The sequence below is a fragment of the Erinaceus europaeus genome, chromosome 2, assembly GCF_950295315.1.
Source record: "Erinaceus europaeus chromosome 2, mEriEur2.1, whole genome shotgun sequence".
NCBI classification, from domain to species: domain Eukaryota; kingdom Metazoa; phylum Chordata; class Mammalia; order Eulipotyphla; family Erinaceidae; genus Erinaceus; species Erinaceus europaeus.
In genome coordinates, this window is record NC_080163.1 from 56,751,762 (window position 1) to 56,991,902 (window position 240,141).

The 240,141-nt window shown below is 43.3% G+C and overlaps 3 protein-coding genes and 1 long non-coding RNA gene across 7 annotated transcripts; 2 read left to right on the forward strand and 2 right to left on the reverse strand.

Annotated features, from left to right (window-relative positions):
- Positions 1–25,518: 25,518 nt before the first annotated feature.
- SLC26A2 (solute carrier family 26 member 2) lies at positions 25,519–47,634 on the forward strand. The gene is made up of 3 exons (XM_007516398.3): positions 25,519–25,643; positions 36,922–37,651; positions 40,527–47,634. The coding sequence occupies exons 2-3, from the start codon at positions 36,947–36,949 to the stop codon at positions 42,039–42,041; spliced, it is 2,220 nt and encodes a 739-aa protein (XP_007516460.1). The 5' UTR covers positions 25,519–25,643; positions 36,922–36,946; the 3' UTR covers positions 42,042–47,634.
- A 14,398-nt stretch (positions 47,635–62,032) lies between these two features.
- Positions 62,033–79,152, reverse strand: LOC132535421 (uncharacterized). Its single transcript, XR_009547205.1, has 3 exons — positions 78,742–79,152; positions 65,213–65,453; positions 62,033–63,878 (listed from the first exon to the last, which is right to left on the reverse strand). It is a non-coding gene; the product is annotated as an uncharacterized LOC132535421 (long non-coding RNA).
- Positions 79,081–135,541, forward strand: HMGXB3 (HMG-box containing 3). 3 transcript variants are annotated; one of them, XM_016185295.2, is made up of 21 exons: positions 79,340–79,474; positions 83,771–83,909; positions 85,005–85,179; positions 90,630–91,127; positions 92,583–92,681; positions 99,890–100,021; positions 107,647–107,793; positions 107,890–108,065; positions 109,538–109,713; positions 109,841–109,938; positions 112,850–112,948; positions 115,257–115,406; positions 119,609–119,910; positions 120,707–120,834; positions 121,517–121,648; positions 122,763–122,947; positions 129,540–129,759; positions 130,957–131,090; positions 131,782–131,898; positions 133,155–133,364; positions 134,177–135,541. In XM_016185295.2, exons 2-21 carry the CDS (start codon positions 83,773–83,775, stop codon positions 134,642–134,644), a joined length of 3,783 nt encoding a protein of 1,260 aa, XP_016040781.1. In that variant the 5' UTR covers positions 79,340–79,474; positions 83,771–83,772; the 3' UTR covers positions 134,645–135,541. The 3 variants fall into 3 exon arrangements, with proteins under 3 accessions (XP_007516461.1, XP_016040781.1, XP_060036884.1); XM_007516399.3 differs by having other exon boundaries at positions 79,081–79,474; positions 107,647–108,065; XM_060180901.1 differs by having other exon boundaries at positions 90,630–90,983; positions 107,647–108,065.
- A 122-nt stretch (positions 135,542–135,663) lies between these two features.
- CSF1R (colony stimulating factor 1 receptor) lies at positions 135,664–191,359 on the reverse strand. 2 transcript variants are annotated; one of them, XM_007516400.3, is made up of 21 exons: positions 191,157–191,359; positions 183,349–183,606; positions 181,951–182,235; positions 179,518–179,654; positions 177,362–177,521; positions 166,773–166,962; positions 157,671–157,786; positions 157,399–157,519; positions 157,061–157,251; positions 154,862–154,977; positions 146,519–146,645; positions 146,290–146,394; positions 145,631–145,741; positions 143,606–143,771; positions 138,864–138,952; positions 138,612–138,709; positions 138,312–138,434; positions 138,127–138,238; positions 137,490–137,589; positions 136,639–136,747; positions 135,664–136,544 (listed from the first exon to the last, which is right to left on the reverse strand). In XM_007516400.3, exons 1-21 carry the CDS (start codon positions 191,203–191,205, stop codon positions 136,419–136,421), a joined length of 2,889 nt encoding a protein of 962 aa, XP_007516462.2. In that variant the 5' UTR covers positions 191,206–191,359; the 3' UTR covers positions 135,664–136,418. The 2 variants fall into 2 exon arrangements, with proteins under 2 accessions (XP_007516462.2, XP_060036936.1); XM_060180953.1 differs by lacking the exon at positions 191,157–191,359 and adding an exon at positions 189,864–189,881.
- Positions 191,360–240,141: the final 48,782 nt, after the last annotated feature.

Below are 240,141 nucleotides of genomic sequence, written 5' to 3' on the forward strand. Positions count from 1 at the left end.
GTTATTGATGTCGTTGTTAGGACAGAGAGAAATCAAGAGAGGAGGGGAAGACAGAGAGGGGGAGAGAAAGATAAACACCTATAGACCTGCTTCACTGCCTGTGAAGTGGCTCCCCTGCAGGTGGGGAGCCGGGGCTCCAAGCAGGATCCCTACACCAGTCCTTTCTGTTTTGTTTTTTATGTTGATGATGGAACATGAGGGAAGAAGGGGCCAAGACTGAGATTGAGAGTGTTTTTCGGACACCTACTGTGGGAGATAAGAAATTAAACTCCAGTGAGTCTGGCTGTAGCCCAGCGGGTTAAATGCACGTGGCGCAAAGCGCAAGACCAGCATAAGGATCCCGGTTCGAGCCCTGACTCCCCACCTACAGGGAAGTCGCTTCACAAATGGTGAAGCAGGTCTGCAGGTGTCTCTCTTTCTCTCCCTCCTCTGTCTTCCCCTCCTCTCTCCATTTCTCTCTGTCCTATCCAACAATGATGACAACAATAATAACTACAATAATAAAACAAGGGCAACAAAAGGGAATAAATAAATAAATAAAAATTATATCCATGTGCCAACAACTGTACTGTAAACCATTAACATCCAGTAAAAAAGTTAAATTTAATTTTTTATTTTAATTTCTTTATTGGGGAGTTAATGTTTCACATTCAACAGTAAATACAAAAATTTGTACATGCATACCATTTCTAGGTTTTCCATATAACAATGCAACCCCCAATAGAAATTTAATTTTAAGGTATTTTATTTATGTATTATAGCGTAGATACAAAGAAGAATCCAGAGAGAAGAGGGAAGGGGCTGGGTGGTTAAGCACATATAGAACTATGCTTAAGGACCCAGGTTCAAGCCCCTGTAGCAGGAACGCTTCACAGTTGCTGAAGCAGGTCTGCAGGTGCCTATCTCTCTCTCCCTCTTCCCTCTCGATTTCTCTCTGTCCTATCAAATAAAATGAAAAAAAAAAAAAAAAAAAAAGGCCACCAGGAATGGTGGATTCATACTGCCTGCACCAAGCCCCAGTGCTAACCTTGGAGGCAAAAAAAAAAAAAAAGTGGGGGAGGGAGAGCTAGAAAGGCACCCACGGCATTGCTTCACCACTTATGATTCCCCCTTAGTGGGAACCAGACAGGGGCTTGAACTCAGGTCCTTGAGCATGGTAATGTGTGTATTTTTCAGGGTGTGCCACCACCCACCCTCCCCCTCTGATGTTTCTCTTCACTATGTGACATAGAACCCTACATGTACTGTTCAAGAGCAATGTGTTTCACTTTTCTTGAAAAATCAGAAGATCTGACAGCTCTGGTCTACTTTCCTCCAGGAATTGTGGCAGTAAAAAGAGCAGGCTTGCCCCCACACCTATGCACATTTAATCTCTGACAAAGGGGCCCAGACTATTAAATGGGGAAAGCAGAGTCTCTTCAACAAATGGTGTTGGAAACAATGGGTTGAAACATGCAGAAGAATGAAACTGAACCACTGTATTTCACCAAATACAAAAGTAAATTCCAAGTGGATCAAGGACTTGAATGTTAGACCAAAAACTATCAGATATTTAGAGGAAAGTATTGGCAGAACTCTTTTCCGCATACATTTTAAAGACATCTTCAATGAAACGAATCCAATTACAAAGAAGACTAAGGCAAGTATAAACCTATGGGACTACATCAAATTAAAAAGCTTCTTCACAGCAAAAGAAACCACTAGCCAAACCAAGAGACCCCTCACAGAATGGGAGAAGATCTTTACATGCCATACATCAGACAAGAGTTTAATAACCAACATATATAAAGAGCTTCCCAGACTCAACAACAAGACAACAAATAACCCCATCCAAAAATGGGGGGAGGACATGGACAGAATATTCACCACTGAAGAGATCCAAAAGGGCAAGAAACACATGAAAAAATGCTCCAAGTCTCTGATTGTCAGAGAAATGCAAATCAAGACAACAATGAGATACTACTTCACTCCCGTGAGAATGTCATACATCAGAAAAAGTAACAGCAGCAAATGCTGGAGAGGGTGTGGGATCAAAGGAACCCTCCTACACTGCTGGTGGGAATGTCAATTGGTCCAACCTCTGTGGAGAACAGTCTGGAGAACTCTCAGAAGGCTAGAAATGGACCTACTCTATGATCCTGCAATTCCTCTCCTGGTGATATATCCTAAGGAACCCAACACATCCATCCAAAAAGATCTGTGTACACATATGTTCTTGGCAGCACAATTTGTAATAGCCAAAACCTGGAAGCAACCCAGGTGTTCAACAACAGATGAGTGGCTGAGCAAGTTGTGGTATATATACACAATGGAATACTACTCAGCTGTAAAAAAAAAAAAATGGTGACTTCACTGTTTTTAGCTGACCTTAGATGGACCTTGAAAAATTCATGTTAAGTGAAATAAGTCAGAAGCAGAAGGATGAATATGGGATGATCTCACTCTCAGGAGGAAGTTGAAAAACAAGATCAGAAAACACACACACACACACACACACACACACAAGTAGAACCTGAAATGGAATTGGCGTATGGCACCAAAGTAAAAGACTCTGGGGTGGGGGGGGGTGGGGGTGGAGAACACAGGTCCAAGAAGGATGACAGAGGACCTAGTGGAGGTTGTATTGTTATATGGGAAACTGGGGAATGTTATGCATGTACAAACTATTGTATTTACTGTTGAATGTAAAACATTAATTCCCCAATAAAGAAATAAAAAACAAACAAACAAACAAAAAAGAGCAGGCTTACTCCCTCTCTCCAACTCTTCCTGTTTTCATACCCCTTCTCCCAGATCCCCCACACTTGGCATGTTCACCACTGGGCCTACTTCCCTTTTGCACATTAGGAATGTGACAGTTGAAGGCTCCATTTTCACAGCCTCTGCACCAAAGATTTTCCCAGCTTTGGATTTCAATAATTCTCTAGTTACAAAAATTCAAAAGCTCTTGTGGGTGGGAGGGTGGAGGCACAGAACTTTGGTGGTGGGTGTGGTGTGTGTGGAACTATATAATCTTACAATCTCTAGTAGTCACACATTTTAAAATGGCTTGATAAAACAAAATTTTAAAGGACCATATAAAAGCAACACTTATCCTAGTTCTCCTCGTGTTGTAAAAGTAATGCCATTCCATGTGGCAAGCACACAAAGAAGACAGTTAAAGGCCACTCAGAATCCAGCTATGCAGTTAACAGGTTAGTCTCTGTCCTTTCCAGAGAGGCTTAACTTTGACCCTCCCCCCCACCACCCACACACATACACCCATGTTCATCCTCTAGACACTTTAATGTGCTTTTCCTGGCTACAGTCTGTACCTGTCCAGGTTGCCAATCAGAAGTGTACATAGTAATCTCGATGCTATCAGCTCCGGTGAATCTCAAAATACCAGAAGCCTCTTTGAACTGACCTTTTCAACCTAGCAGGGGAGGTGGAACAGAACGTTTTTTTTCCCCTCCGTGGATGAGATATCTTTTAGTTTTCAGAATCTGGCTACGAGAAGTCGGCACGGCATCTCTATCTTGTAAACACTGTGGAATGCAGGGAAACCACCTTTGCTGACACTTTGAACTTTGTAAATGAACTTTGCTGGAAAGGCTGTTACTTCCTTTATTGGAGGGTGGAATGAACTCTTGCTACTACTGCTCCCATGCAACACTGCATAAACTGGGGAGCCCCCTATCAGAAGGCCTTGGAGCAGCCCAACTTTTTCCAAATACCCCTGACTGCCATAACAGGAGCCCTGTCTGGAGAGTGCTTTCCCTCCCCCTCTCTGCTCTTGGACTCCTAACTTTTTTTTTTCACTTTTTTTTAAACATTGCTCAACACTTCTTTTTCTTTTTTTTAGAATTTATTTATTTATTCATGAGAAAGCTAGGAGAGAAAGAACCAGACATCATTCTGGTACATGTGCTGCCAGGGATTGAACTCAGGACCACTGCATCACCTCCTGGACCACTTTTTTACTTTTTTTTTTTTTTTAATCTTTGTTTATTGGATAGAGACAGCCAGAAATTGAGAGGAAAGGAGGTGATAGAGTGGGAGAGAGACAGAGACACCTTAAACCCTGCTTCACCACTGGTGAAGTTTTCTCCCTGAAGGCGGGGAACAGGGGCTTGAACCTGGGTCATTGGGCTTTCTAACATGAATGCTCAACCACATGTGCCACCACCTGGCACCCTTGGGCTCCTTCTCAACCTCCAAGTTCACTCTAATCATCACCAGGTGTCTTATCCCGGTGTCAGTCACCGTCTCCTCAGCTCCTGCCTGTCAGATCATCCTATGAATCCCATTTAGGACAATTAGAAATGCTCTCAGTAGCTTCCTTTGTCCTTATCTCTTGTCTATTTTTGCTTCTGCACTGGGAGCTCCAAGACAGGGTGGTGATTCCCTAGGCCATCTGATGCTGTTCTGCGATCTCTTGGGTGCTCAGTACACTTTTTAAAAATGATTTATCTCCAACAACAATGACAACAATAATAACTACAACAATAAAACAACAAGGGCAACAAAAGGGAATAAATAAATAAAATATTTTTTAAAAATAAATAAAATAAAAATGATTTATCTAAGGGGGCCAGGTGGTGGCACACTGGCTAAGCGCACATTATAGTGCACAACGACTCAGGTTCAAGCCTCTGGTTCCCACCAGCAGGGGGAAAGCTTCACAAGTGGTGAAGCAGGGCTGTAGGTGTCTCTCTGTCTCTCTCCCTATCTTCCCCTCCCTTCTTAATGTCTCTCTGTCTCTATCCAAAAATAAATAAATAAAAAAAATTTTTTTAATGATATACATTTACTTTTTGAGAAAGAAAGTTCTACTCTGGCTTTTTATGGTGCCAGGAATCAAACCCGGGGCCTCACAAATGAGGTCTTCCACTGCTGAGCCACCTCCCTAGTGATGGTATATCTTTTTTATTACGACTTTTTGATGGTTAGTTTTATGTGGCAACTTGCCTGAGATAAGAGATGCCTAACTAGGGGCTGAAAAATGGCTCACACCATAGAATACTATGCTACCATGGGCAAGGACCTGGGCTCAAGCCCCTGGCATCATATGGGGGGGGGGCTACAAAGTGGGAGCTTCATGAGCGTCCTCTATCTGGAAAAAAAAAAGAGAATGTTAAAGAAGCCATTGGGAACAGTGGAATTACGCAGACACAAGTCCTTGGTAGTCCTGGTGGAAGGGGAATAGTTTCTTAATTAGGGGTGTTCACAGTGACTCCTACCTCTTTGATAGATGATTCTAGCTGGAGTGTGCTAACTGCTACTTTTACACAGACCAGTACCCACTCCTCAAGACACCTGCATATATTTATGTATCACATGGCACAATTAACAGTGAAAGAGGAAGAGATATAGAGACAGAGAGAAGGAACGGCACCACAGCACTGCTCTGTCAGTAAAGAGGCTTCTCTGACATCATGCTTGACACACCTATGCACCTATGTGGTACTGGGATTCAAATCCAGGTCTTTGTTCATAACAGTGAGTCCTCTAATGGCTAAGCTGAGAGACTGTATATATGAAAGCATGAGCGTCCTCTATCTGGAAAAAAAAAAAAAAAAACATGGGGGTGGGGAAATGGGCAGTAGCACAGCAGGTTAAGCGCAAGTGGCGCAAAGCCCAAGGACCAGCGTAAAGATCCCGGTTTGAGCCCCGGCTCCCCACCTGCAGAGGAGTCACTTCACAAGTGGTGAAGCAGGTCTGCAGGTGTTTGTCTTTCTCTCCCTCTCCCCGTCTTCCCCTCCTCTCTCCATTTCTCTCTATCCTACCCAACAACGACATCAATAACCACTGTTAAACAACAAGGACAACAAAAGGGAAAATAAATAAATAATAATAACCATGGGGGCCAGATGGTGGAGCACCTGGGTGAGCAAACACATTACAGTGTGTAAGAACCCAGGTTCAAGCCCCAGTCCCCACCTACAGGCAAAAATCTTAAAAAAATAAAATAAAAAATAAAAGAAGAAAAAAGGAAAGGAAAGGAAAGGAAAGGAAAGGAAAGGAAAGGAAAGGAAAGGAAAGGAAAGGAAAGGAAAGGAAAGGAAAGGAAAGGAAAGGAAAGGAAAGGAAAGGAAAGGAAAGGAAAGGAGAGGAAAGGAAAGTTAAGGAAAGTTAAGGAAAGGAAAGGAAAGGAAAGGAAAGGAAAGGAAAGGAAAGGAAAGGAAAGGAAAGGAAAGGAAAGGAAAGGAAAGGAAAGGAAAGGAAAGGAAAGGAAAAGGAGTAGGCCTGGAACGGTGGAATTGCTCAGGCACAATCCCTGGTGCCAAAAAAATAAACAAACAGAAAAAGCTGCCTGCCAGCTGGTCAACATCATTCCTGGTGTGTCTGTAAGAAATTCTCAGGTGAATAGGTAGACCTAGTGGAAGAAGCTTCCCCTAGCCACCATAGTCAACAGCATCCACTGTGCTCAGAGGCTGACCAGGAGAGTAGTTGGTCCCCACTTGTAGAGGGAAAGCTTCACAAGTGGTGAAGCAGGGGTGCAGGTGTCTCTCTCCTTCTCTGTCACTCCCTTCCATCTCAATTTCTGGTTGACTCTGTCTATAAATAAATAAAGATAATTGAAGAAGAAGAAGAAGAGGAGGAGGAAGAGGAAGAGAAGGAGAAGAAGAAGAAAAAAAAAAAAAAACCTGGTCGTATTTTGTTGTGTCTTCAGGTGATTTTCATTGCTTTTCCTAGTTGACTGGGGAGAGCAAAAACAGAGTCTGTCCCTAAGCAATTATTTTTCTTTAATCCTCCCATAAATAATGTTTCAAAGTTTGGCTTCAGTACTCCTTTGTATTTTTCCCCCTACCCATACGCTCCGAGGGATTCTGTTGCTTTTCATTCTTTCTGGATGTTGTGCCTTTCTTTGTGATGTGCCCTCTGCCTGCCCCTTGTCACCTAGTCAAATGTACTCTTCCCACGGATTCTTTTGAGTTCTCGACTAGACTCTTTACCCACTTGGATTCTCCCCTAACCTACTGGTTTCCTTCCATTCCGATGGGAGCTTCTACATTCTAGGTTTCATTAATTCTGAACATTTCTAGTCCCATAAAATTCAAGTTCACTGAAGACAGGAGTACAATTTTACACTTTTAAAACCTCTAAGAGGTCCAGGTCCAGATCCTTGACCACTGAGTACCAGATCTAGTTCTAGTTGGAAATACAAGCCATTACTAGGCAGGAAATCTGTCTTTACCTCCTTTTTTTCCAATATACCACACAAAAGGTGAACCCATTGAGTACTTTAGTCCTCATTGCTGGTAATACATACTCTAGTCTTTTTTTTTTTTTTTTTTTTGCCTCCAGGATTATCGCTAGGACTTGGTACCAGCATTATGAGTCCACTGCTCCTGGCAGCCATTTTTTTCCTATTTTAAATTTTTTTTATTTATAAAATGGAAATATTTACAAGACTATAGGATAAGAGGGATACATTTCCACACAATTCCCACCACCAGAACTCTGTATCCAATCTCCTGCCCCCACCCTTGATAGTTTTCCTATTCTTTAACCCTCTGGATCCAGGATCATTGTGGGGTGCAGGAGGTGGAAGGTCTGGCTTCTGTAACTGCTTCCCTGCTGAACATGGGCATTGGCAGTCGATCCATACTCCCAGCCTGTCTCTTTGTTTCTCTAGTGGAGCAAGGATCTGGGGAAACAGGGTTCCAGGACACATTGGTGGGGTCGTCTGCCTGTGGAAGTCAGCTTGCTGTGGGGTTGGAGAGGGGCCCCGAATATTGAGAGCAGCTGTTGACCCGAAGCCATTTGTTCCTTGTTCCGTGTGGATATTTCCACCTGTGCCCACCCTGTGATCACTATAAAAAGGGGGGATGAGAAGTGATCGAGGTCGCAGACTCTCCCTTTGCTTGGAAGGGTGTCGGCAGCCTAAGCTTAAGCTTCCTAATAAAGGCTCTTGCTATTGCATGTGATTCTGGCCTCTTTGCGTGAGATGTGGACTCGAATCTGGACATAACAGTTGCCATCCAAATCTTCATCTGCAATATTTCTTGCCTTTAGGTTTATGATTAGTCAACAATTTATTCTGCTTTATATCTTAACTCTTTTTCAGCCACCAAGTTCCAGATGATACCTTTTTTTTTTTTCCATTTTATTGTATAGGACAGAGAGAAATTGAGAGGGGCGGGGGAGATAGAGAAGAAAACAAAGACAGACACTTGCAAGAATTGCTTCACCACTTGTTGTTGTATGCTTCACATTGGTTTTGGTCTCACCCCCCTCCGCCTCTGGGAGATTGTGGTATGGCCCCTGCTAGTTTCGGGGCCCTCTTCTCCCTGCCCCCGGAACCCCAACAGACTTCGAGAGTTCTGGCGGAACCGCTGGAGAAGGATGCAGGAGAGATCTGTGTGGTGATTAGTTTGGGTTAGTTTATAAATCGTTGTTCGTGAATCGTTGTACAGCTTCCCGGCCCAGCCGTGTGTCTTCGAGTCTCTGTTCATCACTGCGAAGCTAGCCCGGCCTGCTGGAGCCCCAAACTTTAACGACACTTGTAAAGCATCCCCCTGAAGGTGGGGATCTGGGGGTTTGAACCCAGATCCCTATGCAGCTCCTTGCACTACCATGTGTGCTTAACCAGGTGCTCCACCGCCTAACCTCTTATACTCTGGTCTTTGCACACTTGTAAGTGACCTGACTTCAGGCAGCAGTGGGAGGAAATCTAATGTTTCTTCCATCAGGACTTGAAGCTGCCAGCAAGATAAGGGAGGCATTTTGTTTTGGGTGATCCAGTCTAGAAAATAACATGATTGTGGGCTCAACAATGCCGTTGACTCAGTCTGTGACCTTGGAAATGTCCTGTCCTCTCTCAAAGCTTTGATTTCCCTCTAAATAAGACAAGAGAACAAGTGAGTCAGATAATCTATCTCTAACACTCCTGGGTCCATGACCCCGCAGGGCTCAGGATGAGGAAGGGCTGAGCAAGAAGAGAGTTTAACTTGTTAGAATTCAGAACATGCTGTAGGTTCAATCCCTGGCCACTACCTTATGCTAGAGTCCAGCAGTTCCTCTGGAGACTCTCTTTCTCCCCTTTTATTTTTTCTCATAATACACACACACACACACACACACACACACACACACACATTTTTTTTGCAGTCCAGGAGGTAGTACAGTAGCTAAAGTGTTAGAGTTAAAAATGTGAGGTCCTGTACTGTTCCAGCCTTTAGGTCCATGATTGGTCAACAATTTGTTTTGCTTTGTATGTTAGCTCTCTTGTCAACCACCAGGTTCCAGATACTAGCATGACAACCCCACCAATGTGTCTGGAGCTCTGCTTCCCCAGAGCCCTTCCCCACTAGGGAAAGAGACAGACAGGCTGGGAGTATGGATCGACCTGTCAACACCCATGTTCAGTGGGGAAGCAATTACAAAAGCCAGACCTGAGGGATAGAGAATGGGAAAGCTATCGGGGGAGGGGGTGGGATATGGAGATTGGGCGGTGGGAATTGTGTGGAGTTGTACACCTCCTACCCTATGGTTTTGTTAATTAATCCTTTCTTAAATAAATAAAAAAAAAAACCAACAACAACAAAAAAAATTTTTTAATTTATATAAAGGAAACATTGACAAAACCATAGGATAAGAGGGGTACAACTTAAATGGGAAACTGGGGAATGTTATGCATGTACAAACTATTGTATTTACAGTTGAATGTAAAACATTAATTCCCCAATAAAAAAAAAAAAAAAAAGCCAGACCTTCCACTTTTTGCATCCCACAATGACCTTGAGTCCATACTCCCAGAGGGTTAAAGAATAGGAAAGCAGGGCAACAAAGGGAATAAATAAATTAATTAATTTTAAAACAAAAAGAATAGGAAAGCTATCAGGGATGGGATACAGAATTCTGGTGGTGGGAATTATGTGAAGCTGTACCCCTCTTATCCTATGGTTTAGTCTATGTTTCTTTTATATAAATTTAAAAAATTTTAAATAAAGTAAAAGATTCAATATTTCAAAAAAAAAAAAAAGTGAGGCCCTGAGTTTGATGCCTGGTATTGCATGTGCCTGAGTGATGACCTGTTGGTTTCTCTTTTTTTTTCTCTCCCTCCTACCTCATTAGTAAATCAATATTTAAGATTGGAGATATAACATAATGTGATGCAAAAGACTTTCATGCCTGAGGCTCTAAGTTCCCGGGTTCAACCCCCAGCATCACCATAAACCAGAGCAGAACAGTACTCTAATTTCTCTTTGTATCTCTTTCATTAATAAATAGATATCGACTCCCATCCCCGACTTTTCTACTTTGGTACAATACTCCAAACTTAGTAAAATTCTGCTTCGCATTTCCCTTCCTGTTCTTCTTTCTTAACTTCTGTTTATGAATGGTAGATTTTCAGCTCCACTGTAAGGGGGTGGGGACGGGGACACAGACCTTGGATGGCGGTAATGGTGTTAATATATATCATCAATCAATCAATAAATAAATAAGGGGGCAGGCAGTGGTGCACCAGGTTAAGCACACATAGTGCAAAGTGCAGGGACCTGAGCAAGGATCCAGGTTCAAGCCCTTAGCTCCCCACCTTCAAGGGAATTGCTTCACAAGTGCTAAAGTAGTCTCCCAAGTCAACTAGAAATACCAAAGGAGACCACCTGGGACCACAACAAGGCAGGACTAGAACGATTTCAGGAACCCACCAAACCACCGATGAGTGCAAACACGTGTGGCTCATAGACAGGGAGGAGCCTAAGGAGAGATTGAGCAGCTGGTAACAGTCTGGTAGTTTACCAGTTGAAGCACCACATCTGGTCTGCTTTACCAACAAAAAGACTGCTGAAGGGAGGAAAGGACTAAGACTCACCAAATGTAACTGTGAGTCTCCATTGCTACTGCCCTTCAGAGGCTGGAGCAGCAGGGGGGAGGCCCGGTGCTGACATCTGGGAACAGAGAACTGACCAGGAAACTCAGAAGAAGAGCTACACCTCAGTGGCCTAGCAGTGGGGCTGTATAGTGGGAGCCTTTCCACATTGTTCTCCTGATGAGAACATGGTGAATAATTGCCTCAGAACCTACAGTCTGTAACTCACAGGGCCCAGCAGTGCTGGCCCAGCTTGGCAGAGAAGTTGAACTGAGCCTGGAGCTTCAGTGTGAGAGTCTCGTTGCATAACCACTGAGTTATCTCCCCCACCTGCTTTATCTCTTGGTCTGGAGTGGGTGATTAAGCTAAGAAGCCTACTTATAGTTTAAAAAACCCTCAGGCTTCCATAGCCTACAGGGAAGAAAAAGAACAAAAGAGGCTTTTTTTAAAAATATATTTTCGTATTTATTTATTTTCCCTTTTGTTGCCCTTGGTGCTTTTTATTGTTGTTGTAGTTGTTATTGATGTCATCATTGTTAGAGAGGACAGACAGAAATGGAGAGAGGAGAGGAAGACAGAGAGGGGAGAGAGAAAGATAGACACCTGCAGACCTGCTTCACTGCTTGCAGGTAGGGTGCTGGGATTCAAACCTGGACCATGTGATTTGAAAGCTATACACCCTACCTGGTGAAGTTTTGTTTTCTTTCTTCCTTCCTTCCTTCCTTCCTGTCCTTTCTTTCCTTTCTTTCTTTTACTTGCCATCAGAGTTGTAACTGGGGCCTGCACAATGAATTCACTGTTCCTGGCAATCATTTTTTTAATTTTTTCCTCTCTTTTATTTGGCAGGGCAGGGAGAAACTGAAAGGGGAGAGGGAGATAGAGAGGGGGAGAGAAAGATAAAATACTTGCAGGCCTGTTTTGCAGTTTTTGAAGCATCCCCCTGCAGATGGGGAGCCAGGAACTTGAACCCAGATCCTTGTGTGTGTGTGTGTGTGTGTGGGGTCCTTCCACTTAGTACTATGTACACTTAACAGAGTTCACACCACCTCTCCCCCCTCAATTTATTTTATTTATTTATTTATTTATTTGCCGCCAGGGTTATTGCTGGGGCTTGGTGCCTGCACTATGAATCCACTGCTCCTGGAGGCTATTTTTTCCCTTTTGTTGCCCTTGTTGTTGTTATTATTATTGTTATTGCTGTCATTGTTGTTGTATAGGACAGGCAGAAATTGAGAGAGGAGGGGAAGAGGAAGATAGAGAGGGTGAGGGGAATATAGAAACCTGTAGACCTGCTTCTCAACGGACTCACAAACCCCCTCCCCTCTCCCCCTCCTCTCCCCTCCCCCCTCCTTTCCCCTTTTATTCTACCCCTCCTACCCCCTCCCCTAGAAGTACCCCTCCCCCTCACACTTGATTCCCCCTTCTCTGAGTCTGCCTGTTCTGGATGCATAAGTGAAATTATGCAAGACCATTTATAATTATTCCCAAGCCTCATCTACTCCTCAGCATGTATTTGTACTTTACTTGCATTTATGACTGTATAATATTCTGTTGTCTATATCTAACTTTATAGACATAGTCATACGATGTTCTGTTTGTTCAGTATATTGATTTGTAAGCATTTGAGTTATTTTCACTTTAGGCCATTATAAACAGTCTTATGCAAGCCTTTGTGTGGATATGTGTTTTCAGATATCTCTCTCTGTCTCTCTCTGTCTCTGTCTCTCTCTGTGTGTCTGTTAATACTTATTTATCTATTTGAAAGAGAGAAGCAGATCATCACACTAGCACATGTGATGCAGGGATGAAACTTGGGATCCAGTTGTTTAACCTTCCATGCCGTGTTTTCAGGCCTTTTAGAGATATGCCCAGGAATGGCACTACTAGGTCTGCAAGTTATTTTAAGATTCTAAGTTTGGAGGTAAAGGTCTTGAGTGGGATAAGGAGCAGAAGTAGAATCGAGTAGGAACCCATGTAGTCATGGAGAGACATGTGGAAAAGAACTTTGTGAGGCACCGTCTGGGGAAGAATAGATGTCTGAAATTTAGGACCTGCATGTACAGAAATGTGCCCCAGTCTTTCACTTGCTGTTTGTATATTATTTAATTGTTGAAGAAATTAAATGAGATGATGTACTGTATAGTGCAAAGCTAAATGCCCCTTGTATGTTAACTTGAATGGTTATGAACAACATGAAATTACTCCCTGCTTACTTTTGTCCTATGCAAGTAGCAGTTTCATACTGTTGAATTTATTTATTTATCTTCACTGGAGCTTCACTGCTGAGAGCTGACCTTTTCAGAAAGAGAGAGAGAAAGCGATAAAAACAGAGAGACAGAGCAAAAGGAAAGACAAAAGACAAAAAGACCAAAACATCCCCCAGTGTGGTGGGGGCCTGGCTCCAAACTGGGTCACATGCATGACAAAGCAGGCCCCCTTCCAGGCGAGTTAGCTTGCTTGCCCTACACTGTCCCACTTAATACTAACTATCTGGTTGCTCTTAGTTATCAGAACTATCAAAGATTACTGGCCCCTTTGGAAAAATGTATAGAGAGTGTTTAAATAGATAAAAATGGAATTACCTTGTGATTCACCAATATCACTCTTAGGTATTTTTCCAAAGAAATCTCAAACACTAGTTCAAGAGACATATGCACTCTTATGTTCATAGCTGCACTATACAAAATAGCCAAAGACTTATAAGCAGCATGAATTCTCATCAGCAGATAACTGGCTAAAGAAGTTGTGGAATATATATTCCATGGTATACTGCTTTGCAATAAAAAAGGATAAAATTGTGTTCTTTTGGAGTAAATAAAAGATGAAAGACAACTACCAGATGGCCTCATTCGTATGTATAATTTAGAGATCAGATACACATGAACTTGGGTGAAAATAGAAGCAAGCAAACTTTCTAAGATTTGTGAGAACTATGGTGGTTATCATTGGGAGGTGGGAGAGGGGGAATACAGAACTTTGGTGTGTAACTACACACAATACAAGATCTACAATCTTGTAACCTACTATTAATCACAAATTTTTAAAAATAAAGTAGAAAAATAAAAGATTGTTACCTTAAAGATGGCGAGCTCCCTGTTTAGGGAGCTATGTAAACCAAGGGCATGGCAAAGGGGACCCAGACACAAGCACTTAAATAAGATGAGATCGGAGACTATTAAATCATGTAGAAGCTGTCACCGTGGACTAGGAGGAATGGAGTCTAGGATGGGGCTTGAGCAACTGAAATGAAGGGAATGGATGCAGGAGAAAGAAAGGGAGCGTGACACACATGTTGGCCGTCTGGGAGAGGAAATCATGAGAAACCGTATCGCAAAGCCGGGCAACATGTGCAGGCACAGACCCCCATAGAAAACTCGGAATGACCTCCCTGTAAGACACATCCTTGGCAGTAAATGTTGGTTTAGTCTCCACTTTATGATCAAAGGTTTTTCTCCTCCTAGTGAGCCAAACCCCACAGTCCTTTGTGTCTCCACAGAAGGGAAATCAGTTTCCCTGGCCCAATCTGCTAGCTCTTAGAAAGTGCTAGACTGGTAGGTTGGTCTCCACCCAATCTTATACTGATCTTGGCTCTCTCCCATATATCATTTACTTTTGCCCTTGATCTAGAATCATATCAGTTGCTAATTGTCTGGCCACCTGTGGCTTTAGTGACTATTCAGTTACTTGGGTTTCCTGTTGGGTCTGGCCTGGATCCTGGTTTAGTTAGTGAAAGTCCTCTTTGCTTTGTCTTGAAGGTCTTATCTTAGTGGATGTTGAATCAGGTAAATTTTGCTTTATGTGCATTTTTTTTTTTTTTTAGGACAGAAAGAAATGGAGAGGAGGGGAAGACAGAGAGGAGGAGAGAAAGATAGACACCTGCAGACCTGCTTCACCACCTATGAAGCGACTCCCCTGCAGGTGGGGAGCCGGGGTTCGAACCGGGATCCTTATGCCGGTCCTTGTGCTTTGCGCCACCTGCGCTTAACCCGCTGCACTACAGCCCGACTCCCTTTATGTGCATTTTCTAAGAGTTTGACTTTTGAAAGAAGTTAGGGACTTGGGTGAATTCTCAGTCGGGTAAAATTAGGTCTTAAATACATGTTTCATGATCATCATAGCAAAAAACAACAGGTAGAAGTTTTGGTAACATTGGACTTTGGAAGTATGATAAACTTGTTCTAACTCTTCTTTCTAGACCACCAAAATAGTTCACTTGGATAGTGCACTTGCTCTGTGATGCACACAAAACAGTCTAAAGCCTGGCCCCACAGTACAGAGGGAAGCTTCAGTGCTATGTTACTTTTCTCTCTGTCTATTTTTATCTGAAAAAATTGACTTGGAGCAGTAAAGCCCTAGTAATGGCCAAAATAAAGAAAGAAAGAAATTCTTCCTATAGTTCACAAACTTTGACACTAGTCTAATTAATCTCTAGCCTCAATTTTCTTACTTGAAAATTGTGGATAATAATGATACTGACTTTAATTTATTTGACAGAGACAGAGAAGTTGAAAGGGAAGGGTGGGAGTAGAGAGGGAGAAAGAAAAAGAGACACTCACAGCACTGCCTCACTGCTTGTGAAGCTTCCCCCCTGTAGGTGGGAACCAGGGGCTTGAGCCTAGGTCCTTGAGCTTTTTAATTTGTTATATATATATGTGTGTGTGTGTATATATATATATAGTGTTGTCATTATAATGCACCGTGATATATTACAGTGTCATCATAGTTGTCACTGATTGTAACTTTTTAAAAAAATTTTATTTATAAAAAGGAAACATTGACTAAACTATAGGACAAGAGGGGTACAACTCCACACAGTTCTCACCACCAGAACTCTGTATCCCATCCCCTCCCCTAATAGCTTTCTTATTCTTTAACTCTCTGGGAGTATGGACCCAAGGTCACTGTGGGATGCAGAAGGTTGAAGGTCTGGCTTCTGTAATAGCTTTCCCGCTGAACATGGGCATTGACAGGTCGATCCATACTCCCAGCCTGTCTCTCTCTTTCCCTAGTAGGGAAGGGTTCTGGGGAAGCAGAGACCAGGACACATTGGTGGGGCTGTCTGTCCAGGGAAGTCTGGACGGCATCATGCTAGCATCTGGAACCTGGTGGCTGACTACCCTGATTGTAACTTCACAATTGATAATAATCAATGGATGATGAATAAGGAGCAGTGATATTTGGTAGGAACATAAATACTCAAAAAAATTCTACTTTCTCTTTTTAAAATGTTTTATTAGCAATTAAATAATGATTAACAATAATGTAATATAACAGGGACATAATCTTACACAGTTCCCACCACCAGCGTTCTAAGTCCGATCCCCTCCATTGAAAATTTCCCTGTTCTCCTTCTCTCTCCCTCCCTCACTGTCTCTGTCTCCCTCCCTCCCTCATATTTTTTTTTTACTTTTGTCACCAGGGTTATCACTGAAGCTCCACACATGCATGATTCCTCCAATCTCATCATGCCTGTGCCTTCCTCTCAATCTAATCTCTCTCTCTCTCTTACATAGAGGATGAAAAACTGAGCAGGAGAAAGAGAGACAAAGAAAGGAGAGACATTGCTCATGAAGTTTCTCTGTGCAGGTGCCCCATGTAGTGGACAGGGGCTCCAACCCATGCCCTTGTGCATGGTAAAGTGCATGCTCTACTGGGTGAGCTATCGCTTGATCTCCAATTTATAAATTTAAAAAAAAAATTAACAGAGATATTATGTATTCCAACAATCCCACTTCTGGACATTGACCTAAAGAATATGAAATCGTGAACTGTTGAATTTACATGCACTCCAATGCTATTTCCACACTATTTGCAATAGCTAACATACAAGAAATAAGCTAAACGTCGATTGAGAGATGATCAGATAAAGATCACAGCTCTAAAGATGAGGAATTTTTATAATTTGTAGCAAAAAAAAAATGAAAGGAATTGTGCAAGCAAGAGAAGTCACAGGAGACAAACAAATACCGGATGATTTCTCCTATCTTTACAATGAATAATAATAATAATAAGGGGGGATACGGGTACTAAACCATCCAACACTGACAATGGAAATGAGATTCTGTTGGTTTAAGGTCTAAGGGTTGAGGTGGGGACTGTATGGAGACCATTTAGTGGACAGTGGTGAGTTTTTAAATTAAAAATAAATTATATAAAAACATCAGATCAACAATAAAAAATACAAAGGTAAATAACAACAATGTAAATAACACCTTGAGAAACATTTTGATAATATTGCTTTCTTTTCTAGTCACATGAATATTTTAAAAACCAAATTGGGCATTATGTATTTTCTGTTTAACAATATATATGACTGGGGCTGGGGAGATAACATAATGGTTATGCAAAGAGGCTCATGCCTGAGGCTCCAAGGTTCCAGGTTCAATCCCCAGCACTACCATAAGACAGAGCTGAGCATTGCTCTGGTTAAAAATGTGTGTGTGTCTGTCTGTCCTTTAATGTCACTAAATATTTTTAAAGATACGTTTGTTTGTTTGTTTGTTTGTATGAGAGAAAGAAAGAGAGAACCAGAGCTCTGGTTCATGTGATGCCAGGGACCAAATTCAGGGCCTCATATTTGTAAGTCCAGCACTCTAACCACCATGCCACCTCCTGGGTTGTACCACTCAATATTCTCTTACCATGATGATTTTAGTGACACTGGGTTTTTGTCAAATAATATACTTCACATATCTTCAATTGTTGGTTACTGAGGTTTTTTTTTTAATTCTTTTTTAATTCTTTTTTTAATATTTATTTATTTAGTCCCTTTTGTTGCCTTTGTTGTTTTATTGTTGTAGTTATTATTGATGTCATTGTTGTTGGATAGGACAGAGAGAAATGGAGAGAGGAAGGGAAGACAGAGAGGGGAAGAGAAAGATAGACACTTGCAGACCTACTTCACTGCTTGTGAACTGACTCCCCTGCAGGTGGGGAGCCAGGGGCTCAAACCGGGGTCCTTAAACTGGTCCTTGCTCTTTGGGTTACCTATTCTTAACCTACTGCACTACCGCTCAACACCTTTTTTTTATTATTATTTAAAAAAGGAGACATTAACAAAACCATAGGATAAGAAGGGTACAACTCCACACAATTCCCACCACCAGATCTCCATATCCCCTCCCCTCCCCTGATAGCTTTCCTATTCTTTATCCCTCTGGGAGTATGGACCCAAGGTCATTATGGGGTGCAGAAGGTGGAAGGTCTGCTTCTACAATTTCTTCCCTGAACATGGTCGTTGACTGGTCGATCCATTTTCCCAGCCTGTCTCTTTCTTTCCCTAGTAGGGTGGAGCTCTGGGGAAGCAGAGCTCCAAGACACATTGATGGGGTCGAGCTCAACAGACTTTTTTTTTTTAATTATTAATGAATATTAGTTTAGTTCAGTCTTTCCAAACATGCTTATTATTTTCTTTATTACAAACCTAACCAGAAAGACATAATAACTTCACCACGTATGCTTTAATATGTTGTTCTTATTGTCTTGATACACATTTAAGTAAGGAAATAATGGAAGGCAAGAGGAAACACAAAGTGAAACTCAGACTAGACATGGTATATTTCACCAAAGCAAAGCACTCTGGGAAAGGAGGGGGAAGGAAAGGAGTGCAGAGAGCATTGGGTACTGGCAGATAATGGTGGAAAAGGACCTAAGTTGGAGATGAAAGTATTTTGCAGACACCTATCATGGAGAAATGAGAAATTGTACCCTTTTGCCAACAACTGTACTGGAAACCATTAAGCCACCAATAAGATGATAAAGAATAAATAATTTGTTTAATGTAAAAAGAAAAAAGAACAAATTAATATGTTATTGCAAGGATCCTGTTCCATTTTGAAGGACTATTGCTTACATCACCTACCTAACTCATTATCCAAAAAGAACAAATCTGAAATCATGAGACTTGTAGTTTCTGTGAAACACCAGCTAAATGGATCACTTTCTCTTCATAAACATTTGAAGCCAGAAGGTCTTGTGTTTCTTCAGCCAGGTATAAGACTCACATTTCTTTTCTTTCTGCAAATCAAATTCTCTATGCTCCAGCACTGGCTAGATATTCACTCTAGATCATTATCACAACTGCCACCCCACCCCAGGGCCCACATGAAGTCCAGTTGGAGAAAAGCCCTCTGGTCTTTAGTGCACACTGCCACCATCAATGTGCTCTGTCCAAACTATAACAACCACTTGTTAAAGATAGCAGGTCTGCTTTCTGCTATGATTGCAACCTGAGAGTCAACTACAATAATCCATGTGGGAACCTTGCCCCTCACTCCTGAGATGGGAAAGGCGGGGGCAGCTCAGGTCCTTGATACCCGTAAGTCCTGCAAAGCTTAGGCTCGGACTCAATGCTGGGAAACCTTTCAAATGTCTCCTTTCCCCTTAGCTAAGAACCCTTCCATTCTATCCCTCTTTGGGACATTTTCCAGACTAATTTCCCTCTAAGAACAAAAGGAGGAGGGAGCCGCTTTTTGAGCCTGAGAATGGTGATTTTGCCCTGCTATACAGCACACTCTTGCCAAGAAAGGCAAATAGTCCAAGGCCAGAGAGACAATATATTGGTTATGTCAAAAAACAACTCTTAAGTCTGAGACTCTGAGGTCCCTGGTTCAGTCCTAGATACTACCACAAACCAGGCTTTTTGAGCCTGAGAATGGTGATTTTGCTGCTATACAGCACACTCTTGCCAAGGAAAGCAAATGATTCAAGGCCAGATAGACAATATATTGGTAATGTCAAATAACAACTCTTATGTCTGAGACTCTGAGGTCCCTGGTTCAATCCCAGATACTACCACAAAACCAGAGCTGAGCAGTGCTCTGGTTCCAAAATAAAAACTGAAAATCCAAGCTCCATCTGAGGAAAGATTTCTCCAAAGGAGATATGCAGATGAACACTCAGGCCAACAGGGCACAGGAAAAGATGTTGATTAGCCTCCCAGGAGAGAAATGCAAATCAAAGTGACAGGGAAGTAAAACCTCACACCTGTGAGCCAGGCTGTGTTCCAAAAGACAAGCAGCAAGTGCTAGGGAGGATGTTGAGGGAAAGGTACCTTTTTACACTTTTGGTGGGAATGCAAAGTCATGCAGCCATGATGAAAAGGCAGGACAGCAATTTCTAAAAAAAAAGAAAAGAAAAGAAAAATCCTTTAAAAATTACAAAGCACCAGAGCTATAGTTCAGTGGTGAAGCACATGCTTCACTTTTTTTTAAATATTTTATTTTATTTATTTATTCCCTTTTGTTGCCCTTGTTGTTTTATTATTGTAGTTATTATTGTTGTTGTCGTTGTTGGATAGGACAGAGAGAAATAGAGAGAGGGAGGGGAAGACAGAGAGGAGGAGAGAAAGATAGACACCTGCAGACCTGCTTCACCGCCTGTGAAGCGACTCCCCTGCAGGTGGGGAGCCGGGGTTCGAACCGGGATCCTTATGCCGGTTCTTGTGCTTTGCGCCACCTACGCTTAACCCACTGCGCTACAGCCCGACTCCCGCTTCACTTTTTTTTTTTAATTTCTTTATCGGGGATTAATTTTTTAAAAATATTTATTTATTTATTTATTTATTTATTCCCTTTTGTTGCCCTTGTTTTATTGTTGTAGTTATTATTGTTATTGACGTTGTCATTGTTGGATATGACAGAGAGAAATGGAGAGAGGAGGGGAAGGCAGAGAGGGGGAGAGAAAGACACCTGCAGACCTGCTTCAACACTTGTGAAGCGACTCCCCTGCAGGTGGAAAGCTGGGGTCTCGAACCGGGGTGCTTATGCTAGTTCTTGCACTTCATGCCACATGTGCTAAACCCACTGCACTACCACCCAGCTCCCGGGCGATTAATGTTTTACAGTCAACAGTAAATAAAATAGTTTGTACATCCATAATATCTCCCAGTTTTCCACATAACATGTTTCATGTTTATGACCACCAATTTGGCCCCTGGCACTAGAAAGAAAGAAAGGAAGGAAGGAAGGAAGGAAGGAAGGAAGGAAGGAAGAAAGAAAGAAAGAAAGAAAGAAAGAAAGAAAGAAAGAAAGAAAGAAAGATCCAATTATTTCACATCTGGATATTTATTGGAAAAATATAAAAGCACTCATTTGGAAGAGCTATGTACCCCCATGTTTATCACTGCATTGTTTATAATAACTAACAGTGGGAGACAACCAAAGCGCCTTTTAAAAAATCTTTTTTATTTGTTTATTATTGAATAGAGACTGAGAGAAATTGAAAGATAGAGAGGGAGACAGAGAGATACCTGCAGCCCTGCTTCACAACTTGTGAAGCTTTCCTTCTGCAGCTGGGGAAAACCTGGGTCCTTGTGCACTGTAATGTGTGTGCTTAACCAGTGTGCCATTGCCTGGCCCCCCCAAGTGCCTTTTGGCAGATAGTTGGATAGAGATTTGGTGTATATATGTAATGAAATACTACTTAACTATCAAGAAGATGAAATCCTATAATTTGCAGCACAGATGAACCTAGAGGGTATTATGCTTAGTAAAAATACATCAGACTGGAAAAATAAACAGTATGTCATTTCGCTTTACATGGCATATAGAAACATATATATATATATATATATATATATATATACTAAATAAAATAAGAATAAGCTTTGACAAATTTAAGACCAAATTAGTGGTGGCCAGCAAGGAAGGGGAAGGGGAGTTGAGGATAACTGATGGTGATACATATAATTTAAACTTTTGTGGTCACAGTATTTGCTATCCTACCTTGTTTCTTCATTTTTTTCAGTAATTTAATATTGGTTTACAAAATTACAAGATAGTCTGTTTCTGTAGTGTAGTGGTTATCACATTCGTCTCACAAAATTACAAGATAACGGGCACCATTCCCTACCACTCTTATCACCAGAGTTCTCTGTCCCCATTTACTCCATTGGAAACTGCAGTGGTTCTCCCAAGGTCATAGATATGGGTTGATTATTATTTCTGTATCTATTAATCTATCTAATCTATTGATCTATATTTTGCCCTTTTTTTTTAACCTATGGTCCATCCTTCTCTTCCTTTCTAAGTCACACCTACACTTATTACTACTTGCAAGTGTCCTTCCTTTTTTCCTCTTCTCTCTCTAGGTCCTGATGGAATTAGGTTTCAGAGCTCTCTAGTCATCTTCCCCTAACATTTCTCTCCCTCTGGGAGTATAGACCAAAATTCTTTTTGGGGTACGGAAAGGGGGAGCTCTGGATTCTGTAACTTTTTCTCCTCTGGACATGGGTGTTGGTAGGTCAATCTATACCCCCAGCCTGTTTCTATTTTTTCCTAATAGGGTCAGGATCTGAAGAGGTGAAGTTCCTGGACACATTCTATTTTATTTGATAGGACAGAGATAAATTGAGAGGGATGAGATAGAGAGGGAGAGAGACAGAGAGACACCTGCTGCCCTGCTTCACCAATTATGAAGCTGCCCCCACTGCAGATGGGAGTGGAGGTTTAAACCTGGGTCCTTATGCATGTGTGTGTGCTCAACTGGGTGCACCACTGCCCAGTCCCTTCCTAGCCTATTTGTCCTTCTTACAATATAACTTTGACACTTCCATGGAGACTTGGGAGTATCTTATTTCTAAAGTTAATTCCTAAGAAATTGTGCTGTGGTCTCCTTAGAAGCTAGGACTCTTTTAGTACCTGGAAGGACAGACTGCTGTGTAAGCACCATGGTGTCAAAGAAGCACTCACAGAGATACAAGGAATGAATTCCAAAAAGAAGGATCTAAATCAGTAATTTTAGCCCCTACATCTTGTCCCAAACTAGCTAAAGTCTTATTAAAAGACCCCAAGTTTGAAATATCCAATCAAACTGTGCCAGGCTAGCGTGAGGGTGTTTCTTCCCAGGCACATGCTCTCTGGGTTGGAGAGAACTCAACCGGAGCCAACGATGGAAGCAACGTGGGAAAGAGACCAGGAACTCATGGCAGAGCCGGAATGCAATGTGTCAGAGACAACGCTTTTATATATTTTATATATAAAATTTTTAAATATTTTTATATATAAAATTTTTATATATTTTTTAACCGGAAGTGGCAAGTCGGAAAAGGAAATGGCTAGGAAAGGGGGTGGAGAAAAGGAAAGAGCGGAAGGTAGAAAGCTTCCATAGCAACTGTTGTTGATTAATACCCTGCAGGCAGGGCAGGTCTGAGGCAAAACAATGATTATGTAAATAGACCATAGTAGCAGCAATGGAGGATGGAGCAGAGGGGGGTGGGTGGCTTAAGGCCTGACAAAACTGCTGCCAAAATCCTGATTTGCAGAAAGCACGTGGTCATTGTTTTAAACCACTAGGTTTAAGAGTGATTTGCCTCCCAGAGTTTTGAAGTGATTTGCTTCCCAGAGATAGCTGGAAATAAACTTTAAGAGAAAAGATTTGTTGTATTTATTAATGAGAGAGGGAGAGGGAAAGAGAGAGAGAGATGGAGAAAGAGGTGGAACACAAGAGGTTCAATTTAGCACATGCAATGCCAGGCTCACACTCAAGACCTCATACTTTTAAACCAAATGCCCTAGCCACTGTGCTACCTCCCAGACAGTAGAAATCAAAATTAAAAAAAAATTTTTTATTATCTTTATTAGATAGAGACAGCCAGAAATCGAGAGGGTAGGGGAGATAGAGAGGGAGAAAGAGAGACACCTGCATCCCTGCTTCACCACTTGCAAAGCTTTCCCTCTGCAGGTGGACACTGGGGACTCGAACCCGGTTCCTTGAGCATTGTAACATGTGCGCTCACTAGGTGCGCCACCACCCGGTCCCAGAAATCAAATCTTTATGCACTAATATGAAACAACTGTCAAAGTATAATATTAATCAAAGTACAGAATAGTATATATCATGCCCCTTTTATTGTTTTCACTTTAAAAAATATTTACTTATTCCCTTTTGTTGCCTTTGTTGTTTTATTGTTGTTGTTATTATTGTTGTTGTTATTGATGTCATTGTTGTTGGATAGGACAGAGAAATGGAGAGAGGAGGGGAAGACAGAGAGGGGAGAGAGAAAGATAGACACCTGCAGACCTGCTTCATTGCTTTTAAAGCGACTCCCCTGCAGGTGGGAAGCTGGGGGCCCAACTTAACCTGCTGCACTACTGCCCAACTCCTTATTCTTTTCATTTCTTAATTTGTGAATAATCAGTTACAAGATGGTAAGATTACAGCATATAGTTTCCTTTTGTTTTAAAACATAGTGCTGTGAGTTCAATCTCACCCCCCACCACCACCACCATCACCATACCATACATGCAAGGGTGGTGATGCTCTGGTTATTTCTCTTGTTAATAAAGAAGTAAACTTAAAAAAAAAAAAAAAGTATTGTATATGCACAGATTAGTGGTTTAACAGCCCAAGGTAGGCATGGGATTCTTCTAAAGGGCATTGAAAAAATGTCAGTGCCTGAGCCTAAGTGCCTGAGTCTTCACAAAGTCAGCCAAATACCTGAGGATGGGACCCAAACATAGCTCTCTTAAAAAAAAAAAAAAAAAAAATCCTCCGGGGCAGGGTAGATAGCATAATGGTTATGCAAAGAGACTCTCATGCCTGAGAATCCAAAGTCCTAGGTTCAATCCCCTGCACCACCATAAACCAGAGTTGAATAGTGCTCTGGCAAAAAAAAAAAAAAAAATCCTCCAAGACATTTGCTGTGCAGACAGCATTGAGAATTGCTGATATAGACTCTACCATTTCCAGAAAGAGAATGAACTCATTGGGCTAAGGAAGCCAGGATAGATGGAAAGCAGTAGAAGAGAAGGAGTTAAGAGTGAGGGCCCAGGGCATCCAGGGCCTCAAGGGCACAGACATGAATGTAATTTTATCAGAAATGTCAATAAAGGGGCCCAAAGGTAGTTTATCGACCCTGAAAGGGCATATGTCTTCCTAAGTGTCACCCAGGTCCCAGCCCTGGCTCCAAATTAATGCTCCAAGGTACTTCTTTCTTTTCTCTGAAAGTACAAAGAATGTGAGATGGGCTAGATAGCATAATTGTTATGCAAAAAGCCTTTCATGCCTGATGCAGCAAAGGTCCCAGATTCAGTCCCCTGCACCACACCATGAGTCAGAGCTGAGCAGTGCTCTGGTAATAAATAAATAAATAAATAAATGTCACTGAAGATATTAAATGGACATTGGAATTCTATTTCACATTCATTTTTTTTTTTTTTTACAATTTTACTTCCATCTTAAATAGAACCTCCTTATTTGTGGAGAATAAGTTACACTGGGGCAAGAAACAAACTTTCTTAGCTGACCTGTCCCTATTCAGAGTCACCACTTTCCCATTCATAAAGGGGTAGGGGTAGTGGAAGGGACGAGGTTCCAAGGAATCTACGAGAAAGACGCAGCCCATCCCTCGCAAAAGCTCTGGGTACTTGAAGTCCCTGCGATTGCTATTTTTTCTTACTCTTCACTCTCCCAGAGTTAGGGAAGAAACTCTAGACCTGCCCGCTTCTCTGATAATTGACAGCTACCGAGATCGGGGGCGGAGTCCCCCTAAGCTGCATGGTCTGGAGCTCGGCCAGCCAATCGCAAGAAGGAAACGCATAGGAAGGCGGTGCTCCGCCAGTTCTAGCTGAAGCATTGGTTGACGGTCATGTCACTCACCTGCGGCGCTCTTTGACTGCCACGTCGGGGGCCCTTGAGTTCGGCTTTGTCTTCCGCCCCGCTGGCCCCGCCCTAGACCCGCCTCCTCAGTGGGCGGGACTACGGGAGGAGCAGGGGATGCACTGCTTAAAGGGAGGCTGGCCCGTGGCGGGTCGGGGAAGCTTAATCTGTGTGCCCATCTGCCCCACTACGGTGGAGCTGGCGCCGCGGGACCTTGTCGAGCGGGGTGGCCCAGACCTGAGAGGTAAGGAGCGGGCCGGGGGTTGGCGAGGGGAAGGGAGAATCAGCGGGCCGCGCTGGGGGTCGCCCCAGCCTGTGTCCCGTGTCTGGGTGGAACCTACGTCGCCGCGTGCAGTGGTCGGGTCCGCGGGGAGGCCGTCGCCCTGCAAGACTTTCCCCCCCCTTATTTATTTATCTATTTATTTTATTGAGGAATTGATGGTTTACAGTCGACAGTAAAATACAGTAGTTGGTACATGTGTAATCTTTTTGTTTTCCATATAACACTCTAATAATCCCCACACCGCCACCCACCTGGATTCTTATCTACCATCATGTTCCAGGACCTGAACACTCCACACACACACAGCCACACACACCCCTCACACGCTCCAGAGTTCTTTACTTTGATGCAATACAACAAATCCAGATGAAGTTCTGTTTGGTTTTTCTTTGCCCTTGTTCTGTTTGTTCTGTTTTGTTTCAACTTCTGCCCATGAGTGAGATCATCTCGTATTCGTCTTTCTGTTTCTGACTTATCTCACTTAACATGATTTCTTCAAGCTCCATCCAAGGTGAGGTGAAGAAGGTGAAGTCACCATTTTTAATAGTTGAGTAGTATTCCACTGTGTATATATGCCACAACTTACTCAGCCACTCATCTGTTGTTGGACACCTGGGTTGTTTACAGGTTTTAGCTATGACAAATTGTGCTATTTTAACATAAATATATACAGATCTTTTTGGATGGGTGTGTTTGGTTCCTTAGGTTATATCGCCAGGAGAGGAATTCATCTCCAGACCACTTCAAGGCTTTTATCTCCTTGGGTGGGAGGGGGCGGGGACAGTGTGGGAGCTCCGCCCCCACCTGGTGATAAGGATCCTGTCTGTGCTGGATCAGGGCTGGCACTTCTTTGAGACCAAATTGGAAGTCTTTCATGGGCTAGATGGGGACAGTGTGAGGACCTGACTTGAAGTTTCACAGCGAGCTGGGGGGATAGCATGATGGTTATGCAAAAAGACTTTAGAGGTTGAGGTATAGAAGGTTCCAGTTTCAGTCCTCAGCATCACTATAAACCAGAAGCTGAGTAGTGATGTCGTTAAAAAAAAAAAAAATCAGTTACACAGCAAGTCATTTATGGAACTGGGATTTGCACCGAGATCTCCCACACTCAATATCCCCTCCTCTGTCTCCTAGACTGGGGGACATGTGACATAGAATGGATTAAAATTTATTGGCACTGATTTTTGTCCGTTTTTTTTTTTCTCTCTCACTCTTAAGGTTCTATGTGAAATTTGGGCCTAATATGCTCTCCAGTAGTGGGTCCAGCGGACAACAAAGCAAAACTTGTTGAAATTGAGCCATTGAAAAATGAAGAGGGGAGTCGGGCGGTAGCGCAGCAGGTTAAGCGCAAGTGGCTGACGCAGGGACCGGCGTCAGCATCCCGGTTCGAGCCCCCGGCTCCCCACCTGCAGGGGAGTCGCTTCACAGGCGGTGAAGCAGGTCTGTAGGTGTCTGTCTTTCTCTCCCCCTCTCTGTCTTCCCCTCCTCTCTCCATTTCTCTCTGTCGTATCTAACAAGGACAACAATAATAACTACAACAACAATTTTTTTAAAAAAGGGCAACAAAAGGGAAAATAAATAAAAATTTTTTTAAAAAATGGAGTCAGTTTTCCCCTTCAGGAGTCACGAGGGACAGAAAGAAGGAAACCAGTAGCTGTCGTCGAGCACTGTACTAGATACTAGTGTTAACTTTCCACAACCTACTAGCTCAGAATCACCCAACATGTGCACAGTGTTGGCACTCATCCCTGGGTTTACCCAAGATTCCTCATATTAACAGCTCTCTGTGGGACTTGACTGTTATTACACTATGATATGCTGCCTCCTAGGGTAGATGTAAGAGATGACATGTGCAGCGCATGAAGACATCTAGATTCCATTTATGTCAGGGTGGCTTGAGCACTGACCTCACTTTCAGAGTGAGCACAAACAAAGACAGATGTTTGCCACAATTTATTGTCTTGATACAAACTTGGGTAGGGTGTGTGGCAGCGGAGGAAAAGGGCAACTCTTTTTTTTTTTCTTCAAGATTTTATTCATTTATTCATGAGTTCAATAGGAGAGAGAAAAAGAACCAGATCATCACTCTGGTACATGCTCTGTCAGGGATTGAACTCTAACCCTCTAACAGTTTATCCACTGTACTACCTCCCGAATCACAGTAATTCTTCTTTATCACATAGTTGTTGAAGATCGTTCATTTGTTTCAATCCAATATTTGTCAGATATTTATTTCAGGGGCTACAGCTGGCAACAGAACACACATTGTTGCCCTCATGGGAAAGAACTTAATAAACAGAAAAGTAGATATATAATATGAGATGATGACAGGGTTCAAGCCCAGCCCCCACTACACTAAAAGAAGCTTTGATGCTGTGGTCACTTTCAATCTGTCTCTAACACTCACATTAAAAAAAAAAAAAAAGATTTAGAAACAAGTTGAGCACTTGCCCACAAAATATTTGTTTGAATGAGCCCCCAAGATCTCCTAGTAAAAAAAAAACAATGTTGTGGTCCGGGAGGTGGCGCAGTGGTTAAGGAACTAGACTCTCAAGCATGAGGTCCTGAGTTCAATCCCCGGCAACACATGTACCAGAGTGATGTTTGGCTCTTTCTCTCTCTCCTCCTATCTTTCTCATTAATAAAATAAATAAAATCTTTTAAAAAAACGAATGTATAAGCCACCTAGTGGTGCTTTTTGTTTATGTTATTTGCTCTGTCACCAGGACTTCACTGTTCCAAACCACCTAGTTAGAAAGAAATGGAGGGAGTCGGGCTGTAGTGCAGCGGGTTAAGCATAGGTGGCGCAAAGCACAAGGACTGGCATAAGGATCCCGGTGCGAACCCCGGCTCCCCACCTACAGGGGAGTCGCTTCACAGGCGGTGAAGCAGGTCTGCAGGTGTCTATCTTTCTCTCCTCCTCTCTGTCTTCCCCTCCTCTCTCTATTTCTCTCTGTCCTATCCAACAACAACAACAACAATAATAACTACAACAATAAAACACCAAGGGCAACAAAAGGGAATAAATAAATAAAATAAATATATATATTTAAAAAAAAAGCGAAATGGAGGGTGCCAGGCAGTAGTGCAGTGCGTTAAGCACACATGGCGCGAAGTTCAAGGACCGGTGGAAGGACCCTGGTTGGAGTCGCTGCCCGCCCCCCCCCCCCACCTACAGGGCGTCAGTTCATAAGCGGTGAAGCAGGTCTGCAGGTGTCTCTCTCTCCCCATCTCTGTCTTCCCCTCCTCTCTCCATTTCTCTGTCCTATCCAACAACAGCAATGACAACAATAACAATAAGGGCAACAGAGGCAACAAAAAAATGGGGAAAAAAATGGTCTCCAAGAGCAGGCACTGAGCCCCAGCAGAGAGAGAGAAACTCCACAGCACTTAAGTTATCCCCCATGTAGTAGTTGTCCCATGTAATCTGCTGGGGACAGGGAGGTTGCTTTTGGGCCACATACATGTCAAAGCAGGCATCTTCCCAACTGTCTTTTAGAAAGATAGCTAAGCTTGGAAACTGGAAGATGAATTTTAAGGATCTGCTTCTACCAGTTGAGCACCTGATTCAACTTGATTTTTCTGATGCAGGATAATGGGAATTTATACTCTGCTCTCAGAGCTACTGAGGAGGCAGGTAAAAATGTCTATGACGTGTATTTGTATATGTGGTATTTTTGAAGATGGTGAATAACTGTAAGAAGCTGCTTATTTATTTAGTTGCAGTCTTACATGGAGCTATTTTTCTCCTGGGTAGTTTATTACTTTGTTTTATATTGACCTTTAAACCAGAAACAATATTGTGGTGCTTATACTACTAATGTAAGCACTGTGATGATTCTTTTTCCTCTTTCTTTCTTCCTTTTTTAAATTTTTAAAAATATTTATTTTCCCTTTTGTTGCCCTTGTTGGTTTTTTTGTTTTTGTTTTTGTTGTTGTTAGATAGGACAGAGAGAAATGGAGAGAGGAGGGGAAGACAGAGAGGGGGAGAGAAAGACAGACACCGGCAGACCTGCTTCACCGCTTGTGAAGCGACTCCCCTGCCGGTGCGGGGCCGGAGGCTCAAACCGGAATCCTTGTGCCAGTCCTTGCGCTTTGCATCACTTGCGCTTAACTCACTGCGCTACCACCTGACTCCCTCTTTCTTACTTTCTTTCTCTCTTTCTGATAGAGACAGGAATAGAGAGGGAGAGAGAAGAGACACCTGTAACACTGCTTCATCTACGTAAAGCTTCCACCTTTTACAGGTGGGATAGGAGGTATGAACACGGATCCTCGTGTACGGTGATACATGCACTCTACCAGTTGTGCCACCACCTAGCTCCCTATGGTGGTTGTTTTTGTAACACAGATGAAACGAACATTGTCTGTCACTTGCACTAACTGTAAAACAAGAAATATTTTTGGTCTTCACGTGTACTTGAAACATGTTTCACTAACCATAGGCATGTAACCAAGTCTGAGGGGTTGTGATGAATTTCGGGTCATGTGGAAAAGTGGGTGACTTAGTGTCCGCCCTTGAATGTACACTCAAGTTTGAGAGACGCACAAACTTAAGTGCTAAGCTCTATATATGATATGCCAGGGAAACATGGCCTAAGAGGTTTTAGTCATATTATCCTACCACACTAGAAAAAAGACTAAGATAGAGATAAAAGTGAAAAAAGTCCCAGACTACAGGAACAACATAAAGGCTCAGAGTTCTTGTAGATGCTTAATACTTTTGTGGATTAGTGACAGGAACACTGTACAGGAAAAGAAGCAGGAGAAAAGCAGTTTCAGACACACACACACACACACACACACACACACACACACACACACACACACACGATAGTATTCAATAGGTAAGGAACCACTGTAGATTGCTAAGGAATATTTCCAAATGGTTTGATTTTTATGTTAATGAATGCTTCTTTTGAAAGAGTAGTCTAGTATAGTGGTTCAAAAGTATTGGTTCAATGAAATGTTTTAAGACAGTAGTATGGGGGGGGGCCAGGTGGTGACACCCCTAGTAGAGCACACATGTTGCCATGTACAGGGACCTGTGTTCAAGCCCCTGTCCCCACATGCGGGGTGAGGGGGGAGTTTCATGAATGGTGAGGCAATGCTGAAGGTTGTCTTTTTGCCTCTCTTTACCATATATATATATATATATATATATATATATATATATATATATGAAAAAATAAGCAGTAGTAAGCTCACTTGCATAGTATGCTGCTTTTGCCATGTGTACAACCCAGGTTTGAGCCTGGCCTGCACGACACTGAAGGAAGCTCTCTCTGTCTTGCTGTCTGTCTAAAAACAAAACAGAAGCAAACAGATAAAAGACAGTAGTGTATTTGCAACTTTTAAACTGTTGAGAAAAAGCAAATAACAACAAAAACCCCAAATAATAGAGAGACTGCATAGAGAATGTGTCTGATTTGAACCTATTCTCTTTGTTTAAAGACTGCTAATTTTGAAGCATTTGAAAGAATATTATACAGAATGACCAGTATATTTTAATTCACTTTAATAATTCACTAACTGTTAATACTTTGCTTTGTTTGAGTTTTTGCATTCAGGGGGGGTTCCTTTCACAGGCGGTGAAGCAGGTCTTCAGGGGTCTGTCTTTCTCTCCCATATCTGTCTTCCCCTCCTCTCTCCATTTCTCTCTGTCCTATCCAACAATGACGACATCAATAACAACAATAATAACTACAACAATAAAAAACAAGGGCAATAAAAGGGAATAAATAAATAAATATTTTTAAAAATAAGACAGGAATTGAGAGGGGAGAAGGAGACAGGAGAGAGAGAGAGAAATCTGCAGTACTGCTTCGCCCCTTGTGAAGATTCCCCCTACAGGTGGAAACCTGAGACTTGAACCCAGATGAAACTTTTGTCTTTCCACTTCCTCCTCTATATTTTCATGCACTACTCTTCTTGTGTGTTCCTCCTTAGAATTCTTTGTACATGGGAATCAGGCAATAGGGCAGCGGGGTTAAGTGTAGGTGGCGCAAAGCGCAAGCACCAACCTAAGGATCCCTGTTCCAGCCCCAAGCTCCCCACCTTCAGGGGAGTCGCTTCACAAGCGGTGAAGCAGGTCTGCAGGTGTCTGTCTTTCTCTCCCACTCTCTGTCTTCTCCTCTCTCCATTTCTCTGTGTCCTATACAACAACAACGACATTAATCATAACTACAACAATAAACAAGGGCAACAAAGGGAATAAATAATAAGTAAATATTTAAAAAAATTCTTTGTACATTTGCTTATATCCCTTAACTACCACTTTAGTCTCAGTCCTCCTTTATCCCTGCCCTGCCTTAGGCCTCATGCCTCTGTGTCTATATTTTATGGGCTTTTTGTAATTACAAAAGGAAGGACCTTATCTTTCTTAATTCCTGCAATTTGGCCTCAAGAACCTGGCACTATGTTGAAAATTTTCACCACCTCAATTTTTCTTTTTTTTTTTTGCTACCTGTTCATCTTCACCTGTTTGGAAGGAGGTACAGTGGATAAGCATTCGCATTGGACTCAAGCATGATGTCCTGATTTCAATCCCTGGCAGCACATGTACCATAGTAACGTCTGGTTCTTTCTCTTTCCTCCTCCTCTTTCTCATTAATAAATAAATAAATATATATATTTTTAAAAGAACATGTCAAAACTATTAACTTGCACTTAGATTTTTATTACTTGTCACCTATAACTGTCTCAATCCACTGATTGTGGGTAGAAATTGAGTTCCTTATTCATTTTAGCAAGAACTTACTGACCTACTATATGTTAATCATCACTCTTGGTAAATAAAGGTGATAAAAATACAAATAAAAAAGATAGAAATAGTAGTTTTTTTTTAAGTGTAAACAAATAATATAATTTCAAAAGTGCTATGAAGAAAAATAAGACAAGGTATGGATTTAGAGTAGAAAGGGGTAGCAGTATTATTTTGGGGGGTAGGTAGGTGATGAAGGAAGTTTCTCTAAAGAGGTAGTATATAAGCTATCTTTTTATCTTTTTCCCATCTCTATATATCTGAAGAAAGAATAGAGGTGGGGGGAATCGTCCCCAAAATAGTAGAATTATGCAAAATAATTCTGTGCCACAAAACAAAATGACACAAAAGCCTAAGAACATCAACTTGGCACGTTACAGAAACAAGACAATCAGTAGGATTTGTGGGTAGACAGGAAGACTGGGTTCAGATATTGTAAGCTATTGCAATAACCCAGGTGTGCTTTTATGGTAAAAGAAAGCTGTTGCAAAATGATTGGATTTCAGGTGCCTTGGGCAGTGGGAAAATGATGGATATGTTCAAGGTAGAGCAGACAGGACTTACCAATAGATTGTATGTGGGACTAGGAGGTGGGGGAAACAAGATTCACCCATATACTTAGAATCACAGTTGTAATATATTTGTCATCAACTGGGGGGCAATTTTAACCATAATTATAGCTTCAAATATTTCTCCTGCATTTTGAGAAGATCCTGATATATTATTTTGGGGGGTAGGTAGGTAGGTGATGAAGGTAGGTAGGTGGTAACTGTTATTAGACTGTCTCATATGTTTCATAGACATCTATTATTCTCATACATTTTTTTCCTGTTTTTATTCTACTTTATGATCCAGTTTAGGTGATTTACTGGCCTATCTTTATTTTTCTTTTTTTCATTTTTTATTTATGAAAAGGAAGCATTGACTAAACCATAGGATAAGAGGGGTACAACTCTTATTGTAGGGAAATTGTGAGGATGTGGTTGAGCTTGGCAGGGCTTGATCAGAGGGCCACGTCCATCCTGTCAGTGTCTCTCTCTCTACTGAGAGGTCAAGTGAGGAGGGACACAACTCCCCAAGATTTGCCTCATCTTATCAGAGACTCCCTGCCTCACAAAGCACCCTGCATTCCTAATACTATGGCCTGCTCCCTTATTATCTACATAATCATTGTTTTGCCTGAAAGATCCCCACCCATTCCATTCCTTTGATCTATTTTCTTTCTACCCTCAAGACCCTCCCTGCCTGCAGGGTATTATTAATCCGACCAGTTAAAACCCTCGCAACAGTTGCCAAGGAAGTTCCTACCTTTCCCAGCCCCTTTTGCCTTTCTCCACCCCTTTCCAAACCATGTCAAGCCATTTCCGTTTCTGACTTGCCACTTCCAGGTCCAACTCTTAAAAGCCTTGGTTTTCTGATAAATAAAGAATTGAATTGCCTCGCCACCACCAGCTCTGTTCCTGGGTCATCTCTCTCGAGTCACTGAGTAGCAGCCCAGGCTGTCTCCAGTCATGTTCTCTCCAACCCAGAAAGTATGCGCCCAAGAAGAGACACCCCCACGCTAGCCTGGCACAACTCCACACAATTCCCACCACCAGACCTCCATATCCTATCCCTTCCCCTGATAGCTTTCCTATTCTTTATCCCTCTGGGAGTAAGGAATCAAGGTCATTGTGAGGTGCAGAAGGTGGAAGGTCTGGCTTCTGTAATTGCTTCCTTGCATGTGCATTGACAGGTCGATCCATACTCCCAGCCTGTCTCTCTTTCCCTAGTGGGGAAGGGCCCTGGGGAAGCAGAGCTCCAGGACGAATTGGTGGAGTTGTCTATCCAGGGAAGTCTGGTTGGCATCATGCTAGCATCTGGAACCTTGTGGTTGAAAAGAGAGTTAACATACAAAGCCAAACAAATTGCTGACCAATCATGGACCTAAAGGCTGGAATAGTGCAGATGAAGATTTGGTGGGGGGGGGGGAGGGTCCTCCATTTTGTAGATAGCTAATGGGATAGATAGTTATATTCCAAAGAACCTGTGGCTATACTAGTTTTTGGTTTTTTTTTTTTTTTTTTTTTTTTTTTAACCCCTGAGCCTTAAATCTGAAATGCAGGTGGATCCAAGTTATTGTCTGTGGAGATGATATCATGGCTGGAAAAAGGACCAGAAAGCTGGATCAGGGAAGAGAGTAGCTCCCTAATATGGGAAAGGGGTATAAATATTGTTGACTGTAAACCGCATTGATTTGATGTGATCTGGGGCCCATATTTAGCTTAGGAGCCTATGTGACCTGCATCCCTCTAGATCTGAGCTCACAATCTGTGGTCATGAGTAAGAACATTTCAAGCTGCCCCAGTATCGACCCATCTTCCTCAGGTGTAACATAGAGTATGTCGTCCATCTTCCCTTCGGAGGATGGGACATTCTCTACCATTATTGATCCATGTTGAGGACAAGGTCCTAGGACAAGGTCCAAGGTCACAAAGGCTCACTTTGCTGATAGAAATGACTGGTAACAATAGAGAGAGGGATTTATTCAACATGTCTGTTTGGGAATCTTGGGACTACCCGATTAGGGCTTTTTTTTTTTTTTTTTTTTTTTTTTTTAACCAGAGTACTGCTCAGCTCTGGTTTATAGTGGTGCCAGGGATTGAACGTGGGACTTTGGAGCCTCAGGCATGATAGTCTCTTTCCATAACCATTATGCTATCTACCCCCACACCCTTGGCCTATCTTTAATTTCATGGATTCTTTCTTTAGTTCTATCAAGGCTACTGATGATCACATTAAAGGCATTCTTCATCTCTGCCTGATTATATTTTTACTTTTAATATTTCAATTCAGTTCTTTCACTGCTCTGTTGTACTTTCTACTATTAATTTGTATCTTTTTCTCTCCTTGATAGCAGCCATGTGTTGTTTTCTCCGGGCTATGTTGTTTTCACCGGGCTAGCTTCACGGGCGGGTAACAGACGACCAGGGACTCATGGTTGAGCTGTAGGCAGTATCTCTTTATTCATGCAGGACGCAGCACAATCTAAGACGAACTAAGTTAAACTCAAAGTACAGTACTGTAAAACTCACAATGCTGTCTTTATATATACTTGCCAAGTAAGGTGGAAACAGGATGTGACATAGAGAGGGTGGAGAGAAAAGTGACTGGTGAAAATCAGAGTGTGACAAAGAGGGGGCAGATTAGGCGAGAATCCTATCACTGAACCACAAATGCCCTGGAGGGAGGGTGGAACTTGTTAACAGTGGTTATGTAAATAGATTGAAGTGGTTATATAAATAGAATAGTGTTAAGCAGGGGGGATTTAAACCAAATGAAACAGAAGGGGTCTCATGCATACCAACAGCCATGTAGGGTGATGAAGTCTAGATCTTACTAACTTTTCTTATGCCTATTTTATGTATCTTAGGTTTGTGAAAGTCTTTGAACCCAGCAATTGCCAAGAGCAGTTCCAAAATAGAAGGACCTAAGCAATGCACTCACAATAACCTGGCCTAAAAGTAGGAAGTGAGAAGGGAGTGGGACGCTGGTTGCATTGAGGAATGGATAGCTGTACCCATCTGTCTGTCTGACTTGCTGAGGGTGAGTGGTCATCTGAACCTGTTGTTTTCTCCTTTACTAGGACCGTCAAAGTAATGTTTACTTTACTCTTGTGTAGTGGGGTAACTAGCAATTGCTCCTTTATCCTAAACAAAATGAATGTGGGTTAGTTTCACATATGTTATAGAATAGGTCATTGGTTGGGATATCTTGGTAATGTCAGGCTTATAAAAACCTCAGAAGAGTCTCTCTCTCTCTTAATTAATTAATTAATTAATTAATTTTCCCTTTTGTTGTCCTAGAAGAGTCTCTTTTTTATCTTTTCAAAGACAGGATGCTCAGGCCAGCAAAATAGCTCACTTGGATAGTGTGCTGCTTTGCCTTGTGCACCACCCAGGTTCGAGCCTGGCCCCCACTACATTGAAGGATGCTTTGACACTGTGGTCTCTCCCCTCACCTTTCTTTCTTTCTCTTCTTCCCTCCCTCCCTCCCTCTCCCCTTCTCTGCTTCTATCTGGAAAAAAAAAAAAGGGTGAAAGTATGAAACTAGGTCTATTTTTTTTCCCAGTATATCTGGGGATCAGAACCCTAAAAAGAAGACAGTTGGTAGTATGTAGAAAGAGACAGGTCTCCCTGAGACCTTTCTTAGAGAAAAAACTGTAGAGGGAGCCAGGAAGAAATGAAGAATCTTTGAAGGTTTAAACAGTGGGAACGTTGAGTACTCAATGAGTTGTTTGATTGGATTTCACTGTTTATGGCCTGGTTCTAACCAAGGCCAATGAGGGTGAAATAAAGGATAAGATAAAGAAGTAAAGTATAAGATACCTACTTCAACACTGAACTCTTTTTAATGATCACCAGTGATACGTAGGACTGTTAAAATGTGTGGGCCCTGAAAATTAACCATTTAATCTTGGTATTTTCTCTGTGGTAGAAAGCTGAAGCATCCATCTACAGAAATGTCTTTGGGAAGTAAGGAGCAAAATGACTGTCCACAAAAGGATTCAGCTGAAGAAAATGGACAATACAAATCTCTGTCTGGGATCCACCAGGAGGCTGAGAAGGAATCCAGGACTGACTTCAAGCATTCTGAAGTCAACAATCAGTGCAGACCTCATCTCAGAATTCATATGGAACCTCAAGAGAAATCAGATACAAACTTCAAGCAGTTTTTCATCCACAAATTACAAAAAAGTTGCCAGTGTAGCTCAACCAAAGTCAAAAATATGATTTTCGGTTTCCTTCCTGTTTTGCGGTGGCTCCCAAAATATGATCTGAAGAAGAACATTTTAGGAGATATGATGTCTGGCTTGATTGTGGGCATCTTATTGGTGCCCCAGTCCATTGCATATTCCCTCTTGGCTGGCCAGCAACCTATTTATGGTCTGTACACTTCCTTTTTTGCCAGCATCATTTATTTCCTGTTGGGGACCTCCCGCCACATCTCTGTGGGCATTTTTGGAGTGCTGTGCCTTATGATTGGTGAAGTCGTTGACCGAGAACTACATAAAGCTGGCTATGACACTGCCCATATTGCTCCTTCTTTAAGTGTATTTTCAAATGGGAGCGCATTATTAAACAAGACATCAGGCAGCATATGTGACAGAAGTTGCTATGCAATCAAAGTTGGCAGCACTGTCACCTTTATGGCTGGAGTTTATCAGGTAAGAAACAATGGGGCAAGTGGTTGCTTCTAGGAAAAAAAATAAATTTACATGAACTCTCAGATTGTTAAAGGATTTGATTAGGGATTTGAATACTCAAAATGATTATTTATTGAATGTTCAGGATATGTGAAGAGTAGAGCCAAAATTCCAACACATAGGCAAGATCATTTGACACCACACGCAAGATTATTCTGCTTCTCTTTTCACAGCTCTAAGGTGTCTTAACTAGTGAATTTCAGCCAGCCATGTCTTAATTAATTCATTGTAAAGAAATTTGGGCTACAAAGGGACTTCAGACCACCCAGTATAACTCCTTAGTTTCATATGCTGAGAAACACCACTAGCTTAAGTTTATACATGTTTGGTTACTGGCAATGTTGACATTAACAGTCAGGCAAGAGTATGCCAAAATGGGGGTGGGAGAGGAATGAAGCAGGAATTGTTCAAAGTAGAGATGTCCTCTTCCCTTTTGTTAGATTCCCTGTTCACTAGTGAATGACTCATGAAAGTTAGTAGTTCTCTTGAATGATGGGGAGGGATCACCACTATTTCATATTATCAGCCAGGAGTAAGGATTAGAAATGAAGTTCTTCTTGGGTCTCTCATAGACTCTACTGATCACCATTATCATCATGCCCCTGCCCTTTGGCCTCTAGCAATCAGGCCACCATTATACTTCTGTTCCCAGCATGTGGAATCCAGGAGGGCAGTTGGGGGGGGGGTTCACTTTACTTGAAGTTTGGATGAAAAGAGTGTACAGCAGAGTATGCCTCTCAGAGTCCATTTTTGTTATCGTTGTTGTTAGGATGCCTCTCCAAGAATGAGAGAACACAATAGAATTCTGGAGGAATTACTGGAAAAAGGGAAAATTAAAGAAATTTTTTAAAATTGTATCCTTGGGAGTCGGGTGGTAGCGCAGCAGGTTAAGTGCAGTTGGTGCAAAGCGCGAGGACCATTGTAAGGATCCTGATTCCAGCCCCTAGCTCCCCACCTGCAGGGGAGTTGCTTCATAGGCGGTGAAGCAGGTCTGCAGGTGTCTATCTTTCCCCCTCTCTGTCTTCCCCTCCTCTCTCCATTTCTCTGTCCTATCCAACAACAATGACAATAATAACTACAACAATAAAAAACAACAAGGGCAACAAAAGGGAATAAATTAAAAAAAAATTGTATCCTTGAGGATGCATAATTAATATGGAAGCCATATGACAGCACTCTACACACTGAGTAAGAATGTTTTCTCAAGTGAGATTAGGTTAGATTTCTTTTTTTTTTTTAATTGGGAGAGTAATGGTTTAGTCAATAAAATGCAGTAACAAAAAATAAAATACGTTAGTTTGTACATGTATAATATTTCTCAGTTTTCCACATAACAATTTAACACCCTTTAGGTCCTCTGATATACCTGAACCCTCCCCCCTACCCCACCTCAAAGTCCTTTACTTTGGTGCGATACACCAAATCCAGTCCAAGTTCTGCTTTGTGTTTCTTATTTTTCAACTTCTTATTTTTATTTATTATTGGTGACTTAATAATGATTGACAAGACTGTGGGATAAGAGGGGTACAATTCCCACCACCAGTGTGCCATATCCCATCCCCTCCATTGGAAGGTTCCCTTTTCTTTATCCCTCTGGTAGTATGGACCAAAGATCTCTAGGGCACAGAAGGTCAGAGGTCTGGCTTCTGTAATTGCTTCTCCACTAGACATGGGCATTAACAGCTTGATCCATATCCCCAGCCTGTCTAGATTAGATTTCTTTTTTTAAAAAGTTAGATTTCTATAATAATATTCAGAGTGATAATATTTTGATGTGAGGAGCTAGGGTACATGTGTCATTTCACCGCTCCTGGGCCAAATTTTTGCTTTTTATTTACTTATTTTTGAAGGTTGAAAGAGTTTTATTGTGAATAGGCCTATTTTTTTCAAAAGTATTTTATGAGGAAAGTATTAATTTGTAGGATAGTCTGTCACATGGATACAATTTCTTATCTCCCCATGATATACATCTGCACATCACTCCACTAACTGAAGTCCTTCTCCACCACTGTGCACCAGGACCCCCATGTCCTCTCAACCTCCTTCTACCTCCCCTAGGATGACATTTTTACTTAGAAAGGGAAACATCAAAGAATCAGAACTTTAACCAGTGAAATGACACTCCTATATGCCAAGACTTGAACTTGAGAGCCATGTATGTGGCAAGACGCATGGCCTAGTCAGTCCCATATTTTACAATATAAGGAAAATACCAAAGAAAGAAAAAAGAAAATACATAATTTTTTAATTAGAGATTTTTTTGAGTTTTTTATTCTTTCTTTTTCCTTTTATCAGAGCAACTGTTCAGCCCTGGTTTATCATGGTTCATGGGATTGAACCTGGGACTTTGGAGCCTCAGCCATGAGAGTCACTTTGCATAACCATTATGATGTCTATCCCTGTCCATTTTCTTTTTTTTTAATTTCTCATAGACCCTTGACCTCTGAACCCTGTTGAAATTTAAGGAACATAGTACAAGATGGTAGGATTCCTAAGTTCTCATCACATAGAATGAGTAAGAGTGGGTCAAGGAGTAAGAGTGTGAACTTGTGCTCAGTAATATGAAAGGATATGAAGTTTCTTGTTTTTTTTTTTTGTTTTTTTTTAAGATTTAGTTGTTTATTAGGGAGAGAGAGGGAGAGAGAACCAGAGCATCACTCTGGCACATACAGTGCTGGGGATCAAATTCAAGATCTCATGCTTGAAAGTATAATACACTATCTGCTGCAAGACCTTCTGGGCTGCTAGTATGTCTCCAGGCAAGGAAATGCTAGGGCAACACCAGATTTATGAGCTCTTCTAATTGATATTAATACTTGTATTTCCTTCCTTCCAGGTAGCCATGGGCTTCTTTCAAGTGGGATTTGTTTCTGTCTACCTCTCCGATGCCTTGCTGAGTGGATTTGTCACTGGTGCCTCCTTCACTATTCTTACATCTCAGGCCAAGTATCTCCTTGGGCTCAGTCTTCCTCGGAGTAATGGTGTGGGCTCACTCATCACTACATGGATACATATCTTCAGAAACATCCACAAGACTAACCTCTGTGATCTCATCACTAGCCTCTTGTGCCTTTTGGTTCTTTTGCCAACCAAAGAACTCAACGAACACTTTAAGTCAAAGCTTAAGGCCCCAATCCCTTCTGAACTCATTGTGGTTGTGGCAGCCACGTTAGCCTCTCATTTTGGAAGACTCAATGAGAAATACAATACCAGCATTGCTGGGCATATTCCCACTGGGTTTATGCCACCCCAAGCTCCAGACTTGAGCTTAATCCCGAATGTAGCTGTAGATGCAATCGCTATTTCTATTATTGGTTTTGCTATCACTGTGTCACTTTCTGAGATGTTTGCCAAGAAACATGGCTACACAGTCAAAGCGAATCAGGAAATGTATGCCATTGGCTTCTGCAATATCATCCCGTCCTTCTTCCACTGCTTCACTACTAGTGCTGCTCTAGCAAAGACCCTGGTTAAAGAATCAACAGGCTGCCAAACTCAACTTTCCAGTGTGGTCACAGCTCTGGTTCTTTTGTTGGTGCTCCTGGTAATAGCTCCTCTGTTTTATTCCCTTCAGAAAAGTGTCCTTGGTGTGATCACCATTGTCAATCTCCGGGGAGCCCTACGTAAGTTTAAGGATCTGCCCCAAATGTGGAGGGTTAGCAGGCTGGACACAGTTATCTGGTTTGTTACTATGCTGTCCTCAGCACTGATCAGTACTGAGCTAGGCTTGCTTATTGGAGTTTGTTTTTCTATGTTTTGTGTCATCCTCCGTACTCAGAAACCAAAGAGCCCCTTGCTTGGCTTGGTAGAAGGATCTGAAATCTTTGAATCCTTGTCTGCTTACAAGAATCTTCACACTAAGCCAGGCATCAAGATTTTCCGCTTTGTAGCCCCTCTCTACTATGTAAACAAAGAAGGTTTTAAATCAGCTTTATACCAAAAAACCCTCAACCCAGTCTTAGTGAAAGCAGCTCAAAGGAAAGCAGAAAAGAGAAAAATGAAAAGGGAAACAATAACTCTCACGGGAAAGCAAGACGAAGTCTCTGTGCAGCTTGCCCAGGAGCCCCTGGAGCTCCACACCGTAGTGATAGACTGCAGTGCAGTCCAGTTTTTAGACACAGCGGGAATCAGTACACTAAAAGAAGTCCGCAGAGATTATGAAGCCATTGGCATCCAGCTTCTGCTGGCTCAGTGCAACCCCTCTGTGAGGGATTCCCTGGTCCGTGGAGAATATTGCAAACCGGAAGATGAAAACCTTCTCTTTTACAGTGTATATGAAGCAATGACTTTTGCAGAAGACTCAAAGCCAGCAGGGAACATGCATTCCCAATGGCCAGAGTCTTTCCAGTGACTGACTGAGAATGGAGATTGTATGGATAATGTTTAACCGATAGGTTAAGATTTCGACTGTATGCAATACTTCCCACTGTGGAACTTGTACCTGCTGGGCAGGTGGCTTCTGAAGCACAAGGGAATATAACCAGACACATTTTTCCCCCTTGGTTTTTCATCTCTAACCCCAGTCTTTGCTTCATAGATGTCAGCAGAATTTCTGACTTTTAACATGAAATCATCACTCCCCTGCTTAAGGAAGGGAACCACAGACAGTCTTTGGGATGCTGATGGCTGCTTGGGTTGGTGAAATCTTACCAGCCAACCTCAATATATATATTCTTTGTTATACATTTGATAGCTACGCTTTCTGGTTTAGGGTAGGTAGGGAGGCAAAGAATACGTGGTGCATCTGGCTAAGCACACACATTACAGTGCACAAGGACCCAGGTTCAAGTCCCTGGTCCCCACCTGTAGAGGGAAAGCTTCTCAAATGGTAGAGCAGGGCTGCAGGTGTCTCTCTGTCTCTTTTTCTCCCTACCTCCCCTCCCTTCTCAGTTTCTATCTCTATCCAATAATAAGTAAATAAAAATATTTTTTTTAAAGAGAGCACTTTAAAATGAGCAAAATGAGAGGAATTTGGCCTGTTTATGCTACGATCTGTCTCTGTTGCTGAATCTTTCTATGCCGCTTGAAATTCCATGTTATGTTTTAGTCCTTGTGTGTGTATTCCATAGGATCTGGTTAAAGTACGATGTCTGATTCCAAGTGAGCAGAGTGCTGAGTCAACAATTTGAGACAGCCTTTTTTTTTTTTTCCCCCCTCCCCATGAACTAGAGGCAAACTATTAAGTATGGATTACAAAAAGGAATGCTTGATAGGTTCCTTCAAGAATTTGTTTACTTAGTGAATTTTTCCTATGCTATGACAAGTTAACAAGGGTAGGCTGAGGACTGACAGTTTTCTCAGTCAATGTATTTACTCCACAGGAAATGTCAGTTGTGACCAATAGGAAGACAAATAAAGCACTGAAGCAAGAGTGCTTCAAAAATTTGTATATGTTTTAGTGAAAAGAAAACTAATGCTTATTGCCATGGACTCCACTGATACACCATAAATATTGATACAGTGACAGTAGTTAACTCTTTGGACCACCAAAAACTACCATGCAAAGGGATTTAAAAGCATCACACTCATATAATTCAAGTTCTCTGGGTGCATTGTTTTTAAGTGGCCACAGGCTGTGGCCATGAGAATAGTTCCTTTACAGAAGCAAGAATCAGTTTAGCTTGGGAGGCAGCTCAGTAAATAAAATCCACTTTCAGGTATGAAGTACCAGGTGCCATCATCCCTGGCTTTACATGTACTAGTGTGATGCTTCTGGTTCTCTTCCCCACCCCAGTCTAATAAACAAGTCACTCTAGAAAGCGAGAGAGGCAAGAATTGTACTTGCTTCTGCAGTACATATACCTACATGAAAACTTACAGTTCTATGTGGACTTTGATAGGTTAACCAACCAAACAAACAAGCATATTGGTTTTCCAAAGATAGGACTAGGAGACTATGAAATTGAGGGCAGGGGTAGATAGCATAATGGTTATGCAAAGAGACTCTCATGCCTGAGGCTCTGAAGTCCCAGGCTCAATCCCCTGCACCACCAAAAGCCAGAGCTGTGCAGTGTTCTGGTATTTCTTTCTGTGTCTTTCTCTGCATCTCTCTCAAAGATAAAATAAAAAACAAACAAAATACTTAAAAAATAAATAAATAAGCCTTTAAAACAAAGAAATTGAAACATTTGTAGTCATACCACTTAAAGTAGTTGCAAAAGTACAAAAGCATTTTATAAAAGCAAACTATATCAGAACTCAGTTGATGTGAAACACTTTTAAGCCTACTTAGCTTTTTGTCTTGTACAAATGTTGCTTTTCTTTTGGTAGAGCTCTGACCATCTGTCTACATTAGAAAAAATAAAAATAAAAAAATAAAAGATCCATTATTAAAACAAAGCACTTCCTCAGTAGAAAAGCTGGATGTCTGTCTCCAAGGTCTTTGACATAAGTCACAATTAAATGTATTAATGTCTTAAATATTTTATGTCCTTATAGAATTTCAGAAACACTAGCTGTTTGAATTTGTGTTGTTGTTGTTGTTGTTTTGTCATAATTGCACTTTCTTCTTATCCTTAAGACTAATCACGATTAGTAAAATCACGGTATGCTTGTCAGTCATTTACTTCTAATCCCTTTTGTCCCTCCTCTAGGTCTGACTCGAGACCATTATAGATGTCTAATGCCATGTGACAGAGTAATGAATATGTGTTTATAATACTATAGAACTTAACAAACAGCACAGAAAAAAATTAAGTCCAAAGAAGAGAAAATCCCTTATGGGAAAAAAAAGAAAGAAAGAAAGAAAGAAAGAAAGAAAGAAAGAAAGAAAGAAAGAAAGAAAGAAAGAAAGAAAGAAAATCCCTTAGGATTTGGTCTTTATCTGACATTTCTGTCCCTGCATATAAGCAAGTCTAGAACTTTATGCATTCAACAAATTCTTGAACTGTGTTCTGGTTTGTACCTGTACCTCTCGCACCCATCCGAACAAGAGATTGTGGTTTGGGTAGCCATTTGCAAAAGCATTTTAAGATTTCACTACAGTTTTTATCTTATATTATGTATGATTGGGTAGAGGTTGGTCTTTATGTTTATTAAAAATGTTTGACTACTGATATTTTTTAAAAAAAAAATCAAACCTGGAACCACAGCCTGATTTCCTCACCAGAAAACTAGTGTCTTAATTTTCTTTCTCAAGAACCTGGACAGTCATATACTACATGGTATTTTGTATACTTTTTGATACAAAAATATTCTGGGTTTACTTTAAACATGGCCGTGTAGTGAAGCATTTTCTTGTTGCTTATTGGCACTCACACAATATTCTGAGTATCTTAAAATGGCCATTTGAGCCATAGTGTGTACATTCTTGATGATTAAAAAAAAAGTCACAACCAGAGGGGTGATGTGTGCCAGTACACAAAGAGACTTAAGAATTACTTTCTAGAGAGGAAAAGAAAGGACCATTGAAGATGCTATTTCTGACCAAACAAGGGAGAAAAGAGAGGACTCAAGTGAATATAGACTGTCTTTCATGAAGACTGAATGAATGACTTTAGAACTTATCCGTGCCTCTGATGGTGGTAAACTGACATGTTTAACTGGACATTATTTTTTTTAATTTTTTATCTTTATTTATTTATTGGGTAGAGAGAGCCAGATATCAAGAAGGAAGGGGGTGATCGAGAGGGAAAGAGACATCTGCAACACTCTTCACTTGTAAGGCTTTCCTCCTATGGGTGGGAACTGGGGGTACAAACCCAGGTTTTGCACATTGTAACATGTGCGCTCAACCAGGTGCACCACCACTTGGCCACATCATCATTATTTTTTCAAGTAGGGCCAAAGGAAAAATTAGATTTGTATAGTCTGCAGCCCTGGAGGTAACTTAGAGGATATAAAGTGTTGGACTCTCAAGCATGAGGTTCAGTTCCTCCCCCACCCCCAAACCCCCATAAAGCTTTTAAAGAAAGATGTATATAGTCTGATGTAGCTTTTAAGTAGCTGTAGACACTGAAGCTGAAATATGTTGGAAATGTTACAGTATGGTAGTTGGTGACGTGTAAAATGTACAGGGTATTCAATGAGTTCATTCGACTATTCTAGTGCTAATGACTACATTTTAGGAATAACAGTCATTTCTGCAGGAACATTTTCTTAGTAATTTTTCATTTAAAGGTGTTTTTTAAAATATAAAAGCAAGACCAGAGCTACAGTGGATTTTTTAGGAACTTGATTATGACAAAGGTGAGCTCTGTGATCCTTATGAACATTCTTAATTGCTAGCAATTAAGACTGCTAGCAATTTAACCTGGTGGAGATAATACCTCAAATACTTCCTGAGGACCTATGTAGGAGTCTGGGGCCCTGGGCCAGTTACTAGACAGTGTGGTCCTAACTCAGGTAGGTAGGCTAGATGGTAAGTCTCCTAGGTAACGTGACGGGGGAGGAGAGGTTGTTACTATAAGGAAAGACTGAGTCTAAACTGGGCTCTGAGCAGGGACAGGTTATTAAGACAAACAGGCAAAGATATTCCATGTTCTGTTTAGGAAAAGATCCCACAGTAACATGATTTTGGATGGTGTATTTGTCTATGCAAAAATGTGTCATGATAGATGTTGCTTACCTTTTTTCTTAATGTTTCTCTTTTTCCCCCTCTAATTTTTCTTTACCTGTTCTATCTTTTCTGAAAATTTGGTTTTAAAAACCAAAGATGGAGAAATTGGAAGCTTTTAGGCTCTGAACTAGTTTTTGTTTTTGGTATAAAGATTTAGATAATCATGAATGAAATCATTAACTTGAATGCTAATACAATGGATGAAAAATTTAATAGGAGAGACCAAAGTAATATACCACCTGGTCTGTTAGCATTATTAAAGTCAAATACTATTGAAATATTGTAACTTAAAGGTATATTCTAGATTTCTAAAGTATTTTTTAACTACTCTAGGGATAGAAAATTTAGGGAGTGGGTGAGATTTATTTTTATAAGGTGATTTTTATCCTGACAAGCATTATTTTTTTAAAAAATTTTCTGTAACTGAAATTTTAAAGTAGCCATGTTAAATTAAATACATTTAAGAAAGTTGAAAAGGTCATTAGACTAAAAAGTGAACTTTTGGTGTATATTTTAATTTTTATCTTGGCACTGTAAAATAGGGAAGAGATTACTAATTATGAAAACTAGAATAATAATAAAGGACACTAAGAGGATAATGTATTTGTAAGATTACACTGGAAACCTGTATAACCATTCTCAGACTTGAATTATGGCTCTGAAAAGATCAAACAATCATACTTCTAACAAAATACAAGTAATACATTTTGTAAAGGAAGGCTTCTTAGCTTAGCACATAGACAAGTAGCCTGCACCAGAAAAGCTTTTTAACTTCAGTTTTAATAGATGTATTTTAGGATGGTTCTCTTCCTTCACTGGCCCCCATCCCTATACTAGGTAAGATACCTGGAATCAAACTGTTGTTTTTTCATTTTAAATCATGGATAAATTAATTCCTGTTTGAGTTCAGCTGCTGCCTTAATTTTCCAGAAACTGTTGTTAACCAGTCTATATAATATGCTAAAATCCCCCCTTTTTTTTTGGTCTCTTTGTGATTTTATGTACAAATTAAGACTATATCAGGGTGGCAGGTGAGTGAACTTAATTTTCAATCTTTTTTTACACACACACAAACACGAGTCTTCCTCCAATCCTCAGTTATTTAAGGCTAGTGACTTTTAGGGATATGTTTTATATTAAATATAGCTTTGTGCATTAAAACAAGTGCCTTGATGCTATTCCATCTAAGTCATGCTTAACCCTCTACGAGGTGAGGGTGAGTTGCTGGTGGATCACAGCCTATTGCAGGGCAAGCAAGTTGGTTAGTAGCATGCTGGTCCTTTTTCAGCTGGAAAGATATATCCATGATGTTTATTATACCAAATGTGTTGTGATTTAGAAGTACTGCTTCATTAACCTGCTAATAAATCACTGTGCTGTAAAATTATTATTCTGTGTCTAAATCATTTAAATATGAGGTTCTAAGAAACATTTTTTTTGCATTTTTAAATCCTGTCTCCTTGAGGGCCAGGAAGTAGCTCACTTGATAGAGTGTACAAGGTGCCACACACAAGGAACCACAATTGAGTCCCTGACAACCACATGGGAGCTCCATGCAAAAGGAAAACTTCATGAACAATGAAGAAATGCTGTGGTGTCTCTCCTCTGTGTCTCACCTATCTGGGGGGAAGAAATAACCCACCAGAAGCAGTGGAATCACATAGATATGGAGCACCAGGGAGGTCCTAGGAACAAAAGTAAATGCCATCTCTTGATATTTGGAGATTCAGTCATTAATTTATCCTAACCACAACAACTATCTTGGGCTGGGAGGCAGCTTAACGGCTATGCAAAAGCCTTAGTTCCCAGGCTCCATCCCCAGTAACCAGAGCTGAGCCGTTCTCTGGTTAAAAAATATATAAGTAAACCAAGTGTCTTGTTCTTACAGAAATCATAAAACATATATTCCCTTACTATGTGTGGGACAGTGATAGTCATGCCTGACCTTTCTAGAACACTAACAGGTGTATCTATAAATCTCCAGAGCTGTGACTGTTGGACACTTCTGCCTGGATACTGAGGGCATCACACATACAACAAACACAAAACTAATCTCCTGTTAGACTATCTTGATCACTGTATGAGCTTGCTGCTCAAGTCAGAATTCTGGGAAATTCTAGAAACCTCCTCAACTCCCACACCCAATCCACCTACTTGGTAAGAGTCTCTCCAATCCAATCTAATCCAAACACCTCTTTAGTGTTTGCCAATTCCCTCCAGGACTATGTCATAGCCTAGCTAGTTTGTCTTTTCTACCACCTGTCCTCTACACTAAATACCAATTATTATTGAGAATTATTCTGAGCAGTGGAGCAGTAATGAATATCATGGGCTCACTCTCACTCCTTTTCTACCTCCCCCTTTCCTTTCAATTTCTGTCTCTATATAAAAAAAAAATAAAATAAGTAAAAATTTTTAAAAGAGCAAAAATGGCTGCTGGGAGCAGTGGGTTCGTGGTGCAGGGCCATATCCAGCAACAGGCTTTATAGTATAAAGCAGCTTTTCTGACCACTGTGAACATAGGCAAAACAGATGCTTGTCTTAACACTGGTTAATTTGCAGCACATTTGTCCAGGGTCAGCTACACCACGTGTAGGTTGGAAGTCTCTAGTGTGTGTAGCTGAACGAATCTGATTGCCAAAATACATTATTTTTTAAGTTAGTTGTTTGGACAAGCCTTACATCCTATGTTTCTGATCTTAAAAGATTTCTTCAGTTGGCTAAATGAGCACTTTTATGCAATCCAAATCTGTCCCCTGGTGGTCAAAAGATGCCACTTACGTTCCGTTTCAAAGATCTGAATTCAAGTAGTAACTTTCTTTACTAGGCTTGCAACACTGGAATTACACTGAATTTATTTTCCTTTTGTATTTTGAATTTCTGGAGAGTTTAAATGATAAGAAATTAAACCAAACTTTACAGGGAATAAACAATTCTTTGCTTCCCCCCTTTTTTTTAACAAAAGATTTCTTAGAAACAAGGCAAAGAAAACTTGAGTTATCATCTGTTGAGTAGGCTGGATATTTATGGAATGCTGAATACCAAGATACCTTGAGAGGGCTGGCAAGGGGCTAGTGAGATAGTCCACTTGGGAGAGGGCCTGCTTTGAACAAGGGAGTACTACAACACTGCAGAAAGCTTTGTTGCTATTCTCCCTTTTTCTCCCTCTTTCCCAACCCCTTTTTAATTTTTTATTAGTGACTTAATGATGACTTAAAAGACTGCAAGGGGAGTCGGGCGGTAATGGCAGCGGGTTAAGCGCACATGGCGGGAAGCACAAGGACCAGTGGAACCATACCGGTTCAGCCCCAGATCCCCACCTGCAGGGGAGTCGTTTCACAGGCGGTGAAGCAGGTCTGCAGGTGGCTGTCTTTCTCGCCCCCCTCTCTGACTTTCCCTCCTCTCTCCATTTCTCTCTGTCCTACCTAACAACGACATCAATAATAACTACAGCAACAATAAAAAAACAAGGGCAACAAAAGGGAAAATAAATATAAAAAACATCATTAAAAAAGATTGTAAGATAATAGGGGTATAATATAATACAGCTCCTACCACCAGAATTCTGTGTCCCACCCCCTCCATCAAATACTTCCCTATCCTTTATTCATATGGGAGTATGGACCAAAATTCTTTTAGGGGTGCAAAAGGTGGGAATTCTGACTTCTGTAATTGTTTTTCCACTAGACATAGGCATTGGCAGGTTGGTTCATACCCCCAACCTGTTTCTATCTTTTTCTAGTGGGTAGGGCTTTGGAGAGGTGAGACTTCAGGACATATTGGTGAGGTCATATACACAGATAAGTCAGTATGGAATCACAGTAGCATCTGCAACTTGGTGGCTGAAAGATGGTAAGATATAAAGCAGGACTAATTGGGGCTGGGTGGTGGTGCACCTGGTTGAGCATACATGCTACACTGCACAAGGACCCAGGTTCAATCCCCTGGATCCCACCTGAAGGGGGAAAGCTTTGCAAGTGGTAAAGCAGGGTTGCAGGTGTCTGTCTCTCTCCCTCCCTATCACCCCCTTCCCTCTTGATTTCTAACTGTCTCTATCCAATAAATAAACATTTAAAAAATTTAGGGAGTCGGGTGGTAGCGCAGCAGGTTAAGCACACTTGGCACCCTGGCTCCCCACCTGCAGGGTAGTCGCTTCATAAGCAGTGAAGCAGGTCTGCAGATGTCTATCTTTCTCTCCCCCTCTATGTCTTCCCCTCCTCTCTCCATTTCTCTCTGTCCTATCCAACAATGATGACATCAATTGCTACAACAATAAAACAACAAGGGCAACAAAAGGGAATAAATAAATATTTTTTAAAATTTTTAAAAAGCAGGACTAATTAATAAACAGGAACCAAAGGGTAAGAAAAGAGCAGGTGAAGTTAGGATCTTTGGGTCCCCACCCTTTTTCTCTCTCCCTCTTTTTGAAAAGTCCTCTTGATCTGGGAGGATAACATAGTGGCTATGCAAAAGACCTTCCTGACTGAAGCTCTTAAGGTCCCAGGTTCAATCTCCAGCAATACCATCAGCCAGAGTTGAGTAGTGCCCTGGCCTATCTTTATATGTCTTTCTCTCCATATCTCTCTCATTAAAATAAAATAAGTATATATTTTTTTTAGTTAACCAGAGCACTGCTAAACTCTGATTTATGGTGGTGCAGGGGATTGAACTGGGACTTCGGAGCCTCAGGCATGACAGTTTGTTTGCATAACCATTATGCTATCTACCCCAACCCTTAAAATAAATATTTTTTTAAATAAATATTTTTTAAGTCAGCCTGAAATGGTGTAGCCCCAGGAATGAAAAAAGAAAAGAAAGGCATATCCTGTTGAGGCATACTCTGGCATATACTGGCAAAGTTCTAAGCAGGAATAGATAATAATGATGACAGCATATGCAGAGAACACTTAAGTCAGTGCCAAGTGCACCTTCCCCTCCAGACAGAACAACTGAGGTGGGTGCCTAGTTTTTGTGTGCTGACTTTTGGTTTACAGAGTGATCTGGGGCAGAACTAAGTCCTTAGGTAGGATTGAAGGGAACAGAAAGACAGGGAGAAGCCACAGTGTGTCTGGGGGAAGACAGCAAACTAAGAAGGGATAGTGTCAACTTCTTTTAGTTATAAAATAAAAAGGAACAAACAACTCTATTGTTCAATAGACTCCAAAGATTAATCAGTAGAAATAAGACTGCAGAAACGCAATATTTTGTGTCATTTTAGAACGTTTTTTATCATATTTATTTATTTATTAGATAGAGACAACCAGAAATTGAGAACAAAAAGGATGATAGGGAGAGAGACAGAGAGATACCTGCAACATTGCTTCACCATTCGCAAAGCTTTCCCCCTGCAGGTGGGGACCGGGGGCTTGAACCTGGGTCCTTGTGCATTGTAGCATGTGTGCTCAACCAGGTGTGCCACCACTCACCCCCATTTTTTATGAAAGAGAAAGAGAGAAAGAAACAGAGAGAGAACCAGAGCATCATTCTGGCACATGTGATGCTGAGGATGGAACTTGGGACCTCATGCCTGACAGTCCAATGCTTTAACCACTGTGCCACCTTCCACACCAATGAATATGATGTTATTTTTTACCAGAGCACTGCTGGGTTCTGATTTATGGTGATGCAAGGGACAGTATTTGGGACCTTGGAGCCTCAGGCATGAGTCTTTTGCATAAACATTATGCTATCTCCCCAGCCCTGGATATGATTTCATTCTATCTTTTTTTTTTTTCTTTTTGCCTCTAGGGTTATTGCTGGGGCTTGGTGCCTGCACTACAAATCTACTGCTCCTGGAGGTTATTGTTTTTCCCCTTTGTTACCCTTGTTGTTTATCATTGTTGTTATTATTATTGGTGTTGGCTAGGACAAACAGAAATCGAGAGAGGAGGGAAAGACAGAGAAGGGGACAGAAAGACACCTGCAGACCTGCTTCGCCGCTCGTGAAGCAACCTCCCTGCAGGTAGGAAGCTGGGAACTCGAACTGGGATCCCTGTGTCAGTCCTAGTGCTTTGCATCATATGCGCTTGACCCACTGTGCTACCACCCGACTCCCCTGGATATGATTTCTATCTAGTCTATCTTTATGGACTCTAGTGCATAAACTGAATGAGTCAGGAACATCACATTTTTCTCAAAAGCAAGTTTAAGCTTATACTGACCAAATGCCTACAATGCAATGCATAAGGCACCGAGACAAAACCTTTCCTATGAAATTCTTGACTGTGTAAGTGAAGAATCCTACAATGACTTTTGGTGGAAGGAAACTGGTCACACTCTCCAAATTAGAATAATTCCTCATTATCAGAAAACATATATCTTAGATTGGAATAATATTGGAAGTAGCTCCCCCAACAGTTTTTGTAAATACAGCCTACCTTATTGCCAAATCATTTTGTCCAAATCTGTGTTGCTATATAACCTTAGAAACAAGATGACTTTGACACATTACCGTTTATCAATTTATACATGAGTATTTATTGAAGTGACAAAATGTCCCCCCTACACACACACACACACACACACACACACACACACACAGTGCTGGGCATTATTAAGATGTCAAAGACCAATTGTCTCCTGCTTTCATGGTGCTTTTAGTTTCATTAGAGTCACAGAAAACCATGAAAACATTTAAGTGTGTAACTGAGGGGTGGAGACAAGAACTGCAAAGTGTTTAGGGAAAGGAAGGTAGCTGAGGTGCTGAGTTTTCAAGAAAGATGGCCCCAGCAATTTCTTGAGAAGGTGTATGGTCTGATGGGCATCCAGGCAAGGCCCCTAGCAGACATGGGTGTGGAGGAGGGGAAAAGACCATGCCTTCAACACATAGAGTTGTTCTGAACAACCCAGCTGAGTTGTCTTTTTTTTTTTTTTTTTTTTTTAAGGCATTTGAGAGTAGAGAAACACACTTGGGCAGGGGAAATGATGTGAAGCTTAAGCTCCTGTGCAAAATGACCTTCAGGAAAGGAAAGAGATCAAAGATAATGTCAATGAGGTTGACACAAGACAATGAGCAGTGCTGATAGGGAGCTATAACCACAGCACTGATGATCAGAAGATAATGTCTGCCTAAGAGTTAAGGACCTTAAAGAGGTATTGAAACAACTACTTTTAATTTAAATTATCACATTAGCTGGCTAAAAGAGAAATACCCAAACTAAGCTTTAAAGATTCCTGCCTCACTAGGGAAAGAGAAAGACAGGCTGGGAGTATGGATTGACCTGCCTATGCCCGTGTTCAGTGGGGAAGCAATTACAGAAGCCAGACTTTCCACTTTCTGCACCCCACAATGACCCTGGGCCCATACTCCCAGAGGGATAAAGAATAGGGAAGCTATCAAGGGAGGGGATTGGATATGGAGCTCTGGAGGTGGGCACTGTATAGAAATGTACCCCTCTTATCCTATAGTCTTGTCAATATTTCCATTTTATAAATATTTTTTTTAAATCTACTTAAATGTGTTGTTTAGTGTGGAAATGGATTTTTCTTAGGCTAATCTGCTTTATACACCTGTTTCAACTAAGTGACTACATGAAGAAAAATAATTGAATTGCACTGCGTTTCTGAGCTAGCCACAGTAGTAACCCTGATGGAGAAAAACTCCTATTCTACAATAATAGGTATTGTGTAACATCTAAAATTGAAATAGATATTTTCTTCCTAGTTAGGAATATAGACGACAAGAATGCCTTCTGGCGCCAGGTGGTGACTCACCTATAGAGTGTGGCTTATCCATGTGTGAGGACCCAGGTTCAAACCCCCAGCCTCCACCTGCAGACAGATGCTTCACAAGCAGGGGAGCAGTGTCTGTGTCTCTTCTCTTTGATTCTCTGTCTCTATCAGAATAAAGGAAAGAAAAAGAAGCAAAATGGTCCCTGGGAGGAGATGAGTCATGGTGGCATGGTGGCAGCTGGTGGCAATAAGTAAATAAATATATAAATATAGAGTAAAATCATACCAAAAAAAAGACTTCTTTTCTATAGGAGACTTTTACTATCAATATTCTTATAAATTTATACTTTTAAACAATTTTTTTCTTTAGCATACTTCTCTGAAGACCAAACACAAGGAAATAAAAGTGGTTTCTGAAGTCATTTTAGTGAGTATATAATATAATGTATTATATATATTATAGTATAATATATATAAGTATAATATGTACTCACGTTTAATTACACAGTCCAGCCTGGATTATCCACAGGAGTGGGAAGAAACAGCTGCAATCACTCAGAAACTCTCAGACATGTTATCTTTCTCAGACTCATCTCTCACCTTTTCTGGAAATTGAGAGGCATACTGGGCTCTCACTTTCTCTCCCCATGATCCTGATTGATAGGATTCGGACATTAAGCCTGGCTCTTCACTCATGTTTCCTTTTGATTGCCTCTTATTTCCTGATGCCCCACTTCCCTAGTAAGTCTGAAGCACATATATTTTATTTTATTTTATTTTTAATTTATTTCTTTATTGGGGAATGAATGTTTTACATTCAACAGTAAATACAATAGTTTGTACTTGCATAACATTCTCCAGTTTCCCATTTAACAATACAACCCCCACTATATCATTTATTATCCTTCATGGACCTGTATTCTCCCCACCCACCCACCCCAGAGTCTTTTACTTTGGTGCAATATGCCAATTCCACTTCAGGTTCTACTTGTGTTTTCTTTTCTGTTCTTGTTTTTCAACTTCTGCCTGAGAGTGAGATCATCCCATATTCATCCTTCTGTTTCTGACTTATTTCACTCAACATGATTTTTTCAAGGTCCATCCAAGATCGGCTGAAAACGGTGAAGTCACCATTTTTTACAGCTGAGTATATATATATATCCATTGTGTATATATACCACAACTTGCTCAGCCACTCATCTGTTGTTGGACACCTGGGTTGCTTCCAGGTTTTGGCTATTACAAATTGTGCTGCCAAGAACATATGTGTACACAGATCTTTTTGGATGGATGTGTTGGGTTCCTTAGGATATATCCCCAGGAGGGGAATTGCAGGGTCATAGGGTAGGTCCATTTCTAGCCTTCTGAGAGTTCTCCAGACTGTTCTCCACAGAGGTTGGACCAATTGACATTCCCACCAGCAGTGCAGGAGGGTTCCTTTGACCCCACACCCTCTCCAGCATTTGCTGCTGTTACCTTTTCTGATGTATGGCATTCTCACAGGAGTGAAGTGATATCTCATTGTTGTCTTTATTTGCATTTCTCTGACAATCAGAGACTTGGAGCATTTTTTCATGTGTTTCTCAGCCTTTTGGATCTCTTCTGTGGTGAATATTCTGTCCAAGTCCTCCCCCCATTTTTGGATAGGGTTATTTGTTGTCTTGTTGTTGAGTCTGGCAAGCTCTTTATATATGTTGGTTATTAAACTCTTATCTGATGTATGGCATGTAAAGATCTTCTCCCATTCTGTGAGGGAGGGGTCTCTTGGTTTGGGTAGTGGTTTCTTTTGCTGTGAAGAAGCTTTTTAATTTGATGTAGTCCCATAGGTTTATACTTGCCTTAGTCTTCCTTGTAATTGGATTCGTTTCATTGAAAATGTCTTTAAAATTTATGTGGAAAAAAGTTCTGCCAATATTTTCCTCTAAGTATCTGATAGTTTCTGGTCTAACATCCAAGTCCTTGATCCACTTGGAATTTACTTTTGTATTTGGTGAAATACAGTGATTCAGTTTCATTCTTCTGCATGTTTCAACCCATTGTTTCCAACACCATTTGTTGAAGAGACTCTGCTTTCCCCATGTAATAGTCTGGGCCCCTTTGTCAAAGATTAGATGTCTAGACGTGTGGGGCCTCATTTCTGGGCTTTCAATTCTATTCCACTGGTCAGTGTGTCTGTTCATGTTCCAGTACCAAGCAGTTTTGATGACAATGGCTCTATAATACAGTTTGAGATCTGGGAGTGTGATGCCTCCGGTTCTGTTCTTTTTTCTCAAGATTGTTTTGGCAATTCTAGGTCTTTTCTGGTTCCAGATAAACATTTGTAGCATTTTTTTCTATTCTCCTAAAAAATGTGCTTAGGATCTTGATGGGGATAGCATTAAATTTGTAGATGGCTCTGGGTAATATATTCATTTTGATGATGTTAATTCTTCCAACCCATGAACATGGAATATCTTTCCACTTCTTTGTGTCTTTTTCAATTTCTTTGAGTAGTGACTCATAATTTTCAGTATACAAGTCTTTCACTTCTTTGGTTAGGTTTACTCCTAGATATTTTATTGTTTTTGTTGCTATAGAAAAAGGAACTGATTTCTGGATTTCAATTTCTTCTAACTTAGTGTTTGCATAGAGGAATGCCACTGACTTTTGAATGTTAATTTTATAGCCTGACACCTTACTGTATTGCCTGATGATTTCCAAAAGCTTCTTGCTGGATTCCTTAGGTTTTTCCATGTATACTATCATGTCATCTGCAAATAAGGAGAGTTTGACTTCTTCTCTTCCAATCTGTATGCCTTTAATTCCTTGCTCCTGCCTGATTGCTATGGCAAGAACTTCCAACACTATGTTGAATAGTAATGGTGATAGTGGGCAGCCCTGTCTAGAACCTGATCTGAGTGGAAATGCTTCCAGTTTTTCACCATTGAGTATGATGTTGGCTGTAGGTTTGCTATATATAGACTCCAATATCTTCAGGAATTTTCCATCTATTCCCATTTTTTGTAGTGTTTTGATCATAAAGGGATGTTGTATTTTGTCAAAGGCTTTCTCTGCATCTATTGATATGACCATGTGGTTTTTGGTCTTGCTTTTGTTGATGTGGTGGATCACATTGATTGATTTACGTATATTAAACCAACCTTGCATGCCTGGGATAAACCCCACTTGGTCATGATGGACAATCTTTTTGATATACTGCTGTATCCAGTTGGCTAGAATTTTGTTCAATATTTTCGCATCTATGTTCATCAGAGATATTGGTCTGTAGTTTTCTTTTTTGGTTGTGTCTCTGTCTGCTTTTGGTATCAGGGTGACGTTGGTTTCATAGAAGCTGGCAGGGAGTATTCCAGTGTCTTCAATCTTCTGGAAGACTTTTAAAAGTAGAGGTATTAGTTCTTCTTTGAAAGTTTCGTAGAATTCATTTGTAAAACAATCTGGTCCAGGACTTTTATTTTTGGGAAGATTTTTGATAACTGTTTCAATTTCATTAGCTGTGATGGGCCTGTTCATATTATCCACTTCCTCTTTACTTAGTTTTGGAAGTTGGTAGGTATCTAGGAAATCATTCATTTCTCCCAGGTTCTCTAGCTTGGTGGCATATAGTTGTTCATAGAAGCCTCGCATGATATGTTGAATTTCTGCAGTGTCTGTTGTGATTTCTCCTCTTTCATTTACTATCCGATTTATTTGGGTCTTCTCCCTTTTTTGTTTTGGAAGTCTGGCTAAAGGCTTGTCGATTTTGTTTACTCTTTCGAAGAACCAACATTTACTTTCATTGATCTTTTGTATGGTTTTCCTATTCTCAATGTTATTTATTTCTGCCCTAACTTTAGTGATTTCTGTCCTTCTGGTTGCTTTAGGATTCCTTTGCTGTTCTTCTTCTAGGTCTTTAAGATGTGCAATCAGGCTGTTTATTTGTGCCTTTTCTTGTTTCCTAATGTGTGCTTGTATAGCTATGAACTTCCCTCTTAGGACTGCTTTAGCTGTGTCCCAAATATTTTGATAGCTTGTGTCTTCATTTTCATTGAACTCTCAAAACATTTTGATTTCTTCCTTGATTTCCTCTTTGACCCAGAAGTTGTTAAGAAGTGTACTGTTGAGCTTCCACATTTTGGGACTGTTACTAATCTTTTGTTGATTGTTAAGTGTTAGTTTAATTCCACTGTGGTCTGAGAAGATGCTTGGGATGATTTCAGTGCTCTTGAATTGGCTGATGCTGTCTTTGTGGCCTAACATATGGTCTATCCTTGAGAATGATCCATGTGGATTTGAGTAAAATGTGTATTCCAGTTTCTTGGGATGAATGACTCTGAAAATGTCCAATAGTTCTAGTTTATCTATCTCTTCATTTAGCTCCCTTATGTCTTTACTGATTTTCTTCCTGGATGATCTGTCAAGTTGAGATAGTGGGGTGTTGAAGTCCCCTACTATGATTGTGTTACTGTTAATATATTGCTGTAGCTCTTTCAGTAGAAGTTTGATGTATTTAGATGGCTTCTCATTGGGTGCATAGATATTAATAATTGTTAAGTCCTCTTGATTGACTGATCCTCTGAGCATTAAGTAGTGTCCATTCCTATCTTTTTTAATCTTATCTATTTTAAAGTCTATCGTGTCAGATATGAGAATAGCTGTTCCTGCCCTTTTTTGTGGGCCATTGGCTTGTATGATAGTTTTCCATCCTTTCACTTTAAGTCTATGTTTGTCTTGTTGAGTTAGGTGAGTTTCCTGTAGACAACATATTGTTGGGTTGTGTTTTCTGATCCATCTTCCTACTCTGTGTCTTTTAATAGGTGAATTCAGGCCATTGACATTTATTGATATCAAAGATTGAAGATATTTTAACGCCATTCTTGAAGAGTCTTAGAGTGTTTTGATATATGTCCTATTTGTGGTGGTCTGGTTGTTTATAGGAGACCTTTCAGAACTTCTTTCAGGGCAGGCTTGGTGATGGTTGCTTCCTTCAACTGTTGCTTGTCTGAGAAGGTTTTGATGCTTCCATCTAGTCTGAATGACAATCTAGCAGGATATAGTATTCTTGGCTGAAAGCCTTTCTCATTGAGCACTCGATAAATATCTTGCCATTCTCTTCTGGCCTGTAGTGTTTGTATGGAGAAGTCTGCTGCTAATCTTATGGGTTTTCCTTTGTAGGTGACTCTTTGTTTTTCTCTTGCAGCCTTGAGGATCCTTTCTTTATCCTTATTCCTTTCCATTCTAAGTATGACATGTCTTGGTGTCTTTAGGTCTGGGTTAATTCTGTTTGGGACCCTCTGGGCTTCTTGAATCTTTATGTCTTTGGTGTTGTCTAGACTAGAGAAATTTTCAGCTATTATGGCCTGGAGAATGCTTTCTTCCTCTCCTTCTCTTTCTTCCTCTGGTAAGCCAATAATGTGTATATTGTTTCTTTTGAAGTCATCCCATAGGACTCTGTTGTTGTTTTCAGCATCTCAATCTCTTTTTGAGATCTCTTACTTCTTTTTTAGTTGTCTCTAATTCATCTTCAATCTTGCTAATTCTGTCTTCAGCCTCATAGATTCTATTCTCTCTGCCCTCTACTGCTTTCTGGAGTTCATCTATTTTGTTGCCCTGCTCTGATACTGTTTTAGCTTGTTCAGCTAGTTGCCTTCTTAGCTCAGAGATTTCAGCTTTCAGCTCTCTAATAACCATGAGATTATTAGAATTTTCTTCCACATTCTCATTTGTTGTTCCTGCATTTCTGATTACAATTTTTTCAAATTCGTTACTCACTCCTGTTATTATTTCCTTAGCTAATGTTTGGATGTTGAACTTGTTGTTTTGTGCTTCACCCTCTGGAGGACTTTTAGCTGGACTTTTGTCCTGGTTCGAGTCCCCAATATTTTTTCTTGTTGTTTTAACCATTTTATATATTATGTTATGAGTTCCCTTTATCAGTACTTTTCAAATTATTGATCACTATTGCCTGGATTGACTTGTGTCTAAGTAGTTTAATTAAAGGGTTTACCGTGGTGGAAGTTAACAGTTTTTTTTTCAATCCCTGAGTTGGAGCTCAGTGGTGTAAAAGCCTCTTTTTTTTTTTCTTCCCTGTAGGCTATGGGAGCCTGAGGGCTTTTAAACTATCAATAGGCTTCTTAGCTTAATCACTGACTCCTGACCAAGAGATAAAGCAGGGTGTGGCAGAGATAATCCAGTGGTTATGCAAAGAGACTTTCACAGCTCCTCAGCTATGCCACCGAGGTATAGGTCTTCTCCTGAGTTTCCCGGTTAGATCTCTGTCCCCTGGTATCCCTCCCTGTTGCTGCTCCAGATTCTGAGGGTAGTAGCAATGGAGACTCAGAGTTGCACTTAGTGAGTCTCTGGGGAGTCCTTTCCTCCCTTCAGCTGTCCCCTTGTTGGTGGAGCAGACTGGAGGTGGTGTTTCCACTGATAAACTGTTGAACTGTTAGCAATCACTTAATCTCTCCTTAGGCCCCTCTCTCCTCTCTGTCACCAGCCACGCGTGTTTGTACTCACGGTGATTTACCGGGTTCCTGTGGTCATTCTAGTCCTGTCTTGTTTCGGTCCGGGTGGTCTCCTTTGGTATTCCTAGTTGATCCAGGAGAGGAGAGGAGAGGAGAGGAGAGGAGAGGAGAGGAGAGGAGAGGAGAGGAGAGGAGAGAAAGCGATCTGCTGCTCGTAGCTCCGCCTCCGGAAGTCGAATCCCAGAATAGTGTTGGTTGAGGTGCAGGCAATACTGGATCTTAGTCTTCTCTGAATCCAGCAACATGCACATACTGCTATGCTTGTAAACAGTGAGTGATCCTTACGGAATGAGAATGAACGACAGGAGTATGCCATGGATTCTGTGTGCAGGTTTATAGCAGCAAGCCTGGTGGAAACTGTGGTTGTGCCCTATAAACTCCAGCACATATATTTTAATAGAATAAATGGTTCCTGTTCCTTCCAAGGGCACAGATGGATGTACTTCTACAGAATACTTGGCTAACTAGCCCAGCACTAAAAAATAAATAAATAAACAAAAAAATAACTAGGAAGTTTCTGCACTTACCCATTCAGAAGAATTAATTGCACTAGATTAAGAACAGCTAAAGCATTTAAAAATATTTACAGCTAATGAGGAGGGGTATATAGGTAATTAGCTAATGAAAAAAATGTTAGAATCCAGCTAGACCACTGATTTTCAAAGTATGGACCCTGAACCACATCAGCAGCACCTGGGAACTTATTAGCAATGCAACTTCCAGTGGCTATGGAGATAGAATAATGGTGATGCAAAAAGATTTTCCTGCCTGAGACTCTGAGCTCCCATATTCAATCCCGAGCATCACTATAAGCCAGAAATGAGAAGTGCTTTGGTAAAATTAATATTATAAATAAATAAAAAGCAAATTCCTTTGACCCACTTGAGACTCACTGAATCAGAAACTTTGAAGGTAGAGCCCAGCAATGTGCATTTTAGTAAGTCTTCCAGGTGACTGATTACATGTATCAGGGTTATTGCTGGGAATCAGTGCCTGTACAATGAATCCACCACTCCTGGCAGCCATTTACTTATTAAATATGGACAGGGATAAATTGAGAAGGAAAGGGAAACAGAAAGGTGAGAGACATCTGTAGCACTGTTCCACCACTTGTGAAGTTTGCCCACTGCAGGTGGGACCAGGGGTTTAAAATCCAGTCCTTGCACATGACAACATGTGCACTCTGCTGGTGTGCCACTGCCATTCACTCAAGTGATTCTGAAGGAAGCCAAATTTCACAAGTCACTGAGATAAACTTATTGGAAAGAAATTGGTTCTTGGGCCAGAGTGTGCTTGATTTTCTTGTGGTAAATCCAGTAGTCACCAAACTTTTTCTGTTTATTAATACCACCCAGAGGGGATTTAAAAGCTATCAATGACTGGGACCTGCTACCAGACATTGTGATTTGATTCAGGATAAGCCTGAATAAAAAAATCATAGAAAATTTTTATATATTATTATTGATGCTATTATTATTGTTGTTGTTGTTATTTGCTGGGCTAGCATGGGGGTGCCTCTTCCCTGGGCACGTGCTCTCTGGGTTGGAGAGAACTCAACTGGAGCCAGCCTGGGTCTGCTACTCACTCATTGACACAGGAGAGAGAGTCTTGAACTTGTGGCAGGGTGGTAATGCAATGTCTTTATTTGATCAGAGAGACAACTCTTTTATAGGATAGAGCTGGAAGTGGCAAGTAGGAAACGGAAATGGCTAGGAAGGGGGGTGGAGAAAGGCAAAAGTGGGCTGAGAAAGTATAAACTTCCCTAGCAACTGTTGCGATGGTTTTAACTGGTGGGATTAATGTTACCCTCAGGCAAGGCGGGTCTTGAAGAAGATAGATTAAAGGAATGGAATGGGTGGGGATCTTTCAGGAAAACAATGATTATGTAAATAGGCCATAGTAGCAGCAATGCAGGGTGGAGCAGGGGGAGCTGGCTTAATGCCTGACAATTATTATTGCCACCAAGGTTATCACTGGGACTCGGTGCCTACACAGCTTCACCACTTTTGGCAACCATTTTTTAGAGCCATTTTTTTAGATAGAGGGTGAGAGACAGAAATAGAGAGGGAGGGGGACCTGCAGCACTGCTCCACTCCTTGTGAAGTTTCCCCATTGCAGATGAGGACTAGGGCATTGAACCCAAGTCCTCATGCATGGTGATGTGTGTTCTCTAGCAGGTGAGTCACCAACCAGTCCCTGGAAGTAAAACTCAAGTGACCAGAAAGTGCAGGCAATTTTGGAAACCACCAAGCTAACCAAAAGAGGACTCACCAATTAGTCAGATTCCATTTAAGGAAATTTCCTGATTTTTCTTTCTTTCTTTCTCTCTTTCTTTATTTCTTTCTTCCTTTCTTCCTCTCTTTCTTTTTATTTTTTTTGCCTCCAGGGTTATTGCTGGGGCTCGGTGCCTGCACTACGAAGCCACTGCTCTTGTGGCCATTTTTCAATTTTTTTTTTTTTTGATGAAGCAGAGAGAAATTGAGAGAGGGGAAGATATTAGGAGAAACAGACAGATACCTGCAGACCTGCTTCACCACTTGTAAAGCAACCTACCCCCCTGCAGTTGGGGAGCCGGGGGCTTCAAACTGGGATCCTTGATCAGGTCCTTATACTTCATACTATGTGTGCTTAACCTGGTGCACCACCACCCGACCCCTAATTTCCTGATTTCTTTCCAGAGGACTAGAATCATAATATTACTTAAAGCTCATGTGCAATTTCCTATTTATGAAATTTGTATTCTTTTTTTTTTTCTTTGCCTCCAAGGTTATTGCTGGGGCTCAGTGCCTGCATTACAAATTCACTGCTCCTGGAGGCTATTTTTTCCCTTTTGTTGCCTTGTTGTTTATCATTGCTGTTATATTATTATTGTTGTCATTGCTGTCGTTGTTGGATAGGAAAAGAGAAATGGAGGAGGGGAAAACAGAGAGGGGAGAGAAAGACAGACACCTGCAGACCTGCTTCACTGCTTGTGAAGCAACTCCCCTACATGTGGGAAGCCAGGGGCTCGAACCGGGATCCTTATGCCAGTCCTTGCGCTTCGCACCATGTGTGCTTAACCCACTGTGCTACCGTCCAGACCCAAAATTTGTATTCTTTTTTTAATTATTGAAGAAAGGAGACATTAACACAACCATAAAATAAGAGGGGTACAGTTCTGCACAATTCCCATAACCCAATCTCCATATCCCATCCCCTCCCCTGATAGCCTTCCCATTCCCTATCTCTCTGGGAGTAAGGATCCAGGGTCGTTGTGGGTTGCAGAGGGTGGAAGGTCTGGCTTCTGTAATTGCTTCCCCGCTGAACATGGGCATTGACTGGTTGGTCCATACTCCCAGTCTGCCTCTCTCTTTCCTTAGTAGGGTGGGGCTCTGGGGAAGCGGAGCTCCAGTACACATAGATGGGGTCGTCTGTCCAGGGAAGTCTGGTCAGTATCTTGCTGGCATCTGGAACCTGATGGCTGAAAAGAGAGTTAACATACAAAGCCAAACAAATTGTTGAACAATCATGGACTTAAAGACTGGAACAGTGCAGATGAAGTGTTGGGGGTATTCCCTGCATGCTCTTGTGTACTTTTGCTTTCAGGTATCTATTTTCCCCTAGTTTATGGGCACGTGTGAACATATGCTCTATCTCAGGGGACCTGGACTATATCTAGGTTTGGGGACTTTATTGGGGAGTGGACCTGGAATGGAATTAGAGAATACTATGAAAGGAAAGGTCTCACCCGAGTAATGAAGCTGAAGGGTTGTCATTCCACACCTGAAGTCTCTGGACACAGTCTGAAGTGAAGCATGCCGGGGTGGCACTCATTGAGTTGATTAGGTTGCGATCCGCGGATACAATATTATTTGATTTGAATTGAGAGCACCATGCAGGAATGTGGGCCCCACCCTAAGGTTCCAGGACTGGGGGAAATATAGGCTCTATAGTAGAAATGTGAGGTTCCTGCTGTCTTAGGGTTCAAGAAGACAATGGGTGGTTATTGTTATCATCACATTACTTGGTAATTGGGTTAACTTTGGGAAGTCCCTTTGTTAGGGTTTGGGGTAGAATACCCAGCATCTTGTATATAGCTGTGCTACTGGTTGTTCCTGTTCTCCCTGGCAAAATTTGTATTCTTATAACTAAGTGTTTGATAGTAATTTTTTTTTCCTTTGGAAGAAACCTACAATTTTAGAATAAGAGTTAGTGTCACTCTTCTCATTAGACATTCACCTGTGCCATTTAGCTGTCCAGATGTGGCATCCAGAGCACCTGTGCAAGTGGAATGGAACTAGGTGTCTGCACACTTTACATAGTGCATGCCTTGGTGGTTTTGGCTGCTGTGGCAGCTGGCACCCCCTTATCTTCACACCCAGCCTCGTTAATATCTTCACCTGCCACAATGCCCTGTGTGATCTCTGCATCCACCAGCTCCTGAGCAGTGATGCACTGGAGTATCGTTTACAATGAAAAAATCTTGGAAACTTGCAGCATTTGGGACAGTGGTGGTAACAGCTACTGAGTGCCACAACTTTCTGATGGCAGGATCTGGTTCACTGCCTCTTCCTCTGTGTTGGAATCTGTCTGTTCCACAGGGGAGATGCTCATCCCTGCCAGCACCTCAACACAGGGGACTGACTGCTGGATTGCCCACCACACTGCAGCAATCAGCCCAGTGCCCACGTTTTCTTGATCCTCATTGGTGTTGAGCTGGAGGAGGATCTGTTTCAGACAGCGCTTTCCCGTGCGGATCAAGCTGAGATCCAAAGGCTGTGGGACCCCAGTACTGTTTAAGGGGAGATACCCCACCTGTACCCTTTCCAAAGCATGCTGTGAGCAGAGCAGCTGTCCATCAGCAGGAGGATCCAGCCTTCTGTCTGCTTCATGCTGGCATCCACTTGTATCCGCCACTCATTAAATAGATCGGGTTGTCATCCAGGCCTGCTGGTTGGCTAGGTAACCAGAAGGGAGGGAAGGGACGTTCCTGAGGCAGTGTGGGTTGGTTGACCTCCCGACAATCAAAGGCCTCATTTTTTCAGCTCCTGAAGCACTGCAACAAAAAGAGTGCTGTCAATCAGTGCTTTGCTGTCTTGCTCCTTCCACAATGGTCCCCTTTTAGCAGTGTGTTTTGGGGAAGCAACTGGGAAAACAAACTGGTCTCATCAGCATTAATTATACCATCTGTTTTAGTTTATAGCAATCAGTTTTTTTAAATATTTATTTTTCCCTTTTTGCTGCCCTTGTTTTTTTATTGTTGTTGATGTTGTCGTTGTTAGATAGGACAGAGAGAAATGGAGAAAGGAGGAGAAGACAGAGAGAGGGAGAGAAAGACACCTGAGACCTGCTTCACCGCCTGTGAAGCAACCCCTTTACAGGTGGGGAGCCAGGGGCTCGAAGCGGGATTCTTATACTGGTCCTTGCGCTTTGCGCCAAGCAATCAGTTTTATCATTTCCCTTGCATGCCACTCATTAACTTTACTTAGTCCTACATCCTCTATTCATCAGCCACGATCCTTTCAAGAAACTGCTTTCCCACCAATTCTGTGGAAGTCTGTTCACTTAGTCTACACTTGCTTGGACATTATCACAATCAAGCATGTTGGCCAAGTTTAGTGCTTCCTTATGAATGACAGAACCAGTCACAAGAATGCACGGACTTCTTGAAATGAAACAAAATCAGCCCTACCAATGTCATCATAGAGTGTTCCTCGTCATTTTTTGCTGAGCCTCCACTGATGCCTCCTATACTTTTTCTTCAAATTTGGCGCAGTCATTTAATAATGTAGACAAAGTAGAAGGAGTGATCCCATATATATATATATATATATATATATATATATATATATATATATATATATATATGTTTTTTTTTTTTTTTTTTTCCTCAAAGCACTGCTCATCTCTGGCTCATGGTGGTGTGGGGGATTGAATTTGGGACCTCAGAGCCTTAGGCATGAGTATCATTGTAAAGCCATCCTGTGGTTTCCCTTACCCCAAATTCTTTTGCATGAATCTATAGCTTCCACAACTTTCATGTTGTCCTCCAGTGAGAACCACTGGCATTTCCTGTTCCCCTTACTTGTCATATTTGCAGATTGAGGGCCTGGGCACAACTACATGCTGTGTCTGCTACTTCTTGAGGCTTGTTTTGTCCGAAGTGTGAACAGCTGAGAACACAAAGTGAGTTATCTGTCATGAGCCAAAGACAGTGCTCTCCCCAAAACATAGGTCCAGATTTTTTAAAACTCCTATTAGAAAGTGATTAGTACAAGGCCTAAGTCAAGACAGGATTCATGCAGAGATTACTAATATAGATTCTGAATGCTTGAATAGAAGAGATCTTAAAGATAAGTTGTCTTACCTCAACTTTCCAAGTATCTGTCAAAATAAATAGCAAGGCCCAGGAGATAGCATATTGATGATGCAAAAGACTTTGATACTCGAGGCTCTGAGTTTGCAGGTTTAACTCCTGGCACCACAATAAGCCAAAGCTAAGCAGTGCTCTGGTTAAAAAATAAATAACAATTCTGCTTTATACTATGAAAATAGATAGTTTGTAAAATAAGTAAGTTGTTTAAAAATTTTTATTTATTAATTCCCTTTTTGTTGCCCTTGTTTTATTGTTGTAGTTATTATTATTGTTGTTGATGATGCTGTTGTTGGATAGGACAGAGAGATGGAGAGAGGAGGGGAAGACAGAGAGGGGGAGAGAAAGATAGACACCTGCAGACCTACTTCACCACTTGTGAAGTGACTCCCCTGCAGGTGGGGAACCAGGGGCTCGAATTGGGATCCTTACACCAGTTCTTGCGCTTTGTGCCATGTGCACTTAACCTGCTGCACTACCAACCAACTCCCCCCCCCAAAAAAAAAAAAAGTTTTGCAGGGAGCTACGAGCAGCAGATCGCTTTCTCTCCTCTCCTCTTCTCTTCTCTCCTCTCCTCTCCTCTCCTCTCCTCTCCTCTCCTCTCCTCTCCTCTCCTCTCCTCTCCTGGATCAACTAGGAATACCAAAGGAGACCACCCGGACCGAAACAAGACAGGACTAGAATGACCACAGGAACCCAGTAAATCACCCGTGAGTACAAACACGCTTGGCTGGTGACAGAGAGGAGAGAGGGGCCTAAGGAGAGATTAAGTGACTGCTAACATTCAGCAGTTTATCAGTGGAGACACCACCTCCAGTCTGCTCCACAACAAGGGGACAGCTGAAGGGAGGAAAGGACTCCCCAGAGACTCACCAAGTGCAACTCTGAGTCTCCATTGCTACTACCCTCAGAATCTGGAGCAGCAACAGGGAGGGACACCAGGGTACAGAGATCTAACTGGGAAACTCAGGAGAAGACCTATACCTCGGTGGCATAGCTGAGGGGCTGTGAAAGTCTCTTTGCATAACCACTGGATTATCTCTGCCACACCCTGCTTTATCTCTTGGTCAGGAGTCAGTGATTAAGCTAAGAAGCCTATTGATAGTTTAAAAGCCCTCAGGCACCCATAGCCTACAGGGAAGAAAAAAAAAAGAGGCTTTTACACCACTGAGCTCCAACTCAGGGATTGAAAAAAAAACTGTTAACTTCCACCACGGTAAACCCTTTAATTAAACTACTTAGACACAAGTCAATCCAGGCAATAGTGATCAATAATTTGAAAAGTACTGATAAAGGGAACTCATAACATAATATATAAAATGGTTAAAACAACAAGAAAAAATATTGGGGACTCGAACCAGGACAAAAGTCCAGCTAAAAGTCCTCCAGAGGGTGAAGCACAAAACAACAAGTTCAACATCCAAACATTAGCTAAGGAAATAATAACAGGAGTGAGTAACGAATTTGAAAAAATTGTAATCAGAAATGCAGGAACAACAAATGAGAATGTGGAAGAAAATTCTAATAATCTCATGGTTATTAGAGAGCTGAAAGCTGAAATCTCTGAGCTAAGAAGGCAACTAGCTGAACAAGCTAAAACAGTATCAGAGCAGGGCAACAAAATAGATGAACTCCAGAAAGCAGTAGAGGGCAGAGAGAATAGAATCTATGAGGCTGAAGACAGAATTAGCAAGATTGAAGATGAATTAGAGACAACTAAAAAAGAAGTAAGAGATCTCAAAAAGAGATTGAGATGCTGAAAACAACAACAGAGTCCTATGGGATGACTTCAAAAGAAACAATATACACATTATTGGCTTACCAGAGGAAGAAAGAGAAGGAGAGGAAGAAAGCATTCTCCAGGCCATAATAGCTGAAAATTTCTCTAGTCTAGACAACACCAAAGACATAAAGATTCAAGAAGCCCAGAGGGTCCCAAACAGAATTAACCCAGACCTAAAGACACCAAGACATGTCATACTTAGAATGGAAAGGAATAAGGATAAAGAAAGGATCCTCAAGGCTGCAAGAGAAAAACAAAGAGTCACCTACAAAGGAAAACCCATAAGATTAGCAGCAGACTTCTCCATACAAACACTACAGGCCAGAAGAGAATGGCAAGATATTTATCGAGTGCTCAATGAGAAAGGCTTTCAGCCAAGAATACTATATCCTGCTAGATTGTCATTCAGACTAGATGGAAGCATCAAAACCTTCTCAGACAAGCAACAGTTGAAGGAAGCAACCATCACCAAGCCTGCCCTGAAAGAAGTTCTGAAAGGTCTCCTATAAACAACCAGACCACCACAAATAGGACATATATCAAAACACTCTAAGACTCTTCAAGAATGGCGTTAAAATATCTTCAATCTTTGATATCAATAAATGTCAATGGCCTGAATTCACCTATTAAAAGACACAGAGTAGGAAGATGGATCAGAAAACACAACCCAACAATATGTTGTCTACAGGAAACTCACCTAACTCAACAAGACAAACATAGACTTAAAGTGAAAGGATGGAAAACTATCATACAAGCCAATGGCCCACAAAAAAGGGCAGGAACAGCTATTCTCATATCTGACACGATAGACTTTAAAATAGATAAGATTAAAAAAGATAGGAATGGACACTACTTAATGCTCAGAGGATCAGTCAATCAAGAGGACTTAACAATTATTAATATCTATGCACCCAATGAGAAGCCATCTAAATACATCAAACTTCTACTGAAAGAGCTACAGCAATATATTAACAGTAACACAATCATAGTAGGGGACTTCAACACCCCACTATCTCAACTTGACAGATCATCCAGGAAGAAAATCAGTAAAGACATAAGGGAGCTAAATGAAGAGATAGATAAACTAGAACTATTGGACATTTTCAGAGTCATTCATCCCAAGAAACTGGAATACACATTTTACTCAAATCCACATGGATCATTCTCAAGGATAGACCATATGTTAGGCCACAAAGACAGCATCAGCCAATTCAAGAGCACTGAAATCATCCCAAGCATCTTCTCAGACCACAGTGGAATTAAACTAACACTTAACAATCAACAAAAGATTAGTAACAGTCCCAAAATGTGGAAGCTCAACAGTACACTTCTTAACAACTTCTGGGTCAAAGAGGAAATCAAGGAAGAAATCAAAATGTTTTGAGAGTTCAATGAAAATGAAGACACAAGCTATCAAAATATTTGGGACACAGCTAAAGCAGTCCTAAGAGGGAAGTTCATAGCTATACAAGCACACATTAGGAAACAAGAAAAGGCACAAATAAACAGCCTGATTGCACATCTCAAAGACCTAGAAGAAGAACAACAAAGGAATCCTAAAGCAACCAGAAGGACAGAAATTACTAAAGCTAGGGCAGAAATAAATAACATTGAGAATAGGAAAACCATACAAAAGATCAATGAAAGTAAATGTTGGTTCTTCGAAAGAGTAAACAAAATCGACAAACCTTTAGCCAGACTCACAAAACAAAAAAGGGAGAAGACCCAAATAAATCGGATAGTAAATGAAAGAGGAGAAATCACAACAGACACTGCAGAAATTCAACATATCATGCGAGGCTTCTATGAACAACTATATGCCACCAAGCTAGAGAACCTGGAAGAAATGAATGATTTCCTAGATACCTACCAACTTCCAAAACTAAGTAAAGAGGAAGTGGATAATATGAACAGGCCCATCACAGCTAATGAAATTGAAACAGTTATCAAAAATCTTCCCAAAAATAAAAGTCCTGGACCAGATGGTTTTACAAATGAATTCTACAAAACTTTCAAAGAAGAACTAATACCTCTACTTTTAAAAGTCTTCCAGAAGATTGAAGACACTGGAATACTCCCTGCCAGCTTCTATGAAGCCAACATCACCCTGATACCAAAAGCAGACAGGGACACAACCAAAAAAGAAAACTACAGACCAATATCTCTGATGAACATAGATGCGAAAATATTGAACAAAATTCTAGCCAACCGGATACAGCAGTATATCAAAAAAATTGTTCATCATGACCAAGTGGGGTTTATCCCAGGCATGCAAGGTTGGTTTAATATACGTAAATCAATCAATGTGATCCACCACATCAACAAAAGCAAGACCAAAAACCACATGGTCATATCAATAGATGCAGAGAAAGCCTTTGACAAAATACAACATCCCTTTATGATCAAAACACTACAAAAAATGGGAATAGATGGAAAATTCCTGAAGATAGTGGAGTCTATATATAGCATACCTACAGACAACATCATACTCAATGGTGAAAAACTGGAAGCATTTCCACTCAGATCAGGTACTAGACAGGGCTGCCCACTATCACCATTACTATTCAACATAGTGTTGGAAGTTCTTGCCATAGCAATCAGGCAGGAGCAAGGAATTAAAGGCATACAGATTGGAAGAGAAGAAGTCAAACTCTCCTTATTTGCAGATGACATGATAGTATACATGGAAAAACCTAAGGAATCCAGCAAGAAGCTTTTGGAAATCATCAGGCAATACAGTAAGGTGTCAGGCTATAAAATTAACATTCAAAAGTCAGTGGCATTCCTCTATGCAAACACTAAGTTAGAAGAAATTGAAATCCAGAAATCAGTTCCTTTTTCTATAGCAACAAAAACAATAAAATATCTAGGAGTAAACCTAACCAAAGAAGTGAAAGACTTGTATACTGAAAATTATGAGTCACTACTCAAAGAAATTGAAAAAGACACAAAGAAGTGGAAAGATATTCCATGTTCATGGGTTGGAAGAATTAACATCATCAAAATGAATATATTACCCAGAGCCATCTACAAATTTAATGCTATCCCCATCAAGATCCCAAGCACATTTTTTAGGAGAATAGAAAAAATGCTACAAATGTTTATCTGGAACCAGAAAAGACCTAGAATTGCCAAAACAATCTTGAGAAAAAAGAACAGAACCGGAGGCATCACACTCCCAGATCTCAAACTGTATTATAGAGCCATTGTCATCAAAACTGCTTGGTACTAGAACATGAACAGACACACTGACCAGTGGAATAGAATTGAAAGCCCAGAAATGAGGCCCCACACGTATGGACATCTAATCTTTGACAAAGGGGCCCAGACTATTACATGGGGGAAGCAGAGTCTCTTCAACAAATGGTGTTGGAAACAATGGGTTGAAACATGCAGAAGAATGAAACTGAATCACTGTATTTCACCAAATACAAAAGTAAATTCCAAGTGGATCAAGGACTTGGATGTTAGACCAGAAACTATCAGATACTTAGAGGAAAATATTGGCAGAACTTTTTTCCGCATAAATTTTAAAGACATTTTCAATGAAACAAATCCAATTACAAGGAAGACTAAGGCAAGTATAAACCTATGGGACTACATCAAATTAAAAAGCTTCTTTAAAGCAAAAGAAACCACTACCCAAACCAAGAGACCCTTCATAGAATGGGAGAAGATCTTTACATGCCATACATCAGATAAGAGTTTAATAACCAACATATATAAAGAGCTTGCCAGACTCAACAACAAGACAACAAATAACCCCATCCAAAAATGGGGGGGAGGACTTGGACAGAATATTCACCACAGAAGAGATCCAAAAGGCTGAGAAACACATGAAAAAATGCTCCAAGTCTCTAATTGTCAGAGAAATGCAAATCAAGACAACAATGAGATATCACTTCACTCCTGTGAGAATGTCACACATCAGTAAAGGTAACAGCAGCAAATGCTGGAGAGGGTGTGGGGTCAAAGGAACCCTCCTACACTGCTGGTGGGAATGTCAATTGATCCAACCTCTGTGGAGAACAGTCTGGAGAACTCTCAGAAGGCTAGAAATGGACCTACCCTATGACCCTGCAATTCCCCTCCTGGGGATATATCCTAAGGAACCCAACATATCCATCCAAAAAGATCTGTGTACACATATGTTCTTGGCAGCACAATTTGTAATAGCCAAAACCTGGAAGCAACCCAGGTGTCCAACAACAGATGAGTGGCTGAGCAAGTTGTGGTATATATACACAATGGAATACTACTCAGCTGTAAAAAATGGTGACTTCACCGTTTTTAGCCGATCTTGGATGGACCTTGAAAAAATCATGTTGAGTGAAATAAGTCAGAAACAGAAGGATGAATATGAGATGATCTCACTCTCAGGCCGAAGTTGAAAAACAAGATTAGAAAAGAAAACACAAGTTGAACCTGAAATGGAATTGGAGTATTACACCAAAGTAAAAGACTCGGGGGGTGGGTGGGTGGGTGGGGAGAATACAGGTCCATGAATAATGATGAATGAAATAGTGGGGGTTGTATTGTTAAATGGGAATCTGGGGAATGTTATGCATGTAAAAAAAAAAAAAAAGAAGAAGAAACGCAAAACAGAAATTGACTGAGTTTGGAGTATGGCACCAAAGTAAGAAAGCAGAAGTATACTAGAGTTTGCAGTGAGTACCTCCCTAATACTTCCTCTCCACTATTCCAAGCTTTGGTTCCATGATTGCTCAACAATTTGTTTGGCTTTGTATGTTAACTCTCTTTTCAGTCACCAGGTTCCAGATGCCATCAGGATGCTAGCCAGGCTTCCCTGGATTGAAGACCCCACCAATGTGTCCTGGAGCTCAGCTTCCTCAGAGACCCATCCTACTAGGGAAAGAGAGAGGCAGACTGGGAGTATGGACCGACCAGTCAATGCCCATGTTCAGCGGGGAAACAATTACAGAAGCCAGACCTTCTACCTTCTGCAACCCTCAATGACCCTGGGTCTATGCTCCCAGAGCGATAGAGAATGGGAAAGCTACTGGGGAGGGGGTGGGATATGGAGATTGGGCGGTGGGAATTGTGTGGAGTTGTACCCCTCCTACCCTATGGTTTTGTTAATTAATCCTTTCTTAAATAAAAAAATTAAAAAAAATAAATAAAACAGAAAAAAAACAGAGTGGTCTGGGAGGTGGCGCAGTGGCTAAGGCACTAGACTCTCAAGCATGAGGTCCTGAGTTCAATCCCTGGCAGCACATGTACCAGAGTGATGTCTGGTTCTTTCTCTCTCTCTTCTATCTTTCTCATTAATAAATAAAAAAATCTTTAAAAAAAAAAAACAGAAAAAAAAAGTTTTGCAGACAACAATGCACTGTAGAAATTCAAGGGACTTTTCTGGCATTTTATAGATACAGAAACTAAGCTATGGTGAGGGAGTGAAGTGACTTATCCTGGCTTATAGAGCTCAGAGCTGTTGACTGAAGGGCAGTGCTATTTCTGTCTCTCCACAGTCCTGCCTGAAATTCCACCAAAATGGGATCTTTAAAAATCTACTAGTCATTGGCTTAGGAATATTTTCACAGTTGGAAGATGTTTTCCACTGACATACATTTATTAATGATTAGTTACAGGTGCTAAGTGTTAAGATATAATGTTAAATAACAAAGGTCTACCTTTTGTAGAATATATAATATGGTAGGGAAAAATAAACAGTAAGTGGACAGATAATTGCAGGGTGTGATGTGCACAACAAAGGAGATAAACAAAGACTATGCTGGAGAAAAAAAAGAGGGATAATTATTTACAAAGAGTGATCAAGGCATTCCTAAGGCTTGACAATCCCAACATTACCATACTGGTATTCAGAATACAGTTGAAATCCACTGAAGGTGTTTAGACAACAGAGGATTATGATCTGGTTTTTATGATTATGATTTTGAAAGGATCATTTTCTTTGGTCTGGGAGGTGATGCAATGGGTAAAGAGTTGGTTCTGATTTTGATTCCCGGCATCACATTTGTAAGTTTTTAGGCAACAGAGGGTAATGATCCAGCTCTTATTTTAAAAAGATCACTTGCTTTGGCCTAGAGGTGATGCAATGGATAGAATCAATCCTAATTTTGATCTCCAGTATCACATGTGCTAGAGTGATGTTCTGGGTTCTCTTTCACGTTTCTCATCTCTAATAAATAAATAAATAAATTTAAAACAGGGTCATTCTGACTTTTTGGTAGAAAACAGATCAAAGAGGCAAAGAGATAGGATATTTTCATGTGAAACTATAACCCTGAAATATTGTTTGAAAATATAATTGCTTATTTTATTTATTAACTCCATACTTTATTTGGGTTTTGCTAGTTTTTTCTTCTTTTTTACTGTTATTTATTGATTTACTTCTAATTGCCACCAGAGTTATCATTATGGCTTGTATGATGAATCCACCACTCCCAGCAGCCTTTCTACCCACCCACCCACCCGCCATTTTTCTTTTTTGTTTTGTATTTGATTTTTGGTTCACTTTTCTTTTCTTTTCTTTCCTCTTCTTTTTTTTTTTCTTTAGATAGAGTGAAGTTGAGAGGGGATGAGGAAATAGAGAGGGGGAGAGAGAGATACATACAAAACTGCTTCCACTCTTGAAGCTTCTTCCCAGTAGATGGAGACCAGGGCTTGAACCTGAGCCCTAGCATAATTGCTTATTTATATATTTATGTATTTATTTATTTATTTGACAGAGAGTGAGAGCAAGAGCAAACTAGATCGCTCTGGCACACTCAATGCCAAGGATCGAACTCAGGATCTCTTATTTGAGAGTTCAGTGCCTTATCCACTGTGCCACTTCCAGAGGTGCAACCCTGAAATCTCACAATTGTGTGAACCCACGCTAAATCATTAACCAAGAAGTTTTTAAAAGGATATTATTAGGATGCTGCCCCTGATCATTCAAGTGAGAGATGATGGCAGGTGTGATGGGCAGTTTGTAACCCAGCTCCTATCGAGGATTATTTCCCCATTTTAAAATGAAGAGGATGGACTCAATCAGTAATGGCTTCTCAAAATCTGATGTGCAGGTATCACCAATGCTTACTGAATGAGAACCTCTATGAGGAAGTGTAGATATTCCTAGAGTAACTGTGATTCGGCCCATGGTGGCAAGTTACAGAATAAGATGATCCCCCAAAGTACTGGGCCCTAGATCAGTGCTCCAAATCCAAAAGCTTCGAAGAACCAGGAAGGTGGTATGAGTGAGTGAAATGGACATAAGGGATAGTAGAGAGTGTTGTACTCTGGGAGCATATTTAAGACGTATTCAGAGTTTAAAACAAACATACAGCACCCCAACACCCGCCCCCCCCCCGCCCCATGGAAGGCTAGCCAGATAAAACATGATCCAGTCAGTCATAGTAACTGTGCTGTTAATTGGTTATCTGTTTAGACCTTTTACCATGCTAATATAAGAGAAACTCATAGGAGTTGTGGCTGCTCCTATCACCTTATGCTATGAACACTACCTTCACATAGCTATCTACCAATTCATGGCATCCTCTATGCGACAAGCTGTTTGCTTTGTGCTGGCAACACAGAGATTAATATAGCCTAGCACCTGTCTCTCCTGAAAACCTTAACAGGAAAGCGGCAAAGACAAACGCTAACACATCTGGAATATGACTATAGAGGTCAGAACACAATGAAATAGTACATAGGAGTAGCAATAATTGTCAGCTCTTATATCCCTACTTTCTGCTCTGAAACTTTTAAATATACTTCCTCTCATTTTCAGTCACTTTTTTAAATTGAATTTAAAAAAATCCACCTTTATTTTTATACAGACAGTGAGAAACAGAGGGAGAAAACAGGAAAGAATGGGAGAGGAAGAACAACACCCGAAGCAATGCTCCACCACTTGTGAAGCTGCCCCCCACCCCTTGCAAGTGGAGACTAGGAACTTGAACCAGGGTCCTGGTAATGTGTGCTCTACGGGGTGTGCCCTATCACCACCTGGCCCTATCACTCTTTATTTTTTTAAGATGTATTTATTTTTAAATGTATATATTATATTTTTATAATCATTTATTTATTGGTTAGAGACAGCCAGAAACCAAGAGGAAGGGGGAGAGATATGGAGAAAGACAGAGAGACACCTGCAGCACTGCTTCACCACTCAGAAAGTTTTCCCCTTGGGGATCAGGGGGTTGAACACAGATCCTTGTACATTGTAACATGTGTACTCAACCAGGTGAACCACCACCTCGCACCTATCACTCTTTCTTAATGAAGTTTAAAATATAATGTCCCCTAAGAAATCTCTGCTGGCCTAGCAGACCACTTGTCTGTTTCTTGGTCTACCTTCATTTCCTTCTCAATAAACAGAAAACATTATTTTTTAATATGTATTTTCTATTTATCATCTATGAAGGACAACCTTTCACATCAGGCAGAGAAAGACAGTGAGTGGGTGAATGAAGAGAAAGAGGGAGAAGGCAGAGCACCACTCCAGTACATGTGATGCTGGGGATCAAACGGACAACCTCAGGCTTAAAAGTGGGATGCTCTGCCAGTTGAGCCATTTCCCCACCTACTGAGTGGGGATGGGATGATTAGCTGGCCTTGGGGTTAAGACATGGAAGAGCAATTCACTCTGAACAGGAAACAATATTGGTGTTGGGCCCTAAAGAATAAACAAATAGGGATTCACCAGATGAACGGTATTAAGATAATACCGTTGAGATGGTGTTGAGATAAAAGTGCCATATATATGTATGCTTAAGGGAAAATTAGGCTTTAGAGAAGAAAACATGGACTAAACCATAAAGCCTAGGTAGGATTCTAGCTTGATTCTGGGGCAATGAGCGATGGTCTTTTGAGCACCTAAAAAAAAAAAAAAAAATTGCATGACCAGATTTACACTTTGGAAAGAGTTCCTTGATTATCAGATGAAGAGTCTAATGTAAAGTAACATTCCTAAGAAAAGGTCCTAAAGCTGAAGGTAAAAAGGCAGTCTAGTCTCATAGGCCAAGTAGTTTGGTTATGTTAATTCAAACACGTTAGGAAGCTTCTGAAGAAAAAGGATTGCTGGGGGGGGGGGGGGGTCTGGCGTTAGCACAGAGGGTTAAGTGCACTGGCACGAATTGCAAGGACCCGATTGGAACCCCTGGCTCCTCACTTGCAGGGGAGTCGCTTCACAGGCAATGAAGCAGGTCTGCAGGTGTCTATCTTTCTCTCCCCCCCCCCCCGTCTTCCCCATCTCTTTTCCATTTCTCTCTGTCATATCCAACGACGACATCATCAACAAGAATAACTACAACAACAATAAAACCACAAGGGCAACAAAAGGGGGGAAGCAAAAAATAAAAGAAGGAAAAAGGACTGCTTTGTGAATAATAGAACTGAAGTGTGACAAGTGAAAATTTAGGAAACTAGGAGGCACTGTGGCTTGGATTGTAGTAATAGTGGAGAAGGTAAGAAGTAGTCTGCTTGCCGGGTGGAAGTGATGCTTTTGCAGATCTTGCTGACTGGATGTGAGGTCAGGACTTCTGGTTTTGAACACTGATCCATCCAGAGACAATAGTGACGTTTACTAACATCGTTGGAAACAATTACTGTACGTTTGACAGTTTACGTGCCGCAGTGCTGGCATTCGAACTCGGGACCAAGCACAAAATGCTGGGATTTATCTCTCCCTCCCCTTTCAGAAATTTCTGTCTATCCAATAATATGAAAAAAGAAAGAAAAGAAAACGCAAACCCTAACATGGCTGTTAATACAGGCAATAAATAGCTAGCTAAGGGGCGGTAGTGGGCACGGAAAGAAATTGTCAGTCCAGGCAGGAGAAGGTGCTCTGCAGGCGGACGACGGGGGGGGGGGGGGGGGGGGAGGAAAACGGGGGCAGGCTGGGCATTCCATTTGCAAAAGTGTGAGGAGCAAGCGAGGGCTTGAGCAAATGTGGGACGATCTGACACCTGGAAAGTACCTAAACCATCTGCTTTCACCTCCCTACATAGTCCTCCAGTTCTGGTGCATATGCCTGGGGCGCTCCAGGAATTGCCATTGAATGTGTCGGTAGGACTGCACAGCAAGGTTTGAAGCCTCGGGTCAGGTCGTGAACCCTTTGCAGAGAAGGTGGTGCTGGGGGTTTTCCAGGGCTCCACGTGGCTCTGAACTGAGAGGCGGAACCCCGCATCCTCACACTACGCACAGCCCCGCCCTAGTTACCTGAACACCACACTGCTCCACCCTAGTACTGCTCCCTACTGCGCGTACGATCCCCGGCAGCCAAAGTTGCTCCTCCTTCCGGGACCTCTCGCCGGAAGTAGTCCGTCCCCTCCACTTTCCCCCAACCCCCAGCTAAGGCGCGGTGCGGTTCTATAGGACCGCCTCTCGGCTGGGACAAGGCGGTTGCGCTTGCGCAAGAGGTCGGACGCGGTCACGCGCAGCCGGCCGCTTCCGGTGTGCCGCGAGGGCCGCCGGGACGGGTCTCCCTGGCGATCCGAGGTGCTTGAGTGTTACTCCCGCTGCCGCTGTCTGTGCCGCCGCCTTTGAGCCGGTGCCCCGGCGACACCCTTGTCTCTGCTGATTTCTCCGGGCTCCCTGGGGCCCTCGGCAGGCTTCACTGAAGAGCCTGCGGAGCCACCCCGGGTTCCCGCACCACCCTCCGCCCCGACTCCGTCCGTACCGCGACTCCCAGGCAAAGCGAGGAGGAGCGAGGAGGACTTGTCGCGACTCCGCGCCGTGTGTCGCCGGGCGGGGCCGCGGGGCCGGGGCTCCTCCAGCCCCCGGGATGCGCGCGCGAGCCCTCGCCTCCCCGTCCCGGCTGCCCCTGGAGCGATTGGAGCCGCGTGTCGCCGACTGCGGGGAGCGCGAGTGCGCCGCCGCTCCGCCCGCTCGTCCAGCCCCCGGGCCGGGCGCCGCCGGGAATGTGAGCCGCGCGGCTCGCACGCTGCTCGGGGTAAGTCCGTCGCTCGAGCCCGGCCCCTCTGACGAACACGCGTGGGACCGGGAGCCTTTTTTTTTCTTTCTCGTTTCTCGCTTTTCGATGTATCTGGGTCATCTGAGACACACAGACACCCCCACCCCCGAGGAAGAGCAGCCACCACGGAATCAAAAGCGTGGCCCGGGACTGAGCCAGCAGAGGCTGGTTGGCTTCTGTCTGTCTGTCTGTCTGTCTGTCTCTCTTTCTTTCTCTCTACCAGGAAGTTCCTTGGAAGATCCGGTGGGACAGTGGAAAGGTCTTGCTCAAGACTGCCTTTACCCCACCTTTTTTTTGAACTTAAAAAAATTATCTTTACCTACTTATTGGATAGAGATAGCCAGAAATTGAAAGGAGGAGTGGTAGAGGGAGGGAGAGACAGAGAGAGAAAGACCTGCAGCCTTGCTTCAGCACTAGTGAAGCTCCCCCCCCCCCCCCCGTGGGGACCGGGGGCTTGAACCGGGTCCTTGAGCACTGCAGTGCGAGCGCTTAACCAGGTGCACCACCTGCCCAAGCCCTCCACGGCCCCCTCCCTCTTTTTTTGTAGATGAGAAAACTCAATCCTTAAAGAGTAAGTATTGTTCAAGGTCACAGAGTTCTGTGCAGGCTCCAGGTGTGACTTAAAACTGGAAGCCTGTTCAATTTTTTTTTTAATATTTACTTATTTTCCCTTTTGTTGTCCTTGTTGTTTTTCACTGTTGTAGTTATTGTTATTGATGTTGTTAGATAGGACAAGAGAAATGGAGAGAGGAGAGGAAGAAGGAGAGAGAAAGATAGACACCTGCAGACCTGCTTCACCACCTGTGAAGCGACTCCCCTGCAGGTGGGGAGCCGGCGGCTCGAACCGGCATCTTCAGGCTGGTCCTTGTGCTTCGCGCCACGTGCGCTTAACCCCGTGCGCTACCGCCCGGCTCCCTCCTGATCAATTTTCCAGAGGCCTTGGACTTAACCTTTTTTAACATTTCTGCTATTTATTATTTGTTTGTTTATATACTGAATCTCTGAATCCTTGGAAGTGGGGGGGGTGGAGAAGAACTAGGGGATAACATAATTATGCGAAAGATCTTCATGCCTGAGGCCCCTAGCTCCTGCCTCCAAATCTTGGCAGCATCAAGCTAAGTCAGACAAACTGTGCTGGAGGTGGGGGGTGGGCAGAAGAAGAAAATATGCAGAGACTCAAGCTTAAAATGGGGTAGTGAAACAGATACAGCCCTAGGGTAGGCTCTTCTGTCCTTCATCTCAAGGTGGTTCTAATGACTGCTTCCTAACCTGCTTTGCTGTGGGTGCTGAACCTTGTATGTCATTCTTTGCAGATGCTCTCCGGCACTTACTGTATTTCTCTGCAGCGCTCTCCAGGACTCAGAAGTTGATTATTAATGGCAAAAAAGGGCACAGTCACCACATAGCCTTGATTTGAACTCAGGCTTCCATGACCTTTCACTAAGCTATTGCTTCTCCAGCCTTGTACTCCAGCAGAGGCAGGATGATGATGATCAGGATGACTGTTTTTGTTACTCTTTCTTTTTTAATAGGAAGAAAAATGGTTTAAAGATGCTACAGAACTAGAAACAACCTTAGGAATATGAGCTCTTAATCTGTAGTATATCTTTTAAAATCTTGGGCGACATTGTTTCACCTTTTCTAGCGGAAGATTTTTAGCTTTTGCATATTCTGTTTGCTTCTCTCTGTGTCTCTCACGCTTTGTCATCTCTGGAGCTTCACCACTCCAAGCTGCCTTTTTCAGATAGAGGTGGAAAGAAACTACAGCCCTTCCTTTAGTGTGTTGGGGGCTGGGCTCAAACCTTTGACTTGGCAAAGCAGCTCACTATCCAAGTGAGCTATTTTTTGCCTCCCCCAAAGTTAGGAGTCACTGAGTTTACTGGCCTCTTCACATGAGGAACAGTTCAAATTTAGTGCAAGAAATACACATTCCGAGATCACATGGGTAGAGTTTGGACTTGGAGCCCTGCCTGCCAATTCAGCTAAGTCCTTTTTTCCCCCTCATACTTCATTATCTTTACCATCTGTGTAGTGAACGCTCAGTGAATGGGTTTTGCAATAATATACCAGTGAAGTCTGTGTTTAACACCACAACTCCTTTCTTGCAGAATTTTAAGTTCTCTTCTCACAGACTGACAGTAGCAATTATATTTCTCTTCGTAAAGTTCAAGTGGTTTCTGGGAACTTTTCTCCCACCAAAGATTAAGTCTTGTGGGTGAAACTCCAACTCCAACAGAGCCACAGTAAAGTAACTCTTGTTGAACTAGGCATTCAGCTTTTTTTTTTTTTTAATGTCTGCCTTTTCTTATACTTTCTATTTCTTAGACTAGAGCCAGAAAGCTGATGTTGGTCTGACAGCTTACTGGTTCGACTAGAACCATAGCCACTTGCTAAAGGTGCCATTTAAATTAAAATTTAAGCAAAATTCTGTCCGTCTGTCAGTCATCCCCCAGTGCTTAATACCTACCCTGGCAGAGGTCACAGATGTTGAACATTTCCATCATCACAAGAAGTTTCTTAAATGGTGCTGGTTTAGAGGGTTGCCTGTGGACATGGGAGAGCAGCTGGTGTAGTAAAATGAAAGAAAGCTTGAGAGAGTTGAATTTTTGAATAAATTTCTGTCAACTCCCTGTTTGGATGTGGTAGTCCTGGACAAGTCATTAAGTATCTGATTCACAGATGATCATTTTTCATGATGACCCCTTTCTTTTGGGTAGCACTTCTCAAATAGGTTATGTCTGTGATGTCTCTTGAACTTTATTACTATAGGTCTGTGCCAAGGTGGGTGAGATGTTTTTTTACACACATGAGAGAACTGAGTGTAAATAACTAAAGGATGCCTACTGAAAAATCTCACAGGGCCCATGTGTCACCAACGATACTGTAAATCATGAGTCCTCCTACCCCCATAAAATGATGAAAAACTAAAAAGGGAAAATGGTACAGGATGCAGACTATAAGGATATCTCTCCCATTCTCACTGTATGTTTAGTGAATAACTGAATCAGTGAGACAGTTCACTTGAGGTATAAAACACAAGGTGGGGGGGTCGGGCAGTAGGTAGTGCAGCAGGTTAAGCACAAGGACTTTTATCAGGATCCCGGTTCGAGCCCCCAGCTCCCTACCTGCAGGAGAGTCGCTTCACAAGCGGTGAAGCAGGTCTGCAAGTGTCTGTCTTTCTTTGCCCTGTCTTCCCCTCCTCTTTTGATTTCTCTTTGTTCTATCCAACAACAATAACAGCAACAATAATAACCACAGTAAGGGCAACAAAACGGAAAAATAGCCTCCAGAAGCAGTGGGTTTGTAGTGCAGGCACCAAGCCCCAGCCATAACCCTAGAAGCAAAGAAAACAAACACACACACAAGACTTCTAATTCCTGGCCAGTTTTTCTCTACTACCATATGGTACTTGAAACATGGGGGTTAGGGGTGGGGGAATCTTTGAGTGGAAGGACTACTGTGACTATCCCATGAGAGAATCTGAACACACAGGCTGTTTAAACTACTAATCCCAGATTTATTTTGCCAAGGGAATCACCAGGGACACTTGTTAAGCATGCAGATCTCCATACTTACTAGAGATAACTGATCTGGAAGGGCTGAGGTAGAACCCTAGAATCCATGTGTGCTTAAGAACTACAGGGGCCAGGCGGTAGCGCAGCACGTTAAGGGCACATGGTTCAAAGTGCAAGGACCAGCATAAGGAACCTGGTTTGAGCTGCCAGCTTCTCACCTGCGGGGGGGGGGGGGGGGAGCCGCTTCACAAGCAGCTGTGAAGCTGGTCTGCAGGTGTCTCTTCCTCTCCCCCTCTGTCTTCCCCTTCTGTGTTTGATTTCTCTCTGTCCTATCCAACAAAAACAATAACATGGGCAACAAAAATGGGAAAAGGTGGCCTCCAGGAGCAGTGGATTTGTAGTGCAGGTACTGAGCCCAAGTGATAACCCTGGAGGCAAAAAAAAAAAAAAAAAAAAAAGACAGCTGCTCCTTAGGATCTGTTACATTTGGGGCATGATAGAGCTTTTTTTGATTGAGATCCTGGTGGAGGTTTTAGGGATCACTGTATCAGGAGACCGCTTCAGGGTAGATTTCTATTTGGGGAAGGCAACTGAGTGCGCAGCTTCAGGAGGGACGCACATGGAGCGGTGAGGGAGGAAGGGGACACCTGCCCAGCCAAATCAACCCTGGTGATCAATGGGGTAACAGATGTCGCAGCCAGATTGCCCTCACATCCTAGGGTAGATTTCTAAAATGTGTTTGTGTTTGCCGTTCCTTTAGCCATGGATGCATCATATGATGGTACTGAGGTAACTGTCGTGATGGAGGAAATTGAGGAAGCCTACTGTTATACCTCCCCTGGGCCACCCAAGAAGAAGAAAAAGTACAAAATCCACGGAGAAAAGGCCAAGAAACCCAGGTTAGCCAACATGTTTTGGGTCGCTGCTGGTCTTTGCCAACAGAAACTGCTTAGAGTGCAGTGTCAGGAAGGCTTACAGGCCGCACCTGGATTCATCAAGAGCACCTTGCCAGTTTTTGAAGTCTCCCCCTCTGCGCAGTGGGGCTGAGGTGGGGAGGGCAGTGGGAAGGTACCAGTGATAGCTGTAAAGGATATCCATGCTGTTCCTCTAACGTCTATCCTTTTAGCTCTGAACACTCTGAACTTCTTGTCTGAGCCTGCCAGCACTGAGTGGCTCACTTTTGGTACTTTGCTTACTTTCTTAGCTTTGGGGAAATGCTATTGACCAGTGAGGTGACCAGGGACTATGTAGTCAGCCCACCTCCCCACCCCCTAGCCTTTCTGCGGTAGGGTGGAGTGATAGAACTCCTGCGTCTTTCTTGCTCATCTCTTTATTTTGTATAGAGACAAAAATCAAAAGGGATGGGGGAATAGGGAGGCACGCGCGCACACATACACACACACACACACCTACCTACCTCTGAAGCACTGCTTCACTACTTATGAAGCTTCCCCCTGCAGGTGGGGGTTAAGGGCTTGAATCTGGGTCTTTGAGCACTGTAATATGTGCATTCAACCAGGTGTATCACTACTTGGATCCTATCATCTCTAGGAAATATGGTCCATGGAGAAGTAAACCAGACAAGAATAGCTTCGCTGAAGGAGGAGGAGACCTCCTATAAAACACCTCCCTGGTGGGTAGTGACACACCCACTTGCTTGCACAAGGACCCTGTTTTAAGTCCCTTGGTCCCCACCTGCAGCAGGGAAGCTTCACGAGCAGTGAAGTAGTGCTTCAGTTCAGGTGTCTCTCTTTCTCTGTCCTACTTTGTTCCCCCCTCCACTCTCAGTTTCTCTTTGTTCTATCAAGTAGAAAGAAAAAAATCTGCCTAGTGTTACTTAAAAATCTTCCTAGTGTTACTCTGCCTCAGTCTGTACATGTTCTGAAATAAGAAGCTGCATTTTCTACTTCTTTATTCTTTGTTACTCAGATACTAGTATTGTATGTTTACTGTTTGAGTAAAAGGAGACCTCAGGAAAATCTTTGCTTTCTCAGGTCAGCTTACCTTCTTTACTATTATGACATTTACCTGAAAGTACAGCAGGAGCTCCCTCACCTCCCTCAGTCTGAGATCAATAAGAAGATCAGTGAGAGCTGGCGACTTCTTAGCGTGGCTGAGAGGAGTTACTACTTGGAGAAAGCCAAGCTAGAAAAAGAAGGTTTGGATCCTGTAAGTAACCTTTTTTGTTGCTGTTCCAATCCAACTTCTGTGATTCAGTGTCACAGTTCCTGAGGGCCTTTGTTGTAACCTTTAACTTAAAAGGGGTCAGGGCTTCATGGTGCTTAGGGATTCACAGTGGGGAGCAGAGAACACGTTTAAACAGAAAGTTTAGTCCCATAAGGTAAACAGTTATCAGCTGAGTTAAAAGTTGCTAATAGTTGTAGAAGAGTCTAAAAGTTTACCAGCTAGCAGTCACACCGAGTTCAGTTCCTAGGAGAAGTGGTCATGGCGGATACCTGGAAAGCCTCCGCCAAGATGAAGCAGCAGCCAAAGAGAGCAACCTGCTCCAGGTCCCGTGCTTTATACATTCCCTTCTCTGTGTCCCGCCTCAGACTGACGTCATTCGTATGCTGATAGTCCCAAACTCCTGTTGGGGTCACAACTGGCCTCCTGTTACTCTTTCCTTTCTTCGGAAACACTTTTAGGTTGAATGATTTTTATCTTTCTTGAATCTGACATTGCCTATCTATTTCTAGTTGATGTTGTTCTTTGCACCGTTTTCCATGTGGGTTGCAGAAGTACACGGACAATTCATTTTCTAAGCTATCTGCAGCCCCAGGTGCCTTTTTCTGAATTTAGCAAAACTTGGAACCCCTTATATTCATGGATAGTTGATATCTCCCTTCAGTGTAGTAGTTTATATAGACATTTTTCCTACACTGTGAGTTTCCGTGTTGTAAATTGAATTTATGTGATTAACTTGTCTTGCTACTGATTGCTGTCAGTTAAAGGGTGGTTAGTGGCTACCTTGCATGTTTAAAGGTAGGTAGATACAGCTGCTTTGTGTAGTGTTTCAGTCATCTGCCATCAGTGATGGTGTAAACAGTGGTGCTTGAAGCAGAAATGCAAAGCTGAACATGGTGGAGGAGGCTGAGGCTTGGAGTGCTTGGATTAGAGGATAAGAAAGTGTAACTGGATTAGAGGATAAGAAAGTGTAACTGGGGAGGAGGCTCAGCAGGTCCAGTGTAGGACTTGCAACGTAAGGTCTTGAGTTTAACCCCAGCACCACATATGCTGGAGTGGTGTTCTGGTTCTCTCTGTTTCTGTCTTTCATGAAATATTTTTTTTACTGATTATTACTATTATTATTAGAGGGAGAAAGAACCAGAGCATCATTCTGGCATATGCAATGCCAAGAGTCACTGGACCTCATGCTTGGGCATCTGACACTTTACCCACTCCATTGCCTCCCAGGTCCCTAAATAGATCTTTTTTTTTTTCAATATGTATATATATATTTTAATTTTTTAAAATATTCCCTTTTTGTTGCCCTTGTATTGTAGTTGTTATTGATTTCATTGTTATTGGATAGGACAGAGAGAAATGGAGAGAGGAGAAGACAGGGGGAGAGAAAGACAGACACCTACAGATCTGCTTCACCGCTTGTGAAGTGTCTTCCCTGCAGGTGGGGAGCCGGGGGCTCACACTGGGTCCTTATGCTGGTCCTTGCGATTTGCATCACTTGCGCTTAACCCACTGCACTACCGCCTGACTGTCTAAATAAATCTTTAAAAAAATGATAAGTATGCATGCATTTAGACTCTTACAGCCATTTTTTTTCTACTTCCCAGTAACAAAACACTGAGTGCTATTAAAGCCACAAATTTGTTTTATAAACTTTAATTTCCACCTAAAAAAATAACATGGAGAGACCTGGGTGGTGGTGTTACAATGTTACAATGCTCAAGGACCCGGTTTCAAGCCTCAGTCCCCACCTGCAAGAGGAAAGCTTTGCAAGTGGTAAAGCAGTGCTACAGGTGTCTCTGTCTGTCACTCATCCCCCTTGATTTCTGACAGTCTATCCAATAAATAAATAAAGATTAAAAAAATAGCATAGCTACTGCAAGCTGAAATCTTTTACCATTACCTCCTTTCAATTGAAACTCCTGTCTCTGATTTCTCTTTTGCTGTTGTAGAGCAGACGGACCTCAGAAATACAACTGTGTACAGCTAAACAGGCTCTATTTTCCCTTTAGTGGAGCCCATCTCTGCTGCCAAACTTCAGATTATTTTATCCTAACCGGCATATTCTTCTAGAAGAGTTTTGCGCTAACTACAGTCTTGGAGATGGCGCTTCATGCTCCTTCCAGATGATTTGTTTATAAACTGAGTCTGGGCAGCAGTCTCAGTGTGTGGGCAGGGTAAATAGAATCACCTCCGGCTCTCTTATTTAAAAAAAAAAAATGTTTATTTTGTTGGATAGAGACAGAGAGAAATTGAGAGGGATGGGGGGGTGGGAGGACAAACTTGGAGCACTGCTTCACCTCTTGTGAAGCTTCTCCCTACAGGTGGGAGCTGGAGACTTGAACCCGGATTCTAGTGCACGGTAACATGCTGCTCTACCGAGTGTGCTGCCACCTGGCTTCCTCTATGTAAACATTTTAAATAGGAGCAGCGGAGGCAGCTTTCATGTAGATGCCTTGCACACATGCTTGAATCCCTGAGTTTGATCCTTGGCATCACATGGGCGCAACAAGGAGAACTTCATTGATAGCGAATGGTGTTTCATTCTCTCTCTGTTGCTCTAAAAGTAGAAGATTTGGCTTTGAAGATAGAAAAGCTGGGGTAGTGGTAAGGAACATCTGTGAGACCATATCTATTTGCAGATTGATATCTAACATTTCTTCGTCACCACCACTAAAATCCCGACTATAATAGCTCTCTGGAAGATACACACTTACACTTACTTGCAGTGTTGGGTTTCCTTGTTTATAAAATGGGGTTTTTGAAATCAGTGTGTGTGGCTGGGAGGTGGCTGGACAAACGGAGCACATGCTTTCCATTTGTAATACCCTAGTTCCACCCCCAGCACCACATAGGAGCTAGTGGTGCTCCATTGTGTCTTAGAAAATAAATCTTTCGAAAAAAAAAATTTCAAAATCATCTTTGTTTCTTGATGAGAGAGGAGAGAAAGAGAACCAGGACATCACTCTGGTACATGTGTTGTCAGGGACCAAATTCAGGATTTCATGCTTGAGAGTCCAGTGGTTTATCCTCTGCACCACCTCCCAGGCCAAGGAAATAAATCTTTCCAATGTAAAGTAAATGTAAACCTTGCCTGGGTTCTTGGCATACACCAACTAGGTCAAGGAATGTCTCTCTTGAGGAAAGGAGGAATGACATAGTGGTTGTGCAAAATGAAACATAACGCATATGGAAGGTTAAATTTCCGGTGGTCCTCTAAGAAGATGTGGTATTTATTGGGCATCTGAAACATGCCAAGGCTGGATGAGCCAGCTTGCCTGGGTGGAAGTTGAGACTTCCTGCCCTCATACTTCAGGAGCCTGTGGGAGCCCTTCTGACAGACTGTTTGCTCAGCAGCACTCTGGGTCTCCTGCCAAATGACTCCAGTGTTACTCCTTTCAGCCCAGGAAGAAAACCTAGCTTTTAGACTTCCTTGGTTGCTCTGCTTGCTTTTTTTTTTTTAAGTTTAAAAGATAGATTTTATTTATTTAAAATAAAATAGATACAGAGAAAAAGATACAGAGAACAAGACCAGAGCACAGCAGCACAGCTGTGGCTTATGGAAGTGCTGGGGATTGAACCTGAAGCCTCAGAAACTCAGGCATGAAGGCCTTTTTACATTATAATTAAGCTGTTTCCCCCAGCCCATTTTTTAGATTTTTTTAAAACTTTTTTTTTGTAAATAAAGATTCTACTTTTTTCTTTTTTTTAATTAATTTATTTTCCCTTTTGTTGCCCTTGTTGTTTATCGTTGTTGTTGTTATTGCTGTCATTGTTGTTGGATAGGACAGAGAGAAATGGAGAGAGGAGGGGAAGACAGAGAGGGGCAGAGAAAGACAGACACCTGCAGACCTGCTTCACCACCTGTGAAGTGACTCCCCTGCAGGTAGGGAGCCGGGAGCTTGAACCGGGATCCTTATGCCGATCTTTGTGCTTTGTGCCACCTGCGCTTAACCCACTGAGCTACGCCCGACTCCCTAAAACTTTTTTTTAAGCTACCCAGGAGATGGTGCAGTGGATAAAGCACTCGTCTCTCGGGATGAAGTCCTGGGTTTGATCACCAGCGTTGTATGTAGCAGATTGCTGAGATGGCTTACTCTCTCGTGAATAAGCATGTCTTTAAAGAAAAGCACATCAAGACTTTATCCCACTGTGCCACCTCCCAGGCCACTAGACTGTGCTATGTGTTTACCACCATTTTGTTTTGTTCTGACTTGTCTGCTTCAAATGCCAGTTTTCCATGGTCTCTCCAGTGAAGGCTTGTGAAAGATTCAGCTGTCTGCTTTCATGTTTTCATCTGAGTGCTTTCTTAAACTTGAGTCATGCAACACTTAGGAATAGAATCAAGAGCTTCAGCTTTGCTGAGAGCCTTGTCCTCTACCATCTACCATCCTGAGCTGTTTCCCCAGCCAATTTAAGATCCTTTTATAATTGACATAGGGCTGGGCTCCTAAAACTCACTGCATTTAATTTCAACTTTCAATTAACATTGAAAGTTAAATTTAAATAACTTTCCACTTTACTTATCAAATAATATTTAGTTTAGATTGAGAAAATAAAAGTACCTTTTTCTTGGTGCTAATTAACTGTGTGGACTTATACTTGTAGAACTTGATCTCTCTGGAGTACTTTACTCTGTACTAATTCTGGGTTTTGGGAAAGTTTACTTCCCTGAGCTTCAATTCCCCCGTTTGTCAAATGAAAATGATAATAATGTGTAACTTTAAATACTGTGTTTGTATATAGGAAAATATATTCTAAGCCGTAAGGTCCAAGGTCAGTGCTAATATATCCATATTATCCTGTGTGTGTGTTTGGGGGGGGTATATACCCCTATATTTTCAGACTTATAGGCTGTAGCCCTTTCTGGATGCCCGTTCTCTAAATGGAGACTTAGCTTTACAATCTAGTCATCCTATTTTCAGTATAGGAGAAAATGGTGATGTCAGAATATCTACTTGCTGCCTCGGGTTTCAACTCAGCCCGTTGACTCGTATTTCTCTCTTTTCCCAGTTTTATTGAATAGTTTATGTTCTGGTGTTTCAACCTGCTACTTTGGAAGATAAAAGTATCAGAGCTAGAAAGGAACTTATAAATAGCCTGATTCAACTCCCTCATTTTACAGAGGGGGCACCAAGATCTAAAAAAGGGGAAAGATTTGTTCAAGATTGCCAGACTCGAGTTATATACAGGATCAATGCATTTTTTTTGTAATTGAATTCACATTGTCTGTCTCCTATGTGTGTGAGTAAGCTACATTGGTTAAAGTGTAATCCAAACAGAGATGCTGTTGAGAGGGACTAACCCTACTGGTGTTACGAGTAAAGTCTTTCTGGCCCCTGTAGCAAAAACAAAAACAAAAGATCACATAAATGTGTATCTAAGTGATTTTACTGAGTTTATCTCTGATCATCTTCCATTCCTGGCTTCCTCAGAACTCTAAGCTCTCCACACTGACTGCTGTGGTTCCGGATATCCCAGGTTTCCGAAAGATCCTCCCCCGCTCAGATTACATCATCATTCCCAAGAGCAGCCTTCAGGAGGATCGGAGCTGTCCTCAGCTCGAACTGTGCGTGGCCCAGAACCAGATGTCCTCTAAAGGATCCTCTCTCGTGCCCAACACTGCCCTGGAGACAGTGTCCAGCCATGCAGGCATGGCAGAGCAGTGCCTGGCTGTGGAGGCCCTTGCCGAGGAGGTGGGCAGCCTTGCCCAGCCAGGTGCTGTGCAGGAGATTGCCACCTCAGAGATCCTCAGCCAGGATATGCTTCTGGAGGAGGCTTCCCTGGAGGTGAGGGAGAGCCACCAGGCTTACCAGACAAGCTTGGTAATCGAAGAAAGCTTGGTGAATGACTCGCCAGACCTCCCCACCGGAAGCCTGGCTGTGCCCCATGCCCAGGTGGGGGAGAGCATGTCAGTGGTAACCGTCATGAGGGTAAGTGGCTTTGGTACTGAAGTCCTCACAGTATCTGACTGGAAGGGTACTAGCACTGTCTGTGAAGGGGACTCCGAAATGGAAATGAACAGTGCTTGTATGGCTCTTTGAGGCATTTCTAATACTCTTGGGCCATTTTTGACCCCCTGGACTTGATAAGAAAGTTATCTTTGGTTTCTTAGACACTCCGGCCAACTTCTCTTGCCCAGTGAAAGCAGATTTTTCTTTGAGATAGTACACAAGGCACAAGTAATAGAACACAGCACACAGAAATAGTGTTTGGGCTTCCCTTGAGTCAAAACCAGGACTTTGTTTATTATTATTTGTTACTATTTATTTACTTTATTTGTTTTTATCATGAAGGAGAGAGAACATGTGAAAGAAACAGCATTGCTTAGCTCTGACATGTGGTTTTAGGGGCATCTCAGAGACCTCAGACATGTTAAGTCTGGTATTCTGGTACAGAGATAGCTCCCTGGCCCACATTCAGAATTTTATTGTGAATATTTCACCAAACACAAACCTTGAACTTTATAGGAGGATTTTCAGGTGGTTTTCCTAGGCACAGAAGTGAGTAGAAGAGAGCTTTGTTCAAGGTCAGATCAGTGAGAATAATGGGAATTCTCTCTCTAGTGTGTGTTTGTTGTCCCCAGTTGAGGCCACATAGCCTGCTCTCCCAGTAGGGAAGCTGCCATCATGCCTTCTAATACTCTGGGTAGGATGGCATCCCCTGAGCTTTATGAAGTCTGCTCCGTCTGAGAGAATCATCATGCCACAGCCCCCTAGGGCCTGGGCAGATGAACGTAGGTAGTCCTGCAAAGGACTCTGTCCCAGGCTTATCCCTTTGTTCTAATAATAAAGCACTGCCATGGACCTGGCTAAGGAAGGTTGATTAGGTGCTAACAATGGGGCAGACTCAGGACTTTTGCTAACTTCTTCATTTCTGGGTCTCTCACACAGCAGTTTTCCTCATCCGTTAAGCAGGAGTGGCACATTGTGGTAATGGTTTTCTCTATCTTAATTGGACTATTTTGCAGTAAGTGTAGCAGCTTCCTGTGCCATAGTAATTCCCATGTGTGTCGGCTCAAACCTGGGCTGTGCACATAGCATGACACATGCCCTATCTATACTTGCCCCTTTTCTAAGAACTTAAAATATTTAATGAACTTCTTCTTGATAAGACAGATTGAGAGGGAAGGAAGAGAGATAGGAAGAGAAAAAGAAAGATAGACGCAGCAATGTTTCACCACTCCCGAAGTGTCCCCCCTGCAGGTGGGGACCAGGGGTTTGAACACAGGTCCTCATGTATAGTAATGTGTGCTCTCAACCAGGTGCACCACTATCTGGTTTGCCCCCTCTTTTTTTTTAAAGTACTTAAGATAATAAGCACATTGTCATCTAGTGATGTGGCTGTTTCTTCTATTCCTCTTAAAACTGTTCTCCACCCGTTCACAGGATTCTACTGAGAGTAGCTCCTCAGCGCCAGCCACACAATTCATCATGCTGCCTCTTCCTGCCTACTCAGTAGTGGAGAACCCCACCTCCATCAAACTGGTCAGTGTATGGAAGGGGGGGCAGTTGATGGATATTAGGGCTCCAGAAGAACTGTCTTCCAGATAGTTTTCTAAAAGCCTCACTACCTCAGCTGAGGTTATCCGGTTCAGGTGTTCTTAACAGGATGAAGGTGGAGGGAGGTCTGTGGGTCGAGCTCCACCCAGTCCATAAACAGTTTATTTATTTTTTAAATATATATATATTTCCTTTTATTCTTGTTTTTTATTGTTGTAGTTATTATTATTGTTACTGATGTCATTGTTGTTGGATAGGACAGAGAGAAATGGAGAGAGGAGGGGAAGACAGAGACGGGGAGAGAAAGACAGACACCTGCAGACCTGCTTCACCGCTTGTGAAGCGACCCCCCTGCAGGGGGGGAGCTTGGGGCTCGAACCGGCATCCTTAATGCCGGTCCTTGCACTTTGCACCACGTGCGCTTAACCTGTGCGCTACCGCCTGACTCCCAGTCCATAAACACTTAATGTTACCTGCAAGCTTTCTTCTTTGAGAGTATTTTTCTATAAATAGGTCCCATGACTATTAACACATTTTCATAAGCACATCATTTAGGAAAAGAAGTCTCACTGAATTCTGCTATTGTACAGATGAGGGAAAGATCCTTAGATGAAAAAGAAGTTATACCCTGAGTGATTCAAGACCACTGGGATGCAAAATCCAGTAGAACCGGGGCCCTGGTTTTTGATTGTCAGTTAATGCTCTTTTTTTTTTTTCCCCATATACTTGCAGTGTCTGGACTGAGATTTATACCTAGACAGTTCATATTTCTTTGTTCCTTTTTTCCTCCCACCCCCTGCTTTTTTTTTTTTTTTTTTTTTTGTCACAAAGGTTATAGCTGGATCTTGGGCTGACAGTACAAATCCATTGCTTCCAGAGGCCACATTTTTTTTTTTATTCCTTTCCATTCTTTTTTCCTTTATATTTTTATTATTTGATAGGACAGAGAGAAATTGAGAGGGGAGGTGGAATAGGGAGAAAGATAGACAACTGCAGACCTGCTTCACTGCTCATGAAGCTTACCCCCTGTAGGTGGGGAGTGGGGAGCAGGGGCTCAAACCCTGGTCCTTATGCATGGTAATATGTGTGCTCAACTTGGTACGCTACTGCCCACCCCACTTTTTTTTTAAACCAATTGTTCACTGTTAGTATATATAGTAACAAATAATAATAGTTATTATTTGCACATTAAGCTTGTATCCTCCCACTTTGCTAAATCGTGTATTCTGGTAACTTTTTAGTAGATTCGATTGCAATTTATATGGGTAACTGAATAAAGTCGGCTTTTTTTTTTTCATCTAGACTCTTTTATTTTGTCTTACATTGTTACATTAATTTAACAGTGTTGAAATAGAGCAGATAATCTTGTTAGCTATTAACTTTATTTTATCTTGGTTATTTTAGTAGCTTACGTTTTGTTGCCACTAGGGTTATTGCCGGGACCACAGGTCTACTGATCCCAGTGATCTTCTTTCCTTTCCTTCCTATCCTACCTTTCCCTCCTTCCCTCTTTTCCTCCCAGATAGTGACAAAGAGAAATTGAGAGAGGAGGGAGAGCTGGGGTGGGGGGGTGGTTGTTGGGGACACCTGCAGCACTGCTTTTCTGCTCCTGAGGCTTTCCCCCTGTAGGTGGGGATGGAGCCTTGAATGCAGGTCCTTGGACATAACATAGGCACTGAACTGGGTCTGCCAACACCTTGCCCTAAACAATTTTTCTTATACTGATTCCTGGAGGAATTATTTCTCCTGAATCTCTGTTTTCCTTGAAATTTATATTTTTTATAATTTAGATCCTGAATAGTTGTCAGATAAACTCGTCTTGAAGATTATTTAAAAAAAATATTTATTCCTTTTTGTTGCCCCTGTTGTTTTATTGTTGTTACTGATGTCATTGGATAGGACAGAGAAATGGAGAGAGGAGGGGAAGACGGGGGAGAGAAAGATAGACACCTGCAGACCTGCTTCACTGCTTGTGAAGCGACTCCCTTGCAGGTGGGGAGCCGGGTGCTTGAACCAGGATCCTTACGCTGTTCCTTACGCTTTGTGCCACCTACTCTTTTTTTTTTTTTTTTTTTGCTTTGCGTTTCTACTTCTTTTTTTTTTTTTTTTTTTACATGCATAACATTCCCCAGATTCCCATTTAGCAATACAACCCCCACTATTTCATTCATCATTTTTCATGGACCTGTATTCTCCCCACCTACCCACTCACCCCAGAGTCTTTTACTTTGGTGTAATACTCCAATTCCATTTCAGGTTCGACTTGTGTTTTCTTTTCTAATCTTGTTTTTCAACTTCAGCCTGAGAGTGAGATCATCCCATATTCATCCTTCTGTTTCTGACTTATTTCACTCAACATGATTTTTTCAAGGTCCATCCAAGATCGGCTGAAAACGGTGAAGTCACCATTTTTTACAGCTGAGTAGTATTCCATTGTGTATATATACCACAACTTGCTCAGCCACTCATCTGTTGTTGGACACCTGGGTTGTTTCCAGGTTTTGGCTATTACAAATTGTGCTGCCAAGAACATATGTGTACACAGATCTTTTTGGATGGATGTGTTGGGTTCCTTAGGATATATCCCCAGGAGGGGAATTGCAGGGTCATAGGGTAGGTCCATTTCTAGCCTTCTGAGAGTTCTCCAGACTGTTCTCCACAGAGGTTGGACCAATTGACATTCCCACCAGCAGTGCAGGAGGGTTCCTTTGACCCCACACCCTCTCCAGCATTTGCTGCTGTTACCTTTTCTGATGCATAACATTCTCACAGGAGTGAAGTGATATCTCATTGTTGTCTTGATTTGCATTTCTCTGACAATCAGAGACTTGGAGCATTTTTTCATGTGTTTCTCGGCCTTTTGGATCTCTTCTGTGGTGAATATTCTGTCCAATTCCTCCCCCCACTTTTGGATGGGGTTATTTGTTGTCTTGTTGTTGAGTCTGGTAAGCTCTTTATATATGTTGGTTATTAAACTCTTATCTGATGTATGGCATGTAAAGATCTTCTCCCATTCTGTGAGGGGTCTCTTGATTTGGGTAGTGGTTTCTTTTGCTGTGAAGAAGCTTTTTAATTTGATGTAGTCCCATAGGTTTATACTTGCCTTAGTCTTCCTTGTAATTGGATTCGTTTCATTGAAAATGTCTTTAAAATTTATGCGGAAAAAAGTTCTTCCAATATTTTCCTCTAAGTATCTGATAGTTTCTGGTCTAACATCCAAGTCCTTGATCCACTTGGAATTTACTTTTGTATTTGGTGAAATACAGTGATTCAGCTTCATTCTTCTGCATGTTTCAACCCATTGTTTCCAACACCATTTGTTGAAGAGACTCTGCTTCCCCCATATAATAGTCTGGGCCCCTTTGTCAAAGATTAGATGCCCATAGGTGTGGGGCCTCATTTCTGGGCTCTCAATTCTATTCCACTGGTCAGTGTGTCTGTTCATGTTCCAGTACCAAGCAGTTTTGATGACAATGGCCCTATAATATAGTTTGAGATCTGGCAGTGTGATGCCTCCGGTTCTGTTCTTTTTTCTCAAGATTGTTTTGGCAATTCTAGGTCTTTTCTGGTTCCAGATAAACATTTGTAGCATTTTTTCTATTCTCCTAAAAAATGTGCTTGGGATCTTGATGGGGATAGCATTAAATTTGTAGATGGCTCTGGGTAATATATTCATTTTGATGATGTTAATTCTTCCAACCCATGAACATGGAATATCTTTCCACTTCTTTGTGTCTTTTTCAATTTCTTTGAGTAGTGACTCATAATTTTCAGTATACAAGTCTTTCACTTCTTTGGTTAGGTTTATTCCTAGATATTTTATTGTTTTTGTTGCTATAGAAAAAGGAACTGTTTTGATATATGTTCTATTTATGGTGGTCTGGTTGTTTATAGGAAACCTTTCAGAACTTCTTTCAAGGCAGGCTTGGTGATGGTTGCTTCCTTCAACTGTTGCTTGTCTGAGAAGGTTTTGATGCTTCCATCTAGTCTGAATGACAATCTAGCAGGATATAGTATTCTTGGCTGAAAGCCTTTCTCATTGAGCACTCGATAGATATCTTGCCATTCTCTTCTGGCCTGTAGTGTTTGTATGGAGAAGTCTGCTGCTAATCTTATGGGTTTTCCTTTGTAGGTGACTCTTTGTTTTTCTCTTGCAGCCTTGAGGATCCTTTCTTTATCCTTATTCCTTTCCAATCTAAGTATGACATGTCTTGGTGTCTTTAGGTCTGGGTTAATTCTGTTTGGGACCCTCTGGGCTTCTTGAATCTTTATGTCTTTGGTGTTGTCTAGACTAGAGAAATTTTCAGCTATTATGGCCTGGAGAATGCTTTCTTCCTCCCCTTCTCTTTCTTCCTCTGGTAAGCCAATAATGCGTATATTGTTTCTTTTGAAGTCATCCCATAGGACTCTGTTGTTGTTTTCAGCATCTCTTAATCTCTTTTTGAGATCTCTTACTTCTTTTTTAGTTGTCTCTAATTCATCCTCAATCTTGCTAATTCTGTCTTCAGCCTCATTGATTCTATTCTCTCTGCCCTCTACTGCTTTCTGGAGTTCATCTATTTTGTTGCCCTGCTCTGATACTGTTTTAGCTTGTTCAGCTAGTTGCCTTCTTAGCTCAGCAATTTCAGCTTTCAGCTCTCTAATAACCATGAGATAATTAGAATTTTCTTCCATATTCTCATTTGTTGTTCCTGCAGTTCTGATTACAATTTTTTCAAATTCTTTACTCACTCCTGTTATTATTTCCTTAGCTAATGTTTGGATGTTGAACTCGTTGTTTTGTGCTTCGCCTTCTGGAGGACTTTTAGCTGGACTCTTGTCCTGGTTCGAGTCTCCATTATTTTTTCTTGTTGTTTTAACCATTTTATATAAGTTAACAGTTTTTTCAATCCCTGAGTTGGAGTTCAGTGGTGTAAAAGCCTTTTTTTTTTTTCCCCTGTAGGCTATGGTAGCCTGAGGGCTTTTAAACTATCAATAGGCTTCTTGGCTTAATCACTGACTCCTGAGCAAGAGATAAAGCAGGGTGTGGCAGAGATAATCCAGTGGTTATGCAAAGAGACTTTCACAGCCCCTCAGCTATGCCACCGAGGTATAGGTCTTCTCCTGAGTTTCCCAGTTAGATCTCTGTACCCTGGTGTCCCTCCCTGTTGCTGCTCCAGATTCTGAGGGTAGTAGCAATGGAGACTCAGAGTTGCACTTGGTGAGTCTCTGGGGAGTCCTTTCCTCCCTTCAGCTGTCCCCTTGTTGGTGGAGCAGACTGGAGGTGGTGTCTCCACTGACAAACTGTCAAACTGTTAGCAGTCTCTTAATCTCTCCTTAGGCCCCTCTCTCCTCTCTGTCTCCAGCCACGCGTGTTTGTACTCACGGGTGATTTACTGGGTTTCTGTGGTCATTCTAGTCCTGTCTTGTTTCGGTCCGGGTGGTCTCCTTTGGTATTCCTAGTTGATCCAGGAGAGGAGAGGAGAGGAGAGAAAGCGATCTGCTGCTCGTAGCTCCGCCTCCGGAAGTCGAATCTGTGCCACCTACTCTTAACCCACTGTGCTACCGCCCGACTCCCTTGAAGAGAATTTTTATGACCACCATCTATGAATGAAACAGCAGCCTCGTGTCACTTACTTTTTTTTTTTTTTTCCTAAAATCAATTCTGCAAGCTTCTCTTTGGACTATTTCCAAGGTCATGATGATATCCTTACAGAGTTAACCTGTCTCAAAATTTCACTATTTGAGGACTTGTTCAAAATGAGTATTCTTCATGTGGCTACGATCTCAGTAATAGACTTAAGTGTCATTTTCTCATTCCTTACCTCATTCACTACTCAGAATCAGTCCGTTAAAATTAGTGTGCAAGCATATGGTTTTTGAATTAGTCTCTTAAAAAAAACTTTTTAAAATCTTTGATAGAACAGACAAATTTAGAGGGAGGGGGAGTTAGTGAGTGACAGAAACTTGTTGCACTGTTTTACCACTTGTGAAGATTTCTTCTGCAGGTGGGGACTGGGGTCTTGAACCTGGTTCCTTGTGCATGCTAATATGTGCACTTAGCTAAGTTCACCACCACCCGGCCTCCCTAGATAGATTAATTTATAGAGGAAGAAACCAGTACCCAGGAGATTGGATAACTTAATTCTAGTCTGTCACACTGGCAAAGTTGGAATCCCAAATCTGGTCTTTTGCCCTGGTGCCAGTCTGCTTCTCACTCACCTTTGACCTACCGCCACTGTTGTGACCACCTGCTCAGATTGCCTCGCATCATCTTGGTAATTTCCCTAAAGGAGATTTTGATTTTTGGTTGCCAAGACTAGGGAAACTAGGATTATTTGCTGACTAAACATGCAGAACTGACAACTGCTTTTAGAAGAAAATGCTTTCATTCCAGCATTAATCTATAGCAGAGCATGGCTAATTTCTGTTTGTAGCTGAAATGTTATGACTCATCATTTTACATTTTGTTGAAAGAAATCAGAGGTGATGAGAACCTGTGGCTCAATGTATTCACAAGCAGATTATTAAATTCTTTTACATTGTTAAAAGACTTTGTTTCTACTAAAATCCCCCCCCCCCTTTTTTTTTTTACTGTGATCTATTTTTTCATCTCTGAAGTCTGGCTATAGTTTCCCTTTTAGCTGAAACATTATTTGAAGTATTTGGAGCCACAGGGTACAACTGAATCCATGGAAGAAATCTTGGACCAAATATCAGCTATGTTCTACGCCAGACTCTGCCTTGGGCCACTGCACCCTTTAAGGCAAAGAAAGAATTCACCACTCTGAGCCTCAGTAGTAGTGCTACTTGCTCTCACCTTGTTGCTGAGCGCATTCAATAAGATACTAGTGGATTGTTGGGAAAGTCATGGTGCATTTTTACCTAGAAAAATATGTCATGACTTTCCCAATAATACAGTAGTAATCTTTAGCACTGCATGGCATCTCACTCAGTTACAGCAAGTTTTACCATCTTTATTCTGTTGATACCTGTGTGGCCTTGGACCCAACCTTAGCCTTTCCTCATTTGGACTCAGTTTCTCCAGTTTAACAAAAGCAGACTAGTGGTAGGTATTTTAACACCTTTTCAACTTCGATACTATGACTTAGCTATCTTTTACAAGCTGGTATCCTGCTAGTATTGCTGTGGTTAAAATGCTTATCAGGATCTGAGAGGTGGTGTTGATAACTGACCTGTTCTTTCCCTTGCAGACTACCACATATACCCGTCGGGGTCATGGAACATGCACCAGCCCAGGTTGCTCCTTTACATATGTCACCAGGCACAAACCACCTAAGTGCCCTACCTGTGGTAACTTCCTAGGAGGGAAGTGGATCCCAAAGGTATGCTCCATTGGCCAACTCTGCTTGGGAAGCCTCACAAATAGGTTTCCTGGTTCCCTTAAGAATAGATGAAAACAGTACTCACTTGTATTTTCTGACTGTACAAATTCATTTTACATTTTTACAAAGGAAGAATAAAATGTTATCTATGATCTTATGCCGTCCAAAGAAAAGCCATTATTCATTGCTGGCCCATGAGTCTTTTCATTTTTTACAAAGGCTGAAATTTAGATGCATAGCTGATAATCTTGCTCCTTAACTTAAACTCTTTTCAGTCTCAAATAGTGGAGGTCTTTAGCTTTCTGTTCAAGGTCTTCCATAGTCTAACTTCACAAATAAGAATCTCTTTATCTAAATGTTAATAAATTAATGAATTTCAGGGGGCTGAGGATATAGAATAATGATTATGCAAAGGACTTTCGTGCCTGAGGCCCTGAAATCCCAGGTTCAATCCTCTGTACCCCATAAGCCAGAGCTGAGCAGTGTTCTTGGGGAAAAGAAAGAAATAAATTGAATATCAGGGCTGTTGAAATAGCTCACTTGGATAGTGTGCTTTGTCATGTGTGTGGCCTGGTTTGAGCCCAGCCCCCACTGCATTGGAGGAAGCTTCAGTCCTATCATCTCTGTTTCAGTATTTATTTTGGGGAAAAAATGTGTGTGTGGGGGATTGATGAGAAATATCAGAAGCTATGCCTCTGAGGATTAGTCCTTCACAGCTTTTTTATTACTTGTTACAAGCTTAGCACCACTGTCTAAATTACACAAACTTGTCATGTTTTTTGTGTGAAACTGCAGCTAAAAGGACTAGAATAGTCAGGAATAGTTTATAGAAGAGATGCTCTTAAAGGATCAGTGGACTTTGGGTATTAGGAAAAGAAAGAGAAGATACTACTTCTTTGAAGATAGCTTAGGCTAAGATTGTGGTAGGGACATATCTTTGAATATAAAATAAAAGGATGGTGACTTTTGCCCTCAACTGAGATTCAAGGAAGCACCAATTCTGGGAAGATAACATCATTAAGAATGTAATTCGAGAATCAGATTCGTTAGTTCAAATCCCCACTCCCCTAGTCTTTAGCATGCAACTAGGCAAGTCATTTTTCTGTCTCCCTTGGTTTCGATGTCCTTTTTTTTTTTTTAATTTTTTATTTAAGAAAGGATTAATGAACAAAAACATATGGTAGGAGGGGTACAACTCCACACAATTCCCACCACCCAATCTCCATAACCCACCCCCTCCCATGATAGCTTTCCCATTCTCTAGCCCTCTGGGAGCATGGACCCAGGGTCATTGAGGGTTGCAGAAGGTAGAAGGTCTGGCTTCTGTAATTGCTTCCCCACTGAACATGGGCATTGACTGGTCGGTCCATACTCCCAGTCTGCCTCTCTCTTTCCCTAGTAAGGTGTGTCTATGGGGAAGCAGAGCTCCAGGACACATTGGTGGGGTCTTCAATCCAGGGAAGCCTGGCCAGTATTCTGGTGGCATCTCGAACCTGGTGACTGAAAAGAGAGTTAACATACGAAGCCAAACAATTTGTTGAGCAATCATGGATCCCAAGCTTGGAATAGTGGAGAGGAAGTGTTAGGGAGGTACTCACTGCAAACTCTAATGTACTTCTGCTTTCAGGTATATATTTTGCAGTAGTTTATGGATACGTGTGAACATAAGCTCTCTCACACAGAAACTGGTATATATCTAGGTTATGGGACTTTGTTAGAAAGTGAACTACCTGAGATGAAATGTACTATAAAAGGAAAGGTCTCACCCGAGTAATGAAGCCGAAGGGTGGTCATTCCACATGTGAAGTCTCTGGACGCAGTCTGAGGTGAAGCATGTTGAGGTGGCAATCGTTGCGTTGGTTAGGTTGTGATTGGCGGATGCAATATTATTTGGTTTGGATTGGGAGACGCATACGGGAAAGTGGGCCCTGTCCAAGGGTTCCAGGACTGGGGGAAGTACGGGCTCTATAGTGGAGATGTGAGGTTCCTGCTGTCTTAGGGTTCAAAAAGACAATCGATAGTTAATGTTAACATCACATTATTTGGTAATTGGGTTAACTTTGAAAAGTCCTTTTGTTATGGTTTGCTGTACAGTATCCAGTATCTTGTATATAGCTGTGCTATTGGATGCTTCTGATCTACTTGGTCTAGGCTTCTGAGAGAGTCCGCATATCAAATACATAGCCTATATATTAAAAAGATTCAGTTTGTGTTTTGAGAAACTTTGAGACATACAACTGATTTTCCCCCTCTCATATTAATTAACTACTGATTTATATGTCTACATTTTGCTAGGAGTGTACATAAACACCATTCCCACCACCAAAAGACTTTGACCCATCCCTCCTACCCACTCCCACCCCCCACTGGCCCAGGAATATGCATGTCTACCCCTCACCACAGGGTTTTTACTTTGGTGCCCTACTTACAATTTGATCAGGTCCTGCTTTTAGTTTCTCTTTCATATCTTCTTACTCAACTTCTGTTGATGAGTGGGATCATCCCATACTCATCTTTATCTTTCTGACTTAGTTCACTTAACATAATTCCTTCTAGCTCTGTCCAAGATGGGTCAGAGAAGGTGGGTTCATTGTTCTTGATAGCTGCATAGTATTCCATTGTGTATATATACCACAGCTTTCTCAGCCACTCATCTGGTGTTGGGCACCTGGGTTGCTTCCAGGTTTTAGCTATATGAATTGTGCTGCTATGAACATAGGAGTACACACCTCTTTTTAGTTGGGTGTTATGGAGTCCTTGGGGTATAACCCCAGGAGAGGAATTACTGGATCATATGGAAGGTCCATGTCTATCCTTCGGAGAGTTTTCCAGACTGCTCTCCACAGAGGCTGTACCAATTTACATTCCCACCAGCAATGTAAAAGGGTTCCTCTGTCCCCACATCCTCTCCAGCATTTGTTGCTGCTGTCCTTTTTGATGTATGCCATTCTTACAGGAGTGAGATGGTATCTTAGTGTTGTCTTAATTTGCATTTCTCTGACAATCAGTGACCTAGAGCAGTTTTTCATATGTTTGTTAGCCTTTTGGATCTCCTCTAAGGTGAATGTTTTGTTCATATCCTCTGCCCATTTTTGGATGGGGTCATTTGCTTTTTTGGTGCTAAGTTTGCTGAGCTCTTTATATATTTTGGTGATTAGTTTCTTGTCTGATGTCTGGCATGTGAAGATCTTCTCCCATTCTGTGAGGGGTCTCTCTGTTTGTTTAATAGTTTCTTTGGATGTGCAGAAGCTTTTCAATTTGATGTAGTCCCATTGGTTTGTTTCTGCTTTAGTCTTTCTTTTGCAATTGGGTTTGATTCATCAAAGATGTCCTTGAGGTGTAGGTGGGAAAGTGTTTTACCAATGTTTTCCTCTAAGTATTTGATTGTTTCTGGTCTGACATCTAGGTCTTTGATCCATTTGGAGTTGATTTTTGTTTCTGGTGAGATAAAGTGGTTCAATTTCATTCTTCTGCATGTTTCAACCCAGTTTTCCCAGCACCATTTATTGAAGAGAGCCTCCTTTTTCCATTTAATCCTTTGGGCCCCCTTATCAAAGATTAGATGCCCATAGGTGTTGGGATTTACTTCTGGGCTTTCAATTCTGTTCCACTGGTCTGTGTGCCTATTCGATGTCCTTTTATTTGTAAATAGAAGTTAACAGTTTTAGGGATGTTGCAGGGTCAATCGGAATTACCCACATAAAGTTAGTGATGCATTCTAGACTATTAGACCTCAGAAAGGGTTCACTGTTGTCCTAACAGTAATGCAGTTACTGTCTTTTAATGTCCCTTTACCTCTTTGTTTGAAGTAACTTTTGAGCCTTGCTTCATTAAACATTTGAAAGTGAAAACAAGTGCTAGGCAGTGGCATACCTGGTTGAGTGCACACATTACAGTGTGCAAGGACCAGGGGTCAAGCCCCCAGTCCCCAGCTGGGGGGAGGGGAAGAAGGGGAATTCACAGTCAGTGAGATAGTACTGCAGATATCTCTCCCTAAATCCCTCCCTTTTTGATTTCTCTATCCAAACTTTAAAATAAAAATTTCCTTTTTTTTTTTTTTGCCTCCAGGGTTATTGTTGGAACTCAGTGCCTACACTACGAATTCACTGTTCCTGGAGGCTATTTTTTTTTTCCCTTTTGTTGCCCTTATTGTTAATCGTTGTTATTGCCACTGCTGTTGTTGGATAGGACAGAGAGAAATTGAGAGAGATGGGGTGACGGGTAGAGAAAGATAGACATCTGCAGACCTGCTTTACCACCTGTGAAGCGACCCCCCTGCGGGTGGGGAGCTGGGGGCTCGAAATGGGATCCTTACACCAGTCCTTGTGCTTCGTGCCATGTGCTCTTAACCCTCTGCACCAATGCCCAGCCCCTCCCCAATTAAAAAAAATTATTTATTTTCCCTTTTGTTGCCCTTGTTTTTTATTGTTGTAGTTATTATTGTTGTTGTTGATATTATTGTTGTTGGATAGGACAGAGAGAAATGGAGAGAGAAGGGGAGGACAGAGGGGGAGAGAGAGACGCCTGCAGACCTGCTTCACTGCCTGGGAAGGGACACTCCTGCAGGTGGGGAGCCAGGGGCTCAAATGGGGATTCTTATGCTGGTCCTTGCACTTTGCACCATGTGCGCTTAACCCATTGTGCTACCTGACCCCACCCCCCATTTTTTAAGTGAGATCAAAGTTGAAAACATTTTCCTCCTTAGGTTTCTTTCACCCTGCCTTGATTTTTTTCTTCTTCTTCTCTTTCTCCTTCTTCTTCTCCTTCTCCTTCTTCTTCACCATTTTTGCAAGACTTATCCTGTAAAGAATAAGTATTCTGATTTCAAAATCTCATAGGAACAAAATAAGTAAGTATAAGAAGGTAGCATTTCAGCACGAGAGCACTTAGAATTTTAGAGATAAAAATGACTTGTTCAGGGAGTCAGGGCAGTAGCGCAGCGGGTTAAGCGCACGTGGCGCAAAGCGCAAGGACCAGTGTAAGGATCCCGGTTCAGCTCCCCACCTGCAGGCGAGTCGCTTCACAGGCGGTGAAGCAGGTCTGCAGGTGTCTCTGTCTTTCTCTCCCCCTCTCTATCTTCCCCATCTCTCTCCATTTCTGTCTGTCCTATCCAACAATGATGACATCAATAACAACAACTACAACAATAAAACGACAAGGGCAACAAGAGAGAATAAGTAAATAATAAAATAAATTTTAAAAAATGACTTGTTCACAGTTGCATCACCTCTTCATATTTCCTGCTGAGGAAAAATAGTTGACAGGGAAGTGATTTGTTAAGTTCACATAACTGATTGTGCTAGCCTCTTTCCCAGTAACTACACTCCCCAGATATTGCTGTATGTCCCTTTGTTGCAAAGTTAAAAGATTTCTTAAGTTCTTATTTTTGAAGCAGCAGGTATAAATAGTTTCTAAAAGCACTAAATGTGTTCATGCCAGTCAGGAAATGACTCACCTTTTCTTGTATTGTTCTGCAGTTCATACTGGCTATAATTAGTCCAAGCAACATGTGACATGGTTCCCAGTGAATTGACTGAAACAAAAGAAGATCTATAAAGCTCTTTAGCTCAAGACTCCAAGCCTATGGACTTTCTAATAACAGTAATTGGGGTCTCTCAACAGGCAACTAGTACTGTTTGGCTTCCATCTTGAAATAAAGTGCCATCTAAAAAAGAGTCAGCTGGGCTAAAGAAATGTGAGCTCACTAGCTAGAAATTCTTTCTCTGAATATTTAAACTAATCCAATCTTCCTGCAAGGGGCTTTTGTCTAAAATAACCTACTTAGTAGGCAGTGGTGTTTATTTTTTACTCATCTTATGGGTTTAATTTGTCTCTTTCTTCTCCTGACTTTTCTCTTTCCATCCCTAAATAAGTTCTCTGCTGTTTACTTGCACTTTTTCTCTATCCTTACTCATTTTTGTGAACAATTGTGTGCTGGAATAGTTCTTTACTGGAGATTAATTCTTAACGGTACTCCCTTTTCTTTTTTACACTTGTAAAAATTTGATTAGTGATTTAATATTGACTTACATAATTATGATTTAACAGGGGTACAATTCCACGCCATTCCCATAGTACTGTGTCCCCACTGCCTCCATTGGAAGCTGTAGTAGTTTTCCAGGTCACAGATAAGGTTTGACTATATCTATAATTCTCTGTATTTGTATATACTTGCCCATTTTTCCCCCTGTGGTCCTGCTTTCTCTTTCTTTCTAAGTCACACCTACGCCTGTTACTACTTCCAAATGTCTTTCCTTTTTTCCTCTTCTCTCTCCAGGTCCTGATGTAATTGGAGTTCAGAGCCCTCTGGTCATCTTCTCTTAACATTTCTCCCCCTCTAGGAGTATTGATGGTCCTCTCTTATTAGAGACTGCATGCAACCTAGGGACTTTGGGAATATAAGGATTTTTTGTTAGTGACTGGGAGATAATATTGAAAGCTAATGACAATGACTACAGATGCTCAGCTCCTACCTACAACATGGTGGTAGTGGCTGTGTGATGAAAAGTTGAAATACCTAAAAGACTGTCTTACTCCTGACAAACACTGAGAATCTGACTCTTACAATAGGCAAGTAAGGACTGAGATGAAGCTCATCTTGGGTGACATTAGTAATTGCGAGTGAAATGGGACTCAGCTTTGTTTTCTGCCCCTCGTTTATAGTGACATCCTGAGACCTATCCTAAGACAACCACTTTTCTCAAAAAAAAGCTTTTAAGTGTGTATGTAAAATACATGTATGGTATGTGACTATCTTTAGAAACGGTATATGTCCAAGTAGTATTGATTGGGTAAAAGCTAAGACACTGAGGAATAGAGGGTCGGGCGGTGGTGCACCAGCTAAGCACACATAGTATGAAGTACAAGGATCCCGGGTGCCAAGGATCCTGATTCGAGCCTCTGGCTCCCCACCTGCAGGGAGGATGCTTCACAAACAGTGAAGTAGGTCTGCAAGTGTCTTGTCTTTCTCCCTCCCTATCTCTCCGTCTTCTCTCAATTTCTCTTTGTCCTTTCCAATAAAATGAAAACAATGACTGCCAGGAACAGTGGCTTTGTAGTGCCAGCACTGAGCCCCAAAGATAACTCTAGAGGCAAAAGAAGAAAAAAAAAAAAGATACTGAGGAATTTTTAAAAGTAGGTCATAGCAACAACTATTTTTAGTTAGTTTGAATGTTTCTAAGTACTTAATGTATATAAGGTAATTTGACCCTGTGAGGAGTTTGTGGTGCATATGTAAGTTGACGTTAAGGCCAGAAGAATCTGGAGCAAGAATGTCATCCTTTTTCCTAGGCTTACAGAAGAGAAGTGAACTATGGACAATCAAAGGTCAATCTAAAAAATGCCAGCATTTGTTTGCTGAAATCTGGATATGTCAGTGTTAGGAGCAAAATAGCTTTATCCTACTTAAAGGCCGAATGCTGTGGTGAAATGAACCTGCAGTTAAGCAACTTAGGCCCAGTTTTATACTTAGGACCATGCCTTTTTGCTCTGGATTTCAGTTTGCTTTATCTGTTGCCCAGACACTGTTACAAGGATCAAGCGAGAGAATATTTGTGAATGTGTAGTCAACTGTAAAATGCAACATGCAAATAAGATGTCGTGTTTTTATTTTTGTTTTCCCTTAGGAAAAGCCAGCCAAAGTCAAAGTGGAATTGACTTCTGGTGTCTCCTCTAGAGGCTCTGTGGTTAAAAGAAATCAGCAGGCTGTCAACACCGAGCAAAGTTCCCCTAAAGAGAACACCTCCAAACTTGCTCTGGAGAACTCGGAAGCTGTAAGCCAGCTCCTCAGTTTAGCTCCTTCAAGAGAAGTGGGTGAGGACAATGAGTGGGAGGAAGTGATCATCTCAGATGCCCATGTTTTGGTCAAGGAAGCTCCTGGGCATCGAGGTACAGCAGTCACTAAGACGCCGTTGGTTAAGAGTGGTGTGCAGCCTGAGGTCGCTCTGGGGACAGCTGAGAATGACAGTCCTGAACCAGACGTACTACCGCCAGCTGAGGGGACCAGCACCTTCAGTCCACTTCCTGTTTCTAAAAAGCCTTCAGGGTAAGTGTGAGTGTGTGTGCGTGAGCATGTACACATGCATTTAGAACAGCAGCCCAAGAACTGTCCTGTGTTTTGTCTTGCCCCACATCTTCACAGCATTCCTGAATGAGGCAGGAGTGTCCATGTGTTTCTTACAATAGAAGACTAGCAGCCAAGGCCTCGGTATTTCAAACAATCTGCCTTTCCACTTATACACTACTACCATTGCTATCAGGTTCCCATGAATCCTTTCTTCTCCATCTCCCTAAAGTAAAGCAGGTAGGGGTTGGTGGCAGGAATAACAGTACTGAATACTAGGTATGGAAAGAATTGCCTCCTAAAAGCACCGTTTAGAAAGATTTCTGGCCCTTAGAGAATTTACTTCTTGTTGTGTCTTTGTCTCTAGCTTCTGTTTGACTTTGGACATAAGCACTTTGTGCCTTTGGTTTTCAGTTCTCTCTTCTGAGAAATCTCTTAAGTATTAAAATAAAATCTTTCCCCAGCTCCCCCCCCCCTTTTTTTTTTTTTTAATGTTTTCAGGGTTTCACTGCTCTAGGCCAACTTTTTTTTTTTTTTTTTTTTTAACCAGAGCACTGCTCAGCTCTGGCTTATGGGGGATTGAACATGGGACTTTGGAGTCTCAGACATGAGAGTCGCTTTGCATAATCATTATGCTATCTACCCCTGCCCTTTTTTAAAAAATATTTTTATTTATTGTTGGATAGAGACAAATTAAGAGGGGAGGGGAAGAGAGACGGAGACAGAGAGACACCTGCAGACCTGCTTCACCACTCGTGAAGCTTTGCCCCTGCAGGTGGGGACTAGAGGCTTGAATCCAGGTCCCTGCACGTGGTAATGTACACTCAACCAGGTGCACCACCGTCAGGTCCTGATGTAGGCCAGCTTTTTTTCAGCTAGAAAGGGAAGAGCAGAGAGAGGGGAAGAGATACAACAAGTGGTAGCATAATCTACAGTCCATATCTTGCTTTTTCATCTAGTACTATACATTGTAAGGGTTCTGTATGCTTAGAGAATGGAGCTGTGTGTTAAGACCTTTTGTTCAGGCAGGTGAGTCATGTAGCATAGGCATACTGAAGCCTTCTAAGGTGTGGTTTCTATTTTCAGTGTCAGAGCTACAAATAGGAAGAATAATACATTGTTCTGCAAGGCTGAGCCGTCTTTGTATGGGAGACTGATGCACTTTAAGTACTTGCTTAAATTAGAGACAGATTAATGCTATATTATAACTATAGCAGCTGTGGCTATTCCATGCTATAGGCAGTTTTTTACACTTTTAGTTACCATGCCATTTTGCATATTAGGAATTTGAGGATAACAGAAGAGTGAAATTACGTGTGCAGGAACACAAAGCTGTTCATTGGCCCAGTTCCTTAACCACTTTAGTATCCCTCTAGTAAGGTGCTGTGTGGATTTTGCACTTTGGCTTATTTCCCCTTGATCCAGAAATTCTAGATTTCCCTTGTGTTTTTCAGAGTTGACCTGCTTTCCCCTGGCCCTAGAGCCCCAGAGCTCAAAGGCCGAGCACGGGGTAAGCCCTCCCTACTGGCTGCAGCAAGACCCATGAGAGCGATCCTTCCTGCCCCAACTAATGTGGGGCGAGGGGGCAGCATGGGACTGCCCAGGGCCAGGCAGGCCTTTCACCTGAGCGGTAAGGACTGGGATGGACCCAGGTGGGTGAACTGTCTAAAAGGAAAAGGGACAAGAGGAGGGAAGATGAGAGACCTGAGAGACTGTGAATGTTCTTAAGTAACCAGTTTGGCTCCTGATTGTCTCAGATAAGACTTCCTCTGTGAGGACTTGTGGCCTGAAGCCAAGCACGCTGAAGCAGCTGGGCCAGCCCGTCCAACAGCCGTCTAACACTGGTGAAGTGAAGGTAAGACCCCATTCACACAGGGGAGTTGTCAGAGGAGTCTTACCTGCTCCCAACATCATCACTTTCATTTTAGTGTCTTGAGCCAGAAGTCCTGAGCACAAGTGAGTGATCTAAATGAATTACCTAAGCATTTGGGGGGAATATTTATTAATGTGAGAGAGGACATACTTTGATATGTGATGCCAGAGACCAAACTTAGGGGCCTCATGCTTGAAAACCCAGCACTTTATCCATTGTGCCACTTCCCTGTGTGCAAATAGCTGTGTGTGTGTGTGTGTGTGTGTGTGTGTGTGTGTGTGAGTGTGAGAGAGAGAGAGAGAGAGAGACAGAGAGAGAGAGAGAGAGAGAGAGAGAGAGATACTGAACAGATACATAGAAATAACTTAAAACAGGAAGAAAAAAATCAAATTAAAATAGAAAATATCCCTATACTTTTTTCCACAGTCACCTAAGGCTAACATAGTAGCCTGTCCTGTTCCACTGTATGTATCTAAAATATACAGAATTTAAGGGTAAGATACATGACCATTTCCACCTTTTTTTTTTTTTTTTTTTGTCTTTTGCCACTAGGGTTATTGCTGGGGCTCATTGTCTGCACAATGAATCCAGCACTCCCAGTGGCATTTTTTTTGTAGAGGCAGAAACACAGGGAGAGGGGGACAAAGAGAGATACTTACAGCATCACTCCACCACTGGGAGAGCTCCACTCCCTCTTCCCCCTGCAGGTGGGGACCAGGAACTTGAACTGCGTCCTTGTGCATGGTAACATGTATGTCCTACCAGGTGCACCACTGCCCACCTTCTGACATTTTCCACCTTAATGCTTCAGTCTATATTTGCAAAAAAATAGAAATAATTCTCAGTGAAAATTAATATGCAAATATTTAAATTACTTAGATTGTAAATATTTTAATCAATTTTTTAGTATTAAACCAAAAAAAATTTGATAGCTCTTAATTACATTACATTACTTGTCTTTTACTTTGGAGGACTAATCTGTACAAGTTTATTGCCTATATAATACATTCAGTTTAATGACCTAGATATTAAAATTTTTCTGGGTGTCCAAATTCTGTGTATTCAAGCACATTTAGTCTTATAACTTTTTTTAAAGTTCTTTTGCCATTTGTTTCTAGGATTGTTATGATCAGAATTCCCTAGATCAGTGTTATTCACCAATTTTTTTTTTTTTAAAAATTACTATCTTTATTTATTTATTAGATAGAGACAGCCAGAAATAGGAAGGGGGAAATAGGGAAAGAGACAGACAGACACCTGCAACCCTGCTTCACCATTCACAAAGCTTTCCCTTTGCAGGTGGGAACTTGGGGCTCAAACCTGGGTCCTTGTGCATGTAACGTGGTGCAACCAGGTGCACCACCATCCAGCTCCTACCAGCTTTTTTTTTGTTCACATTTGTGTATTCTCGTAACTCAGTGTACATAGGCATACACATGAAAAAATTCAGTGTTGCTCTGTAGTCACTATATGCAACCACTTTGACATTTTTTTCCTTCTGCAAAATGCTTTCAAATCCATCAGTTTCACAGTCACTCAGAGCTTTATAGTCTGAAGTTTGAAATTCCTATCATGGTTCAAATTGGAACAGTGAAATCAATTTACCATTTCTCTGGCTACCTGCTAGTCCTAGATTACCCCCACAAGAATATGCAGCTTTTACTTTGGAGGGTTGATCTTTTTTGTCTACCTGTGTTTTCTCAGCCCTGGATATTGATGTGATCTTGGTAATAGTGATTTTGTCTGTGTTATCAAATTCATTTTGTTTTGTATTCATTTATTTTTCTTCATTGATGGGATTAGTGGTTTACAATTGACAGTAAAATACAGCAGTTTGTACATGCGTAACATTTTTCACTTTTTCACATAAAAACCTAACCCTCCCCTACCCAGGTCCTCTTCTGTCATCATTTTCCAGAACCTGAACACCGCCCCCCCCACCTCTAGTCTTTTACTTTGGTGCACTAAAGTATAACCAATTATTTTTAATAGTGATTTAATATTGGTTTACAAAATAACAGAAAGAATTCCACACCATCCCCACCACAAGCGTTTCGTATCCCATTCCTTCTACTGGATACTGCAGTGGTTCTCCCAGGGTCACAGATATGGGTTGTGTTACGTAATTCTACACAGATATCTAAATGTAGATTCCCCTTGTTTAAAATTCTAATTTCCTCTGTAGCTTCTGTTTAATCAGCAATATTGAAAATTTAAGAAACACAAGCCCTTTGCTTATTTTAAACTGGCTACATGGAATCTTTCTCCTTTTAAGATTTATTTTAGTATTTATTAATGAGGAAGAGAAGCAGAGCATCAGTCTGGCACATACAACTCTAGGGATCAGACTTGGAACCTCCTGGGTGAGAGTTGAACACCTTATGCACTCCACTACCTCGAAGGCTGCAACATGGAATCTTGTGTTCTAAAAATAATCTTTTATTCATTATTATAAAAAACAATTTCATTTAGAATGTGTTCTCTTTTTAAATTACATAGTAGCTACATTCTTCAGCATTTGTAATTTTTTACAGATCATGATAAACTCATCACAATCTTCATCTTTTACTGATTAATCTTTCTGTACAAACGTGTTTCTGACTCAAGCATGTTTTTGTGTCTAGCTGTAATGTTCTCTTCACTTGATGGTAATTATACAACTGATTTATAGTGTTCCTGACAACAGGTAGAGTTAGAGGCTGTGCAGAAGAGTGTGGTAGCCTTTAGACTTGAAAGTGACAATCTGGCTGGTGACCAGAATCTGAGAGGGTTCATTAGGAACACAGCCCCGCCATTTTGCTGGGAGGCTTTCTGCTCAAGCTATTTGAGGACACAGGACTTCAGGGATTTGGCTAAGGTCCAGAAGCACTAAATAATTTGTGCTGCTCTACAGCTACCAAGTGGTCCGGCCAACGGGACGTCTCAGGTGAAAGTCGTCGAGGTCAAGCCCGATATGTTTCCTCCGTATAAGTACAGCTGCACTGTCACACTGGTAAGGGTGACAGGCAAGGGGTTACAAGGGTTGTTTTGGGTATTGTATTGAGGGGAAAGCAGTCTGGGGGAGGGGGGAGGGTAGAGGCAGGAGTTGAGAGTAGGGGCAGAAGTAGATCACTGATGTTGAAGATCCCTCACTGATAGAGATGAATTTTTTATGCAAAAAAAAATTTCGTGTCTGAGGCTCCAAAGTTCCAGCCTCAATCACTTGTATCACCATAAGCCTGGGCTGAGCAGTGCTCAGGTAAAAAAGGGGGTGGGGTTGGGGGCCAGATTGGCAGGCGAGAGCTTCTGGGTGCTTCTCCTAGTTTTCTGTTTTCCCAGGTGAGATCTGTAAAGTATAGACCAGCTGAAGGCAAGAGATCTCTAGTAAGAGCAGTAGGAGATAGGAAATCTATCTCAACTTCAGCATTGAGCGGTTTGAGTATCTTTGAGCCTGAAAAGTATGCTCCATGGATAAGTTTGAGAGTTCTTCCGGTGTTTTTTTTCTCCTTAAAAACAGTCATGTCAGTACTATGAGTAGAATCTTAACTGGGTTTGAAGAATACTTTACTTTAATAAAGCTGCTTGCTTTGTTTAGCCTGACATTTTCCACCAAGGCCTCCCCTTTTTATTTTGATATAACACATTAACACCACAATAAGCAAATGTGCTGCTCCAGGTTCATCATTTCGAAGGGTAGGCAGCATGGAATGGGAATAAATAAGATGGTGAGAGGCCCACTGTGGTTCTGGCCCTGCTGTCTAAATACCATGTGACCTGGTGAGACTTCTCCTCTGCCTTCATTTTTCTTTTTTTCAAATTAATTAATTTTTAAAATTTGGTTATTTATTTAATCAGCACTGCTCAGCTCTGGTTTATGGTGGTACAAGCGATTGAACCTGGGACTTTGGAGCCTCAGACATGAAAGTCTCTTTGCATAACCATTATGCTATATACCCTTCATTTAAATTTATTTCTTTTTAAAATTTATTTCATTTTTTATTTATAAAAAGGAAACATTGAGACTAAACCATAGGATAAGAGGAGTACAATTTCACACAATTCCCACCACCAGAACTCTGTATCCCATCCCCTCCCCTAGTAGCTTTCCTATTCTTTAACCCTCTCTGGGAGTATGGAGCCAAGGTCACTGTGGGATGCAGAAGGTGGAAGGTCTGGCTTCTGTAATTGCTTCCTTGATGAACATGGGCATTGACAGGTCGATCCTTACACCCAGCCTGTCTTTCTCTCCCTAGTGGAGAAGGGCTCTGGGGAAGCGAAGCTCCAGGACACATTGGTGGGGCTGTCTGTCCAAGGAAGTCTGGTTGGCATCATGCTAGCATCTGGAACCTGGTGGTTGACAAGAGAGTTAACATACAAAGCCAAACAAATTGTTCACCACTCATGGACCTAAAGGCTGGAATATTGCAGATGAAGAATTGAGGGTCCCTCCATTTTGTAGATAGCTAGTTGCCTCCATTTTTCATCTGCAAAACTTGCATCAGCTTGGAGATCTTGTTCGTGTTTCTCTTCCTCCTAACATTCACAATTCCTGATCCTTAAGGTATTGAGCAGCAGATGCCCTGTGACAGGATTTTGGCTGATTGATTAGTAGGGAAAAGATCTTGAGAGTGCAGATAAATTAAAAAACAAAAACAGGCACAGTCATTAATTCAAAAGATGTTTTCTTGACTATCTCCGTTGTACCAGGCTCTGCTAACTGGGACTCTGTAGTAGACAGGCCAGTAGGCATGGTGTTGTAAGTTAGTACTGTGCCTTGCCTAGTCTCTTCTGGAGACTCCCTTGGATGTCTTTGTCCAGGGACCAGATTATTACCATCTCTGCCACCCACACCCGTCCTCCCAACCCTTCTTTTCAGCTGTAGATGGCCTCTGGAGTTGCCATCTCATAGGAACCTCCCATTGTCTGTTTAAACAGCAGATTGTCTAACTTTAATAGTTCAGAAGTTATGGATTTGTTTGTAGACAGGACTTGGACTCTTTAGCACAGGACTTGGACTCTTGAGCACAGCCTCTACTTAGATCTGACTCCACCGACTGCCTGAACCTTCAAGGCATTTGCATTTTTGACTCTTGATAGCAGCTTTCACAGGTGGAAAGGACTTGCCAACATTATACAAGATTGAAAGGGGATGATTGCAGAAGAGGGGGTTTTGCTCCTGGGCTCTTCAGGGGTTAGTCTAAATCTGAGTTGGAATTACCATTCTTTCTTTAAATTTGTTGATAACTTGGTCATTCTGATTCTTGACTATCCAATTGCAACTTAATTTTGGTAGAGTTGAACATTGGTCTTACTTCTTCTAGGATTTGGGTCTGGCCACATCAAGAGGCCGGGGGAAGTGCAAGAATCCCTCTTGCAGCTATGTCTACACCAACCGGCACAAACCTCGGATTTGTCCCAGTTGTGGTTTTAACCTTGCCAAAGACCGGACAGAGAAAACCACCAAAGCTCTCGTGAGTTTCTTCCCCACACACTTCCCTTATCCCAAAGTTGGACTCTCTGAGTGGACCTACATTAGTAGAAGCTCAAGGATGTCTTAGTATGTGAGAGAAGTTCTAGCCTGGGCAAGAGCTTACTTGTTCTCATTGCTAAGGTAAAGATGTTGGCCAAAAATGCTTTAATTTCTGAGAATTGTCTCAAAGAATGAACTCAATGAGAATGGTAGTATAGACCTCAAAGAGAATTAGAAAAAAGAGAAGAATAGAAAGGTTACTTCCAGGCAGGGGTAGATAGCATAATGTTTTATGCCAAGAGACTCTCATGCCTTAGGCTCCAAAGTCACAGGTTCAGTCCCCTGCGCAATGTAAACCAGAGCTGAACAGAACTCTGGAACAAAAGAGAGAAAGAAAAAGAAAAAAAAGAAAGGCTACTTTAAGTTGTGAGGTTTGGTGGTATGTAAGTAACTGGTATTTTGTTTAATATAGATTGCCTGGGCAGGAGTTTGTAGAGTATAGATCATCACTTATTACATTTTTTGCAAAGCTCTTGGCTGATCACAAATTTTCTCTCATGCTTGGCAAACCTCAAACATTCGGACCAAATTGTTTGGATATTGAAACACTCTTATCAGTCAAAAAGAACCTAGTACTATGAATTTCTATATTTGTGTTTTTAAAAGTGAATGAAGAGACACAACACAGTAGCAAATGAAATGACTAGGAGGAGGGCACAAAGGGAAATGTCACCAATCTGCTTTGCTTGGAGGAAGATGATGCAAGTGGAGTCACATGGTCTAGGCAGATCTATGTTGGACCTTACAGGATTGACAATTTGGGTGCACAGGGAAAAGAAAGCATGTCTTAAGCAAGAACAAGCGTGAGCAAAAGTAAAGAGGAAATCAATGAGGACTCCTCCATTCAACTAGACAAAGGTTATGGGCAGCATGTGGAAAACAAGGCTAGAAATGTATGCCAGGGCACATCCTAGCAGATCACTAATATTAGACTGGCAGTTCATCTAAGCACTGGGGTTGCATTGAATACTCTTGAACCAGGGAAAGGCCCTGTGGGATCACTTAGAGTTGGGCAGAAATGGAGGCATGGACAAATCACATTAGGGCTCAAAGTTTCCTTGTATGTGTGGGGCTTTTCTGACAGATGAACCCATTAGGTTCCAGGTCAGTTACAGCTGCATGTGAGGTTATCTTCCTTGTGAGAAAGGGGGGTGAGTTAAGGCACCAGTGTCTGAGTGGGAAAGCACTGGGGCTCAGAATTGGGAGATCTGGCCTGGGAGTAACCAGATATGGCGTGCTTCCCCTTATGTGAATTTGTTTCCCCATCAGCAGTAAAACAAGGTCAACCAGATTTAGGTGTCTTATTCTCAGAGCCACGAGCTTAAAGAACTTTCAAAATTGAGCTGCTAAGTGGACTAAGCCCCTGAAGTGGCATAAAGAGTGTTCTGAGCCTCCAACAATTTATGCTGCTCCTCCAGGTCTTCTCTGGGCTGAGAAAAGTCTGCTCCTTCCTAAGGAAACACCTTTCTACTTCCCTTTAGGGCAGGTGTGCTGATCCTTTTTGCCCTAGAACTTGTACACACAGTGTGTTGTACAGTAGTGGGGGGCTGAAGATCAGTTCCCCACCAGTAGATCCTCCAAATATTGTTCTGAATATCTCCTGTTTCATTGTAGCTATTGGTAATGACTTTGGGTGTGGTACTGGATTTGGTTTCTAGATCTTGGATGCTGAGAAAACTTCGCTTTTTGGATCAGGCAGGAATTGTCAAGGAGTCTCTTGCTCATTGGTTTCACACCCAGTCTGTGTTCCTCTCTGGCTAACTGGTAGCTCCAGGACTATCATTATTAGGCAGTTTCTAATTAGGCATTGCATGTACCACAGTGATGCTCTGGTTCTCTCTTCCTTTCTCTTTCTCTCATTAATACATATATAAAATCTTTTAAAAAAGGGGACTAGGTGGTGCCCTTCAGTTGCCTAAATGTTAGAGAAATAAATGTCTATCCTATTTTCCTGGAAATAAGCAGTTCAGGAGCCCAAGGACTTGCTCTTTGGAGCCTCCTTCTGGCCATTCTTTTCCTAAGAGTTTTCTCAAGTGGCTGTAGTTAAGGTTGCTGGTGCATCTCTAACCTAGAACCATCTTCATTTCTTTTCATCTTCCATCTGTGACTCAGAGCCATTGGGAGTGGTATTCTTGCCAGTTGGTTTCCCAGGCCATGCTTCATTATTGTCATGAGTGGATACTCATGGCTTCTTGAAGCAATTCATTTTAGTATCAGTCATATTTGCTATAGCCATCCACTGATCCATTTTTTTTTTTTCTTCTTCCCTTCAACAAGACCCTGTCAGATTTTTGGAGATGCAGAGAAAAAAAATGGCAAACCCTTACCTTGAGGAGCTTACAGTCTAGACAACTGTTGTCATAGATATGCAGATTTAATAGGAAGCTTTTTAGACATTAACTTCTGCAAAGCCAAGGATAATAAACCCAGTTTATAATGTACGTGAGCATTTATTGTGTGCCCCAGGCCTCATATGGTATTGGGAGTCAATAAGTGAGTAAGAACACTATGATCAGAACTAGGTGGTGGTCTTCCCAGTTTAAGAATACACATTGCAGTGTACAAGGACCTGGGTTCAAGCTCCTGGTCTTTATGTGCAGGGGGAAGATTTCACAAGTGGTGCAACAGTGCTGCTAGTGTCTTTCTCTTCCTCCCTCCCTATCAATTTCTTTATCCAATAAATAAGTAAATAAAATACTAAAAAATAATACTATAGGGCAGGGGCAGATGTGTAATGGTTATTCAAAGAGTTTCTCATGCCTAAGGCTTCAACGTCCCAGGTTCCATCCCCTGCACCACTATAAACCACTGTTGAGCAGTGTTTTGGTAATTAAAAAAAATAAATTAAAAAAAAAAAAAACACTACTCACAGAAGGACAGTGATGTACCAATTATGAGACAGTGGGTTCTGCAGGAAAAAAAATTGACTCTGAGAGCCTGATTTGGACAAGGTGTCAGGGTTTGGGGAGAGATGATTCACGCTGGGTTTGCCCAGGTTGTTGGGAAATAAACCTCCACTGAAGGGGCACCTTCCTGAAAAGCACCATTTTAGGTTTTTGCCAGTTTGTGGAGCCAGGGCCTTGTGCACACTCAGTCTCACTGCTCCTGGGCTATCCCCCCCCATCCCCCCCCCCCCCGCCCGCCCCCCCCCCCCCCCCCCCCCGTCTTCCATTCAGACAGTGGGTGCGGAGGTAGGAGAGCCACCACCACAGAGCTTCTTCCCCTAGTACTGTAACACCGTGTGCTGGGGCTTGAACTGATGCACATACTATATACCCACTGATCTAGCTCCACTTCATAAGATCTGGTGGCTGTTGGTTTTTTGTTTGTTTATTCCCTTTTGTTGCCCTTGTTGTTATTAATGTTGTTGTTGTTGGGTAGGACAGAGAAATAGAGAGATGGGGAGAAAAAGACAACTGCAGATTTGCTTTACCACTTGTGAAGCGACGCCCCTGCAGGTGGGGAGCCAGGGGCTCGAACCGGGATCTTCACACCGGCCCTTGTGCTTGGCACCACCTGCGCTGAACCTGGCTGTTGGTTTTTTATGAACACTTTAGAACTTTACTCCTAGAGGCTTCTGACTGGTGTTTAAAGTTCTCATGTCCAGAAACCACAGCTTTTTAAAGACAAATGCTCTAAGGAATATAGATACTTGTTTACAACATGTTGAAACTACCATTCATAGAGTTTCTGTTGCATCCTGAACACTGTGCTGAGTGCTTTCCTTGCATTATTTCATGTACTCTGTTTATCAGCTCTTGGAAATGAATGACTACTATTTTGATCCTCCATTTCATAAATAAAAAAATTGAGGCTTAGAAAGAGTAAGGTAAATTGCATGCATTTGGAAAGTGGAATATTGGGAGTTGGAACTCAGGCATATTCTCCAAGCCCATACATAGTGAGTGGCACCATATCTTTAATCCGTTGCAGTGGGTGTGTATAATTAATTCTCTTACTTTAGTGCCCAAGAAATCTGGGACCAGAGAGAAAGCATCTGCCTTAAGAATTATAGGGAGCTCCATTTCCCACCTCTGCTCTGAGCTCACTCCTCAGCTACTCATCATCTGCCATGATTTTAGCCTGAAATGGGCTCTCTCTGTCCTGTGTGCTTGGTAACAGTTCCCCTTTCTTTCTTTGCAGGAGGTGAGCTCACCTCTCCCAGAGGTGCTGAGTGCCAGGGAACCCCTGAGTGCCCCCCAGAGGGAGATCCAGCGCCAGTCCACGCTGCAGCTGCTGCGCAAGGTCCTGCAGATTCCCGAGAATGAGTCAGAGCTGGCCGAGGTCTTTGCCTTGATTCAGGAACTCAACAGCTCTCGACTCATCCTGTCCAACGTGAGTGAGGAGACAGTCACCATCGAGCAGACCTCTTGGTCGAATTACTATGAATCTCCGTCCACGCAGTGCCTTCTCTGTAGCAGCCTATTATTCAAAGGGGGACAAAAGTAAGCACCCCTTCCAGATCTATCCTGTTTGGCTGCCCCATCTTAATTGGCTCACATTGCCCCTTTCCTCTAACTTTAAAGCCGTAAACTTAAAGATATTCTTCTGTCTTATATTTCTTACACCTTTCCAATTGCCAGCAATAAAATAACATGTTGGGTTGTTAGAAAAGTCATTATGGGGAGTCGGGCGGTAGTGCAGTGGGTTAGGCGCCCATGGCGCAAAGTACAAGGACAAGCACAAGGATCTCAGTTCGAGCCCCCGGCTCCCCACCTGCAGGGGAGTCGCTTCACAGGCAGTGAAGCAGGTCTGCAGGTGTCTTTATCTCTCTCCCCCTCTCTGTCCCCATCTCTCTCCATTTCTCTCTGTCCTATCCAACAACGACGGCATCAGTAACAAGAACAATAACTACAACAAGGGCAACAAAAGGGAATAAATAAATATTTAAAAAAGAAAAGTCATTATGTATTTTTGCATAGAATAATATGACTTCTGTTGAAAATACATGAAATTTATTGTCACTAACTTAAATTTTAGTTAGTATCTGCTTTACTTCCTAGTATAATGCTTGCATTTGAGGTCTCTGTGGGATTAACTTAAGGTTTAAGAATTAATAATAGAAGTGCTTCCACAGACCAGAATCTAACCAATTGGGAACAGCCACCTAGAAAATCTGAGAACCTGTGCTTCAGCACTTTTGTTTATTCTGTTGCATCAATGCTGTAAGAATTTTGCTGTTGATCACTGCGTCCTAGAATTGCGTTAAGTGATTGATTTTCCTTCTGTTTTTGGCACTAGCTCTCTAGCTGGACCCCAGGAATGCTGGCTGCTGACAGCCAACCGGTTACAGGTGGTGACTGCCCAGGTGAAGATGTGTCTGAATCCCCATTGCCTGGCCCTACACAGCTTCATGGACATTTATACAGGTGGGTGCCAGCCTCTCTCCTCTTCAAGGCCCCACAACAGCCTAGAAAATAGCTCACTGGGTCAGAAACTGGTCCTTTGAACACTGGACCTTTTCTCACATGGGCTCCTGAGGAGAGGGGATTTTTCCTCCAGAATCTCGGCCCCAAAAGAGCACATTTACCTCTCAGGTATTGAGACTCTTATTCCAGAGGGCAAACCAAAAATTTACAGATAACGGTTCTCCCTAGTGAGAGAACTAGCAAGTGCTGGCAAGTGAAAAGAGGAAACTAAAAACCGAGAGTAATCCTCCTCCTCCTATGACACTAGCACTCTACCTTGTGTGCGCCCTGCTTAACCTTCCAGTTAATGTTAAGACATCCTTGCATCCGTCCCCTGTTTTCTCGGTGGTGCAGCTGCAGCTGTCAGGAAAGTGACATCTTTGGTCGAGCTGCATGAAAGACGTTTGCTTTTAAGGGAAAAAAACTACACACACTTGTTCTACTTTTCATTTAAGTATTAAGGACAACTTCTAGAGCATTTTGATTTACTCTTTTTATCAATGCACAGGTTTTTTTCTGATTTGTGAATACACCATGATTTAATTGTTTCCCCTTTGGATGAGTATTTAATTCCCATCTACTTCTTTGCCAAAGTGGTTGGTGCTACTGAGAATTTTTTCCTTGTTGCCTTACTAACCTGCAGGTCTTTTTAATGTGGGAAACAAGCTCTTGGTGAGCCTGGACTTGCTTTTTGCAATCCGAAACCAGATCAAACTAGGAGAAGACCCCAGGGTGTCCGTCAACACTGTTCTGAAGTCTGTGCAGGAGCAAACAGGTAAAAGCTGGCTTCCTCTGTTTCCCCTCTAAGTCCTAACCTCCATGGGAATTTTCAGTTTGGAGCTTTGGTTGAAAGAACCATCTTGAAGGAAAGTTTGGCTCTAAAAAGTAGACATGCTTGACTTTGTAATAGACTCTTTTTGAGTTTATAAATGCCAGGCCAACTTTGGAAAGCATGAGTCTTTCTTGCATCTTGGAATCCTTCATACCTGGTCAAACTGCCTTTTGAAGTTTAGCCTTTGATCATAGGTAGTCACGGCCTCATTGCATCCTATTCACATTCTGTCCACGCAGCTTTGGATGTCTGCTGCCTGTCCCTGAACTCCTGCTGAGAGGAAGCTGTCCTTACTACCTTGAAATTATTTTTCTTCTTGATCATCGCCTTTTAAGTTTGTGCTTTTCTCATTCCATTTTTTTAAATGACTGAATTAGCTTTTAAATTTTTTTAAATTGCTTTTGAGAGAAACCTGCATCGTATACATTGCAAAGCAGAGTGCTGTCCAAATGTGCTATTGCACCTGCCCTTCTATCCAGAGACTTCTTTTCCTCAGTGCCCGCTGTACTCTAGGGTCAAGTGGAGTAAAGCAAGGGTTCTAGAGTCAAACAGACCTGCACTTGGGTCTTTGTGCCTAAAGTGAGCCTGTTATAAAATAAAGACAATAGGACTCCTAGCTCATAAAGATGTGATAGTTAAGTGAGATGATTTATTCCAAGCTCTTGGCAAAGAGTCTGATGCCTCGACAATGGGAGGTAGCCGACACTCCCTTTGGAAGTACCCTTTGTGCTGTATCTGAACCAGGATGCTTGACCCTCACCTCAGACCGACTCGGTTGTTGTTAAAGTAGTCATGACCAGTGAAATAGCTCACTTGGATAGTGCACTGTTGTGCCATGTGCTCAAAGCCCAAGCCCCACTGCACTGAGGGAGGCATTGGTGCTGTGGTCTCTTTCTGCTTCTCTGCCTTTTATCTCTGTCTTAAAGGAGAGAGACAAGAGAGGAAGGGAAAGAAACAGTTTTGTAGAACTGATGTTCTTACTGGACATTAGCTCATCACCAGTAGCCTTGGGGTCTTTTCCTTTGACCATCTCAGTGCTGCTCCTCTTACCTTCCAGAGAAGACTCTGACCCCAGAGGAGCTGCGCCAGCTACAGGAGCTGCTATGCAATGGCTACTGGGCTTTCGAGTGCCTCACTGTCCGAGACTACAATGACATGATCTGCGGCATTTGTGGTGTGGCCCCCAAAGTGGAAATGGCCCAGAGGAGTGAAGAGAATGTGCTGGCACTGAGGAGTGTGGAGGTAAATGCCTTTCGGCTACCTTCTGCATAGTGTCCCTGGGACAGATGGCTCCCATCCTATTTTGGGTGAGGCAAGTGACTTTTTTTCTTGCCAATAGCCAGGATTCCAACTGAGGAATGGGAACATTTATGCTCATTCACCAAATGTTTTGGTCATGAACTAGGTGTGCTTTTAGACACTTAGGAAATGACAGTGTATAACCTACAGCTTCAAGTGCTGCTTTAGGGAAATAGATAGGAAACAAGCATTTTTGATACTTGTGTATATTACATATAATCACTTAAAGTGGAGTCATTGAAAGTAACACAGTAACACTCAAGCAGGCTAAGGAGAAGAGAGCAGTGGGATGGAAAGGGGCATTCCTGTTCTATATTTTATAGTGGGAGGTTGGAGAAGGCCTCTGCTCCAATAGCACCAGAATAGAGAGCTGAAGCCCTTTCAGCTCTTGGAGAGGAATGTCCCAGCAAAGGGAGCAGCAGAAATCGCCTAGGGTGGGCTTGCTGGGTATGATGGTTGAGCAGCTAGGATGCCAGTGTGACTGGACTGTGCCTACAGCAGAGAGAGGAGTGAGGGTCAGCAGATATAGGCCAGACTGCCTGGAATCATGTAGTCCATGGTGAAAGCCACAGTGAAGCAAAGCAACTCAAAGGATTTGCGGGAAAGATTGACTGGATCAGTTTGGTTTCATAACTGGAAATGTTCACACAACACCAAACACAGTTGGCTCATCCTTAATTCTCACACACACAAAAAAATTATATATATATATATGGTTGCATTCCTAGGAAAAGAAGGAGAGTGGGTCTATATTTTTGATTCATCATTTTTAAGCTGTACACGCGTGCGTGCGTGAGTGCGCACGAACATATTTTTACTTACAGTGGTGTGAGGGATTAAACTTGAGACCTCAGAGCCTCGAGCATAGAAGTCTTTTTTTTTTTTTTAATTATGCTATTGATTACTTTTATGTAGATAGATGCTAATAATGAGGGTTTTTTTTTCTTTATTGGGAGGCTAATAGCTTACAGTCAACAGTATAATACAGTAGTTTATACAAGTGTAACATTTATCAGTTTTCCACATAACAATTCAACAGTAGATCCTCCTCTGCCATCATCTTCCAGGACCTGAACCTTCCCCTCCACCCCAGAGTCTTTTACTTTGGTGTAAATACACCAAACCCAGTCCAAGTTCTACTTTGTTTTCTTATTTTTCAACTTCTTTTTAAAAAATTATTATTAGTGATTTGATAATGGTTGATAAGATTGTAGGGTGAGGGGTACAATCCATACAATTCCCACCACCAGAGTGTCATATCCATCCCCTCCATTGGAAGCTTCCTTATTCTTTATTCCTCTGGGAGTATGGATCAAAGATCTCTTATGGGGTGCAGAATGTTGGAGGTCTGGCTTCTGTAATTGCTTCTCCACTGGACCTGGGCATTGACAGGTCTATCCATACCTACAGCCTGTCTCTACTTTTCCCTAGTGGGGTATGGCTCTGGGGAGATGGCGTTCCAGGACACATTGGTGAGATCGTCTGCCTAGGAAAGGCAGGTTGGTGTCACGGTAGTATTTTTCAACTTCTGTCTATGAGTGAGATCATCCCATATTCTTCCTTCTGTTTCTGTCTTATCTCACTTAACATGATTCCTTCAAGCTCCATCCAAGATGAGCTGAAGAAAGTAAAATCACCATTTGTAATACCCGAGTAGAATTCCATGGTGTATATATACCACAACTTTCTCAGTCACTCATCTGCTGTTGGTCACCTGGGTTGCTTCCAGGGTTTGGCTATTGCAGACTGTGCTGCTATGAACATAAGTATGGGTAGGTCCATTTCTAGCCTTCTAAGAATTCTCCAGACTGTTTTCCATGAGGAATGGACCAATTTACATTCCCACTAGCAGTGCAGGAGGTTTCTTTTTCTCTACAGCCTCTCTAGCATTTGTTGCTGCTACCTTTTCTGATGTATGACATTCTCACAGGAGTGAAGTGGTATCTTGTTGTCTTTATTTGCATTTCTTTTACAATCAGTGACTTAGAGCATTTTTTCATGTTTGATGGCCTTTTTGGATCTCTTCATGGGTGAATATTCTGTTATCCTCTCTCACTGTTTTTGGATGGGGTTATTCGTTTTCTTGTTGCTGAGTTTGGTGAGTTCTTTATATATTTTGGTCATTAGCCTCTAGTCTGATGTATAGCATATAAAGGGGCCTTTGTAAGGGGCCTCTCAGTGATGGTTTCTCTTGCTGTGCAGAACCTTTTTTTTTTAAATTATATTTTATTTATTATTATTTCCTTTCATTGTCCTTGTTTTTTTATTGTTGTAGTTGTTATTATTATGGTCGTTGTTTTTGATGTCGCTGTTGTTAGAGAGGAGGGGAAGACAGAGAAGGGGAGAGAAAGATAGACACCTGCAGACCTGCTTCACCACCTATAAAGTAACTCCCCTGTAGGTGGGGAGCCAGAGGCTCGAACAGGGATCCTTACGCCAGTTCTTGTGCTTTGTGCCACCTGTGCTTAATCCGCTGCACTACTGCCCGACTCCCGCAGAAGCTTTTTAATTAGGTGTAGTTCCATTGGCTTATTTTTGTTTTAGTCTTCTTTGTAATTGGATTTGTATCATTGAAGATGCCTTTTAAATTTAGATGGAAAAGAGTTCTGCCAATATTTTCCTCTAAGTAGTTGATAGTTTCTGTCTGCTCTAACATCCAAGTCCTTGATCCATTTGGAATTTACTTTTGTGTTTAGTGAAATATAGTGGTTCGGGTTTTTTTTTTTTTTTTAATATTTATTCCCTTTTGTTGCTCTTGTTTTATTGTAGCTATTGTTGTTATTGATGTCATTGTTGGATAGGACAGAGAGAAATGGAAAGAGGAGGAGCAGACAGAGGGGGAAAGATAGACATCTGCAGACCTGCTTCACCGCCTGTGAAGCAACCCCCCTGCAGGTGGAGAGCCGGGGGCTCAAACCAGGATTCTTTTTTTTTTTTTTTTTTTTTAATGTTTTATTTATTTATTAATGAGAGGGATAGGAGAAAGAGCCAGACATCACTCTGGTACATGTGCTGCCAGGGATTGAACTCAGGACCTTATGCTTGAGAGACCAACATTTTCTCCACTACACCACCTCCTGGACCACCAAACCAGGATTCTTAACGCAGTTCCTTGTACTTTGTGCTACGTGCACTTAACCCGCTGTGCTGCCGGCTGCTGCCCGACTCCTAGTGGTTCAACTTTTATCTTCTGCATGCTTCAACCCAATTTTCCTAACACCATTTGTTGGAGAGACTCTCCTTTCCTCATTCAGTAGTCTGGGCACCTTTGTCAGAGATTAGATGTTCATAAGTATGAGGGCTTATTTCTGGGCTCTCAGTTCTATTCCACTGGTCAGTATGTCTGTTTATGTTTCAGTATTAAGCAGTTTTGATTACGGTAGCTCTAGCATACGATTTGAGATCTGGGAGTGTGATGCTCCATTTCTTTTCTTCTCAAGATCCTTTTGGAAAGTCTAGGTATTTTCTGGATCCAGATAAACATTTGTAACTTTTGTTCTATTTTCCTAAAAAAAAAAAAATTAGATGAGATCTTCATGGGGATTGCATTAAATTTGTATATGGCTCTGGGTAGTATATCCATTTTAATTATATTAATTTTTCCAACCCATGAACATAGAATACCTTTCTACTTCTTTGTATCTTTTTCTGTTTCCTTGAATAATGACTCATAATTTTCAGAATATAAGTTTTTTACTTCTTTTGTTAGGTTTATTCCTAGATATTTTATTGTTTTTGTTGCTATAGTAAAGGGGACTAATTTCAGGATTTCTTCTTCTGCTAACTTAGTGTTTGCATAGAAGACTGCCACTGACTTTTGTATGTTAATTTTGTAGCCTGACACCTTACTATATTGCCTGATAATTTTCAAAAGCTTCCTGCTGGATTCTTTAGGTTTTTCTATCTATACTGTAATGTCATCTGCAAATAGTGAGAGTTTCACTTCTTTCCTTCCAATCTGTATTCTTTTCTCTTGCCTGATTGCTATGGTGAGAACTTCCAACACTATGCTGATAATGGTGATAGTGGGCAGCCTTGTCTCGTCCCCAATCTGAGGGGGAATGCTTTTCAACTTCCCCCTGAGTATGTTGGCTGTAGGTTTGCTGTATATGGACTCCACTATCTTAAGGAATTTTCCATCTATTCACTTTTTTTTTTTTTTTAGTGTTTTGATCATGAACGATGAGATGTTGGATTTTATCAAAGCCTTTCACTGCGTCCATTGATATAATCGTGATTTTTGGTCTTGTTTTAGTGATGTGGTGGATCATGTAAATATAGAAGTCTTTTACTGTCTCCACCACTAAAGCCATATAACATTGAAAGCAAAACCAAACAAACATAACAAAAACATGAGCCTGATTACTTAAAAAATTTTAAAAAATTTTTATTGCCACTGGTATGAATCTACCAAACCTGGCATTTTTTTTTTTTAATGCGACAGAGAAATTGAGGGGAGGACAAGATAGAGAGACTCCTACAGACATGCTTCACAGCTCATGAAGCATCCCTTCTGCAGGCGGGGAGTAGGGGCTTGAGCCCAGGTCCTTACACATGGAACGTGTGCACTCAACTGGGTGGACTGCCGCCCAGCCCCCTGGTTATACTTATGAATCTCAATGCAAACATCCTGAGTAAGAAGAGCAAATCAAGTGTAACAGTGAGTAACGTAATGCGACATGAGTGAGCCTATTTTAGCAAAGCAAAATTGTATCAACATTTGAAAATAGACTATAATTCACAACAAAACCTCACTATTTCATTAGAAGTAAAACAGGGCTTTGATTATCATTATCATGCAGTTAGGATAAAAACTCTCACAACGTGGCAATAATAATCTTCCTTATTAGTACAAGATGAAAAAAAAACCACAGATTGACGAGTTATCCTGAGACCTGTCTGCATGTGGGGCTGGGGGTGTGTGCATTTATGTGGCCATTGCTCTGGGAGGCCAGCCTCCTATGTCCCTGAATGCCACGGAGTCCTCGGGCACCAGGGCCTACATCTCACTTGTCTTCCCTCCAGGGGAAGCGTGATGCCTAGTGCACAACTTTGGTGTGAGCACAGCTGGGCTTTAGCTCCCATTCTTCTTTATTCCAATTTTAAAAAAAAGTATTCACGTTGATGAAATACTGATTCTATTTGAAGGATAGTGGTGCATCATATATAGCAACACATAAAAATAAGCATAATAACTTCCTAGAGTTTGCTAAGTATTCTGCAGATAAAATGAAATTAAAAACCCCTAATTTTCTATGCAAATTGCACCAAGAAACTATTTCTAGATCCATTCACATCTGCTTGCACAGTGATACTATAAATGATATTGCTATAATTTTTTTGCATGATTACACCAGCTTCACGGCCTGTAGGGAGGGGAGTAGACTGATGACAATCATGAGTCTGTGCCTACTGTATACTCAGTTGGTATTTCCCCTGTGTTTTGTGTGGACTTGTGGACTCAGAACCATGTGAAATTATGAGACTCATTTCCACTTTCACATATACTAAGTGTCCTGTTGGGGAAGGGAGGGTGGTCAGAAGGTAGTAAGTTTGAGGGAGGGCTGGATCTTTGTAGAGTGGTAGTTCTCAAACTTCCATGAGTATAGAGTTTAATTAAATCAGGCAGTGGTGGGTTTTTTTTTTTTTTCTTTGCACATTTTACTATGGAGGCTTACCACCCCCCAGATTTACTGATTCAGTAGGTCAGGAGTAAAGATTGAGAATTTGCATTTCTAATAGCTTCCCAGGTGAAGTTCCTACTGGGTATTCAGGGGCCATCCCTTGACAGTTACTTCCATAGAGAAGCTTTAAGTAAAACGGTAGTCCAGGAAGTGGCGCAATGGATAAAGCATTGACTCTCAAGCCTGAGGTCCTGAGTTCAATCCCTGGCAGCACCTGTACCAAAGTGATACCTGGTTCTTTCTTTCTCCTCCCGTCATTCACATTAGTAAATAAATTAAAATCTTTAATAAAAAAAAAAAAGAGAATCTTTAAAATACATACCTAGGGATTTAGTTCCTCCAGCCCCAAGTCTGAACCCATTATCAGTACTGGTGGACATAGTAAGGTCAGGGTCACTGTGCTGGATGCCTACAGTAGATACGTAAGTGCTGTGTGGGGAGATCAGTCTCTAAGGCCCTGGATGCTGGTTGGGCCACTACATTTTCTTATGATTCTATAAGGAATCAGGACTAGGGCTTTGGAGCTAAATTTCTACTCACATCTTTGTTCTGTCCCTTCAGTAGTTTGACCCCCAACACCCTGGCATGCACAGGAATTAGACTGTCAGCACACAGGGATATACGTGGCAGCTCCCCTTTCCTGAGTAAGGCAGGGGAAATGGCCCACATACAGGTGCATGAGGAAGGATTTCAGCCAAAGGGCAGTGGGTGTTTAGAGGCCTTAGGGGTTGTCCTGGCTAGCATAGTAGTCCGAGCCCTTCCCCTCTGAGCCTTGCCTGCACTGTGTGTAGGAAGGCAGGCTCTGTGTTATTAGAATTTACAGTTTGACCTTTCTCATCCCAACCCTGTAGTTCACCTGGCCTGAGTTCTTGAGCTCCAATGAGGTCAATGCAGAGGACTTCTGGGCCACAATGGAGACCGAGGCAATCGAGCAGGTGGCCTTCCCCACCAGCATCCCCATCACCAAGTTTGATGCCTCTGTTATTGCCCCCTTCTTCCCACCACTCATGAGGGGAGCTGTGGTTGTCAACACGGAGAGAGACAAAAACCTGGATCTGCAGCCAGCACCTGGTAAGGCCACCTAGTGGCTTATGGAGGTCAAGGAAGGGCCCCGTACAGAGGCTGGGCATTCTGGGGCAAGACAAATGGTAGAGAGGGAGCTTGCCTGGGCTTTTCTGGAAAGACAATGACAACTTGACACAAAATTCCCTAGAGGTTAAAGACATGGCCCGGAATTTTGAAGAATGACCAGTCATATTGTGAGAGCCGAGTCTCACAGCTCTCGAATCAGCCTTCTGCGATGCACTGCAGTGCCTAGTGACAGTCTACTGAGATGCTGCAACCCAGAGATTCTCACTCAATGAGGTCAGGGAGCCTGCCTTCTGGGAAGGTGGTTTCTGTGTGGTCATATGTAGAAAGAAACCCTGGACTTGCTGTTGAGAATATAGTTTTCTGGGGGATTTATGCCCAGCTGTGTCCCTGTCTGTGCGACCTGTTTCAAGTCCCTGTACTGCTGGGCCTTGACCGCTGTTTTTATGATGAGCACTTACCTTTTAGGTAGTGGGGATTAAGTGGGAGTGATCTCTTTCTGTCCTTATTTATGTATTTTTTACTGTAACCCAAAGCAAAAAAATGTATTTCACACCATGATCCACATGATAACCCATATATTTATATTCGTTCGTGTGTACCTGGAACTAAAAACTCATAGGACAGTGCTTTTTCTTACCAAGTGTAATGTTTTATTTTAAGAATTTCCTATGGGTATGTTGTGATCCACTGGTTATCAAGTAGCGATACTGAGGCCCTGCCTAATGTTTTTGCTTCTTCAAGGCCCAGGGATATGTATATTTCTAATGATTGGTCCCCTCCCCTATTGTTGTATGATTAAGTGGGTTCAGGAGCACAGTATACAGAGAGCATTTGAAATTGTTTTTTCCAGACCACTACTCAGCTCTGGCTTTTATGGTGATACAGGGGATTGAATTTGGGAACCTCAGGCATGAAAGTCTTTTGCATGACCATTATGCTGTTTCCCCAGCCCCGTAGAGAGCATTGTTAACAATAGCTGCTGCTCGTGCTGTGCAGTTGTGATCAGCTGAGACCTGGGTTCTCTCCGTGTTCTGTGTATGTGTCTGCAGAAGTCATCTGGTCTTCTCTGCTCTCTTCCTGGCTGCCATCCAGCTGTACTGTAGCCCCAGCCCCGTGCAGGAGGGGTTGCTGTTGCCTGGCAGCAGCGCCTTTACCATTGCACTGTGTGTCTCACAGGTGATGGCAGTGCCTTGGTGAGGCTGCTCCAGGAAGGGGCCTGCAGGGTGGAGGAACTCAGCTCCTACAGTGAGGAAGACCTGCGGCACCTGCTGCAGCAGTGCAGCATCCCCTTCAGGGAAGAGGACTCCAAGGTGAGTGTCAGATAGCAGGGAGGGGCACGCTGAGAGCACACTGACTGAGCGTTTCTCAGGTAGGGAGGCCACACCCAGCAGTTAGGGTGCGTGCTGTAATTGGCTAGAGGGTTGGGAGGTCTGTACTCTGGGCACTCCTGCTTTCTGTGTGCCTCCTTGCATAAGCTGCATACATTCTTGAGCATGGTTTTTCTCATTTGTAATGTGGCTGTAACAAAGATACTGTCCTTGGGGTTATTGTAAGAAAGGGACTCTGCACAGTGTCTGATTGTTGCTTAGCCAGGCTTAGAGAGTGGGCACCATTGCACCCAGAGGAAAGTGTGTGTGTGTGTGTGTGTGTGTGTGTGTGTGTCTTATACATTATTTCCCAAATACCAGTGTGCTGTTAAAAATGGTATGCTTCCTTCTGGTTCAGACTTCAGTGTTCTTTTGGAAGCATTTCTTGTTTTCTGACAAGCCAAGCAGGAAGAACTTAGGCGGTAGAGTCTGAATGTCTCTGATTTGCTCTGTTCATGGTTCATGGATTCCCCTCTGTCTCTAATGCGGGTTGTATCGGCGAAACCCTGAAATCAGCTCTGGCCACGACAGTTGATTTTTCTGATTTGGGCACTAAAGTGAGTGCTTGGGTGCTCACGTGCCAGTCCTGGGTCAGTAGTGTAGTCCTGAGTGTAATCTTATCTTTCTCTCCCAGGACCAGCTCTGCTTCTCCTTGCTGGCCCTCTACAAATCTATCCAGAATGGATCCAGAGCCAGACAGCCCCCACCTCATCTCACAGGGGGCAAAATCTACAAGGTGTGCCCCCACCAGGTAAGAAGACACCCAGAGGCACCTACAGTGGAATGTCCACATCAGACCAGTCACGTGGGATCTGTTAGTGCTGTGTGAGTTGGCTCTTGGGTCCCTGAGCAGGATGGGGCACAGCCTAGGTCATCTTCAATATTTATTAAGTACCCTTAGCGTGTGCTAGGCCTGCTGCAGCTGTTGAAAGTTTAAAGGTAAGCAACAGAATAGTCTTCCCTGGCTGATGCTGTGTTTTAGTGGGGAAATAAAGTCCCTAGTGGTAACTCTTAAGGAGTTGGGCATGGCCTGAGAAAGTGACAGGGAGGAACTGTCTCTAGTTGGCAGCTAGCGAAGCCATGAGGAGCCAAAGTAGGAATGATCCAGCTGAGGGAACTGTTTGTCCCTAAGTGGGAAGCCTTCTGAGCCAAGAGCCAGGAGGCCGGGGGTCACCAGAGGCCAGATCATGTAGACCCTTGTGGGCCATTGTTATCATTTGGGTTTTTTTTTTTTTTCTCCTGAGATTGAACAGGGAAAGAATGGTGCCATAGTTTGTGGAAGAGCATACTATGGGTCTGTAGACGGTGTGGCTGAGGCCAGGCCCAGGGTAGCTCTGAATGGGGAGAGTTGGCTGAGTAGGGCCTCAGTGCACTGTGCTGAGCAGAATGACATGGCTGTGAGAGCAGAATCTAAATGGCACCCCGCTCACAAAGTCTATCTGAACAAGTGTCTGGATGCCTCTGCCCTGGGCAGAGTGGAGCCTGGTCAGAGGATGGTGTGCCGGGGGGCGACAGGCAGGTCATGAGTTGACAGCACAGGGACTTGAGAACTGCTGGGGGTCTCAGAGCTGTGATGGGGGAGTGGTGCCTCTTGGACATGGCAGCAGGGACAGTGGGTCTGCGGTTTGAGAGGCTGAGTTCTGCAGCAGAACTGTCCAGCGTGAAGGCTTTTCCTAATCTCTCAGGATTCCCATCTGGGCAACAGCAGGGTCCAGTGTAGAAGCTGTTCACAGTATAGATATCTAGACCCCACGTGCAGAAACTTTAACTCCTGAGCTTCCAGTTGGGCTCCAGAAACCTCCATTTGCAACCAACTCTGAGCTGCTAAGCTCACGTGAGGGCTAGGACTTGAAGCAAATTAGCTGACACCTTCACTTAGGGACAAAAGTAGGAGGGGAGAGGGTGAAGTGTCACAGGTTTTGGCTGCCTGGCTGGGTTCCACATCTTCCCGTTGACTATCTGTATAGTTGCACCTCTTAACCCTCTGCTGTTCCCTCCCTCTCCCAGGTGGTCTGTGGCTCCAAGTACCTTGTCCGGGGTGAGAGCGCCCTGGACCACGTGGATCTGCTCGCCTCTTCACGCCACTGGCCACCTGTCTACGTGGTGGACATGGCCACGCCAGTGGCCCTGTGTGCTGACCTCTGCTACCCAGAACTGACCAACGGGATGTGGGGGAGGAACCAGGGTTGCTTCTCTAGCCCCACAGAGCCGCCTGTGGTAAGTTCTTTTCTGACGGAGAAAACCCTCAGGCTGACTATATCTTCTCCCCCTGGTTCTGCAGAAGGAACTCTGAGACCTTCCAGCATCCTTTCTTTTTTGTCATTATTCTTTTGACTTGATGTTCTGGAACCAGCACTTAGCCCATAGAATTTTTATCCACTGACCCATGTATATGAGGCCGCCTCAGGGCACTTTTCACGTCCATGGTGTCTCAAACACAGGTTTCTTGGGGCCATGGGGCTGCCTTCCAGGTAAGCCTAGAGAATACCATGCACACTGACAAATCAGCAGCCCTGGCCAGCAAATGTTAGATCTAACCTCGAGCATCTAACCTTGAGGCTGCCTGGTTTAGAGGACCTGTGACTTAGAAAAACACTGACATCACATAAGCTTCGCCATCATGGGGGGAGATGGACCTGGTCACATAGCAAAATTGGGTTGTAGCCCATGTCTCTATCCTGGCACATTATCTCGGGCAGTGGGTCTCAGCAACAGAAAGGGGACAGCATGTCTTACCATTTCCTTGTTCGGGGTGGGGGAGGGTCCCCTATCCCTGAGAATGTATGCTGGGCAGAAAGTTCTGAGTTACTCCTCCCTCCCCTTCGACCGTCCCTGAACTGGTAAGAGACAGTTGGGCAAGACAGCACAGGACAGTCACCGCCTGCTCTGTCTCCATTCTCATGAGTGGCCCAGAGGCAATACTGGGAGGGGGTTTTCCCGGGGTCCATGGTTAAACAAGGATTGAAGCAGCTTCCCCACACAGGCTTTCCCCTTACTTCAAGTGCTGCTTCTGCTTCTCTCTCTTCTAGAATGTGTCCTGCCCAGAACTCTTGGACCAGCATTACGCTGTGGACATAACAGAGGCTGAGCATTCCTTCCAGCATCCGGTCACCAAGACCACCACACGTCGTATTGTCCATGCGGGCACACAGCCCAGCCCCGATGACCCCAGTGCCGAACACCACTCGTTGGCCCTGTGCCCCGAGCTGGCACCCTACGCAGCCATCCTGGCCTCCATCTCAGACAGCAAGCCACACAGTGTCCGACAGCGGCCCATTGCCTTTGACAACGCCACCCACTATTACCTCTATAACCGCCTCATGGACTTCCTCACCAGCCGTGAGATCGTCAACCGGCAGATCCACGACGTTGTGCAGAGCTGCCAGCCTGGCGAAGTGGTTATCCGAGACACCCTGTACCGACTTGGGGTGGCTCAGATCAAGACGGAGACCGAGGAGGAGGGAGAGGACGAGGAAGCGGCTGTGTCGGCAGAGTAGATGGCCACATCCCCATAAAGGACAGCATGTCTCTCTCAAGCCATAGTGAGGCCTGGCCCAGGTGTGTGTGTGTGTGTGGGGGGGTCTCAAATGCTGGGACTGACCAAAGAGCTTTCATTTCCTGAGCATGTTGGGGTCCCCTTCTAGCCCTAACCTGGGCACCAGTACACTTCCTGACTAATCCAGTAGCACTTGGGGTACATGATGCTTCCAGCAGAGGGGAAGCAGGGGAGCCTGGTGGTTCCCTGGGCTGACTAAGGTGGGTCAGGTAGAGGTCCTGGTGGGCTGAGGCAGACTGGGAGGATGGGGGGGGGGGTGGGGGGTGGCTGTGAAGTGTCTTCCCCCTGCCCAGGGAGTGCCATGTCCAGTCCCTGGAGTCACATTTCCTCTAAGTCTAATGCCTTTGACTCAGGGCCTTGTGGCCCCATTAGCTCTGGGGCCCCATTTGGTTCTTGACTCCTGACGAGTGGAGCATGTTTTCCTCCCATTCTTCTGTACCCAGTGGGGAAACCGGAGGGGTGCAGGCAGCCACTGTTCTTCCAAGAGCATCCTCTCCACTCCGTGCTTGAAGAAGAGAGTCCTCTTCCTCCTTTCCCTGGCCACTGCTGCCCCATCTACATCCTCTCTGGGCCTGGGACCCCCACCACAGAGGGGATGTGGCCTGCGGGCGAGACATGACCTGGCAGCAGTAGGAGAAACTCCCTTCTGTGAAGGGGAAGCAGACTGGGTGGGTAGGGCACAGCAGGACTGCTCAGCGCCTAGAGTCTGCTAGGGCCCAGGGATTGGCCATGCGTTATTTAATTTATTGAGAGGAGTGGAGCAGGTGGCTTTTCTCCCCCCTCCTTCCCCAGATCAGAATAAAGTTTATTAAATTATTCGGTTTTGGTGAAGCAAGAATCAGTCGCTTGCCTGGTGTGTGGAGTGGCATGGTGGCTTGTGGGGCAGGAGCCACTGGATGAGGGAAGGAAGGGGAGGGAACCCCAGGGAGGCCACAGGAGGCACAAAGAACCAGAGGCCGGTTGTGTTAATGCTGTTAGTTTAATGCTGACAGACATCCCACCGCGTGACTGTTAGTGCTGATGAGTCAGCTTGGGGCATGCACGCTGTGTGTTTGTGTGGCCAGCCACACGGACTTCCTGCCATGTAGCTGGGAGGGGGGGGCAGGGCAGAGCACCCCAAACCTTTAGCTGCCACCTGGCTCGTTACAGCTGAGCCAGTTCCGGGGTGGATGGGGCTGGGAAGACGGGGGGCAGAGGCTGGGAGGTGCTGTTGGGCTCTTGGGAAGGAGCCCCTTACTCCCAGGGCTTTGTGAAGCCTGTGAGCACCTGTCCACTCTGCTCCACTTTGGGGGGGGGGGGCTTGTCAAGGCATTCTGCCAGAGCCCTGTGAGAACCCCATTTTCTAACACTTAAGCAGCTCCCAGGACTTCATAGGCACGAAAACTAGTCCATTTCCATGGAGATGTCAGGAGACTAGAGCAGAGGAGGAGCAGCAGGGTGATCAGGAGGAGCCAGGAGTCCCCCCACTTGGCACAGTAGACATGAGGCCACAGTGTTGAGAACAAAGGGCGTGAGGGGCTCAGCCCCTGCCCCTGACTGGCAGTGAAGGCCCAGGCTTGGGAGCAAGGGTCCTCCCTGACTCGCTGCAGATCCAATGTTCCCAGATTGCAGTGCAGGGCCAGGCTGTCACGTGAGGTGAGCTAGGGCAGAATCTGTTCTCCCCAGACTCCAATCCATGGAGGAGGTGCTGGAAGGGGAGCAGGGCTATTGTCACCTCAGCAGAACTGGTAGTTGTTGGGCTGCAGCAGAGGCTGGGCTATGTCGCCCTGCTCACAGCAGGCCAGCTGCTCGCTGGAGCTTTCTTCCTCAGGCTCACTGCTGCTGATCAAGTTGGTGTAGTCCTGGGGGTGGGACGGAGGGTGAGGTCAGGGGCTGCAGTGCTGACCAGCATGCCCAGCCCTGTCAGCCGGCCGCCCGCCCTGGGCCACCACTCACCTCCTCTTTCCTGTCCGCTCGGGTCTGCGTCTGCAGGAGGGAACAGATCTGCTGGAAGGTGGGTCTACAGGTGGGCTCCAGGGCCCAGCAGGCCTGCATGATGCCATATCTGAAACAGGACAGAGGCTGTCAAAGTCCTCACATGCACACTTCCTGAGGGTCCTGCCCTGGCAAAGTCCCCAAACCTAGAGTGACCTTGGTCTAAGACCGTTCTATCCTGAGTGGTACCCTTGCCCCATCAGCCTGCCCTGTTTCCCAGAACTAAGAAAGGGAAAGGCCCTCTTGCTGCCTGCGGGCTGGTTAGAGAAGCAGACCCAGCAACACAGTGTAGCCAGACACGCGGGTGGGTGGGCTGAGAGACTGGCTCCACAGGGTGAAACTGGCGAGAGGGGTGGCCTGCAAAAGGTGTGTGTGGTGGGGGAGATTCATGCTCAGTGGGTTGTGAGGGCATGGAGATGGTTAGTAGCTCAGAGAGAAACATGCTGCACCCCCCCCCCCCCCCCACACACACACACACACTGAAAAGCCAGCTACTAGCCAGCATTTAAGAAATAGAGACTTCCTTGAGGGGTGGGGTCACTGGGATAAGTCTGGGTTAAAACATACCCAGGTTAGGACCAGCCCTCTCCTCCCAGAACACCCCCTTCTGAGAAACTCAGTGGAAACTCTGAGCTTTTGTCAGATAGGCTAGTTTTTGAGCCCACTGTGTGGAGGTAGAGCCTGGTTGGCCCTGGCACCTTTTGGTCATGGAGAAACAGGCCACACACCTCTCTGTCCCCTTCAGTCAAAGCTTGGGGATGTGAAGGTGGGGTTGACGGGTGGAGTCCTTCCCCCTGGGGCCCTTCACTTACATGTTCTTGGGGGCAAAGGCAGGCTGTGCCATCTGGTACCCATCCTTGACCAGTTTGTAGAACTTGCTGTCCACCAGGATGCCAGGGTAGGGGTTGAGCCCTGCAGAGAGCAGAGAGAGGCAGGTAGGAGGCCACACTCCACACTCTCACTCTGGTTCCCCTGACCCCATACCTTGTCTTGAGGACCCAAGCAATAAGAGTACTGCCCTCCTAGCAAGTCAAGTGCCCACTGTGCCCTGGAAAAAGGGCCGTCTGCCATCTAGGCCTTATCATTCCATGTAGAGGGTCCCAGCACAGGCCCTGACTGTGTGTGTCAGTTACCTGTGGGCAGAGGAGGGTGTATCCCCACTCCTGGGGCTGAGCCCCCAGAAACGGAAGCTGCATCTTTAGGCCGGGCACACGCTGTAAGCAGCAGACACACCCACAAGAGGGAACAGCCCTCAGGGAAAACCCATCACGAGCAGAGGTCTGTCCCACTCATGGAAGAGCTGCCCATGGCTGGGCCCCATTCCTCTACTCCCATCAGCCTTTGCTCCAGACACCAAGCATCCTTGTCCAGCTCCCTCGCAGGGAACAGGCCAGCAGACGGTGCCCTCGAACAGGCCGAGGTTGTGCCTGCACTAGGCTCCCAGCTCACCCAGTGAGAAGATCTCCCACAGGAGGATGCCATAGGACCAGACGTCACTCTGCACTGTGTACACACAGTCGAAGATGCTCTCTGGGGCCATCCACTTCACGGGCAGGCGGGCCTGCAGAGGTCCACAGTCACCTCGGGCACTGGGTCCCCACCCCACACCGGCCTGTCCACCCGTCGGCACTCACATTCCCCTTGACGATATAGTTGGAGTCATTCATGATGTCTCTAGCCAGTCCGAAGTCTCCGATCTTGGCCACATGCCCGCTGGTCAGCAGCACGTTTCGGGCCGCCACATCCCGGTGGATACACTGTGGGGACAGCTGCAGACTTGGTCCTGGCCTTCCAATACCTGAACCCCAGGCTTGAGGAAGTGTCAGGGCCAAGCAGACGGCTCCAAGTCTGGTGCTCATCCTGACCTGTCTCCACCTTAGTCTACCCTGTCTCAGGGTACCGGCACCTGCACCAAGACCTGGCCCCCAACTCACGTTTTTGGAGGCCAGGAAGGCCATGCCCTGGGCCACCTGGCTGGAGAAGTGCAACAGATCTCGTAGCTCCAACGGCCGCCCATCCTCCTTGTCCAGGTCTGTGTGAGGAGAGGCATCAGGGTAGTCCAATTGCCTGCCCACCCCCCTTTCAGAGCTATAGCCCCTCTTCCTTCCCGCCCCCTGCCCTGTAGATTCCCTGCCCTCCCCACTTTCTTGCCTGCCACCCCTTGCCCTCCCCTCTCAAAGACTCACCTTGCTCAGAAAAGGAGTCACTGGAAGAAGTGGACACGGGCCTCATCTCCACATAGGTGTCCATACCCTGGCTAGAGAAGCCGCTGTCTCTACAAAAAGAGGTCGGGCGTCCAGTCCACATCCCTGCCCAGCCCACTGCACCTTCTGCCACCCAGCAGGGAAGGGGATGCACTGGCCTCAACCTAAACACCCCTTTCAGACCTCCTCTCCACTGGCCCAGGACTCTTGGCGTTCCTGGGCTCTCTCCTGCTCCCTGCTCTGCCCTCAGAGGCCACAGACTAGTTGCTCTCCCCCCCCCCCCCCCGACACACACACACAGCCACGTCCAGGATAGTCCTGTAGGGACTTAGTCCTGTTCTGGAGTTCCATCTTCTGCAAGCCTTCTTCCAAATAATATTAAGATGTCTATCTAGCTCCCTGTACCCGGACCCCAATTTCATTTATGGAAAAAAAGAAAAACACTCAAGGGAACTTTCAGTACTCCCAGTGTCCAGCCCACTTTGGAAACTCTAGGGGCAAATTCCTGACATTACACTTTAAAAAATAATAATAAAAAAAAGTGGAGCCTGAGTGGTAGCCTGTGATCTGACACAGTGCATAAAGTGCTAAAGGTGGTGCAGTAGGTAAGGCATTGGACTCTCAGATGTGAGGTCCCAAGTTCAAGACCTGCATTGTATGAATCAGAGCGGTAATCTGGTTCTTCCTCCCACATTAACAAATATATTTTGTAGAAAAGCATCAAACTCTCAAGCATCAGCTCCCATGTTCGATCCCCAGCATCACACATGCCAAAGTGATGCTCAGGTTCTCTCTCCCCCATCTGAATAAGTAAATTATTATTATTTTTTTTTAAGTAAATCCAGGGCTGGGAAGACAGCATAATGATGATGCAAAAGACTTTCATGCCTGAGACTGGGGTCCCAGATTAGTCCCCAGCACCACCATAAATCAGAGCTGATCAGTCTTTCTCATTAAAATCAGTACACACGATATTAGAAAAATAATAATAAATAAGTGAATCCAGAACCTGTATATATGTGATTTCACTGCTACTGGGATGATTTCCTTTTATTTGCATTTCTTTTTTCTCCTTCCTTTTACTTTTCCTCTTTTATCTTTTTAAAGATCTTATTTATTTATTAATGAGAAACATAGGAGGAGAGAGAAAGAGCCAGGCATCACTCTGGTACATGTACTACCGGGGATTGAACTCAGGACCTCATGCTTGAGAGTCCGATGCTTTATCCACTGTGCCACCTCCCGGACCACTTACTTTTCCTTGTTTTATTTATGTATTTTTTTCACAGAGCACTGCTCAACTCTAGCATATGGTGGTGCCAGGGGTTGAACTTGTAAACTTGGAGCTTTAGGCATGAAAGTATTTTGTATAATCACTATACTAGCTTTTTAATCTTGGCTACCTTTCCATTCAGACAGATCATAAATAGATACATAGATAGATGATAGATAGGTAATAGACAGCCAGGCAGACATTACTGCACTGAACTCCCCCAGTACCACTGTAGCACTCCCATGTGGGGTAAGGGATAAAACGGGTCTTGCACAGACACCTGCCCCACTGGGTGTGTGATTCCTTGACCAGCAAGATAGTACTTCTTAGACTATAATCCTTGGCTCCAGAAGGTGATGTTGTAGGGAATTGTGAGGATAAGGTAGAGCTTGGTGGGACCCCTCCCCCCCCATTGAAAGATGGGTGCCTGAGGGGCACAGCCATCCTATCAGTCTCTCTCTACTAAGAGGTTGAGCAAGGAAGGACACGACCTCCAGGATCTGCCCCACCTATTAACCTCCCTGCCTCACAAGCACCCTGCATTCCCTGACACAATAGCCCACTCCCTTATTATCTACATAATCATTGTTTTGCCCTCCCTACTTCCCCACCCATTCCAGATCATATCTGATCTATCTTCTCTCTGCTCTTAGGAACCCCCGTCTAGTTGTTGGTTCCTGATAACCTTGCTTCTTGCTTCTTCGTTCCTTTAACTGATTAAACCTCTTGCTCAACAATTACTGGAAAAGTCCTGACCCTCTCCAGACCCTTTGCCTCCCTACCATATATGGCATATGCATGTCACTTCCTCCTGTGACCCTTTAAAAACCCTGCTTTACTGTTCAATAAACGGATTTGTTCATGAGACATTCCCCGGGTCATCTCTTGTCACGGCACTAGCACTGGACACTGAGTGAGTCCCATTAAGTCTCTACTCCTGCTGCCTCAGATTGCATTCTCCTAGACCTCCACATCTGGTGCTCAACAGAGGGGCATGCCAGGAGTCTGTGCCCGAGAAGAGGCCACCCTACAAGAAGTACGGCATGATGTTGTGGATAAAGCATTGGAATCTCAAGCATGGGGGTCTGGGTTTGATCCCCAGGATTTCATGTGCCTGAGAGATACTCTGATTCTCTCTCACCTCTCAACTATAAATAAATAAATCTTTAGAAATTATACTTTGTGGCATGTGAATCATCTGCAGGATGAGAGGGGGTTAAATATTTTATTTATTTTCACTTAATGAGAGAAAGATACACACAGAGAGATAGAAGAGCACTGCTCAGCTCTAGCTTATGGTGGTGCTGAGGAGTGGACTAGGTCCTTAGAGCCTCAGGCATGAAAGTCTTTTGCAGAACCACTGTGCTGTCTCCCCAGCCCACCTAGCTGGGGGAGTCTTCCTGACTCCCAGACTCAGATCCAGCAGTTCTGTGTGGGCCTGTGATGGTCCAGTTCTAACAGCTCTCAGGCGCTGCCAAGAGCCCAGTTTAGAGTTGCACTGTTGCAGTGCTGCATTTTCTGCTTTTCCCTGACCAGACACACACCTCCACAGTGACCATACCTCAGAAAGGGAACACAGTGTTTTATCTATGGTTTCAGCACGGCAAAACTACCCCCTCCCTTGTTCTAGATACTATGCTTCTATTAATGTGACCTGGGTACTCACTGGCAGGATTGACATGTCATTTGCCCTTGAAATTACCCTGGAATTTCCCCATTTGCTGGTCTGCAGATGAGAATGAAGACTTCACTTCGGCTTTTATTAACTGAATTGGACTTTATCTGGCCAGAGGATGTAACCTGCAGGGACCCAGGGCCAGCTGCCCCCTGGGACGAGTGTCAGAGAATCAGAAGAGGAAACAGCCTGCTGGTCCCCACAACTAAGGACACTGGATGGAGTGAAATGGCCTCCTTCCTTTTCTATCTCCTTAGGCCTGGCAGCTGATGGCAGCTAAGACAGGCACCCCGACACCCCCTTCTCTGCTACTGCCCCTGTCTCTGGCAGCCTGGCTATGAGACCTCACAATTCCTGGGAACAAGGCTTCTGGGTAGGTAGCCAGTGGAGCATTGGACTGGGAGTCAAGCTGGCAGAATTTGCACTCATCAACGCCTCTGCCCCTGACTCACCAGGACCTGAAACTAGCAACTTCCTCTCTTGAGTTCCCCCTGCGGCTCCACCCACCTGCCTCTGCGGGACTTCCAGGAATCACAGCAGGGCAGAGTGGGAAAGGTCCCCAGAGCTTCAGCCCCGCTGGCTTTGATGGAGAAACCAATGCACAAGTGGAGCAGGGGCCTGGCCACGGCCACGCTGGTTTGCCCCTTCAGTCAGTGGCTAACAGATTCTTATCTCTCCTTCCTCATGGAGCTCTGGAGTCTGACAGTGGCGACTCCCACTCCTTTTTAAAACATTTTATTGTTTTTATAAGGGTGGTGAAAGACAATCTTATTCTTCATTCTAAATGTTATATTTATAGCCAGTTTTAACTGGCTAAACTGAGTATATTTCCTTTGATTTTTAATTGTTTAACCTGGCTTTAGTCTAGCTTTTTTTCATTGATATGTTATTTATTTTAACAAGAGACATAGAGAGAGAATAATACACACAGGGAGAAAGAGACTGCGTGGTGGTGCACCTGGTTGAGTGCACATGTTACAAGGTGCAAGGACCCCATGTTCAAGCCCCTGCTCCCCACCTGCAGCGTGTCTGTCTCTCTGCCTCTTTATCTCCCCCTTCCTCTCAATTTCTGCTTGTCATTATCTAAGAAATAAATATAGATAATAAATTTTTAAATATTAAGAAAGTTAGAGATAGATTTCAGAGACAGAGAGATACTGTTCAGCTCTGGCTTATGGTGGTGCTGGGGATTGAACCTGGAACCTTAGAGTCCCAAGCAGAGAAGTGTTTTGTATAACCATTATGCTATCTCCTCTGCCTGAGGCTAGCTACTTTGCAGTGAATGTCCTACAGTAGCCCTCCTCCCCCAGATACACTTCAGAGCATGATCTCCAAGATTGCCCTCTCTCTTTTCACTAGGACCCCCAGGACAGTCTTGATTGATCTTTTATAAAAGACCATCTTATGAACCCCTGCCTCCAGCAGGCTGGATTTAGCTGCTCATTTCAGCCTTTGAGTCTCCCAGAACATAGCAGGTGCACAAATATGTGTTGGGTGACAGACTGAGTAGAAACACTGAGCAGGGGTGGAGGGTAGATAGCATAATGGTTATGCAAACAGGCTCTCATGCCTGAGGATCCAAAGTCCCAGGTTCAATCCCCCGCACCACTCTAAGCCAGAGTTGAACAGTGTTTTGGTTAAAAAAAAGAAACACTGAGCTGCCCCTATAAACTGGGGTAGCCATGGCCCAGAGCTCAGGTGGGAAAGTTAGGATCCACACAGTCCCCTGACCTGGTTTTGGGGGCAGACTCAGGGCCCCAGCTCCCCTGAACAGACCTGCGGATATATTTCTTCTCCAGATGGATGTTCTTGTAATCAGTGGTGCTGGTCTCAGGAGCCTGGTCCAGACTCAGGCTGGGACACAGCATGGCCTCAGCCTTCCTCCGAAGGAAGTTGAGCAGGTCGCCATAGCAACAGTACTCAGTGATGACCAGGACAGGACCTAGAGAGGCCAAGAGAGAGGGGTGAGTTCTTCCCTGAACCCCATTCCCAGTGCAAACAGGGACATAGGCAAGGAGACAGCCTGGACTGAGACTGAGGAGACCTGAGTTCTGACTCTGAATGGCAGTGCGTAGCTTTCTGTGCTGGTAACCCCATCTGAAGTGAGAACACTATAGCCCACAACCTGGGAGGTGGTGCAGTGGACTTGGAAGTATGAGGTGCTGAGTTTGATTCCCAGTGTCATATGTGTCTGTGGTGCTCTGGTTCTTTTCTTTGTCTTATTTTTGTCACCACCCATCACTGGGGCTTCACCACTCTGAAATGACGTCTTTAGACAGAAAATGTAAGGAGCATTGAAGTTTCCTTCAGTGCCGTGGGGGCTGGGCTCACAGCTGGGTCACACTCATGACAAAGCAGCACACCCTCACAAAATAGTGAGCTATTTTGCCAGGCTGCTTTTGAAGATTGATTTATTTATGAGAGAGAAGAAGAGGATGGGGAAGAAGAAAAACCAGACTATCATTTTGGTACATGTAATGCCAGTAATCAGACTTGGGACCTCATGCTTGAGAGTTCAACATTTTATTCACTAAGCCATCTCCCATATTAGGTGCACTGCCCCTCTCTCTCCTCGTATTAATAAATCTTTAAAACTGTTAAATATTGTATTTATTAATGTGAGAGAAAGGAGAGTGAACCAGAGCATCACTCTGGCACAGGTGACACTGGGACTCAAACTCAGGACCTAGTGCTTGAGAGTCTAACATTTTATCCACTACCAACTACTGGGTTACTAAAAATAAACCTTAAAAATAAAATATTGGGGGCTGGGTGGTGGTGCACCCAGTTGATTGAATACATCACCATGCACAAGGATTTGGGTTCAAGCCCCCACTCCTTACCTGCAGGGGGTGGACACTTCACAACTAGTGAAGCAGGTCTGCAAGTGTCTCTCCTTCTCCCTCACTATCTTTCCTTCCCTTCTCCATTTCTTTCTGTCCTATCAAGTAAAAATGGAAAGAAAGGGAAAAAAGAAAAAAAGGAACAAATGGCCACCAAGAATGGTGGTTTTTCAGAGCTGGCACCAAGCCCCAGTGATAATCCTGGTGGCAACAAATATAAATAAATAAATAAATAGATAGATAAATAAATAGGGAATCGGGCAGTAGCGCAGCGGGTTAAGCGCATGTGGCGCAAAGCGCAAGAACCGGCGTAAGGATCCCGGTTCTATCCCCTGGCACCCCACCTTCAGGGGAGTCGCTTCACAAGTGATGAAGTCGATCTGCAGGTGTCTGTCTTTCTCTCCCTCCTCTCTGTCTTCCCCTCTCTCGATTTCTTTCTGTCCTAACCAACAAATGATGACAACAGCAGCAGCAATAATAACTACAACAATAAAAAACAAGGGCAACAAAAGGGAAAATAAATATAAATCAATAAATCCATCCATCCGTCAATCAATAAATAAGAAAATCTTGCAGCCCAAGAATTCTTTCTTCAAAGGAAGCCTATGACCGGTCCACATAGATCTAAGCTGCTATGGAAAACAAAGGGGACTGAGTTTCCCAACAACCCCTGGGGCACCTGTGTGGAGCTTTGGATGAATAACGAACTAGATTTGGGGACTTCATTCTAGATCCAGAGGCTCTGACTCCCCAGAGCAGGGCCTTGGACTCGGCACTTGCATCCACCTTTCCCAGGGAACCTTGATGCCCACTGATGTCTGAGGTCTGTGGATTGGGACTTCTGAACTGTGAGTATTGATCCAGACCAATTAATTCCCCCCTCAGCCACCAGGATTGTGAAGAGTGTTATGATAGTCAGGGAGCTGGAAGGGGACAAAGAGGCCCCCAGGGTCCTCACCTCCATGGGTGCAGGCCCCCAGGAGATTGACTATGTTCTCATGCTGGCCCAGGTGACTCATGATCTTCAGTTCCGACATGAGGGCTTCCTTCTCATCAGCATGAGCCGTGGCTGGTGAGGGAGTGGGGCAAGACACAGAGAACCACAGAGACAGATATCCAGGGGAGTGAGCAGGGGGTACCCACAGCCCCAGAGTCATCAGGGGCCAGGAGAGAGAATAGGCAGAAGGGAGGGAGGGAGAGAGAGAGAGAGAGAGAGAGAGAGAGAGAGAGAAAGAAGGGGAGAGGGGAGGGGAGGGGAGGGAAGAGAAGACATGAGGGGAGGAAAGAGAAGAGGGAGGAGAGAGAAGGGGAAGAGGAGAGGAGAGGAGAGGAGAGGAGAGGAGAGGAGAGGAGAGGAGAGGAGAGGAGAGGAGAAAGAGAACCTGTCACTGGGCTGGTTTTCGGTGAGGGGATACCACATAGTGATGCACTAGTTCTGGTGAATTCTGTGTCCCTCAGCCACTTTGGAACTTAGAAGATCCTAGAATTCACAGGTTTGCTCATCCCACCCAAGGGCTCTGTGACCTGGGCTGACAGGCCCAGAGCATGGTGCTGGCCCTCCCCAGCCTCCCTCCCTCACCCAACCCCCTAGGTACCCCAGACCCTGGCCTCACTCACACTTAAGCATCTTCACAGCCACCTTCAGCACAGCATCCTCCTTGCCCAGCCCAAAGGCTGTGGCCTCCACCACCTTCCCAAAGGCACCAGCTCCAAGGGTCTTCCCTGCCAGACACACACACAGGGTTCCCTCAAAGGGTGCTGAGGGACCCCTTCTCTGCAGGCCCTCTGCTTCCCCACAGCCAGGGGACATGGGAACAGCGTGGCAGGGCCCCTGCGTCCAGCTCACCAAACTGCAGGTTGTTTCGGGGGAACTCCCACTTCTCGTTGTAAGGCAGCTGGGTGGGGTCGATGAAAGTGTAGCTGTTGCCCTCGTAGCTTTCGATGATCTTCCAGTGTACCTGGTACTTGGGCTTCTGAGGGGCAGAACAGAGGAAGTGTGTGGTCAAGCCTGGTGGTGGGGGGCAACCTCAGGCCATCCTTAGTCCTCAGGGGAAGAGTATGTGCCGGGTGGTAGGGGGCTGTGATATCTCAAACCCAGGTACTGAGATGGAGGAGGGAGGCTTCCACCACAGCAAGGTCCAGAGAAGGCTATGGAAAGTGTGCAAGTTCCCTTCCAGCTGCAAAGAGAATGGGGCGGGGGGTGACTGCCCACAAGACAGTGAATACTTGTGGCCAGGGGCTGAGTTGATTCATCCTCTCTCTCTCTCTCTCTCTCTCTCTCTCCTCTCTTTCCTCCCTTCTTTTCTGCCTGCCTGCTTGCTTGCTTACTTGCCACCAGGGTTGTCACTGGGGTCTGATGCCAGCACTACAAATCCACTGCTCTCAGAGGTCATATTTTCCCCTCATTTATTTGTTGTTCTTGCTATTTTATCTGATAGGACAGAAAGAAATTGAGAGGCGAGGGGAGATAGGGAGAGAGAAAGACACCTGCAGACATGCTTCACTGCTCATGAAGCCCTTCCCCCTGCAGGTGAAGAACAGGCTGGGCGTGTGTGTGTGTGTGTGTGTGTGTGTGTGTGTGTGTGTGTGTGTGTGTGTGTGTCAAACCGTGGTCCTTAGGCAAGGTAACATGTGCACTCAACTGGGTGCACCACTCCCTGTCCCTTGTTTCTCGGGTCTTACATGCAGTTACAGGGCTGCTTCCCTGCCTGCTCTGGGTAGCAGCTGCCTGGGGGCATCCTGCCAGGGGAGCTCTTGAGAAGTGCTGATGGAGGATGAAGTGGAGGTGGGAAGTGGAAACTGGTTGGGCTGCTGGAGGACATGGAGGCCTTGGATCAGCAGTGCAGCTCTTTCCGGTCAGGCCTGGGGGTAGGGGACAGCTGGCTTGTATTCTAGCAGCTGGGTGCCTGCCTGCACAGGGCACCCTGCCAAGGGGGTGGGGGGAACTACAGGGCATGTGAGTGGATGCTGGCATGGAGGGTGGCCTGAGGGTGCAGATAAAAGACTCGAGGGAGCAGATGGTTGCATACCAAGTTGAGTGCACATGTTACTATCTGCAAGGTCCAGAGTTTGAGTTCCTGTCAGGGTGAAGCCTCAAGAACAGCAAAGCTGGGCTATAGGTGTCTCTCGTCCTCTATCTCCCCCTCCTCTCTCAATTTCTCTCTGTCCTATCAAAATTTAAAAAAAAAAGACTCCAGGGGGCCAGGTGGTGGCACACCTAGTTAAGTGCTCACATTACAATGCTGAAGGACCTTGGTTCAAGCCTCTGGTCCCCACCTGCAGGGGAAATCTTTATGAGTGGTGAAGTAGGGCTGCAGGTATCTCTCTATCTCTTTCCCTCTCTATCCACCCCCCACTCAATTTCTCTGTTTCTATCAAATAAATAAATAAATAAATAATAGAGTATAAGACTCCAGAAAGAGCCACAGAGGAAGAACTTCCAGATGGGCATTTGCAATTCAGCAATAGTTAGGTATATGGAAGGACTTCTGGTTCTGATGTGGGCAGTAAACAGTCTGATTCAGGCTATAAGAAACCCAAAGGACATGCAGCTAAGGTTTGAAAGGACAGTCCATAATGGAGCAAAAGGAGGAACTCGATGCTTCAGAAAATTCAAGGCATGTGTGTGTAGTGTTGTGGGGGGAGGTAACTTCCCAACCTCAGGACAAGACAGAGTAGGGTTTGGGGCTTGTGGGGGGCACTTCCATCTCCAGGAGTCTTTGCAGCTAAGGCTGTTCTTCCTTCTTGCCACTTCTCCTTCCTCTGGTTCCCTTATGCAGCTGGGTCTGAGTCAGCCTCCTCTTTACCTACCACCCCCACCTCCCCCCCCGCCCCCCCACCCCACCCCCCCACCCCCCCCCCCCGCCCCAGAAAAAGGAAGGGGAAGCTATGGGGAAAGAGAGTGTCTGGCTGGAATCTTGCATCCTGTGTCTCAGGTTCTAGCTCCATATCTGCAGACTACCTCAGGTACCCCACCTCTGTGAGAGCTGACCACTGGCTCTACCCCTGTCACACTGCTGGACCTGGGGTGCCCTGTGAGGGGTGGGGAATTCCTTGCTGCCTTGGATTGAAGGAAGGCCCTCAGGCCATTGTGACGGCAACAGTGGGGGATTCTGGGAGCACTTGCTCTGAGGGGGGCCCCTGGCTCCTCCATTTCTTCCTCACAGGCCCAGTGCCCAGTTCTGACTTCTCTTTGGTGACAGACATAGGTATAAACCATCTGAGTCCCAGGGACCCTTCCCATCTAGCCCTGTGGTCCTGAGTAAGAGAGGTTCTCATCCTTGGGAGAATTGAGGCCCCCGTAACTCTCTCTGGAACCCCAAGGACCCTGCTGTACATCCCTAACACAATACACTTGCCCTCTGCCCCCAGAGCCCACTTCTGATCCACAGAAATCCACTCCCTACCTTCTTTTTTTTTAATATTTATTTTATTTATTCCCTTTTGTTGCCCTTGTTGTTTTATTGTTGTAGTTATTATTGTTGTTGTCGTTGTTGGATAGGACAGAGAGAAATGGAGAGAGGAGGGGAAGACAGAGAGGAGGAGAGAAAGATAGACACCTGCAGACCTGCTTCACCGCCTGTGAAGCGACTCCCCTGCAGGTGGGGAGCCGGTGTTCGAACCGGGATCCTTATGCCGGTCCTTGTGCTTTGCGCCACCTGCGCTTAATCCGCTGCGCTACAGCCCGACTCCCCACTCCCTACCTTCTTCCTGCTTCCAACCTGCTGACTTTTGGATTTTATTCTCCTCCACCACCCCCACCCCACCCCAAATGCTCTCTCTGGGAGTGATGACTCAGCTCTGAAGCTAAAACAATCGTTCCCCCAAGAAGGCTACCCTTCACCCCAGGCCCAGGCAGGAGGGATGGGCCAGGCTGAATCTCCAGAGAAGGGATAGGACTCAGACCCCTGTGGGCCAACTCAGAAGAGAGTGAACAGCAGATTCTGTGGCTGAGGCTGACCCTCCTTGACCCCTCAAGATGTTCCATAGCATGCCCCCCTTCTCTTGGCCTTGGAGGGAGCCACTCCTTGTCGGGGGCAGGGGAGTTAAATTTCTGGGAAGGAAAATGAGCCCAGTGGGAGTGCATGTCCCTAAAATAGTCTTGAAGAGAGTCAGCTGTCCCTGAACTGTGCTGGCCATGGGACTGGGTAGTTGTGACCCAGGAAGCGGCACAGTAGACAAAGCACAGGACTCACAGGCATGATGAGGTCCTGAGTTTGGTCCGCAGCATCACTTGTGCCTGAGTGATGCTCTGATTCATAAATAAACAAATAGTTTTAGGGGATGGGTCTGTGCAGAGGAGAAGGGAGGGCTGGAGGTGTGTGTGTGTGTGGGGGGGTACTAGGTGTAGTACTGGGTTCTATAGGCTTTCCGGACATGAGGCAGTTCTCATCTCCATATAAGGAAGAATTGTACAATGGTCAGAGCTGCTCAGAGAAGGAAGGAGCAACCAAGGGAGTGAGTGGAGGTTGCCACTGAAAGTGGGTGGACAGACACTCGGAGCTCATAGTAAAGGAGATGTCCAGCCTAAGACACCTCTGGTCTTGGGATGCATAAGCTTACTCTCCAGTTTACTTCCTCCTGGGATGAGAGCCTGCTGCTCCCAGTCAGAGCTCTCACTGCACCTTGCACCTGCCAAACCCTTGGAGCTGGTGGACTCCTGCCATAGGCAGCCCATCTCAGAAGTGGGGACACAAAGGCACAGGGACACCGGCTTACCCAGAGTCCTACCCAGAGACTTACAGAAGCAAGATGCCTGCTGCCTGACCCTTCCAACTCTCAGCCCCCAGCTCTTAAACCAGAGGTAGAGACAGTTCAGACCACAGGACAAATAAAGTCCAAGAAATCATTTGGCCTGGCTCTGACAAAGCAACCACATGTGGAACTTGAAATGCAACAAGTCTAAGTTGTTTTTTTTTCCATAGCAACATTAAGTGCTGGTTTATAAGTTGAGTTTTTAAAAATTATCTTTATTTATTTATTGGATAGAGACAGCCAGAATTCAAGAAGGAAGGGGGAGATAGAAAGGGAGAGAGACAGAGAGACACCTGCAGCTCCACTTCACCACTTGCAAAGCTTTCCCCCTGCAGGTGGGGGTTGGGGGCTTGAACCCTGGTCCTTTCGCATTGTAACATGTGCACTCAACCAGATGCACCATCACCCAGCCCCTATAAGTTGATAATTTTGTATGGCCTGCAAATTGTGCTATCAATACTGAAGTGGCCCTTGGCAGAAGAAAAGTTTCCCCCACTAGGGCATCATGCAATGTGAGAGAAGTTTTTTTTTTTTTTTTTGCTTTTAATGGTTTACCTATTTATTTAAAGAAATTGGGGGTGGTGGTGAGGTCAGAGCACTGCTCAGGGCTGTTTATGGTGTTGCTGTGACTTGAACTGGAACTTCAGAGCCTCAGGCATGAAAGCCTTTTGCAGAACCATTATGTTGTATCCCTGGGCTCTCTTTTTAAAATATTTCTACTCTTAACTTTTTTTTACAAAAGAAAAAGAACCAGAGCCTTATTCTAGCACATGTGATAACAGGGATCAAACTTGGGACCTCATGCTGAAAATTCAATGTTTCATGCACTCCTAGGCCATTCCTTATCTTTGTTTGTTTTACCAGAGCACTGCTCATCTCTAGCCTATGGTGCTGCTAGGAATTGAAACTGAGACCTCAGAGTTTCAGGCACAAAAATCTTTGGCAGAACTATCATGCTTCTCGCCAGGCCAGGGAGCATTGTTAAAAGTCACCCAGCCCTGTGGTACATATGGAAAAATTGAAGTCCAGAGAAGGCAACAAGTCAGCCAAGGCCAAAATTTGGCAAAACAATGTCACAATTCTCCCCATATCCTCCAAGTCTTTTTTCAAACAAAAATTTATTTATTTATTTATTTATTTATTTATTTATTTAATAGAGAGGGAGAGAGAGAACCAGGGAACCACTCTGGCATATGCAATGCTGGAGAGGAAACTTAGGGCCTCATGCTTAAATTAAGAGTCTAACTCCTCAGCGCCTATATCACTTCCCAGACAATGTCCCCTGCTCCTCTGCCCTGCCAAGTCTTTTAAAAAAATTTTAAAATATTTAATTTATTTTAATTTTGAGAGAGATGCAGAGAGAGAAAGACACAAGAGAAAAACCAGAGCACTGCACAGCTCTGACTTAGTATGAGAGTCTTTTTGCATCACCATTATGCTATCTACCCCCCCAATTTTTTTTCATTATCTTTATTTATTGGATAGAGACAACCAGAAATGGAGAGAAAGGGTAGATAGAGAGGGAGAGAGACAGAGAAACACCTGTATCCCAGAGAGAGACAGAGAAACAGCTGTAACCCTGCTTCACCACTCATGAAGCTTTCCCTCTGCAGGTGGGGACTGGGGGCTTGAACCTGGGTCCTTGCGCATTATAACATGTGCGCTCAACCAGGTGTGCCACCACCTGGCCCCTGACCTGCCAAGTCTTGGCCTGAAGCCCTACTTTTTGCCTCAACATGCTAGGAGCTGTCACGGGGGACATGGGCTCAGCTGGCAGAGTGTTGGGCTTGCACGCCTGAACCTCCTGGTTCAGTCAATGCCCAGCATCCACCCATGTACAAGGGTGGTGGTGCTCTGGCTTCTCTCTCTCCTGTGAAACTCTCATGTGTTTAAAAGAAATTCGAAATAATAATAATAGGCAGAGCTGGGGAAATAACTCACTTGGATAGTGTGCACTTTGTCATGTGGGAAACCCAGGTTTGGTGCTGTGGTCTCTCTCTAAAATAGTTTTTAAATAACAAAAAATAATAAGTGACTAGGGAAGTGTGAAGTGATCACAACATTATACTCTCAAGCATAATGTCCCAAGTTTGATCCTAAGCACTGTATGTGCCAGAATGATGCTCCTGTTCTCTCTCTCTCTCTTTCCCCCTTCTCTCATAAATAAACCAGTAAATGTTTTACAGATATAAAAATAAAGTGAAAACTGCTATTGACCTTGCCTCATGTTTATTGTGAGGTTAAAATAAGGTGATCCAGTTTTTCTGATGATTGGAAATACAGTAAAGGGGAGTCGAACAGTAACGCAGTGGGCTAAGCGCAGGTGGCGCAAAGCACAAGGACCAGCATCAGGATCCCGGTCCGAGCCCCCGGCTGCCCACTTGCAGGGGAGTCGCTTCACAGGCTGTGAAGCAGGTTTTCAGGTGTCTATCTTTCTCTCCCCCTCTCTGTCTTCCCCTCCTCTCTCCATTTCTCTCTGCCCTATCCAACAGCAACGACATCAATAACAACAACAATAATAACTACAACAATAAAACAACAAGGGCAACAAAAGGGAACAAATAAATAAAGGAAACACAGTAAAAACAAAACAACCAACCAAAAGAGAGGGGGCAGGTGGTGGCACAGCTGGTTGAATGCACATGTTACAGTACACAAGGACACAGGTTCAAGCCCCCATTCCCCATCTTCAGGGGGAAACCTTTGCGAGTGGTAAAGCAGTGCTATTGGTGTCTCTCTGTCTCTCTCCCCCTCTCTATACCTCCTCTCCCTCTCAATTTCTGGCTGTATCTATCCAATAAACAAATAAAGATAATTATAAAAAAAATACAACTCCCCCCAAACAAACAAAAAACAAAACAAACAAACAAACCCACAGAGAGGGAATTGGGCTGTAGCGCAATGGGTTAAGCGCAGGTGGCGCAAAGCGCAAGGACCCCCACCTGCAGGGGAGTCGCTTCACAAGCAGTGAAGCAGGTCTGCAGTGTCTATTTTTCTCTCCCCGTCTCTGTCTTCCCCTCCTCTCTCCATTTCTCTCTGTCCTATCCAACAACGACAACAATAGTAACTACAAGAATAAAACAACAAGGGCAACTAAAGGGAATAAATAAATAAATATTTAAAAAAAAAAAAACCACAGAGGACCAGCCTCTGCCATTGACCAAATGTGGATCGGGGCAACTGTCTCAACTTCTGAAGACCTTGGCTTCCAACTTGACAAAATGGGGTTAGAGACACTGCAGTCAGCCTAGTCTTCAAGCCTTGGCTGTTGAGGACACTAAGTTTAAAGACATGGTGAACAACCTTTGTAAAAGTGCCCCTTAAGCTGTTGTCATGTACTGAGTGCTCGAAGTGACAAGCACCACCTTCACTGTCAAAGTGCAGTAAAGTGGCAGCAGACTGAGGACATAGCATGGTGGTTGTGCAAAAGGACTTTTTTTTTTTTTTTTTAGTATTTATTTATTTTCCCTTTTGTTGCCTTTGTTATTTTTATTGTTGTTGTAGTTATTATTATTGGTGTTATTGATGTTGTTCGTTGTTGAATAGGACAGAGAGAAATGGAGAGAGGAGGGGAAGACAGAGAGATGGAGAGAAAGACAGACACCTGCAGACCTGCTTCACCACTTGTGAAGAGACCCCCCCACAAAGGCAAGGAGCCAGAGGCTCGAACCGGGATCCTTAAACAGGTCCTTGCGCTTTGCGCCACGTGAGCTTAGCCTGCTGCACTACTGCTTGACTCCTGCAAAAGGACTTTCATGTCTGAGGCTCTGAGGTCCCAGGTTCAATCCCCAGCACCACCATAAGCCAGAGCTGAGAAGTGTGCCGATTAAAAGGAAATTTAGAAAATAAGGAAAGGAAGAGAGAGTAAGAGAAAGGCAAAAGTGAGAGAAAGAAAGGAAGGCAAAGAAAAAGAAAAGAAAGAAAGAGAAAGGAGAGAAGAGATAGGCAACTTTGGCTAATGCCAGTATAAAATGACAAAGGGCTTTCATCCTCCACTGATGCACTACCCTCACCTCCAGAGTGGGACATAGGCCAGACCCCATGATGTCTGTGCCCAGCCCTCTGTGCTGGGTGTCTACACCACCCTCTCCAGGGAGGACCTTGAGGTTCTGCTCACCTGGAGCCTGCAGTTCTCCCTTGGCATCTGTGGCTAACGATAGTGTGATGCATACAGGCCAGAGACAGACTCTTGCTTTTGCCTCTTCATCTCAGAGCTGTACTACTGAGTTCCCCAGCACCCAGTCCACTGTGGCACAACATGCAGTCTGCACTCACTGAAGAGCTGTCACCTTCCCCCACAAAAAAAAAGAGCTGTCACCTAGGTGACTGGCTGGTAGAATGAGTGTGAGTGGCCTTGGGGGCTAAGCACTGTAGGGGTCCCATCCTAGGCCTCATCTCCTCATCACACCTGGCACCTCCTTGCTACCCGCCTTACCTGCTTGTACTTGTACAAAAGCAGCAGCAGCAACAGCAACAGGAAGACCATGAGGGAAATGCAGGCAATCAGCACTGGCGTGAAGAGGGGTTCCTCCTGGGAACGCACGTAGTCTCCTGGGGGGCAGGTGGGGGGCAGAGGAAAGAGCTGCAGAGGGGCTCGGAGGTCCACAGGATCAGCCCCCACTGGGATCAGCCTGGTGTAGAGCCTGGAGCCCAGTAAAGAGGGGTCCTAGCGCAGGGAGCCCCCAGAGCCACGCTGCCTAGAGTCACCACCTTAAATTATATACCTAAACCCCATCAATGCAAGATCCCTCTTGGCAGCAGCTGGGCCTAGAACCCAGCCATGGCTGGTCCACATGCACCCTACCAGTGTGGGGGTTCTCCATCTCTGCATCTTAAACTCACTCCTCCAGTAGCTCCCCACTGCTTCTTCAACTGTAATTTGGAATCACACATCCCCTCACCCCCTTGAGGACTGAAAGCCAGGTTCCCTGCTCTCTTCTCCCAGGCCTGCAGCCCCTGTATTCTGTCTGAGCTTAAGGTCTCAGTCTCCGTGTTCCTTGCCCAGATCAACAGTATCTGAGGTCCTACTTCACCATTGTCACTCAGGAGCTATATGGTGTGAAAGGAGTGACTGAGTGCCAGATCTACCACCCCAGAGTGGAAAGGACAACACTCACCTCCCAGGGCTGTGACTTCTGTGCCTTACTGTCTGGCATTGTCAGAATTCAAGATTACACACACACACACACACACACACACACACACACACACACACAGAGAGAGAGAGAGAGAGAGAGAGAATTGAAAGGGTGGGAGAGATAGAGATGGAGAAAGAGACAGCTGTAGCTCTGCTTCATTGCTCATGTAGCTTCCCTCATGCAGGTAACCAGGGGCTTAAATTCAGGTACTTGAGCATGGTAATGTGTGTACCCAGCCTCTTAGCCATACCTTTTTTATATATAAAAAATATGCTTTTTATTTTTTTTTCCTGCTGGGCTTTCATACCTGCATGATTCCATTCCTCTTGGCAGATCTCCACACCCTCCAGATCTCAGGTGAAAGGCAGGGAAAGACAACAGAGGAGAAGAGATACAACAGCACTGCTTCACTGCTTGTGAATCTCTCTCTCTCTCTCTCTCTCTCTCTCTCATGCTCCCATGTCACGACCAAGGGATTGAACTCACATCCTCACACATGGTAAGTGTGTGCTCTACCAGATGAGCTATCTTCCAGACCCTGGGGCTATCTTCTTTAAGTTTTTTTCCCTTCTGTTTAATAGGACAGAGAGAAATTGAGAGAGGATCAAGTGATAGGAAGAGAGAAGGAGAGACACACATAGACCTGCTTCACCACTTGTGAAGTTCCCTCCCCTCCCCTGCAGGTAGGAAGTGGGGGCTTGAACCTGGGTCCTTGTGTATGGTAGTATGTGCACTTAACCAGATACACCATTTCCCAGCTTGGCTGTATTATTTCAATAGACACCACCAGCAGTTATAGGGGGAGCAGGCACAGGCAGGTGCTGGAAAGTTCTGCTTCAAGGCCAGAAGCAGGGGCTCCTGAGGGTCACCTCTGAGCTGGCCAGAGGTTCCCACTTGCTTTGTTATCGCCAGGTCCCCCCACAACGTGAGCCTCACATTCTGGGCAGGTCAGGTGGCTCAGGTTCAGAGCACTAACCCCATGGGGGGGGGGGTGTTTGTGCAGTGCAGAAAAGAGGGCTTCCTTCCAGATGCACCTGACTTGGGCTAGTGTCTGGCATGGACACCAGACTGTCAGAGCATCCTCTCTCCTGAAGGTGGGGGAGACCTTTCCACCCCTCATGCTTGCTTGTCCTGGGAGGCACTGTTAGCAGGTGTCCCTATGCCTGCTTGTAAATGACTAAGTTCAAGGGCAGGGACAGGGGCTGCACTTGCTTCAGACTATTCTCTATCTCTGCTCTCACATCTGCATTTGCTTGTGCCCCAAGATCCAGTCCCGCTGCCCACTGGATGCAGACACCACCCCATCCCTACTTTAAGAGACCATTGGTAGTGAGGGGTCTTAGAGGCAGCACTCAGAATTGCTGGCTTCTGTTCCTGGAGGGGGTTGTCTCCTGGAACACTTTTTGCCCTGTCGTGTGTGTGTGTGTGTGTGTGTGTGTGTGTGTGTGTGTGTGTGTGTGTGTATGTGTGTGGTGTGTGTGTGGGGGGACCCTCACCCTCAATATGGGGCCACCTGATGATCTCAGAGCCGTTCCCCGCACTGTTGTGGGCTCTGCATTCATACGTTGTGTTGTGTTCCAAGCTCTCAACCACCAGCAGGCTCCGAACAGCCACCTTGTGGAAAGGCTCCTTGCTTAGCACCTCGAGGTGTGAGTTCTCCAGTACCAGCCCTTGGGCTTCGTCACATCTGGGAAGAAAAGCAGAAGGCTCAGAGACTGAGGGTGGGAATGGGTAAAAGGGGGTGGCAGGGGGAGGGATGGTCAGAGTTTTTTTAGGGGGTCCCACTCCCTCTGGTTCCTCCCCACTGGTGTGGGAGGTGATCATAGACCCTCACCTTTCAGTGTGGCCCCCACACTGCAGCCAAGTCACATTAGGCTGGGGGTACCCTGAGACATCACAGAGCAGTGTCTTTGAGCCCTCGATGAGGGTCCATGTGACCCTGACCTCCGGGGGTCCTGGGTGGAAAGATGAAGGAAGGAGGAATCAGCCCCACCAGCCATGGGAAAAGCCCCCTCCACACACACTGATCCTACTTTCCATACTCCCCTTCTCTCTCCAGGCAGCTCAGACACCAGTGTCCTCATTCCCTAAGCCGCTGTCACTCACTTTGAATGGTGATCTCAAAGGTGAGGGTGCTACAGGCTCCGAAGTTTTGGGCCAGGAAGGTATAGAGGCCAGCCTCAGAGGTCTTCAGACGGGGCAGCAAGACGGTGGAGGTGTACCTGCAGGGAAGGTACACCTGATCTGAAAGGCTCTGCTGGTTAAGGACTCAGTGTAGGGACTGAGCCAGGTCTCAGGGTGGGCACGACCGCGACAAGGAAAACCACTGACTCTGGTCTGGAGTAAGTTGTCTGCAAAGTGCATTTATCCTGAGATTCCATTCAAGCAATGGCTGTAGTATATATTTACTGGAGGGGCATCACACACACACACACACACACACACACACACACACACACACACACACACACAGATGTACACTGGATGCACACTGGATGTAGCTTCTGTGACTATGGTCCCCAAGCTAAAGAACCAGTTGAGCATGCCAGTGTCCAGGACTATAGTGACTAGGAAATGCCAACCCTGCCCAGAGGGACTGTGAGAGTTGTGAGGGCAGGGTGTGCTCAAGGGACTAAGGTTCAAGTCCCAGTGTTGCCCTTCTTCCCTTCCTTCCTTTCTTAGATTTATTTGTTTATTCATTCATTCACCTATTTATTACAAAGGGCAGAGAGCCAGAGCATCAGTTAGCCATATGTGATGATGGAGATAGAATTCAGCACCTTATGCTACAAAAGTCCAGCTATCTAATCCCTGTGCCAGCCCATAGTGCAATCATTTTTTTCTTTTTACTATTGTTTTTTCTTTATTTAAAATTTTTTTACACTTTTTATCTTTATTTAATTTTAATTTTATTTATAAAAAGAACAAAACCATACAGTAAGAGGGGTACAACTCCACACAATTCCCACCACCAGAACGCCGTATCCCATCCCTCTCCTGATAGCTTTCCTATTTATTTATTTACTTATTTATTTATTAATGAGAAAGATAAGAGTAGAGAGAGAAAGAGCCAGACATCACTCTGGTACATGTGCTGCCAGGGATTGAACTCAGGACCTCATGCTTGAGAGTTTAGTTCCATAGCCACTGCGCCACCTCCCGGACCACGATAGCTTTCCTGTTCTTTAACCCTCTGGGTGTATGGACCCAGGGTCATTATGGGGTGCAGACGGTGGAAGGTCTGGCTTCTGTCACTGCTTTCTCTGATCCAGCTTTCTGGCCTTTTTTCCAGCCATGACATCATCTCCCCCAGGCAATAAGTTGGATCCACCTGCACATCAGATGTCAGGCTCACGAAAAAAAACTAGTATAGTCATGGGCCCTTTGGAATATAATTAAAATAGGCCTACTAGCTATCTTCAAAATGCAGACCCCAAATCTTCATCTGCAATATTTAAAAATTTTATTTGATAGTACAGGAAAAAATTGAGAGGGGAGGTGGAGGAAGAGAGGGAGAGAGACAGAGAAACAAATGCAACCCTGCTTCACTTGTGAAGCTGCCCTCCCTGCAGATGGGGACCGGGAACTTGAAGTCAGGTTCTCCAACTTAGCGGCATGTGTGTTGGACTGGATGCACCACTGCCTGGCTCCAGTGCTGTCACTTCTTAATCATGTGACCTTAAGCAAGGACTCAACCTTGCTGACCCTTCATTTTTGCCTTTATGTATGGGAGATGCTGATGGTGATTACTTCACAAACCTGGCCTAAGAACTAAAAGGAGATGTATTCAGAGTGCTTGATACTGAGTCTGACTCATGGTAAGTACTTATTAATGGAGACTTGCATCACTCAGGTCTGGAAGCACATGGGCGCAACACAAGTTTATTGCTGACTGATTCCAGGTATTTGTTTTCCTTTCTCTTCTTCCTTCTTTTCTTTCTTTCTTTCTTTCTTTCTTTCTTTCTTTCTTTCTTTCTTTCTTCCTTCCTTCCTTCCTTCCTTCCTTCCTCCCTCTCTTTCTTCCTTCCTTCCTTCCTTCCTTCCTTCCTTCCTTCCTTCCTTCCTTCCTTCCTTTCTTCCTTTCTTTCTTTCTTTCTTTCTTTCTTTCTTTCTTTCTTTCTTTCTTTCTTTTCCCAAACAGCTCACATATTTATTACTGAGTCAGGAAACAGGAAGAGATACAAGGCTGAGTGGGTTCCTAATCAAGTGTGCAAGACAAAAGTGCTTTGTTCTTTTTGTGGTCTATCCCAGCATAAATCTGTGTGCATCTTAGAGGAATCCTTATAGACCCAGTTGTGTTCTTCTCCAGTGTGTCCTCTTGGAGTTGTACCTGATCTTATTACCAGTTTTATTTTTCCTTTTTGCCTCCCTTCCTTCCTTCCTTCCTTCCTTCCTTCCTTTTAGAATTCTCTTCTTCTTTTTTAAATATTTATTTATTTATTCCCTTTTGTTGCCCTTGTTGTTTTACTGTTGTAGTGATTGTTGTTGTTGTTATTGATGTTGTTGTTGTTGGATAGGACAGAGGGAAATGGAGAGAGAAGGGGAAGACAGAGAGGGGGAGAGAAAGACAGACACCTGCAGACCTGCTTCACCGCCTGTGAAGTGACTCCCCTACAGGTGGGGAGCCGGAGGCTGGGACCAGGATCCTTACGCCGGTCCTTGTGCTTTGTGCCATGTGCGCATAACCTGCTGCACTACCGCCCGACTCCCATTTCTGGTTTTCATCTGAATCCACTGTGGAATGAGACAGTTCTGCTTCTGCTTTTTAGCCAGGAAGCGCTTGCTTCTGAAAGTCTTGTGGGAAGACAAGTCTGCCACCACGATGGTGGAGAAAAGGAGAGAAAGAAGTCCCCCAGAGATGGGGGGGGGGGAGATGGCGAGAGAGAGACCTGCAGTCCTGCTTCACCACTTGCAAAGCTTTCCCCCTACAGGTGGGAACCAGGGGCTCGAACCTGGGTCCTTGAGCACTGTAACATGTGCACTCAATCAGTTGTGCCACCACGCAGCCCCAAGGCATCCATTTTCTTTGCATAAACATTATGCTATCTACCTGCCTTACAGGCTTTCATCTAGTCATGGCTACAGCATTTTTCAAGGGAGATCTGGTTGCTTGTTAAAATTTATTTTACTTTTTAAAGGTTTTTTTTTTTTTTTTTTTGTCATCACTTATTCTTTACACCTCTAGACTGACTTTCCCAGCTAGAGGGAGAGAGACAGAGGAAGAGGTAGAGAGAGGAAAAGAGACCATAGCACAGAAGGTTCCTCCAGTGTGGAGGGGACTAAGCTCAAGCCTGAGTCATATGCATGACAGAGCAGGCGTGCTATACAGGTGAGCTATTATACCAGCCCTCAAATATTTGTTTATTTTGTGTGAGGTGGAGAGGAGGGTGAGAAAAGAGACCTCAGTGGAGGCCCTTAAACATGCAAGTTCTGTGCTTTACAATAGTTTGAGCTATTTTCCCAGTCACTGACTTATTTTTAAAGACTGATTTATTATAGACTGGGAGGTAGCATAGTGGCTAGAGCACTGGACTCTCAAGCATGAGGCCCCAAACTCAATCTGGTTCTCCCTGTCTCCTCTCTCTAATGTAGAAATAGATTCATCTTTTTTAAAGCTTTTTTTTTAACCTAACCAATACATATTCATTATGGACACATTACAAAATATAGCTTAAAAGAAGTGTAACACAGGAGTTGAAGAGATAGCTTACCAAGTAGGGTGCACGCCTTGCCATATTTTAGCCCTTCATTGAGCCTCCTCAGCCCCACATGGGCGGAAACTGTGGTGCCATGGTTTCCCTTTCTCTCTCTCTCTCTCTCTCTCTCTCTCTCTCTCTCTCTTTCTATCTCTGCCATTCTATGTGAATGAAAAAGTGGCCTGAAAATCATGAAACCATCCCAAGTCTTAAAAAAAAAATTAAAGCAAACAAGTTAGGGATACAAGATAATCATTATACAAAAGATTTTCATGACCGAGGCTCCAAAGACCCAGGTTCAGTACACAGCACCATTATAAGCCAGAGCTGAGCAGTGCTCTGGTAAGAGAAAGAAAGAAAGAAAAAAAGAAAGAAAGAAAGAAAGAAAGAAAGAAAGAAAGAAAGAAAGAGGGAAAGAAAGAAAGAAAGAACAAATGAATGAATGAATGAATGAAAGAAGGAAGAGAGAAAGGAAGGATGAAGGAAGGGAGGGAGGGAGGAAGAGGGAAATGAGGGAAGGAAGGGAAAAAAGAAGGAAGAGAGAGGAGAAAGAAAGAAAGAGAGAAAGAAAGAGAGAGAGAAATGGAAGAAAAGGAAAAGAAAAGAAAGATGAAGGGAGAGAGAAGGGAAGGAAAGACCTAAAAAGACACCATAAAGTTCCTAATGAAGTAGTGTCTACCTAGACTTAGATACCCTACTCAACTACTTCCTATTACACTTCCCTCAGTCACTTCAAATCTAATCGTATCAAAGTAAGGACTACAAAAGCTGAATAAGGACAAGAGACTGGAATACTTTAATGATGACTCTTTATCACTATCAGGCCACCCCATAAGCTAGGGCCCCAGTTGGGGAGTCCTGAGATTCCTAAACAGACATGATGGGCCTAGACCTCAAATAAATACCTCTTCTCAATGTTACCAGTCATCTCTATCAGGAACAACACAATAGACCCCTCTGTTGGCCCCCATATGACCTTGCCCTCAACATGGATCAACCACGGCAGAGAATGTTCCATCCTCCAAAGGGAGGCTGGACAACATACTCTATCTTCCACCTGAGGAAGATGGGTTCTGAAACTGGGGCAGCTTGGAATGTTACTACTCATGACCACAGAATGTGAGCTCAGATCTACAGGGATGCAGAGGTCACACAGATTCCTAAGCTGAATATGGGCCCCAGATCACATCAAATCCGTGGGATTTATAGTCAACAATATTTATACACCTTTCCCATATTTGGGAGCTACTCTATTCCCTGATCCAGCTTTCTGGTCCTTCTTCCAGCCATGACACCATCTCCCCAGACAATAACTTGGGTTCACCTACATATCAGGTGTCAGGCTCAAAACAAACAAAGAAACAAAAACACTAGCATAGTCATGGGCCCTTTGGGATACACCTAAAATAGGCTAACTATCTACAAAACAGAGACCCCAAATCTTCATCTGAACTAATCCAGCCTTTAGATTCATGATTAGTCAACAATTTGTTTGGCTTAACTCTTCTTTCATCCACCAGGTTCCAGATGCTACTGTGATGCCAACTGGACTTTCCTGGGCAGATGACCCCACCAATGTGTCCTAGAGCCCCACCTCCCCAGAGCTCTGCCCCACTAGGGAAAGAGAGAGAGAGAGAGGCTGGGAGTCAATGCCCATGTTCAGCGGGGAAGCAATTACAGAAGCCAGACTTTCCACCTTATGCACTCCATAATGACTCTGGGTCCATATTCCCAGAGGGATAAAGAATAGGAAAGCTATCAGGGGAGGGGATGGGATACAGAGTTCTGGTGGTGGGAATTGTGTGGAGTTATACCCCTCTTATCCTATGGTTCTTGTCAGTGTTTCCTTTTTATAAATAAAAACTATTAAAAAAAGAACATATGTAAAAAAAAAGAGAGATAATCCACAATAAGATAAGACAGTACAACTTCTAAAATGTCAGTGGGGTAAGCAGGACTCTGACCAGCCCTCCCCAAATGGTAGAAATATTGAGGAGGATATGCAATTCTCTAAGGTGTGGGACTGAGGGATAAGCCAATCTGAGTTACACCTAAAGACTAGTGTAGCCCTGGAAATGGTACAGTGGATAAGGCATTGGACTTTTATGTGATTTGGGAGGTGGTACAGTGGATAAAGTGCAGGACTCTCAGACATAAGATCTCTAGTTCAAACCCCAGAAGCACATATACCAGAGTGATGTCTAGTTCTCTTTGTCTCTCTCCTTTTATCTCTCATATTAATAAATATACAAATAAAATCTGTGTTAGAAAAATAGACATGAGAAAAAAAAGACATTCTCAAACATGAGGTTCTGAGTTCAACCCCCAGCACTGCATATGCCAAAGTGATGCTGGTTCTTTTTTTCATAAATGGATAATTTAAAAAAATTACCCACACCTATGGACATCTAATCTTTGACAAAGGGGCCCAGACTATTAAATGGGGAAAGCAGAGTCTCTTCAACAAATGGTGTTGGAAACAATGGGTTGAAACATGCAGAAGAATGAAACTGAATCATTGTATTTCACCAAATACAAAAGTAAATTCCAAGTGGATCAAGGACTTGGATGTTAGACCAGAAACTATCAGATACTTAGAAGAAAATATTGGCAGAACTCTTTTCCACATAAATTTTAAAGACATCTTCAGTGAAACGAGTCCAATTACAAAGAAGAATAAGGCAAGTATAAACCTATGGGACTACATCAAGTTAAAAAGCTTCTTCACAACAAAAGAACCACTACCCAAACCAAGAGACCCCTCACAGAATGGGAGAAGACCTTTACATGCCATACATCAGATAAGAGTTTAATAACCATACGGGAAAGTGGGCCTAAGGGTTCCAGGACTGGGGGAAGTACGGGTTCTATAGTGGAGATGTGAGGTTCCTGCTGTCTTAGGGTTCAAAAAGACAATCAATAGTTAATGTTATCATCACATTATTTGGTAATTGGGTTAACTTTGAAAAGTCCTTTTGTTAGGGTTTGCTGTACAGTACCCAGTATCTTGTATATAGCTGTGCTATTGGATGCTTCTGATCTACTTGGTCTAGGCTTTTGAGAGAGTCCACATATCAAATACACAGCCTATATATTAAAAGATTAAGTTTGTGTTTTGAAAAACTTTGAGACATACAATTGATTTTCCCCCTCTCGTATTTTCCCCCTCTCATATTAATTAACTACTGATTTATATGTCTACATTTTGCTAGGAGTGTACATAAACACCATTCCCACCACCAAAAGACTGTGACCCATCCCTCCTACCCACTCCCGCCCCCCACTGTCCCAGGAAGCTGCATGTCTACCCCTCACCACAGGGTTTTTACTTTGGTGCCCTATTTACAATTTGGTCAGGTCCTGCTTTTAGTTTCCCTTTCAGATATTCTTAGTTAACTTCTGTTGATGAGTGGGATCATCCCATACTCATCTGTATCTTCCACCGATCACAACCTAACCAACGCAACGATTGCCACCTCAACATGCTTCACTTCAGACTGTGTCCAGAGACTTCACATGTGGAATGACAACCCTCCAGCTTCATTACTCAGGTGAGACCTTTCCTTTCATAGTATACTCTAATTTCATCTCAGGTGGTTCACTTTCTAACAAAGTCCCAAAACCTAGATATACACCAGTTTCTGTGAGAGAGAGCATATCTTCACATGTATCTATAAACTACTGCAAAATATATACCTGAAAGCAGAAGTACACTAGAGTTTGCAGTGAGTACCTCCCTAACACTTCCTCTCCACTATTCCAAGCTTTGGGTCCATGATTGCTCAACAATTTGTTTGGCTTCGTATGTTAACTCTCTTTTCAGTCACCAGGTTCCAGATGCCATCAGGATGCTGGCCAGGCTTCCCTGGATTGAAGACCCCACCAATGTGTCCTGGAGCTCAGCTTCCCCAGAGACACACCTTACTAGGGAAAGAGAGAGGCAGACTGGGAGTATGGACTGACCAGTGTCAACGCCCATGTTCAGCGGGGAAGCAATTACAGAAGCCAGACCTTCTACCTTCTGCAACCCTCAATGACCCTGGGTCCATGCTCCCAGAGGGATAGAGAATGGGAAAGCTATCAGGGGAGGGGGTGGGATATGGAGATTGGGTGGTGGGAATTGTGTGGAGTTGTACCCCTCCTACCCTATGGTTTTGTTAATTAATCCTTTCTTAAATAAAAAATTAAAAAAAGAGTTTAATGACCAACATATATAAAGAGCTTGCCAAACTCAACAACAAGACAACAAATAACCCCATCCAAAAATGGGGGGAGGACATGGACAGAATATTCACCACTGAAGAAATCCAAAAGGCCGAGAAACACATGAAAAAATGCTCCAAGTCTCTGATTGTCAGAGAAATGCAAATAAAGACAACGAGATACGACTTCACTCCTGTGAGAATGTCATACATCAGAAAAGGTAACAGCAACAAATTCTGGAGAGGGTGTGGGGTCAAAGGAACCCTCCTACACTGCTGGTGGGAATGTTCATTGGTCCAACCTCTGTGGAGAACAGTCTGGAGAACTCTCAGAAGGCTAGAAATGGACCTACCCTATGATCCTGCAATTCCTCTCCTGGGGATATATCCTAAGGAACCCAACATATCCATCCAAAAAGATCTGTGTACACATATGTTCTTGGCTGCACAATTTGTAATAGCCAAAACCTGGAAGCAACCCAGGTATCCAACAACAGATGAGTGACTGGGCAAGTTGTGGTATATATACACAGTGGAATACTACTCAGCTGTAAAAAATGCTGACTTCACTGTTTTTAGCCAATCTTGGATAGACCTTGAAAAATTCATGTTAAGTGAAATAAGTCAGAAGCAGAAGGATGAATATGGGATGATCTCACTCTCAGGCAGAAGTTGAAAAACAAGATCAGGAAAGAAAACACAAGTAGAACCTCAAATGGAATTGGCGTATTGCACCAAAGTAAAAGACTCTGGGGTGGGTGGGCGGGGAGAATACAGGTCCAAGAAGGATTCAGAGGACCTAGTGGGGGTTATATTGATATATGGAAACTGGGGAATGTTATGTATGTACAAACTATTGTACTTACTATTGAATGTAAAACATTATTTCCCCAATAAAAAAAATCAGAGTAAAAAAAATTAAACGCTGATGACTGATTGAGATTCTACATGGTTGGGGGAAAGTGAGACCCAGGAGAAGGGCGGGACATGCTCAAGGCCACAAAAATAAGTTTGAGAGGAAGCATTAACAGAAGCCAGACCTTCTACCTTCTGCAACCCACAATGACCCTGGGTCCATGCTCCCAGAGGGATGGAGAATGGGAAAGCTATCAGGGGAGGGGATTGGGATATGGAGGTTGGGTGGTGGGAATTGTGTGGAGTTGTACCCCTCCTACCCTATGGTTTTGTTAATTAATCCTTTCTTAAATAAAAAAAAGTTTGAGGCATAACCCAAGGACCCCAATTTGCTGTAGCAGCAACAGTCCTCTCCCCACTGTGGGGCTGTGCTGATGGGAGGTGACAGGCAGTACCTGTAGGGGGTCTTGTTTGTGGTGACAGACTCGAGATTGGGATGGTGGTCCGAGAATGGCCCCATGTAGGTCCAGTTGAAAGCTTGCAGTCTTGGGTAGGCCTCCACGTTGACTGTGAGCTCCAGTGCCTCCCCTACCATCACCTCCTGGAGAAGGTTCTGCTCAGAGGTCAAGTTCACATAGGCACTCTCTGGAGAGCAAGCATAGAGTGTTAGTGCTCAGTCCAGGTGGTCCTCGCTAGCAATGAATTCCGTCCCTGAAATTCTTTTGATAAATGAAGTTGCCAGTAAAAGAGGAGCCACCCCAATCTAGTATCTCAACCACAGTGTACTCTATCAGTAGTCTCTCTCTTTCTTCGTTTCTTTCTTTTTCTTTTTTTGCCATCTTTAGTTTCTCATCACCTTTGTATCCTTTGTAACATCTTTTTATTGCCACCAGGGTTATTGCTGGGGCTTGGTGCTTGCACGTATCCATTGCTCTGGGAGACCACTTTTGTTCTTTTTAAAATTTTTTTTTTATTTGACAGGACAGAGAGAAATAGTTAAGGGAGTGGAAGACAGAAAGGGAAAGAGAAAAAGAGAAACCTGTAGCACTGCTTCACTGCTGATGAAGCTTCCCTCATCAGGTGGGGGCTGGGAGCTTGTACCCAGATCTTTGCACATGGTAATGTGTGAGCTCAACCAAGTGCACTACCACCTGCCCCCTTTATAAATGAAACAGATAAACCCACCAGGGTTACAGCTAGGGATCAGTTCCTGCACAATGAATCCATCACTTCTAGTGGCCATTATTTTCTTTTCTTTCTTTCTTTCTTTCTTTCTTTCTTTCTTTCTTTCTTTCTTTCTTTCTTCTTTCTTTCTTTTTTTTTTGACATGAACAGAGAGAAATTTGAGAGGGAAAGGAGTGATAGATAGATAGATACTTGCAACACTGCTTCACCACTCTTGAAGTTTCCCCATGTGGGGGCCTGGTCCTTGAAAATGGTTATATGTTTGTTCTGCCAGGTATGGCACTGCCTGGCCCCTTACTATATTTTATTGTGTATTTATTTTTAGTCATAGTTCTTATTTTATTTATCTCTTCATTTTTTTATCAGTGTTCTCATTAAATTCTAAAATTTCAGGGTCTAATTTTCATATCCATATCTGGTGTGTCATGAATGACCACACCCTCCACCACAGTTTGGTGCCCCTCCCCTGAAGCTTTCACAATATAGCTGCAACGTTTACTTGGTCATGCACTATATGTAGTATTAGAATAAAAACTGATGGAAATAAATGTACTGTAGGGTGCACCATGGAGCAGAAATAGATAAAAGACAAATAGATAAAGATGAGCATGGTGGGCACAGACCAGCTTTGGGACTGAGACTGAAACTGAAAGAGGGATGAGAGATGAGATGCTGGAAGCTGAGTGGCTGGGCTGCCATCTTCTGTGACAAAATTTTCCTATGTCAATGCCACAACACTGATTCAGAGAGCAGGTTATAACTGCAAGCTGTCAATAAACAAGTGAGTCACTAAGTGAGGACTTGCTGTAGTAGCAAGAAGGCATCCTGGTTTGATTCATCAATCCAGTCTTTCTACTGACCTCTCCCTGAGTACCTACTATGTGCCAGCCCTACGGTCCCCATTCACTCCCAAGAAAACCTGCCCTTGATGTCTCTTCTCCCACCATCCACCACAGAAGCCTCGGTCTCCCTCCAAACTCTTCCTTTCTCTGAGTTCCTGTGAGGACGTAGGCATGTTTTACCCTTCTTGGTGACTCAACCTCCTTTGTATAATGGAGAAATTGAATGTACCTGTAATATAACTTTTTGGAAGAAAAAATCAGCAGTGAAAAAGAGAGAGAGGAGAGAGACAGAGAGAGGGAGAGAGAGAGGTAGAAAGGGAGAGAGACAGAGAGAGAGATGGAGAGAGAATTGTGTAGTTTGGGAAGTAGTGCAGCAGATAAAGTGTTGGACTCTCAAGCATGAGGTCTTGAGTTCGATCCCTAGAAGCACATGTATCACAGTGATGACTGGTTCTTTCTCTCTCCTCCTATCCCTCTCTTAAATAATAAACAAACAAATAAATAAATAAATAAATAAATAAAATGTTCTAAAAGAGAGAGGGAGTTGGTAAAATGGCTCAGCTGGGAAGGCAACTACTTTGTCGGACACAGGACCAAGGAACTAGCATGGATCTCAGAGCCCTGGGAAAAGCTTTGATGCCGTTATATCCTTCTCTCCTGCTGTATCTCTGTCTCTGTCTGTCTCTTCATTTTTCTTTTCTATTCTTTTAATATTTATTTATTTATTTATTAGATAGGAACAGAGAGAAGCAGAGGAGAAAGGAGGAGCTAGAGAAAGAGTCAGCGACATCTGCAGCCTTATTTCACCCTTCACGAAGCTTCCCCCCGCAGGTGGGGACCAGGGGCTTAAACTTAGGTCCTTGTACACTGTAATGTGTGTGATTAACCAGATGAGCCACTGCCTGGCTCCAACAGATCTATTTTTTTATAGAGACAGAGAAATTGAGAAGGAAAGGGAGACAAAGGGGGAGAGAAATTAGAGAGTCACATGTAGCACTGATACACTGCTTCTGAAGCTTTCTTTCTGCAAGTGGGGACTGGGGACTTGAACTCAGATCTTTGAACATGATAACATATGTGTTCTACCCATCTGGGTTCTGTTCAATCCCAAGCAAATACATCTTAGAAATAGAAATGTGCTCCCCCACTCCTGCCGTTCCCCACCCACTCTCCCTTCTGGCAATAAATAGTTCAGTGTGCTTTCCTTATCCAGCTCTCAAGCAGACATGTGACCAGGTCAGATAATCAGTAATTGGTTAGGGGGAAAGCACGTAAGTCCATGATACTCCTTTCCACGACTTCTGATAGGATTCGTCGGGGGGAGGGGAGAGACATCCTCATTCAAGTCTGTGGCAATAGAGTCACTGCAGGGCAAAAAAAAGCTCGAGCACAAGGCCCACAGGGAATACAGAGCTGAAAGCTGGGGAAGAACAGAATCTTGCCCACATGATCTGAATACCTGGATCCAACTATGCCTGCAGCTTTGTTGTCGATGCTGTTTTTGTTTTTGCTATAAAATCCTCTCTTTTAATTAGGCTAGTTTGAATTGGTTTCTGTTGCCTTTACCTAAAAGATTCAAGGTTGATTTATTCTAATTAAACATGTATGAAATAAAATCAAGCTGACCTGTTTGAATCTCAGACAAAAGTCATGTAGCAGAAACTCCCAAAACCTCTCCACAACTCACAAATGCCTCTGGAACACCCTCATAATAATCCCTGTGGGCCAGCCAGGAGGTGGTATAAATATGAGAGTCTGAGTTCCATCACTACATATGCCAAAGTAATGCTCTAGTTCTCTCTGTCTCTCATCATAAATAAATCGATAGATAAGAGAGAAAAGAGAAAGAAAGATGGAAAGGAAGAAACCCTCAGATAGGCTGAGGAGATAGCATGATGTTTATGAAAAAAGTCTCATCCTGAGGCTCTGGGGTCCAGGTTGGGTCACCAGCATCACCATAAGCCTAAGATGAGCAGGGTTCTGGTAAACAACAACAAAAACCCCTAAGACATTGGGAAAAGGCCTGGACTAACTGATAACTAAAAGCTCCTCTGTTTATTCAATTCTACAAAACCTAAAATTCACTCTTCTACCCTGTAATAATGCTGCTTACAAGCACCCAATGGATCATCATTTTCTCCACTCTGCAGCACAGTGGTTAAGACTCTCTTCAATCAAGCCTGCCTCTGTTCATCTTGCCATAATCTTTCTCTCTAAACACACAAGCACGCACACACACACACACACACACACACACACACACACACACACACACATGCACACACACACACACCACCACCACCACCACTACCACCACCAGCAGCAGCACCACCACCACTACCACTTTTTAATTGGTTTACACATCTGGGTCTCCTAAAGTTCCATAAGCCCATACCGGTGATTCCAACCTTGGAGGCTTTATTTGAGCCATTTCTTCCTCTAGAAAGCTGGTTTCTTTCCTTCTACTCTTTAGATTGTTTTCATTCTTTTTATTTTATTTTAGATTGTTTTCATTCTTTAAGGTACATCCTCACCAGGTAGTCTCCACCCATCACTCCAGGTCACAGGGAGCACTCCCTCCTCTGGTTTTCAGTTGTCCTTCTAGACTACTCATTCACAATATGCCACATCAGCATTGATTTCTGCACCCATCCTCCCTTCAAGTAGCTGCCCTCTCTCTCCAGATAGTCTATAAACTTCCAGGAAGAGAATTTTATTTTCTCCTTTCCCTCTTTTTTTTTCTCCTTTACCTCTTATCCATCCATCCATTCATCCATCCATCCATCCATCCATCCATCCATCCTTCCAATCATCCATCCATTCGCCAACCACTTCTCACCAGCTTCATCATTATTAGCCTACCCATGGTACTATCACCTCTGATTTGGACTATTATTGTAGCATCCATCTATCCATCCACCTATCCTCTCATCCAATCAAATTCCAATCACTTTCCTCCAGCTTCATAGTCATCACTGTACTCATGGCACAACCACCACCAACTTGGACTGTTGCAAAGCCTAACTCATCACTCCCTTTACTTTTAGCCTTGTCACTCAACAGGATGACCTCAAAAATGCACCCAAAGCATGTTGCTTTGGGCCAAATTTTGTTTGAGCAAATTTTGTTGCTTCTGAGTCAGATCAACATATCTCTCTTTCTCTCTTTTTTTTTTAAAAATAATTTATTTCTTTATTGGGGAATTAATGCTTTACATTCAACAGTAAATACAATAGTTTGTACATGCATAACATTCCCCAAATTCCCATTTAACAATACAACCCCCACTATTTCATACATCATTTTTCATGGACCTGTATTCTCCCCACCCACCCACCCACCCCAGAGTCTTTTACTTTGGTGTAATACTCCAATTCCATTTCAGGTTCGACTTGTGTTTTCTTTTCTAATCTTGTTTTTCAACTTCGGCCTGAGAGTGAGATCATCCCATATTCATCCTTCTGTTTTTGACTTGTTTCACTCAACATGATTTTTTCAAGGTCCATCCAAGATCGGCTGAAAACGGTGAAGTCACCATTTTTTACAGCTGAGTAGTATTCCATTGTGTATATATACCACAGCTTGCTCAGCCACTCATCTGTTGTTGGACACCTGGGTTGCTTCCAGGTTTTGGCTATTACAAATTGTGCTGCCAAGAACATATGTGTATACAGATCTTTTTGGATGGATGTGTTGGGTTCCTTAGGATATATCCCCAGGAGGGGAATTGCAGGGTCATAGGGTAGGTCCATTTAATATATTGCTGTAGCTCTTTCAGTAGAAGTTTGATGTATTTAGATGGCTTCTCATTGGGTGCATAGATATTAATAATTGTTAAGTCCTCTTGATTGACTGATCCTCTGAGCATTAAGTAGTGTCCATTCTTATCTTTTTTAATCTTATCTATTTTAAAGTCTATCATGTCAGATATGAGAATAGCTGTTCCTGCCCTTTTTTTGTGGGTCATTGGCTTGTATGATAGTTTTCCATCCTTTCACTTTAAGTCTGTGTTTGTCTTGTTGAGTTATGTGGGTTTCCTGTAGACAACATATTGTTGGGTTGTGTTTTCTGATCCATCTTCCTACTCTGTGTCTTTTAATAGGTGAATTCAGGCCATTGACATTTATTGATATCAAAGATTGAAGATATTTTAATGCCATTCTTGTAGAGTTTTAGAGTGTTTTGATATATGTCCTATTTGTGGTGGTCTGGTTGTTTATAGGAGACCTTTCAGAACTTCTTTCAGGGCAGGCTTGGTGATGGTTTCTTCCTTCAACTGTTGCTTGTCTGAGAAGGTTTTGATGCTTCCATCTAGTCTGAATGACAGTCTAGCAGGATATAGTATTCTTGGCTGAAAGCCTTTCTCATTGAGCACTCGATAGATATCTTGCCATTCTCTTCTGGCCTGTAGTGTTTGTATGGAGAAGTCTGCTGCTAATCTTATGGGTTTTCCTTTGTAGGTGACTCTTTGTTTTTCTCTTGCAGCCTTGAGGATCCTTTCTTTATCCTTATTCCTTTCCAATCTAAGTATGACATGTCTTGGTGTCTTTAGGTCTGGGTTAATTCTGTTTGGGACCCTCTGGGCTTCTTGAATCTTTATGTCTTTGGTGTTGTCTAGACTAGAGAAATTTTCAGCTATTATGGCCTGGAGAATGCTTTCTTCCTCCCCTTCACTTTCTTCCTCTGGTAAGCCAATAATGCGTATATTGTTTCTTTTGAAGTCATCCCATAGGACTCTGTTGTTGTTTTCAGCATCTCTTAATCTCTTTTTGAGATCTCTTACTTCTTTTTTAGTTGTCTCTAATTCATCCTCAATCTTGCTAATTCTGTTTTCAGCCTCATAGATTCTATTCTCTCTGCCCTCTACTGCTTTCTGGAATTCATCTATTTTGTTGCCTTGCTCTGATACTGTTTTAGCTTGTTAAGCTAGTTGCCTTCTTAGCTCAGCAATTTCAGCTTTCAGCTCTCTAATAACCATGAGATAATTAGAATTTTCTTCCATTTTCTCATTTGTTGTTCCTGCATTTCTGATTACAATTTTTTCAAATTCTTTACTCACTCCTATTATTATTTCCTTAGCTAATGTTTGGATGTTGAACTCGTTGTTTAGTGCTTCACCCTCTGGAGGAGTTTTAGCTGGACTCTTGTCCTGGTTCGAGTCTCCAATATTTTTTCTTGTTGTTTTAACCATTTTATATATGTTAACAGTTTTTTCAATCCCTGAGTTGGAGCTCAGTGGTGTAAAAGCCTCTTTTTTTTTCTTCCCTGTAGGCTATGGGTGCCTGAGGGCTTTTAAACTATCAATAGGCTTCTTATCTTAATCACTGACTCCTGACCAAGAGATAAAGCAGGGTGTGGCAGAGATAATCTAGTGGTTATGCAAAGAGACTTTCACAGCCCCTCAGCTATGCCACCGAGGTATAGGTCTTCTCCTGAGTTTCCCGGTTAGATCTCTGTCCCCTGGTGTCCCTCCCTGTTGCTGCTCCAGATTCTGAGGGTAGTAGCAATGGAGACTCAGAGTTGCACTTAGTGAGTCTCTGGGGAGTTCTTTCCTCCCTTCAGCTGTCCCCTTGTTGTGGAGCAGACTGGAGGTGGTGTCTCCACTGATAAACTGCTGAACTGTTAGCAGTCACTTAATCTCTCCTTAGGTCCCTCTCTCCTCTCTGTCACCAGCCACGCGTGTTTGTACTCACGAGTGATTTACTGGGTTCCTGTGGTCATTCTAGTCCTGTCTTGTTTCGGTCCGGGTGGTCTCCTTTGGTATTCCTAGTTGATCCGGGAGAGGAGAGGAGAGGAGAGAAAGCAATCTGCTGCTCGTTGCTCCACCTCAGGAAACTCTCTCTCTCTCTTTTAACACATCTCTTAAGAGGAAAAATCCACATTACACCTTCTAAAAGCTTAGACCAGGGAGAACAGAAGCAACTTCTTTATAAGATCTAAATATAGATATAAATTATGGTGAGGTCTTATATGCCACAGCAAATCCTAACAATGAGATTTTCAAAATCAAACCATTTGCCAAATAATTTTGTTATAGCTATAACTTTCTATTGCCTTCCTAAACCCTAAGACATCAGGAACCTTTCTCTTTTTCTCCCAGTCTTGAAACCTCTAGGGTGGGGCTCACTTTCCTATATGCTTCTCCCAATGCATACCAACTGGTATTGCATCTGCTGACCCCAACCCACCCAGTAACACCTTGGCATGTTTCACTTCAGAATGCATCCAGAGACATCAGGCATGGAATATGAACCCACCAGTTTCATTAATCTGGTGAGACCTTTCCTAGCTCGTAGGATTCCTTAATTCCATTTAGAGTGGTACACTTCTTAACAAACCTCAAAACCTAGATATAGACCAGGGCCCATGGGATATGTACATGTATCCATAAGTTAGAGGAAAACATATACCTTAAAGCAAAAATACACAATAGTTTGCAGTGAGTCAATAAATGTAGCAAGCAAGCAGAGAGACCTAAAAAGACACCAAAAATAACTAGTGAAATAGTTTCTACTTAGACCTAGATAACCTCCTCACCTACCTCCTAACGCATGTCACTCAATCACTCCAAAGCTAAACTTGTCAGACAAAGTAAGGATTATAAAAGCTGAGTAAGGGCAAGAGACTGGCATACTTCAATGATGACTCTTTTATCACTACCAAGCCACCCCTTCATCTGGGGCCCTGGTCAGGGAATCCTGGGATTCCCACACAGACATGGTGGGCCTAGACCTCTAGCAGATCATGCTCACCACTGTCACTGGTCATCTCCATCAGGAATAACATAATGGACCCCTTTGTGGGCCCCTATAGGACCTTGCCCTCAGTGAGAATCAACAAGGGTAGGGAATGTTCCATTCTCCAAAGGAAGGTTGGATAACATACTCTACCTACTACCCGAGGAAGATGGGTCCTGAAATTAGTACAGCCTGGCATGTTCATAGCCATGATCACAGAATGCCAGCTCAGACCTATAGGGATGTAGAAGTTACATAGGATCCTGTGCTGACTATGGGCCCCAGATCAAATCGATGGGGTTTACAGTAAATATTTACATACTTTCCCCATATTTGGGGCTACTCTCTTTCCTGATCCAGCTTTCTAGTCCTATTTCCAACTCTGACAACATCTCTCCTTAGGTCACCTGCATGTTAGATGTCAAGCTCAAGCAAAAACTAATAGGGTCATGGGCCCCTTGGAATATACCTAAAATAGATCTACTAACTTTTTCCAAAACGGAGACCCCAAATCTTCATCTGCAATATTCTTGTCTTTAAGTTTATGATTAGTCAATAATTTGTTCTGCTTTATATCTTAACTCTTTTTCAGCCACCAGGTTCCAAATACTACCATGATGGCAACCTGACTTTACTGGACAGACAACCCCACCAATGTGTCCTGGAGCCCCAACTCTCCAGAGCCCTGCCCCACTAGGGAAAGACAGAGACAGGCTGGGAGTATGGATCCACCTGTCAATGCCCATGTTCAGTGGGGAAGCAACTACAGAAGCCAGACCTTCCACCTGCACACCCCCCATAATGACCCTGAGTCCATACTCCCAGAGGGAGTAGAATAGGAAAGCTATCAGGGGAGGGGATGGGACACGGATTTCTGGTGGTGGGAATTGTGTGGAATTGTACTTTTATCCTATGGTCTTGTCAGTATTTCTATTTTATAAATAAATGCTTTTTAAAAGAGAGGAAAATTCCAAGGCCACCTTCCTCTTTGCCTCTCTGACCTCATCCTTTGCCATCCTTCCTCTTGCGCCCCACCCCAGCCACACTGATGTCATGCTTCTTTGTGTGAGGGAGCCTGGCCCTGCCCCAGAACATGCCTGCTTCTGGCCCCAGACGCCTGCACTTGCACTCCTTCACCAGTGCCCTGACTTTGTGCAACTGTCAGCTCCCTCATCAGTCCTTTCTCCATGAACACTCCATTTTGCCCATCAAACTGTGAGAATTGATTTGATTCCTTTTTTTTTTTTGTCATCTCTGAACCCCCACTGCTTTAAGATGCCCTTTTCAGTTAGAAATATGAAAATTGGGGACAGAGAGAGGAAAGGAAAAAAACAAAAATAAAAACATCACTTAAGCTTCCTTCAATGCAGTAAGGGCCAGACTCAAACCCAGGTCTGGCTCATGGCAAAATAGTACACTATGCATGTGAGCTATTTTGCTGGACCTGGTGTGTGTGTGTGTGTGTGTGTGTGTGTGTTTATTTTTATTTTATTTTATTTTTGCCTGGGACTTTGGAGCCTCAGGTATGAGAGTCTCTTTGTATAACCATTATGCTATCTACCCCCCCCCCCCGTGTGTGTGTGTGTGTGTGTGTGTGTGTTTATTTTTATTTTATTTTATTTTTGCCTGGGACTTTGGAGCCTCAGGTATGAGAGTCTCTTTGTATAACCATTATGCTATCTACCCCCCGTGTGTGTGTGTGTGTGTGTGTGTGTGTGTGTAATTTAACTTTCTTGTTGGCTTTCTTCTCCCACCTTGAGCATAAACTTCAAGAGTATGGTATGGGTGCAATTATATTTATTCCTATTGTATTTGTCTTCAGCACCTGGGACAATGTCCAGAAGGGTAGAGCAGCACAGGTATTGACAGAGAGACTGCTGTGTGCTATACTAGAAAACTGGTGGACTCAGGACCATCACTGGGTGACAATTATTTTTATTTTTGTTATTATTATTTTTTATTGCCACAAGGGTTATTTATGGGGCTCAATACCAGCATACAAATCCATGGCTCCCTGAAGCCACTCTTTCCTTTTTAAAATATTAAGTTTGATAGAGAGAAATTGAGAGGGGAAAGGGGAGGGAGAGAGATAGAGAAACATCTGAAGTCCTGCTTCACCACTTGTGAGGAGCTGAATTCACCCAGGGCCATGGCTTCTCACCAGACCCAGGACCTGGAGATATAGTGAAGATGACCTTGACCTTCTTCTCTGCCCTCAGCCCACCTATCACTCCCCTCAGACACCCTCCTCACCCCTACCTCCCCCACCTTGATGCTCACCTACGACCCGGAGGGTCATGGAAGTGGTACGGACGCCCAGGACATTGGAGGCCACGCAGGAGTAGTCGCCAGCATGCTGGAAGTCCACGTGTTTGAGGTCCAGGGTTAGAACTTTTTGGTAATTCTGACCAACGTAGTCATTTTGCTGACTGATTAGGAGCTACAATCAGAAAGAAGTGAAAATGGATCTAGTGAATAGAAAGGTCTGGGTGCAAATTTTGACCTTTTTTTTTCTTTGTTCTCATATCACTTTACTGAGGAAAACAATGATTGACAAGACAGTTGTTTTCATATAAGTATAGATTCTTATCTACCCTTGATAGAAGTATGCACACCCTTCCCACTGTCAAATGAAATTTTCCTCCACTTCATGCACTGGTCCCCCCTCCTGCCACCCTCCTCCCTAGAGCACTTGACTCAAAGCAATAGACCAAGTTTCACCCTCTGTTTTTCTTCCTTTCTTCCTCCCTCCCTCTCTTTCTTTCTTTCTTTCTTTCTTTCTTTCTTTCTTTCTTTCTTTCTTTCTTTCTTTTTATCCTTCTCCTTCTGCCTTATATGGCTTAACACAAATCCTTCAAGTTCCATCCAAGAGTTGTCAAATGAGAAGATGATGTCATTTCTCACAGCTGAGTGGTACTTCACTGTGTATATACACTACAACCTTCTTAACTGCAAACCCTGAGCCTTTAAGATTAGTATCTGTTTTTCCTTGGGTGAAGGACTGAACTCTGAGACTGTGTGTTTTTTCATCTACAAGGTGGGGAAATTCTTGCCCAGTGCTCCCCTCCCAGGATTGCTGGGAAGACTAGAGGAGATAATGCCAGTGGGGTGTGCAGGCTGTGTGTGTGTGTGTGTGTGTGTGTGTGTGTGTGTGTGTGTGTTAGTGGGTAGGAGTTAAGTCCTTGCATGATTAGTTAGTGGGTAGGAGTTAGGGCCTTGCACATGCATGATTCTATGGCTCCCAGGCTGACTTTTTTTCATTAATTTTATTTCAAAAACAAACTGAGCTAGGGTAAGACACACCACAACATCAGCATTTTCTCTATACTGTAGCAGGGAAAGGAAAACAGTCACAACATATGGTGCTGCTTTGCCCTGGGTTCAAGCCCAGCCCCTGAATTGAAGGATGCTTCAGAGGGCAGGGGTAGGTAGCATAATGGTTATGCAAAGAGATTCTCATGCCTGAGGCTCTGAAGTCCTATGTTCAAGCTCCTGCACCACCATAAGACAGAAACGAACAGTACTCTGGTAAAAAGTAGAAAAGAAAAAAAAAAAAGGATGCTTCAGTGCTACGGATTCTTTTCATCTCTCTCTCTCTCTCTCTCTCTCTCTCCCTCTCTCCCCCTCCCTCCCCCTCTTATGAGCAGACTAATCACTAATCCCATTTCTACTTGGAGACCCTCCCACCTTCTCCCTCTTTCCATAATTCTCTCAGAAAGAACCTGTGTCCCTTGGGAACCAACCATTAGCTAAGTCAGAGATCTGGCTTGTGCCTATGGGTAGAGTAAAAAGGGGTCAAGGTGGTAAATGCCATCTCATCTGCGGCCCAAAGTTGGTGCAGCAGGTAGAGCTCAGGGCTTGCAAGCATGAGGAGGATCCCTAGTACCACACAGGTCAGAGTGATGCTCTAGTTTCTCTCTCTCTCTCTCTCTCTCTCTCTTTCGGAATTAAAAAGCATTTAAAATATATATACAGCCTGGAAAGGCAGGCAGTGGTGCACCTGGTTGAGTTCACACATTATCATACTCCAAGACCTAGGTTCAAACCCCTGGTCCCCAACTGCAGGGGGGAACACTTCACAAGTGGTGAAGCAGTGTTGCCACATCTCTCTTTCTATCTCTATCTCCCCCACCCCTCTCATTTTTTCTGTCTTATCAAATTAAAAATAGATCAATCAATAAACACTTATTTATTTATTAAATACTACCACCACCTCCAGCAGCCCAAGATTCAGTCACACAAGGCTGAGTCCTGGTTTTATATGAGCTGTTTATAGGTAGTGAGGCCTCAGTGAGTCCAGCCCTGTCTCCAGGCCTGGACTATGCTCTCTGCCCAGAGACCCAGCTCAAGGTGGGCTGGGACCCCATCCTGTGGAGCTTGCTGTGCTCGGACACAAAGATGACTGCCTCCCCTCTACCCTACCCTCGGGGACCTACCTTGGTGTCTCCTTGGAAGAAGGAGACTTTAAAATCGATGGTGATATCTGTGACTGAACACACGATCTGGGCAGCTTCTCCTTGGATGCGCACCAGCTCTGCTGGCTCCAATGTCACATTTGGTAACTGTCTGATGGCTATGGTCAGAGGAAGGAGCACATGAATACCCCAGGCATGATATCTCCCACCTCCTGCCATGGGCCTGGCCCCCACAACTCCCCCATCCCCAAGCCTGGGAGGCAACCTCATCTGTCTCGTTGTTTTCTCCACTGAGACTTTGGCATTTGATCAGACCAGCTCAATTCCACTATTTCAGATTGACCTTTTTTTTTTTTTTTTATTTCAGTCATTGACAGGAACCCAGAGGGAAAAGAGAGAGAGAGAGAGAAAGAAGGACAGACATCACAGCACTGTTTCCCTGTACATGATGGTCCTGTGGTGGTAGCAGGAGACTTGAACCCTGGTCCTTGAGTATGGTAAAATGAGCATTCTGGGAGACAGGCAGTAGAGCAGCAGGTTAAGTGCACGTGGCACAAAGCGCAAGGAACTGTGTAAGGATCCTGGTTCGAGCCCCTGGTTCCCCACCTGCAGGGGAGTTGCTTCACAGCTTCTCTTCCCCACTCTGTCTTCCCCTCCTCTCTCCATTTCTCTCTGTCCTATCCAATAACAACATCAGTAACAACAACAATAACTACAACAACAAGGGCAAAAAAAGGGAAAAATAAATATAAAAAAATAAAAAATGAGCATTATACCAGGTGAGCTATCTCCTGGCCTCTGGGAGGCAGCCTTCACACCTCAATTTTTCTTGCAGCTCAGGTTTTGACTCCAAATCAGACCTAGGAAAGTTTGCTTCCCTCCATGGCTGCCACCTGTCCCTGGGCTCATGGCCCCTGTGTTGTGGGCTCCCACTGCTTCCTAGAATGTCGCCCACCCACCCTGGGGCCCCACCCCGCTGTGAGCAGGACTCCGGGCAGCAGCTGGAGTGGACTCCACACAAGTGCGTGAGTTGGAGCCTCTTCCTCTCCCTCTCTCTCTGTACTACTTCCCATCACTCTTGGAATTAAAGCCAAGACCTCTCCCGCAGCTTCAGAACTTGGGGTCCAGCAACCTGAGCGCCACCACCCTCTGTTCCTGGCTACACAGTCACTCTGGTCTTCAGGATTTCAACACTCAGGGCTACCTTTTCATTTGAATAGAGACACAGAGAAGGAGAGAGACAACATCCATAGTATCGATGATTACCTCTGTTGTCAAAGCACCTCCCATGCAGTACTGGGGCTTGAACCTAGGCCACATGTGCGGCAGTGCAGGTGCCCTACCCAGTGAGCTATCTGTCCCCTATTGTCTCCTGTGATGTTTTCATAGTATGCTTCCTGAGCTAAGATGACCTTGCATGTATTTATTTTGAAATGTCTATTTTTAAATATATATTATTTATTAAAGACAGATAAATTGAGGGGGAAGGAAGATAGAGAGGAAGACAGAGAGAAACCTTCAGCCCTGCTTCACTGTTTATGAAGCTCTCTCCCCTGCAGACAGGCTAGAACCCTGTCCAAGCATGCTGTACCATGTGCGCTCAAACAGGTGTGCCACCACCTGGCCCCTTGCATTTGTTTATGCCACTAGAGTGATTTCCCCCCCGCCTTTTTCCCTTCCTATTTTATTTGATAGGACAGAGAGTAATTGAGTGGGGGAAAGGGAGATGGGAGCCAGAAAGATAAACTCCTGAAGACCTGCTTCACAGTTTATGAAGTTTCCCCCCTGCAGGTGAGGAAATAGGGCTAGAACCCAGGTCCTTGCACACAGTAATGTGTGCATTCAACTGGGTGCACTACTCCCTGGCTCCTTTATTTTTTCTTTCTTTTTTTCACGAGAGCACTGCTCAGCCCTGGTTTATGGTGGTGCTGGGAACTGAACCTAGGATGTCAGCCCCTCAGGCACTAAAGTCTTTTTGCGTAAATATTATGCTATCTTCTCAGCCCTCCGCCAGGGTAATCTTTAGGGCTTCAGTGCCTACATGACTCTGCTCTTTTCCTAGCCATATTTCTTTTCTTTCCTCTAGATAGAGGGCGAGAGACACACAGAGAGAGATAGAAAGAGAGGGAGGAGCAAGACCAAAGCAAGGTCCACCACTAGTAAGATATCCCCCTGCATGAGCTCCCTTTTGTTGACCTCGGGCTTGAACCCAGGTCTTCAACATGTGTGCTCTACCAGGTGCATCATCCATGCTCAGCTGAGTTGTTGACCCTCCATGACCTGTCTCCTTGTGCCAACATGGAAGCCTTGCAGTGGTAGGTGCTCCCAGATGATCTTACAGCTGGGTTGTTGGGGGGATGAAGTGAAAGAAAGAAGTGGGGACCATGTGATGCTTCTTTAGCTTAGTCCTGGCTGCCCCACCCCACCCCCTTCTGGCCCTCCCCTTCTCCACACCTTTCTTCACTTTGAGGCTGATGCCCAGTGATGTCTTCATGTAGTTGCCTACCCAGACGCCACACTGGTAGGTACTGGTGTCCAAGTACTTGGTCTTGTGGATGGTGAAGCCGTGCCAGGGTGAGAAGGTGTAGTTGGTGCCATGCCTGACAGACCGGCCTCTTTCCCGCACCAGCTGGGTGCTCCCTGCCAGGGCTGGGTCGGTGAGCAGGCAGGGCAGCAATGCATCCTGACCCTCCAGCACAGTCACCTCCTCTGCCAGCAGGCTCCAGGGCCGGCGAGGGTCTAGGAGTGGGGGAACAGAGGCACAGATTTACAAATGGTTCTCCCTGTTCCAGGTCCAGTGGACTTTGAATACTGGTGCTGACAAGGAGGCTTAGAAAGGCAAACTGGGGCTGCAGAGACAGCATAGCTGTTCTGTAAAATATTCATGACTCACCAGTGTGTCCCAGAATCTCAGCTCTCCAGAGCTCTACCCCACTAAGGAAAGATAGAAACAGGCTGGGGGTATGGATTGATTTGCCGATGCCCATGTCAGTGGAGAAGCAGTTACAGAAGCCAAACCTTCCATCTTCTGCTCCCCATAATGAATCTTAGTCCATACTCCCAGAGAGAGGTAAAGAATAGGGAAGCTTCCAATGGAGGGGATGGGACACAGAACTCTGGTGGTGAGAACTATATGGAATTGTACCCCTCTTATCTTGCAATCTTGTTAATCACTATTAAATCACTGATTAAAAATTTTTTTTAAAGACTCATGACTAAGGTTGCAAGGTCCCAGGTTCAATCTCCAGCACCACCATAAACCAGAGCTGAAAAGTATTCTGGTCTCTCTCTCTTTCTTTCTGTATTTTTCTCAACATCTCTCTCACTGAAATAAAAGAGTAGGGCTGGGGAAATAGCATAATGTTTATGCAAAAGACTTTCATGCCTGAGGCTCCAAGGTCTCAGGTTCAATCCCGAGCATCACCACAATCCAGGACTAAGCTGTGCTCTGATATTTCTCTTTTCCTCTTTTTCATTAAAAACAAGTAATAAAATGAAGTAAATAAAATATTTTTAAAAGGAAAGAAAATAAAATGAAGAAAGAAAGGCAAATGGCCCTCCATTACTTAGGTCCAGAATGAGGATGCTGCAGAATGAGGCCTCTAATTTGGGTCTTTGACCTTGGACAAGTTAACCAACCCCTCCAAGCCTCTGGAAAATGGAGCCAATCTTAGAGACAACCTTGCTGAGTTATATTAAGGACTATTTAGATGAGAAGAACTGACATAAGTCCTTCTTCATTCCAGGGCTCTCATAAATGGTGAGCAGGTGTTTCATGGTTGGCAACATTAAACCCAGCCCTCCCATCCATTCCTGATGGTCACCAGCCAGGCTAGGATGCATTGGCCTCACCTTTGACGTAGAGGTGGATGGTGGCTCTGCCCCCCGGGGGGTCTCCCGGCTCCATGCAGTGATAGGTGCCTGTGTGTTTGAAGGTGGCGTTGGTGGTGATCAGGGTACTGCTGGGACCATCTGAGTACAGGGTCCAGAGGTGGGAGATGCGGCCGTCCCATTGCACACTTCTGGTGCCCGAGCAGCGCAGGCTCACCGTCACACCCGGCTCCACCATCAGCTCGGGGCCGCTGGGCTCTATCACTGGGGTGGCTCCAGCTGGAGGGAGAAGGTGGCACAGAGACATGAAACCTGAGCAAGATGCCATCACAGCCACCTCTGCCTCCCCCATGGGGTGCTAGACTCAGCTGTGACTGACTGGGCCACTTAAAAAAATCACATATTTTGGTTAGAAACAACGAAATTGAGAGAGGGAGGAGAAGATATGGAGGGAGAAGGATAGATACATGCAGCAGTACTTCAACTCTTGTGAAGCTTCTCACCTACAAATGGGGACCGGGGTTTTGAACCCAGGTCCTTGCGCATGATGATATGAGCACTCTACCTGGTGTACTACTGCCCAGTCCCTGGGCCATATTGAATATGCCCCTGTTACCCTTTGGCTTCACACCCCATCCCCAAACCTGCTGAGTTGGACTGAAGCCTCTGACACCTACAGGTTTCCCTGCTCACAGTATGGGAGCTTCACAATCTGCCACCTACACATGGTCTCTTGAGGGTTGCCCCAGGCTCCTGCTTCTGTCTCCCCAGCTGGGAGTAGATCATGATTCTCCACCAGCCCCAGTACAAAGTGGTTGGCTGCCTCCCTAGTGCTAGTTCCAGAACATGACTCAAAACTGGGGTTAAAACAAGCATAGGAGAGGCCAGGTGGTGGTGCACCTGGTTAAGTGTACACATTACAGTGACTAAGGACTTGGGTTCAAGCCCCAGGCCCCCACCTGCAGGGGGATAGCTTCATAAGTGGTGAAACAGTGCTGCAGGTCCTCTCTCAATATATATCTCTCTGTCCTACTCTATCCACCTTTTCTCTAAATTTCTCTATCAAATAAAATAAATTTTTAAAAATTAAAAAAATAAAAGGAACACAGGAAGGAGAAATCTAAGGATTGTTTATGACAGAGTCCCCAGACTGAGTTCATGTGGAGTAGAATAATGGGGTATTGCATCTGGGCCCAACTGCTGGAGAAGGTTTTAGGGGTCTTCTGCTGTAACCACTCCTGCCACTGGTCTGTAGCACAGTTGGGGGTGGGCCCTGAGGGCTCTGTGCCTCTGTTTTCCTACTAGACAATGGGGACAATGATTATAGCCATTGATTGGGCTGTTAGGAGACTTCAATTCATGGAAAGTCTTTAGGACATCACCTGCAAGGCTCCTGGAGAAACAGCTCAGCCTGGTAGAGGACCAACTTGCTTATTCGAGGCCCCTAAGACCATGAGTTCAATTTCCTGGTACTTCATGCCAAGTTTGACTATGGGAAATGGATTTTTTCTTTTTCTTTCTCTCCTCTTTCCTCTCTCATTATAAATTCTAAATAAATATTCTCTGTCATAATAAATGAAACTTAAACCAAAAGAACACTAGAAGGGTGCTCAAGAAGGGTGGCCTGTGGTGTTTTTTTTTCTTTATTCCTTTGTCTAGACAAACCGTAGTATGACATTGTTTACTGGGGAGCAAATCTCTTTTAAGGAAAAAATTTCTGGAAGGAGAAAAGAGAACTAGAAACCCATGGCTGGGCCTCCGGGAAGTGGACCTGTTGCCTCTGCAGTGTCAGCATTTTTTCCAAGGCCGAAAATAGGGGCAGAGAAGGGAAGTGAGAGCTGATTCAGGGCTCTGAGGGTCTGCTAGGACCCCAAACCCCTGCTCTGGCCAGTGTGGGCGGAAACACATTGTTGGCGTCCAGCCTGGCTGCTGGCTTCTGCTCAGCCCGTGGCGCTTCTCCCTGGGCCACTCTCACTTCTGCTTCCTGACCCTCCAGGCAGCTGCCCCCTCGCCCAGGGAGAAAGACCCCCCAGAGAGGCAGAAAGTAAGGGTGGCATAAAATTCCTGGATTCCTGGTGATCCCAGCTGTCACCCTGGCCACTTGTATTCCCATTAGTGGAGACACAGGCTTTCTGTTCTCCATGGCATCAGATGAATTTGTACCTTCATTACTGTCCTGAGAAAAAACTCCTTAAATTGGGTCTTGGAGGGCTAGGGAGATAGGTTTTATGCCTGAAGCTCTTCATCCCAGGTTCAGTCCCAAGCAGCACCATAAGCCAGAGTTGAGCAGGGCCCTTTGGAATATAACTAAAATAAGCCTACTAGCTATCTTCAAAATGGGGACCCCAAATCTTCATCTGCACTAATCCAGCCTTTAGGTTCATGATTAGTCAACAATTTTTTTGGTTTTATATGTTAACTCTTTTTCAGCCACCAGGTTCCAGATGCTACCATGATGTTAACCAGACTTCCCTGGACAGACAACCCTACCAATATGTCCTAGAGCCTCGCTCCCCCAGAGCCCTGCTCCAGTAGGGAAAGAGAGAGACAGGCTGGGAGTATGGACCATCCTGCCAATGCTCATGTTCAGTGGGGAAGCAATTACAGAAGCCAGACATTAAACCTTCTGCACCCCATAATGACCCATACTCCCAGAGGGTTAAAGAATAGGAAAGCTATCAAGGGAGGGGATGGGATACAGAGTTCTGGTGGTAGGAATTGTGTGGAGTTGTACTCCTCTTATCCTATGGTTTTAGCAATGTTTCCTTTGTATAAATAAAAATTTAAAGAAGGCCAGGTGTGACACACATGTTACCGTGTACAAGGATCCAAGTTCAAGCCCTCACTCCTTACCTGCAGTGGAGCTTCATGAGACCTGAAACAGTTCTCTCTCTCTCTCTCTCTCTCTCTCTTTCCCCCCTAACTCCTCCTTCCTTCTCAACTTCTGTTGATCAAATAAGAAATAAATAAATAATATTTTAAAATTATATATGTATATGCTTGCACAAACGCACTGCCACAGACCCCCAAGACTAGAGTAATCTTTGCTGTTGGCAAGAAAGCTCATCTGGCCAGTGTGCCTGTGCTGCCATGTATAAACCAAGGTCCAAGCCCAGTCGCAGCCTCACTGGTGGAAACTTCAGTTCTGTGGTTTCTCTCCTTCACCCCCACACCCAGTGTCTCTTATGGGCTTTTTCCTTTTAAAAAAGTCAGCTTGAGGTGGAGGAGATAGCACAACAGTTAGGCAAAGAGACTTTAATTTCCCATGTTCAGTACCCTGCACCACATGCAGTGCTCTGGCAAAAATCAATCAATCTGCCCAGAGCAGTGAGGCCCCAGAAATGACATCACCATCATCACAACAACAATAATAATCTGGAAAGATCTTTATCAAGTGGGTTCTGGATGGTTTAGTTTGCATTTGGTTTAGTACCCATCAGCCTCTGATCTTGAACTTGTGACTCAAGTAAGGGGTTGGGTGAATATGTGAGTATGCCATGGCCAACACCTGGGGGTGTCTCATCCTGGAGCCATGTGACCCTCAGGGGGAGGCCAAGCAGTGTCTTAGGCAGCCAGTGGCGAAGCTCAGCAGAGTGGACATGACTCAGGTACTGCAGCTGCAGGGCTTGGTGTGGAGTTATTACAGGAAGGAATTCGAACAGTGGGGTCTCACCTACTTGGATCTATGGTGGGCTCCCCCTCCCCCCTGGCTGGCCTGGCAGGTGCTACAGCCTGTGCTATCCAGCTGCCTAACTCTGAGGTCTTAAGAGGGCTCAGGGAGGAGACAGGTGACCTCCACTTAGTGAATCTTCTGCCTGAGGCTGCTTGTTGCTGCATTTCTTCTTGTTTTAAATTTTCATTTATTTATTTAGAATAGAGACAGAGAGAAACTTAACGGGGACAGAGGGGAGGTAGGAAGAGAGAGAGAGAGAGAGAGACCAACAGCACTGTTTCACCTTTTGTGAAGCTTCTGCACTGCAGGTGGGAACTGAGTCTTGGAAACGGGTCCTAGCACACTATAATGTATGCACTCAACCAGGTGTGCCACTGCCTAGCACCTCAGTTGCTTCATTTCTCATCTCCTCCTCTGTCTCTGACTCTGTGATTTCCTTCTTAAGATTTATTTATTTATTTTTAAAGAATTTTCTTCTTGCCATGAAGGATTTAAAAAAATTATCTTTATTTACTTACTGGATAGAGACAGCCAGAAATTAAGAGGGGGCAGGGTGACAGAGAGAGAGAGAGAGAGAGAGACACCTGAAACACTGCTTCACCACTCGTGAAGCTTTTCCCCTGCAGGTGGGGGCTCAAACCTGGGTCCTTGTACATTGTAACATGTGCACTTAATAAGGTGCACCACTGCCTGGCCCCTATTTATCTATTTATTTAGAAGGAGAGTGAAAAAATGAGAGAAAGTACTGCTCAGGTCTGGCATAAGGTGGTGCTAGGGATTGAACCTATAGCCTCTGGGGCCTCAGGCATGTAAGTCCGTGCTCTAACAGCTGAGCTTTCTCCTCAGTCATCTAGTTATTTATTTATTTATTTATTTATTTTTGACAGAGGGTGAGAGGTAGATAGGGAGAAAGACACAGAGGGAAGGGGAGACACCTGCAGCACAGCTCCACTGCACATGAAGCTCCCTCTGGCCCCACAGTAGGGACTGAGGGATTGAACCCAGGTTCTCATGTAAGGTAATGTGTGCACCCTAACTACCTCATCTCATTTTATAATTTTTAAATGTCACAGTCTGTGACTATCATATCCTGAGGTCTCAGACTTCGTGTTCCTATACCATGTTCCGCTTTTGGGCCGGCCTGGTTTCCCAGTACTTGTCTCTTCCCCTTCCTTGCCCAGTCCCTCTAGTCCCTGCCTCTGGTGCCTGGAAATGTGGTCAAGATAGGCGCCTGTTCTGTCTGTTTGTCCTGGGTATTCACGCAAGACAGGACTGACACCTTCAGCTTCTTTCCCCCAACTTCCTCCTGCTGGCTTGGCAGGCAGGCAGGGTCAGCCTGCTCAGACCATGTCTTCCCCTGGTGGATGTGTGTGTGTGTGTGTGTGTGTGTGTACATGTGTGCATGGCTGATCAGGCTTGCTCTGTGCCTGTCTAATGTTCACCATCTCATTACAGTCCCCCACCCCACCCCAAAGCTTCCTATTCCTCCCAATCACTTGATAGAGCCCACTATTATCTCCCAGGATCTGGTCCAACCTCCACTCCTATCCCCTAACATGCAAACACACACACTTCTTGCCCAGCCCTGAAACACTGCCCCTCCTCAGCCCAAAACCTTGTCACAGCAGCAGGGAGAAGCCAGATGCCTCAGATCTCTGAGCTGCTTTGACAGTGCCCACTACTCTCCTCTCATGGGCTGCAGTTAGTTAGGTAACTGGTTCGCCCATTGCCATCTCTTCTCTTCTCCAGGACTGGATTCTGGCCATCCCCTTTTCCTTCCAATAGCGCCCACAGGCAGACTCTGGGGACAATACAATGAACAACACCTCCCTACCCAGAACTTTCTTTTCTTTTTTCCTTCTCTCTCTCTCCTTCTTTCCCTCTTTCTTTCTTTCTTTCTTTCTTTCTTTCTTTCTTTCTCTCTTTCTTTCTTTTGTCTTTTTGCTATCAGAGTTGTTGCTGGGGCTTGGTGCCTGCATGACAAATCCACTTCTCCCAGAGGCCATCTTTTCCATTTTTCCCCCTTTCCTTACTATTTTTATTTGACAGGACAGAGAGAAATTAAGAGGGGAGGGGAGGTAGTGAGGGGGAAAGAAATATAGATACCTATAGGCCTGCTTCACCGCTCATGAAGTATTCCCTCTGCAGCTGGGGAGCAAGGGCTTGAACCTGGGTCCTGTGTATGGTGATATGGACACTTAACTGGGTGTACCACTGCCCAGATCCCCCACCCAGAACTTTCTGGAGTGAGTGAGTATGTGTCTGCATTGGGCTGGTGGTCATGGCAGTGCCTAGATCTGCCAGACCCCTCAAAGATGCTGGAGACTCCATGCTCTTTGTTGCGTGTGGGTTCTACCCCAACAAGAAAGAACCATATCATGCACACCTAGCAGATCAACATAAAGCCCTTCAATTGGTCACCTCTTTGTCAGGGTGGAGGCATCTGCTCCCACAGTCCTGTGGCCCCAAGACTGGGGAGAGGCCAGAGCAGAAGCTGCCACCCCTCTTCACTCCAACCCTCTGTGTCTTCCAATGTCCCTCCAGTCAAACGTGAACTAAAACACCATCAACAGCAGGTGATTGGGCTGATTATAGCTACAAACCCAGTGCCCACTCCCTGACACCCAGAGAATTCCTCCTGGGGCCCATCCCCCCTCTCCCCAGTCTATGTCCTGGGGTCCAGAAGCCAGTGTCTGGGAGCAGTTGTGGCTGGGGACCTCTCTTCCTCCAGGCCCTCCTCTAGCTCTGTATGCTCTGCTCCCAGATTCACTCCTGAGCCAGAATTGGGGGGCTACCCTGTTTCCTCTCTTTCCACCCTGTCATTCAACCACCCAGCATGGGATGGACCCCTGCCCTCTTATACCTTTCTTAGTCTGGTCCCACCCACAGTCAGAGAATCACAGGCTGGTGGAGATGGCAGGGCGATGGGGGCTCTCTGGTGCCTCCTTGCTCACTGTGGATTGGGGTCAGCTGTGATGGCATCACCTAGGAGCCTGTCAGAAATGTTGACTCTCAAGGCTGGGGAGATAGCAGAATGGTGATGCAAAAGACTGTCATGCCTGAGCCTCTGAAGTCCTAGGTTTGATCACCAGCAGCACCATAGGCCAGAGCTGAGCAGTGCTCTGGTGAAAGGAAGGAAGGAAGGAAGGAAGGAAGGAAGGAAGGAAGGAAGGAAGGGAGGGAGGAAGGAAGGGAGGGAGGAAGGGAGGAAGGAAGGAAGGAAAGAAAGGAGGAAGGAAAGAAGAAATGCTGTTGTCAGTCTGAATCTGCAGTGGAATCAGATTCGTAGCCTGAATCTGGAGTTGGCGCAGTGGGTGAGCTTCAGACTAGTAAGCATGAGGCCTGGAATTGGATTCCTGACACAACAAATGCCAGACTGTCCTCTTTCTCCCCTCTCTCTATCTCTCTCTGTCTCATGAAATAAATAAAATTAAAAACAAATTGTGACCCAGGAAGTTGCATAGTGGGTAAAGTGTTGAACTCCAAGTGCAAGGTCCTGTGTTTGGTCCCTGGCATCATATGTGTCAGTGATGTCCTGGTTCTCTATCTATTATCTGTCTATCTATCTATCTCTAATAAATAAATCTTTTAAAAAAATCTCTAGGTAATTGTTATATGTAATCCCCTCCCCTTTCTTTTTCTTTTCTTTTTTTTTTCCCCTTGAGCTGAGACTTCATGCATGTGTGGTTTAATCATTCCTGGACCTTTTTTCATTCAGATAAAGAAACAGAGATAGGGAGAGACACCACAGCACCAACATTTCCTCTAGTACTACAGTGCCTCCCATGTGGTACCAGGGTTCAAGTCTGCGTCAAGTACATGGCAGAGTAGGTTCCCCACCCAGCGAGCTGTCTCTCCGTCCCCAAAGCATTGTTCCTACCCCAACACCTGCTGTGGAACAGATGTGGATGCTGAAGTGCCAAGAGCACCAGAGACTTGTCCAGGACATATGGGGCCAGTGTCTGACCTTACCCACACCCTCCTTTCCCTCCACAAAATCTCCAAATAGTCCCCACACCTTTCAGTACAGGACAGGGGAGATAGGCACACAGAATCTGGGTGTCCAATGAGGGTCAGGGCTTCACAAAAAAAGGGACCCTCTTGGCCACATACCATTCCCCCGCCCCCTTCCCCTAAGTCCTAGTGTTGTTCTTACCATGCCAAGCTGTGGCCACCAGCAGGACCAGCAGAGCCTCTAGGCCCATGGCCTCAGAGGAGAGGGTATGGGTTGAGCAGGGCTGAAGGGTTGCTGGGCTCCAGGATCCGGTTTTCTGAGTCTGTTCAGACCAGGAGTGCTGAGCACAAACTCCTCTGTGTTGCACCGGCTGTTTGACTTGTTCTCCTCTTCTTCTTCCTCCTCCTCCTCCCTAGGCTTTTCCCCTCCTTCCCCTTTTAGCTAGGCAAGGCAACCACAGGGTTTGGAAATCTTGGGTCTGCAGATGAAAACAAAACATGGGTAGGGGGAGGGGCTGGACTGGACATAGAGGAAGGCTGACTGGCTAGCTGAAGACTGGTGACAAGAGAAGCACAGAGCGTCCATTCCCAGGGCCCTCATCACCAAAGCCGTGCTATTTTGCTTTTGTTCCTACAGAAACTTCATATGCTGTTACTGTTATTATTCCCATTTTGCTGATAGAAAGACTGGGGTTCAGAAAGATCAGGCACCTTAAACTTTACCATCGGGAAAAGTTTCTGGATGAGATCGGGACTCAGAGCACAGAGAGGGAGAGAGAAAGATAGACACATGCAGACTTGCTTCACCGCCTGTGAAGCAACTCCCCTGCAGGTGGGGAGCCGGGGGCTTGAGCCAGGATCCTTACGCCTATCCTCGAGCTTCGCACCACATGCACTTAACCCACTGAACTACCGCCTGACCTCCTGCTCTGCTTTGCTTTTAAAGATCAGCATTTCTCTATCCCATCCTGTCCTGGAGATAATCACTCTCACCTTTTTTCTTTTTTGTTTTCATTTTACAGTCTCCTAGTATCTCTCTTCTCATTTCTAAATAACATGGGTATAAGGCTACTGCTTAAAGCTAAAGAAATGTCAGTGTGATTTATATATTGAGGAGAGTGGCCTTTCTTTCCATATATCTGTTTCCATGTACACAGGTACATATGATAGACATTTTATGCATTTTTCTATGAAAGCATTATGAACCTTTAGTAATCACGAATACCGGTCAAAACTGACTCAAGAAGTAGAGAAAATATAGACATGTTACTAATATATATAGTATATAATGAACAATGAGACAGAATCAAAAATCTTCCAACAAAGGAAAGCTCAGATCCAGATAGTTCCTGGTAAATTCTGCCAAATATTTAAAAACTTAACCCCACTGCTTCTCAAACTTATCCAAAAATAGATTAGCAAACACTTTTCAATTAATTCATTGAGTTCAGTGATATATTTTTTGTTTGTGTTTGTTTTCAATTTTTAAAAATATTTATTTTACCCTTTTGTTACCCTAGTTTTTTTTTTTGTTGTAGTTATTATTGTTGTTGTTATTGATGCCATCATTGTTGGTTAGGACAGAGAGAAATAGAGGAAGGGAAGACAGAGATGGGGAGAGAAAGTCACTTGTGAAGTGACTCCCCTGCAGGTGGGGAGCCAGGGGCTGGAATCGAGATCCTTACGCCAGTCCTTGTGCTTCGTGCCACGTGTGCTTAACATGCTGAGCTACTGCCTGACTCCCCAGTGATATATATATATATTTATTCATATATATATGAATAAATTCCACTGAAGTTGTTTAATTTTCCCCAGTATTCATCCCCCTGTGTTATTGACACTGCTTGACACTAACTTTGAGGATCTGTTCATTCCCTTTCCAGGCTTTTCTGTGTGCTTCATTTTATTATTATTATTTATTTATAAAAAGGAAACACTGACTAAACCATAGGATAAGAGGGGTACAATTCCACACAATTCCCACCACCAGAACTCCGTATCCCATCCTCTCCCTTGATAACTTTCCTATTTTTTAAATTCTTTTAAAATTTTTTTATATTTATTTATTTATTTCCCCTTTTGTTGCCCTTGTTGTTTAACGTTGTTGTGGTTACTGATGTCATTGTTGTTGGATAGCACAGAGAGAAATGGAGAGAGGAGGGGAAGACAGAGAGGGGTAGAGAAAGATAGACACCTGCAGACCTGTGAAGTGAGTCCCCTGCTGGTATCTTTACGCTGGTACCTTGCACTTTGCACCACGTGCTCTTAACCGACTGTTGCCACCTCTCAACTCCCAGCTTTCCTATTCTTTATCCCTCTGGAAGCAGGGACCCAAGGTCATTGTGGGATGCAGAAGGTGAAAGGTCTGGCTTCTGTAATTGCTTCCCTGCTGAACATGGGCATTGGCAGGTCGATCTATACTCCCAGCCTGCCTCTCTTTCCCTAGTGGAAAGGAGTGGTGTGTGTGTGTGTGTGTGTGTGTGTGTGTGTGTGTGTGTGTGTGTGTGAGAGAGAGAGAGAGAGAGAGAGAGAGAGATGAGAACAAAGTACCACATGGTATGCCTGGGACTGAACTTGGGACCTCATGCTTTCAAGTCCAAAGTTCTTGTCACTGCATCATCTCAGGGTCACCATTAATATCTTAAGACCAAGTACTTCACAAGAAAACCACAGACAAATGTCCTTTATGAATATAAATGCAAAAGCATGCTTGACAATATCCAACAGCATATTTAAATAATTAGATACCATAATTAAGTAAGATCTGTTCCAGAAATGCAGAATGACTCAGTGCATGAAAATCAACTACTGTGTACATTAATAAAATGAAAAAAAATATCCCTACAGCACGATCTCAATTGATAAAGGAAAGAAAAAACAAACCTTATGGTAAAGTCAAACATGCTTTCATGATGAAATACCCGAGACACTAGGATCTAAAATAGACCAAGGACAATATATGAAAAGCTTGTGTGGTGTTGCTTTAGGGGTTGTTTTACAGAGAGAATGAACTAAAATTAGAGTTCAGAAAGAAGCCTTCACATCTAAGGTCAATTGGCAACAAGGTTCTCAGGACAACGTGGAAAGATACTATGTCAGCAAATGTTAAGAGAATTGAATATCCACAAACAAAAGAATGAAGTTGCATTCTTTGCATCATATATAAAATTAACTCAAAATGGGTCAAAGACCTAAATAGTAAAACCAAGGTTATAAAGCTCTTTGAAGGAAGCATAAGGGTCAATAATGACCTAGATTTTGAAATGATTTCTTAGATAAGTCACCAAAAGCAACCAAAAATATATAGATAACATGATGGTGGAGGAGGACCTAGTGGGAGTTGTATTGTTATGTGGAAAACTGGGAAACGTTATGCACGTACAAACTATTGTATTTTACTGTAGACTGTAAACCATTAATCCCCCAATAAATAAATAAAAATATATAGATAAATGAGATTTTATTACATTTATACTACATTATTAGGAGAATAAAAAGACAACATACAGAATAGTAGAACATTTAACCCTTGTGGAAAGAAAGGGAGAAAGAAAGAAAGAAGAAAAAAAGAAAGAAAGAAAGACAGAAAGAAAGAAAGAATGGAAGGAAGGAAGGAAGAAGGAACAGAAGGAAGAAAGAGGGAGGGAGGAAGGAAGGAAAGTTGGGAACTCTATATGCAGTAAGAACATAAAATGGTACACCTGCTGTGGAAATCAGTTTGATCATTTCTCAAAATATTAAACATTGAATTTATTTTTAAATGCATTAACTAATTAATTTTTTTAGAGATTTTTTTTAGGAGTAATTTTATTTATTTATTTATTTATTCCTTTTGTTGCCCTTGTTGTTTTGTTGTTGTAGTTATTATTGATGTCATCGTTGTTGGATAGGACAGAGAGAAATGGAGAGAGGAGGGGAAGACAGAGAGGGGGAGAGAAAGACAGACACCTGCAGACCTGCTTCACCGCCTGTGAAGTGACTCCCCTGCAGGTGGGGAGCCGGGGGCTCCAACCGGGATCCTTCCGCTGGTCCTTGTGCTTAGCGCCACCTGTGCTTAGCGCCACCTGCGCTTAACCCGCTGCGCTACCACCCGACTCCCAACTAACTAATTAATTTTTATCAAAACTCTTGCTTATAGTAGTTTGGGGGACTGAACCCAGGACCTTTGGTTCCTCAGGCATGAGAATCTTTTTGCATAACCATTGTGCAATCACCCCCAAAATACTGGATTTCTGTATGACCCAATAATTCCACTTTTAGGTATCCCTAAAACAACTGACAAGAGGAACTCAAACACGTACTTGCACGTAGTGCTCAATGCAACTCTACTCTTAACAACTAAATGGAGGAAGCAGTTGATAAACAGATAGACTATGGCATAGCCATACAATGAATACTGTCTAGTCATTAACAAGGAATGATTTCTGTGTCACAACATGGACAAACTTTGAAAATATTATACTAAGTGAAAGAAGTCAGACCCAAAGTCCATATTGCACAACTACTTTTCTATGAGACATCCACAATTGCTTTGCGAATTTGCAGAGAAGTGCCTGTCAGGGGCTGCGTAGAGGAAAATGGGGCATGCTTGTTTAGTGAGCCCTCCTCCCCCTTTTTTTTCCCTCCTGTTAAGGTTTATCTATTTGTTTATGAGGGGAGAGGACATGGGAAGAACCAGAGCATTATATGTGATCCCAGGGCTTAAACTTGGGATCTCACGCTTGAGAATCATATGCTTTACCTACTGTGCTATTTCCTGAACTACTATTTCCTTTTGTGATGGTGAAAATGTCTGAGAATTACATATCACTGAGTTTTTGCACATTATTTGAGATAATGCTGATTTATAAGCCTCTCCCCCCTCCTTCGTTTTTTTTTTTTTTTTTTGGTTTTCTCTTATATAAATTACCAATGATAGGTCTTTATTCTTTTTCTGTAGGATGCAGTTAATTAAGTCTGATCCCTTATCTGCAGTAAAAAATGAATTATTTTCTAGTTGATTTTTTTGTTTTCCCTTTTGTTGCCCTTGTTATTTTTTATTGTTGTTGTAGTTATTATTGTTGTTGTTACTGATGTTGTCGTTGTTAGGTAGGACAGAGAGAAATGGAGAGAGGAGGGGAAGACAGAGAGGGGGAGAGAAAGATAGACACCTGCAGACTTGCTTCACTGCTTGTGGAGCAACTACCCTGCAGGTTGGGAGCCAGAGGCTCAAACCAGGATCTTTAAACCAATCCTTGTGCTTTGCACTACGTGCACTTAACCCACTGCGCTACCGCCCAACTCCCTCTAGTTGATTTTTTTACGTCATCCCTCCATCTTGCTTTTTCTTTTCTTTTTTTTTTTTTTCTACTGGGGCTTAGGCTCAGAATCTGCACAACTCTGTTGTTCCTTGGGGCTATTTTTTCCCCTCTTTCTTTGATGAAAGGTAGAGGAATAGTGAGGGAAAGAGAGAGGGAAACACAGAGAAAAAAGGAGAGACACCTACAGCATAGCCCACCATTTGTGAATCTTTTCTCTTGTAGGTAGGGATTGGAGACTTGAATCCAGGTCCTCAGGCATGGTAGTCTATGTATTCTACCTGGAACAACAACACCTAGACCAAAGGCTACACATATTTTAGAAGTACACTTCCACATTTCTTCAAGTATGTGCTTTCACACAACACTAATCACCCAGATACCAGTAACCTTCAGTTACACTACAGTCCACTGAACCCCCAACAGCCTGAATTGTACTATGATTTATTTTACCAGAGCAGTGCTCAGCTCTGGCTTCTGGTGGGGGCTAGGGAGATTGAATCTGGGAACTTGGAGCCTCAGGCATGGAAAGCTCTTTGCATAACCATTATGCCATCTTCCCATCCATGAACTGTACTTTTTATGTTTATGTTCATAACTCTCAGAAGGCTAGAAATGGACCTACTCTATGATCCTGCAATTCCTCTCCTGGGGATATATCCTAAGGAGCCCAAAATACCCATCCAAAAAGATCTATGCACACTTATGTTCTTAACAGCACAATTTGTAATAGCCAAAACCCAGAAGCAACCCAGGTGTCCAACAACAGATTGAGTGGCTGAGCAAGTTGTGGTGTATATACAAAATGGAATTTAAAAAAATTTTTTATTGGGGAATTAATGTTTTACATTCAACAGTAAATACAATAGTTTGTACATGCATAACATTACTCAGTTTCCCATATAACAATACAACCCCCACTAGATCCTCTGAATCCTTCTTGGACCTGTATTCTCCCCGCCCACCCACCCCAGAGTCTTTTACTTTGGTGCCATACGCCAATTCCATTTCAGGTTCTACTTGTGTTTTCTTTTCTGATCTTGCTTTTCAACTTCGGCCTGAGAGTGAGATCATCCCATATTCATCCTTCTGTTTCTGACTTATTTCACTTAACATGAATTTTTCAAGGTCTATCCAAGATCGGCTGAAAACAGTGAAGTCACCATTTTTTACAGCTGAGTAGTATTCCATTGTATATATATACCACAACTTGCTCAGCCACTCATCTGTTATTGGACACCTGGGAAGCTTCCAGGTTTTGGCTGTTACAAATTGTGCTGCCAAGAACATATGTGTACACAGATCTTTTTGGATGGATATGTTGGGTTCCTTAGGATATATCCCCAGGAGAGGAATTGCAGGATCATAGGGTAGGTCCATTTCTAGCCTTCTGAGAGTTCTCCAGACTGTTCTCCACAGAGGTTGGACCAATGTACATTCCCACCAGCAGTGTAGGAGGGTTCCTTTGACCCCACACCCTCTCCAGCATTTGCTGCGGTTACCTTTTCTGATGTATGACATTCTCACAGGAGTGAAGTGGTATCTCGTTGTTGTCTTTATTTGCATTTCTCTGACAATCAGAGACTTGGAACATTTTTTCATGTGTTTCTCGGCCTTTTGGATCTCTTCAGTGGTGAATATTCTGTCCATGTACTCCCCCCATTTTTGGATGGGGTTATTTGTTGTCTTGTTGTTGAGTTTGGCAAGCTCTTTATATATGTTGGTTATTAAACTCTTGTCTGATGTATGGCATGTAAAGGTCTTCTCCCATTCTGTGAGGGGTCTCTTGGTTTGGGTAGTGGTTTCTTTTGCTGTGAAGAAGCTTTTTAATTTGATGTAGTCCCATAGGTTTATACTTGCCTTAGTCTTCTTTGTATTTGGATTTGTTTCATTGAAGATGTCTTTGAAATTTATGCGGAAAAGAGTTCTGCTAATATTTTCCTCTAAGTATCTGATAGTTTCTAGTCTAACATCCAAGTCCTTGATCCACTTGGAATTTACTTTTGTATTTGGTGAAATACAGTGGTTCAGTTTCGTTCTTCTGCATGTTTCAGCCCATTGTTTCCAACACCGTTTGTTGAAGAGACTCTGCTTTCTCCATTTAATAGTCTAGGCCCCTTTGTCAAAAATTAGATGTTCATAGGTGTGGGGGCTTACTTCTGGGCTCTCAATTCTATTCCACTGGTCAGTGCGTCTATTCATGTTCCAGTACCAAGCAGTTTTGATGACAATGGCCCTATAATACAATTTGAGATCTGGGAGTGTGATGCCTCCGGTTCTGTTCTTTTTTCTCAAGATTGTTTTGGCAATTCTAGGTCTTTTCTGGTTCCAGATAAATATTTGTAGCATTTGTTCTATTCTCCTAAAAAATGTGCTTGGGATCTTGATGGGGATAGCATTAAATTTGTATATGGCTCTAGGACAAAATGGAATATTACTCAGCCATAAAATAATGGTGACCATCAATTTTCAGCCCACCTTGGATGGACCTTGAAAAATTCATGTTAAGTGAACTAAGGCAGAAACAGAAGGATGAATATGGGGTGATTTCACTCTGAGGCAGAAGTTGAAAAACAAGATCAGAAGAGAAAACACAAATAGAACCTGAACTGGAATTGGCGTATTGCACCAAAGTAAAAGACTCTGGGGTGGGGAGTGGGGGAGAGTACAGGTCCAGTAAATATGGCAGAGGACCTAGTGGGGGTTGAATTGTTATATGGAAAACTGAGAAATGTTATGCATGTAGAAACTATTGTATTTACTGTTGAATGTAAAACATTAATTCCCAATAAAGAAATAATAAAAAAAAGTTGATGTTCAATTTTATATTATGTGGATTTTTCCTTAACTGAAAAAAAAAACAAGAAGGGATGACTGTTTTCCTAGAAAAACAAGAACTGAGAGGATTCATTGCCAGCAGACCAGTCTTACAAAAAAAAAAGTTAAAGGAAGCTCTTCAAGTAAAAATATATATCAGACAGAATTTGCACAGCTACACAAAAAACAAACATGTACTAGAAACAGAAGAAACACTTATTTTGTCAAGTTTAAACTTATGAGGGAAATATATTTATATCTATAAATATCTATAAATATATTTTATGAATATATTATAAAACACATCTTTATCTTTGTTTCTTCCATTTCCAGTAAGTGCTGACACATGTCTTCAATAAAGAGACAGTAAGTATAGAGGCCAGGTGGTGGCACACCAGGTTGAGCGCACATGTTAACAATACACAAGAAGCTATGTTTGACCCCTGGTCCCCACGTGCAGGGGGGAAAGTTTTGTGAGTGGCGAAGCAGTGTTGCAGGTGTCTCTCTCTGTCTCTCTTCCTCTCTATCGCCCCCTCCCCTTTCGATTTCTGGCTGTATCTATCCAATAAATAATTATAATAATAAATAAAGATAATTAATAAATAAAGATAATAATGAAAAACAGAGATTGTAAATATTGGAGACCTTGTGTGTCATAGAGCACACACAAATTGCTGGGCAGCCATTTAATCCTGCCACTGTCCTGCAAATGCCACCACAGATAGTACACAGTGGATGCAAACTTTTCTGATTAAAATACTTTATTTACTGAAATAGGTGGGGCCAGGTGGTGATGGATGCAATAGAACGCACACACAACTATATACAAGGACCTGGGTTCAACCCCCTGCTCCCCACCTGTAGGAGGGGAGCTTTAGAAGCAGTGAACCAGTGCTGCAGGTGTCTCTTTTTCTGTCCTTCTCTATCTTCCCTTCCCCTCTCAATGCCTTTGCCCTATCAAACTAAAAAAAAAAAAAAAATGATGATAATTTAAAAAAATACAGAAATAGAGGAGTCGGGGGTGGGTAGCACAGCGGGTTAAGCGCACTCGGCACAAAGCGCAAGGACCAGCGTAAGGATCCTGGTTCAAGCACCCGGCTCTCCACCTGCAGGGGAGTTGCTTCACAGGCGGTGAAACAGGTCTGCAGGTGTCTTTCTCTCCCCCTCTCTGTCTTCCCCTCCTCTCTCAATTTATCTTTCTCCTATCCAACAACAACAAAAAATTAACAACAACAAGAATAACATCAACAAGGCTACAATAACAAGGGCAACAAAAGGGGGGAAATATAGAAATAGGTAGCTGCCTGGGTTTGTTTGACCTGTGAGTTGCAAACCCTTGGTTTTGAACAAAATAGTACCAATGTAATCTATGTTTCCAGCACAAGTAAAAGTAAGATACATGACAGCACTGCTACAAAAGATGGGAGAGGAAGATGAGCAGAATAATGTTGACAGATCCTTATACTGCATTTGAAGTCCTGTGATATTGTTATAAAGCAGATTTTACTTACTGAAAGACAAATATTGTAGCAGCTGGGGAAATGACTCAACTGGTGTGCGCTCAGCTGGGTGTGACACCACCCACAAGTGGGGCTTCTATAAATTGAGCTTGTAGGACTCTGGCCAATGGAGGCAGAGATCCCAGATAGCTACCCTCTCCAGGGCACCACAGGAAGCTGCTGGCTCAGGAGCTCAGCCATTCCCTGAAGTAGGCCGACTGGCAACAGCTGAGCTGACACCTGTTAGTAATCACATAATCTGGTTATGGTCCTGGAGGGGCAGGCTTCTGATTCAGCACACATTTGGGGGGGTAACTTTCATCCTTCTAGAAATCCTTACAAGGTTTGTTCTGTCTTCAGACTTCCTTTGCTACAAGGCAGAACTCGGAGTCTCCTGGCAGAGAGTGTTACATGTATCCTGTAAAAGAGTAAGCAGTGGGGCCAGGTGAGCGCATATGTTACAATGCACAAGGACCCAGGTCCCCATCTGCAGGGTGAAAGCTTCATGAGTGGTGAAGCAGGGCTGCAGGTGTCTCTCTCCCTCTCTATCTTCCCCTACCTCTCAATTTCTGCTGTCTCTATTCAATAAATAAAGATAATTAAATTTTAAAAAGAGTAAGCAGTAAGCTCCTTGTCTCATCTAAATTTATTTTCCTTTAATTTTTCAGTGCTTTTTTAGTTTTAAGTGGTGCCTCTCTTCCTTTACAATGATTTCTTGGTATCACTATTAACAAGTTAATTTATAGGGGGTAGACTGCATAATGGTTATGCAAGAGACTTTCATGCCTGAGGCTTCAAAGTCCCAGTTTCAATCCCCCACACCATCATAAGCCAAAGCTGAGCAGTGCTGTGGTAGAAAAAAAAAGGTAATTTATTTTTAATGATTCTTTTGTTATTAATAGTTTGTTACAAGATTATAATATTATAATTGTCGTTAAAGTTTGGGGCTCCAGCAGGCCGGGGCAGCTTCGCAGCGGTAGACAAAGACTTGAGGACACACGGCTGGGCAGAGAACACAATTTAATCTTTATTCACGAGCAGGCAAATCACCACACTACGTGCTTCTCCATCTTTCTCCCCCCACCCCCACCCCTGGTGGCTGCGGGGGGCACTCTGGAAGTCCGTAGGGTTTTTGGGGCTGGGAGAAGGGGGCCCGAGAAAGTAGCAGGGGCCAAACCACAATCTCCCAGAGGCGGGGGGGCAGGGTGAGACCAAACCAATGTGAAGCATAGCAACAATCATGGTGTGGTGATTTGCCCACTCGTGAATAAAGATTAAACTGCATTCTCTGCCCAGCCATGTGTCCCCGAGTATTTGTCTACCACCACGAAGCTAGCCCGGCCTGCTGGAGCCCCGAACGTTAACGACAAATGGCGCCCACATGGACCTGACCTGCACATCCCCCCAGGTAAGTGAAGACTTTGCCTACCTATCTACAATGGCTTTCTTTCCTGCTTGTGAAGAGGTTTCCAAAGGCCTCTGCCCTTTCTTCACGAGACTGTTTCTCTGTTTCTGGAACATTTCTTTCTGTGCCACTCTGTGGTTTCTGCTCAACACCAGCCCGCAGGAGCCCAACGCCAGCCCGCAGGAACCTGCTCCCCGCCTCATGGTGCAGGCATTGAGCGTGGGCTTCCTCCACGCTGCTCAGCTGCCTGGAGCAGCAGACATGGTGGGCAGGGCTGCAGCCCATACTGGTCATCACTTTGGGGCACCTCAGCCCACACCTTCTGCATGGCTGGCCCGCCTGCCCTCCTGCTATAAAATCTGGGCAGATCCTGGACCACCTGGAGACCATGGACTCCCTGCCAAAACTGGGCCCCCTGGCCGAGATCCTCAACTCTGCTCTGAAGTCAGAAGAGCTAGAATACACAGAGATTCATCCAGAGATCGCAACCTACAATTACTAGAAGTGGAGCTGCACTGGAGGTCACCTCCGGATGGTCACCCCCCCAACAACTAAGAAAGTATAGATCTAAATTCGTGTTTAAAATGACATGTCTTCGTAACAAAGGTTTCTCTCCTTGTGTACTAAAGACCATGTTTACGTGTGTGTTTAAAGTTTGGTAAACATTAACTTTAAGGTGAAAAATATAACTTTAAGGCTATATTCTTACCAGACAAAGTTAAATGAAAAAGGTTTTCAATGTAATTCTCATAAAGATAAAATTAACTTACATTTAGAGTTTGAGGTAAAAATTAGTTTAAAATCAATATATTTTAACTAAGTTGGTCTAAAAAAACCCTGTGCAAACCTAGGGTGTGTCTCCATCTTGAATGGGTGTAACAAAAGGTTAAATAGACTTGTTGATATGTAAAACTCTCAAATTCCTTCTCAATTAAAAACGTTAGATTGTGCTATGGTTATGCTAATGATTCTCATGCCTGAGGCTTTTTTCTTTCCATGGTTCCCTTTCCACATTCTATTGTTTAAACTTTAAACAACCTTAAAATCATACTAAAAAAGACTTCCAATTGTAATAGAGTTATCAGTTGTGATAAACTTCTAACCTACTACAAGTTCTGTTTCATAGTAAGTAAATTGCAGCTGTCAATTTCTCTACAGAAAAGCAGAATTCCAGCAGCTGACCTTCCTCATACAATGTTCCAACCCCTGGCATTCTTCCGTGGACATCTGCTTTGGACTGACACTTCTATCGGACTCACTGGTACACCTCTTGGACACTTTGCACAAAACTAGCAGCTTCCCTTTATGTTGCTGGGTTTCTCAAACACTGACTGCAGCCAGCTGCCTTGAGACTCTAGGCCTTACCCTCCCCTCATGCTAGGTAATGCCCACAGGAAAAAAAATGCCCGTCGAGGCAAATAACGCCCCCCAGAGGCAAAAAATGCCCCCCTCAGGCCTTCCCTTGGCAGCACTCTGGTTCTTGTTGCTCGCTTACATGTTCCTCCGTATTTGTGCCATTTTCTTTTTAAAAAATGCCTGTACGATATAGGTTTCTGTTCACCCCACAACCCTGATACTATGGTCATTTAGTTAAAAAGAAAAGGAGGAATTGTTGCTATGCTTCACATTGGTTTGGTCTCGCCCCCCTGCCTCTGGGAGATTGTGGTTTGGCCCCTGCTAATTTCATGTGCCCCCTTCTTCCCACCCCAAAAACCCTATGGACATCCAGAGTGCCCACCGCAGCCACCGGCGAGGGGGGGGGGGAAGAAGCACTTGGTGTGGTGATTTGCCCGCTCATGAATAAAGATTAAACTGTGTTCTCTACCCAGCCATGTGTCCCCGAGTCTTTGTCTACCACCGGGAAGCTAGCCCGGCCTTCTGGAGCCCCGAACTTTAACAACATACAATGTCTAGTTCCACACCACACCCACCACCAAAGTTTCCTATCCTTCACCCTACAATCTTCCAAAGATAACCACCATAGTTCTCACAAGTGAGGTAAGCTTTGATACAGGTCTTAGCAAGAATTTTTTAAAAACATTTTTTTAAGTTTGTTTGTTTATTTATTTATTTATTTATTAGAAAGGAGGAGAGAGAGAAAGAACCAGACATCAGTCTGGTACATGTGCTACCGGATATCAGTTTTAGGACCTCATGCTTGAGAATTTAGTGCCTTAGCCACTGTGCCACCTCCCAGACCACAGTAAGGATTTTTTTTTTTGCCTCCAGGGTTATTGCTGGGGCTCAGTGCCTGCACCATGAATCAACTGCTTCTGGGGGATATTTTTTTCCTTTTGTTGCCCTTGTTTGTTTCTTTTTTTTTTTTTATCTTTTTTTGGTTATTATTATTGTTGTTATTATTGATTGTTTTTTGATAGGACAGAGAGAAATGGAGAGAGGAAGGGAAAACAGAGAGTGGGATAGAAAGAGAGACACATGCAGACCTGCTTCACCACCTGTGAAGCAACTCCCCTGCAGGTGGAGAGCCAGGGGCTTGAACTGGGATCCTTGCACGAGTGCTTGCACTTTGCACCATGTGTGCTTAACCTGCTGCACCACCGCTCGACCCCCAGCAAGGATTTTTTTTTAAAGTCTTGCACCAAAGGTAGAAACAACAAAAGTAAAAATAAGCAAGTGTGAATGTAACTGGGGACTTACTCATCATGAGAAATGAATTTTAGGCTAGAGAGGCAGCATAAAAGTTACGCAGATAATTTTCATGCTTGAGACCCTGACTCGCAGGGTCAATCCCCAGCACCACCATAAATCATAGCTGAACAGTTCTCAGCAGGGGGTTGAAGGAAGGAAAGAAATGAATTCCAAGGGCTGGCTAAATAACTCACTTGGACAGTGTACTATAATTTATTATGCGCACAACCCATGTTCAAGTCCAGTCCCCATTGCACTCAAGGAAGCTTCAGTGCTATGATCTCTTTCACTATTTTTTTCTCTACTTCCTTATTTCTATGGGGAAAAAAAGAATTTCAGAGATGAAACAGATTGCAGATAAAATATGTACTTACTTATTTGAAGCTTGGGTGGTGTTTCAACAAAGTGTTAAGCTTAAAAACACGAAGTCTCCAACATCACATGTTCCAGAACAATACACCAGTTCTCTCTCTCTCTTTCTTATTAATATATGTGAATCTGGGGGAGACTTCCAGAGGCGGGACTATGAGCAGCAGCAGATCTGTTTCTCTCCTCTCCCGGATCAACTAAGAATACCAAAGGAGACCACCTGGGACCGAAACAAGATAGGACTAGAACAACTTCAGAAACCCACCAAATCACTGATGAGTGCAAACACATGTAGCTGGTGGACAGAGAGGAATCTAGGCAAAGATTAAGTGGCTGGTAACAGTCCAGCACTTTATCAGTTGAGATACCACCTCCAGTCTGTTCCGTCAACAAAGGGACAGCTGAAGGGAGAAGAGGACTCCCTGGAGACTCACCAAGTGCAACTCTGAGTCTCCATTGCTAGCTGCCCTCAGAATCTGGAGCAGCATCAGGGAGGCCCTGGGCTGACACCAGGGGACAGAGAACTAACCAGAAAACTCAGGAGAAGACCTATACCTCAGTGGCATAGCGGTGGGGCTGTGAAAGTCTCTTGGCATAGCTACTAGACTATCTCTGCCACACTCTGCTTTATGTCTTGATCAGGAGTCAGTGGTTAAGCTAAGAAACCTACTTATAGTTTAAAAGCCCTCAGGTTACCATAGCCTACAGGGGAGAAAAAGCACAAAAGAGGCTTTTAAGCCACCGAACTCCAACTCAGGGATTAAAATACTATTGAGACAACTGTTAACTTCCATAACTGTGAACCCTTTAATTACCCTTCTTAGACACAAGTCAATCCAGGCAAAAGTGATCAGTAATTTGAAAATTACTGAGAGAAGGAACTCATAACATAATATATAAAATGGTTAAAACAACAAGAAGAAATATTGGAGAATCGAACCAGGACAAGAGTCCAGCTAAAAGTCCCCCAAAGGGAGGAACTTCCGGAGGCAGAGCTATGAGCAGCAGCAGATTGCTTTCTCTCCTCTCCTCTCCCAGATCAACTAGAATACCAAAGGAGACCACCCTGGACCAAAACAAGACAGGACTAGAATGACCACAGGAACCCAGTAAATCACTCGTGAGTACAAACGCATGTGGCTGGTGACAGAGAGGAGAGAGGAGTGTAAGGAGAGATTAAGTGACTGCTAACAATTCAGCAGTCTATCAGTTGAGACACCACCTCCAGTCTGCTCCACCAACAGGGGGACAGCTGAAGGGAGGAGAGGACTCCCCAGAGACTCACCAGGTGCAACTCTGAGTCTCCATTGCTACTACCCTCAGAATCTGGAGCAGTGACAAGGAGGGACACCAGGGGACAGAGATCTAACCAGGAAACTCAGAAGACCTATACCTCAGTGGCATAGCTGAGGGGCTGTGAAAGTCTCTTTGCATAACCACTGCATTATCTCTGCCACATCCTGCTTTATCTCTTGGTCAGGAGTCAGTGATTAAGCTAAGAAGCCGATTGATAGTTTAAAAGCCCTCAAGCTCCCATATCCTACAGGGAAGAAAAAAAAAAGAGACTTTTAAACCACTGAGTTCCAACTCAGGGATTAAAATACTATTGAAACAACTGTTAACTTCCACCACTGTGAACCCTTTAATTAACTTACTTAGACACATGTCAATCCAGGCAATAGTGATCAGTAATTTGAAAAGTACTGATAAAGGGAACTCATAACATAATATATAAAATGGTTAAAACAACAAGAAGAAATATTGGAGAATCGAACCAGGACAAGAGTCCAGCTAAAAGTCCCCCAGAGGGTGAAGCACAAAATAACGAGTTCAACACCCAAACATTAGCTAAGGAAATAATCACAGGAGTGAGTAAAGAATTTGAAAAAATTGTAATCAGAAATACAGGAACAACAAATGAGACTATGGAAGAAAATACTAATTATCTCATTGTTATTAGAGAGCTGAAAGCTGAAATCACTGAGCTAAGAATGCAACTAGCTAAACAAGCTAAAACAGTATCAGAGCAGGGCAACAAAATAGATGAACTCCAGAAAGCAGTAGAGGGCAGAGAGAATAGAATCTATGAGGCTGAAGACAGAATTAGCAAGATTGAGGATGAATTAGAGACAACTAAAAAAGAAGTAAGAGATCTCAAAAAGAGATTAAGAGATGCTGAAAACAACAACAGAGTCCTATGGGATGACTTCAAAAGAAACAATATATGCATTATTGTCATACCAGAGGAAGAAAGAGGAGAGGAAGAAAGCATGTTCCAGGCCATAATAGCTGAAGACTTCTCTAGTCTAGACAACATCAAAGACATAAAGATTCAAGAAGCCCAGAGGGTCCCAAACAGAATTAACCCAGACCTAAATACACCAAGACATATCATACTTAGAATGGAAAGGAATAAAGATAAAGAAAGGATCCTGAAGGCTGCAAGAGAAAAACAAAGAGTCACCTACAAAGGAAAACCCATAAGATTAGCAGCAGACTTCTCCATACAAACACTACAGGCCAGAAGAGAATGGCAAGATATCTATCGAGTGCTCAATGAGAAAGGCTTTCAGCCAAGAATACTATATCCTGCTAGACTGTCATTCAGACTAGATGGAGGCATCAAAACCTTCTCAGACAAGCAACAGATGAAGGAATCAACCATCACCAAGCCTGCCCTGAAAGAAGTTCTGAAAGGTCTCCTATAAACAATCAGACCACCACAAATAGGACATATATCAAAACATTCTAAAATGATACAAGAATGGCATTAAAATATCTTCAATTGTTGATATCAGTAAATGTCAATGGCCTGAATTCACCTAATAAAAGACACAGAGTAGGAAGATAGATCAGAAAACACAACTCAACAATATGCTGTCTACAGGAAACCCACATAACTCAACAAGACAAACACAGACTTAAAGTGAAAGGATGGAAAACTATCATACAAGCCAATGGCCCACAAGAAAGGGCAGGAACAGCTATTCTCATATCTGACACGATAGACTTTAAAATAGATAAGATTAAAAAAGATAGGAATGGACACTACTTAATGCTCAGAGGATCAGTCAATCAAAAGGACTTAACAATTATTAACATCTATGCACCCAATGAGAAACCATCTAAATACATCAAACTTCTATTGAAAGAGCTACAGCAATATATTAACAGCAACACAATCATAGTAGGGGACTTCAATACCCCACTCTCTCAACTTGACAGATCATCCAGGCAGAAAATCAATAAAGACATAAAGGAGCTAAATGAAGATATAGATAAACTATAACTATTGGACATTTTCAGAGTCATTCATCCCAAGAAACTAAAATACACATTTTATTCAAGTCCACATGGGTCATTCTCAGTATATTAGGCCACAAAGACAGCATCAGCCAATTCAAGAGCATTGAAATCATCCCAAGCATCTTCAAAGACCACGGTGGAATTAAACCAACACTTAACAATGAACAAAAGATTAGTAATAGTCCCAAAATGTGGAAGCTCAACAGTACACTTCTTAACAACTTCTGGGTCAAAGAGGAAATCAAGGAAGAAATCAAAATGCTTGGAAATTTCAATGAAAATGAAGACATAAGCTATCAAAATATTTGGGACACAGCTAAAAAAGTCCTAAGAGGGAAGTTCATAGCTATACAAGCACACATTAGGAAACAAGAAAAAGCACAAATAAACAGCCTGATTGCACATCTTAAAGACCTAGAAGAAGAACAACAAAGGAACCCTAAAGCAACCAGAAGGACAGAAATCACTGAAGTCAGGGCAGAAATAAATAACATTGAGAATAAGAAAACCATACAAAAGATCAATGAAAGTAAATGTTGGTTTTTCGAAAGAGTAAACAAAATTGACAAACTTTTAGCCAGACTCATAAAATGAAAAAGGGAGAAGACCCAAATAAATCGGATAGTAAATGAAAGAGGAGATATCACAACAGACACAACAGAAATTCAACATATCATGTGAGGCTTCTATGAACAACTATATGCCACCAAGCTAGAGAACCTGGAAGAAATGGACAATTTTTTAGATACCTACCAACTTCCAAAACTAAGTAAGAGGAAGTGGATAACATAAACAGGCCCATCACAGATAATGAAACTGAAGCAGTTATCGAAAATCTCCCCAAAAATAAAAGTCCTGGACCAGATGGTTTTACAAATGAATTCTACAAAACCTTCAAAGAAGAACTAATACCTCTACTTTTAAAAGTCTTCCAGAAGATTGAAGACACTGGAATACTCCCTGCCAGCTTCTATGAAGCCAACATCACTCTGATACCAAAAGCAGATAGGGACACAACTAAAAAAGAAAACTACAGACCAATATGTCAGATGAACATAGATGCTAAAATATTGAACAAAATTCTAGCCAACTGGATACAACAGTATATCAAAAAGGTTTTTCGGGGGGGTCGGACGGTGGCGCAGTGGGTTAAGCGCATGTGGCGCAAAGCGCAGGGACCGGCGTAAGGATCCCGGTTCCAGCCCCCGGCTCCCCACCTGCAGGGGAGTCGCTTCACAGGCGGTGAAGCAGGTCTGCAGGTGTCTATCTTTCTCTCCCCTTCTCTGTCTTCCCCTCCTCTCTCCATTTCTCTCTGTCCTATCCAACAACGAATTGTGTCAACAAGGGCAATAATAATAACCACAACGAAGCTACAACAAGGGCAACAAAAGGGGGAAAAAATAAATGGCCTCCAGGAGCGGTGGATTCATGGTGCAGGCACCGAGCCCAGCAATAACCCTGGAGGAGGAAAAAAAAAAAAAGGTTGTTCATCATGACCAAGTGGGGTTTATCCCAGGCATGCAAGGTTGGTTTAATATATGTAAATCAAACAATGTGATCCACCACATCAACAAAAGCAAGACCAAAAATCACATGGTCATATCAATAGATGCAGAGAAAGCCTTTGACAAAACACAACATCCCTTTATGATCAAAACACTACAAAAAATGGTAATATATGGAAAATTCCTGAAGATAGTGGAGTCTATATATAGCAAACCTACAGCCAACATCATACTCAATGGTGAAAACTGGAAGCATTTCCACTCAGATCAGGTACTAGATAGGGATGCCCACTATCACCATTACTATTCAACATAGTGTTGGAAGTTCTTGCCATAGCAATCAGGCAGGAGCAAGGAATTCAAGGGATACAGATTGGAAGAGAAGTGTTGGGTAGTATGCCACCTCCCCCTGGCTTCTGCTTAACCATATGCCTATATAGGGATTTACTGAACCCATTCAAAGCTTTGGTCTATTTACATAAATCACTTTTACATTTACATAAAGCACTCCCTCCAGGGCATTGGTGGTTCAGTGATAGGATTCTCGCCTGTTCCGACCCCTCCTTGTCACACTCTGATTTTCACCAGTCACTTTTCTCTCCACCCTCTCTATATCACATCCTGTTTCCACCCTACTTGGAGAGTATAAAAACAGCTGCTCTTCTGGTTAAAGACACTTGGAAATTGCTTTCCGGCTCCGAGAGTTCCAGAGTGTATCTCCTGCAAAGTTGGTGCGGCATGAGTTCCTGATCCCTCTCCCACGCAGCAGCCTAGATCGGCTCCAGTTGAGTTCTCTCCAACCCAGGGAGCACTAGCTCGGGAAGAAGTACCCTCAGGCTATCCCGGCAGATAAGAAGTCAAACTCTCCTTATTTGCAGATGACATGATAGTATACATAGAAAAACCTAAGGAATCCAGCAAGAAGCTTTTGGAAATCATCAGGCAATACAGTAAGGTGTCAGGCTACAAAATTAACATTCAAAAGTCAGTGGCATTCCTCTATGCAAACACTAAATTAGAAGAAATTGAAATCCAGAAATCAATTCCTTTTACAATAGCAACAAAAACAATAAAATATCTAGGAGTAAATCTAACCAAAGTGGTGAAAGACTTGGATACTGAAAATTATAGTCACTTCTCAAAGAAATTGAAAAAGACACAAAGAAGTGGAAAGATATTCCATGTTCATGTGTTGGAAGAATTAACATAATCAAAATGAATATATTACCCAGAGTCATCTACAAATTTAATGCTATCCCCATCAAGATCCCAAGCATATTTTTTAGGAGAATAGAAAAAATGCTACAAATGTTTATCTGGAACAAGAAAAGACCTAGAATTGCCAAAATAATCTTGAGAAAAAAGAACAGAACCGGAGGCATCACACTCCCAGATTTCAAACTGCATAATAGTGCCATTGTCATCAAAATTGCTTGGTACTGGAACATGAATAGACACACTGACCAGTGGAATAGAATTGAGAGCCCAGAAATGAGGCCCCACACCTATGGACATCTAATCTTTGACAAAGGGGCCCAGACTATTACATGGGGAAAGCAGAGTCTCTTCAACAAATGGTGTTAGAAACAATGGGTTGAAACATGCAGAAGAACGAAACTGAACCACTGTATTTCACCACATAAAAAAGTAAATTCCAAGTGGATCAGGGACTTGTATGTTAGACCAGAAACTATCAGATACTTAGAGGAAAATATTGGCAGAACTCTTTTTTCGCATACATTTTTTTAAATTTAAGAAAGGATTAATTAACAAAACCATAGGGTAGGAGGGGTACAATTCCACACAATTCCCACCACCCAATCTCCATGTCCCACCCCCTCCCCTGATAACTTTCCCAATCTCTATCCCTCTGGGAGCATGGACCCAGGGTCATTGTGGGTAGCAGAAGGTAGAAGGTCTGGCTTCTGTAATTGCTTCCCCGCTGAACATGGGCATTGACTGGTCGGTCCATACTCCCAGTCTGCCTCTCTCTTTCCCTAGTAGGGTATGTCTCTAGGGAAGCGGAGCTCCAGGACATATTGGTGGGGTCTTCAATCTAGGGAAGCCTGGCCGGCATCCTGATGACCTCTGGAACCTGGTGACTGAAAAGAGAGTTAACATACGAAGCCAAACAAATTGTTGAGCAGTCATGCACCCAAAGCTTGGAATAGTGGAGAGGAAGTGTTATTGGGGTACTCACTGCAAACTCTAGTGTACTTCTGCTTTCAGGTATATATTTTGCAGTAGTTTACGGATACGTGTGAACATATGCTCTCTCTCACAGAAACTGGTGTATATCTAGGTTTTGGGACTTTGTTAGAAAGTGAACCACCTGAGATGGAATTAGAGTATACTATGAAAGGAAAGGTCTCACCTGAGTAATGAAGCTGAAGGGTTGTCATTCCACACGTGAAGTCTCTGGACACAGTCTGAAGTGAAGCATGTTGAGGTGGCAATTGTTGTGTTGGTTAGGTTGTGATTGGCAGATGCAATATTATTTGTTATGGACTGGGAGAGGCATACGGAAAAGTGGGCCCTATCCAATGGTTCCAGGACTGGGGGAAGTAGAGGCTCTATAGTGGAGATGTGAGGTTCCTGCTGACTTAGGGTTCAAAAAGACAATGGATAGTTAATGTTATCATCACATTATTTGGTTATTGGGTTAACTTTGAAAAGTCCTTTTGTTAGGGTTTGCTGTACAGTACCCAGTATCTTGTATATAGCTGTGCTCGCATACATTTTAAAGACATTTTCAATGAAATGAATCCAATTACAAAGACGACTAAGGCAAGTATAAACCTATGGGACTACATCAAATTAAAAAGCTTCTTCACAGCAAAAGAAACCACTACCCAAACCAAGAGACCCCTCAAAGAATGGGAGAAGATCTTTACATGCCACACATCATATTAGAGTTTAATAACCAACATATATAAAGAGCTTGCCAGACTCAACAACAAGACAACAAATAATCCCATCCAAAAATGGGGGGAGGACATGGACAGAATATTCACCACAGAAGAGATCCAAAAGGCCAAGAAGCACATGAAAAATGCTCCAAGTCCATGATTGTCAGAAAGCAAATAAAGACAATAATGAGATACCACTTCACTCCTGTGAGAATGTCATACATCAGAAAAGGTAACCGCAGCAAATGCTGGAGAGGGTGTGGGGTCAAAGGAACCCTCCTACACTGCTGGTGGGAATGTACATTGATCCAACCTCTGTGGAGAACAGTCTGGAGAACTCTCAGAAGGCTAGAAATGGACCTACCCTATGATCCTGCAATTCCTCTCCTGGGGATATATCCTAAGGAACCCAACATATCCATCCAAAAAGATCTGTGTACACATATGTTCTTGGCAGCACAATTTGTAATAGCCAAAACCTGGAAGCAACCCAGGTGTCCAACAACAGATAAGTGGCTGAGCAAGTTGTGGTATATATATACAATGAAATACTACTCAGCTGTAAAAAATGGTGATTTCACCGTTTTCAGCCAATCATGGATAGACCTTGAAAAATTCATGTTATGTGAAATAAGTCAGAAACAGGATGGATATGGGATCATCTCACTCTCAGGCAGAAGTTGAAAAGCAAGATCAGAAACGAAAACACAAGTAGAACCTGAAATGTAATTGGCATATTGAACCAAAGTAAAAGACTCTGGGGTTGGTGGGTTGGGAGAATACAGGCCCATGAAGGATGATAAATGACATAGTGGGGGTTTTATTGTTAAATGGGAAACTGGGGAATGTTATGCATGTACAAACTATTGTATTTACTGTTGAATGTAAAACATTAACTCCCCAATAAACAAATAATTTTTTTTAAAAAGTCCCCCAAAAGGTGAAGCACAAAATAATGAGGTCAACATACAAAACTAGCTAAGGAAATAATCACAGGAGTGAGTAAAGAGTTTGAAAGAATTGTCCTCAGAAATACAGAAACAACAAATGAGACTCTCAAAGAAAACACTAATTATCTCAAGATTATTAGAGAACTGAAAGCTGAAATAGCTGAACTAAGAACACAAGTAGCTGAACAAGATAAAACAGTATCAGAACAGGGTAATAAAATAGATGAACTCCAGAAAACAGTAGAGTGGAGAGAGAATAGAATCAATGAGGCTGAAGACAAAATTAGCAAGATCAAGGACGAATTTCAGGCAACTAAAACAAAGTAAGAGATCTCAAAAAGAGATTAAGAGATTCTGAAAACATCAACAGAGTCCTATGGGGTGACTTAAAATGAAAACAATATACACATTGTTGGCTTACTGGAAGAAGAAAGAGAAGGAGAGGAAGAAAGCATTCTTCAGGCTATAATAGCTGAAAACTTTTCTAGTTAGACAACATCAAAGACAAAGATTCAAGAAGCCCAGAGGGTCCCAAACAGAATTAACCCAGACTTAAAGACACCAAGACACATCATATTTAGAATGGAAAGGAATAAGGATAAAGAAAAGATTCTGAAGGCTGCAAGAGAAAAACTTAGAGTCACCTACAGAGGAAAACCCATAAGATTAGCAGCAGACTTCTCCACACAAACACTACAGACCAGAAGAGAATGGCAAGGTATCTATCAGAACACTCTAAAACTCTACAAGAATGGTGTTAAAAAATCTTCAATCTTTGATAACAATAAATGTCAATGGCCTGAATTCACCCATTAAAAGAGACAGAGTAGGAAGATGGATCAGAAAACACAACTCAACAATATGCTATCTACAAGAAACTCACCTAAGTCAACAAGACAAACACAGACTTAAAGTGAAAGGATGGAAAACTATCATATAGGCCAATGGACCACAAAAAAGGGGCAGGAACTGTTATTCTCATATCTGACATGATAGACTTTAAAATAGAAAAGATTAAAAAAGATAGGAATGGACACTACTTAATGCTCAGAGGATCCATCAATCAAGAGAACTTAACAATTATTAACATCTATGCACCCAATGAGAAGCCATCTAAATACATCAAACTTCTACTGAAAGAGCTACAGCAATATATTAACAGCAACACAGTCATAGTAGGGGACTTCAACACCCCACTCTCTCAACTTGACAGATCATCCAGGCAGGAAATCAATAAAGACATGAGGGAGCTAAATGAGGAGATAGATAAACTAGAACTATTGGACATTTTCAGAGTCATTCATCCCAAGAAACTGGAATACACATTTTATTCAAGTCCACATGGGTCATTCTCAAGGACAGGCCACATGTTAGGGCACAAAGACAACATCAGCAAATTCAAGAGCATTGAAATCATCCCAAGCATCTTCAAAGACCACAGTGGAATTAAACTAACACTTAACAATCAACAAAAGATTAGTAATAGTCCCAAAATGTGGAAGCTCAGTTAAGTAGTGTAGCTCAGTACACTACTTAACAACTACTGGGTCAAAGAGGAAATAAAGTAAGAAATCAAAATGCTTGGAAATTTCAATGAAAATGAAGACATAAGCTATCAAAATATTTGGGACATAGCTAAGGCAGTACTAAGAGGGAAGTTCATGGCCATACAAGCACACATTAGGAAACAAGAAAAATCACAAATAAACAGCCTGATTGCACATCTTAAAGACCTAGAAGAAGAACAACAAAGGAACCCTAAAGCAACCAGAAGGACAGAAATCACTAAAGTTAGGGCAGAAACCAATAACATTGAAAATTAGAAAACCATACAAAAGATGAACGACAGTAAATGTTGGTTTTTTAAAAGAGTGAACAAAATCGACAAACTTTTAGCCAGACTCATAAAATGAAAAAGGGAGAAGACCCAAATAAATCGGATAGTAAATGAAAGAGGAGATATCACAACAGACACAACAGAAATTCAACATACCATGCGAGGCTTCTATGAAAAACTATATGCTAGAGAACCTGGAAGAAATGAACGATTTCCTAGATACCCACCAACTTCCAAAACTAAGTAAAGGGAAGTAGATAACGTGAACAGGCCCATCACAGCTAATGACATTGAAGCAGTTATCGAAAATCTCCCCAAAAATAAAAGTTCTGGACCAGATGTTTTTACAAATGAATTCTACAAAACCTTCAAAGAAGAACTAATACCTCTACTTTTAAAAGTCTTCCAGAAGATTGAAGACACTGGAATACTCCCTGCCAGTTTCTATGAAGCCAACATCACTCTGATACCAAAAGCAGATAGGGACACAACTAAAAAAGAAAACTACAGACCAATATGTCAGATGAACATAGATGCTAAAATATTGAACAAAATTCTAACCAACCAGATGTAGCAGTATATTAAAAAGATTGTTCATCATGACCAAGTAGGGTTTATCCCAGGCATGCAAGGTTGGTTTAATATACATAAATCAATCAACGTAATCCACCACATCAACAAAAGCAAGACCAAAAATCACATGGTCATATCAATAGATGCAGAGAAAGCCTTTGACAAAATCCAACATCCCTTATAATCAAAACACTACAAAAAAATGGTAATATATGGAAAATTCCTGAAGATAGTGGAGTCTATATATAGCAAACCTACAGCCAACGTCATACTCAATGGTGAAAAACTGGAATCATTTCCACTCAGATCAGGTACTAGACAGGGCTGCCCACTATCACCATTACTATTCAACATAGTGTTGGAAGTTCTTGCCATAGCAATCAGGCAGGAGCAAGGAATTCAAGGGATACAGATTGGAAGAGAAGTCAAACTCTCCTTATTTGCAGATGACATGATAATATACATAGAAAAACCTAAGGAATCCAGCAAGAAGCTTTTAAAATCATCAGGCAACACAGTAAGGTGTCAGGCTACAAAATTAACATTCAAAAGTCAGTGGCATTCCTCTATGCAAACACTAAGTTAGAAAAAGTTGAAATCCAGAAATCAATACCTTTTACTATAGCAACAAAAACAATAAAATATCTAGGAATAAACCTAACCAAAGAAGTGAAAGACTTACATACTGAAAATTATGATTCACTACTCAAGGAAATTGAAAAAGACACAAAGAAGTGAAAGATATTCCATGTTCATGGGTTGGAAGAATTAACATAATCAAAATGAATATACTTCCCAGAGCCATCTACATATTTAATGCTATCCCCATCAAGATCCCAAGCACATTTTTTTAGGAGAATAGAAAAAATGCTACAAATGTTTATCTTGAACCAGAAAAGACCTAGAATTGCCAAAACAATCTTGAGAAGAAAGAACAGAACTGGAGCTCTCCCAGATCAACTAGGAATACCAAAGGAGACCACCCGGGACCGAAACAAGACAGGACTAGAATGACCACAGGAACACAGTAAATCACGGGTGAGTACAAACACGTGTGGCTGGTGACAGAGAGGAGAGAGGGACCTAAGGAGAGATTAAGTGACTGCTAACAATTCAGCAGTTTATCAGTTGAGACACCACCTCCAGTCTGCTCCACCAACAAGGGGACAGCTGAAGGGAGGAGAGGACTCCCCAGAGACTCACCAAATGCAACTCTGAGTCTCCATTGCTACTACCCTCAGAATCTGGAGCAGCGACAGGAAGGGACACCAGGGGACAGAGATCTAACTAGGAAACTCAGAAGACCTATACCTCTGTGGCATAGCTGAGGGGCTGTGAAAGTCTCTTTGCATAACCACTGGATTATCTCTGCCACATCCTGCTTTATCTCTTGGTCAGGAGTCAGTGATTAAGCTAAGAAGCCTATTGATAGTTTAAAAGCCCTCAGGCTCCCATAGCCTACAGGTAAGGAAAAAAAAAAAAAAAAAAAGAAAGAGGCTTTTAAACCACTGAGTTCTAACTCAGGGATTGAAATAACTGTTAACTTCCACCACTGTGAACCCTTTAATTAACTTACTTAGACACAAGTCAATCCAGGCAATAGTGATCAGTAATTTGAAAAGTACTGAGAAAGGGAACTCATAACATAATATATAAAATGGTTAAAACAACAAGAAGAAATATTGGAGAATCGAACCAGGACAAGAGTCTACCTAAAAAAGTCTTATAGAGGGTGAAGCACAAAATAATGAGCTCAGCATCCAAACATTAGCTAAGGAAATAACAGGAGTGAGTAAAGAATTTGAAAAAATTGTAATCAGAAATACAGGAACAATAAATGAGACTATGGAAGAAAATACTAATTATCTCATGGTTATTAGAGAGCTGAAAGCTGAAATCGCTGAGCTAAGAACGTAACTAGCTGAACAAGCTAAAACAGTATCAGAACAGGGCAACAAAACAGATAAATTCCAGAAAACAGTAGAGGGCAGAGAGAATAGAATCAATGAGGCTGAAGACAGAATTAGCAAGATTGAGGATGAGTTAGAGACAACTAAAAAAGAAGTAAGAGATCTCAAAAAGAGATTAAGAGATGCTGAAAACAACAACAGAGTCCTATGGGATGACTTCAAAAGAAACAATATATGCATTATTGTCATACCAGAGGAAGAAAGAGAAGGAGAGGAAGAAAGCATAATAGGCCATAATAGCTGAAAACTTCTCTAGTCTAGAACTGGAGGCAACACACTCCCAGATCTCAAATTGTATTATAGGGCCATTGTCATCAAAACTGCTTGGTACTGGAACATGAACAGACACACTGACCAGTGGAATAGAATTGAGAGCCTAGAAGTAGGCCCCCATACCTATGGACATCTACTCTTTGACAAAGGGTCCCAGACTATTAAATGGAGAAAGCAGAGTCTCTTCAACAAATGGTGTTGGAAACAATGGGTTGAAACATGCAGAAGAATGAAACTGAATCACTGTATTTCACCAAATACAAAAGTAAATTCCAGGTGGATCAAGGACTTGGATGTTAGACCACAAACTATCAGATACTTAGAGGAAAATATTGGCAGAACTCTTTTCCACATAAATTTTAAAGACATCTTCAATGAAACTAATCCAATTACAAAGAAGACTAAAGCAAGCACATACCTATGGGACTACATAAAATTAAAAAGCTTCTGCACAGCTAAAGAAACTACTACCCAAACCAACAGATCCCTCACAGAATGGGAGAAGATCTTTACATGCCACACATCAGACAAGAGGCTAATAACCAGAATATATAAAGAATTTGCAAATCTCAACAACAAGACAACAAATAACCCCATCCAAAAATGGGGGGAGGACATGGACAGAATATTCACCATAGAAGAGATCCAAAAGGCCAAGAAGCACATGAAAAATGCTCCAAGTCCCTGATTGTCATAGAAATGCAAATAAAAGATTACAATGAGATATAACTTTACTCCTGTGAGAATGTCATACATCAGAAAAGGTAACAGCAGAAAATGCTGGAGAGGGTGTGGGGTCAAAGGAACCTTCCTACACTGCTGGTGGGAATGTCAATTGTTCCAACCTCTGTGGAGAACAGTCTGGAGAACTCTCAGAAGGCTAGAAATGGACCTACCCTATGACCCTGCAATTTCTCTCCTGGGGATATATCCTAAGGAGCCTAAAACACCCATCCAAAAAGATCTGTGTACATATGTTCTTGGCAGCACAATTTGTAATAACCAAAACCTGGAAGCAACCCAGGTGTCCAACAACAGATGAGTGGCTGAGCAAGTTGTGGTATATATATATACAGTGTAATACTACTCAGCTATAAAAAATGGTGATGTCACTGTTTTCAGCCAATCTTGGATGGACCTTGAAAAATTCATGTTAAGTGAAATAAGTCAGAAGCAGAAGGATGAATATGGGATGATCTCACTCTCAGGCAGAAGTTGAAAAGCAAGATCAGAAAAGAAAACACAAGTAGAACCTGAAACGTAATTGGCATATTGCACCAAAGTAAAAGACTCTGGGGTGGGTGGGTGGAGAGTACAGATCCAAGAAGCATTCAGAGGACCTAGTGGGGGTTGTATTGTTATATGGAAAACTAGGAAATGTTATGCATATAAACTATTGTATTTACTGTTGAATGTAAAAAATTAATTCCCCAATAAAGATATATATATTTGTTAATCTTGGGGCCAGCTGGTGGTGCACCGGTTTAAGCACCCATAGTATGAAATGCAAGGATCCTGGTTTGAGGCCCCGGTTCCTCTACCTGCAAAGGGGTCACTTCACAAATGGTGAAGCAGGTCTCTGTTTACCTCCCCCTCCCCTGTCAATTTCTCTCTGTCCTGATGTGTGTGTGTGTGTATGAATCTTAAAAAAAAAAAAAAAAAGACTGGGGAGATAAACATAATAGTTATACAAAAGACTTCACACCTGAGGTTTGGAAGTCCCAGGTTCAATTTCTTGCACTACCATAAACCAGAGCAAAGTGGTGCTTAAGTTTCTCTCTCTCTCCTTCCCTCTCCCTCTTCATTTCTCTCTCTCCCACATTAAAATAAATAAATAAAATTTAAAATGTTGAAAAGAAATGATAAAACATATATACACTTGTTGGAAAAGAGGACAGAGAAGAGTAAGGGGAAAGCCAGTTGGCTCTCTTATTAGAAGTGAGCCTGAACAAGATCAGAAGAGAAAACACAAGTAGAAGCTGAACTGGAGTTAGTGTATTGCACCAAAGTAAAAGACTGGTGTGGGTGGGTGGGGGGTGAGAGTACAGGTCCTGTAAAAGGATGACAGAGGACATAGTGGGCGTTGTATTGTTTTGTGGAAAACTGAGAAATGTTATGCATGTACAGCCTATTGTATTTACATTAATCCCTCAATTAAGAAATTTTTTAAAAAGTGAGCCTGAGACTCGAATTCTCATTCTTTCTCCAGGTTTATAAGATGCAGGCATCTTCAGAAGTAAGATGCTGTAAAATTCCCTCCTTGGCTTCCCTGCTCCTCTGATGGGGCACTTGTCTTTCCAGAGTATCTCTGTGCCTGCAAGCATGCTTCTGAAGGGCACATCACAGATGGACTACTTCATGCTTTTAACTTCCAGAGCAGTAAGAAGTAGCACACAGAGAAAAGGGAAAACATGGCAGAAGCAGCTCTCCATACCTTCCAAGGGTGGCCACTCAGTGCCTCCCCACAAACCCCCGTCTGTCCCACTGTCCTGTCTCAAGAGTGCGTTACACTCATGCTTTGGCCATAGACATCATGACCAAGCAGCCTGCTGAATGGACAGATACTTGCATATCATCTCTCTCTCTCTCTCTCTCTGACAAGGGGCTAGTAACCAAGCAGTACTAAAGACATACAACTCAATGATCTATTAACAAGCCAATTTCAAATGGGCAGAAGATGTGAACAGACCCTTCTTCAAAGAAGACATGCAGGTGGGTAATAAGCACATGAAAGGGTCCTCAGCATCACTGATCATCAGGGAAACACACATCAAAGTCACAGTGATAGACTACATTACACCCAATAGGAAGGCTTTCACTCAAAAGGCAAGAAGTAGCCAGTGTTGGTGAGGATATCCTGAAAAATGGACCCTTGTACTGTTGATGGGAATGTAAACTGGTGGAGCCAATATGGAAAACAGTATGGAAATGCCTTTAAAAGTACAAAACACCTAGAATGGTCCTAGCTGTGACCATGACTTAGACTGACAGGAACTCAGAAGTTACACAGGCTCCTGTGTAACCTATGAATAGATATGGGCCCTGGGTCAGATTCATAGGGTAAACAGTTAATGGTGTTTATAGATTTTCCTCATGTTTGAGAGCTATTCTTTGCCCTAAACCAGCTTCCTAACTCTATTCTCAACTCTGACAGCATCTTGCCAGACAATAGTTTTAGTCCACCTGCATGTTAGCTATCAGATCCAGGCAAAAATTACTAAAGTCATGGGCCTCTTGGAATATACCTAAAATATACTTCCTACTTTCTTCCTATGGGAAGAAGAACTGAATTTCATCTGCTCTATTCCTACTTTTGGGTTCCTCTTTATTAAACAATTTGTCCTGCTTTATATCTTACCACCTTTCAGCCACCAACTTGCAGACACAACTATGATTCCACCCTGACTTTCCAAGGCAGACGATATCACCAATGTGTCCTGAAGCCCTCTCCAGACCCCTACCCCATTAGGGAAAGATAGAAATAAGCTGGGGGTATAGATTGACCTGCCAATATCCATGTCCAGTGGAGAAGCAGATACAGAAGCCAGACCTTACAACTTCTGCAACCCAAAAAGAATTTGGTTCATACTCCCAGAGGGATAAGGAATAGGGTAGCTTCCAGTAGATGGGATGGGAACTGTATAAGATTATACCCATTACCTTACAATCTTGTCAATCATTACTAAATCACTAATTAAAAAAAAAAGTACAAAATAGTACTATATGATCCAGTAATTCCACTTCTGGTATTTCTGAATAAAATGAACACTTTAAATAAAATAAAGTAAATAAAATTTTTTAAAAGTATACACAGGGGTGGTGAGACAGCATAATGGCTATAAAAATGTTTTTCATGCCAGAGGCTCTGAGACCCTAGGTACAATCCACCATAAGTCCGAGATGAGCAGTGCTCTGTATCTTTCCCTCAGTGTTTCTCTTGTTAAAAATAGAACAAGTAAAGTATATATTTTAAAAGTATATGCTCTAAAGGGGACAGGTGGTGGTGCAACTGGCTGAGTACACATGTTGCCATGTGTAAGGACAGGGGTTCAAGCCCCTGCTCCCCAGCTATATAGGGAAAACCTCACAAGTATTGCAGGTGTATCTCTATCTTCCTCTTTACACCCCCTCCTCTCAGCTTGTCCTATGTAATAAAAAGGAAAGGAGGAAAAAAATGAAAGAATGGCCACTGGGATCGGTGGATTCATCATGCATGTACCGAGCATCAGTGATAACCCTGTTGGCAATAAAATTTTTAAAAAAAGCATATGCACTCTGTGCATGTTTCAGCACTATTCACACTCACTAAGATATGGAAACATCCTAAAAGTGTCCACTGGTGAATGAATTCATAAATAAATTATGATAAATATGTATCATATACACATATTTAAGTATATACATATATGTAGATATATACATATTTAAGCCCAATCAATTAAGCATATACACATACAAGGTAAAATATATGCACAATATATATACATATATAAGTAAGCATATATATGCATGATCAATTAAAAAGTCTATTGGGGGGCCAGGCAGTGGTGCACCTGGTTAAGCACACACATTACAGTTCACAGGGTCTCAGGTTCAAGTTCCTGGTCCCCGCCTGTAGGGGGAAAGCTTCACAAATGGTGAGGTAGGGCTGCAGGTGTCTCTTTGTCTTTCTCTCCCTCTTTATCTCCCCCACTCCTCTCAATTTCTCTCTGTCTCTATCCAATAATAAATAAATAAGATTTTTAAAAATATTTTATTTTATTTATTTATTCCCTTTTGTTGCCCTTGTTGTTTTTATTGTTTTAGTTATTAATGTCGTCGTTGTTGGATAGGACAGAGAGAAATGGAGAGAGGAGGGGAAGACAGAGAGGGGGAGAGAAAGACGGACACCTGCAGACCTGCTTCACCGCCTGTGAAGCGACTCCCCTGTAGGTGGGGAGCCAGGGGCTCGAACTGGGATCCTTAGACCAGTCCTTGTGCTTTGCGCCACATGCCCTTAACCCGCTGCGCTACCGCCCGACTCCCATAAGAATATTTTTTAGAAGTCTATTAGGAGAAGATGGTTGCATATATATTTTAACTTTTTGAATCTGTAAAGCTAAATAAATAATAATTTCTTTCTTTAAAAAAAGAGAAAGATGGGAGTTGAGTGGTAGCGCAGTGGGTTAAGAGCACATGGCGCGAGGCTCAAGGACCAATGTAAGGATCCTGGTTTGAGCCCCCAGCTCCCCAACTGCAGGGGAGTCGCTTCACAGGCGGTGAAGCAGATCTGCAGGTGTCTATCTTTCTCTCCCCCTCTCTGTCTTCCCCTCCTCTCTCCATTTCTCTCTGTCCTATCCAACAACAACTATATCAATAACAACAACAATAATAAAAAAACAACGGAGAAAATAAATAAATATAAAAGAAAGAAAGAAAAAAAAGAGAGAAAGAAAGGTGTGGATATTATTACCAACCTAAAAGACACTAAAAATAAAATAAAAGAATACTATATAAAAAACTTTAGTCCAGGAAGGGGCAGATAGCATAATGGTTATGCAAAGAGACTCTTATGTCTGAGGCTCTTAAATCCCAGGTTCAATCCCCTGCACCATCACAAACCAGAGCTGAGCAGTGCTCTGGTGTTTCTCTTTGTGTCTTTCTCTCCCTGCATCTCTCTCAAAAATAAAATAAATAAAATACTTAAAAAAAAAAAACTTTTAGTCTTGTGGTCTTGAAGGTGGTAAAGTAAACAGGAAATAGAAAAAACATCATGATATCATTAACTTGAGAGGTAGGGAAATTTTTCTTAAACACAGTACCCAAAGAAAGACTCAGGTGCATTATAAATTACAAAAAAAAAAAGTTGAGTTTTACCAAGATACCTGTGAGAAATGATTAAAAAACAAACCACAGAGGGGATGAACCAAAAGACCAAAATAGGGAATGTCTGTGTTTACCTCACCCATAATCAAAACAAAGCTACACTGAACAGAACGACACACATAGAGTCAGACCTGAAATCCAAACAAAAGATTTTTTCCACAGCAAGGGACAAAAGGACAGCATACAGATCATGAGGAAACAGAGGATTGCTCTCACTAAGAAAGAAATCCTACAATGCAATAACAAGCTGTGATTGGGAGAAAAAAAAAAAAAAAACCCTCTAAAATGCGGGGATCAGAGAGACTGTTTGTGCCAAACTCCCAGACCCAATTATATTTTTATCCTTACTTACCACACTGGAGTGGGAGGCAAGAAGCTATAGGCTATAAGCCAGATGGGAGTCACAGGCAGGCATTGCACTGATGAGCTCTTCTGGGAACAGTGGAAGACATTATATTGAAATTCAGTCTCCACAGTAATAGTCCCTGGGGGAAAATTCCAGGAGTAGAGTTCCACCTAGCCCTAAGAAGTAACTGAGGGTTGTGAAATATTTATCCAAGAATGCTAAGTTTTGGCAGACAAACAGACCAAATCCTTGCCAGGCCGCACCTTGCTGCTAGAAATCAAATTGCATCAAAATCTTTACAGTAAGTACTTGCTTACTGTAACTTACTGTAACCTTGTGACCTTGTAAGCATAGTCAGTTAGAAAAGGCAGCCCAATGTCTACTGTGCTCCCCTGCCAAGTTACAATCAGCCATGTTCTTCTTTTACTCATACCCAAAGAGTATATTCTGTTATAAACTTGAACTAAGGTCTTAGCCTCCTTTTAGGCCAGAATCTGTGCCAGAAAAACCCTAATTTGCTGAACACTTATGACCTCAAACTTCTGATTTCTTCCCAGGCCTGTTCCAGCATAGACATCCCCATCCAGGTTGTCATGGAGCACCAGACACAAAAAGAAGGAAGAGGAAATCACCTGTATTGATGTGATGGTTGAAAAGGACTTAGGGTGGAGAAAAGAGTGTCTTTCAGACACTTATTATGGGGGAGATGAGAAGTTGTACCTACATAAGCAACTATACTGTAAACTATTAACCCCCCAATAAAGTGGGAGGAAATAACCTGAGGACCAGAGGGTTAGTGAACAGGTAAGGAACCTGTTCTGCCATGCTTTCCACTCAGATTTGGACCCAGCACCACATGGGAAATGCTATAAATAAATAAATATGAAATCACACACACACACACACACACACACACACACACACACACATCACCTGTACCAGGAGCCAGGTAGTGGCATATCCAGCTAAGTACACATAGTACATAGCATAAGGACTCATTCAAGGATTCTGGTTCAAACCCCTGGGTCCCCAACTTCAGGAGAAGTCACTTTACAAATGGTGAAGCAGGTCTGCAGGTGCTTTCTCTCTTCTTCTCTATTTCCCCTTCCCCTCTCATTTTCTCTCTTATAAAATGGAAAAAAAGGCTACCAGGAGCAGTGGATTCATGGTTCTGGCACCAAGCCCCAGCAATAACCCTGGAGGAAAAAAAAGTCACTGTTACTGATGAATCAAGAAAATAAAACCTGAGGGGGGAAAATCTAACACAACAGAGCTATATAAACTTTTCAGAGAAGATGTTAAAGCAAGTCTTAAGGGCAGTCACAGAAATAAAACAATGAAAGAAAACAATGTCAGAGAAAGTATAAGAAAAGTCTTACCAGATATCATAGAACTAAAAATGCAGTAGCTGAGCTAAAAAAGTGAAGTAGAAGGATAAAACAGCAGAAAGATAAAAATCAAAGGTTGAATCCATAAGTCCAAGCATAGACTAGGAGAAATCATAACAAAAGATTGACAAATTAAATTTAAAGTAAGTGAAGATAATGCAAGAGAGTTATAGTACAATGTCAGGAGGAACGTAGGGATATCAAAAAGGAGAAAGAGAGAAATAGAACCGAATTCTTTCCCCCCAACCAGTGTATTTGCTGGGGTTTCATATCTGCATAATTCCATCACTTCTAGTAAACTCTTTTTCCCCCCCTCCAGAGATGGGTAAGAGACAGAGAGTAATCTGTAGATATTCTCATGTAGTGATAGGGGACTCAAACTCATGTTCTTACCGTGGTTAAATATGTGATCTGCTTGGTAAGCCATCTCCCACCCTCTCCCTCCTGCCAATTTTTTTTTTTTAAAGAAACTGTAGTTGAGTACCTCCCTATAGCTCAGAGTTCCAAACAAAATAAAAACAAATGGATGCATACCAGGATCCACACATTATAATTAAAACGTCCAAGGTCAAAGATAGAGAATTTTATTTATTTATTTTTACTGTAATTTTTTTAAGAAAGGATTTTTTAAATAACTTATTTCTTTATTGGGGAATTAATGGTTTTTTTAAAAGAAAGATTTTATTTATTTATTTATTATTATTATTTTTAAATAATTTATTTCTTTATTGGGGAATTAATGTTTTACATTCAACAGTAAATACAATAGTTTGTACATGCATAACATTCCCCAGATTCCCATTTAACAATGCAACCCCCACTATGTCATTCATCATCTTTCATGGACCTGTATTCTCCCCACCCACCCACCCACCCCACAGTCTTTTACTTTGGTGCAATACGCCAATTCCATTTCAGGTTCGACTTGTGTTTTCTTTTCTAATCTTGTTTTTCAACTTCGGCCTGAGAGTGAGATCATCCCATATTCATCCTTCTGTTTCTGACTTATTTCACTCAACATGATTTTTTCAAGGTCTATCCAAGATCGTCTGAAAACGGTGAAGTCACCATTTTTTTACGACTGAGTAGTATTCCATTGTGTATATATACCACAACTTGCTCAGCCACTCATCTGTTGTTGGACACCTGGGTTGCTTCCAGGTTTTGGCTATTACAAATTGTGCTGCCAAGAACATATGTGTACACAGATCTTTTTGGATGGATGTGTTGGGTTCCTTAGGATATATCCCCAGGAGGGGAATTGCAGGGTCATAGGGTAGGTCCATTTCTAGCCTTCTGAGAGTTCTCCAGACTGTTCTCCACAGAGGTTGGACCAATTGACATTCCCACCAGCAGTGCAGGAGGGTTCCTTTGACCCCACACCCTCTCCAGCATTTTCTGCGGTTACCTTTTCTGATGTATGACATTCTCACAGGAGTGAAGTGATATCTCATTGTTGTCTTGATTTGCATTTCTCTGACAATCAGAGACTTGGAACATTTTTTCATGTGCTTCTTGGCCTTTTGGATCTCTTCTGTGGTGAATTTTCTGTCCATGTCCTTCCCCCATTTTTGGATGGGGTTATTTGTTGTCTTGTTGTTGAGTCTGGCAAGCTCTTTATATATGTTGGTTATTAAACTCTTATCGGATGTATGGCATGTAAAGATCTTCTCCCATTCTGTGAGGGGTCTCTTGGTTTGGGTAGTGGTTTCTTTTGCTGTGAAGAAGCTTTTTAATTTGATGTAGTCCCATAGGTTTATACTTGCCTTAGTCTTCCTTGTAATTGGATTCATTTCATTGAAAATGTCTTTAAAATTTATGCGGAAAAAAGTTCTGCCAATATTTTCCTCTAAGTATTTGATAGTTTGTGGTCTAACATCCAAGTCCTTGATCCACCTGGAATTTACTTTTGTATTTGGTGAAATACAGTGGTTCAGTTTCGTTCTTCTGCATGTTTCAACCTATTGTTTCTAACACCATTTGTTGAAGAGACTCTGCTTTCCCCATGTAATAGTCTGGGCCCCTTTGTCAAAGATTAGATGTCCATACGTGTGGGGCCTCATTTCTGGGCTCTCAATTCTATTCCACTGGTCAGTGTGTCTGTTCATGTTCCAGTACCAAGCAGTTTTGATGACAATGGCCCTATAATACAGTTTGAGATCTGGGAGTGTGATGCCTCCGGTTCTGTTCTTTTTTCTCAAGATTGTTTTGGCAATTCTAGGTCTTTTCTGGTTCCAGATAAACATTTGTAGCATTTGTTCTATTCTCCTAAAAAATGTGCTTGGGATCTTGATGGGGATAGCATTAAATTTGTAGATGGCTCTGGGTAAGAAAGGATTAATTAACAAAACCATAGGGTAGGAGGGGTACAACTCCACACAATTCCTACCACCCAATCTCCATATCCCACCCCCTCCCCTGATAGCTTTCCCATTCTCTATCCCTCTGGGAGCATGGACCCAGGGTCATTGTGGGTTGCAGAAGGCAGAAGGTCTGGCTTCTGTAGTTGCTTCCTCGCTGAACATGGGCGTTGACTGGTCGGTCCATACTCCCAGTCTGCCTCAAAGAGAGAATTTTAAAAGCAGAAAAAGAGCAGATACACAAATAAGCATATCCCTATAACTATAAACTGATTTTTCAAAAGAAACTGTGAAAGTCAGAAAGGAATAACTAGATAAATTCAAAGTTAAGTAGCTAGGGTATCTGTCACTCAGACTTGAAGGAATGATGAAAAGTTGTTTATATGAACAGCAGTGAAAAGAATTCATTACCACTAAACTGGTCTTACAAGAAATCCTAAAGGAACTCATGAAAAAGAAAAATATTGAACAAACACATTCATATGGGGCATATGAAGAAACAAGACAAGGAAGCAAGCAAAGTCAAATGAGAATAAACTTTTAAACCTGGAGCGTAGAACTGAAGTTACTGAAGGGGGTTGGCTAATAACAAGTATGGGCAGGCAGAGTAGAGGGTGTCCCTGTACTTTAGTTCAGGACTACTGATATTTTGGTGGTAGATATGGTGTGGTAACATATTTCAAAGAGGTGTGGATCAAACTTCTAAAACATATATAGCCTTGGGGCTGGGAATGGCTTCACTGGTAGAGTGTGCATATTACCATGGTACCTGAGGAATTTTAGGGAGGAAGCTTTACTAGCACTGGGACAGAGCTGTGTTCCTTTCTCTCTGTCTCTATTTCTCCTTCATCTCTATATCTTACCCTTTGTTATAAATAAAGAAGAATGGAAAAAATTCTTCTCTGCTAGCAATGGAATGGTGCAGGCACCAAGCCCCATCAATAACCCTAGGGTCAAAAATAAAACAAATACAATCAATTGGTAACTAAATTGTTACATTCTATTGATGGGTATGAGCTACCACAAATCATTTTACCATTCTTCTAATGACTGAGTTAGTCACTTCTGATTCCTGTTCATAAATAATGCTACAATGAACATCCTCACACAGGAATTTGTGAGCTCGTGTGCCATTCGATGAGAAAGATTCATCCCCAGAAGAGAAATTGCTAGGGCCAATATTGAGTTTGATTCCTAAGTTGCTGGAGTGATGCTCTAGTGTCATTTCTCTCTCCCACTCTCTCTTCCCCTTTCCCTTTGCACAGTATGCTAATAAATACATTTTTTAAAAAAAATATGAAGATACTATTAAGTCCCACCCCCCCAAAAAAAAAAAAAACAGACTGGGCACATATGTACTTCCATTAACTGTAGAGGGGAAACCCAGCTCTTCTATATTCTGGCTGGCCATGAATATTATCAGTCTTTGAATTTTTTCCCCACCTACAAGAAAAAGAAATAGTCATTTTGTCAAGATTTTATTATTCATTTCCTAGAGTAGTGGTGGAATAAACACTCTTTTTCATGTTTGTGTTAGTTACTGGTGTCTTTTATACAGATATCCCTTGTCTATTTTCCCATTAATTTTTGTCACTTATTGCTCTGTGGGGACATTGGAGGTTCTACATCATGTCAATTAACTTTGTTATTGGACATGTTGAATTTTATTTTCCCACCGACTTACCACTTCTCTTTTGGTGTCCTTATTTACAGAGAAGTTTTTGCTCTGTGAAAAGTTGAATCTGTTGGCCTTTCATTTCTAGCTTCTGGGGTTTCTATCTTGCTTAGGAAGGGCTCGCCCTTTTTTGTTTACAAGGCACTTTCATTTCCATTTTCTCATGCAGGCCTGGGTCACATACTATCTCCAAAGTGAAGATAAGAAAAGGGAAGGTCAGAGAGAGTAGTGACTTTATCAGAGGTCACACAGAGACTTTAGGGAAGATTCAGAGCTCAAAATAAGCTTCTGAATGTTAGCCCCTGGTCTCACTGTCACTCAGCTGAGCAGACCAGTTGCATTCTGTGCACCTTCATGGCACTGTGAACGCTCACCTATATGCTAGGGAAAGAGAGAGGCAGGCTGGGAGTATGGATCGACCTGTCAATGCCCATGTTTATCAGGGAAGCAATTACAGAAGCCAGACCTTCCACCTTCTGTATCCCACAGTGACCTTGGGTCCATACTCCCAGAGGGTTAGAGAATGGGAAAGCTATCAAGGGAGGGGATGGTATATGGAGTTCTGGTGGTGGGAACTGTGTGAAGTTGTACCCCTCTTATCCTATGGTTTTGTCACTGCTTCTTTTTTTATAAATATAAATAAATAAATAAATAAAAATTTTAAAAAATTCCAAAGACTCAGGCCTACCTGACTCTTTGCTCCATGGACTTCAGATTTTTGAAGAGTAAATGAGGGCCAAAGGGACTGTGCACAGGACTTTCAGGCAGAAGTTCCCAAGTTTGGTCCCAAGCTCCACCAATAGCTAGAAAGAGCTGTACTTTGGTAAAGAAGGAAGAAGAGGAGGAGGAGGAAGAGGAAGAAGGGGAAGAAGAGGAAGAGGGAGAAAAAGAAAAAGAAGGAGGAGGAGGAGGAGGAGGAGGAGGAGGAGGAGGAGGAGGAGGAGGAGGAGAAGGAGAAGAAGAAGAAGAAGAAGAAGAAGAAGAAGAAGAAGAAGAAGAAGAAGAAGAAGAAGAAGAAGAAGAAGAAGAAGAATTAGAGTCAATGAGTGAACACTTTGTCCCAAATCTCTGTAAACAGTAAAAGGCCTCTGCCCTCCTGAAAGCATCACATTTGTAGGCCTAATATTTTCCCCCTCCTTTAGTTAATTAATTAATTTTCTATATTATTGCCACCAGGGTTATCACTAGAGCTTGGTTCTTGCACAATGAATCCACTTCTCCTAGTGACCATGTTTCCTTTTTTTTTTTTTTTAATATTTATTTTCCCTTTTGTTGCCCTTGTTGTTTAACATTGTTGTGGTTACTGATGTGGTTGGATAGGACAGGGAGAAATGGAGAGAGGAGGGAAAGACAGAGAGGGGGAGAGAAAGACAGACACTTGCAGACCTGCTTCACTCCCTGTAGGTGGGGGAGCAGGGGCTCGAACTGGGATCCTTACACAGGTCCTTGTGCTTTGCGCCACGTGCACTTAAACCGCTGTGCTACCATCTGACTCCCCCCCTTTTTTAAATGATAGGATAGTAATAAATTGAATGAGACAGGGGGAGAGAGAATGGGAGAGAGGAAGAGAGACACTTGCAACACTACTCCACTACTTGTGAAGCTACCCCCTCTAGGTGGGGGGCCAGGGAATTGAACTTGGTTCCTTGTACATGATAACATGTATACTCCATTGGATGTGCCACCGTCCGTCTGGATCCTACCTAACCTACCTTCACTTCTTTTTCTTTTTCTTCCTTCCTTTCTTTCTTTTTTTTTTTTCTACTGCAGTTTCCAATGGAGGGGATGGGGACACAGAACTCTGGTGGTGGGAATGTTGTGGGATTATAGCTCTGTTATCTTACAATTTTGTGAGCCAATATTAAATCACTAATAAAAAATAAAATGAAAATTAAATAAAATTTATAAAGTTTCATAACTGTGCTAAGATGACACAGAATTTAGTGACTGAGTCAGGACTCCAGAACTTTTTTGTTAACTAGCTTTTTCTGCTAGTTTTTTTTTTTTATTTAGTTATTTTAAAGTTTTTTTTCTTTTGTTGGGGGATTATAGTTGCCAGTAAATGCAATAGTTTGTACATGCTTTATGTATAACATTTCTCAATTTTCCACATAATTTCCTTTTACTTTTTAAAAAAATTTATTTACAACAACAATAATAACTACTACTACTACTACTGTCTCTGGGGCATTACTGCTTTAGGCCCAACTTTTTCAAATAGAAAGAAAAAGACAGAGACACTAAGAGACAGAGACATCACAGCACTAAAGCTTTTCTCAGTGATGTGGGGGCCAGAGACTCACACCTAGGTCAAATATATGGCAAAGCAAGCAGGTGCCTTTCCAGGTGAGCTCTCTGGCCGACCCTGGAGGCCTAAGGCTTCTGAGTGTCACTCAGCTGCCAGGCAGCAGGCAGACTCTTGGCATGTTTGTCTAACTGGGTCCTTTCCTCAGGACACAGGCTCTGCCCATGAGCCCCATGTGACAGGTGTGGAAACCAAGGCCCCAGAGACAGCAGGTAGTAGGGCCAGCACTGGAGCCAGGTGGCCAGAGCACCATCCTTCATGGGGTGGTCCCACGCCCCTCCATTGATAGCCAGTGGACATGAGGTGGAAGCAACCTGAGGCTGAGCCCCATCCCAAGCTGCCAGCACCAGGAGGGTGATGAACTGGGATCCAGACTGACATCATTCCTTCTGGTGGCAGGGGAACCTGAAGAAGCCACGGCATGTCAGCATGAGGCTTAGGAAACACTAACACATGATCTGGGCCACACTTCTGGATATATTGAGGGCCCCACCTTCAGCTCCATTCTTGCCACATCCACACCCCATGCAGGGAACATTTACCCCACTCCTGACTGCTCAGCCCCAGCCCAGCTCCTACCCTGGGGCCCTAGTGGTTCTCTCAACTTGGATGTGGGGCCCAAGCCAGGAGTCAGGGACCCAGCACCAGGTCATATGGCTTCAGAGAATTTGAGCATGCCTCGCTCCAGGGCTGGGGACTAAGGGAGCCCTAGTAGTTGGGTCTGATCCGTCCTGCTCTAAGGTGTTTGGTCTCATGTGTTACTCCATTCAATGACAGAGTTAAGGAGAAAGGGTGAGCACAGTCAGACAGAGGCAGAAGAACACTAGGCAATAAGAGAGCATGGTGTCATGTGTCAGGAGATGAAAACACAGTGTTGAGAACAGCAGGAGGAGGTTGGGTGGTGGCAAGCCTGGCTGACCACACACATTACCAAGATCAAGGACTGGGGTTCAAATCTCTGTTTCCTGTATACAGTGTAGTGGGGGGTGGGGTGGGGGAACTTCACAAGTGGTGAAGCAGGGCTGCAGGCTGTCTGTCTCTCTGTATCTCTCTCTGTCTCTGTCTCTCTCTCCATATCTTTCTCCCTCTCTAGCTCCTTTTTCCCCTCTCAGTTTTTCTGTCTCTGATGGTGGATGTGTCATTGCAGGCACCAAGTCCCAGAAATAACCCTGGTAGCAATGACAATGGGGGGTGGGGTGGGGAGAAGCAGGAGGAAGGGCAGAGGTTAAGGAGGTGTGAGATCAACAGTACACTGTACTGACTGCAGGCTATCAGATAAACCTGAGGCCCTGTCAGAGGCACAAAAAGCTGGGAAGAGAAATCACAGCTAGTTGAGTGATCAGGAAGATTTCTTGGAGGAGGTGACTTGGTGCTGGACTGGAAGTCTGAGCAAGAATTTGCCCTTTGTTTACAGAGGGCTGGTTGTAGTGGTGGCACCAATAGAAAGAAATGCAGAGACGGACTTTGGCACAGCCCAAGAAGCAGTGACACCCACACAGTGAGAGGGCATATTTGCAAACCACATATGTGAGAAAGGGTTCATGTTGAAGAAATATAAGGAACTTGTTTAATTCAGTAACAACACCAACCAAAAATGCAATCTGATTACAACATAGCCAAAGGACTTCAATAGGCTTACTCTTTTTTTTTTTTTTTTAATTTATTTGTTTATTTTGGAAAGAGGGAAATTGAGAGGGGGAGAGAAAAACGGGGGGGGGATGTGAGAGACCTATAGACCTGCTTCACTTATGAAGCTTTCCCCTTATAGGTCCTTGTGCATGGTGAGGTGGCACCCTATCAGGAGCACCACAACTCGGTCCTGTCCTTTTCTTTCTTTTCTCCCATCCAAGTACTAATCAGGCCCTACCCTGGCTTAGCTTCCGAGATCAGACGAGATAGGGCGTGTTCAGGGTGGGATGGCCGTAGACTCCTTTCTTTTCATTTTCTTTTTATCCCCGCTTCGGGGTTATCACTGAGGGCTCAGTGCTAGCACTACAAATCCACTACTCCTGGCAGCCATTCTGTGTGTGTGTGTGTGTGTGTGTGTGTGTGTGTGATTATTAGATAGATGGAGAGAAATTGAGAGAGGACAGGAAGATAGAGAGGGAGATAGAAAGATAGACACCTGCAGACCTGCTTTGCTGCTTGTGAAGCATCCCCTGCACACATGGGGAGTGGGTGCTCAAATCTGGATCTTTTGGCAGGTCCTTAATCTCAGTACTAGTGCACTTAACTGGGTACACCAATGACTACCCCCCTTCTCTTCTCTTCTCTTCTCTTCTCTTCTCTTCTTCCCTCCCCTCTCCTCCTCTCCTTTCTTTTCATCTCCTTTTTATTCTTTCCTTTTCTTTTTTTTTTTGGGGGGGGCATTGTTGGAACGTCACCATTCTGGGGTAACTTTTTCAGATAGAAAAGACAGAGGGACAGAGAGGAAGAGATTACAGACAGAATCTTCCTATAGTGTGGTAGGGATGGGACTTGCACCTGGGCCATGAACATGATTAAGCAGGTGCACTATCCAGATGAGCTATCTTGATGGTTCCTCAATAGGCTCCTCCCCAAAGAATATACAAATGGTCAGCAGGTATGCAAAAAGATGAATGGCATTGCTAGCCATCAGAGAAGTGCAGATCAACCATAGTAAGGGAACATCTCACACCAGTCAAGGTGGCTAGTACCCAACAAATGAGGGATGACATGCATAAGTGTAGAGAAAGGGGAGCCTGGAGCATTGCTGGAATCCTGGGAAACATGAGACCTACATGGTGATGGCTGAGTCTTAGAGAACAAATATGGAAAAGGCCACAAGAAGTGGTGGGAATCAGGCCTTGAAGGCCATACTGGGAAATCTAGGCTCCTGTTCTGGGGTTATGGGGAGCCACTGAAGGTGTTTGAGCAAGAGAGGGCCAAGACCATAGTACTATTCAGGAAGATCAATACGGAAGGAGGATCTTTCAGATTTGGAAGTGTCTGTCTTGTCCCTTCAGAAGGGGAAGCAGAACTCTGAGAATGATGTGGTTTTCCAAAAAGTGTGTTACTCCCCATGTTTGTGACATTTCTAGTTCCTTGCAGTGATTACCCATGAAACCTCAAACCAGAGAGAGAGAGAGAGAGAGAGAGAGAGAGAGAGAGCAAAGACATAGTCATTAGTCTGCTAGGCAAGGAAATGGCGGGTGGGGTGGGTAGGAGACTGGAAAAGGCACAGATATTGACTGGGTGTGGCTCAGAAAGAAGACGGGGCTGCGACAGTAGACATGGATTTTTTTTTAATATTTAACATTTTTTAATTTACTGGATAGAGAAGTTAAGAGAGAAGGGGGAGATAGATAGATAGATAGACAGACATCTGCAGCACAGCTTCACTACTCATGAAGCTCCCCCTGATCCCCACAGGTGGGGACCAGGAGCTTGAATACAAGTCCTTGACCATAGTAACATGTGTGCTCTACCAGGTGTGCCAGACATCTAAAGATTTATCTAATTTATTTCATTTTAATATATATATATATTTTACCAGATCACTGCTCAGCTCTGGCTTATGGTGGTGCTGAGAATGAAATCTAACACTTCAGAGTCTGAGGTCTTTTGCATAATAACTATGTTGTCTCCACATCTCCAGCTTTATCTTATTTAATAAATGAGAGAAAGAAAGAATCAGAGCATCACTCTAACACATGATATGCCAGGAATCAAACTCAGGGCTTATGCTTCCAATTATAACTCACTAGTCACTGTACTGCTTTACATAACCACTGTGCTATCTCCCTGACCTGGTTAAATATAGACACATAATACATATAAATTTTTCAACCCACACCTTTGTTACAGAACAATTACTTTTATAAAAGTAATTGTTAACAACTGTGAAACCAAACAAGGAATGCAAACCAAATGTCAATAGAGGCAGCATTTAAATCAAAGAAGGAACATTAAAAGGGGTTGAGAGTCTCCCCACCAGCTTAAGGCCACTCTCCCTCCCTCCACAAGCCTGGGGTCCTTGCGGTTCACCGACTTTTTCCAGGAACAAAGTTTCTGGCTGTGAGTAGGGTGGTGGAAGAATTGTGTGGTTCTTCTGTCTGGGAGGAAAATTCCAGGTCCCCCTCCAGCCAGCCTGAGGGGTGAGGTTGGGAGGCAGGAGGCAGAAGAGGCTGACCTAAGGTTACCCTGGACCCTTATGGGACCTTGCACAGGGGCCTGTGAGAGCTAAGCCTCCTGAAAACTCACCTCAACCTCTTTATTATTATTATCACCAGAGTACTGCTCAGCTCTGGTGCCAGGGATCCAACATAGGACCTTTCATGGGCTATTTCTCTGCTCTGTTTCTGTATGCTAGCCCCCTGTGCCCCAAGATCTTTCTTACTATTTTTACTTAGCCTCCAATAAGAGTCCTCTTTATTTATCTGTTCATTTTTATTTACTAGTTTTTAGGTAGGAGAAAGAGAGAGAGACCACAACACCAAAGCTTCCTTCAATGTAGTGGTGACCAGGCTTGAACCCGGGTCATGCACATAGTAAAGCAGAACATTATCCAAGTGAGCTGTTGCCATTTTGACAGCCCAAGAGGGCTCTGTATTTTATTCTTCTCACCCTGCAACTCCTGTTTTTTCTCCAGGGCACACAGCATCACAGAAGTCTGGAAATAGGCGAGGACCAGGCTTTTCCATCATGTGGCCCTGTGCTCTTTTTATTTCTGTATTTTTAAATTTTGTTTTTATGTTATATGACAAGGAGAAAATGAGAGAGGAGAGGGAGATAGAGGAGGAGAGATAAATACCTACAGCAGTGCTTCACCACTCATGAAGCTTTCCCCTTGCAGGTGGGGACTAGGGGCTTGAACCTGGATCCCTGTGCTCTGTATGCTCAGCCAGGTTCACCACCACCCAGCCCCTATTTATATGCTTTTTTAATAAGCATTTATTTACTTATGATAGAGATGTAGAGGAGAGAAAGAACCAAACTTCACTCTGGCACGTGTGGTATGGGGGATCAAACTAGGGACCCTGTGATTGAGAGTCAAACGTTTTATTCACTGCACTACCTCCCAAGTCATCTTTTTTATTTTTAAGGACTTATTTAATTATCACCAGTATTTTTTTAACTAGAACAATGCAGCTCTGGTGTATGCTGGTGCTGAAGACTGAACCTGGGACCTCAGAATTTGAGGCATGAAAGTCATTTACACAACCATTATGATGTCTCCTCAGTCCAACTTCTGTGTATATTAATAATAAAGAAAGGGGAGACAGAAAGAGAAATGGAGCATCACCGTGGCATATACAGTATCAGAAACTGAACTTGGGACCTTCTATCATACATGATAGTTGAGTACTGCAGTCACTGTCCCACCTCCCGGGCCACACCAGTCCCACCACATTGACAGGACTTCTGTTCTAACTGAAGAGTCTGCCGGACCCTGGCTTCCAGCCCACCCCGCTGATGACCTCAGGCACCCACTTCCAAACCTCCTACAACTGGCTTCTAGATGTAAGGGAAACAGGAGAAGATGTCAGTGAAGCCAACAGGCCGCCCAGCAACCCACTGGAGGTTTTGAGCCTCTCATCACATTTTCCATCTTTTTGGCGGGACCAACCCCACTGATTTCTGGGGAAACTGAGGCTGGAGTGCTTGATTCAGCTGCAGCCTTGTGAGGAATGGACTTCAGTGGAGGAGCTGAGGTCTCCTGACTAGCAGACAAGATTTCTCCAGCAAGCCAGGAAATCCCCGTCTGGAATATGGCTCATTATCTTTCTAGGGCAAGTGTTGGCTTACTCATCCACAGCCACAGAGGAAGGCTCATGGGTTCTGGGTGCTCTCCAGAGCTGCGACCCCAGGCTGGTGGGCTCTGTGAGGCCAAGCCCAGGGTGAAGTGGGGGGGGGTGTTCCCCAGTGGGTAGCTCAGCTGCCCCTGAGTTAGCCAGTGGGGCCTGTGAGTCAGAGCTGCCTTGAGTCTCTACTTCCCTACTCCCCATTGTGGGCCCCTTTGAGATAGTCCAGTGAAGTCCATGATTCCATGAGGAGTTGCCCCATATCCAGATCACAAATGGAGATGTGCTTCCCCAGCTCAGAAAGCATGGTTGGCCAAGGGCACATGGGGAGGCTTGACAGGGCTCAGGCTGGACCATTTTAGAATTATGCAGCACCTGGGGCCCAGAAGCTCCAGTCTGGTTTGGGGGTCATTATGTTCTGTTCACTGCCCCTGACTGCTCTGTGCTCTCAGCCCCATGATGCTACCAGGGTCTCACAGGTCTGAGTTGGGAAGTGGACAAACAGACCAGCAGGCAACAGGATGCCCACCCCTGTCAGCCCCACACCTCTGAGAAGTCTGGATTGGCTGGGCCTATATAGTCTGCCCAGGCTGCCCACAGAGCCTGGTTCTGCCCTGGCCTCATTCCCTACTCTTCTGGCTCCATCTCATTAGCTTTATTTCCTCCTCTCTGATGGTCTGCTTCTACCTAGAACCTGAGCACAGCTCCCCAGGGCCTAGGCCAGGCTTTAGCAGTTGCCTCTCGGGAGTTATACCAACTTGGTTCTATACCCGTGGGTGAAGGGGAGGGGACAGGAGAGCAGAGGACTATCCCAGATTAACAGCCAAAGCCTGAGTGATTTGATGCAAGAGGGACTCAGTTCCTCTGGCCTTTTCTCTCCCTCCCTTCCTTCCTTCACCTTTTTTTCCTTCCCCCTTTCCTTCCTTCTTCCCTCCCTCCCTTCCGTGCCACCAGCTGGGGCTCAGTGCCTGCATGATGAATCCATTGCTCCTGCCAGTCATCTCTTTCTTTTCTTTCTTTCTCTCATCTCCCTTTCTCTCTTTCATCAGCTTTATTTAAAATCTTAAATATTTATCATTGGATAGAGACAGAAAGAAATTGAGAGGGGAAAGGAAGAGATAGAGAGGGAGAGAGATAAGAGACACCTGCAGCCCTGCTTCACCACCTGTGAAGCTTTCCCCTGTTGGGTAGTATGCCAGCTCCCCCGGCTTAAAGCTTCTGTCTCTAATCCTGCTTAACTAAGCACCGGTATGCCTGCAGGGCATTGGTTTGATCCCACTCAAAGCTGCGGTCTATTTACCGAAACCACTGTTAATTAAGCGCCACCCTCCCTCCAGGGCATTGGTGGTTCAGTGGTAGAATTCTCGCCTGCTCTGCCCCCTCTCCTTGTCACACCGTGATTTTTCACCAATCTCTTTTTTCGCTCCACCCTCTCTACGTCACACCCTGTTTCCACCCTACTTGGCTAGTATATACACAAGCCCCTTTTCTGAGTAAAATCACTTGGAATTGCTTTCTGGCTCCGAGAGTTCCAGAGTGTATCTCCTGCCACGTTAGTGCAGCACGAGTTCCTGATCCCTCTCCCATGCAGCAGCCTCGGTTGGCTCCAGTTGAGTTCTCTCCAACCCAGAGAGCACTTGCTCGGGAAGAAGCACCCTCAGGCTATCCCGGCATTCCCCCTAAAGGTGGGGACCAGGAGCTTGAACCTGGGTCCTTGTGCATTATAATGTGTGTGTTTAAACAGGTGCACCACCACTTGGCTGGCTTTTTTCCCCTTTTCTCCCTTTCTTTCTTTCTTTCTTTCTTTCTTTCTTTCTTTCTTTCCTTCTTTCTTTCTTTCTTAGGACAGATACAGATAATCTGCAGACCTGCTCTGCCATTTGTGAAGCTTCTGCCCTGCATGTGGGGAGTGGGAGCTTGAACTTGGGTCCTTGAGCATGGTAATGTGTGTACTCAACTGGGTGCAACAATACCCCCACCTCCACCTCCTGTGAACTCATTCATAGCTAAGGACACTGGAGCCTAGGTGCTCTGGGCACCTAGCTGCTGTTGGGATAGTGTGTGCGTGTGTGTGCATGTGCGTGTGCGTGTGTGTGTGTATCCAGATTTGGGGCTGAAGAAATA

Bases quoted from the DNA above. Each gene is read 5' to 3' on its own strand.
- HMGXB3 (XM_007516399.3), top strand. From the start codon at position 83,773: ATGGATGCATCATATGATGGTACTGAGGTAACTGTCGTGATGGAGGAA. The intron at 108,066-109,537 runs GTAAGTGTGAGT...TGTGTTTTTCAG, and splicing joins GTTTCTAAAAAGCCTTCAGG to AGTTGACCTGCTTTCCCCTG. The intron at 119,911-120,706 runs GTAAGCACCCCT...TTTTGGCACTAG, and splicing joins TTATTCAAAGGGGGACAAAA to CTCTCTAGCTGGACCCCAGG.
- CSF1R (XM_007516400.3), bottom strand. From the start codon at position 191,205: ATGGGCCTAGAGGCTCTGCTGGTCCTGCTGGTGGCCACAGCTTGGCAT. The intron at 177,522-179,517 runs GTAGGTCCCCGA...TTCTGATTGTAG, and splicing joins TCTTCCAAGGAGACACCAAG to CTCCTAATCAGTCAGCAAAA. The intron at 138,710-138,863 runs GTGAGTCTTTGA...CTCCTCACACAG, and splicing joins TGACTCCTTTTCTGAGCAAG to ACCTGGACAAGGAGGATGGG.
- SLC26A2 (XM_007516398.3), top strand. From the start codon at position 36,947: ATGTCTTTGGGAAGTAAGGAGCAAAATGACTGTCCACAAAAGGATTCA. The intron at 37,652-40,526 runs GTAAGAAACAAT...CCTTCCTTCCAG, and splicing joins TTATGGCTGGAGTTTATCAG to GTAGCCATGGGCTTCTTTCA.